Source organism: Acinonyx jubatus, chromosome A2, assembly GCF_027475565.1.
Source record: "Acinonyx jubatus isolate Ajub_Pintada_27869175 chromosome A2, VMU_Ajub_asm_v1.0, whole genome shotgun sequence".
Taxonomy (NCBI): domain Eukaryota; kingdom Metazoa; phylum Chordata; class Mammalia; order Carnivora; family Felidae; genus Acinonyx; species Acinonyx jubatus.
In genome coordinates, this window is record NC_069383.1 from 127197051 (window position 1) to 127485408 (window position 288358).

At 44.1% G+C, this 288358-nt stretch overlaps 1 long non-coding RNA gene and 2 pseudogenes across 1 annotated transcript; 2 read left to right on the forward strand and 1 right to left on the reverse strand.

Moving 5' to 3' along the window:
• Nucleotides 1-51784: 51784 nt before the first annotated feature.
• On the forward strand, nt 51785-180588 carry LOC128314876 (uncharacterized). Its single transcript, XR_008297039.1, has 3 exons — nt 51785-58664; nt 59680-59759; nt 175158-180588. It is a non-coding gene; the product is annotated as an uncharacterized LOC128314876 (long non-coding RNA).
• Nucleotides 180589-219106: 38518 nt separating this feature from the next.
• On the forward strand, nt 219107-232682 carry LOC106985480 (transcription factor BTF3-like; annotated as a pseudogene).
• A 35577-nt stretch (nt 232683-268259) lies between these two features.
• On the reverse strand, nt 268260-271899 carry LOC106985483 (heterogeneous nuclear ribonucleoprotein A1-like; annotated as a pseudogene).
• Between the last annotated feature and the right edge of the window lie 16459 nt (nt 271900-288358).

The following is a 288358-nucleotide window of genomic DNA, read 5'->3' on the forward strand; positions in this document are numbered from 1 at the left end:
CAGAGCACAGGACCTGTCTGCTTGTCTTGGTTCCCATGTGCCTGCCTGCCAGTGACCCTGTTAGGCCTTGAGTCTGCTAAAGGCAGTGACTTTCTCATTCTAAACCAAGCACAGTGACACAAGACTGTGCCCTTTGTTGAGAGAGAGCCACTTGCCTTCCAGCCGGATGCAGGGAAGAGAGATAACACACCTTGGTCTCCTCCCTTGACTCACTGTGCCAATCACCCTCATCAGATAAGAGCACCAGGCGGGTGGGACCCTGTGGCTCTAGAGGGAGATGAAGACTTTGGAGCTGATATGGACACAGAACTTCTGGAAGCACCCTCCATCACTCTCTGGCGTGGGGCCAGGGTAGTGGAGGCTGAGAGGGGGAAATGGGAAAGATCTGTACAATTCCTTTCCCCAAACTATACTGATTCTTCCTTCCCTCCTTCCACCAGCCTTCAAGATGCTCTGATAGTGCAGGAGGGAAGAAGGGGGACAGGGGCCCCTCCAAAATCCATGACGGGCTTTGGGGTGTCTTTGAAGTCTCCAGAAATTTCAGGACAATTTTGCGAAGATGTGCATTTTGCCAGGGAGAGAGGGAGCAGAGTATTCCTGCAATTCTCATAAACAGGGTTTTTCAACTCTGGTTCCTGTGGCAATGTGTTGGGGCCACACTCCCAAGAGCCAGTTGTTACACTTTCAGGGATTTTAAGAGCTGGTTGTTAAATACGAACATTAAATATTAAACGACAGGGGGGCCTGAGTGGCTGAGTACATTAAGTGCCCAACTTCGGCTCAGGTCATGATCTCGTAGTTTGTGGGTTCGAGCCCCGCGTCGGGCTCTGTGCTGACAGCTCGGAGCCTGGAGCCTGCTTCAGATTCTGTGTCTCCCCCTCTCTCTGCCCCTTCCCCGCTCTCAGTCTGTCTCTGTCGCTCAAAAATAAATAAAAATGTTACAAAAATAAAAGATACTAAACGACAAAAGCTCACAGTGAAATAAGCATATTGAAAGCAAAGGTAATAAATACGTAATACTCATCCCTTCCTGTTACCCTTCTCTCCATCATGGAGCTGTGCACGTCCTTCTATCTGTAGCACCGTGTAGCAGTGTGTTGCTGAACGTCTCCCAGCTCTGCATCGGCGATGTCACATGGATAGCCTGATGTTGGCCAGGGTGGGAGTATTCCTAGCAAGTGCTACAAACCAGCCCTTCCCCATGCCCCACACTCGTGCTAAGCATTGACCAGTGCACCACAGTGCCTGCGGCGGCCACCACAGAATTATCTGAGGTCGTCTGTTACAGATAGAGATCCTGGAGCTCCTCTCCAGACCCATGGAATCCTTAGGTTGGGGGTCTCAGAATCTGTGTTTTTAGGGAGCACCACAGAAGATTCATGAATGCCTTGTAGACACTGAGAGCTTGGAAGGGATTAAGGAGGGGAAGGAGATGTATAGGGAAAGTGAACATGAAGGGGAAAAAAAACGTTCTCAGGATCAGTGGTAGGATGATTTTAAAGTGGTTGAAGACTGAATTCCAGCATATTACCCTTTTGTTATTATTAGTATAGTAGAGATAGCTGTTGAGCACTTGCTACGGTTCAGGCATGGTGCTAAGTGCCTTACATGTGTGTTGCATCTACATCTCACTTCGACACAAGTCATTTATTGTATTCATTCTACAGATGAGCAAACTGAGCCTCAGGCTAAAGCGCCTTGCCCAAAGCCCGACGTAGTAAGAGTCAGAGACAAAATGCAAACAACAGGAGTGACAACAGAGCGGGTGATTTTATTCCAACTCCTGTGGCTGGCATATAGTAGGGCCTTGATGTATGTCAGTGGCTAGACTTATCCAGAAGTTACCACCTGGCCAGAGCAGCATTTACTCTGGACTGGGTCTAATGGCTCAAGGTAGCTCCTTGAACGCCATCTCACATAAGGAAGGAGAGGTACACATCCTCCCGAGACATGAATGGTCCGGACGGAGCGCCGCCCTGCAGGGGTCAGGCACGGGCAACATGCCCCACGTCGTGTTTCATGAGGCAGACGGCTCTTCACTGGCTCACTCTCCTCAGCTCCTTTGCTGGGCTAAAGAGCTACACTTGAAACATGCTGGCGAGACTGAACATAAAGATGGCAGTAAGAACAGAGTTCCCAACCTGGTCTGGCATATTCAAACGAAATGACACGAAAAATTAAAGACTCTGCAGGAGGGGCGCCTGGGTGGCTCGGTCGGTTGAGCATCGGATTGTTGATTTCAGCTCAGGTCATGATCCCAGGGTTGTGGGATCGAGCCCCATGTCAGGCTCTGGGCCGAGCGTGGAGCTTGCTTGAGATTCTCTCCCTCTGCCCCTGTCCCGCGCATACTCACGTGCGTGCTCTCTCTCTAAAAAAATATTGAGTAAATAATCCAAAACACTGCAGGAGTCAAACAGGAAACCAAGTTGTTCCTTTAGTTTACAAGCATATTAAGTTCGGGAGATAGCAGGCAATCTTGTGTGTGGGGGGGGGGGGGGGGGAGGGGTGCACAGGAGGCCCAAAGTGGAGCAGCACAAGATTGAAATGCAGAGCTGGGTTGGTGTCACATGGGGGGAAAGGTGAGTCAGGAATGCTGACTCTGGAAGTCAGGGATGCATGTTGTGGTTTCTAAGAGCGGAAAGAAGCTTGAAAGGGCTGTCCTGGGAGGCCCACAGGGGGCCCTGGAGTTCTGGGGCACTCTACAGTGAGCATCCAGGTGGGGCCAGGAGGCCATGATGGGTGGGGACCCCCCTGGAAGGCCTGGCACCCAGGCTGGCTGGCTTCCCCCCGGGGTTTTAGAGGACTCCAGGACATGCTGAAGGAGAAACCCTTTCCTGCTCTACTCTCCCACCATGCACCCTTAAGGGTGCTATTACCCAAAACTGGAATCTTTGGGAATTCTGGGAAAAGAGAGCCTCCTAGGGTAGGTTCAGGAACTGCTATAGATCATATCCTTTACCATAGAGATGATAATGATCACATTACAGGTTCTGAAAAAGTCTGCAGACCACAAACATGTTTAGCTTTGTGAGTCATTCCGAATTGCAGGTAGCAAACACTTGCAGGCTCCACCCAGATCCCTCAGATCCCTGGTTCCTGTTTCTGTCCCACATCTCATGCTGTCACTTCTGATGGCACCCCAGGATTTTCTTCAGAGAATTCCCCTCTGGCTATAAGACCTAATGATGCCTTGGACTTTACTTGCCCCAGGGCAGCCCTTAACCAATGACCAATATGCCGTCCTAGTTGGGGCAGCTCTGAGGCTAATTTACAGCCCAGAGCTTCCCTGTGGGACCAGCCCAGAGCTCCCCTGTGGGACTTTGCTTTATGGGTTGTCCCGGGAGCATGCCCTTAATCGCTCTCTCCATTCAGGGTCAACCTCTGGGGAACTAGACCGGCAAGACCTCGTTTCTGTGACATCAGGACTGTTTGTTTCTGAAACCCCTATCAGTGTGGTTTGGATCACAAATTCTTCTGTGGTTTGTGCTTTGATAAACTCCACCCTGGAGAATATCCTTCATGCCACGGAATTGATTTTCTGGAGAGGAAGAACCCTGACTTGATGAGAAAGGAAGGCATCCATTGGGGCCTGTCTCTTGCTCAGTCCCTTGTTTCTCAAGCCTTCCTTTGCTGTTTTCAAACCCCAGCAGGGTTTCTGCAAGGGCTCTGAAAACAGATTTCCTGACCAGCTTGGTCGGGATTTCAGGAACAGAACCTGGGGGATTCAGCAGATTGGGTCACACGGACTGGATTTCCAAGGCAAGCGTAATTCAGCTCTGTCACAGGGTACTTTTATTTTTGGAGAGTGGGTCCCCAAAAGCTACACCTTTCTTGTCATCTTGAATCCATGTCTTCCTTTGTGGCATGAGATTTGCTTGCATAAGCAGTCAAATGCATGCCTGGGCCAGACAGGTAATGAAGGGCGAGTCAGGTGACTGGGAGTGACAGGGCCTGGGACAGAACGGGGAGAGTGCATTCCATCTGAGGGGCCAGGTGCCCGCGGCTCCAAGCTAGCTGTTGCTGTGTAGGAATTGGACTTACAGTCCAGGAACTTTTTGAGAAGCCAGAGATCCAGATTTTTTTGAAATCCCTTAATTTCTGTATATCAGCAAATAGTTCCAGTGTTCTAAAACATTGTGGTACCAAATAGTACAGCTGTGCAGGCTCAGTGAGAGACACCAGGTATGATCTTGGTCTTGATTATCTACAGAAGGGCACAGGTCTATGGGGAGAGACACAGCTGTGGATTCAGAGGGCTCTGCAGTTTGACCCCCCTCTCAGATGCTTTCCACTCGCTTTGCATGTGCTGGTCTCTCTGCCTGAAACACTTGTCCTCCAACTCTTTGCCTAGATGATTCCTTCTCATCCTTAAGACCTTGGCTTCCTCCTGACCCCAGTTTTCAGAGTTGGCCTTGCCTCCCTGCAAGAGCTCCCATTGCATCACAGCTTTACCTTTCCTAAGATTCATCCCATTTATAACTACCTGTTGAAAGTCCCGTCTTGCCCACCATTCTGCTACTTTGACAGAGGCCAGAGCTGTGTCTGCCTTGTTCTCTGTTACATTCCCAGGGCAAAACACACACCTGACCCATAGTTGGTGCTTAGAAGGTTTCTTTTCAAGGAATGAAAAAGCAGAGCATTGAAGAAGTTTCCCTAAGGAGTAACAAAGATCCCACACTCAGCACAGAGGATTTTGCTCTGGTCCTTGAAAACCGTGTCCACCTGGATGGTGGCAGGCACTCTCTGTGATTGTTCCTGTTTTTCCAGAATTGAGGCCCCAAGGACACCAAGGAGAGCCACAGCTTAGGACTGGGCATGATGGGCTTTGTGAATAGTGTCTCCTAGAGTGAGGGGTGAGGGGTGACAAACTATAACCTTGAGCCAGATCTACTCACCATTTGTTTTGGTAAATAAAGTTTCTTTGAAACATAGCAGCACCCATTCATCTACATATTGTTTGAGGCTGCTTTTGTGCTACAGCAGCAGATTTGTATAGTTGAGACAGAGTCCGTGTGGTCCTCAAAGCCTAAAATATTTATTATTACAGTAACAACTTGTAGACCTGTCTGCCCTAGAGTGGTGCAGTGTGCAATCTGTACAGCCGTACATGGCAACCGTGGTGCTAAGTGCACCTCAACCCAAATTCTGACAGCCACCAGCTAACTGAGACCAGGCAGGGCTTGTGAGTAGTCCTGTTTTGGCAGAGCCGTCACTCTCATCAGCGCCCTTTCTCCCTTCTCATCCATGGGTGGGAAAGAGAACAGGAGGTAGTAATTTGGGGGCCATAGCTGTATGTGGAACAGCAACCACATCCACCTCTTACGTGATGGAAAGTGTGGAACAAGTCAGAGACTAGTGATGGTCCTTTTGGCTGAGAGTTGTCAGGCTCTAGGCAAGGGGGTCCTGAAGGGGCAGGAAGGAACCAGAAGAGGTGGGATAGTAACTTTTAGGAGAAAGGTAGGGTGGTCTTCAGGCCCGCTCTTCAGCCTAACCAAATAAGTCCGTCTCCCATGGTTCTGTGGGTTCACTGTTGGCATCACTTCCACCCACCTGCTCCCCCAGCTTGTATAGCGAAATTCCAACCCCCAAGGTGATGGCCTCTGGGAGGTGATTAGGTTATGAAGGCGGAGCCCTCATGGATGGGATTTGCGTTGTTATAACCAAATCTTCCAGCACCTTGATCTCAGAACCCCCAGCCTCCGGAACAATTTCCGTTGTGGATAAGCCACCTAGTCTGTGGTGATTTGCCAAAGCAGCCCACACAGACCAGGACACATGGGGCAGTGGCTACCAGTGATGGTAGCTGGCTGTTCCCACCAGGACGGTCGCCCTCTGGGCACAGGGATCTTAGCCACAAGAAGCTCTGAGACAGATGGCCCAAAGCAGAACCTGGGAGCATGGGAAGGAGGATGGGAGCCGGAGCCGGACCTCCTATGGCGAGTCTGTATAGCAGGGACGTCCCCACTGGGCTCTGCAGAGACCTGGTGACTGTTGCTGTAGTTTTCTAATGCCGTAAAACAGACCGACCCACGAGCGGAGAGCTGACCAAAACACCAAGATTTCTTTTGCTTATGAATTTATGGTTTGGGTGGCTCTCAGCAAGGACAGCTTGTTTCTGATGTACTCATTCTCAGCGAGGGGGCGTCCTGGGCGGGGGCTGGAATCACCTGACGCCTTCTTTGCGGGCCTGTGTGGTGGTGGGTGCCGGCTGAAGGCTGGAACCTTCCAGCTGGTCCACCTCCATGGGGTGTCCCCCTCAGCTGCTGGCTTTCCTCACAGTGCGGTGTCTGGTCCCGGGGCAAGTGCCCCTGTGAGAGAGCTGGATGGAATCTGGAGTGCGTGCTCTACCCTAGCTTGGAAGTTGCACGGTAAAATTCCTGCAGCATTCTCTTTCTTAGAAATAAGTCCCAAGGGCTGGCCTATAAGGAGAGGGCAACAGGAGAAACTGCGGGCATGTTTGAAAACCTCCACCGATACGCTTTACCAAGAATGAGTCTTTGGAATCATCCTACGGAAAACCCAGAAACACTGAAGCCGGAGAAGGCTGCAAGCTCAGCCCCAGCTGCTGAAGGAAAAGGAAAAGGAAGCCTTTTTTCCTTCTCCCTCCATCCCTGGGGACATGTGTGGGAGGTGGTGGCAGGGGAGGGAGGGATGGCAGGGAGGGGAGGGGAGGGACAACTTCTGTGATCACACACAGACCCAGGACACTACTCTCAGTCCATCCTTCCTGGACAAGTAAGCAAGTTTTTCAATCGAATGTTAGATTCAAGCTTTAAAATGAATAGGGCTGGGGTCACCTGGGTGGCTCAGTGAGTTAGGCGTCCGACTTCAGCTCAGGTCATGATATCATAGTTTGTGGGTTCAAGCCCCGCGTCGGGCTCTGTGCTGACAGCTCAGAGCCTGGAGCCTGCTTCGGATTCTGGGTCTCCCTCTCTCTCTCCCCTTCCCCTGCTCATGCTCTTTCTTTCTGTCTCTCTCTCAAAAACAAACAAACAAACAAAATTAAAATGAATAGGGCTAAGCCTTAAGATCCAAAGTGAGACAGCTTTCATAATCAGAAGGGATGGCAGAGTTCCGGAATGAGATGAACAGTCAGTGAATCCTTTACCACTTGGGGCAGCCGGGATGAAGTTGGGGTCGGGCGGACAGGTGTCCACAAGGCAGTGTTGGTAGCAGTGACTACAAAAGTAAAAATGGCCCATATTTACACCCCAGCACGGATGCACTGTGACTCTTCTCCTGTTTTCTTTGAAAGGCCTTGCGCAGTGGTCTGGTTCCCTGAAGTTTGCTTTTCAGGCCCTATATTTCGGGAGAATTGGATAAATTGATCTCTAGGGGCCCTTCAAGGACTAACCCTCCCTGATTGTCTTGCTAACAGGGGCTGGGTGCTGACAGTTTACTTATTAGGAAATGGTGGCTAAGAATGTATTTAGTGCATTAAGGCATCTCTCCGTACAGAAATCACAGTAGTAGTGGGAGAAATTAACTTTGTTCTCTGATTTCACTGGAAGAGAAGTAGTTACATATGGTCTTTCCCTGTCTTCCTCTCTGGAAATGGCTGTCTCACATACCCCCTGGAGTGTGATTTGACTGGAGGGTTTCACAAACTTGCAGCAGTGGAACCAAACTTTGGAGGCAGACTTCTTGACGACTGGGAGTCAGTTTTACAACCCTTGGTCTTTGGAGCTTTACAACTCAAGATGTGGCCGGGAAGCCATCAGCATTACCTGGGAGCTTATTAGAGATTGAGGCTCCCAAGCTCTGCCCCAGAACCCCAGGATCAGAATCTGCATTTTAACAACATCCACAGTAGAGGGTGGGGGTGTCGGAAGGGGATTCAAATCTACCTGAAAGTATGAGAAGCCAATCCTTGGTTTGTTATTATTCTTGTTTTGTCTCTTTCAAGACACCTGGAAGTAGAAGGTTCTCAGAGGTGAATTTCTTCCATTTTTGATCCCTGGAGTCCCTGGCCACCCCCTTTCTGGCTGGCTCTTCAACGGTGGCTGGAGAATCTAGGCATAGCTCGCTGTAAATCAATAGCTAACAAGAATCAAGCCGCACTACCAGGGCGTGAATTTAAAATGCTCTTTTTTACTGTGTAACTGGAGAACGCTAGGTAGAAATACTAAATGGTAAGCGTTTATATTCAAGCGGCCATGTTGTGGAAAACAATTGTCATTTTTTTTTTTTTAATCCAGTCTGATTCTGGAGCTGCTATAGCAAGGTTTCCCAACACCCAGAGCCATTTCCAGACTCATTTGCAACTGTGTACCTCACTCTTTAGTTAACGTCAAATGGCTTGTCCTGTTGCAAATCTCAGAAACGTTTCTGTTACAAGGTGGCTTGCCTATAGCTATTTGTCTAAGAAGCTAAATGAACATTGGAAAGGTACAATAAAGATCCTCTCGGTACTAGAGACATCACACCATTGTGTTGGGCTGTTGGCATACTTTTGCCATCGCCCCCTCCCCCCAAACTGAGAGCATAAAAACCAACAGGGAGGGGTTTATAAGTTAGACACCCACAGCTCTATATACATTTAGGAGGGGAAAATGCTCTCATCTGACCTGATGAAATTCTGCAAGCATTTCCATTTTCATTTCCAGGCATTTCCATTTTGAACAGATTTCTGGCTTCATCAAGGGACAACAGTCTACAGGTGGACTTGGTCCATTTTTAGGCCAAAATGGCATCTTTCTAAAAGCATATCAAACCCCTTGGGCACCAGCTAGCTCTCTGAGATATCCCACCTTAGAAACAAGGTTTCCCAGTGCCCATGAACTGTAGACCTCAGATGAATAAAGGTAACAGTGGACATTTTTAAAATGCCTGCTTGGCATTTGCTAAGCTTGGTTGTAATTTTATTTTTTAAAGTTTATTTATTTTTGAGAGAGAGCACATAAGTGATGTAGGGGCAGAGAGAAAGAGAGAGAGGGAGAGAGAGAGAATCCCAAGCGGGCTCTGCACTGTCAGTGCAGAGTCTGATGTGGGGCTTGAACTCATGAACCGTGAGATCATGACGTGAACCAAAGTCATACGCTGAGCCAAGTGCACCACCCAGGTGCCCCATGATTTTAAATTTTCATAGAGACTGAAGCAAGTGTTTGGATTCAGGGGATTTACCTGAGAGGTAGTCCTGGGAAGCAGGAGTGAGGGCAGGGACTGGGGAGGGTGATATGGAGGAGACCAGGCCAATGTAAGGGGGCTTCCCAGGTTCACTGCAGTTTGTCCAGGCCCTTGAGAAACAGAGAACACCTCTCAGAAAAGCGCCCTGAGGCTCAAGAAGTTGGGAGCACTCAGGCACTGCTCTCAAACCTAGCTGATAGAAGCTTGCACCCAGGGGCAGTGAGCCCTCCACTGTTGGGGCCTGTGCATTATTAGCACGAGCCTTGCAAGTTCTTGCAGCATAAAAGCCCCGGAGCCTAATGCAGAATGATCCTTGGCTTTGCATGGGTGAGATGTGGGCAGATAGAACCACTGCTCACTGTGAGCACATCCGAGGCTGTTACCCATCTCGCCATATCTGTATGAGGCAACTCTTGTTATCTCCGTGGTAGGCTTTAGGAACGCGAAGCTCAGAGAGGTTAAACAGTGTGCCCTACTGTGCACTAGGGGCTTGGGGGTCCTAGCACCAGCTCCCTGACTCCAGAGGCTCTTCTCAGAACCTGCTACACTGCCCTGCAGAGGACTGGAAGGAGACCAACCATCCCGTTTGTCCAGTACTGTCCCAGTTTTAGCCCCACAAGTGGCCCATCCGGGAAACCCTTGATCCCAGGCAGATTGAGAGGGGTGGAGGCCCCCGATGCGTTTCTGGACGCCTGTAGCTCCTGGCTTCCTCCCTGGGCTCCCTCCTGAGCAACAACACACAAATGGGTTCCAGACGGTCTTTCTCGCATCTCTTGCTCCACTTCTGCATTCCGGTGAGGCAGTTTCCAAGTAAAACCCAGATAAATTTGGATTTCATATGGTGGTTTCCCCTGAGTGAACCTTTATGTAGAAAGTGGGAGACCAGAAAGTTTTGATTTTTTTTTTTTCTTTTAAAGGAGGCCCTTTATTCTCATGGTTGTAGGGGAGTGTGATTGATGGCTACAAATGAAATTTTATTTATTTTCTAAGCGTCCATTATTTTTCGTTGTTTTACTAGGGAGTTTTTTTTTTATTTTAATGGAAAAAAATGTGTGTGAGTGTGTGAATGCATGTAGGCACACACATCATAAGTCTGCGAATATAGCTTCCTAGGGCTGCTGCATCGAAGTGCCACAGACTGGGTGGGTAATACAATAGAAATTTATTGTCTTGTGGTTCCTGAGGCTGGAATTTCAAGGTCACGGTATTGTTAGGGTTGGCTGTGAGAGAGAATCTGGTGCAGGCTTCTCTCCTTAGCTAATAATTATCACTCTTCTTCCTGTGTCTCCACATCATCTTTCCTTATGGCTGTTTCTCCTTTTTATTTATTTATTTAAACAGTTTTTTTTAATGTTGATTTGTTTTTGAGATAGAGAGAGACAGAGCATGAGAGGGGGAGGGCCAGAGAGAGAGGGAGACGCAGGATCCCAAGCAGGCTCCAGGCCCTGAGCTGTCAGCACAGAGCCCGACGCGGCTCGAAGTCACGAACTGCAAGATCGCGACCTGAGCCGAAGTCGGACGCTCAACAACCGACTGAGCCACCCAGGTGCCCCTGTTTCTCCCTTTTAAAAGGACAGCAGTCATACTGGATGGATTAGGGCCCACCCTAATGAGCTCATTTTGACTTGATTGTCTCTGTAGGGAATTGTGTCCAGATACGGTCCCATTCTGAGATACTGGGGCTGGGACTTCAACATATGAATATGGGGGTGGGTGGTGGGGACACACAATTCAATCCATAACACCGTGGTCCAGAATAAGTAGGAGGGTGTCCGCAAAACTGAGACGTATCCATGCCCCCCCTCCCTTCCTCTCTCCCCATCACCTTTGACGCTCCTCTGTAAGCCTGTCTTGGAGAATCCCACTGACTCAGCTCTATCCCCTGTCCGAATGGCTCAAGCAGAGAATCCTCAGGTGTTCCTGAGGAATGACGTTCTTCCATTCACCGACTTACGCCTCCAACAACCATGTACCGAGCACCTGCTGGGTGCCGTGCAATGGAGTAGGTGCTGGAGGACAGGTAGAGATGAGCAGGACTCAAGCCCTGCCCTGGCTAAGCTCACACAGGGTTGTGGGAAGACCAGCCCTTGGAGCCAAAGGACCTTTGGTTCGAATTCTGCTTTTATTTTTACCCAACTTTTGGTGGCCTTGCCATGTGAGGTCTCTGAGCCTCACTTCTGTTTTTGGTGGTAGTCGTCATGGGGGCGGGTGATGAAAGCACTCAGCCTGCAGGGTTGTTGGGAGGCATAAGACACAGTCTAATTAAGTGCCCAGCACAGCGTCTGGCACACGGTAGCTATTTACTCAATAACTGTTCAGTGAATGAAAAGTATGTCCTCAAATAATAGAACCTTGTGATTGTTTGGAATAGCAAATTGTATAAACAGGTAAAGGGAAATATGAACCGCTAGGTGCTACCCTAGGCTGTGGGGGTCTCTGGCAGTGTAACTTTGGTCTGTTCAGCATTTTTCTTTGCGTATCCCCTCCCAGTGCTAAAGCTGATCTGAAGTTCCCTGAATCCTCAGTGCAAAGTTAGGCCCATAATCTCAGGTGGCCAATGACTGAAAAGTTTATCTTCCCTACCACAATATTGGGTTCATTGATGGGCAGGGGAACAGTGATGCCAATGATATCTTCCTGGGAGAGCCATCTTTGTGTTGAGAGAGAGGATCCTGTTTTCCACCTGGCTTGCTAAACTGGGATTATATGTAGCTGGCAGTCATTGTCCCACCCTGTATACAAGTGGACATATGGGAAAGGACAGAACTAAGAAATGGGGAGACAGAGAAGGAGAGAGGAAACTAACGAAACTGACTGTATTGTCTGGGACCCTGGATCCAGCCATGCCTGAAGCTAGACCATTCTTGAACATCAGCTGCTAGAATCTGGCAGTTCTCTACACCCTCCTAATTTGAACTGGGCTTGGGCATTTGTATCTGAAGGATCTCTGCCTAACAGTGATTGGGATGAACAAAGTGATTGGGAACCCAGAGCCTTTTGTTCCCACTAATCCTGATGAAGGGAATCAACTTAGGTTTCTTGAAAGGCATGACATGTGGGCCTTCTTCAAAGATAAGTCAATTCTCACCCAGCAGAGGAGCCCAGGGGCATTGGAAGAAGTGGGGTGTGTGCAAAGACTGATATGTGGCAGGGCAGGGTGTGTTTAGGGCTGGAGAGGAGCCGACTGTGGTTGGAGCTGGGCTGTGTTACTGGGGATGGAGGACATGGTCGGATCACAGAGGGCCTTGAACGCCAAGGCAACATGTCTTTTTACATTCAAGTCAGGATCCTCTGTTCTTTTCTCTCCCTCCCCTTGGGAGTAAGACAAGGAACTGAGGGGAGCTGTTTGAAAGGGGGAGCAGTCTTGTCTCTAGACTGTCAAATGTCAGACGAGGTGCCCATTTCCACCCCCCCTCCCATTTCTCCCATGTCTGAGCACCCAACCTGAAGACAATAAACGAAAGAGAGGAACCAGTTCATTAGGATGTGAGGGACTCCATTCTGTTGAGGGCCCGTGGTTCCTGTGCTAAAAATACTAACAAATACAGAGGGCAAAGGCCCAGAAAGAGGACTTGACACTGAGTGAAAACCTTGTAATGCTTTATCACAGTTTGTCTTCAAATGGAAATGTGGGAGCCCGAAAGAGCAGGTAGGCAGGTATCGTAGCCAGAATAATGGCTCCCATAGAGGTCCACGTGGAATCCCCAGAACCTGTGGCTACCTTACCTTCCATGGCATAGGGACTTTGTAGGTGTGATTGAGTGAAGGGTCTTGAGTTGAGAAGATTATCCTGTGGGCCCAGTGTAATCTCAAGAGAGAGGCTGGAGGGTCAGAGCCAGAAAAGGAGGTGTGGTCATGGAAGCTGATGCCACAGTGACTTCACTGCCGGAAGGGGCCATGAGCTAAGAAGTAGTGAGTGATCCAATCTCATGGGAAGGTCTAGGTTAGAAGTGGGTGTTAGAATTTTATCCCCCTCCCCCGTCCACCCAACATACCAAATCAAACTCATGGATTGGGGTGGTAAACTATTTCGGTGAAGACCACTGAATCAGGCAGGGGCCATGTTGAAAACAAGAATACACAGCATTTTAGCAGAGGGAACATAACGTTGAGCAGTGGTTCTTAAAGTGGGGTCCCCAGGCCAGCCGTGTCTGCATCTCCTCGGAACTGGATAGAAAAAGCAAATTCTCAGGCCTTGCCCCAGACCTACTGAATCAGAAACTCTGTAAGACTGTGCAAGCAGGAAAAGGCAAGGAATAGAGTCTCCCCTAGAGCCTCCGGAAGGAACACAGCTCTGCAGACATGTTAATTTTAGTCCATAAGATCTATTTTTGGACTTAGAATTGCAGAACTGGAAGATAAAAAACTAGCATTGTTTTAAATCCTGAAGTTTGTGTTAATTTGTTACAGCAGCCATAGGAAACAAAGTATAAAAGAGGCAGCATAGTCACAGTTACAAAACAGTAGAGTGAAAGTGCATGGGCTCCAGGGCCCCCCTAACCTGGCGTCACAAGCCAGCTCTGCCCCCGTCCAGCTTGCAGGGTAACTCGAGCTCTCTGGGCCTCAGTTTCCTCCACTATCACGTGCATTTCCTGATACCCACTTCTTACGAGAGCTGGAAAAAAATTAAATGAGGTAATGTACACAATCATAATCACAGTGCCTTTTATGTGGTAGATGATTAAGGAATAATAGCCATTTCCCTTTCACTTTTTAAATCAGGATGTGCAGAAAAAATTTAAAAATAGGATGGGTGGCATTCAGTGTTAAAAACAGAAGACACTTTTTCTTGTTCCTCTCCTTTTAAACGTTTATCTTCCAAATCCTTTTTCCTGGGGTGTTTAGGGGTGTCATTTGTAACATAAAACAAGAGAACTCTGAAGAAGCTTTTATGAACACTTTTAATAACAATTTTTACATTTATATGGTGTTTCATGGGCTGTGCCTAAACACATAAACTAATAGGAAAAAAGAAAGCCAGCGCAAGACCGAGTTATGTTAAACACAGTCAAACCACAGCTTATTTTTTACAACAGTTGGTTATAAAACATTTCACTTGACTGGATAAAGGTAATTGGTTGTTTCAAATTATTTACCGTTTGATGCAGAAATAAGAACTGTTTGCATTTTTAAAGCACTGCATGGTATCCCACGCACTTTCCCAGACATGTTCCCATTTTACTCAGCGGGGAACTGAGTGTTTCAAGGACCCGTGTACTGGTCCCACGTTGGAGTGCGTGAAGGCTTTGTCCTTAGCGCCCACCCCCTTCCGTCCCTCTCTATCTCCTCTTTCATTTGTATCTTCCACAGGTGATTTTATCTAGTTCACTGATTTTAAATGTCATCATGTGCAGAAGAATCCAAAAAATACACGTCGTGACCCTTTGCTTGTACACCAGACCCGTATGTATTAACTGCCTATGCGACATCTCCGTTTGGGTGCCTGCTTGGCATTGCTGACTCATCCTGAAAAGAACTCCTGATTTTTTTCCTTCATTGGTTCGCTCCTCCCCCAGCCAGTCCCCTCTCAGTTAGTGGCGCCCCCATCCAAAATTCTGGGGCCTTTCTGACAACTGGTATTGTTGGCTATATATCCGCAGTATGACTCAAGTTTGTCCTTATCTTAGCATCTCTATTTTTATCCCCTTTACCTAGACGCCTTCAGCTGTCCCTTAAAGTCCTGCAGTTTTCTCCCACCTAATCTCCCAGCTTGATGCTTTGCTTCACTACAGTCTGTCCTACACAGTAGCCATGGAGAACTTTGAAAGCCACAGATTGGATCTGGTCACTCTCATGTTCAAAACCCCATAGTGGCTTCTCATTGTGCAAACTACAGCCTTTACCGTGGCCTGTGGGGCCTCCATAAGTAAGTTCTCAAAGGGCATAAAAGAGCGTGTTCTGGCTGAGATGATGTGGAAGGGGAGGTGCAGAAACGGTCTCGAGGTCTGCTTCAGGGGAACCCAAACTAAGACATCTTAACCAAGCTGTCTGTAGAAGGGGAAAATCAAGTCCCTAATCAGGAATTGACGACATGCTCTATTCTCTTCCTGATTTCTGCTGTATTCTTTTTCTGTAGGAATAACAGTTCAGATTTGTATTGTGCATGTGACTGGCATAAAGACTAAATTTCCCGATCTCTCTTGCCACCAAGTGTGGTTATGTGAGTAAGTTTTGGACAGTGCAATATAAAAGTGTGTGTGTACACTTTCTGGAAAGTATCCTTGACAGGAGAGGGCGTGATCTTCAATCCTTTCCTTACTCTTGCTAGCTGCGATGCAGATGTAATGTCTGGAGCCCTGGCAACCATTTTGAACCATGAGGTGACCCTGGAACAGAAGCCACACCAGAGAACATAAGAATGAAGAAGGCTGGGTTTCTGGCGATTGGAGGAATGTCGTACCACCCCTGAATTGCTAATCCCCACATTTCTCTACACTTTTATTTTGAGTTTGTCTGTTGCAGCAGAAACAAATGCTAACTACTGTGGGGGAGGGGCATGACCAGACTAGAAGCTGGGAAAACAGTTTTGAGGTGCTACAGCTCACCAAGTAAAAGGCCTGAGTGGGCTGGTGGAGATGGAGAGATGTGAAAAACATTGAGGAAAGAGTAGGATGCAGAAACCTTGATAATAAGTTAGAAGTAGAGTGCGAGCCCGTGAAGGACAAGTGTCAAGGATGTTCCCCACTTTTCTGGCTTGAACAACCACATGGTTACTAGTGCTAGTTACTGAATCAGGGACCCAGAGAGCACACGACTAGCATTTCTGTGCAAGAGCTTTGTGATGCTGTTTATCTCTGGCATTTTGTCGTCTGAATCACTGTTTAATGTCACACATTTGCAGTGAAATGACCCACTGTTTAAATCAATGCATATGATAGTGCTGTTGTATACATTCCTCTGCTTTTCCAAATATCTTTAATTGCCATTTCTCATGAAGAGAAATGCCCTTGTTAGAGTCTGTTTTTAGGGGTTCCTTCTCAGGCCTCGGTGTTATTCTCCCTTTGAGCTCTGGGTCAGTACAATATACACCACACACACATTGAACCCTGGGCTCTGGGTGAGTGAGAGAAATGCCATGAAAGATAATCTCCGAGGCCCTTATCCACAGGCCTTCCTTGTGTTAGATTTATGATTTGGTGGGGGCAGGGGTGGTTCTAAAATGTGCTTGGCGCTTGAACTCATTCGGCCTTCCCACTTATTTGGGTTGGCAGAGTCATCTTGTCTCTAAAGGCTTGGCTCCTTGAGGATGGTATTTTATATTTTTTTATGTTAAGCTGGAATTTCCGGATTGGGTTCTGCAGCATATGGCTCTATTTTTACTAGGTTCTGGTGGGCTGACAAAGGAATTTTCCCTCTTTTGTTTATTTCGTGCTGGGGTTTAGGATCTGATCCCCACGGAGGAGGAAGGGAAGCATCGGCAGTGGAGAGATTGTCTATCCAAACACACGTTGATCCAGCCCGATTCACATTTTGGTTCCAGCTCTGGAGATCTGGTTATCCTCAGACCCCCGGGCAGAGTCATAAGCACAAGTAAAATGAACTCTACCAAGGTCCTTCTTTGCACAAAACAATTGGGCTACATGTTAAACTGTTACGCTAAGACTTCTAGTTGTGGACAGGGAGTCCCTGACTCCACTCAGTAGAACTATCATTCAGTCACTTTCTTAAAGACTTCCAAAAGAGTTGGCTGCTTTAGGAGAAAGTGGTACTCCATAGCCAGCCTCTGAAATGGCCCTTGGCATTCCCCACCTCCTGATATTTATGCCCTCGAGTCAACTGCTTCTACTTTGAATAGGGCTGACTTGTGTAACCAGTAAAATTCTACAGCAACATGTCGGGAGAACATTCAGGCAGTCCTGTAAGGAAGTCGATGTGTGAGGAGCTGAGGCTCCAGCGGTGGGAACGAGCCATCTCGGAGGCTTCCGTCCGCTGCAGCCCCCCACATGCTGTCTCTCATGAGACCCTAAGCCAGAACCATCCAACTAAGCTGCTCCCAAATTCCTGACCCACAGAAACCGTGAGATAGTAAACGTTTCTTGCTTTAAGCCACCAAGTTTTGGGAATCGCAATTGATAACTGATACAGGTGTACTTCCAAAGATGTGATGGTACAACTTGAGAATCTTACTCATTTCATCTTGAAATAAAATAGCAAATTAATGCTTCTAATAGGAACCATCTTCTATATTTTTCCCCTTCTTAAAGTATTAAAAGCTTTTTTTTGTTTGTTTGTTTGTTTTTTTTTGCTATCCTTGTGAGTCCATGAGGTGACTGTCTGCCATTTGTATTTCTTCGTCCTCAATTACTTTCATCTCATAGCCATTCAAATTCCTGTTAGGAAAAAAGCCTGAGAGAGTGTGGATGTAGGACGTGGAAAGGAGGAGGCCACCATCTTTCATTTGCATCAAACCTTCAGTTGTCACCTCCAGTGGGCAACTGGGCTCAATGTCACTGAGGACCTTCTGGGAAGGAACACGCTTCACATTTCTTTCTGAAGGGCAAGGGAGCTGGATTGTTGATCTTGCAGACTCTGTCCCTCGTTGGTTAAGGGTGGCCCCTGGCCAGGGAGAGGAGAAGTCTGCTGATAGGTGAAACTCTGGGTAGCTTCTGGCATAGGACAAGGGATTAAAGGTATGCATTGACTACAGCTTCTGCAGAGGGTAGTTCATGGTGACTACTTCCTGCTGGGGAGGCCAGTTGGTGGACAAGGAGGGGGAGACGTGAGAGCGAGAGTGTAAGACCTCAGCTGGTTACCCAGGCACTTTCTCTGCATACTTTAAGTCCCAAACAGTACAAGAAGAGGGACAGCTCTCATGGAGTTAAAAGCATTTGGATCAGACTCTTCTAGGTTCTGGTCTACAGCTCTCCTTCCTGCTTCCTTGATTCTTATCTGTCCCAAACCTAGTCCCCATCATTCATGGAGGTCTCCTGTAAATTCCACAAGCCTTGGACATCCTTTCAAAAAGTTCCTCTGCCTGGGTTGGCCAGAGTTGGGTTCTGTTGCCCACCACAAAGAAGTCTAACCGAGACAACAATGGGTCTCCCTGAGATTAATAGTAAAGTTCACACTTTTCCAACCCAAATCCCAGCGGGATAGAATAGATTTAAGAACTTGCTAAATGGAGTCTAAAGGTCATCTATATGTGCAAGATATTCAAGAAGGCTTTGAAAAAGAAATGTGAGGCTACAAAGATCTATGGCGGCATTAAGTGGGGACTGCAGTTTATGGAACCACTGGTTTAAAGATAAAGGGCCGCTGGCTGGTCTAATTTGGCAGACAAACATTTCATTATCTAGAGCACATAAGCCTCCCCCTCTGTTGGACAAGGGATGAGATCCTGTCTATAAAAGCTTGCTCTCAGTTTCAAAGGTCACCACTCAAAGCGTGAACATCTCCCACCCTCTTAGTGAAGACCAAAGACTGGGTAGAAATGACTTGATATTTAATCATGACCTGCCTGTCTAGACCTTTTCATTCTCTCGCTCGCTCTCTTGCTACCACTTACACTCCAGCACCTGTAGACCTCATAGATGCAGAACTTTTATTAGCTCATCAGAAAAGGATGAGGAAAGGCTGCTTGCAGTGAGTATATCTGAGAGTCCTCAGCAATAATGCTGGTCATTTTCATCAGGTGTAGACCAGCTACTAATCTCTTTCTGCCACTTTATTTGGTGCTGGTAGAGTGGGGGGTGGGGAGGACCCGTTTCTGAAAACATATTATTGACCTGCTGAAGGGGTGGGCCTGGTGAGATTAGACTGATCATCGCACCCTAGCATAGTGATTCAAATCATAGTTGGTGCTTAAACAGCCTGGGTTCACTTCCTGCCTTGTTATTTTCTGGTTATGTGATTTGGAATTTTTCTAGATCTGGAAGTCATCTTCTGTAAGGTGGAATAGTAACACCCACTTCATGGAATCCTTGGGGAGGAGGGTTAAATGAAATAGCACTTACCTAGCTTATAGTAAATGTTGCATAAAGCCTGTATCGTTTATATCAGTGAGGGTCACAGCAGGAAGCAAGTGGTAGACTCCGAATGAGTACCTTGGGGAGAATTTAATAAAAGGACAGTTTACAAAGTGTGAGCAGGGTATAGGGACATCAAAAAGGAGAGTATAGTTACCTAGGGCTATTACCTCCTTCCCCCGCACCGCCCCCCCTCACCGGCAGGGAAAGAGCGAGGGGAGAGGGACTCACTGGAACCCTGACTCTGAGAGTGTTTTGTAGAGAGGATCACTTGACTAAGTGGTAATGAGGGACGCTGCCACATGGTGGACCTTGAGGAGAAGGGAGGGGAAATCACCCTCCTTATTGCCTTCTCTCCCCTCCTTCTAGTATCCTCTTGTTGGTGCTCTCAGTTGGTTGACCCAACAGGAAGCCAGAGAACAAGGGAATCTGGGAGAAGATACCAACAGGGCCCAGAGCAAGACAGGAAAGGGTACAGAATGGATCTGGAAGGGACAACAAGAAGTGTCCAGGCTACGACTAATGCTGGTGTTTTTGGGAGACCTAAAAGAAACTTATAGGAAATCCAGGGGCTTCCAATCAATGTGTCCATGGAATGGCCATGAAATTCTTCTCTTCTGAAAAGTCTCCGTTGCCTGAAGGTATTCCGTGTTAAGCTTTCTTGATTTAAAATTATTAGGGTTCCTCTTTTTCCAACCTCTTTACCTTACTTTAGAAGAAGACTAGATTGGTTGAAGCAACTTCTCCCCTTCTTTGCTCATCTCTTTCTAGAAGTTTCTAAATCCTGGCAAATTTCCCATCACCAGCTTCCCATTGAGCTTGTGGATGCAAGTTCGGTTATAGTGGCTACAAGTTTAATACAGTGTCCCCTGGTGACAGCTACATGAGGTGGAAGCTTGATAGGTAGGCTGAGGACACACAGATACCACAGTTGGGCCCTGAGTAGCCAGTTTTTCCTGGCATGCCATGGCAGCCAGCCAAACTTTCAGGGTTGGGTGAAGTTTGTAGGTATGGCTTACCCAGTTGGTAGGACTTGATAGTTATTATATCCTCTTGTATTTATCCTTTGGTTGGATTCTTGTGTGATTTAAATAACCACCTGTTTGAAAATATACTGGCTTGTTTATAATGATTTAAAATATTTCTATTTTCAATTTATATAATTAGTACACTAGTCTTTATTCAAAAAATTTACTAAAATCTTAAGCTCTACCTAAATATTCGAAGACAAGGTACATCTTTTGACTTTAGCAAACTACTTTGAAATGCCCTCATTATGTCTCCAATTTAAAAAGTTTAGAGAGAAATGTTTGCTGATGACTAGAAATTCTGAGTCTCAGCTCTTTGGAAACGGCCAGGCCTTTATATCCCTCCATGTTGATCAGACTTAGATGTGCCCCCTCCCTCAAGGGCTTTCTGCAGCTGAGGCTGTGCCTCAGGGCTGACCAGTTTTCAGACGACTGCCAATAGCACTTTTGATCACTTGGGCACCAAGGCCTTTCTCGAAGAGGGATTTAGCAAGAGCATCACCATGTCCTTCACAAAGACCTTGAGGGAAGATGTAATTTTATGCCCATCTTGTAGATGGGGGACCTGAGATTTAAGGAGCTGAAAGATCTTACTCAAGATCATACAACCATAAATCCATAAGCCAGTATCTGACATTTTCAGGAAAAGAGTTTTATATTCAAAATTTTCTCTTTTAGAAAGGAAATTAAGTGCATCCACCGTATATTATGCTGTATCTCTGTGTTAGTTTCTGTTGCTTCTGTAACCAATAAGCACAAACTTAATGGCTTATTGCAACACGTATTCACTATCTGACGGTTCTGGAGGTCAGAAAGCCTGACATCAAAGTGTTGGCAGGCATGCCTTTCCTCCGGAGGCTCTAGGGGAAACCTGCCTCCTTGCCTTCTCCAGCTCTAGGGACCACCTGCATTCTTTGGTTTGAGCTCCTTTCTCTGGCTTCAAACCAGAAGCATATCCTCTTTGAATCTACTCTCTCCCTTTGACCTCTGCTACTTTCATCTTGGCTCTTGTATCTCTGAGCCCTCCACCTCCCTCCTGGAAGGACCCCTGTGTTCACACTGAGCCCACATGGGTAATGCAGCTTACCTTCCTATCTCAGGGTCCTTCATTCAATTAGATCTGCACAGTCCATTTTGCTATGTAAGGTCGTATCTTTGCAGGTTTCAGGAATTAGGACATAGACGTCATAGACGTATTTGGAGGCCATTATTTTATCTATCACAACCCCAGAGGTGTTCAGAAGAGCAGTCATAATCAGAATCAGTAATATTTCTGCAGCAAAATGTGTATATATTCATGCCAAATCGTGCACATTGGTGGTTAGCAAACTATAGCCTGTAGGCCAAATTCTACCTGTTTGATAAATCTGTTGTATTACAACACAGCCCTCCTCACTTGTTACGGCTGCTTTTGTGCTACAGTGGCAAAGCTGCGTAGTTGTGACCTGCAAAGACTGAAATACTTACTGTCTGGCCCTTTAAAGAAAACAAAATGTGCTGCCCTCTGGTATAAATAATATCGCTAGATAGTTCAGATAGAAACAAGAATACCTGTTAGTGAGTGAGCAGAGTGCTCAATCCCAGGTTGCCACGAAGCCCTTGGTTTTAACGCAAACCGTCCTTGACCTCGTTTCCTTTGTATTTGAGGCAAGAGTGTGATGTGTCTCATTCTGGACCCATTTTAGGATCTCAGACACCCAGAGACTTAAAGCAGAATGTGGCCCTGGGCACCACCCAGTCCATGGCTCTGATGATAATAGTCCAAAGTCTGCTTCAGACCAGAGGTGTGTTAGCTAGATCAGTGATTTAACAGCCATGCACCTGAGAGCATTCGGCCAGGAGCATGCGCACTGATCAGCTGGGTCACCAGAGTACCCTGCCTTTCTTGCTGCCTCACCCAAGCTCCTTCATGCATTGACATTCCCAGTTTGGTCCCTGAAGGCCCTGGAGATTTAACTGCTGACCTCTTCTCCTCCTTCCCATCCTACAGAGGAAGAAAACAAGATCCGGAGAAGCTTCTAACCTAAGGTCTCAGAGAAAAGAAGTGACAGAGCTGGGACCAGAACCCCGTTGCCCAGTTTTCCTTTACTTCGCTATCAGGTACTTGGTCTTGGCCCAGGGCCAGCTGTGATTCATACACACAGCCTTTACTGGCTTGTTCTCCCTGCCACGTCAGTCCCCTCCTCTGCTTGACTTTGTTTTCCCCGCAGGTCACCAGTAAATCACTTGCCTAAACAATCATCACCTTCAAATGTACAGCAGTGGTCCCAGATGTTGTAATCTCTCTTGGCTTCCTTTGGTGCTCTGGAGAGAAGTTTCCTTGGAGATCTTCCAGATTCGGGGCTGAGAACTTGTTATCACATGAATTTCTGACTACGCCAGGCTTGGGCTTTCAAAATCATCACAGCTCACCTTTCCCCTAAGTCAGGGTTGAGTTGTGGCCTGAGGACAGAGGCACCCGAGTCTGGGTGGGTCCGTTCTAGATGGGGTCTTGTTGTTAGAAGGAAGAATTTTTGGCCCTGGGATGATGATCCACTGACATCATTCTCCCTGAGGTCATTCCTGAAGGGATTCCAGAAAGAAAAAAAAAAAAAAAAGAAATCCACCTTAATGAGAAAGGGTATAAAATCTCTTCCAGCTGTTGGACTCTTCTTAAGGACGATAAAGTTCACTTATTGAGTACTCCTCCTCTGGTTTGAACTTAGCCAAACTTCCTCCATAAAGTATCGACCATAGGGAAACAAATCACTTTTTAATTAGAATCCTCAACGATAAGTTCAGGGTTAGGGCCAAGAACACCCTGGTATGCTCCATTACATCTTCCTCTTGAGAGGCATTGCAGAGAGCTGGATGTTTCTAGAAGCTGAATATTTGTTTTCTCTGCATTTGAATGTAGGTATTATTTTCATTATTATTTAGTTCCTTCAAAAAGTATATGGTCATTGACTGAACTTTGTATCTGGAAGAGGTTTGGTGCAGGGAGGAAATTAAATTCCCCCATAATTTCCGTCAACTAACCCTCTTGCAAGCCATTCCAAACGAACATGTAAAGTGATCAAAAATAAGGAGCTTCTCTGCATATGAACTTCCATGCCATGGCCTCAGGCTATTTCCTTCCCTTCCCCCATATTGTCCCCAAGCATCTCTGGAGGGAAATTCTACAGAGCCCCTGGCTGGAATTCGGGCAATCTTATTGAAACTTTATTTGCTACTTGGATAATTACTGCTATGATCTCCCCCATTTGATAAAATAGCATTTTTCTGGAATACATGCAGAGATGTTTTTCCGTAGCCCCAAACTGAGGGAGCCCTGTAATGTATAGTCGCCCCCCGGTATTTCCTCCGGGCTACCCATGTTGGTGGGCATTCCATCACATCAAGCCTTCACTGGGTTAGCCCAAAGTTTCAGTGCGGCTCTTGTGTATATTATTTGACATCTTCATTTATTCTCCAAGTGTGCTTGTATACCTACTGAGTGTCCTAGGTTCTGTGAGGATTCTTCTACTGCCTCCGCTATAGGTATTATGAGTATATAAACAAATACTGGATTTCCTCCTACACCCCAGGCACTGTTTTAGGTACTTTCTCTGTTAACTCATTTAATCTTCCCGAGAATCCTATAAAGTAGGTACTATGGTGTTATTGTTCACATTTTACAGAAGAGGAAACCGAATCAAGGAAAGGTTAGGTAACTTGCCAAAAATCACACAGCTAATGAGCCTCAGCATTAACCAGGACCTTAAGTGGTTTGGACCAGAGTCCATGCTTTGTAACCATCACACTCTTTGAAGGTTAAGAGGGGATGCTTTCCACCCTTGAAGTTATTATAGCAGGGCTGCAAATGCAAATGCTGGCAGGGAGCAGGCAGGAAACGGAAAGGAGTGAAATAGGCCAGTGGGCATTGTGGGGAAATGCGTCCCCTTGCTGGGGGAAGGGGAGCGGCTGCTTCACAGACCCAGCCCGTCATAGCTCCATCAGCCCAGGATGGCCTGGGCTTACCGTAACATGCTTCCAGAGAAGCCAGAAACACACAGGTTTGGAATCTGAACTCTCTTGCTAAAATAATAATAACAACAACAACAATAATAATAGTAATAATAATAATAATAATAATAATAATAAATTCAGGTTTAGCAAGTATCTGTAAGCTGAGTTGAGTTGTAGGTTGTCATTTTGCTAATCTAAGTTAGATAACACACGTATGCTGGTAACCGTCTGGTGATAAGGGAGTGCTGCGCCCTAACTGGGGCCCTTGAGGGAATTGCTGTGGGAATTCAGAATGATAGGGAAAGGTGACTTCTATATGGCACTCTGTAGGAAAAGTGGCAATTAGGATGGGCTGTGGAAAGGAGCCAGATTTGTAAATACAGAGAGGCATGTAAAGGGCATGTAAGGGGAATAATAAGTTCTGTTTGGCCCCAGGGTGCTCTGGTAGTCATCGAGTGTTGACATGTGCTGTCCTGGTTGGTAGACAGCCGTTCCTCCCTCGGGTGTCCTGCACCAGACCTTTCCCAGAACCAGAAACTAAGGGGTCAGTGGCGGGCACCACTGATGTCTAGTCCAGTGGGTGTCTGTGGCTCCTTGTCAGGTATTTCATTGCCGCTTCCCTTGACTGTAGAAAGGGTAACAGAGTCAAGGCTGGCCAGGGAAGCCAGGCCAGTCATAGTGACCCTGCGCGCGAAGCCTGGGTGTGTGGACCTTGACTCTGAGGAGCCACGTAAGGTTTTCGCGCAGGCGCCGACCTGGCCAGTATCGGGACTTTCACTTCTGGGTCAGGTTATTGGAGAGGCTGGAGACTAGTCAGGAGGTGGAGGATGGGAGACCTGGTGACAGGAATTAGGGCAGAGGCAGTAGGAATGAAGTGGGAGGGCCCAGGCAGAGGAGGGTTCAGGCTAGCGAGGGGTGAATGTTGTGCACAAGGGTCACTTCCAGATTTATGCCCAGGTGTGTGGTGGCATTCCTAGGTACCTGGAACTGGGCGTGGGGGAATATGGATAATTTTCAGGACAATTTGGTCACTCATATGAGGACTTTAAGAGAGAAAACAGATGAACATAAGGGGTGGGAAACAAAAATAATATAAAAACAGGGAGGGGGACAAAAGAGAAGAGACTCGTAAATACGGAGAACAAACTGAGGGTTACTGGAGGAGTTGTGGGAGGGGGGGATGGGCTAAATGGGTAAGGGGCATTAAGAAATTTACTCCTGAAATCATTGTTTCACTATATGATAACTAATTTGGATGTAAATTTTAAAAAATTAAAAATAAAATTAAAAAAAAACATATCACAGCTTTGAGGAAATGGAGCATGGGACTGTAAGTTCTACTTCAGAAGATAAAACACTATGTTTGGGAACTTTTTAAAAAATGTTTATTTATTTATTTTGAGAGAGAGAAAGAGAGAGAGAGCGCACAAGCAGAAGAGGGGCAGAGAGAGGAGAGAGAATCCCAAGCAGGCTCTGTGCCGTCAGCACCCAATGTGGGGTCAAACTCACGAACTGTGAGATCGTGACCTGAGCTGAAAGCAAGAGTCCCACGCTTAACCTTCTAAGCCACCCAGCCCTGCCCCCACATTTGGAAACTTTTTGACAAAAAGTCCAGGTCGGCATTGTTTCTTGATAAAAAGTCCAGGACTGAAGGAGGTAACATTTATTGAATATCTGCTCTGTCCCAGGCACAAGGCAAGGCTTTATGCAGATTATCTCATTTGATATTCAGAGCAGAATGACCCTGTGAGCTAGCTACTCTGATTATTCCCATTTTATTAAATGTTTTTCACCATTCCTCATTTTAAAGATGAGAAATGAGGAAACTGAGGCCCAGAAATGTTAAGTCATTTGTGGGAATTGTCCAAAGGAAAGACAAGGACTTACAAGGCAGACTCGACTCACTTCGCGTTGTGTTTCGGAGATTGCCCTAATTCCAGGTGACACTGTAAATCCGGCATTTCTACATGTGTCTCAGAACTGCGACTTTTCATGAGACCACAGCACTGGTGGTGTGTGATCTTCGAGTCTTGTTGATACAGGAAGCACGTGGCTTTTCTTAGAGTTTAAGGTGCCGTCCTTCAAATTTTACATAATATTCAGAGAACTTCCATATTAAGGGATATTTTTATTTGGTATGAAATCATGTTGGGGTCACCCCTTAATGACACTGTGGCTTCTACACGTGGGATAAAGTTGAAAAGCATGGACTTTGTCTTTTGTTTTGTTTTGTTTTTGGAAAGCAAGGACTGTGTTGTCAGACAGACCTGAGTACCCATCCCAGGTCCATTACTTACCATCCATGTGACCTTCAGCAAGTCATTGAAGCCTTCTATGCCTCAGTCTCCTCATATTTCGTGCCATCCTCACTGGATAGCTAGGAGGGTGATACAGTGTTTTAAATATATGCTCTCCCCCCTTATTGTCTCCTATAATTCTCTTACATTTTTCTCATATTTTCTCCTATATCCTCTTTTTTCCACTTGTATTCCTTTTGGATGTAATCTAGACCAGGATCAGTGAACTTTTTCTCAAAGGACCACATAAGAAACAGTCTTAGGTTTGGAGGCCCTACAGTCTCTGTTACAACTACTCCACTCACTTTTGTAGAAGAAAAGCAGTCATACACAAAAGATTCATAGGTGGGTGTAGCTGTGTTCCGATAAAACTTTATTCGTAAAACCAGCCAGCATCTGATGTGGTCCATGGGCTGTAGTTAAACAACCCCTAATCTAGACTAGTGGTTGTGGGAACCACCCTGGCAGTTTAGGGAATGAACAGTGCTCTGCTGGCCAGAAGCACAGATTTCCTGATGGAGGGGGAGGAATCTAAGGAGCTGCGTTTTCTAACGTCCCTCGTGAACATGGCGGGAACTCTGTTTCTAAGGAAATACACAAAAAGGCCTTAGGGATTTCTGAAATAGCTTCTAGAAGATGAGATTTTAATCACTTTTAATGGTTCTCAGATTAAACTGATCAGATTTACTTTCAAAGAGGTGCTTGTTAAAACAAACAACAAAACAAAACCATAGAGCATTGGGATTTCTGCTGCACTGAGAATGTGCTCTGCCTTACAACTCACAGAGAATGGGGGTGGGGGGCGGGAGGAGTATTGCCTCCACATGGGCTTTGCTCACTGCCTGGTTTTCTCCCACTGACCAGAATACTCTGTTGCAGGACATTCAATGCCACAAATGTCTCTAGTCCCTGGGGTCTGATTCCCCTGGCTCTTGTGCATTTTTTTTTTTTTTTTTTTTTAATTTGAGTGCCATATAGATCTTCTGAGGCTCAAACTCAAACAGGTACCACAAAGCATCTCAATTCTCTGGATATGTGGGGGGTTCTTTAATCATACATGTGGTGGCAATGAGTGCGAGGCATTGTAACTGGTCAGTGACCCTGTGTCCTAGGCTCTGAGATCCATCCCTGTGTTTATGCCAAGGCCTTGCTTCCCACAGATTGCTCCCAGCCAGTGACTGAGCGAGGATACTGAGGCAGACTTACTCCTGAGACATATGGACTCCTTTGATGCTGACTTTCGCTCTAAGCCTTCTTTAACTTTGCTTAGTCTGTACACATTCTAGGATGCTTTTATCTATGCTTCCATCCTTCTTTCCTTCACTCACGGTCAGATGGGCCCCTGTGGTCTGAAGGCTCTCTCTCCTTCTTCGGCCTCGTCTGTTTTCTCTCATCAGTGTTTTCCATAATAAAAATCTTGCATATCTAATCCCATCTTGGCATTTGCTCCTTAGAGGACCTGGACTAACACAATATATACTTTAAAAATTACATGAATTCCCAACACCAGGGTAAGAAGGCCCTCTCTGTGATAGCACCTTTTTTTTAAAAAAAACGATTTTTTCTTTTTTTTTTTTTAAGTTTATTCATTCACTTTTAGCGAGTGCACTGGAGGGGCAGAGAGAGAGAGAGAGAGAGAAAGAGAGAGAGAAGGAGAGAGAGAATATCCAGCAGGCTCTGCAGTGTCAGCGAGGAGCCTGATGTGGGGCTCGAACTCACAATTTGCTCATGGCCTGAGCCAAAATGAAGAGTCAGACATTTGACTGAGCCACCCAGGTGCCCCATGATAGCAGCCACCTCTTACAGACAGAGCATTTTGAGTCCCCAGCATCCCTGCCCTTAGTTTGGGTCCCCCTTGAAGACCCCAAAGACTGGGGCTTGACTGTAGTAGTTCCTTTGGAAGACAGCTGCAGGAGTCAGCAGCAGGAGAGGGGCAAGTGAGACAGGGAGAACCAAGAAGCCAGTAAAGGGTGTGTTAAAGTTACCATCGTGGGCAGCTAAATGGAGTCCTGGGGGGACCCCTGGGAGACGGTGCAGAATCCCCTCTGAGTGGCATCATTAATGGAGGGGTGGGTGAGGAAGCTGGTGTATTTGCCATCCATTCCTGTGTGCGATTAGTTGAGGGCTGTTCCTGGGGGTGTTGATTCCCTGACACTTCTGCCCTTTCTGAGCACGGGTGGAGGATGCTCCCCTGTCTAGTGGAAGGTGCTTAAACTAGGTGCTTCCTCTAGGAAGCCATGGGTGTAGGAATGTGAGTGCCAGAACTTATGGTTGGCGCCCTGATAGACCTTGCCCCAATCTGCATTTTCAGGTTTTGGGGTTTGAATGGCACTGATCCAAGGAGTGGTCCCATGACTCAGGTACTGTCACCTCCCAGTCACAGTGATGGGTTTGGGGCCCTAACTCGAACTGGACCAATCACAGTCCTCCCTGGAACTTTTGCTGGCACTATCGGGAAGGTGCTTCTGAGATTAAGAGGTAGGTCTGTCCACCACCAAGCAGCAGCAGCTGGCAGTCCTATGGCCCTGACCATGGAATGGGCACCCTGAGAAGGAAATTAAAGTGAAGGGAGGGAGAGAGGCAGAGAGGGGCTGGTAACTATTGGTGACATCACTGAAACATCTGGATCCAGCTGTGTCTGAAGGCAAAGCATTTCTGGACTTGTTGATGTCAGGGTGATTAATTCTATTTCTGGCTGAAGCCAGTTTGGATGGGGTCTTCATCATTTGAAAACAACAGGATTCTGCCTGATATGAGTAGACCCCATCTCCCTCCAAGGGTATTAATGCAGGATCTTGATGCATTGATTTGAGAAAAAGAGAACTGTTTCTTAGTGTAGAATCTTAGATTTCATTGAGAAGACTTGCCTACAAGATGTGATGGTCTACCCGGAAGATGGAAATGGCCCTGCCTCATTTGTGAGGGCATAACAGGAGCCAGGAGCCCTTAGAAGGCATCACAAGCCACAGATATTTGAAGGATGCCTTCCTAGACCCTGTTCTTCTCAAATGAAAACTTCATGGAATGACATTATGGAAGTTATTAAATTTTATCATTTAAAGCTTTTCAGTAATCATAAAGTAAATGAGCACCTCAGGGCTAGATTTCCAGGTAGTCATGCCACAGGTGTGGGCTGAAAAACTATTGGAGTGTTCACCAACTTGTCATTCCATTTATTGTTTGTTTTTAATGTTTGTTTATTTCTGAGACAGAGACAGAGCATGAGTGGGGGAGGGGCAGAGAGAGAGGGAGACAGAATCTGAAGCAGGCTCCAGGCTCTGAGCTGTCAGCACAGAGCCCGACGCGGGGCTTGAACTCACAAACCATGAGATCATGACCTGAGGTGAAGTCGGTCGCTCAACCGACTGAGCCACCCAGGCGCCCCTATTGTTTTTTTGTTTTTAAAGTTTATTTATTTATCTTTGAGAAATAGCATGAGCAGGGGAGGGGCAGAGAGAGAGAGAGAGAGAGAGAGAGAGAGAGAGAGAGAGAATCCCAAGCAGGCTCTGCACCATCAGGACAGAGCCTGATATGAGGCTTGAACCCACTAACCATGAGATCATGACCTGAGCCTAAACCAACAGTCAGATGCTTTACCCACTGAGCCACCCAGGTGCCCCTCATTCCACTCATGTTGAAGAATTCTCTGAACTTGACTTTTTTGCTGCTGGTCCCCATCTCCTAAAATTACTTCTGTGGCTGAGGCCCGTGGTTACATGCTTTTCAGCCAAAGTCCTTGACTTTGCGTGAAAAAGTACACAGCAGTTTGCCCTTTCTGCAAGGCTCACACAGCCATTAAGTAGACCTTGCAATGAAGGATTTTGCCACCCCCGTTCGTATGTTAAGGCCCTAACCCTCAGTGTGATATATTTGGAGATGTGTCCTGTGCATAGCTGTTAGATTTAGAAGAGGTCATGAGAATGGAACCCTCATAATCCTATCAGTGCCCTTACAGGAGGACACATAGCTTGCTTGCTCTTTCTGCACACGTATGCACAAAGGAGAGGTCATATGAGCCCACAGAGGGATGATGGTGGTCTATAACCAGCGTGATGATGGCCTTCACCAGGAACCAAAACAGGAAAAACCCTGATCTTGGACTTTCCAGGTCTCAGAACTATTGAGAAAACAGATTTTTTGTTTGTTTGTTTGTTTAAGCCACTGAGTCTATGGTGTTTTGTCATGGCACCTGGAAATGTCCCTACCATGGTTTCTCAACAGGGTTAATAAGGGTATTTGGGGCGGGACAGTTCTTTGAGGCAGGGTTGTCACATGTATTATGGGATTTTAGTGGCCCTTGCCCACTAAATGTCAATGGGGCCTCCCAACCACTGGGACAATGAGAACTACCTCCACACATTTACAAACACCTCCAGGGTAAGGTAGCCCTGCTCCTAAGAACTACCAACTGGAACACCTAAGTTCTAAGTTTTTAATCACATTGCTTTATTACCAGTCTAATACTTGACATATTAAAGCTTTCCCCGTGGTCAGAGCTGCCCAGTGGGTTCTGGGGGAGAGCATTTCATTCCTTTGGGATTTGGTGAGAAGGTATCCTTGTGCTGTAAGATTTCCAGGGCTAATCAGAGATGGTAACATCTGCCTCTCCAGGGAGAGGCAGAATGGCATGTGTCCAATGGGCATGTAGTCAATATTGTACCTTGAGAAATTATTTCATTGATTTCTTGCCTCCAGACAGAAACATTAAACTTATAGAGAATGTCACCTTTTTCCCTGGCTGACCCTTTCCCATATGTCTTAGTCTCTGATCTCAGGAATACCTTCATGAATGAGTCCTGCTGCAATTTAGACCACCTTCTACTTGCCTAGGCACCCAAGTCTTCTCACTCTCAGAGACGTTGTAACACACAGTGGTCTAGAGATTGATCTCTGGAGTTAGATCATAGGTTCAAATCCTTATTAAATGTGTAACTATGAATTGTGTAACTTATTAATTGTGTAACTGTCCTTATTAACTGTGTAACTATTAGTTGTCCAAGTAAGGGCAATATATATATTTTCGGTCTATAAAGCAGGGGTGGTGATAATAGCTTCTACCTCATTGGGCTGCCAGGAGGATACAATAAAATTCCTGGCATTCATGGGACAAAAAAGCAACAGTGACCTAAAAGTCTCCTTGCACAGAACATTCTGTGGTTTTAGCAAGACGCAAGGAATTCTCAAAATTCTGTGTCATTCTTGGGCTAAGTTATTTAAAGCTCCAGTTTAAAATGCAAATATTGAGGGGCATCTGGGTGGCTCGGTTGGGTGAGCGTCCGACTTCGGCTCAGGTCACGATCTCACGGTTTGTGAGTTCGAGCCCCGCGTGGGGCTCTGTGCTGACAGCTCGGAGCCCGGAGCCTGCTTCGGATTCTGTGTCTCCTTCTCTCTCTGCCCCTCCCCTGCTCATGCTCTGTCTCTCTCTCTCTGTCAAAAATAAATAAACATTAAAAAAAATTCTTTAAAAAAATAAATAAAATGCAAATATTGGGAAACTCTTGGAGCACAGAGGTGGTGTGTTATTTATCTTTGTATTCTTTGCATGGAACCCATAGAAGGTGGGCACCGACTGTTGAATGAGCAGTGTCCAGAGGCTTTGTTAGGCCATTGTGATGGTAACGATAACAGCAGCTAACCTTGAAGGAGCACTCACTAAGTGTCACGCTATGTTCTCGGTGTTTTACATATATATTGAGTTATTTAATCCTTATAAGGTAGACAGTTTTATCATTTCCATTTTTTTTCAGGGAGGAAACTGAAACAACGGAGAGATTGATTTGCCCAAGTTCACACAATTGGTAAATGTGACCTTGGAAAAAGACAAAGCAGCTTGGGAGGGGAGGCTAAGCTCTGTCCCAAGAACCCTTGCCTGATGGCAGCTCCCCAGGCCTGAGTGGGTGGGTGGGTGGGTGGGTGCTGAATGGCAGAGCGAATGGTAGAGGTGGTGGGTGGTGGCTTTTCTCCAAAGACTGATCGCACAGGATGTCATCTGTTCTCAATTTCCACTCTGGTTGTCCTCCGTGGCAGCCCTCCAGCCCAGCACACGTGCTCAGGCTGTCGGCCAGAAGCTACATTTATTTGCAAGCTCAGGGTTCAAACAGGTACATAAATTACACACACGCACACCCTCATTCCTCAGTTTAGCCTGACACTGCTGAGTACCCATAAAGGTTTCACAGGCTCTGTACTCCCAGGCCTAAGCCCTTGTCACACTGCCTCCAGCTGCACCCGCCCCCTGCCACCACCGTCCCCTGCCACCTCACCCACAGCAGGCACCTTTATGGCTGACAACTCTGGCACATTTCCACCCTGTCCACAGTCTTCCATCTGAAGTCTGCCCAACTTAATCCTTGTGTCCTGCTCCATCACGCCCTTACCTCCACTGACCTTGTGAATCGTCCAAGTCGGGCTTCTTCATGCTTTTCCGTTGCTCCTAAATCAGAGGGTGCCCCGTTCAAGAAATTTACAAAGCCCTTTGCCCTGTGGTTCTTGCCCACCTCCCCAGGCCACCACCAGTGGCCTCTCTGCACCTCCCTGACCTTCCTTGGTTTTTTACACATAAGCAGGATGTTTTGTTGTGACAAAGTCACTTTTCCTTAACTATTAGGGAATGGTCTTCTAGTGATGGAAAAGTCTGTGTCCACCAATATGTTTTTCTTTTTATTGTATTTATTTTTTTAGTTGGAACTGGAGGAATACCAGCAAACCGCTCACGGTGTAAATCACATTCTTGTTAAGTCTAGTCAGCCACTGAGTCGGTCCCTGCTTCTGTGTTTGCTTCAGTCACATCATATGTATGGCTTTCCGAGGGCATTTTAGGGAGGCCCACAAGACAGAAATTTCAGGTGCTCCTTAAACATTTGAGAAAAGACCTCGTCTCCCCCAGCTACGGTTGTTGGTGTTGTTTTGTTTTGTGTTTTCTTTTCGGGAGGTTGAAGAGTCCAGTAGCTGAACTGCCTTGAGAATAGGGCCTTAGTTTGGGGACCTTTTGCCGAATTAGGCATTTGCTGAAGTGCATGGAAAGGGGTGGAGGCTGGTTAGGACCTTTTAGAGGATAAGGAGGAAATCCTGGTTAACATTTGTGGCAGCTCGAACCTGCCGCAAGTGCTTTACATTAGACCCATTAATCCTCAACACGGTTCTCTGAGGACATAATATTATCCCCATTTTGTGAAGAAGGAGGCAGACCCAGAGAAGGTAAGCGAGTTGATTAGGGCCATACAGCTGGTCGTGGGCAGTGGCAAAGGCACAACTCGGGTCTTATTTTCCTTCTGGGGTGCCGAATTCCTGTTCAAGTTAGTTAAAGCATCGCCCCCTTTTCCAAACCTCTAGCGAGGGCCTCTTGATATCCCAAAACCCTACAACTCACTCCAGTTTCAAGTTTTGTCAGAATTCTGAAATTTTGGAAACCAGGCGGATCGGCAGATTTTTAAGACAGAGTTCCGGTCGTAGTCAGTGTTTGGAAGCCACTATGTGAACATTCAGGACAGTGTCAGAAACCTAGCTGAGTTATTTACTGAAGTTTCATTCAAATGTGCCTTTAATGTGAAATTTCAGTCTTTTTGCTTTTTCAATTATGGGAAATACTTGGGTTGAACTATTTCTAACAGGGAGCATGTATTTATTTGTTTTTAAGGGAGCTTCATTTTTGTTAGGTCCCGAAATACCTTTGGGGGCTCTAATTGCTGCAGATATGGAAATAGGACCACTTGGGTTACATGTTACCAGTTGCCAGTCTCACCCGCGCTTCAACAATCTGTCTCCCTTCAAAGTATGACAGCTGGCAGAGATTCTTGGGCATACGAGACTGTGATTGTTTCCCGACATTAAAATCAGCCTTCAGATCATTGTTCCCGCATTTCAGCTCTGTCCCCCGCTTGCCTTTTCCACACAGCTGTAGCTCATCGGCATTATCGCTCACAGAGGAGACCCCCTTGTGTGTGCACACTGGGGGCGTCGGGTTTGATGCTCCCTACCTTCGCTCTGGGGTGGCTAACGGCTGCGATCCCCTCATGTAGAGAATCCATCAGCTGCCTGGAGAAGGCAATGGAGCATGTGAGACCCGGGAACTAACTCTATTTCCTAGCAACCAGGAAAAACCATTTCTCCTCTGTCAGCAGGAATGCTCAGATTTATGTAAGCTACAAACGCCCGTTATCACTATAATAAACCATATATTTGCAGGCGGTATTTACAGCCAGCTAATCGTGGCACTCCATCCTGGCAGCCCCCAAGCTTGAGGGTCTCCCATTTGGAGCCCCCCAAAACACGATTAGGTGGATGCTGAGTACTAATTTAGTTAACAGCAGTGCCTGACAAAGCTACTAACCACCTAATTATGAAGGAAGATTACTGATACCATTAATTGAATGGTTGTAAAACTCCGGGTAAAGTCAGATGGTAGTAAAGTCCATTTTCAATTTACTAGGCTATTAAAAGTATTTCCGGCTATAAAATAAACAGACACAAAGCATACTAAACGGGCTAATATGGAAACATAAAAAGAGAAGGGAGAAGCTTGTCGTAGCAATTAGTGGTTGTGATTAGCTGCGCCACAGACCTGGCGGTGGAAATTAAAGATTAATTTATGACAGTGCTCTGGCGAAGGAGATCTGCTGGTGACTTTGCGGCCTACAGGTGAGCTGGGTGCTGTCATTTTGATTGCCAGAACCATCCTTTCTGGCTTAGGCAGTGCTTCAGACTTCCTTGGGACTCTTGTGTCTGTTACCTGTAACTGAACGCTGCTTAACTGATAGTTTCTCATTCGGAGCCTCAGTTTCCCTACAGGAATGTGCTGGTTTAGAGGCATTGCAGCTGTAGGAGACCCTAACATGACCTGTTCCCACCCCATGCTACCAGCCTGCCTCCTTACTGACCCTTAAATACAGCTCACCTGTTCATGGTGTTCCTACCTGGATGCTCCTCTCTTTCCACTCTTGGGGAAGCTAGCTCTTTTTGGTTTCCATATTTTGGGGAGTTCTTTTAGAGAACCTAGTCTCACTCACCATTTGCCAGCATTGCCTCTTCCTGCCCATATTTTCAGTTCACCCAGCTGGTAAGTTCCGGGGGTGGGGTAGGGCTCAGTAAAAATGTGTGGATTGATTGAGGGGAGAACATTCCAGGGCCATGAAGCATGTCACATCTTGGTCTTTTTCACCTGGAAGGTGTGGGAAAGTCGAGCAGAGGTTACGTAAGAAGCTGTTAGTTTGCAGAGATACCAGCAACAATACTTGGTGTGGAATTTTGCTATCAAAACACCTTTCATGCTCTGATGTTCAGAAGCAGTGATAAAATAGGCTGTGATAATCATGGGCATTACGCCATTCTGGCTACTGAGAGGATCGACGCTCAGATAGGAGTGTTGACCTCTTTCCAGGCCTCAGAGACAGCAAATGATGGAGCTAGGAATAGAAGCCACGTCTCTGGCCCAGGCTCAGATGGGTTGGGCATAATAAGAACTCCTCTGGGGGTTAGTGTTAAACCCTACAAATGCACGGAGGTCCTTGTCTGCAGAATGAGGGGAGCACTGTGAGGGAACTTTTCAGACTCCACGTAGAGACCGTGTTACCTATAGCTTAATCCAGTGTGGAAGTGGGACTTTTTATGCTCCAGCAGAAGCTTGGGCACGTTGCCTTTTTTCCAACATCTTGGACTAGACAACTGGGGATCGCTTCGCCAAAATTTTAGCCACCCCATCACCTTCTTGTTTCTCCAGCCTAGATCTGGGCTACTCAAAATGTGGTCCCTGGGCCAGCAGAATCAGCATTCCCTGGGAGGAGGGGAGAAATGTAAATTCTGGGGTCCTACCCAAGACTGACCGAATCAGAATCGCTTCCCTAACAGGATCCCACATGTTTCCTGGGGGTGTTTAGTGCCTCTTAAAGCTTGAGAAATGCCACTCCAAATGGTTTCTCCTCAATTGTCCTGGGATAAGAATCACCTGAGGTGTTTGTTGAACACACAGCCTCCTTGGCCCCTCTCTGAAGATTCCCCACAACCCTCCTCTAGATGGGTCCTGCGTGTCTGTGCAGGTAATACCTTTGGGGGTTCCTTTTCCTGAGCACAAGTCAGGATTCTCTGCTCTAACCCTGTGGTTCTCAGTCCCAGCTGTCCATTGGGATTACCTGGCAAGCTTTCCAAAACTACTGAAGCCAGCAATTCCACTCCACTGGGTGTAGGTGGGGCCCAGGTACTTTCATGGTGATTTTGATTTAAAACCTTTGTTCATAGCCACTGTCTCGATCATTGGTTCTCCAAAGGTGGTCCGTAGACCAGTAGTACAAACATGACCTAGGAACTTGTTAGAAATGCAAGTTTTGGGGGGGGAGGGGGGCCCACCTCCCAAACCTACTGAATCAGAAAGTCTGGAGGTGGGCCCAGTTTTCTGTGTTTTAATAAGTTCTCCAGACAAGACTGGCTACATAATTTGTGGGGCCGAATGCCAAAGGAAAACACAGGGTCCCTTGTTCAGAAATTATTAAGAATTTCAAGAAGGCGACAGCAAAGCATTAAACAAAACGTGGAGTCTTCTAAGAACCCATGAAGTCAGCCCTGCCTCCCAGTGATTCTGCTGCCTGCTAAAGTTTCAGAACCACTAGTCCACATTCTTCTCCAGGTTACAGCTTGTGTCCACGGGTGACTCTTGGAACTCAGCAGCCATTGTCGCTGGGATGATGCTGATAACAGTACTATTCATTGATCATTTGTGAGGTACCAAGTTTAGCACTTGCCACACATTATTTCATCTAGATAGCACCACAACCCTGGGAAGCAGGTTCTGTTCCCATTGTACAGACGGAAAAACCAAGCAACAAGGCCAGGGGCCATTGGTTGGTTGACTATGTTTAATATCAACTGCCTGCCCCCCCTCGTTACCCTTCTTCCTGCTGTAGTAATTACCAGCCCTAAAACAGTCTTTAATCCTAATTCCATGGGTGAGGAGAGATTGGAACAGGAGGGTTGAAAGGCTTTGCTTTGATAGGATAGAAGGGTTTATAATCACAACTTTTCTACTGAACATTTTACCCATAGGGAGCTGGAGGCTCAGACAGGGGGCAGAGCTAGAAAGTGACAGTCAGGATTTGAATCCAGAACCTTATAATCTCAAATTCCTCCCACTGTTCGAGGGTGCCAGAGTCCTAAACACTCATTTACAGGATGGATAATTTTCTTCCTCTTGTAGTTCTGAAAGGGAGAGGATGAGTAACAAACCCAGAAAAGAAATTAAGTTTCCAGGGAGGTGGAAAAAGAGAGCAGGGAATAGCAAATTACACTAGAGAAGAAAGAGAACTCTCAAGTGAAGTGGTCTGGTCATTGTCGGCTAGGCATCCCTGAGAAGATGACTTCAGCTGAGTCTGATTCCTCTCCTGCAATATGAATATAATAACAATACCCACCTTTATCAGGTTATTGTGACAATTCAGTGAGATTATATAAGTGCTTAATGTGGTATGTGCTCCATAAAAGGTGGCCTTTTTTGTTATCATTGAGGAGGCCTTTGCTCCAGGCCAGTGGAACTATGACTACAAGTCTTTGCCCTACCTCTGTCCCCAGCCCTCCCACCCATTTTTGCCTTCCTCACAGTGGAGTTAAGTAAATGAGAAAATTCAAGACAGAGCTGGGAGATCTGGGGTTCTGTCTCAACTCCACCACTGTCAATTAGACTCAGGACTTGTCTCTCCCCCATTCTGGGCCTTGGTTTTGTCAGCTGACAATGACAGGCTTGAACCCGTGACCTGCAGGTGTCTCCAGTGCCCCGCTCTCCTCTGAGCATCACAGAATCCATTTGCACTGGAAGCCTCATTCCTGAGCGCTTGTTTTTTTTGAAAAACGTGTGAGAGGAAAGCTGGGAAGGGAGAAATTCCAGAGGCAAGTTGGCTTGAGGTTTGAATCTGGTCTCACCCAGCTATTAACTGGAAGAAGCTTGGGAAAGTGGAAATCCCTGCCTCTACGTGCTGACCCCTGGGGACCTGGTTTCAAGGGTTTTCCTGGCATTTCCATGAAGGCCATCAGGATCCCTGAATCTCTGTGAGTCCCAGATCTGAATTCTGAATACCCAAAATTGTGATGCAGCTCATTTTTTCCCTGTCTTCCTTTTGCCTGTTGGGTTCCCCCAGAAGCGACTCTGTGGTGGAGATTGGTGGGCAGGAGGCAACATCCCTGGAAGGGAAGGGAAGGGAATGAGAGGGAAAGGGAGGGGGAGGGGAGGAGAAGGAGGGGGGTGAATTGGGCAGAGGGAGAAGTAGAACTGCAGTGCAGTTTTCCTAGGGAATTGTCCCCTGGGGGCGCCCTTTAGAGTCCTGTCAGTTGGAGCTGGAGTGGGGCGGGGGGGGGGGGGTCAGGCCTATGCACCCCCATATCTGTCAGTCATTGGATGCAGCCCTGTGGAGGGGGACAAGGCTTTGGAGAGGAGGGAGGTAGCTCTCTCTGGCCAAAACAGTCCCTTACAGCACTGACCGCTGAGCTGAGGGTCAGCTGCTGGCAGCTCCCAGCACCCAGGGACCTAAGTGCCTCCTTCCTTAAGGGGGATTTTGATGGCTCGTTGCCACACCGACCACTCCTTATTCCTACTAGTGCTCCTTAGAAATAGACACCTCCTTGATCTTAGCCTTTGCAAATGCTAATTGGGGGGAGATTATACAGCCTCCTAGTTTGTGTTTTTTTTTTTTTTTTTTTTTTTTTACCAATTTGGCCTTTTCCTCTTGAAAATAGATCACAATGTAGAAGAGACTCTTAAAAACTGAGAACAAACTGAGGGTTGATGGGGGGTGGGTGATGGGTATTGAGGAAGGCACCTGTTGGGATGAGCACTGGGTGTTGTATGGAAACCAGTTTGACAATAAATTTCATATTTAAAATAAATAAATAAATAAATAAATAAATAAATAAATAAATAAATAAAAGAAAAAAAGAAAATAGATCACAATGGGGAGTCGAAGCTGGGTAAGAGGATGAGCAGAGGCAGTGATGTGGGATGATCCTGTCCCAATACTGTTATTAAGAGCTGTTAGTTGCTCTCAGTTACTGAATGCTAACTGTATTAGGATACCTCTCATTTTCTTTTAAAGTCCTTTCTCATATCTAGTGTGATATTGTGAGCGCTCAATCTATACTTGGTAGTGCTAATAAGAGCAGCCTGATCAAGAATGTGTCGTCCAAGAAGGGCCACAGAGGCTCGTGCTAGTGAGGGCTGCTACAAGCCCTTTGGTTTCCCACATCTTGTGTGACAACCAAAGCTTTCCTCCTTAGCATCCATACTGTTGGAAATGACGTTGTGTGTGTGTGTGTGTGTATGAATTTGACCCTTTGACCAGCCTCATGAATATCGGAAATGTGCTCTCTTTGGTGAAACTAAAGGCATTCACAGTATATGGATTGGCTTAAATGCCTTCGCGGTGTGTTTTCTACAGGGTGTAAGAATTAAGGGAGGTCTGTAAACTTGGCCCTAAGAAAATCACTACGCACAATCACTAAATGCTACTATAAACGTTCATGCCAAGGTATGGTTGTGACAAAATAGATCATATGAACTGTTTTGTGCTCAGTTGTTAATAAAATAATAGTTTGATAACTCTCCTTATGTGTAAGAAGAAAGTCCCTTTCTTTAAAACTCACAAACAGGGGCACCTGAGTGGCTCAGGCGGTTAAGCGTCGGACTCTTGATTTTGGCTCAGGTCATGATCTCGCGGTTAAGTTCATGGGATCAAGCTCTGCGTCAGGCTCTATGCTGACAGCTTGGGATGCTCTCCCCCTCTCTCTGCCCCTCCCCTGCTCACATGCATGCATGTGCGCTTTCTCTCTGTCAAAATAAATAAAATTAAACTTAAAAACCCTCAGAAACAAAGTTGTGCAGGGCATGGCTAAACCTCGGTACCTCAAGGTTTATCAGTGGCTTCAGTCTATATAATATTGTGAAGGGACGTAGCACTTGTCCCCCAGCCACACTGTCTCTGGTCCATTGACACCTGGGTACTAGGCCAACCACTGTCTGCATGTACTTCATTTAATATCCACTGCATCATGAGGAGGTGGGCTCTGTTGTTTATATTTACTTGATTAGTGAGAAAACCGGACCTCAGAGTGATGCGCCACCCTAGCCCAAGGTCCTTAACAGTGAATAAGCAGGATTTGGACCCCTGCCTATTTCCCAAGCCTGTGTTCTTTACTTGTGGCCCATGCTGCCTGCCAGAGGGTTATCTTGGAAGGAAAGAGGGAACACGAAGTGGGTCTCGTGCTGTTTGGCTGGTGGTTCTCTGTTCCCATGTTACTCTGTGCTAAAATAATTTTAGGCAAGTGGCCATTCATGTACATCTGTGTGACACGTTTCTAAGGGATTTCTGCCAGCCCCTGTGTCTCAAATTTCACCAGTTTCAGCCAGGAGAGCTTATTTCTGTTATTTGTCAGGCTGGTCAACAGGTCAGTATTTTCACCGGAATGAATGAATGAATTAATTAATTTTAAAAACCTCATTTCGGACTCTGTAAAAGCAAAGGCCTGCACCTGCCTACCTCTCCGTCACCAGCCATCCATGTGACCCTGAGCAAGTTTCTTTAACCTTACCAAGTTTGTTTACTTCTTCCCAAATGGAAACTGTTCCTCCTGCAGATTTATGTTTGTGATATGTGTGTTTATGTATTAAGAAGTATAAAGTAGGATACTGAGGTGCTGGAACTAATCATGGGAATACTCAAAACTGGCAAAAATACCCATAGAAGATGCATCTCCTGCCCAGACATGAGTGGCACTGGCCTGTGGTGTGATAGAAAGAGGAATGGCTTTGGAATCAGGTGTCAAAGACAATGTTAGCCCCTTGTCCCAGCCCCCATCCCTTTGACACTCACCATTGCTATGTGCAAACTCCTATCTGGAGCTTTCTCTGGCCACAGGAGTGCGCTTAGCTTACACGTGGGCATGGTTGGATGTGCCGAAGGGTGAGACCCTTGACCGCAGCCCCAACCAAAGATGAGTAGGGGTTGGTGCATAATCACCCCAGCTTCCTTGCCCCTGAAGCATATTCTGCATAGTCTTCCTGTGGTCCCCGGCAGGACTGTGCCCCACTTGCCCACAGAGGTACCCTGTGCACTATTGCATTCCACTGGCCTCTTCCCTTGTTTCACTTCCTCATTCCCCTCCAGTGCTCCCTGGGACCACCTCCCAGATGAGCTATTTGCTCTCGGATATTTGTTTCAGGGTCTGCTTCCATGGGAAGATATGTGGTTTAAACCACCAAGATATGTGGTTTAAATCCCTTCTGTTCCACTAACCAGTTGTTGGTCTTTGGGTATATTACTCCAGCATCCTCACCTAGAATAGTGAGTGACGATTCCAGAAAACATCCTGGGTGGATAGTTTAGAACAGCTTCTGGCATATGGTAGGCACTCAATAAATGCTACCATTGTTGTTGTTGTTGTTGTTTTATTATTGTTGTTTTTATTATAATTGTTATCTCCTGAAATTCCCTTGGCTGAATCTGAATCCATTCTGAGTGCTCTGAGCCCTCAAACCTCAGACTTACTGTGGCTGAATCTCCCTGGTTATTTCGGGGAATCTAATTCATGTATTCATTTAACATATCTTTAGCAAATATTGACTTAACACCTATTATGTTGAAGACACAGTCCTACGGTGGATATAAAGAATAAGATGAGGTCACTGTCTCCAGGGAGATAAGACATAGCCACACATAGCTCTGGTCTAAGATAAATTGTGATAAGTGCTCTAGTCTACGTGCCAATAAAGTAGCAAGTGAGTTCAGAGGAAAGTGAAGATGATTCTATCTGGTGTAAAAGAAGAAATGGTATTGGAGGTGGGTTTGAAAGTTGGGTAGCGTTTCAGCGGAGCAGAGGGAGGGAAGAGAATGTGATAAAAAGTGGGAGGAGTCTGGTAGTCTGAAGAGACCTCATTACGTCCTACAGGAGCACCAAGAGACTGGTGACTCTCCATCTCTCAGCTAAGGAGGCAGCAGATTCTCCAAATTATGATAGTAACAATAATAATACCTTACACTTACATAGCACTTACTGTGTGCCAGCAACCAGCGTAGATGTGCTTTCTACATTAACTCCTTTAATCCTCACCTTCAAGATCAGTTCAACTATCGGCTCCATTTTACAGATGAGGAAACTGAGGCACAGTGTCTTGCCAGTGTCTTGCCCAAGCTCACTCAAATACTGAGTGGAAGGCTGACATATAAACCCCGGGGTAGTTTGGCCCGAGGGTTCACTCTCTGCACTGCGTCTCGAGAATGGCACCTTTTCAGAACTTTCAGGGAGTATGTTCCTTGGATGTTGACAATAGAGTACAGAGTGTGAAAGAAAACCTTTGAGCTCCATAGAAGAGGTCTCCAAGGGATGGAGATGGTTCTGGAAATTGCAGTTACCATGACAACGCTCCCCTCAGCCCAGCCACACCCCCAGGCTCACTCTTACTTCCCAACTCTGGCTCTGCCCCTGTGCAGAGTCCTCTTTCCTGCTGGGCCCGCTGGGGAAGTATCCATGGCTTGTGGTGGCTGCGGTTTGGCGCTTGGGACCCGTATGTAAGAGGAGCTCCCTGGGGTAGAGGCATGCATTTGTCTCCAGAACTCGAGCCCTAGAGTGCCTCAAATAGGTGGTAACATCACTGGCTTGATCCAAATCAAAACAGGGCAGGATTTTCCTGTTTGTTTTCTTTTCCTCCAGCGGGGAGAGGAAGGAATGTGCAGAGGCTGCTAATTGGATAGTGAAGTGACCGATTTATTATTTTCTTATCCATGCTGAGCAGAGTTGCAGGAAATCTCTAGGGCGAGGAAGGACCCAGTGGGGAGTCTCTGGGTCTCTCTGAGACAGAGTTCACAGTCTGGACCAAAGCTGTCAGCTGACATGTTTTATTTGGCCTGTCCGGTGTGTAAAAAAATGTTTTTAAATAGATGCTGACGTTTAAAAATGAGGGAGATTATACATAAAACTCTGCATTCCTGGCTTATATTGAGATATTGGAAGATCTGGGGCTAAACCCCCCAACTCAACAACTGAGGCTGCTCAGCTGGGACTGCCCGTTTAGACAGAAGGCCAGAATCCCCACTACCAGTTTCACTCATCTGCTTTACCTCTCTGGCCCCTCAGCATTTGAGTCTGTGACCCCCGAAGAAAGAAAGCCCTTCTTCCTAGGACACCAACCAATCTCAGGACAAACGCTACCATGCAACTGTCATGGTTCAGCAAGCAGACCAATGGCCAAGGCATCTGGCGGAGTCCGGCGGTGAGGGGTGCTTCTAGAGTCAGTTTAATGGCAGATTAAGTTGCCCATTACGAAGCCATTAGAACGCAGCGTGATGCATCACTGGGTAAACGAGAGGGGCTGAAGTCAGAGACAGGTTCCTGGAGTGCTCCATCCAATTTAATTCTCTCGCTCTCTTTTTTTTTTTTCCTCCAACCCGAGGCAGATGAGAGTAGAGACTGTAAATCACTCTCTATGCAATGGCTCATCATAAAGGATATGGAGAGAAATTAGAGGAGGCAAGAGAAGGAAAAGCAGTGATGAACAAGGCAGGGTTGTTACAGTGTGATTGAAGACAGGCAGACGGCATGTGTGAAGCTGCTGGAAATCCAGCTTGGTCTCCTGGCCAGATTTTGGCCATCCTGAACTAACTGGAAAAACCTCCAGCCCAGCCTACTGCTTTGCCTCAGCAAGTGTGATGGGGGAAATACACGGGCCGAGAACGTCCTGAGATGGTGCCTGACAGTGCCAGCTACGTGGAATGTTTCTTAATCCTGGTTCTGTCACTTGGGGCTCTGTGACTTTGGATAAGTTACTTAAACTCTCTGAGCCACTTTTTCCTCATCTGTTAGTTGGAGTAAACATCATAGATGCAAACAGTGGTGCCAGAAGTCATTGCAGGCACTCACTATGTGATGCTTTCTTCAAGGTAATGTAAAAGCTATAAACTGAGCAGTCTCTAGATGAAGGTCGAGTTCATGACCCCCTATTTCAGGGGGCAGTCATTTGAACAGGGACCTCAGCAGGCTCTGTTTTGTTCCTCCTGAGGAACGGTGGGAAGGCTTTCCCTTGCAAGGTTCTCTGAGTTTCCTGAGTGGTCATGGGCTTGCCATGAGGTACATGTGGGCAGTGTTTGAGTGGGACGGCTTGCTGTACTTCTCCGGGGCTCCCCATCCCTGGGCACGGGCCATGCTTGGATGGGCATGCTGGTCCCCCCCATCCAGGGTTCCATGCCGTGTCCCCCTGCTCGGTGCCCTGGGGCGCCAATCCCAGTAGTGCATCACCCTCTGGCTTTGCTTGGGCTTCCCCCAAAGCAGAGCCTTAGATGAGGACTGGGGGACTTGTCTGCCAGTTTCACAGAGGTCAGCGAACACGGACCTGCCATTCTGGTCCCCCTTCAAGGAAGGACCGCGTGCCCCAGCAGTCACCTCCTTCAGCATCTGACTCAACTGCAGAGAGCACTGCTGTACCACCTGAGGTCAGGCCCTCCTTTCTGGGGGCTGCTAGCATCCTCTTCTGTACGGACACCCAGAGACTGAGTGAGGTGGGGGTGGAAAGGCCTGGCCATTCTGCCCAAGAGGCTGGCTCCAAACTCCACCCCCCACCCGCATCCCCAGGCTGCCAGAGGCTTTGTCGACCTTGTGTCACTTCTCAGCTTTTCCCTCTGCCCAAGCCTGCTTCCTTCCCTAACTTTCACAGGTGTTGGTTTCCTAATAGACATCTTGCACCCTTAATTCTGCCTGAGAGTCCGCCTCCAGAGAACCCAGGCTGCGGCAGAGCTGGTCCCAGGAATGAGGAGATGGGGAGCAGAGGAGCAGGGACGGGCAACATAAAGGTGTGTTGTGCAAGGGTCTGCTGGGGGCATCTGGGTGGCTCAGTCCGTTGGGTGTCCGGCTGTGGCTCAGGTCGTGATCTCGGCGGTTTGTGGGTTCAAGCCCTATGTCAGTCTCTGTGCTGACAGGTCGCTCTGCCTCAGATTCTGTGTCTCCCTCACCCTCCTCTCCCCTGCTCATGATCGGTCTCTCTCTCAAAAATAAATAAACATAAAACATAGATACACACACGCACGCACACAAACACACACAAAGGGTCTGCTAGGATCTTCGAGGAGGACCCCAGACTTCCTGGCAGTTGTCTCTTGAGGGGGTATTTGCCTTTGTCCATGAGGTGTCCATGGGGGCTCTAACAGCCCCATGTTCCTGGGCATCACTGTGCATTGGCTGAGGGCACTCCCCACCTTCAGAGAGGACCCTGAGCAGCAGGTGGATGTGCTGGAAATAGGATGCTGTCAGCATGAGTCTGAGCTTATATGAATCTCACTGTGGCTATGGCTGAAGTCAGCAGAGGGTCCAGGGGGGCATGGTACAGGACACCCCAAGGTATGGGACCCCTTCTGCTGGGGTCCAGCAGAAGGACCATCAGGAGTTCAGAGGGCGAGAGAAGAGGACGGGGTGGTCATTTCTGCCCTGCTCCTTGCTATCTGCACAGCAGCGCTTGGGCAGTAGCTCAGCTTACACAGCCCCTGGGTGCCAGCTCTCCCTGTGGTCAGAGATCCCAGCCCCCCTCACCCCTTCTGGCTGAGGAATGGAAGGGCTTCCCTGAAATGCTGGTCTTGGGGTGTCTCCAGCCGCTTCCTGCTTCCTTTCACCCTGCCCCCACCTCTGTCAATGGTGTCCTCAAGAAAGGATCTTCAGTTGGGCACTCTGTGCGGACCCTGATTGACATGGTGGACCAGGCTACCTCTTGAGGATGAAAGCCTTGTCTTTGAGTGACCCCGCCAGACCCTGTCAGCACCCCAACCCCAGCTCCTCGGTGTCTCCTCCTTGCCTGCCAGTGTGGGTCCCCCGACAGCGTCTGCTTGCTTTTGAATGTATTTCTTGGAGATAAATTTACACCCTCCTCCTTCACGGCTTTGCCTTTTGATTTGGAGGAGGAAAGAACCCATTTCTATAAAGCTATTAAATGTTTTCCTTTCACAGACACCAGTTCTGTACATCAGAAGCCTTGCCTTTCATGACTATTGAATTCTCGGAAATGGGCTTCAAGTGCCTATTTCGGGAGTTAAAATCTGAACATCAGCTCTTTTTCCCTCTGTGCATTCCTGCCACGCAATCCTAATCCTCTCCGTGATGGATCCCTCTGGCTGGGTAGAGGGAGGATCATTTAAAGGAAATGTGAGAAAGAAAAGAAGAGTACTCCATTTCAAGAGATTTTTTTTTTCTCCCAGTAGTTATTTTCCACAGGTGAGAATGGCAGCAGGTTTTTCAGTAAATACGTAACCCCTGGTCCCCAACACATACATTCTCCAGAAATGCTGGCATACCCTGTTCATGCATGCATTCAACATGTCTTGAGTGCCAACTGCATGCCAGATAGCCAGGTGCTGAGAACAAAGTGTGTGATTCTGTTCCCCTACCACGGAGTCCATAATCCAGGTTGTATGTTTGAGGCGAATTGAGTGATTCGCAAAGCGTCACATGGCAGTTTTGTATTTGGTCTGGCTCTTCCCTCTGCCCGGAATGCTTTCCCCTCAGGTATACGCGTGGCTTGCTCCACATCTCCAGGGTTGGTTTTTGTTTGGTTGGTTGTTTGGTTGTTTTTGTTTTTCCCAGTCATCACCCTTCCTGGAGGATCTCCGTGGCTACCCAACATCCCTGTTCTCTTTTCTCTTTGTTTCCTTGCGGATGGTCACTCTATCCCAGAATGTAAGGGTTGTGACAATAGAGATTTTTCTCTTTTTCTCTCAATTTTTTGTTGTTCTCCTCAGTATTCTCAGAGCCTAGGACAGTACATGGCACGTAGGAGGTGCTGAAATAAAGCTGAATGAATGAATGAACTGCACCAAGTACTAAGAAGTGTGGGGCTAAGAAGAGCTGGGGGAGAAAGGCTTCTCAGGGGCAGTACCAGTCGTGCTGATCTAAGAAGCATCCGGAGCAGTAACCATGCCTTAAGAGGAAAGGACTGATTGCATGCAGGAAGCCCAAGCGTGTGTGTGGCAGGGGGGAGGGAGGCTGGAGTGAATGGGAGCTGGGGGCTTCAGGAGCTAAAATGAGTTCAGTGAGGTCAAGAGCAGAGGGTGGGGCAGAGATGGATGGCATTGTAGGGACAGCTGGCAGAGTGACACTGCTCATGCAGTGTTGGGAATGACTCCAGTCTTCACACACTAGGGAGGAAGGCGGGATACTTATCCCCATTTTAGAGGTGAGAAAATAAAGGCTCAAGCAGTTAAGGTAACTTATGCAAATCACAGACCTAATAATCGGCAACAGAGTTTGAATTCAAACCCAGGTAGTTGGACTCCAGACTCTGTGGTCATCTCCCCTCTGGGCTTTGGTCCCTGTGGAAGGAGAAGAATCAGCTAGTATCTTTGGTGCCATAGCATGACACAGAATCTGGCGTGGGGGCTGCAGAGGAGTGGGCAGATACAGGTTGAGTGTCCCCTGGGGGAATTCTCATAGCCTTTCCAGCTCTGCATGCCTCACCCCTGCCCGCCCCCCCCCCCCCGTCCCCCCTTCCATCCTGGCTCTCCAGAGCCACATCAGCTCTAATTGGATAGACTGTCAAAAACTTGTTTCCCATTTCTAGTCTGGATGGGCAAAATCATCCTAAACTCCCTAAAGGTTTGGCTGTGTACCAATAAGATCCTTTCAGAAATTAATATAAAGCCAGTGCTCTGTTCTCTGGGATGAGGAGTTATTTTAAAAAGCATTAACTAGGTCATTTGCAGTGCAGTGTGGGTGGTTCTCAACCTTGGCTGTCCACTAAAATCACCTGGGGAGCTTTTTAAGCATGTCTGTGTCTAGCCACCTGCGCCCCCTCCCTGTGACCATTTGTATGAGAGTCTCTAGGGGTTGGACCCAGGCGGCAATATTTTTAAAGCTCTCCAGGGAGGCCCGGTGTGCAATCAAGTTTGGGAACCACAGCTCCTTGCTGATCAAAGGGTAGACCAGTAGCCAGTATCATCAGTGTTGCTGGGAGCTTGTTAGAAATGCAGAGGGGCACCTGGCTGGCTCAGTCGGCAGGGCATGTGACTCTTGATCTCAGGGTTGTAAGTTCGAGCCCCATGAGGGGTGTAGAGATTACTTGAAAAAATAAAATCTTCAAAAAGAAAAAGAAAAAAGGCAGACTCTCAGACCCTCATTCCAGACTTCTTAATTTAATATCTGCATTTTAATGAGATATTCCTGTCCATACTGAAGTCGGAAAAGCATTGCTCTAGAGCCACACTGTGCAGTACTTTGGCCACTAACCACATGTGGGTATTTGGATTTAAATGAAATAAAAAAATGCAGCTCCTCAGTCGCGCTAGCTACATGACATGTGCAATTGCCACATGTGACCAGTGACCACCATATTGGACAGTGCAGATATAGACTATTTTGATGATTGCAGTAAGTTCTGTTGGAGAGCATTGCTCTAGAACATTCTGGAAAGGGGTGGTAATTAGCCATCGTCTGTTTCCTTTGGCTGCTATGGGCATACAGGTAGCAGACGATGCTCCTCACTTGGGTGGACAAAATTGAGATACGTGCAACTTGGCACATGGGGCATATATCTAGGTTATTTTCCATTCATATCTTCCCAAGCCCCGGATAAGTGCAGTTTGTGTGGGAGTAGGGTGGAGGAGAGAGGGGGCAGTGGGAAAGCAAGACCATTTCAAGTGCTAGAACAGAATGCAAGACTGTCCCCCAGGTTCCCAGCCTCCCCTTCAGTCCCCACCCAGGCAGCAGGAACACACTCCGATAATCACCCTGCAGAAAAGCACTCGGCAACCAGATGTGACGGATTGGTGACTCCAGGCTCCAGGTGCAAATAGGAAAAGTGGGCATTTTGTCAGCTGAATAATAGCCAGGCGACAATGTGACGAGGCTGGGGGGCTTAGGTGGTTTTCCTTCGCAGAGGAGAGTTTTCCTTTTTGGGAGGGAGTTCAATCCCTTCAGCAGCACCCTTCCTTTTTAATTTTTTTTTTTTTTTTTTTTTTTTAAAGGCCAGGCAGTGTTTCTCCTGGAGACCTTTGGTTGCTGACGGCAGGCTGCATAATGCGGCAGGAGCCGAACAGTATGATAATGGCAGCCCACGCCGGCAGTGGAAAGTGACGTGCATTTTCCTGAGAGAAAGCAGCTCTCCACTTAGAGGGCCACTTTACCAGCTGGCAGGCAGAGAGGGGCAGCGCTCAGCAAGCACATCATTTATTTACTTACAGTCTTTTGGGTGCTCATCCCCCAAATTACTGTGGGGCGGGGGAGCACAATGAGAGAATGTAGCACCAGCACGTACCCCTCTGAGCAACCACGTATGCCATTGGGTGCGGTGTAAATCTTTACAAAATGTCAACCTCACGACTCCGTTAATATTGGTAAACAGTAATGCTTTGGATTTTGAAGTTGTTGTGTGATCGTTTATGAGGTCGGTCCTCAGGACCACCTCAGGAGGAAGTCAGAACAAGTTTCACCATCCCCTTTAACAAAGCCCAGGGTGGCCCAGTGATTTTTCTAAAGTCACACAGCTACTGGGGAGTTGAAAACTCAAAGCAATCATTTATTTATTCATAACTATTTATTGAGAATCCTACTAAGTACCTGGCTCTGGGGAATGCTTTTGGATAGTTTCGATTTTCATGGAGCTTGGATTCTAAAGAGGCAGATAGATAAAAGGGGGTGGAGGGGAGCAAATTAGCCAGTGATTACAAATTATGGTAAATACTATAAGGGGAAAACAGACAAACAAAAACAAACCAAATGGCTGAAGGTGGAAGGATTGGGAGAGGGGTGGGCTACGTCAGTAAGTGGATTTGCAAAGGCTTCTCTGAAGGAGAGACCTTTGTGCTGAGGCTTGAGCGATGGCCAGTAACCAGCCAAGGCAGGAGAGTTGGGGGGGGGGGGGGGTGGGGACGATGCAGGTGGAGGGGACTGTGGAAAGGAAGGCTGTAAGGAGGGAAAGTGTGTGCCTCTGGGGGGAATGCCTGAGGAAGACCAGGAGACAGTATGGTGTGAGATGGGCCACTAGCTGCCCCCGACTGTCCCTCATACCACTGCACCTGTAGCCAAGGGGGATTCTCTCTCCCCTGGCTCAGTTCCTCCTCCTGGAGGTCTTCTCCTGAGAGGCAGATCTGCACCCGTTCCAAGATTTGGTGCTCTAGCATCAGGAGCATGGCGGAGAGAGATGGGTCTGGAAAGGTAGATGGAAAGGCATTAGGGCTTCAAAGACCCTGAAGCCTAGATGGAGGAGCAGAAGGTTGAGAATGAAGAATCAAGAGAGTCAGAGGGCAGAGTTTCCAGAGCAGTAGTCAGCTGTGGAGAGAGGGGAAGAGAGACTGCAGCAGGCTGGGAGCAGAAGCCTCTTCAATCTCATCTGAAAGGTCACTTTTGGCTGTCTTTTTCTGTTTCTGCGGACAGACTATTGCCCAGAGACTGGATTACATAGGTTTATGGGGGTTATTCTAAAATATGATAAATCAAGGCTTGACTCCCAACTGAGAGCCCTGCAGAGTCTCTCAAAAAGACAGTCATAAAGATGGGCTCCTGCACACAGAGATACGAGCCAGAGCCATTCAGCAAATAACAGAGTGTTTTTCTTCTCTATGCTTATGCCGGTTGGCCCGGCACAGTATCTCCAGTGACTGCTGTATCTGGGAATCCTAACTTAGGGGATGGAGCTGTAAAGCATTGTGAGGTTGGCCCTTGTTGAGTCAGTAGAGGAGTAGAAGGGCTAATAAATACTAGTTCATTTCTTGAACTCTCACTAATGGCACCATTCTCAGCCTATTACATGCGTTGATTTATTTTAATCCATGTAACAACCTCGCAGAATTGAGATATATGTGATCGACACCCCCATTTTACAGAAGAGGAAACCAAGGTACAAGTTCTTAAGAGTTAGTAGGTGGCACAGCCAGAACTTGAACTCGCTGTGACTCCAGAGCTCTTGCTATTTAGCCCTGTAGAGGTGATATAAGAGATCCCTAAGGTCTCACCTGACCACAGATACCACTCTCTTGGCTACAGTTCCTGACCAAATGTGACAATCACTTCTAGAAAACTTATTAAGGGCAACATTATGTAACTAATATTAGTGGAAGCTCTCTTCTCCCTCACAAATATGATACATATGGAATTTATCGGGAAGAGCAATTGGTAGGGAAAGGGTAGCTTACAGGTACGGAATGACAAACAACCAAAGGTTTAGAAAATTTGAGTTTCTGCCAACATATTTGCAAAATACATTGCAATGCAATAAACATTAAATATTTTCTAAAAGAACAAGTGAGAAAAATAAATGACCACCATGTGGATTCAACAAGCCACTGTCTGTTACCTCCTCTGCATAAGGCATCGCGTGAGACACTTAATGTTCTGGTTTGGGTTGCTGTGACAAAGTGCCAGCAACTGGGGTGCTTAAAGTAACAGAGGCTTTATTCTCTCCCCGTTCTGGAGGCTTGAAGTCTGAAATCAACGTGTTGGCAGGACCACACTCCCTCTGAGGGTCCTAGAGGAGAATCTGTTCCAGGCCTCTCTTCTAGCCTCTGGGATTGCCAGCAACCCTTGACATTCCTTGACTTGTAGATGCATTGTTCCAGTCTCTGTCTCTGTGGTCACCTGTTGTTCTCCCTGTGCATCTTCCTTCTATGCACGTTTGTTTCTGTGTCTCTTCTCCTTACAAGGACACCAGTCATATTGGATTAGAGCCCACCCCAATGACCTCATCCTAACTTGATTATACCTGCAAAGACCCCATATCCAGATAAGGTCAAAGTCACAGGTACCAAGGGTTAGGACTTCAACAGCTTTTGGTGGGACACACTTCAACCATAGCCCTTAGAGTTAGTTAAGATGAATCGGATTCTTTCTGGACCATGGTAATTAGAGACCTGGGCATATCTAACAGTAACCCATGTGGTAAGCAAAAGTGTAATTTGGGAATGCGTCATGGGCAAAGTGGCAATGTCACTGGCCTTCAAAGGACGAGTAGAATTTTGGTGGTTGGAAGAGAGGAAGCAGAAGAACCTGAGTGAGTAAAGACAAGCAGACTAGAAAGCAGAGGGAATGTTGAGGGCTGAGGAATGGCTCATGAGTGGCTGAGTAGGAGGGAAGATTTGTAGCCAGGGTAGAGGTGTACTGATTGCTAGTGTAAGGAATGTGCACTAGACTCTTGGCACAGTAACTATAACTGCCCTACATGTATCCCTCACCTCTCTTTACCATTTCCACACCTGAGGTCAGGTGAAGGTGGGGGTATTGGGATCTGGCAGGAACTTCTGGGTGAGGCGGCACTGTCTTTGCCCAAGGGCAACACTCTGGAGAAGGTTGCAGGCAGCAGCTGGGAAATGGGAAACAGAAGGACCCTGTGGGGTCTGGGCGGGCACCCCAGCCTGCGCTACACTAGGGAGAATTCAGGTGCCAAGGTCCTGGCAGCAGGTGGAACCAAGGCAGTGGAGATTTGGTACCAAGTCTGGGCTAAAGATGTGAGCTTGGGATTCATCCACACATGGGACACCTGGGAATGAGTGAGGTCACCTAGCAGACATGAAGAGTTCACAGAAAGGGGGCCAGAAGACAGAGATGGAGAGAATCCTGAATTAAGGAAATCAGTGTGCCTGCACTTGTTTACTTAGGCAGCTTCAGGCGCTAGATTACCGCCAGCCAGGGTGAAAGCTAGTGCCTTGGGAGTTTCAGAAGAACTAATCCCCATCATTCTTAAGGGACTGAAAACAAGTCACGCTTCTACATGGCTGAGGCTTTTTTTAAAACGGACCTTTGAGAGACACAGGTCTTTATTCAAAAGTGACCTGTGTTAGTTCAGAACTCAGGCTCTGGGATTTGACTCTTGAATTTTGACTCTATCACTTATTTAACTGAGCGACCGTGTGGAAATTACTTACTTTTTTGAGCTTCCACTCCCCATCCGTCAAATGGGAAGAGTAACATTACTGCCCTAGAAGAGCTGTCAGGAAGATCATGAGATACTGCATGTAAAGTGCATGGCACAATGCTGTGCCTATAAGAGGAGCTCTATAAGTGAGTGTCACATTTAGTCAGGTCCTGTGGCCGCACTCTTCAGAGGGCAGTTGCAAGTCTAGGTTGTCACCTATGCTTCTAACCTACCTGCTATTGACTGGAGAGGTTCCAATGACCCTCTCCTTGGGTTGAATTAATTTGCTAGTGGCTCACAGAACTCAGAGAAGCACTTTGCTTACTAGATTACCAGTGTATTATAGAAGGATAGAACTCAGAAACAGCTAGTTGGAAGAGATGCATAGGGAAGGTATGGGGAAAGGAGGCGGAGTTTCCATGCCCTCTCTGAGCAAACATGACGCTTTCCCCAAATCTCCACGTGCTCCCCAACGTGGGAGCTCTTGATCCCCTCCTTTCGGGTTTTTATGGAGGCTTTACCACACAGGCACGGCCAATTAAATCATTGACCTCTGGTGATTGTACTGGATCTCCAGCCCCTCTCCCCCCCCCACCCCCCAAGAGGGGGAGGGGTGGGGTAGGACTCAGAGTTCCAACCCTTGAATCACAAGAATCACATGGTGTGTTCTCCTTGCAACCAGCCCCTATCCTTAGGTGCTGTCCAAATGTCACATCATTAAAATAACAAAAGACACCTTTATCACTCTCATCACTTAGAAAATTCCAAGGGTTTTAGGAGCTCCAAGCCAGAAATGGGAGGGGGACATTTCTTATTATATGCACATTTCTTATTATAAATCACAATATCACACCATCCCTTGAGGGAGAGGGGAGAGGTGGCACTGAGTTAACTCTTGAGCCACAGAAAAGCTGGGTTGATAGCAGAAGCTGGGGGAAAGATCGCGAAAGGGCAGAAATAACAGATGTCTGCTTGGGGGATTGTGAAATACTGCCTGGTCCTAACAAGCCTAGATTAGACAGCAGTGTGGTGTGGGTACTAAGACTCCTGGGTGTGTGGACAGAGAAAAAAAGGTCAAAAGATCATCAGCCATTTTACTGTGCTGTTTGGGGAGAAGGCTGTTTCTCTTGATAATGAAGAATAGTAAGAAAGATAGGGCTCTATAGTCTGATAAGTATAAATTCAGTACCAAGCTCTACCAGTTACTAGCGCCGAACCTCTCTGACCTTCAGTTTCTTCATCTGCAAAATTGGAGTAACGATACTCACCCTATAGGATTATCACCAAGATTTGGTGAGGTTGTGTACGTAAAGTAGCCAACAGAGCATTAACATATGTAGCTACAAGATGAGAATAGGAGGAGAAGTATAAGGGCTGAAGGATACTTTGTTTTTCTGGAGAGGGAGGACATTTCTCCACTCCAAATGTGTTCTATTCTTATAGCACCTTATGCAAGGTTAATATCCCCAGGAGAGACCCTCAGATTGGTCAACCTCAAATGATGGGGTGGGCCAGGTGAGGCCAGCACACCTTGCTTGACCAGCCCACCAAGATTGTCCAAAATGGGTGTGGAGGGTTCCGCAGAAGAAAATTGGGATGCTGCTAGGAGAAGAGAGGGTTTGAATGCTGGGTAGGAAGAGCACCAGTGTGCACTGCAGACATTCTCCAGTGTAGGGTCCCAGAAAGCCCTGTGATACTTTGGCCCCCGCCTACGTACCTCCTTGTGCCAGTTTTCTCTACTGGTGGAACCCAGAGAGGAGGAGGTGTGAGTGATTGTGGCTGACACTGTCCGTAGCCTCCCCTAAGGACCTTTCTCCACCTTCCACGTAGTTGGCAGGACCTTGGTTGAATTCAAGAGTTCACTGTCCCATATTACGAGGGGAACGTTGTTGGCTCTCATTTGATTGTGGTAGGTTCACCACCCTTGCTAACAACTGTGGGCATGTGGCTATCATAGCCAGTGGGTTTTAACGGGATATCCGCTAGGAGGCTCTTGGAGAGACATTCCTCCTGGATAAAAAAAAACCCAAAAACACATGGAGGAAAACCCTCCGCTCCTTCCGGTACATGTTAATGAGTTCCTGTGGCAGCTTCCTTATAATTATGAAGAGCAACGTGTACCTGACGGCGATGGCAGGACAGAAGGATGGCAAGAGGCTGATTCTTCATCACGCCGTCATCTGCTGATACACTTCTTGCAATGCCTGTCATCCAAACTATATGCAAACAGGGTTTCTGTTACTTGTTGGCAAAGCATCTGAATGATACATGCCTTTCCACTTCTAAATCTCTAACAAGGAAGACTTTTAGATCAGTGGTTCTCCAGCTGTGGTCCCTGAACCAGGAGTATGAGTAGTCCCTAGAAACTTAGAAAAACCAATTCTCAGGCCCATCCTGTCTTCCTGGATCAGAAAGGAGGAGTGGAAGCAGCAGTTAGCTGTGTTTTAATAAGCCCTCCAGGTGATCGTGATTCAGGATGGAGTTTGCTGATCCCTGCTTTATACACCACTCTGTTGTCATACTTGTATTAGAACTAACTACTGGTAGTGATTTCACACATTATTCCTTCCAGTGCACCCGTCCTGTTATTGCTTCATTTGATTCCACCACTATCCCTAAAATAAAAAAAAAGAAAAAGAAAAAAGAAAGAAAAAAAAGTACTTGAAAACTATTGGCCAAATACACTTTGTGCCCATCATTTCAATTTGCTTATTTGAGGTCCTCACCTCCTTCCAGACAGTACATTTAATTTCTTAGGAAGTCTACAATAGCTAGAATGTGGCAGATATTTACAAAAGGTTTTAAAATGCTAATAATCTGGGGCGCCCGGGTGGCTCAGTCGGTTAAGCATCCGACCTCGACTCAGGTCACGATCTCGCGGCCTGTGAGTTCAAGCCCCGCGTCGGGCTCTGGGCTGATGGCTCGGAGCCTGGAGCCTGCTTCACATTCTGTGTCTCCCTCTCTCTCTGCCCCACCCCCGTTCATGCTCTGTCTCTCTCTGTCTCAAAAATAAATAAACGTGGGGCGCCTGGGTGGCTCAGTCGGTTAAGCCTCTGACGTCGGCTCAAGTCACGATCTCACAGTTTGTGAGTTCGAGCCCCGCGTTGGGCTCTGTGCTGACAGCTCAGAGCCTGGAACCTGTTTCAGATTCTGTGTCTCCCTCTCTCTCTGCCCCTTCCCTGCTCATGCTGTGTCTCTCTCTGTCTCAAAAATAAATAAACATTAAAAATAAATAAATAAACGTTAAAAAAATTAAAAAAATAAATAAAATGCTAATAATATTTATTAATAATGGTCCATGGAAGTATCCACTGAGCTTTGGGAAGTAAATTTAGTAAGGAAGGTTGGGGATTTGTACAAGGCGCGAGGTAAGCAAATAGAAATCAGAGGAGCAAAAGAACTCTGAGAATCATAGATGAGGAAAAGAATGAAGAAAGTTACTCCAAAAAAGGAAAAAAGAAAAGAAAAAAGAAAATCATTCTGGTTAGGACACTAGGTGAAGATCATTTGTTTTCTGGGACTCAATGCATTTAAACAAACGGGTTCGGGGTGGGGGGTGTCTGGGGAGGTGATCCAGATTGGGGAGTGCTATGAACAAGGCATCAGGGAAGGAGGCCATGGGATGGGTCTGGAAAAGCAGGCAGCCATGGATAGAACAGTCCACAGGATGCCCTGTGTGGGATTGAGTACCACAGCAAGACTGACCTCTGGCACCACTACCTACTAACTGTGGTCTTGGACTGCTTCCCTAGCTTCTCTAAACCTTAGTTTTCTCAATAGTCACCAGGCTCAATAATACAGGCTTGGTGGGAGGCTTACATGAACCAACATACTATGGACTGAATTGTGTCCCTCCCACCCCCATTCACATGTTGAAGCCCTAACCCTCAGTGTGATGGCATTTGGCAGAGGGGCGTGTGGGAGATAATTAGGGTTACCTAGGGTCATGAGAGTGGCTTTATAAGAAGGAGAAGAGAGCAAGATCCTGCTCTGTTTCTTCACCATGCGAGGATACAGTGAGAAGGCGGTGGTCTGCAAGCCAGGAAAGGTCTCTCTAGAAACTGAGTTGGCCTGCACTTTGCTATTGGACTTCCAGCCTCTAGAACCATGAGAAAATAAGTATCTGTTGTCGAAGCCACCCAGTCTATGGTATTTTGTTATGGCAGCCTGAGCAGACTAATACACAGCATATGTTAGGGACCTTGCAGGATGCTTGGCTCAGTGTGAGTGCTCAATAAATAAATAAGATTCATGACAATAAACACATTAATAGGCAGTAAGTTTGGAGGATGAGATTGCTAAAATCTTTGAATGTTAACTAAGTATATAATTTATTCTGTAGACAATGGGAAGTTTGTGAGCAGGAAACCAAAAGAGGAAGCTTATGTGTGCTGAATCCGAGGTCACTATGACAATGGAACATTATATAAGGCAGGATTGGGCAAACTTTAGCATCAGAATCACCTCGAGGGCTTGTTAAAACACAGATCTATGCTGCCCTCACTCTCCCTTTCAGATTCAGTGGGTCTGGGACAGCGTCCAAGCATTTGCATTTCAGATAAGTTCCTAGGCGGTGCAGATGCTGCTAGACCAGAGACCCCACTTCCAGGGAGGGGGTAAGAGAAAGAGATCAAAACTATCGTGACCTCTGGCGTGACTTGCTGCCTGGAATGGCAGCAGAATGCTTGCTCTGCAAACGTTCAGTCCACCCTGTGGTAGATGATGGATAACGTAGGTGGTTCGTGGAGCTGCCGGGAGAAATTGCTACAAGTACGGCAAGCAATTACGGCATTGGGTTTCTGTTTCTGTTTTACGGGTAAACCACTATAATTATAAAACTTGCAAAACCCTGACTTATGAAGTGAGTCGATACTGGCGTTGGAGAAACACTGCTTTCTGGCCTTCTCCAAGTTATGGATTTCTGTTCAGGGGTGGCAATCTGGCGCCAACTGCTAAAATGACACACTAGTTGCAGGCTAATGTCATAAATAATGCCGGTGAAGTTAGTTGAACGGCAGCATCATTAAGATGTTTGTTTGCACGTGGGATGGTAGGCGTGAGACCGTCCTTCGTGTTATATTTTGTGTGACCCTGAAGTGAATGGTGGCTGTTTCGTCTTTTTTCATTGCTTCATAATATATCTGCAACCTCCCCTCATCTTTCCTGGGAAAACGCTTGTCACCACGAGCTGCACGTGGCCCTGGTCAGGCTGCCACACTCTGTGGTTCTCCCTTCTGGCCACAGGACGGTCACGAGATTGAGGTCTGACCAATCACAGAGCCCCATCCCTCCGGCCCCAGTGAGTGGGCTGAGGAGGCACGTGACCCAGCGCAGCCTATCAGAATCCTTCCGTGGGGATTCGTCCGTGACTGGCAGGGGAGAGAGCCTTCTTTCTCTGAAGGCACGAAGCTGAGGTGATGTGAGTAAAGTTCATGCCACTCACCCAACCGCCCCGACATGATGGAGTTCTCTTGTTATAGGTGGGAATGAGGCCAACCCTTAAAGAAAAGCAAGCCTGACACTCGGAGAGATCCTTATCATTTGCATCACTTGAATCCCAAGGCCAATACTACAGGCAGATTATCATTTGCATGAGTCAGAAACTTTGTGCCTTTTACCTAAGCTTTGAGTTGGTTGCTGGCACTTCTCTTTTTCTTTCTTTCCCTTCCTTCCTTCCTTCCTTCCTTTCTTTCTTTCTTTCTTTCTTTCTTTCTTTCTTTCTTTCTTTCTTTCTTTCTTTCTTTCTTTCTTTCATGTTTATTTATTTTTGAGAGAGAGAGAGAGCGCACAAGCAGGGGAGGGGCAGAAAAAGAGAGAGAGAGAGAGAGACAGAGGACTGGAATTGGGCTCTGCTCTGACAGAAGACTCCAACTCACAAACCTGAGCCAAAGTCCGATGCTTAAGGGACTGAGCCACCTAGGTGCCCTGGTACCTGGCGCTTTTATTAAGAGTCTGAACCCCAAAGTCCGTGCATCTACCTGTGACCTTGTAGCTTCTAGAAATCAAGTTGTGCCCGAGACATTGCATATTCCGTATTCAAATGCCTACATCAGCATAGGAAGGAGTCATTTGGAGGTGTCTGAAATTTCAGGGCACTGTCCCCCCCAGGTAGCTTGAAGCATTCCCTTTGGAAATGCTAATGAGAGAGAGGGAAAAAGAGAGAAAAGGCTTACCGGTCTTCAGATGCCCGAGTTGGTTTGTTTAGGAGAGAAAGGCGGTGGAGGACCTTGGTAGTGTTTTTAGCTGATGAGAAAATGACGGGTGTTTATTATCAGGTAGTGGAAAATCCAGCGTCAGGTCCTTTTCCTACAAAAAGCACCCTTGTACTTTTCATGTTGGTACTGGGGACGGGCACGCCCGGGGCTGTCCGTCAGGGTAAAGTTACATAACCTACATTTTTGGCTCAAGTGAATTCACCTCCATGTCCTCAACAGAGAGAGCAAGAAAAGGGGGTGCCAGTGCAGCAGTGGACGGCCGGTCCTCCCTCCCGCCTCACCTGACGGACACGTGGGTGGTGAGTTCCCGCCTCGCACAGTTGAGCATCTTGCTGGACTTGTGGGCATTTGTGGGGCTTTCCCCAAAGCTCACTGTAGCTAATTTTCATTTTTTGTAAGAATTGGGAACCCGACTCCACAAGATGAGATATCCCTACAGGAAGCCCCATATTTCAGGTTTTTAATGAAGCATGTTCCGAGGGCTTGGGGGGCGAGTCTCTGTGTGTGTGTGTTTCTCAAAATATATCTGCGGCTTAGTTGAGGCTCGGTATTAATAAGCCATATAATTACTGGGTTCAGTAGTATTTGGAATCACAATCACTTTTCGATTCCGCTCCTCCTGTGGGCCGTTGTAAATGATAAGCACATCAAAATGCTTTGTGACGGCTGTGTGGGAAAAGAGTCCTCTCAGTGCAAATTACCAGGCACCTTTTATCCCGTTGAATAAACTCCGGGCAGTGACTCTGCCATCAACAACACGTAGGAAAGGCTGAACTCTGTGGTTGATCTGTTTTGTGTGAGGTGGGCCCTTGCTGTTCTATTTGCCCGGTGGCGCTTTTTAATTGGAATGATTTTTATTTGGTCTGATTTCCTGAAATAGAATACATTGCCTGCTAACTCCAGAACACCTATCCGCATGGGGAGCAAACTGTCCTGGGCTCTTGGCTTACCTCTTTGGGGAGGAGACGTGGCCTTGGGGGTGGGGGAGTTGCAGCATATTCAGATCTGATATTGAAGCAGTTGGTGTGTGTTTAGGGAGTAACCACAAAATTTGACATGCCATCTCCACCCAAACCCCAAACCCCAAACCCAAACCGGTTCCATTCCAATAGCCAAGCCTGCTCCAGGCCGTGGTCTCAAAGCTTCTTTTGAGTAGTTTATTTCTTCCTATTTACAACTCCCAAAGTGAGCTGTTTTTCAAGGGAAAATCAGTTTCTATTAATGTCTAGGACCCCGAGCGGGTCTTTGCCTCTAATTTGTCCTGCTTTGTTTAGGGCAAAGAACACGCTGAACCGGTAACCAGGCGAGCACGGGCCTGTGGCAGGCACAATCACCTGAAGTTGATTTATGCACAGGGATTCAAGGAGCAACCATATTTTAAATAAGGCTAATCCAGCTGTCTTTTTGTGAAAGCCCCCCAGACCGCACACAAACCTCACCCTTGGTGTGTTCTCATTTCCACCGAGTAAAAGCAAAGGGGAGAGGCTTATTAGGAACCTGACGCTGGCACATAGAATCAAGCAAATGCCACCCAGTTGTGTGCACAGCAGAATTCTTGTTGGAGGGAGGATGACAAGGAAGCGACGTGGTTCCTGCAACTTGAGGGTCTTGATGCACCACTCCACGTGCGATTTTTCTTTTTCAGTTGAGCCCACTTTGGGTTTCTTTCCTTTCTTTTGGTTGACTGTTTGCCTTCATTCTGTTTTTGCTCCTTATTTGCCCTGGCTCCAGGCTTCCAAGGCAGCGTACCAAGATCAAGTTTACTTTTTAAGTTCTGTCCTCTCCTGTTCATTCATTCCTCACCTTGTCTCACTTCCCTCCTAGCACTTCCCGCAACCACTTCTGAAACACTAACCACCTCCATGTGGCACTGGTTTTGTAACCCACCGAAGCCTGTCTTTTTTTTTTTTTTTTTTTTTCCAAACTACTACTTACTGAGTTTCTCCTCTGTCCCAAGGATCAGCAAACTTTTTCTGTTAAGGGCCACAGTCAATAGCTTCAGCGTTGCAGATCATATTCTCTCTGTTCCAACTACTCCACTCTTGTTACTGTATAATGAAAGTAGCCTGGCCATCAACAATACGTAAACAGGTGCGCCTGTGTCTCAATAAAACTTTATTTACAGATAGAAGCAATACGCCACATTTGGCCAGAGGGCCAGATGGAGTGAATCCCTGTGACATATGTAGGAGACCTACCAGACTTTTCAGAGGATTCTATCAGCAGAAATACCATCAGCCAGACAGAAATGGACAGAGAGAACAAAGTGAAAGAAGACTGTCAAACCCTCAGAACTCTACAAGCAGGAAACAGGCTGATAAAACTACTCAGCTGCAAACAAATGCTACCCATCACAAAAAAGGAAGGAGAGAGCCAATCCCTGGGCTCAGGGCAGAGCTGGGACCCAGGCCTTGAAACCTAATGGAGTTTGCCCAGTTGGAGTTAGACATTGCTTGGGACCACTGACTTCTTTTTTCCTTTCATTTTTCTCCCTTTTTGACCAGGAATGTCTGTAATCGTTATCCTGGTGGGATCTGCTCCAGGAGGGACCGATAACTTGTTTGCTAGTTTCGCACGTCCATAGATGTTGAGGAATTGTGCCCCTAGATGGGTCATACCAAGAGTCTTGCTTGCACCTCCTTTAAATGATTTAGGGGATGAGATCTGAGACTTTTGAGCTAATTGAGACCTAGATGAGATTCTGGACTTGAGTTATGCTGTTAGGGGTTGAGAGTTTTGGGGAACTTGGAATGGGGTGCATATGAGGGAGACATGAAGTTTTAGGGACAGATAGTGGATTGCTATAGGTTGAATAGTGCCCCCCCCACCCCGAGAGATGTCCACATCCTAATCCCCAGAACCTGTGAATATGTTATCTTACATGGTAAAAGGGACTTTGTAGATGATTAAGTCAAGGATCTTGGTATGAGGAGATTATCCCGGTGGGCCCAATATAATCACAAGGGTCCTTGGGTGGGGGAGGGAGGATGGCACAGGAGCATCGGAATTTTGCTGCGGTGATTGTCAACAGTGGGTGACTTTGCCCCCAGAGAATATTTGGAGGTGTTTTGGGTTGTCACAACTGGTAGAGAAGGTCACTGGCCCCTTCTTTTAGGTGGAGGCCAAGGATGTTGCTAAACACAGAACATCCCCTACAAGAAAGAATTATCAGACAAAAAAGTCAACAGTGTTAAGGTTGAGAAATCATGTCTTATCAGTCCTGTTAGGGTAGGTGTGGTTATGATGCATGGTTCATAAATGACAAAACAAGATAAGAGAGGCTGAATTACAGAAGGGGGGTAGGAGATCCAATAGGTGGTATGTAGGAGAGCTGGAGCATAAGTCCTTGTCTCCAGGCCTCCAGTGCACTGCTGTTTCTTCATCCCCACTTTTCCTACTAAGCCTGGCTGGAGGCACATTGATTTCAACCTAGAGTCAATAGATGAGATGCCTCAGCCCACAGGTGGGACCGTAATGGCAGATATTTCAGGCACTGGAGCAGGGAGGACAGAATTGTTTCAGGCAAAGGTATTTTCAGTGTCCATTGGTAGGTGGGTAGGAATAAGGCTGATAGGCATATTCCACCAGTATCCACGCCTTTCAGCTTCAAGTGCAGATTGATTTCCACCATGGAACTGAACCCCTGTACATAAGTCTGTGTGTGTGTGTGTGTGTGTGTGTAGTGGGGATTGTAAAATATTCCCTACTTCTAAGGAATTTGCTACCTAGAAGAGGAGGTGGAGTCAATAGCAGGTAACTAAAATATAAGTAAGAGTGAAAACACATGTTTCAAATGGTTTCACACCCCACACTTCCCCAGGGAAGAGAGAGAGAAAGGTTCTTGGGGGTGGGTTGATAGACATCTGGAAAGTCTACAGGGAACAGGTGCCACTTGAGCAGAGGCTTAAGTTGCAAGTAGAACAGAAGGCCAATGTCCCAGTCAAACAATAGATTCACTTCTTGAAAGCGGTTTCTGCCTCCAGATGCTGAAAGAAAAACTTCCTCATTTGACTTTCAGCCAGCCCTCAGTGACGAGCTTTGGGACTCCATGCATGTTCTGATTATTGCTCTCTTTTCTCCATTCATAATTGAACAGCCAAGCAATCTAAGTTCTGTAAGCTTCTGATCGGGGCTGAAGATTTGCTATATTTGGCATGCCTTGCGATTTCCATTGTCATCATGATTATACTAAGTTTATGAGACAAGCCTCTTACCACTGCCATCAGCACTTTTGTTTTCCCATTTTCTGCTCATTTTTCCAAAATAATAAGAGCCAACTGCTCTTAAAACAGGCAGATAATCACACTAACTAACACTCTCCTGGGCACTGATAGTGGCAAGGTAGAAAGGGAGACCACACACTCTTGATACCATCCATTCAACTACTCATGAACAGAAACCTGGTTTCTATGAGTGAGGGATGATTTGAGGCTCTCAAAGCAGAAAGCATGAATGTGCAGATAATATACATTCATTTATTCATTCCTCTATAGATATTTAGTAGATACCCTCTGTGCCAGGCACTATTTTAGGAACTAGGGATACAGCCACAAGACTCTACATACAGGGTCCCGGCCAGAGCTTCCAGAGTAGATGGGGGAGACCGACAATAGCAAGCAAGCAAACCCATAAACAAGGGAGACTCAAATTGTGACAAGTAGGGTTGTCAGATCACAAAATTGCCCTCCTGGCTTGCCCAGTGCTGAGTCAGCTGCCTTTTAAAGCTCCGGGCTCCAAGTCCCACTGGTTATACAAAGTCAGGGAATTCAGCCCCTCTGGTTTGCAAAGCCAGAGTCATGGGGATTTGTCTTCCCGTGTGGGCTCCCTGGTGCTGTCCCCTCTCCGTGCCTGCCACTCCTTCCCTTCTCCCCTTCTTAACTGCTCAGATGTTGCTGCTTCTCTACATTTTCATTGTGAACTTTATTTTGCCAGTCTTCAAAGTTTTCTCCAGGTTATTTACATGGATGTGAGGGATATCTACTCCTACATGTGGGCCAACACGAGCTTAGGGTCCTCCTACTCGGCCATGTTCTGCTCTTCTCCAAGGTTGCCAGATCAAATACAGGAGGTCCAGTTAAATTTAAATATCAGATTTTTATAAACCACTTTTTGAAGATGTATTTACCCAAATTGCATCCCGCTTTTTTTATTTCCTAAGTCAGGCAATGTTAGTACCGAAGAAATACGTGGAGCACCTGGGATGGTGTATCTTTGAGGGTGCCACCAGGGGAAGAGAACCAGTGGGATTCTGTTCTGAGATTACTGCAGGGAGTTGGCTTAAGCAATTACGGGAGCTGGATGGGCAAATCCAAAGCCTGTAGGGCAGTCTGTGAGGAATGGTAGGCTGGAGCAGGGCATATCCTGAAGCTGCTTTCCACTGGCAGAATTTCTATTTTTTTCAGGGAAGCCTGAGCTTTGCTCTTAACACCTTTCAACTGATTGGATCAGGCCCACCCAGATTATGGAAGATAAACTGATCATAGACTTAATCATATCTATAAAATACCTCCCCAGCAACAGCTAGACTAGTGTTTCATTGACTCAATGGGGACTTTCGCCAAGTTGACCATCACAGATAGAAAGGGGAGGGGAGTCCACAGTCATTAGGGAAGCTTCTTTGAGGTAGGGTCATTTCACCTGAGACTTGAACATTGAGACATTGAACGTTGAACTGCATCTAAGAACCAGGATATCAGAACATTCTAGATGACAACAATAGCAGGGGCAAAAGCCCTAAGGTAGGAAAGAGCCAGTTTTGTTTTAAATTTTTTTTTTCCAACGTTTATTTATTTTTGGGACAGAGAGAGACAGAGCATGAACGGGGGAGGGGCAGAGAGAGAGGGAGACACAGAATCGGAAACAGGCTCCAGGCTCTGAGCCATCAGCCCAGAGCCCGACACGGGGCTCGAACTCACAGACCGCGAGATGGTGACCTGGCTGAAGTCGGACGCTTAACCGACTGTGCCACCCAGGCGCCCCCCAGTTTTGTTTTAGAAACAACAACAAAAAATCCATATGGTTGGCAAGGAGTGATCAAGGGGAGAGTGGTACCTGGTTGGGTGGGAGAGGAAGGCAGTGTCTGGGTCACACAGAATTGTGTGTGAGAGTCAAGTTTATAAAAACTCTAGGTCTATGACTATTTGCAAAAAGATATTGCCAGGTAGGGAAAAGAGAGCATGCCTTTGAAAAACATCTGTCTGAAGTATTTCTGGGTATCTGGTTGGTATTTGTTTGCTTAAAAAAAATTCCTAGGGGTCATTTAGGCATGGGACTTCCCCAAACTGATGTTATCTGGGACTCCACAAAGTAATACCAACACTTACTTCTGAAAAGGAATCTTTTCAAGAGGTGAAGGAGCAGCCCAGTAGGTAGGCAACCACCGTAGGGCATCTCCAATTTATAGGTTTCTCCTCAACCAGTCTTCGTATTCAAGAATCTTCCTTTTGAAGACTGGAATAGTCACGTGGTAAGCCAGGTGTTTTCAAGAAGTAGCTGGATATGAGTCAACACTTACTTTCTGTCTGAGTCTCAGGACTTTATGATTTGTTTAAGGAAAGATTCTAACAATTTTCCTTAAGCAGAAAAATCAGTTTTACATATCAGTCTTATATTGGACTTCCACTGGTAGTTTGATCTCTTAGCAATTGTAAATACATCTGAAACTTCAGTGTTGATGCAGAAAAATCACTGCCTGGACGTTTGGAGTTTCCTGGAATCCATGATTCCTCCAAATTTGCCTGTTGCCTCCAAGTCCGACCAGGATCCCTCCAAAATGGATGTGATGTCTTCGGGGAAATCACCTCTTTTCTCTTGAATATAAGTTTTTCTATTATTTATTTATTTTTCTATCATTTTTTTAATGAAGATTTTTCTACTCTGAATTTTTGTTCAGCTCAAAAACTCTGGTTCCATGAGAATTTTCTGTATTTTAAATTTTCTCCAGTGTCTCACCTTGGTTTGGTAGAGAATAAGAAAATAAATACTGGTCTCTGTTGTATGTCATGTGTGAAAGCACTTCTACTCCCTGAAATCTTTATGGTGAGTTCTTCCTGTTTGTCTCTCCATCCCCACTAATAATCAGATAGTATGTAGCCGTCTTGGTTGTCTAATTGCTGGGTGACACATTACCTCTGAAATTCAGTGGCCTAAAACAGCAAGCATTTACTATCTCACAACTTCTGTGGGTCAGGAATTTGGGAGTGACTTAGCCGGATTCTGGTTCAGGGTGTCTTGTAATTGCAGTCAAGATGTCAGGTGATGGTGGGACACCTGGGTGGCTCAGTTGGTTAAGTGTCCAACTTCAGCTCAGCTCATGATCTCATGGTTCGTGAGTTCAAGCCCCATGTCGGGCTCTGTGCTGACAGCTCAGAGCCTGGAGCCTGTTTCGGATTCTGTGTCTCCCTCTCTGTCTGCCCCTTCCCTGCTCGTGCTGTCTCTCTTTCTCTCTCTCAAAAGTAAGTGAACCTTAAAAAAAATTTAAAAAAATATGTCAGCTGAGGCTGTGGTCATCTAAAGGTTTTGCTAGGACTGGAGGATCACGTGGCTATTGGTAGCAAGCCTCAACTGTTCCTCACCATGTGGGCCCCTCCATAGACTGTTTGATGTGTCCCCCATGACATGGCAGCTGGCTTCCCCCTGCATGAGTGACCCGAGCAAGAAAGGAGGCAGCCACAGTGCCTTTGACCATCTAGTCTTGGAGGTTACACATCATTAATTCCAACCATATCTGTTTGTTAGAAATGAATCACTACCTCTGGCCCCACACTCCAGGGGGGAAATTAGGTTCTGCTTTTCAAGAGAACAGTGTCAAAAACGTGTGGACATATTTTTAGCTATCACAGTTGTGTCTTGTGTGTATGCATGCTGGAGACATTTCACTCCCTAAGATCTTACGTTATTCTTCCAGCTCTACCTGTCTGCTCTTATCTTCACTAGCAATTCAATTGTATATAGTCTATAACTTATCTATCCTTTTGTCTTCTGTAACTTCTTCCAAGCACAGTGCGACCTGGCTTAGGAAAGCCTGAGCATCACAAACATTGTTGCTTTGCTCCTTTCAAGTATTACTTAACTGTCAGGATAGTAATTGACAAATCTTCCTTTCCCCCAATCCTTGGGTAGTCCATTGCTTGGGGACAGATAGAAGGGAAAGCAGAGGTAAAAGAAAGTATTTTTTTCCCTGTAACTCCCTTAGATAGATGAGCCATTTTATGCACCACTGCATCCCATGACAGATTGTGCAGAAATATTCAAGAGCCAGGATTGGCGGAAGATGGCCTTCTCAAGAAGCAGCAAGCTGTGTGGCTGGGACAGCAGGAATTAGCTGCCCATGGGCGACTCCCACCTCAGGCTGAGCTCCCCTAGACGTACACATGAGACAAGGATTTGTGTGCAAGTTGTTTATTTGGGAGATCTCAGAAACATTGGTAGGAAGTAGAGACTTGAAGCAGGAAGCCATGGGTTATGACGCTATTTACCCTGTGGGTGACTGGAGCCAAATCCCGCTGAAAAAATCCTGGAAACAGGTTTCTCCAAACCCACATGTCAGAGTTTCTTCTACTAAGGGAAGCAAGAGAACTGGACTATTTATCTACCAGATCCCATTAGACTTTGGTTGAGAGCTGCTCCTGATTAATTCCGAAGCCTTCCTGTCCGAGGTTACTAGGGCTGCATAGCAAAGACCCACAAAGTGAATGGCTTAACATAACATCTGTGGTCTCACAGTTCTGGAGGCCAGAAATATGAAAGCAAGGTGTTGGCAGGGAGGGCCCTGCTTTCCCTCAAGGTGCTAGGGAAGAATCTGTTCCAGGCTCCTTTCTTAGCTTCTGGTGTCCTCTGTTGTTCCTTGACTTGAACACATGCCATTTTATCCTCTGTCTTCACGTGGTGTTCTCCCTATGTGTCCTCACATCATCTTCCCTCTGTGTACGTCTGTCTTTGCATCCCAGTTCCCCCTTTTCTATGAGGACGTCAGTCGTATTTGATTAGGGATCACCCTAATAATCTCATTTTGTTACCACTGTAAACATCCTGTTTCTAAATAAGGTCACAGTCTAAGGTGTTGGAGGTTAGGATGCTGTGGCAGGGTGGGGGGTGGGCAGCCACAGTTAAACTCAGAACACTTTGCACATTCAGAGCTTGGGTCCGTTGTTGGGAGCAAGAAGATGTGTCCAATAGAGATCCTGGCTCAGGATCTTTGGGGTTGGCTTCTAGACGTGGAGCTCTCTGGTTACTGTTGGAATAGCCAAGGGTTCAAGCGCAGCAAGACACAACATAGGAGATGGGAAGTCTCAGCTGCATGAATCCTTATGGTCTAGGTGCTCAAGGAATGAACCTCAGAGTCATCCCCGATCCTCTTTTCATTTACCTGCTACTTCCAGTCCACAGCGGATATACCAATTCTACCCCAAACTCTGTATCTGGAATCCATCCTGGCTCTCTGTCAGCACTGACGTCTTCCTGCTCCAGGCCATCTTCACCTCATCTTAGTTACAGCTGTAGCCGCTTACCTCGCTTCCCAGCATCTGATTGGACCTGCCTGGGAATCCAGGATTCTCTTAGAAGTTGTTATGGGATGCTTTGTATCCCCTCAAAAGTTAAATGCTGAAACCCTGCCTCATTCTGTTTTTTAAAAGGATGCACCAAATTTGCTTTTCAATCTTTAATTCAGTTTTACCTTCTTTTTTCTAATCCTTACCCCCTCCCCCTCTCTCTTCTCCACTTCCCTGTCTCTCATTTCCTCTGAATGCATAATAGCACTCTGAAAAGATTGAAATGTCAGAGGCATGGAATGTTTCCACAGAGTGACGTTAATATAAATATTCTAGAGAGAAAACCGACCCAAACACACAGACCCATCTGACGTTGATTTCGGCAAAAATGAGGTCCCAGCCTTCCAGACTATCATTCCCTCTCCTGCTGGATTTTTCTGTCACTGCTAAGACCCATTTTCTGCTGTCCTTAATGTTGCACCACGATGTCCCTTCCAGAACTATGTGTATATAATCACATATCCCTTCTCCTGGGATAGATTATTTCCCCCTGAAGTTATGTCTGCCCCCAGAAGAGAGATAGCAAGGAAGTAATCAAAATCGTAGCATTTAAAACAGGTGTTTTGAGCTGCAGTGTGTGTGTGTGTGTGTGTGTGTGTGTGTGTGTGTGTGTGCGCGCGCACATGCGCGCGCGCCCAACCAGGCTTGGCCTGTCACGCACGCACGGGATAGGAGATGGATAGGATCCCAACATTCCCACAGAGCCTGACTTTACAGCTGAGCCTTCCAGCCACCGTCAGAAACCATCATGAAGCCATCATAGAGGGATGTGGGGTCATGTCTTTCTAGGGATCCATCCAAAGGCATCTGTGGGTCAGGGTCTAGGACAACTCACCATGTGGGTCCATGAGCCCATGACTTAGCTCATTCCATTTTTTCAATAGTAGTGATACCTGGTTAAAACTGAGCAGCAGATATGACTTTAGAAGAATTCAAGAGCTAGGAATTAAAGGATATGGTGAAGTGGGCATGGATCTAGTGTATCATGTCAGACGCTGCCGGGGCCTCACCTTTACCACTCTCCCTTACCAGTTCAGTGTATACTAATTTGCCTTCCATCTGCCACCACCTCTATTTCTTTGCTTGGGAGCTTTCTCTTGCTGCTGGAATCTCCTCTGAGGAGCATTCAACTCATTACTGATAGGAGTTGATTGATAAATAAGAAATAGAATCCCAGCTCCCTCATCCCTGGGGCAAGGTAGCTCAGAAACACCTGCTCTACACTGGGCTGCTAGAGTACAAGATACGGGAGACAAGGCCTGTATCTTAAGGACTTTAAAATCTAGGTGGCAGGGCGCCTGGGTGGCTCAGTTGGTTAAACCTCTGACTCTTGATTTCAGCTCAGGTCATGATCTTTCGGTTTGTGAGTTTGAGCCCCGCATTGGGCTCTGTGCTCACAGTGCAGAGCCTCCTTGGGATTCTGTCTCCCTCTCTCTCTGCCCCACCCCGACTTGCTCTCTATCTCTGTCTCAAATAAATTTAAAAAAGGAATAAACTTTAAAATCAGGTGGCACAGTTTTAAACCAATGATAAATGTTAGGAGCTCTATCAGACGGCCCCTTTGTTACACTGAACGAGAGAGAGAGAGGAAGGAAGAGAAAAGGAGTCCAGTTAACTCAACAAGAACCTCAGGGCAAGGAGTAACTTTTTGCATCACCCGAATCTTCATCTTTGTACACCCAGATCCCTCTGGGGGGTGTGCATCCTGAGTTGACCCAGCTTGGAGAGTGACTCACATTAACTAAGTCTCCAAGAGTCTTGGGTGTAGATCAGAATGCCAAGTTGTGAACTAAGAGTAAGTGAATTTTTGCCAATTGCCAGGCAGACTCAGGAATAGTACTAGAGGCTCAGTAGTGCTTCTCCTCCTCCACAAGAAGCTTCCCAGCTGAAGCCAACTTGCAATCCAGAAGTCATGAGGCTGTTGGGGAAGCCATGAAGCAGAGCCAAAGTCAAGGCCTAACAAAGATGCACAGAGATTTTCAGACTGAGAAGAGACCATCTGAAGTCATTCATGTGTGATGGTTTTGAATTTCCCTTAAAAAGGGGCGGGAGAAGGAATTTTCAGAAGGTCTAGTTGGTGAGGCTGGGGTTCAAGAACAGCAAAATGTATAGCAGCCATTGTGAGGAAGACCATGCAGACTGAATAAATCAGAATGGCAGGATTTTTGAGCAGGAGTAAGTGTTTCTTGCAGCCACCACACATATGCTAAAACTACTGGAATTTGAATGTGGTCAGATTGTGGGCTTGCCAATCAGGTAGATCTAGGATTTATTCTCACTTTACCAGAAATGGACTGTGTGTGGGCAGTAGTCTCTGACCCTCATCTGTAAAATGGATATAATGATGCACCAGGCTCCTCAAGTAGATGAAGATTCAGTGAGATCATGCATGAGAAGTGCTGAGCGTGGAGCCTGGCTCATAGTAAGTGCTCAATGAATACTAGCCAGGCTGTGGGTTTCATTTGTTACTGTTTTTCAGTTTCCACTCACTTGGCTTTCTGCAGTCTGGGGACAGTAGCAGATAACACAGGTGTCATCTATTCTTGGCAGTAGCCAAAAGTTCAGTAGTTGGGCAAGGGATCCAGGCAACAAGGGAGCCCAGGTTTGAAGTGAAAGTCAAATGCAACCCCAAGAGGGAGGGGAAGTGAGAGGGGTCTAGGACAGTTTGCTTCTTAGGCTTCACTCTGCATACCAATCACTTGTGGAACTTGTTGAAATGCAGATTCTCATCTGGAAGGTCAGGGCTGGAGCTTTAGATTCTTCATTTCTAACAAGCTCCCTGATGACGTCAGTGCTGCTGGCCCTCAGCCCATTCACAGAGTTGCAGTATCTAATATCAAGCCTAGAAGAAAATAAGGATTGGAGGTTGGAGTACAAAACCCACATGTGGTCAAGGAAAGCCAATGGTATGCTTGGAGTTACATTTTCTATCATTCATCTGGATCTGTGCTGTCCAATATGGTAGCCACTAGCCCCATGTGGCTATTGGCACTTAACCCTGATTGAGATGTGCAGGATGTGTAAAATAAACACTAGATTTTGAAGACTGGGTGCAAAGAAAATATCTCAGTACTCTTTTATGTTGATTACATGTTGAAATGATAATGTTTTAGATATTATATTGAATAAAATATATTAAAATTAATTTCACTTTTTTTTCACTTTTTTTTTTTTTTAATGTGGCCGCTAGACATTTTTAAATTACATTTGTGGCTTACATTAAATTACTACTGGACAGCACTGGTCTAGAAAGAGCCTCTTTCTCCCACCCAGCTCTGAGCTCCTGCCCAAAAATCCATCCTCGGCAATTCTCTGGGTACCTTGGGGAAAGCCTGAGACTAGAAAGGTTCATTGCTCTGAAGGGGAGACAGGCAGGCCCACGCAGGGGAGCTGTTTGGGAGGAACAAGACAGAAACATGCCAAGTCATTCTCCGCAACAGCAGAGCTATTGCCATGGGGCCGGCTGGGCGGCCTGGATCCCGGAGATGCCAGCCTGCCACGCTCCAGTGCCTTCTGTCTGGGCCTCTTCAGTTCTCTCTCAAGTTCCCTCCCCATCCTGGGCGACAGGTAATTAGCAGGGCCAGCTGGCAGGCTCCACTGGGCACTGCCGCCAGAGAGCCGGCAGCCGGCCTGCAATTACTGTAATCCTGGCGTGGCCTTGCAAAGAGAGCTCTGTTCAGCTCTTGCTCTGCAGCTTGGCTCTCGGGTGCCAGGGCTTGTAACCTCTACATTCTCAGGGTGTCTCTTGGCAGCAAAAGACCCACAGAAGAAAGTCTCCACTGTGTGTACCTGCCGCAGACTTCCCTTGGTAAATAACTGGGCAGTCGGGCACACATCGCTGCCTGCTGGTGGTATTTGAAATGTCTGAAACGAGCCATATATTCCTCAGACAGTTTGTTTTACATATTCCCAGTATCTCCTCTTTCAGGAAAGCGCTTCCCGGGATTAGCAGCTAGTCCTTCCAACTCCAGGAGGCTTGTCCAGGGCAGATCCCAGGTACCTCAGAAAGTCATTAAGAATGATGTTTGAAAATCCATGAATCTTAGGTTCCGTGAAGCTAGAAGGGAATGAGAAGTAAGGCTGTTTTACTGAGTGGGATCTCTAGGCAGAGCTGGGTCTGCACAGAGGCAGCAGATAGAGCCTCACCGTCAGAGCCTAACTTTTGAATTCCTCAAGCCTCAGTCTCCTTATTTGTAAAATGGACATAGTAATACCATGTACCGGGTAGGGGCTGTTGTGGGGCTTAAATGAGAGGGTCCCTGCAAAGGGCTCAGTATGGCAAGTACTCAAATGTGAGCATTAGAAACTAAGTAAAAGAATAGGGAATGAAATCTAAGAAGCTGGACAGATGAAATACATGTAGGTCTCACCCATCAGAATGTTCCAGATTGGAGCCCTGAGATTTAAATAGGGAGGAGCTTCTTTTAAAGGAGTGGTCTCTCCCTCTGGGTCAGGAGTGAGAAAAGATTGTCTTGGAGGCATAATGAGTATAGGAGCTCTCTCCACCCCATCACCAGAAAAGTTCACACTAAATCATTTGTGAGGTTCAGCATAAGATGAAAATGCAGGGTCTCTTGTTAAAAAAGGTGCCATTGAAGGGTGTCTGGGTGGCTCAGTCGGTTGAGCATCAGACTTCAGCTCAGGACATGATCTCACAGTTCGTGGGTTCAAGCCCCGCACTGGGTTCTGTGCTGACAGCTCAGAGCCTGGAGCCTGCTTCAGATTCTGTGTCTCCCTCTCTCTGCCCACCCCCCCCTCATGCTTTGTCTCTCTCTGTCACTCAAAAATGAATAAATGTTAAAAAAAAAAAAAAAGGTGCCATTGAAGACACTAAGATAGAAAACTTTTTCCATTCTTCCCCTTTTCGTCTTTCTTTGTCTCTCTGGCTCTCTCCCCCAATGTTTCTGTTTGCTATGTGATGTCCCACTCCCTCTGGCAGGGGGATTCCCACTTGGCCAATGCAGAGCATCACAGGCACCTGGGACCCTGCAGCTCAGCACTCCCCACTCCCATCCCTCCTCTTCCAGCAGCCAGCAGACTGAAGCCCCCTGTGCCCCAACCAGGGGTGGAGAAGTCAGTCCCCAACCCACAGAGGACAGGTAACCCCTGACTGTTTGGGTGCTGACTCCCAGGCCAGTCAGGTGAGGCAGGAATAAATTGCTGGTCAGCACCTGGGGTCTAGGTGGTGGGGATGGCTGCAGCCATGGGCAGTGGCAGGGTGGGGGAGGCCAAGTAGGGTTCTTAGGGTGCCAGAGGGTACAGGAGCAAGCAGCAGAGAACTCATCCTGGAGAGACAGAGGTGGAACTGCAGCAGGAGGTGGCAGTGCAGATGCCCTGCTGTCCCACTGGAACAGACCTCTGAAACCCCAAATCAAATGTACAGTTGTTGGGAATTTCAAGATGGCAGCTGTAGAGCATTAGCGCCCCAAGTGCAGGGCTCCTCTGAGCACAGGCCCCGGGTGACACCTACTAAGGCTGAGACACCGAGTAAGCAGCCCTGGATGGAGATAATTAGTGTCTTGTAATTCCACACCTTGTTTCCCATCCCAGGTAGAGTCTGGGATCCAGATCCCAGCTCAGACGCTCACTAGTTTTGTGGCCTTGGGCAAATTGTTTAACGCCCCCAAACCTCAGTGTCTGTATCTATAATATGGGAAAAAATGATAGAACCCAACTCATAAAGTTGTTGTAAGGATTAAAGGAGATCATGCAAGTAGGGTTTAGCTACTTTTAAAGGGAAGCAACCTTCTCCTGGTTTATCTCTTGGAGAAGCAATCCTTCACACTTTTTTGAAGCTCAGTCAGGGATCCTATGTTTCCCTTCTTCACAGTACCTGGTGAGTAGCTGAATGAAACAAATCAATGGGAAGGGTTCCATTAACACAGATAAGAAAGTGGATATATTTAGTCCCACCCAAGCTTATTTGCTGGCAAGCACTGCTCCTATCACAGTTTCAACTTGGTCCCATTTGCAAGAGAAAAGTGGAGAAGTTATCATATAGCTTCTATCTAACCTTACCTGTTCTTTTTTTTTTTTTTAATATTTTTTAATGTTCATTTTTGAGAGAGAGAGAGACAGACAGAATGCCAGTGGGGGAGGGTCAGAGAGAGAGGGAGACACAGAATCCAAAGCAAGCTTTGGGCTCCAAACTGTCAGCACAGAGCTCGATGCAGGACAGGAACTCACAAACCCTGAGATCATGACCTGAGCTGAAGTCAGTTACTAGCTCAACTAGTAACTGAGCCACCCAGGTGCCCCATCTGTTCCTTCTTAAAGCTGATTTCATTCCCCATTTTCCTAAAAAGCCCTGCTCTAAACTCCTCATGAGAACCCACAATCTGCTACTACCTGTATGACCTTGAGTGACCACACGTAGTAGCTTCTGTCATGTGTTTAGCAACAGTCTGTTTACTGGAAGGTAAGCTATCCAAGGACAAGATCTATGTCTGGTTTTGCCTAGGAATGAATACCCTAGCATGATCCCTGACTTATGGGAGACACTCAATAAATGTTTGTCAAAGTAAGGGAATACTAGATGGAAGGATGGATGGATGGATGGAAGGAAGGATAAATGGACAGATAGAAGGAGGAGAGGTTATATTTTATGACCTCAGAAGTCATTCCCAGCTCTGACAATCTATTATTCTGTAAGTCTACTGTATTTTCTCAACTTCTTCCCTTGAAGGATGAAGTTGAAAGCTTCAGAGCCCTCTCTTCACATGATGGACCATGCAAGGAGGAAAGTAAATCAAAAGTGTAGGGTGGGTTGTTTGGATGTCCATGACTTGGTGAGGGATTGAGAGCCAGGTATACTAGTGCCATTTTGGTCCCAGTGGAGCTTTTCATCCAGGTCACATTATCTCTTTAGGTATCTATGGCCCTTACTGCATTCCGAGGGGCTGGACTCACAAGAGTAGTGAGTGGATGATCAGATGGGGACTGAGGCAAATTCTTTGAGCACAGAAGAGCTGCATTCCTCCCGTATGATTGGCTGGCGATATGTCCATGAGCATTCTCCAGCAGATGGCCATAAGAAGGGCAGCTGAGCACTGACTGGGCTGTCATGTGGCTCCCTGGCACTGGAATGGATGGCATCACTCCCTGAGACCTGGACTGTCTTGATCTCACTTAGCTTCTGTCTCCATGGTCCTTCTTCTTCTCTCTCAGAGGTGGATTCCCTTAATTTAACTGGCAGTGGGGAAAAATGTGTTCCATAAATATGCATGCAAATATTTCTGCCTTGAATTAACATTAGTGGGGTTTATTTTTAACTCAATAAATTGGAATTTGTAACCCCCCTACCTGCTCCCCCCACCCCCCCATGGTGACTGCTTTCCCGCAAACCAGTGGGTGACTCAGTCTAGCTGTCTGGGCTAAGGAGAAAGACCCCTAGGCTAGGGATTGCTTCTCAAACTTTAATGTGCATATCCATACGCAGGAGATCTTGTTCAACTGCAGTTTCTGATTCTATAGGTCTGGAGCAGACTGTACGGTTCCAACAGACTCTCAGATGACGCTTTTGCGGATGGCCTAACAAGCTCACGTTGAGTAGCAAGGCTCTATGAAAAGAAAGAAAAGTTCTAGGATGAAAGAGAAGAGAACAGGCACATCTATCTAATATTTCACAACATTCTTGTACCACACAAAAACAAGTTCTAGGAACAAGACTGAGAGGAAGGGAGAGAGAAGGAGGGTGGGAGGTGTGGAGAGAGAGAGAGAGGGAGCGATTGAGAGTGATGAGTGCAGCCAACTGGTCTACTTCTCTTTTATTGCTCCAAATTGAGGCTGAAAACCAGATGGTGAAGAATTTGTTGTCACCAGTCCATTTTCACAGGCTGGGGAGGTCATAGTGGCCAAGGGAGAAACAGAGGCACCATAGCAGGGAAGCGTTTCCTCCTGGCCTCCAGAGACTGCCCTTCTAAGACAGGATGGGAGCTGCCTGTGTTCGCCACCCTAGGCCCTCCTCGAGACTGAAATCAAATGCTGGCCCTCTTCCCGTCCATCTGCCCACCGGCTGGAAGGCACTTTGCTTGCCCTGCTGCTGGTCTCTCGCACACAGCTTCCACAAATGCTCTGGGCTAATTGGAGCTGAGACAGGGAGATGGCTTTGGGCTTGAAGTGGCATTTTCCTGCTGCTTCTTGGCCAGGCTCCAGGGCCACGGGATCATTTAGGACCACAGAAGAGAAGGGCGTGAGGGCCCTTGAGTGGCCAGCACTCACACTTCTGAGTGTCTAGTGGGCTTGGACTTTGAGCCCACTGGAGGGATGGATGGAAGCTTTCCTAGGCTTCATGTTGTCCTTTATTTTATATAGCAGGGAGGCAGTGACAGTCCCATATGGATTAGACGTTCAAGAGCCCTTATGGGCCACTTCTCCTTCATCCATTTCAAAGACCCACAAGTGTCCTTCCATATTCCCTTTCAAGCCAAACTCCAGCCAGCCCTCTAAATCTTTCCAAAGAAACGCTGAGTAGGGCTTAGGAAAAGACTGCCCACTCAGCTAATGAATGAGGATCTTGGCCTGCCTTCATAGGTGAAGGTCGGAATTGAGGTTGTGCTGGACTCTGCAGCTCATCAATCTAGGATTCAGGATTGCAAACCCAAGTGCTTACAGGGGCCTGGCGGGAAATATACATGAGCAAAGACAGTTGGACAGGAGAAAATCTGAAGAGAGCCTCAGATGATCGTTATCATATGAGTCTGTGGGCCCAGCTTTCCCCGGGTCCTAGGCTTTATGGGGAGATTCTAGCAGTCTTTTGAAAATAATAACAAAAGGCTTTGTGAAGTATGTACAACATGTCAGGCACTTCTCTTAGTACTTTAGATATTTTACCTTATTTTATTCTCACAGTAACTTTATGATGAAGGTACTATTACCACCATTTCACAGATGAAGAAACTGAGGCCCGGGGGGATTGACTCACTTACCCAAGGTCTTCCAGCTCGGAAAGTGGCAGAACTGGGATGTGAATCTAGGAAGTGTGGTTCCCAAGTCCCTAACCACCATGTTCTACTGTTAGCCAGAAAAGAAACTTCTAGATTCTTCTGTTCACATTGTATTAATTTTCTATTGCTGGGTAACAAATTACCACAAACTTTGTAGCTTAAAACAGCACCTATTTTTTAGCTCATAGTTCTATAGCTTTGGAGTTGGAATGGGCTCATGGGATCTGGGCTTAGGATCTTACAAGGCCAAAATTAAGGTGTTAGCTGAGCTGGGCCCTACTCTGGAAGCTCTGAGGAAGAATCAGCTTCCCAGCTCATTCTTGTTGGCAGAATTCAGTTCCTTGTGGGAGTGTGACTGCGTGCCCATTTCCCTGCTGGCTGTAGGCCCAGGGTTGATGTCAGCCTCTAGAGGCTGTTCTTGGGTCCTTCCCTGAGACCCACTCCATCCTGTGGAGATCCTTGTGTCAGATCCTTCTTGTGTTGTCAGTCCTTTTGACTTCCCTTTGCTACCCAAGGGGGACAACTCTCTGCTTTTAAAGGACTTGCCTGATTGGGTCAGACCCACCCAGATAATCTCAATTAGGATGATTGACTTGGAACTTTAATTTCATTTGCAAAATCGCTTCATGGCTTTGCTCGGATTCCTGTTTGAGAGAAGAACAGGGGATGGGAATCTTGGGGGACCATGTTTAGAATTCGGCTTACCATAGCACTTAACTTTAATAGGTATTAAAATCCTGTTTATGACAAACAAGACATCTACAGGAAGGGGGCTGAGGGCTTCTGACATTTGGTTTTTTATTCTGTTTATTCAACAAATCTTTTCTGAGTGCCCACTGGTTGTCCACACCATGCTAGGCTCTGGGAATATAGCAGCAAACAAGACCCACCACCCCTGGCCTTGGTCTTCCAGGTACCATGTCACTAGGGCATCTGTGGGAGTCCATTTGGTGAGGTGGCAGCCATGATCCCTGGGCTGTGTTCCTGTTACTCTGCTTGAGTATTTATTTGTCTTCAGTTACATGCCCCACCAACCCTGTTTGTTTTTCTCTCCTTCCTGAATATTCATGACCACGAACTGCTCAGATTCCCTAATCAGTCTCCCATGTGAGCTACATTCAAACAGGGACCGCATCTAACACCTCTGTTCTGTTGTTCTGGCCAAAGCAAATAGAATTACGAGTGTACAGGAGCCAGCTAAATTCCTGGTCCCATGAGACAGCTTTCTATAGGCAGGGCGACTGGGAGTCCCAGAAGCAAGACAGCAGATGCTGGCTGGCACTGGGAAGGCAGAAAGAGAGGCAGTAATTTCCCGACTGCCAGTTTGTGAGTCCTGCCTGTGGTTTGAGGGATTGGTAGCCTTGTAAAAGAAGGGAATTTCTCCCTCTGTTTTAGGCTTAATATCTGTTAGAGCTTGAGCTGTTAGCCTCCTAAAGAAGGGAGTTTCTCTCTCCATTTTGGGCTAATATTCCTGAGAGCTTGAGCTGTTACCTGCTGCTAAAATATGGTTATGCACAGTCAAATGGTCTGATCCAATATGCACAGCCTTATGGTTTAATATTCTCATTAGTTCAATTTCATTAGTATTTACTGAGCCCCTTGAGTTAGATGCTTTCAAAATTCAAGTAGTTTCCTCACCCCCCCCTTCTACCCTTCTCTGCACATACTCTACCTACATGCCACATCCTGTACAACCTAGCAATTGATCTGTGTATCTAAAAAGATATATCCATATGCCAGTGTCCCTCAGAGTGTGACATCCAGGAAGAAATGGAGTAATGCAGATGTGGTGTAAGCATGCCCCTTTTGGTCAGAATTAATCTCTCCTTCCTCCACACTTCTCTTCACACTGACTCCTGAATGCTGGGATCATCGTGGGATGAAACCAGACCCTGAGAGTGTACTTGTACTTGACTGAGCATTATCTGCCCTCTCTTGCTTCCTGGATAAATGTACCAGGCTCTGGGCAGGATCCTGCCTTGGTACTGCAGCATGGGTAGGAATTACAGGCAGGCCACCAAGGCTTTTTTGCATAAAGATTTCATAACCTATTGAGAGGGTGGGTCACCAGTACTGAGTGAGACTCAATGGACCAAAACAATAAGCAGAGAAAGAGTGAGGGGCTTAAGCCCCACACTCTACCCCCAGGATGGAAGTTTTGACATGCACTGTGCTCGGCGTGTGCCTTTATTATCTCATTTAATCCTCACAATAACCTCCAGAGGTTGGTCCTTTATTACAAGCACTTTAAAGATGAAGATACGGAGTTTCAAGGAGTTAGGCATCCATGTGATGTAGCAAGTGTCAGTGCTAGGGAGAGAGAATCAGGACTCCCTATACAGTCTAAGACCTTGGTTTCAATCAGCTGGGGAAGATCATCTGTAGAGAACACTGCAGAGCAATGCTCGTCTCCTTCACCAGTCCAGCCTGCCAGTCTAATGAGAGAGGGATAGAGATCTGCAATACTGAAAAAAAAAGCGGGGGCGGGGGGGTGCTTTTTAAAACAAATTTCAATATTAGCATTGAGAGGGCTGGCTGGGAACAGACAGAGAAATGAGTTTTGGGTTTCTCCCGGGAGAGAGTGCTCATGGTTTTACTTTGTTTTAATTTTCTCTCCTGATGAAAAATTTGCCATGGTTAGAGAGGCATCGAATAAACAGAACTGTGACTGATGTTTTCCAAGTTCCTTAGCAGATTCCACATATTTTTTAGAGTTCCATCAATATTTCAACAGTTTCGACATGGTTCCCCACTGGGAGACTGGGGTGGAAGGAGGAGTCCCTGACATCTCCTTTCCCACCACAGTGGCCAATGCTGGGCCTGTGTCTAGGGTCCTGGGGTTCAGGAATTTTTTGGAATAGGGGCAGGCAGTATTGGGGACCCACTGTATGCCCTTGGCACTCATCTTCATCCATGAAGGCAGCTACCCCCTGCTGCTGGGACTCTGCTTAGGGGCATTCTTCTCCTAGGGCAGATCCTCCAGGCAGGGCAGAGAATGACTGTCTGGAAGCAGTCTGTTATAGACTGAATATCTGTGTTCCCCAAGTTCATAATGTTGAAATCCTAGCCCTCAAGGTGATGATATTAGAAGAGGCCTCTGGGAGGTATAGCCTCATGAATGTGTATAGTGCCCTTATAAAAGAGACCCCACAGAGCTCCCTTGCCCCTTCCACCATGGGAGAACATGTGAGCTAGGAAGCAGGCTGTCATCAGACTGAATCCTTCAGTCCCTCAGTCTTGAACTTCCCAGTCTCCAGAACCATGAGAAATAATGTTCTGTCATTTATAAGTCTCCCCTTCTATGACATTTTTTATAGGACAGCCCAAATGGATTAAGACACCTCCTTAGCCAATATGATAGATGGACAAGACCCAGCCCTGCACCTTCAGGTGGAGAAGTCTGAGGCCCAGTCTGTATAGTCTTCCCAGAGCTCCCCAAAAGGAGCTCAATGGGACCTTGCTTAATAATAATGCCCTCTGGGGCGCCTGGGTGGCGCAGTCGGTTAAGCGTCCAACTTCAGCCAGGTCACGATCTCGCGGTCCGTGAGTTCGAGCCCCGCGTCAGGCTCTGGGCTGATGGCTCAGAGCCTAGAGCCTGTTTCCGATTCTGTGTCTCCCTCTCTCTCTGCCCCTCCCCCGTTCATGCTCTGTCTCTCTCTGTCCCAAAAATAAATAAACGTTGAAAAAAAAATTAAAAAAAAATAATAATGCCCTCTACTGGCTTCTTTCCCCTTCCCCCACTCACTTCCCCATCCCCTCACTTATGCTTCCTCCCAAATAAAATGCACTCAAATCTATGCCTAAGACAGGGGAGAGGGTTCCACACCAGAGAGGGACACCTGGGAGATCCAAATCAAAAAGCAAGAACTGGAAACCTAGGAAAGTGTCGTCTGTTAGAACAAATGTCTCGATTCTCATACTGTCATAGGCTTGAGGGCACTTCTCAGAGGTCCACCTGCCATCTGCCTTTGTTTTCCTTGGCCTCTTTTAGTGGATGGACAAGACTGCCAGAAAGCAGGGCTGGGCTGAGGTTGAGATACCCATGGATGATGGGTGTGTGTGTGTCCATGCGCACAGGGGTGGGGGCTAACCTGACACAAGAAAATCTCCAAGGATTAGCCTCAGCTTCCCAGGCGGGGCACAATTGGAGTAATATGGGCAGAGAGCCCATCCGGGCAGCAGAGACAGATGTAGAGTTTGAGAAGAGTTACTGGCAAGATTGTTCCACTTGATCACGCTTGGCGTAGCACACTCAAAGTCTTATTATTCCTTTCCTTCTGAGTCAGAATGACCCAGAATCATTCCTGGGAGCTGGGCTCTTCCCCCTCCACTTGCAGATCCAAGCTCCCCCAACCCTCCAGATCCATTCTCTGTCCCTGGCTTTCTCCTCTTCCAGATCTCTCTGGGATAGAGCCATATCAGTCAGGAATCATTAAGTGGTGAGCCCTGTGGTAAGTAGCTTAAATGATAATCAGATTAAATTCTGTTAAAAATCTTGTTTACTTCCATTTCATAACTGAGAACACTGAAGCACAGAGAGGTTGAATAATAGGCCCAATGTCACACAGCCAATGTGGCCCATCTAGGATTTGACACCAGGGCTGGTTGCCTCTGAAACTTGGATTCTTAACCACTTTGCTCTTTTGCCTCCTAAAGGTTTGTTCAGTTATAGGTATAAATATGTGAAGCAGATAGTAATTCTAATTAGACGTTGGATTTTTATAGCACTTTGTAATTTACAGGCAGGACAGAGAAGGACTGTCTGGGAGCAGTCTGTTATAGACTGAATATCTGTGTTCCCCAGGTTCAGAATGTTGAAATCCCAGTCATCAAGGTGATGGTGTTAGGGTCGTGTGGGGCAAGAATCATTAGGGTGTAGTTCTTAGCACATAAATGGTAGCAACTAGTCATGAGAACATCTCCCTCCTTTTACAAGTGAGGAAACAGTCTCAGTTCAAGTGACATGGCAGAGAACCCCAATAAATAAAGAGCCATGTCTTGTGAACTTGCACACAGCTCCCCTGTCACTCTTTCTCTTTGCACACTCAGTGATGGGCCTGGTACATTCTACCCATGTGTTCTTGGATCCGGCTCTCTTTTTCAGAGCCTGCCGACTGATTTTCTCTGGTATGCACAGGGTTTTCAAAGAAGTGTTTATTCTGTCCATACTGTAAACCTAGCACAGAAATCAGAAACAGGATGTCAGAAACACAAAGGGCTCAGGTTGCAATGCTTCTGGAATGCAAAATGAAGGAACGTTCCCTTCTTGAGAGGTGTAGTGGGACGGCTGGAAATTCACTTGGACTTTTCTGGGGCCTGGGAAGGAGAGGGAAGCACAGACACAGTTTGCAGGGACCTGCTTTGATTGGAAAATAGGTGCCCCACCCATTCCAGGAGGACACAGGTGGGGAGGGAGAAGAGGGGAGGTCTGGTGATTTTATAGTCCATGCTTCCCATCTTTACAATGAAACTCTTTACAATGAGTGTACAGAAGACGGTGGCTCTCACGTGAAGGTAATTTTGTCCCCCAAGGGATGGATATTTTTGGTTGTCAGAGGTAGGGGGAGGAGGTAGGCAGAATAGTTCCAGCCTCTAGTGAGTAGAGGCCAGAGATGCTGCGAAACATTCTATCATGCACAGGACAGATGATCTGAGCAAACTTCGGTCCATAGTGCTCACATTTAGAGGCCTTTTGCGAAGACATCTTGAGCATTCCTTCTGAATTAACCCTTGTCAGCAGAGAGCAGCTGAAGAGAAAAGGCATGCCCTGAGGGTGCAAAGGGCATATTTCATTGAAGCGTTTTATCTGAAAATTTCCAAATATTACTGTGAAATTGTGACTTAGAGTAAGAAAAATATTTTGGTCTTTGTCCCATATCTGGCACAGAGCTCCTAAAACTCTTGGAATTTCCTGTGAAGAGAGCAATAAAGATGTCTTCTGTAATGTTAATGCAGGGACTTTGGGACCACACCTAGGGCAAAAGGCTGGTTGCCAGGAGAACAAACTGTGTGATTAGAAAGTTGGAGCTCTTGGTCCCACCCCCTAATCTCTGGGAGGGAAGAGGGGCTGGAGATTGAGTTCAGTCTTCGGTGGCCACTTGATTTCTTCAGTCATGCCTGTGAATGAAGCCTCCATAAAAACCTAAAAGGAGGGGATTTGGAGAGCTTCCAGGTTGGTGAACATATGGAGACTTGGGGAGAGTGGCGTGCCTGGAGAGGACATGGAGGCGCTTTGTGTAATAAACCAGCAATCTAGCTAGTAACATGTTTCTTTGAGTTCTGTGAGCTGCTCTAGCAAATTAATCAAACCCTGGGAGGGGAACATTGGAACCTCCCATCTATTGCCTGTTGTTCAGAAGCACAGGTGACAGTCTGGACTTTCAGACAGCTCCTAAAAGGAATCAGGAGGGCAGTCTTGAGGGACTGAAGCCCCTAACTGGTGGGCTCTGATGCCATTATCAGTTAGATAGTGTCAGAACTAAGTTAAACTGTAGTACAGCCAGCTGTTATCTCAGAATTGCTTGGTGGCATTGGAAAAAAAAAACCATGAATCACAATTGTTGTCACAATCTTAATTACGTCATACCCCAACCACAACTCACTCACCACCTGCTTATTCTCAACCTCTTGGATGATTTCAGTTTAGCATTTGCACAATTCATGATTATTTTAGTTACTGTGTGTCACCTATGGGGTGGGTCATTTCCATAAGGACAAGGGCCATGCTTGTCTAGTGGTAGCCCAGTTCCTTGCTCTGAGCTGTGTTTTACTATTTTTTTTATTTAAAAAAATTTTTTTTCAACGTTTATTTATTTTTGGGACAGAGAGAGACAGAGCATGAACGGGGGAGGGGCAGAGAGAGAGGGAGACACAGAATTGGAAACAGGCTCCAGGCTCTGAGCCATCAGCCCAGAGCCTGACACGGGGCTCGAACTCGTGGACCGCGAGATCATGACCTGGCTGAAGTCGGACGCTTAACTGACTGCGCCACCCAGGCGCCCCTCTGAGCTGTGTTTTAAATGTAAGATCTTATTATCCCATTTTACAGTTGAGAAAACTGAGGCAATATTTTCATTTATTTGGTAAATGAATGAACAAAACTGAGATTCCCTCCCCTAAAAAAGGCTGTAGTTATGCTGCAGGTTAATATATACCGGCTGATCTCATGTTCCTAGGAGGCACAGCGTCCTCTGAGAAGTTTAGAGAAAGGAACATGCTGAGGATCTGGTGCGGGACTGCAGCTCCCTCAGGAGCTCAGCTCCCTTGTTTGATCTTCTGTAAGTCAAGTCCTCATTCTGAGCCTCAGTGCATTGGTGTGCCAAAAAGAAACCAAAACAGGACTGGATTAGGTCCACTTTCTTAAAGCATACCCCTTAGAACCCTGACTCCAGGAAATGTGACTCGATTTTCCTCCAAAAACATAGAGTCCCCTCATTGAATAAATGTGGGAAATGTTTTAACTAAAGAAAGATTTTGAAATGCAGGACTTTTCAGAGCCTTTCATACCACTGTATGATGTGAATGCCCAAGAGGAATATGTCTTTTTCATTGTTTCCCAAGCAAATCTGTTCACAGAAACCGGTTTTGGAGAAGGATATTGTAGGACTTGAGTCCTGTAGCATACGCCTTGGGCAATATTGGATGGCACAAAAGCTAGGAACCCCCTTACTCTTACGTTTAGAAGCTCTCCAGTGAATATAGGGAGGTAAGTGTCTGTTATTATCAGCTGGGACCCAGTGTTTGTGTCAGAGCCTCTTGCTGTCTGTGATACCAGAGGTCCCCTCTCCTGCCCTGGCACATTGTTAGCAAGTATCTCTCACCTGCCTTACCTCTAGGGGCGGTGTTTGTGCCTAGTCCTGGCCCATGGGAAGAAAACAGGAGACCTAGCCTTCGGAAACTGCCCCTCTCCCCCACTCAGGTCCTTGGCTCCATACTCTGCACCCCCTCTTCCACATCAATTCCCAGTCAGATGCTAGGATCCAGAAAGGTGTCCCAATAGCCGAGGCTGCCTAGCAGTGCTTATTCTGGAAAGCATTCCTTTTTTTTTTTTCCACCTTTTTAAAGTTTATTTATTTACTCTGAGAGACAGAGTGGGGGGCAGAGAGATGAGAAAGAGAATTCCATGCAGGCTTGACACTTTCAGGGCAGAACCCGATGTGGGGCTCGAACTCAGTAACTGTGAGACCGTGACCTGAGGTGAAGTCAAGAGTCGAATGTTTAACCACCTGAGCCACCCACTGGCCCCTATTCAGGGAAGCATTCATGCACAGCTTGTACCACTCCTATTAAAAGGGAGCGGGAGAGGGGCGCCTGGGTGGCTCAGTCGGTTGGGCGTCCGACTTCGGCTCAGGTCATGATCTCGCGGTCCGTGAGTTCAAGCCCCATGTCAGGCTCTGTGCTGACAGCTCAGAGCCCGGAGCCTGCTTCTGCTTCTGTGTCTTCCTCTCTCTCTGCCCCTAACCCACTGGCATTCTGTCTCTGTCTCTCTCAAAAATAAATAAATATTAAAACAAAAAAAGGAGTGGGAGAATGTACAGATGATCTTGCCTTTTCCACACCTAGTGTCTCTGACCGCGAGGCGACTGCTGACATTAAGAGGTGCCTTGTATTCATTTCCCAGTGTCAGTCACCAGAGGCATGGAAAGACACCTGAGGAGGATACCACTATGGGTCTGAGGTGGTAGGCCCTTTAATAGCAATGACCAATGCTCACAGGGACACTCTCCTACCTTCCTTCCTTTAATTCAGAACCAAAAACAGGATGAAAAAGAAATCCTCAGGAATCTGTGAGCTGCAGTAGTCCAAGCTTCTGTTTGCTGCTGTCAGTTTCCCGAGGATAGAGGACCTCTTGACACCTGTCAAGACACTGACACTTCCCACCCGCCTGTGTTTGCATGGGAGGGAACTGGAGGGATTCGGTCTCCGATGGCTGCCTGGCCCTGAGATGCCCCGGGGCTGCTGTGGGCCTTTAGAGTCCCCTGCTCAGCACCCGCAAGCGCTGTGCCCTGCCACAGGAAGAGGAAGAGTCCTCGCCGCCTCTGCCAGCAGCCTGCGTGTCTGGTATTTGGCACCAGGCAGTCTCAGGGAGCAGGAGGCGGACCAGGCCAGGCTGGGTTCAGTTCCATCTGTCTCCGGCTTCTGTTTGGCATCTTGGCTGTGCTGATAGGAGCCCTCTGCAGTGCCCTGCCTTTCTCAGTAGCTGTTCAACAGGACACAGGAAAATTGTTCTCTTTCCCCTGCACTGATCTAGGGAGGAGGCATCCCCAGGAAGCCTTGGGCCAGAAGCAGCCCCTGTGGCCAAGATGGAGAGAGGCCAGATCAGGCACACATTGGAAACTTCACACCGAGTCGTGTCTTTATTCCTTCCCCATCCAGCATGGCCGTTCCAGGCTGAGATATTAGCTCAGCTAAACTCAACCTGGAAATCATAATCCAGCAAGTCATGGCCATTCTTGTCAATTCTCTTAAAGGTTAATCTGCTTTTCTCCTTATTAATGAAGGGCCTCGGAAATGCAGCCAGGCCTCTCCCATGTTTTGGTAGATTTGGGCTAATAGGCTGTTTTATTTCCATGGTAACAGCTTCCAGTGTTACAGGAAGATAATTTTCCAGACAAAAGATGTGTGGGTCTTATTATTCTGTAGCGATCTGACTGTGAAGGCTGAGAAAGTGGGTTCAAGGGCTGCCCGAGATTGCAAGTTTGACCCATTCTGGAGCACCTGTTTGCCTCTGGCTTCTGGGTCTCAAGGCTTATTAGAGGGATGCATTGTAGGAAATTGTTAGGGACTGAATAGGAAATTGGCAGGGACTGAATAAAGATACTCTTTGAGAGACAATGCTGTAAATTCATTCTCTTATCAGCCAATGGGATTCGAGGGAGAAGTGGCTCAAATTATAGTGATCGCCAACACACCAGGAGCTTCTGCCCTGTGGAGTGAGCTAGGAGCCAGCCTTCCTACAGTGAGGGTCTCTTGGGGAGGTGCCTCTCAGGCGTCATCACCCTCCTCACCTCCCACGTCTCAGGGCAGACAGGCAGAATTTGCTCAAGGGCTCAGTACATATATTCTGCAACTACCTCATACCAGTCAAGTGACAGGGAGACAGAGGCATGTGACAGGCATGGCCCCCAGTCAAGTGACAGGCATGGCCCCCTCTCTGAAGGAGCTTAGAGTTTACTGACTGGTGTGTTAGGGAATGGGTGGGTTGAATAGAAGAAAACGGACAATGACAGTACTTTGTTGTACATGTGATAGCAGGGACATCCAGACTCTGGAGGCACACAGTAGGGCCAGAAAAGGCACACAGGGAAAGAACTCTTTTAGAAGGACTTGAGAGTTGTTTAGGAGTGAAAGCTGCTCAGACATTCACTAAATGACCATTATGACCAAGCACTATCATAGGTCCTGGGGGATTCAAACAAACAAAACCAGACAGGTTTTCTATTTATACCCTGGTAAAAAGGTAATTGATCAGCATTGCAATTTATAATTGCAACTGTGATCTGTGCTACCAAGGGAAAGTCCTTAATGCCCTGAGAACTAGTGAGATGGGAATTTGACCAAGACATGTATCAGGACACTTGTGTGTGGTTGAGTAGGCTGTGCACTGCACAATGCTAGGGAGAGCCCTTCATCATAAATTTGAAAATTTATTAGGATAGTTTTCTGGAAGATGGCATCTAAAGTGTCTTAAGAAAGGGGTACCTTTTCCTAAATTTCACAAAAATAATTCTGTGGCCTGATGAAACTTCTGTCTGGGAAGGAAGGAAGGAGAGTCTTCCCCAAGTAAGTGACAATGTCTAGGAACTAGACAGTAGGTAGGAGCTCAGTGGGTAAAGAAAGGTAAGGAAGGGTGTCCTGGGAACAGGCAACAACAGGCACTCCTTAGGAGTAGTTGCATCCCAGAGTCTGAAAAGAGGCCAGGAAGCTAGGGCAAATGAAGTAAGGGTAGTGCAGTACTGGCTGCGTGGGTCAGGAGAGAGGGCCAGCTCAGAATTTCACATCCCCGCCTTGAGCTGCCAGTGATGCTGGACATTTGGCACTCTGGGCCTTTAGATGGAAATAGGTGGGTATTGTTGATGCAGCTGTGGGAAGGGACCTTTGGTTAGTTAAGAAAATAAGGCAGACTTGCCAGCTCCCTCGTCACACCAGTGAATCTGCGAGTCTGGTCCATGGATCACCCACTTCAGAATCACCAGAGATACATGTGCCTCTACAGCCGTGTAAGTCCCACCCGAGACCTATCAAAACCAAATCTCTGGAACAAGGCCCAGGAACCTGCATTTTATCCAGCAGGCCATGTAACTTTGTTGGGACCTAGGTTTGAACGTGGCGGGTTACGCTTGTGCCTGGGGCAGTGACATTCTGCTCATTAGTCTGCCTTAGCTGAAGTACCAGGCTTCCTTTGGATCTATTGCTTTATTGCCAACAAGTTCCATAATATCTGTCCTTTCTTCCCAGAGGATGGTGTGTTCCTTCTTCCCCCATGTTCACTGAGGAACTACTCAGTGAACTACTCGAGTTGGCAAAACAGTTGCACTTCATGTGTAATACCCAGTTCCTCGGGGAGTAGCTGCAGAGAGAACAGTGTCAAGAAGGATTCTGCAGCTGGATGCAGATGGGTTACGAGTGTCTGTCATAAGCATTGGAAGGGAGATGGTGGCACATCACTTCTCATGCTAGGGCTGTCTTGGATGAGATGCTACACCCTCAGAGTAGCTTTCCCTGACCCCCTCGAGTAGCCCTGATCACCTCCCTCACATCGCTAACACAGCCCATGTGATTTCCATCAGAGCCTTCATCACCATACATATCTCTCCATTTATTTCTTTTTCTCCCATCTTTTTCACTTCATTGACTGTAAGATTTGTGAAGGCAGGATTATGCCTCTGTGTCACTTTCTCCCTCCCTCTTGGCACAAAGTAGGTCCTGAGTAAGCATGTGGTTGAGTACATGGACAAAGGCATCGGGGAATTGCCATCCTGGAACTCAGTGTATGACACTTCAGGAAGTGCAGAAGATAGGGGCACCTCAGTGGCTCATTCGGTCAAGCATCTGACTCTTGATTTCTGTTCAGTTTGTGAGATGGACCCCCAGTCAGTCTCTGCACTGGCAGCATGGAGCCTTCTCCGGATTCTCTCTCTCTGTCTCTGCCCCTCCCCTGTTCACACTCTCTCCTCCCTCTCAAAACAATTTTTTTTTTTTTTTTTTTTTTTAAAGAAAGCACAGAAGATACAGTGACACTTGACAGAGACCAACATTCAGACAGGGAGGCAAGACCTGCTTGGAAGGAAACTAACACTTGAGCCAAACAAAGGAAGTTAAAGGGTGTTGTGGGACTACAGGCGGACAAGAAGAGGAAACACTTAAAAACACAAAGAAATATCTCTTCAATGAGAATGTTCTTGAAATATATAAAAAGCCATCAATGTCCATTTGCTCCGAATGGTCAAAAATGCTTTACAAACACCAGAGATGGTAAGGTCAGCATCAGTGAGGTCTCAGTAGGGAGGTCATATAAGTGAAGGTACAGATATGGGTGGGTCAGAGTACAAAGTTAACCAAAGTTTCAGGGCATCTATTTTGTGTGAAAACTTTTCGTTCACGAAAAAACCTGTACACAGATGTTTGTAGCAGCTTGACTGGAAAGAAGCCTGACGTCCTGCAAGGGGTAAATAGTTAACCAAAGTGTGGTGCAAACATACCATTGAATACTACTCACTAATAAGAGGAAAGAAACCAATGATACAGGAAACAGCTGGATGAATCCCCAGGGAATTACCCTGCGTGAAAAAAGCCAATGCAAAACGTGGCATAACATTCTTGAAATGACAAAATTATAGAAATGGAGAACAAGTTAGTGGTTGACAGGGTTAGGGAGGAGGGAAAATGAGCTTGTCGGGAGGAAGGTGGGTGGGGTTATAATTAGGCGACTGGGTGAATCCTTGTGGGAGTGGAATTGTTCTTTATCTCCGTTGTGGTGGTGGATATGCTGACTTATGTGATGAAACTGCATAGAACTAAATACACAGATGCACATTCAAATGAATCCCAGTAAAACCAGGGCAATCAGAGTAAAGTGTGTGGATTGTATCCATCTGGAGAACCTGGTCCTGATAGTCTGCTAAAGTTTTGCAAAATGTTACCGTTGGGAGAGACCGGGGTCTGCTGTACCTGGGGTCTCTGTGTATTACTTCCTACACTTTCATGGGAAACTAATTATCTGACAATAAAAAAGTTTAAGTGGAAAAAATCAAATTTTATATCTTCCCACCTGGTTGAAAGTTGAAAGATTTCCCAGAGTACATTTCAGCTCTGCAAATGCCAGGCCACGCCCCCGGCCCCCTGCCACAATGGGATCAAATTGTTTACAGTCCGTTCTCTCAGAGATTCTTGGCATTTCACATAAGCAGCACAATCTGTTATAGGCTATAGCTCCAGCAGAGCTTTCTGGAAGACAGCATTGAAACTCTGAGTGTCCAATGTGGATACAAAGCTAGTTTACTGGCTTCCACAGTGGCCACATCTGAGGACATTTGGGTATTGCTCCTATCGCAACTGTACTTCCTCGCTGATGAGATTAACATCTTTGATTCTCAGTGCTCGCTCCCTGCCAGGCTTCCCTGCTAGAGTGTAAGCATCTTGAGGACAGAGATTGGGGTATGTTCCTGCTATGAGCCCTGGTCCATGATGCCAGTCACATAGATATCTCCATAGTAGCCATTTGTCATTTCTGCTCGTCTAGCATCCTTTTGTTCTGTTTCTGCCAGTAGTTCCTTGTTTTTCCCTTGAGGAATCACCTCTCCCCCACTGCAGACAGTCTTGGGGAGACTTTGAAATAGGTTGACCTGTTTTTGTTCCTTCTCTGGCTGAGGAGAGGCAGGAGACCCAGGCCAGAGCCGTCAGAGTTCAGTGATGAGCCCTAGATTTTCACAAAAAGTATTTTAAAAGACAAGCTCTCTCCTTCCCCTAAGATAATTGTTCTGATAGGATGTCCATTGGGAGCTACTGGGGCCGACTCCCTCCCCTCCCTTGGAAGAGTTTATCTGCAACGGAATCAACACAGTGGAAAGCAGAACTGAGAAATGGAGAGACAACAACTCCTGATGCATCGCTTAAACACCTGGATGTAGCCATGCCTGAAACGAACACATAGACTTTTCAATCACGTGGGTTACCAGCATGTCTTTTTGCTCGAGTCAATTTGATTTGGCTTTCTGTCACTTGCAGTCAAGACTCCTAAATCATCCAAGTAGTTAGTATTCGACAAATGAATGCACGAGCAAATGCAATTCTGCAAATATGTATTGAGTATCTCCTGTTTGGCAGGCATTATTTTACGTCCCGCAGAAGGAAGCAGAGGAGCAGCAAAAATGACTGGCTCCCTTGAAAGCCAAGTATGTGGCCTGACGAGCTAGAATTTGGGTCAAACCATCCAATTACGGTGGCTGCTTAGAAATAGCCCTTGTCCTCTCAGCCTCTCCCTTTCTTCTCCCACCAACGGAACTATGGCTTCTGTCAGTTCTAAGACATGGCCCACGAATACACTAACACCAACGCTCACATTCACTCTTGTGGCCAAGTGACTTGGTTCTGTCTGGTTATCAGATGCAAACTTTGTCATAGCAGGGACTTAGACTAGACATTAGGGGAATAGTGTGGTACCAGATGGTGTTTCTGAAGAAGGTTGTCCTATTTTTGCAGTTCTAGGATTTGACAATAAATCTGCCTGGCAGGCCTTGGATGTGATTTGGCCTCAAAATGGTCTCTGTTAATCCTTAATGCTGTGTGTAATCTGTTCGGGTCCAACCAGGAAAACAGAACCCGCTTTAAGTATGTAGGCAAAACGAATGTAATACAAAAAACTGTTTACTCGGATGAAGGAAGGGGCTGTTAGCAAGGGACAGGGAACTGAGAGGCAACCCAGAGCTGTGCACCAGCAGGAAGATGTTACTACTACCAGGCTAGAGAGAGGAAGGGAGCAAGTGGTGTTACGTTTGTCCTGGAGCCACCCGGCAGAGGCTAGAGCTGGGCCGCTCCGTGAGGCGGAAGCTGATGCCAAGAAAAGACATGTGGCCACTGCAAGAGACACAGAGAATGAGGAGGAGACGGAGCCTGCCTTACCCATTTCTCCCACCTTCTAAACTCACAGAAACTTCCTCCCAGGGGCCACACCCAACCCAGCACCTCCCAGTGGCCACACCAAACTCAGCACCTTCTAGTGGCCACACCCAGCAAGGATATTTGAGGCAGGGAGCCTCCCGTGATAACCAGCAGAGCAGGGGTGCGCTACAATGGGTTGGAGGGCCAGCAGACCCGCCTGCACACTTCTGTCACCCCACAGCTGCCATTGCTGGCTTCCCACGTGCATCACTCCCTTTCCCACCTGGGAAGAAAAGGATCTTTGGGAAACAGAGATGTCCCCAAGTCTCTGTCAGAAATGGGGATCAAGTTCTAAGACTCTCATAGGCTGCTGATGGGAGTATAAAATGGCACAACCACTTTTAGAGAACTTTTTAGCAATTTCTGCTCAAACATACGTCCACCCTAATGACATAGAGATTCCATTCCTAGGTACTTGCTCAAGATCAGTGAAAATATTGCATGAAACAAACTATGCAAGAATGTTTATTATATTATTTTTTTAATGTTTATTTTGGAGAGAGAGAGAAACAGAGCACGATCTGGGGAAGGGGCAGAGAGAGAGGGAGACCCAGAATTCGAAGCAGGCTCCAGGCTCTGAGCTGTCAGCACAGAGCCTGCCGTGGGGCTTGAACCCACAAACTGCGAGATCGTGGCCTGAGCTGACGTCGGATACTCAACCAAATGAGCCGCCCAGGCACCCCTCCGTTATTTTTATAATAGCCAAAACTTGGAGACAGCATAAAGGTCTTTCTGTAGGAGAATGGGTGAACGCAATTATCATATGGTCATAGGGTGGAATCCTACTCAGTAATAAAGAGGAACACACTACTGCTACACTCTACCATGTGGGATGGACCTTAAAACATTGTAAGTAAAAGGGCCAGACACATGCTGTCTCGTTCCATTTGTGTAGACGCTAAGAAGAGACAAGACCCTAGTGCACGGCAATAGAAATCAGATAGTGGTTGTGGAGTGGAGGCCAGGGATTGACTTGAAGGGACGTGAGGAAACTTTATAGTGTGATGAAAATGTCTCATAGCTTGTTTGGGGCAATGGCTCCCCAGGTGTATTTAATTATCAAAACATTAAACTGAAACCTAAGATTCGTGCATCTCTTATACATTATTTATAGGTCACATTAATCATAACAGCAAAAACAAAACAAAACCAACAACCAATAATCCATTTTTAAGATAAAGGAAAAAAAATCCATGCTAATTTACTTGGTCTGTACTCTCAAGAAGGAACACATTCTTACATCCTGGCAGACTTCTTATTCTATTTTCCATTCTGTGGGATGTCACCCAGGGGGAGGTTGAGGGCACTCTGTTTCTTAAACCAGCTAGTATGACTGACAGACCAGGAGTCAGATGCAGCCCTAATGCCCCACCATCCACATGACTCACGAGCATCAGGTGAATGTGTACTTTACCTTACACTAAATGACCATAAATGTTTAATCGCATGACCACTCCTTTTAAATAAATCACTGAGGACTGTGCATTTCTTTTGGAAATGGTGCCCATCCGGCTTCATCCAGATACTCAGTAAGGATCACTGAGAAAAGATACTGTTGCAAGAAACATGTTACTTCTCCAGAAGTCACTTCCTGTTTTCCTACGCCCACCGCCATTTTGTACTAAGGGTCCACGTGGTTCTAGGGAAACTGCCTTTCCCCACGGGCCTCTGATCCCACCAGTCCTAGGCTTGTAGCACATGACCTATACTGAGCCAATCACTGCATGCCAACCCTACCATCTCCTTTCACCACAGAGATTGGGTGAAGGTGGACATTTGACCTAAACCAGTCCAGTCATATGGGACCTCAGTACTTTGGTTTACAAGTACTCTGTTCCTCAAGATGGCTGTAGTTTGGAAGTGTGAGGCACTGCTGTAGCTATTTCTGCTTCCAACGGGAGAGCTATGATGGCGATATAGCAGAAAGAGATGAGAGAGAGATTGGAGCTTCACCCTGCTGACATCATGATATGTCGGAGATCTACCTTCTGTCTGTCTCATCTTTTTGGTTACATTGGAGCCAGTAAACCCTCCATATTGTTTAGGTCAGTTAGAGACATATATAATTTGCAACCCATGGCATCATATTGTGTGACAACCAGAACATGAGACTCATTTGGGCAGCAGGCCAGAATCTATGAGGGGTCAGACTAGTTCTGGTGCTGGTGGGTCACCACTGAGCTGTATAACCATGGGCAAGTTCATTTAACCTGGAAGGATCATATTTAGTCCTCTATACAATGAGGCAATTAGGGAGCAGTGTCTCCCAGTCCTTTTGCATTAATAGGAGTGAGAGCATTGGTAATAATTATAATAATAACTTATTAAGGGCTTGCCGTGTGCCTTGTGCCATGCTCATTGCTTTGGCTTCATTATTTTATTTGATCCTTTTCTTTTAAATGTTGATTTTTGAGAGAGAGAGAGAGCAAGCAGGGGAGGGGCAGGGAGTGAGGGGGACAGAGCATCTGAAGCAGGCTCTGTGCTGACAGCACAGAGCCCAACATGCAGGTGGAACTCATGAACCGCAAGATCATGACCTGAGTCAAGTCAGACGTTCAACCAACTGAGCCACCCAGGCGCCCCATTTCATTTGATTCTTCTATCACTTGGGGGTTTAAACGGGAAAGCACCACCACCGTGAATACTGTGGAATAAAGGATTTATTTGAAGAAAAGGAACCTCACAAAAGTGTGGGAGACACTGAAAACTAAAAGGAGGAGTTGGAGGATCAGAGTAAAGTTGACAACCAGTCCTCCAGCCAGTCCCCCTGAAGTGCTGGTGCAGGGGGAAATAGTTTGCATGGGAGTCCAGGAGATCCGGTATGTCCTGCTGTCACAGGGGGTGGTGGTGGGAGGCAGCAAAGGAGAACCTGGCGGGAAGTCTCCCAAACTCAGAGTCTGGTGGGAGAGCTGGGGTCCTTGTTGGTACGTAGGACTGGCAGTCAGGAAGAGGAGGTGGAGGTCAGGTAGGAAAAGGGGAAGTCAGGCTGGAAATACTCATATCTCTCCATCCATCTCTGAATGCGTCAAGCATAATGACCCAAGAGTAATGGTTGTTGCATCACTGCTCCCTTCCAAATTCATGCTTTAAAAAAAAAAAAAAAAAAGATTTTAAAAAGCTAAATAATTTGTCCAAAGTTGCCCATCTGCCTAGGACTAGAACCAAGAGTCAGACCTAGGACTTTTTTCTTCTTACCTCTTTGTCTCTTGTACTTGATCACTTGTTCCCCAAGTTTGTAAATTTTAGCCATGAAATGTTGATGTTGATCTTCTAGGTTAAGATGGCAGAGAAGTAGGGGGACCCTGGGCTTTCCTCATCCCTCGAACACAGCTATATTGAGGTCAGATCCCTTGGAACACCCAACTGATCCCAGTTGATCTGGACTAACAGAAGGATCTCCTCTGTTGGAGGGAGACATCGTGGCACGTGCTATGTTTATTTTAACAAATTAAAGCACACATGGTCAGAGGTCCAAACACTCCACCAGTGCAAGCAAGGAGGGGCTTTGCAGAGGACTGACCAGTGGGAAAGAGCAGCCAAAACACAGCAGCAGAGTGCACACAGCATGCAGCAGAAACACTTCCTGGAGTGCCAGGCCCTGGGCAGCGTATGACCGTTTTTTAATACAGTGGCACTCTGACGTGCAGGGCACATAACAAGCTTTGAAAACACACAAAAGATAGGAACTTAGCCAAAATGACAAGATGGAGGAATTCTCCCTAAAAGAGAGGTCAAGAAGAAATCGCAGCCAGGGACGTGCTCAAAACAGATGTAAGCAATATATCTGAACAGGAATTTAGAAACATTGATTTTATTCATTCCTCTTTTCTGTCATTTTCCTCTTCCCTGATTGATTTCATCATGACTTTGGTTCTTGCTTCTTTCACTTCACTGTCCTTAGCCTCACAGCCTCATGGCCACAAGATGGCTGTTGCAGTGCTAGGCATCACAAGGGACATGACAGCAAACTGCTGAAGGAGAGACAGGGGTGTTCTCGAGATTCTTTATATGGGTCAGGAGCCTCTTTCCCGGAAGCCCCCATCCCTTGGGCCTGGGTCAGTTGCAAAGGAGGCCAAACAAGCAAGTACCCAGATTTTAGCCTCCATCTTGGGAAGTCACTTGGCTAGAACACACTTAGAGGGGAAACTATCAGGCAGACATCCATGACTGTGTCTGCCATACCTTCATCAGTTCCTTCTTTATTAACCTTAGCTTTCAGTCAGCAAGACTAAATGGTTTTGTCTGTGTTTGATTTACAGGGTAGAAAGATCCCTTTTCTAGTTGGAAATCCCTAAAATTGTGCACCTTAGCATCCCTGTGTAAGGATCTGAAAACACACTCCCCAAAGCACGATGCCCTCCCAGAAGGGTGTATGAACACTACACCAAATATATAGGTCAGTGTTTCCCAATAGTTTTTTATTATCATCCTGTCCAAGTAGCTGTTGTATGCATTTTTTTTCTGATCAGCCTCCTATGAAAGTTTAAGGTGTAGTCTGTCTCTGTGCTATATGAGTATTTGTGCTTTAAACCTAGAAACAGGAAGATGTTTTTCTATCTGAAATTCAGTTTTCTCCTTTTTGGCTGTCATATGGTTCCCGTTGGGAAGGCATGATCTAGATGTCACCTTGAGCCCTTTCACACAGTTCATATTTTCCAAGGACACGGATGTTAGTATTTGTCCACAGTATTCAGATGTGTCGACCCAGCCCTGAAGAGAAGTTGAATATTTGCCTCCGTTTCTGACTTTCCATCTCTATTTTTACCAAAACTCTAACGCATTCACCTTAGTTTATGAGTCTTCCCATGTGGACCTTTAGTAAAGTATAATTAAAAGGTCAAGGAAGGGGGCTGGGTAAAATGAAGGAGACCTAATCACACTGTAAGAAAAAACACATTTATTAGTTGAGACTCTTGGTTTGCTGGATACTGGAAGAGTTACTTTGGGCAGTGTTGCATCCACACAACTCCTGAAACAGAATGCTACGGGCACCAGTGACAGTCACAACAAAGTTTATTGCAATGAGAGGCAAGGCCAACCAATCGGGACCGACACTCTCGACCAGAGTGTGGTCTCGAACAGCCAGGGTACAGAGTTTTTATAGCCGACCACATCGTCTTATCATCACCTGGGAACAGAACAAAGAAATGGTTCCCAGATGGGGGTGGAAACAGTTCACACATGCCCTTGCCCCAATCCAATCAAACACTAATCACTTGATTTTCCTTGAACTTTTTGTTCCCTTGATTGATAGGACAAGGCTGTTATCTCTTAATCTATAGTGTTAAAACAAAGCTGTTATTTCTAAAGGCTACAGGTTAGCCCTACACTACAATTTAAACCTTACAGGCAGGGGGTGGAGACTTTCCCTGTCAGGATACTGTATTGGGCTATTCTGGCTGCCATCAAAAAGGAAGGCAGACTGGGTGGCTTGAGCAACAGAAATTGACTATCTCACCGATCTGGAGGCTACATGTCTTATCAAGGTGTCGGTAAGGTTGATTTCTTCTGAGGTCTCTCTGCTTAGCCTGAGGATGGCCACCTTCTTGCTCTGTCTTTATATGTCCTTTTCTCTGTGCATGTGTATCCCTAGTAACTCCTGCTCAGACGCAGTCATATGGATTAGGGCCCACCCTAATTACTTTATACAGCCTTGATTACGTCTTCAAGACCCTGTCAATAAATACAGTCACCTTCTGAGGTACTTCAACATATGAATACAGTGGGGATGGGGGGGACAGCCCATGACAGATACAGGATCTTTTGTGGACTTCATCAATAAGATAAATAAACAGGCTGCAACAGAGTAGATACCAAAGCTGTTCCACCCACTATTTGAGATCTCTGGTTCTAGAGGAAAAATCTCCAACTGAAATGCTTCCTAGCACTAGGAGGTGGGATAAATGAGGGAGGCAGTAATAAATGGTGTGGTGGGGACTGTGGATGACGGGAGAGCCAATGCCCTGTCTGAAGAGGGTGCTACTAAACTCTAGCTGATCACTGCTTTCCAGGAGCACAGGCCCATGTGGCCAGAATGTCCGTGTTTGTTTATTTTTGAGAGAGAGGCTGAGCAAGGGAGGGGTAGAGGCGAGGGGGACAGAGGATCCAAAGCAGGCTCTGTGCTGACAGCAGACAGCCCGAGGTGAGGCTCTAACCCACCAGTGGTGAGACACTAATCTGAATGAACCACCCAGGCACCCCAGATTGTCCAGTTTTCTAAGAGATACTGAAAATCTTTTCTTTTGTTTTTGTTTTTGTTTTTTTTTTGGGGGGGGGGTAAAGTTTCCATTTTTTTTTTTTTTAAACCTGCTAGCCAAATGAGATGTCTGCCAGCTGGATTTGCCCTGCTTGTCATTCCTTCTTCAGTGCTTTGCTGGGATGTGACCCTGCTCTGTTCTGCGTGGATAGGTTCTGACTCGCTGAACTGTGGTCAGGTGTTCCTGGGAAGGATAACTCAGCTAAACTGTTGCTAGTGGTGGGGAGTGTGACAGAGAGGGTGGTACCCAACTGTAGGGTCTTGTCAGAAATCCCCTAATGGGGAGGGGTCAAGGTAAAACTAGTTACAGCTGCTCAATGTCTTTGGGAGTTGTATCATCAGTTGGAAGCAACTTTCCAGAGCTACCAGAAAAGTAAGATCAAGATCAAGATCAAATAGGCTTAAACTGGAACACAAGTAATTTAAGTCAGGCTTTTGGGAAAACTTGTGAAGGAGTTGTAAGGCTCTGAGGATCTACCATGGTGTCTCAGGTACTATCCAGTGGGGTCCAAACAGGTCTGTCTTGGCTGGTCTCCTGGAAGACCTTGTCAACCCTCAGTCTTTGTCTCTCCTTGCTCTCCCCTGCCCCAAATCCTCTTCACTGCGATCACCCAGAACAGTGGGGGGCCATTTTGTATCTCACCAACTTGCAGATCAAAGTGTGATTTGGGCCCTGAGAGCCAGTGTCCCCTCCCCTATTTTTTGTCTTCCCATCCATTGAACTACTGATAGCTCCAGTGAACCCTTTGATGTTGCTGATTCTGTATTTAGGTGATGTCTTCATTTGAGAAAAAAAAAGAAAAAGAAAAAGAAAGAAACCTCTCACTGTGATAGGCTGACGCCTGTGGGAAAACTGGCATTGTCAACTGTTAATAAGGAAGAGGATGTGTGGAGGGTGATGATAAATTCCATGCATAATTAGTTATTAAGAAACAGGTTGGCACCCCTGTTCATTTACTCTGACATGTCTTTTCCCATCTATTAACTTGTGGCTCTTTGAAGGTTTCATATGCAAAACAGAGCCAGAGATATCAGTGGGGGGCACAGCTGTTTGGGGGAAACAAATTAAATCACATCCACTGAACTATTTTGCTGTTTAAATCCATTCTAAAGATATCCGAAGCCCGATGAGGGTTCTTTCTGTCTTAGTCAATCAAACCCAGCTCAGGCTCCAGAACATTCATTCTGATGATAGTACTGTCCAACATTCAGAGGACAGCAGCTGCAGAAGGGGAAATTATAGCATCGGAAACTTCCCAGCTGCTAGATTCTGTGCGGATCTGTTTCCGGTGACTTTTCTCTCTTTTATTACTTTTATAATTAATTCGCATAATGCTTTACAGTCAACAGAGTTGACAGGATGCTTTCCAACCTTCATTTGTTAGAATCAATTCATAGGGTGCCTGCCCTGTGCCAGGTTCCATTGTCGTGGTGACAGGGAGAGGCAGAAAAACAAGTAAATAAACGAGCAAGATCATGGACCTCGGAGGTGGGACTTAAACGATAAGAAGGAGCTATGTCCGGGAAGATCTAGGGAATGCATGTTCTAGACCAGTGGTTCTCAATCAGGGATGATTTCCCCACCCCCTGCCAGGGCTCATTTTGTAATATCTGGAGACATTTTGGGTTGTCACAACTGGGGAGAGGGAGGAGTTACTGGTATATAGTGGGTAGAGGCCAGGGATGCTGCTTAACATCCTACAAGGCATAACACAGTCTCCACAGCCAGTATCCAGCCCCACATGTCAATAGTGCCAGGTTGAGAAATTCTGTTCCAGATAAAGAATAGCTTCAAACAGAGAGAACAACAAAAAAATTGCAGGAACCAAAAAGAAAACTGAGAACCTGAGTAATTAATCAGCTCTTGTAGTAATAATGCTACGGCGTTACCACGAAAACTCAATGGCTTATAACTGCAAGCATGTCATTTATTTTTGTTGCTCTGGGTCTTTCGAGATGGTTCTGCTTCAAGCCACTTATCTAGGCTTGGCTCCAACCTATAGATTGGGCTCAAATCTGCTACACAGTTTCACTCACTGTCCTTGAACAAGTAGCCACCTGGGGCACATTCTTCTCCTGGGAAACCACAGAAGTGCAGGAGGCTGTGCCAGACTGTATACACTAAGTGCAAGGCTCTTCCCATGTCATAAACCTTGATAGGTTAGTGGCCAAAGCAAACCTGATGTCCAAGCCCCAAGTTCAGGGGTGGAAAATTCTACTCTATCATGGAAAGGCAGGGCTCTCAGGGAAGGTTAAGAATGGAATGCAAGATCAGTCTCCATCTCACTGGGCATAGCAGGGAGGGAGGTAGAGCTGGAGAAACAGGCTGGGGCAAGCAAGATCAGAGAGGTGCAGACTGTGGATTTTATCCTAAATGCACTGTAGTGCCGTTGGATGGATTTAATCTAAGGAGTTATGCATAATGACATTGAACAATTTTAAATGGCTGCTTCATGAAGCACAGATTGTAGGAAGCATGGGGAAGGAGGGGAGAGTAGGCAAGATGCCCTTTCAGTAGAGGAGGGGAGACACAGGAGTATGCTGGTCTAGGATGCAGGCAATGGAGAAAAACCACAGTGCACACATTTGGAATGTGTTTCAGAAACAGAATAATCTGGGCATATTGATAGATTTGGGATTTGAGGAACGGAAAAAAATCAGGGATGACTAAGCAATTTGTCTAGAGTGACTATATTGGATGGGAGGCAGTGCCATGTATGGAGCTAGAAAACTAGGGAATGAGCAGATATAGGGAAAATCAATCTTCATCCTGTTGAATTTATTTGTCTCAACAACTCTCTCTAGAGGTACTTTAATCATCTCCTCTTCCTAGAAGAGGAAAGAGGGACTTAGAAAACTAAAGTGAGTTGTCCCAGACCGCAACCCGTCAGTGGCAGAGCCAGAATTTGACTATAGTCAGTACTCAGACTATGCAACTATACATGGTTGTTCCATTTCTTTCTGCCCCCGAAGGAGGAGACTTGATGGTTTGAGGCTGCTGAGAAGCTTGACTGCTTCTGAATCTATTTTTTTCCAGGCCGTACGTTCCAGAATTAGTCATCTGTGTGTCAGGGTAGTAGGAAGCACGTATGGGATTGGAGCAGCGAGGCCTGGCCTCATGTCTTAGCTCATCTGTATTCAAGCTTGTGTATAAAGAATGCAGTTCTTAGAAGAAGCATGAGGACCAGACTCCTTCTATGACCCTGAGCCATCTGACTCGGCTCTCTCTGCGGTCACCACAGTCCTGTTCTCCCTCCCTCCCCTGCCCCAGCCACAGGGATTCTTCTTGATCCCCAGGAAGGGCTGAGTTCTTTCTCACCAGGTGGCTTTGTGCCTCCCAACCACTCTGTCAGGATCCTTGTTCACAGCCCTTCCACAGTCACTCTGTCTCCTCCACAGTGCTTAGAGCTGTGAGGTTTCCAAAATGGTTCTTTTCCCCCATTGCCATTCCAGGAACCTGAAGCTATTTTGTCCCTACTTTCACTGTGAGGTCCTGGCAAGGTCCCTGGAGATAAAACTCACAAAAGGATGGGACTCCCTTGGAATTTCTAACTCTCAGGCTGGTCCATGTGGAGCCACCAGCAATTCTTCCACCAGAGTTTGACATGCTCCTACCCACTGGATGCAGTCATGGGCCCTTCTGCTCTTGGTAAGCTGTGATATGTTGTGTCCACCTGCCTGTCCCTCCGGTTCTGGGGGAGAGGTTTTCCCAGTGATCTCACTTCTCCCATGCATCTTAGATCTGCTTACTTTCATTTTGTTCAGCCTTTTTCTTGTAGTGACGGTAAAAGTGATAGCTTCTGCTCTTTAATGTTACCCAGAAACCAACGATGTTTTTTATTTTATTTTTTTTAATGTTTATTTTTTTGAGAGAGAGAGAGAGAGAGAGAGAGAGAGAGAGAGAGAGGGACAGAGCATGAGTGGGGGAGGGACAGAGAGAGGGAGACACAGAATCTGAAGCAGGCTCCAGGCTCTGGGCTGTCAGCACAGAGCCCGAGGTGGGGCTTGAACTCATAAACCATGAGATCATGACCTGAGCCGAAGTCAGATGCTTAACCTGCTAAGCCACCCAGGTTATTAGGATGTTTTGTCTATCTCTCCACTTGACAGAGACTTTCTCCATTTTATTTACTTTGTTTCCTTGAGATCCTAGAGTACAGGTTTATACATCATAAGTGCTCAAAATTCTAGGTTCGTTGATAGATAGGAGAACCTGGGTTCATCACTTCTGGTCAAAATCTTTAGCTAAGAGTTGAAGTACATAAGCTGTCAGAAATCCCTTCTAGTATATGCATGCTAGGATAATGAAGCAAGGGGAATTTCCTTGCAAAATGTGACCTGAAGGATCATTTATCAAGCCCTGAAGTCTATTAATATAAATGAATGCTAGCCGGTCTCCTTTCGAAATTTTGTATATGCATAAGGACCTCAACTACCAAATGGGGATTCCCCCAGCTCCTAGGGACTAAAAAGAATAGGGGAGCCTGGCTGGCTCAGTCAGTAGAGTATGCAACTCTTGATCTCAGGGCTGTGAGTTTGAGCCCTATGTTGGGTGTAGAGATGACTTAAAAATAAAAATCTTAAAAAAATGTTTATTATGATTATTTGAGAGAGAGAGAGATGGGAGAGAGAGAGGGGGAGAGGGAGGGAGAAAGAACCCCATGGAGGCTTCACACTGTCACACTGTCAGTGCAGAGCCTGAAGCAGGGCTCACGCTCACAAACCATGAGATCATGACCTGAGCCAAAACCAAGAGTCGGATAACTGAGCCATGAGGGTGCCCCTAAAAATAAAAATCCTTTTTTTTTTTTTTTTTTAAAAGAACAGAAGGGACTGAAAGCTCTTTTTTTTATATTTGGGAGAACCATTGGAAAGGGTATGTTTCCCTATGGTTAAGTGAACTAAATAATGCCATTTATTAATTTTTAAAGTGTAAGAAAAGAACTAATTACTTCTGACTACGTACTGTTTTGCTTGGATGACATGATATTTCAAAACACAAAACAAGGGGTTATGATGAGGAAGAATATTAGAGAGCTTCTTGGTGATTTAAAATGGGGGCCAGGCTGGAACACTCAGAAAATGGAATTTCAGGTTCCTTTAGCATTAAACTCCTGTGACCCCCACCCTCCACCAAAGTGAACCTACGTCATGTTCCCCTGAACTGTGTTTGTCTCTGTTTAGGGACCCCATGCTGTGGACACCCAGTGATTTGACCTGGTACTGATCCTTACAGCAATGACCTGGTAATAGGCATCCCGATTATTCATCAGGAATCCATCCTTCCTCTTCCCCCAGACCATGGAGAATTAGCTCCAGGCCTTTTGCCTCCCTGATGAGTAGGTGGCCAGATCTGGTCAATGGGTATATTGCAACCCAGGGAAGGAAATGTGGCCGGCCATGAACAATGAGAGTCAGACTCAGGATTTTAAATGGAACTGTTTAGGGGTGCCTGGGTGGCCCATTCGGTTAAGCGTCCCGACTTTGGCTCAGGTCATGATCTCGTGGTTCGTGGGTTTAAGCCCTACATCGGGCTCTGTGCTGACGGCTTAGAGTCTGGAGCCTGCTTCAGATTCTGTGTCTCCCTCTCTCTCTGCCACTCCCCTGCTTGCTTTCCCAATCTCTCTCTCTCAAAAATAAGTAAACATTAAAAACAAAATTTTAAATGGAACTGTTTACAAGAAAGTTCTCTCTGTATTGGATCCGAAACTGGCAGGGCAGAAACCTACAGTTGTTTGCAGCCATTTTGCTACCATATAACTAGGGTTGACTTAGACTGGGCCCCCCAAGAAGAAGATTTGGGCAGAATTTTATGTTCAAGAGGTTTATTTTGCAGGTGATCCTGAAAGGCATGGGTGGAAGAATAGGGGAATGTGATGGGAAAGGGAAGTAAGCACAAGCAGAGTGCATTAGTGAGCAGGATGCCACTGTGAGAAGATGGGGCTTAGTCCTAAGATATCTAGAGAAAGGTATAAAGTATAGACCATGGCCCAGAGTTGTCCCACCCAAAGACAATAATTCATATACACATCTACTAATTCTGCCCTTCAGTGGCTGAGTACTGCTCCTGGGACTGTTGGATCCCTGGCACTTCTGCCTGCCTGCCACAGCCTTAACCTGCTCTCCTTGCTGGAGAAACTTCTCCAGCTGAGAATCACAGGAGCTGTCACTGGGTGCCATGGGTGTGCACATGGGAAAGCTAAGTGTGGAAGGGCTGTGTACAGGGACCCAGAGGTTCTGCTGCAGAGACCCTGAGAACAGAGCCGGCCCAGATGAAGCAGAGGGACTGAGTCCTGACTCCATTCTCTGGCCCCTGCATCCAGCATGCATCAGCTAGTGCTGTGTCCCTGGACTTTCCTTTATCTGGACCAATATCTCCTCCTCAAACCTGTTTGAGACTGGTTTCTGTCCCATGTAATGAAAAGATCCTGGGTACGCAGCCTTCCGTCCCATCTTACGAGTACTTGAATACTCATCTCCCTATATCTCCCTTAGGAGTAGACTCTACAATGCATTAACTTTTGAGTCTTCTATAATACCTGTTACAAGGTTTGTATAGATTTTAAGAAATACTTGTTAAATGAATGAATGAGTACTGAAAAGACCCGCCAAAATGTCATACAAATCTGTGTACAATAGTAGCCCATTTTAAGGCACATGGCAGGGGGTAAGTGACATAGGGAGAAAACAACTAGAGCTGCTTTTATCCTGACACTGGTACCCTCTAAGGTGGGGGTGGGGGTGCTGGGGATGACAGGTCTCACTGGGGCTCCCAAGTGAAAATGTCCAAGTATTAGTTCCTGCTACCCAGGAACATAGACTTTCTTGGTTCTGTTTTTTTCCAAAAGCCTCATTTCCAGCTTTTCATTCATTCCTGAGAGCTATACCTCAGCTTCCAATCAATTCTTTATTTTTCCTTAATTTGGCCTGATTTTGCAATTCAGTCTCTGTCACTTGACAGCCTAGAACCCTAACAAGCATAGAAAATACGGAGCACAACCATACTCACAAATACGGAGCACAACCTCACAAATCAGTGTCCCCTGGCCTCAAGTCTCAGACGCTGTCTCTAGTGGTGGCAACACGCAGATTGTGTCATCAAGCCTGCTTCCCTGCAAGATGCTGACTTTAACAGATTAGACATGTTCCCGGCACATCCCACGCTTCCGCTAATAAATGATTCCGTATCTATCATGAATGAATTTTTCAAGTCTTCCATTACTGGGCTGTGTACCTACTCACGAAGTACATTTCCAGGCGATTTTGTCTGAATTACATGGTTAATTGCCTCATATTTCCAGCTCATGTTACAGGCCCCCTGAGTTAGAACGAGGGAGAGAAGTACCATGTATCACTTCCTCTACAGAGAACAAATTCATGGATGGAGCACAGCACGCACGTACTAACGCTGAATGCTAATTTGTTTCTAGCGTGCAAGTATAACTAAGTTTTTTTAAAAACCCACAGATAGAGAGGTAAAAAAGTCAGTCGGTTATCTAGATAGATGTTTTAGCTTCCAAATTTTATACTGTTTCATTCATTAATGCTTTCATCAAAATGTGCCCAGGTGCAAGGCTGTGTGCTGGAAAAGGTGGAGGGTGAGAGCACAGAAGTGCTGTCATATCCACTCTAACGGAGGCTGTGATGTGTGCACCCATTAAAAGCCAGAAAAAGAATGAGAGCCAAATAATACAGTTACAATACAAAGCAAGATAAGATAAATGGCTTCCAGAAGTTTAGGCAGTAAATCCTATGGGAGTTTATGGGAAGGTAAGTGTAGCCTTTTAAGTGGAGGTTCATGATCAGAGTTATCTCCAAAGGCAGGAGCTGGATGGATTGTAGAGGGATGGGCATCTGATGGATGAAGCAAAAGGTGATACCGTTCCAGGATTATGAACTTTCTAGACACGGGGAAAGTTGGGGCAGTGTGCATTTCCGGTGTCACTTATGGTCGACCTCCTCTCTGTAAATGTCTTGTTGCCTCTGCTTCTTGGCTGTACATCCCCAGCTGTCTGAACTATATTGGGAGCAGAGTTGAGTCTCATCTCTGGCCCTTACAGCAGTCATCTTGACATGCATTACAATAGTCTTGAATCAAGGTGGGCCCTTCTTACATTGGTTGTACAGTATTCTCCACCCTCTGCAGGTGAGCCTAAGGTTACCTCAGTCAGGGTGGCAGCAGGGAGCAGAGGGCATGCTGAAACCAGTGGCTGGGGTAGAGTTGAATAAGGGGACCATCCACAAAGGTATGGGTGGGAGGGACACAACAAGGCATGGAACGGCACAGGGGTGGCTGCTGGTAACTAAACAGCTGTCACCACTACTTGGCTGAAGGGGTGAGGCAGCCTCCTGCACCTGGAGGCAGAAGGGGCTACCTTACATGGAGACCACTGCGATGCCTACCTTTCAGATCTCATTTAGTGACAGTCTTGCTACCCAGCTGCTGGCGGTAATGTCCTACCAAGATCACACCCTTTCCCGGTGCAGCCCACATCCAGTGACCAACACATGTGGAGCATGTTGGCCCAGCGCTGGCCGATTCTGAAGAGCAATTCTAGCCTCAGGTTCCCCAGTGGGATTGGCCGAGACTGTCACTGGGCCTGCATCAGCGGGGGCTACACTTGGTTACAGCGGCCTGAGGCAGTTCTCTTTGGGCCCAGCTCTCATGAAGTCCTTCTTGAGCAGTTCAGTTACATGAGTTCTGTCTTTACACCATCTCTCTGAATCGAGGGGTTCAAAGGTGGTCCAGCACTTGGCTGTGGACAGTGGCCATTCTGCTGCCTTCATTCTACCTCCTGGTTCTAGTTTATTGTGTAAATATATGTGAAATACCTAATGTGGGCCAGATACTCTGTTAGGCACTGAGATTCAAGGGTGAGCAAACACAGGCACAGTCGCATCCTTTCTAGAGCCTGCAGTGTAATGAGGGAGCCACGCTTTATCCAATACTCCCATAAATAATGCACATCGCACCTGTGACGCATGGTCTTGCTGGAGCGTTACCAAGTGCTATGGAGTGGCACCAGTGTGGGGCGTGTCCTAGTCAGAGACGCAGATGAACCCCTTCCTTCCCTCCCCCCATACCCCTTCTCCACCCTTCTACCTCCTTCCCCCTCCCCCAGGAAACCAGTCCAAGTGCAGGAAGAGATCCAAGGGATAATTAGGAGTTAAGTAAGTGAAGACAGAGTTGTAGGCAGAGCCAGCTGCATGTGCACAGGCCTTAGGGGAAGGAGTATGGTGGGGACAAGGGACGAGTCACAGAAAGGAGGCCTGGGGAAGCTTAGGTGGCCCCGTGGCGCAATACAAATGCGTGAGTGCCAGTGTAAAAGAATAGCAATTCAGGAGAGTAAAATGAAGCTATAGGAGAGAAGAATTAACTCCAAACCTGATCTGGGTAGAAATGCCATCTGTTCTCTCTTATCCATGACTTCGTTTTCCTGTTACTGTGGTCAGCCACAGTCTGTAAGCAGGTGACTCTCCTAACATATGTAAGTTGGTCAGCAACAGCCTGACACTGGGTCACAGTGCCTGTGCCACTCACCTCACTGCATCTCATTATGTAGGCGTGTCATCATCTCATGTCATCACAAGGAGGAGGAGGGTAAATATAGTACAAGAAGACGTTTTGAGAGAGAGAACATATTCACGTAACTTCTGTTACAGCATATTGTTAGAATTGTTCTATTTTGTTATTCTTAATCCCTTACTGTACCTAATTTATAAATTAAACTTTATCATAGGTGTGTATATATAGGAAAAAGCATAGTAAATATAGAGTTTAGTACTGTCCACGGTGTCAGACATCCCCTGGGGGTCTTGGAATGTACCCCCGCCCCCCATGCATAACAGGAGACAACTATAATCTCACAATATCTGTTCACATTTCTGAAGACTCTCCATTTACACCTAGTCTGCCATACCATTGACAAAGTCTCCTTTGAGCCCTCTTTTCGAGGGGGCCTCATCCTTGGGTCTTGTCTTTGGACTGCTGAGTTTGGTTTTAGCAAGAAAACTGCTAAGTCAATTTAAAGAGAATTCCACACACCCTCAGTAATTGATTATGCTGGCTTGCCTTCAGCAAGAAATCTATTAAGTCAGGTTGGCAAGAATCCATGTACCCTTGAAGTCTTCTCTTAGTAATATTCTATCCACCAAGTGCCCCGCTCCCGCTCTGCTCCTTGGCTATAAATCCCTAGCCATTGTTACTGTATTAGGACTGAAGTTAAGGCCTTTCTCTCTCCCTTGTTGAAATAGTCTTGATATCTATCACAATTGTCTATAAACTCTTCCTACCATTTAAAATTTTTTTTAATGTTTATTTATTTTAGAAGGAGAGAGAGACAGAGTGTGAGTGGGGGAGGGGCAGAGAGAGAGGGAGACATAGAATCTGAAGCAGGCTCCAGGCTCTGAGCTGTCAGCACAGAGCCCGACGTGGGGCTCGAACTCACAAACTGCGAGATCATGACCTGAGCTGGAGTCGGGGTGCTTAACCAACTGAGCCACCCAGGCACCCCTCTTCCTACCATTTTAACAAGTGTCAGAATCATTTTTTCTTCAACACATACAAGACTGATTTATGTTTCATCAGATCCATGTCAAAATAATCTTGTCACAGATTTTGTTTGATTGCAATACTGAATGGCATATATTGAGGCATTCTTTGTCTCTGTCATCCACTGGTCATGTCGAATGGATATCCACAACTTTAAAAAATTAGAGCAGATACCATTTGGTACTCTTCAGCTCAGAAATGAAATTTGAAGTGGGGTGCCTGGCTGGCTTAGTCAGTTAAGCATCTGACTCTTGATTTCGGCTCAGTTTATGATCTCATGTTTCGTGGGATTGAGCCCCACATCAGGCTCCACACTGACAGAAAGGAGCCTGCTTGGGATTCTCTCTCCCACTCTGCCCCTTTCACCCACTCATGCTCTCTCTCTCTCTCAAATTAAATTAAATTAAATTAAATTAAATTAAAAATTTTTTTAATTTGAAGTAATAGAAATCGATGTTTTTTTGTTTGTTTGTTTTTTTCCTAAGGTGCCTGCAGAAAGATCAAGTGAGAAGATTAAAGCCCAGGCTTTGGAGAATGTCCATGGTTAAGTTCAGCATAGGGTACTCAGGGTTAAGTGAAGAAAGCATTTCAGGAAGAGCAGACTGTATCCTGATGTCTATTAGGGGAGGAAGTCAGTGACTGGGATGGCTATACTGATCAGCATTGTTTTGGTTGCAAGTAACAGGGACTCAAGTATAACTGGCTTCAGCAAAATGATTAACTTAACCAAACAAAACATCTCAGTGAGATCTCTTTGGGAACGGTGGACCCAGTGTCTCAACATACAACATGAGGACTTGAGCTGTCTACACTACTTAGCTCTACTTCCCTCTGTACAAAATCAGAGTTTTGCTAAAATGGCAGAGTGGGGAAAATCTTGTTATACCAGAAACCAACAGATTACTTTGATTTATAAACCCTCTACTTTGAGGTAGCCTCTCTTCCTATTATGGCACCCAACTACTTTTAACTTGTATCCTCTCAACCCCAAGTCAAGCCTCTTCAGAAAACAGAGCCTCTATCTTTGCTACCTTAATGGGACACACTGGATGACTTGGGTACTACCAATTATGAATCAACTGTGCTGGGCCAGAGAATACAGTGCTCCACTAACCAGTTTGAGTAACATGTCTACCCTAAAGACAAAAGCAGCATTAGGTTCAGTGTAGACTGAGCCTCCATGAAGGCTGGTTTTCCAAGGGAAATTCTGTCACCAAATTTTGAGGAATTAGATGTTAGAGAAAAATAATAAATGTCTTCTGTAAAAGTGGGACAGCTAGAGATTTACCTCTGGAGCATTCTTCATGAAACCCCATGATACACCATGCTTAAATTTATAGGTAAAGCGTCTGCATAGTCGGGTCAATTGTGTGTTCTCCTCAGGGGGTCTTGTCATCATGGAATCACACAGCACCTATTATCCCAGTAATTCTGTGCATTCTGAGCTCTAGAAATAATGTCAACAGATCCACAATTGTTGAGCTGTTGGGAGATAAAGAACCCCCCCTCCCCTACACACATATGCAGTGCTATCTTGGAATAAGAATTGTGAGAACTAAAAATGAATCCTTTTGGCAGACGAGGGTGGATTGGTACATACAAATGACTTTCAGGATAATGGCACCTCCTCCCCCAAGTGGATCAGATGGAGGTGCAATGTTCTGTGCTCTAAATCTTACAAGTGATTCAGGCTCTCACTGAACACAAGTCATGTGACTGACCCATGAGTAAGGTGATCGCCTGCTGCATGCTTTATAGACTTTATTCTAGAGGAGCAAGCAGGGAGAGAATGTGGGAGAAAGCTGTGGTATGCTGAAAAGGCCAAAAGGAATACTTGCTTTCTCTTTAAAGCTTGCTCATGTCTATTGTTGGGTAACTGGTAAGGAGTGATGGGAGTTTACTAGTCTCAGGAATCTGTTGTTTCCTATCCAACATCCATTCCCCATCTTGTCACGTTAGCGGCTCCCTGATTTTGTACGGGTATGAGCAACCATAGTGTCAGGGAGGCTGGGTCCTCCTCAGTCCTGTGATGGAGCCGTGGTGTGGCATAGACTGCTGGTGGACAGTATCCATGCTTTCTACCACCCCATTCTTTTCTGTAGTAATAGAAATCCCAGGTTTTAGCTGGTAAGATAGCTGTGCAGAGTAAAGACATCTCTCAGCCTCTGTTACAGCTGAGTAAGGCCATGTGACTAAGTTATGCCCAGTGGGAATAAGCAGATATGGTTTGTACAATTTCTGGAAGTGTTGTTCATAGAAAGGGACTTTGTCTTTCTGCTGCCTTTTTTCCTTCCTCCACGATGGAATGAGGCCGAGGGGATTAGAGATGGAGTAGCCATGTTGGGCGGTGAGGCAACCTGGGGCAAAACCACAGAGGAGTGTATTACTAGGAAGAGAGATTCCCAGGCAGCCTAGTCACACTTCTGGACGTGAAAGTCACCTCCTGTCTTTCATATGTGATACAAGGTTTCAATTCTTTCAAGCCAATGTAATTCTTGTGTAGGTGATAATTCTGTGTTTTGATGCTTGATTCAGCCTTGAGCATGTGAATTTATTCTGAACAGGAGGTAGAAGGGGACATTTAATGGGGCTGTAGGAATTGTTTCTTACCCTTCAAGAGTGAGACAAAAGCTCCCTTTTCCTTTTCTGTCTTATTTTTGTTTGATGTGATACACAAGTGTGAAGTGACCTGGGGTGCTGAGTGGAACCTGCCCAAAGCTGAGCAGAGTCTGGTAGAGCAGCCAGCGGGAGAGAACCCAAATCCTTGGTGTCCTGGTTGAGCCATGTGATGAATCTCCCCTGTCCCACAGCCTCCAGGGACCCGTCTCACATCTAGACTATTACAGGAGATAAAGCTTTCCTTTACCTAAAAAATATTTCCCCTTGTGTTTTCTCTGTCTCGAAGCTGGAAGCATTCTCAAAGCTACGTCAGTCTGTTTCCTTCTTTGTAAATCCAGGCCTGTGAGTCGGGCATGAATAACAAGAATACAGTAGTTGGAGTAATGGTGGTGAACCTGACTGAGCACTTTAGTGGGCGTGTCTTGTGCTAAGTTCTGGGCACAGATTTTATCTCAGTCTCCTCCCCAAGGAGCCTCCCTATCCTTTCATTTGCCTGATGAGAAAATTGGGGGCTAGAAAAGGTAAGTAGCTCACTCAAGCTCTACAAGGTGGCGGGGCTTGGATTCAGAGGCAGGGGGCGGGGTGCGGGGCGGGCACAGGGGCTAAGGCATCGGCTCGGGGTCCAGCAGACCTAAGTGGCTACTCATCTCTGGGGTCTCAGGACCTGGGAAGTGAAAGGGGAGGGTCATACTTCACACTCTGTAAGGCCCCTTTCAGGTCTGGCCATTGGCTTGTGGGAGGCACTCAGGATTCCTCCCTTCCCTAGCTCACACATTCCTCAGACCATTGTGGAGTGGGGGTTGGGATGATAACTTTTTATTTTGAAATACATTCAGATTCAAACAAAAAAAAAAGAAAAACAAAGAAATTCAGATTTATAGAAAATTCATACGAATAAAGCCAAAGATAACTCCCCAATGCAATTCACCCAGATTCCCCATTGATGAACATTTTACCACATCTGCTTTATAGAAGGAAGGAAGGGAAAAAGGAAAGAAAGAGAGAGAATATGAATATACTCCTTTTTACCTTAATATTTTAGTGTTTATTTCCCAGGAGCAAGTCTTTTTATACACAAATAATGGTTACCAAAATCAGAAAATTAACATTGAGACAAATACCACCATCCAATCCAGGGCCCCTTTCAAATGGGGCTTCTTGCCTCAATATTGCCCTTTATAAATATCCTTTCCTCTCTAGTCTAGGCTCACATCCAGGGCCAAGCACTGCTTTTGGTCCTGGTGTCTACTCAGCCCCTTTCAGTTTGGAATAGCTCCTCAGTGGTTCCTAAGAGTTCATGACCCTGACACTTTTCAGGAGAACAGGCCAGTTATGTTGGAGAATGTCACTCAGTTTGGTTTTGTCTGATGTTTCCTTATGATTTGATTTAGGTGACACATTTTTGGCAAGAATGTCACAGAAGTGCAGTGCATGATATCAGAAGGCACACAATGGCAGTGTTGCCACCACAGGTGACATTAAGCTTGCTAATAACATTGATTCAAGAGGGAATCTGCCAGGTTTCTCTGCTGTCAAGTGACCATTTTCCTGTTTATTAGTCACACACATTAGTAACAGTGGGAGGAGTCTGAGACTATGTGAGTAGCTGTTCTTCAAACTTTTACCCATTAGTTACAGCACCCATTAATGACTCGCAAAGGGAACAAACATCAGTTACTCTGACATTGGCCACATGCGGGCTTTCCTGAATCTTGAGTTTCAAGGGGCAGTTATTCAAGAAGTGAGTGCCCCCTGTTGGGATGAGCCCTGGGTGTTGTATGGAAACCAATTTGACAATAAATTTCATATTATAAATAAACAAATAAACAAATAAATAAATAAATAACAGTTAAAAAAAAAATAAAAAGAAGTGAGTGCCCCCCTTCTAAGCAGGCCGTGTTCACCTAATGAGTCCCTCTGGCTGCCTAGAGGGTCTAGACAGCCTGGCTTTGAGCCCAGGGTTTCAGGGCCCAGGGCCCTTCTCTTCCCTGGGCATCCTCAGAAGTGTTCTGCTTTCCTACCCCTGAGAGGAGGGCTTGAGATCAGCCTCTTCTCGTGCAGAATGCTGAATTCTCTGCTGTGGGCTTAGACACTGGGGGACAAGAGGGCACCACTACAGGACCCCCGTATTTGGGGTTTTTACTAACTCTGTGAGTTGCACCCTGCTCTTACCTACTTGCCCACTGTCATTCCTAGCACAGACTTTTGATGCCTGTACCACTAATGTTCTTTGGCTCTTCTCCTGGTCTCTCTTCCCCTTCTCAAAGCGGTAGGCTTGTTTGGGATATAAACAGATGCTATTGCTTTGCAGTATTTCCCACGATGGCCAGTACTTCCCCTACTTCGGACAGCTGGGTCACCTTTTATTATCTCAGGGAAAGGTTATGCAGAGGATAGGACACATGATCCTGAAGCTTTTGTGTTTGAAAATATATCTATTTTTGTTTAAGTTTATTCATTTATTTTTGAGGGAGAAAGAGCAAGTGCCAGAGGGGCAGAGAGAGAAGGAGAGAGAGAATCCCAAGAAGGCTTCTCACTGTCAATGCAAAGGCCGATGCAGGGCTTAAACTCACAACTGTGAGATCATGACTTGAGCCAAAACCAAGAGTTGCAGGCTTAAATGACAGAGCCACCCAGGTGCCCCCAATTATATCTATTTTTAAAAATAATATAAAGTGAGAGAGAGATTATCTTGTTCCTTTTACTCTCTGCCCTTTATAAAGTTCGTCCAGCCTGGGCTGCAGTGAGGAAGTATGGGGACCAGAGGGAAAGAGAAGGCTTCGATTCTGGGCATTCCTGCCCCTGCAGGAGAGCTGAGTGCTATTGTAGAAGGGACGGAAGGCCCCCCACATTGATACACATAATCTGAAAACAGAGGCTTGCACCCTCATTATGGGGAGAATCCAGGGATGTGGCAAGGTCCAGTGAATGTCCCAGGCCTGAGTGATTCAAGGAAGGGGCACAGCTGGAGCACAGAGAGGTGGTAGTCTTTCTGAAGCACAGAAAGGCGCTGTGGTTAGACGTGGAGGAGGATACACAGCAGCCGGCAGGACCTGCCACCAAAGGCAAGCCAGAACAGGCATGTCCCCAGACACCAGGGTGGAGCTGGAGAGATGACAGCATTGGATTATGCCCATAGAGCTCACCCTGGAGAACTTAGAGATGATTCTGCACCAAGAAGAGGCAGGACTCTGAAGAGACAAGAAATTAAGTTTCTGCCACTATGTGGGATGGAGGTTTGGCATAAAGTTTAAGTTGGTAATTAGGTCTAAAGAAGGGTATGTTCCTTGCATCCTGAGTTTGCAGTTTGAGACTCAAACTCACTCCATAGGTCTTGTCTTCCTCTTCCCTTCCACTTTTCCATCCTTGCCATGACTTGTTCATTTTCACCTCCTGTATCAGTTTAGGTCAGCTGCAGGTAACAGAAAAACAGAAATGGCTGAAACAAGAAAGAAGTCTGTCTCTTTCTTACCAAGAGAAATCCTGAGATAGCAGTCAAGGGCTAGCAATCTTGTCATCAGGAACCTCAGTTCCTTCTATCTTTGTGTTCCATCATCCTCAGCACTGGCTTCATCCTCCACATCAACTCATCATCCAGAATGGCTGCTGGACCTCCGGCTGTCACAACCAAATTCCAGGCTCGTGTAAGAAGAAAGCAGGGGAGGACAAAACAGCATGATGAGTGAGACGAGTCAGAATCTTTTAAGGAGCCATCCTGAAAGCCCCGCGCAAAACTTGCACTCTTTAGCTCATTGACTAGAATGAGGGCCACACCTAAGTACAAGGGAAGTTGGCTAATGTGGTCCTTTGGCTGAGCATTGAATTAAAAAATGGGGTCTGTTACTAAGTAGGAAGCAAAGATGGATATTGGGTGGCACCTAGCCCTTTCTTTCAAGCCACCCCTTTTCTGTCCCTACATTTTCTTTCATCCTCTCCTTTGTATCTCTCTGGGCCTCATCTTTTCCTGTCCTACTCTGAGTTCGAGCCTCAGTTTGTAGCACCTGAAAGAGCCACCAACCTCCCAACCATAGTGTCCATTCGTAGCTCCGCACAAAGGGGCATTATTTCCATTGCATTTGCCAGAGCTGGGACAATACACAGTGTCGTCACGCTTGCCTTGCCCACGTTTCCAGTTTCATGAGGTTGCAATGGATACGCTTCCTTCCTGACACCGATTAAAATTTCAGCCCATCTCTTGTTGCCTATTGTATGGGGTAGTCTGTGTGTGGACACGTGCCAAGGATGTCATTCCAGAACCTCCAGGAAAATGACCAGATGGCCCAGTGAGCTGGAGCTGACTTTACAGAAAACCTGCAGTACAGGTGTCCTGGAAAATGCTGGAGAGTCTCCCCTTTGCTAAAGGAAAAGGGAGGAAAGGGGAAGGACAATCTCATACCAAGTCTGGTGGTAATAATTCTCAAATGTGATCTCAGGTGGTTTTCTCTTACACCAAAGCTGTGGTGTAGGTAGGCATTTCTCTTAGCTTGGCTTCCACTGAAAGCCAACCCAAGACCAGGGCGTGGGTGTCAGTATTTTTTTCAGCAGAGATGCCAGAAAGGACGAGTGAGGAAGTGATGTGCTGTCAGTGTTTATCAGCTGGCTCTCCAACAAGAACAACCTGATTTGTAGTGCTTGGTGATCTCCATGGTGTCAATATGCCACCATGACATCATTAAAGCCAGAATTGGAAAGAGTTGTAGAGTTGGCTCTCACAAACCAGTACAAGGTGGCACCAGCAAATCCTAAGTGAGATAAAGGGTAAAGCCAGTGAAGGATGCCTTGAACGAGCAGATCCCTGCTATGGGCTAGGGAAGCAGGTCACATTGGTGCGTTGTGTGAAGCAGTGTGAAGCACCTCTTGGAATCCATCCACAGGGACTCTGGGACACTTTTCAGACGCCCTCCTCCTATTGGTGTGGTTGCTCCTGACTTATTAACCCTCCTTCACCTCCAATTTGGCCTTCAGGCCCTTGAACAAGCTCAAGTCTTTAGACAGAGAAGGGAGAGCACAGGTCGGTGAGGCGGGAAGCTGGCGGGATGGTGGATAAAGCCTTTACTTGCAGCTGCAGGTGAACTCAGATGGCCCGGAGCACAGGAGATAGAGCAGCATTGGCAATAGCATGTGCAACAGAAGGAGCCAGCACGCTTCTGTAAAGGACTAGGTAGTAATAAATATTTTACTGTCTGGCTTTGTGTGCCACATATGGGCTCTGTTGCATATTCTTTGTTGTTTGTTTATTTGTTTCACAACCTGTTAAAAATGTGGAAAAACATTCTTGGCCTGTGTGATTGAAAAAAGTCAGGCTGAAAGCCATAGATTGCCAACCTCTACCCTCCAGAAGAGCAGCAGGTCCCAGAGTTGTAAAAAATGCAGACTCTCAGGTTCCATCCTGATACTGAATCACAATCTGTGTGCAAGAAAGGTTTGACAACCACTATGCTACTACACTACTATGTTCGTTATCCAGTTAGGGAAACCTAACAGAGAGATTGAATCACTTAATAAAAGTCACACAGACAGGACTCAAACCCAGGTCTGACTGATCCCGAGGCCATTCTTTTTACAGACCTAGGTATAATTATAAACAAAGTGTAAATTAATAATTTTTAAATTATTGTATTTAAAGTAAGATGGCTAGTTCAGGACAACAGCAAAGAGATTTAGCACTAATGTCATTGAGGGAGCCCTGGATGTGGGGAAATGATTCTTTTCAGCAGTCAGTTTGTAAGAAGACAAGCAAGGTCTAGATCCAAGGGGGAACTTCTATGTCTATGATGACCACCTTTCTTAAACAGGATCTTAGGTATCCTAGGAGTATACTGCCTCCCTCAATAGATTGGAACCTCCTTGAGAGCAGGAAAAGAGTATTCTTTCTCCTTGATTACCTCCCAGAGGATCAATATATTGATCTACATTGGAATACAGATGAGATTTACAGACTCCCACTGCTGGATTGACCTCACGGTTACCCTTTGGCAGGATAGAGCCTAGTTTAAGACCCTCAGCCTCTGGGACTAATTCTTTACAAGGCACCTGCCAATGGTGTCCATTCTTCTATAAGTGAGTCATGGTATGGAGGTGACAGCACATGACAGGCCCTCAGGTTGCCTTCTAGGCAGTCTGATCTGTTCTTTCTATCTAGGGGTTCTATTATATGTGTGTTGGATCTAATGGACTTATCGTTTTTAGCTCTCTTTACAAACTCTTTACTCTTTTTTGCAAAATGATTAAAGAAGTCCTTAAGCATGTTTATCTGATATTGGTTTTCTGAAGTATACCAGGGAAGATGCCACTTCTAGTGTGCATATGTGTGTATGTTTTTAACAGCTTTATTGAAGTATCTTTGATGTATAAAATCTATCATGTTTTTTAAATGTGACATCCATCATTTTCATCTCCATTCAGTCTTTATCAGATATTAGATTATATTTTTTCTTCATGACTATCTGCCCTCATTTCAAAGATACAATGTCCCCTTGAGTCACGTTGAAAATACTAATGATAAATTACCTGTTTTTTCCTTTTTTTTGTCTTTCATAAGAAGACATTTTCTCCTTGTTTCAGATTGGTCCTCTTTTCACTGCTATAAATACTAATCTCTGTTTGTTTACTGATTCTTTTTTTTTTTTGAGAGAGAGAGAGAGGGCACAGGTGAGTGAGGGGCAGAGAGAGAGGGAGAGAGAGAGAATCCCATGAGGGGCAGAGAGGGAAAGAAAGAGAGGGAGAGAGAGAGAAGCAGGGCTTGCCCGAAGAGGGGCTCTTGCTCACCCGTTGTGGGGCTCGAACTCATGAACTGTGAGATCATGACCTGAGCCAAAATCCTTTGCTTAACCTACTGAGCCACCCAGGTGGCCTACTGATTCTTACAGAGAATAGTCTCTCCTTGTGAATTATTGGGGGCCAGGATGAGTTCTTTCAGAGACTGTGTTCCACCATGTCTGAATCACTGATACTCAGATGAAGGGAAAAGAGAATGTGAGGTAGTAGTGTTAGCTGGCTGGGCTCTGATGCTAGACTGCCTGGGGTTAAGTCTCAGCATTGCCACACCCTACCTGTGTGATTTTGAGTAGTTTGCTTAGCTGCTCTAAATCTCAGTTTCTTCATTTGTTAAAAGGGGATATTAATAGTACTGATCTCCTGGGTATGTCTTTAAGATGAAATGAGACACAAGGTAATTAGAAGAGTACCTAGCACACGACAAGCTCTGAGAAAGTAAGTGTTAGCCATGGTGATGGTGGTGGTGGTGGTGGTGGTGGTGGTGGTGATGGTGATGACATCTCTGATCCTGGTTATACTTTATTCTTTGCAGACTCTTCGACTTTCAAGTTCATTGTTTCTCTGCACTCAGACTAAGTCAGTTCCTGAATCCTCTCTCATATCATCACATTTTGTAGAAGTTCATTAGGGTTTCAAGCATGTGGATATGGGCTCACTCCCTAGTATAATAATGCAGTAAATTTATTATTTTATTCAGAGCAAAATATACCCTGCTACGAAAGACTTGTTGTTCTTGGGAGATATTTTAGTTCACATTCCATAGGAAATAGATCCTGAGACAATGCTTGACTGGCAATGATTTGTTGGAGGATGCAATCCCCAGTCACGAGAGTGAGGGAGAAAAGAAATGAAGCAGAGAAGGAAGGAAAACAAGTACAGATTTGCATCACTGAGCCAGCCACAGCTGCACAACCAAGCACAGCCGGTTGATCATGTGGGGTGTGTGTATGCAGGGGGTGACGGAGAATCCTGGCGTCAGAATGGCCCTCTGGGAAAACAAGGTCCAAGGAATTTAATGGCTGGCTCCTTCACTTCCCACTCTCTGACTGCTTGGCCTCAGCCCCATGGGGCACTGATTGGTCGTGTTAGCCCCAGCCAGGCGGCTGCTGAGGATGTCAGCTTCCATGCCCCAGAGTGTGCTGCTTCTCCTGAGCCTGGAAGTGGTGGAGGAGCCAGAGCCTCAGTGGGGCAGGCCAGTTCTGGACCCCAGAGCGGGTGTGATGGAAGCCATGTGTAAGCTCTGCCTTCACTTCAGGGGAGACGGGCCCCCTGCAGGGGTTGGAAGAAGGGAGCCGGTCCTACGGATGTGGACCCTTCACTGACAGAATCGAGAAAAGAGAATTTTATCTTCACTACAGCATATGCCCAGCCATTCAAAATATAATCTGTTTTATTGGCAACCCTTGGGTTGCCTGAAGATTGAGGCTTTGAATTGTGGAGCTGAGCAAATATGGGAAGGCCCATAAACTGGATCCCATACCGTTCAAGTGCCCAAGGATGTTCACACATGTTTATTGAACTGCTGTTTAAAGGACTAAATCCAGGGCTTTTGTCTGTTGAATAGGGAACATGACCTGAGGGCCACGGTGGAATTGCAGAGAAGTAGGGGGGGGGGGAACCTGGGGGGGAGGAAGGGAATGTGGGGCAGCCATCTCCCTAAGAGAAACCCAGGGAAAGACAAACAGACTTTTCCAGAAGTTTCATGAAGTTCTGTCTGTTCTCTGCTATAAACGTCCTTTCTTGTTTTCCTTGAGGTCATCAGCAACATCTACGTTATTTCCAGTATGTTTCAAAGTCGATTTATTTGGAGCAGGTGTATTGGTCAGAGTGCTGAGTTCAGACTCAAAGTGGGCCCAGGGAGAGCTGAGGGCTGCATTGAGACGTCTGCTTGACTGGCTCTCACCAGGTGCTGGCTTTCCCCCTGAAGCTGCTGGATTCTTGATTTTAAACAACAGAAATGAACTCTGACTTCCTTCAGTGGAAAAGGAACCTGGAAGGATACTGGGGACTGGATGTTAGAAAATGGGCAGGAACCGAGGCAGTGCCCACAGATCAGTCAACAGGAAGACCCACATTGGGTTTTAACGGGACACATCTGTCTGGGATGCCACCACTGCCACTGCCAGGAATGAATCGGCCACGCTGGGACTTTGCCTTGCTCCCCACGGAGTGAGAGTCCAGCCTAGTGTGGCAGGTATACATCTTGCTTGCCAGGGAAGGCATGGTTTTAGGGCCAAAAGTTGTTTAGCAGCTTGTAACCGATTGCCACAAACTGGGTAGCTTTAAACAACAGAAATTTATTTAGAAATGTAGGCGAGATGTGTGAAACGAAGGTGTCGGCAGGGCTGTGCTCCCTCTGGGCAATTCTGTCCCTTGCCTCTCCCAGTCTCTGGAAGATCCTGGCATTCCTTGGGTTGTGGCCACATCACCCTACTGTCTGCTTTTTTTTTTTTTTTTCACACAACCTTCTGCCCCCCCTGTGTTCTCTGTTGTCTGTAATGATGACACTTGTTATTCAGTTGGGGGGGCTCACCTAGATTATCAAATACACGATGATCTCCTTTCAAGATTCCAACTTAATTACATCTGCAAATACCCTTTCTCCAAAGACACTCCCAAGTTCACACTCACAGTATCTGGTTGGAGTGTTCAACCCACTGCATGGCTCTTTTTGCTTTTTCTCAAAAATTGAAAAAGGAGTTGACTGCTGATAACCAAGGCAGTAGACCCCTCATTTATTTATGTGTTGATAGTCCCAGTGCAGGGTGGCAGTTAGGGGAAGGGTTGCATAATCCAAGTTGGTCACATGAATCTGCGCCATCAGTAAAGTTTTGATGAGAGTCCAGAGGGTGTTTTTAGAGATCATGTCAGAAAGACCTCAGAGGAGTGAACACATAGAAATGACAGATGATTCCCCCAACATACTGTTTCCTGCCTCAAGACCCAAGCTGTCACCTAGATAAGGAGCTGGGTGATTGAGAGCTTTTCAGCCTTTGGTAAGATGACTTAATGGCTTAAGGCTGGAACTTCAAAGATAAGCTCCATGGTAAGATCTCAGTGACCATGAGCTCTCCCACGCTGCAATGAACTTCACATTCATGCAAAGCCAGTCCTGTGTTCTGGAAGAATAGGATTCCCCTGGAAGAACCTAAGAAGGGGAAACCAAATGTCCAAAGACCCCAGTTTTTTATTCTGTTTGTACCCTCTTGGACAATGGCAGAAGAGAGAAAATCTGAGATCTTTCATTGAAAAGTCAGGGATAGTGAGATGTGGCTGCCTTAACTTTGTGCCATCAAGGGGTGCCTGGATGGCTCAGTCGATTGAGTGTCTGACTTCAGCTCAGGTCATGATTTCACGGTTTGTGAGTTTGAGCCCCGTGTTGGGCTCTGTGCGGACAGCTCGGAGCCTGGAGCCTGCTTCAGATTCTGTGTCTCCATCTCTCTCTCTGACCCTACCCAGCTTGCACTCTGTCTCTCCCTCTCTCAAAAATAAGTAAACATTAAAAAAAATAAAAAAAAAAAAACACTTTGTGCCATCAAGGCCCATCCTACCTCTTGAAGGAATCCAGAATATACCATTGTGATATAGAACGTATTCCAAGCATTTGAGTACCTGAAATTTCTTACTGTCTAAAAGCAGAGCCTCCCAAAAGAACTCAAAAAAACTCACTTATAATAAATCCTCTCCCCAGGAGTTACCAGAGAAGATTGAGTCATCACCAGAGGTTAGAAGTCTCCATACCACACCAAACACATGTTGTCATAAAACTGTCTTGTCTCCCATCTGTTCTCCTAAGAGCCTACTTACCATCTCAAAAAGTCATTTATTTTTTGGTAGGTGCCTTCCTGTGCCTCCTCTTCCCCTATTAAGGTGGTATATAAACCTCAAATTCTAAGCACACCTTTGAGTCACATTTTTCTAAAAACTTCCATTTATACATGATTAATTCTGTCTTTTCTCTTGCCAATCTGTTTTTTGTCAGTTTAATTTGCAAGCCCCCAGTGAGTAACCTAAGAGGGTAGAGTAAAAGTTTTTCCTGCCTGTCATTTTCATACACAGTGCACCCCAGTTCTATCTTCAAGAGATACTCTTGGTTCTCTTGATTTTTTCTTTGTGTGTGTGTGTGTGTGTGTGTGTGTGTGTGTGTGTGTGTGTGTGTGTGTGTTTTCTTCTTCTGAAATAAGGAATCAGATCTCCCACTGGGGCTTTTATACACACATGCCCATACCCCAGCCCTAAACAGACTCTGAGACAAGGATTTAAGTGCAAGTTGTTTATTTGGGAGCTGATCCCACCAGGGAAGGGGAGAGTGAGACAGGGAAGAGAAGGAGGCCAATTATGTGTATTGCTGAGCATCCTATCCAGTGTGGCCAACTGGGTCTCAATCCTGCTGGGACTTTTAGAAAACTGGGGAGGACATGCCTCAGAGTTAAGGCACCCAGGAGGTGAGGAACCTGGGTATTTATCCTCTGACTCTCATTAGTCATTGACTGAGGGCTGCTCTTGGGTGGATCCACTTGCCAGCACTTAAAGCCCAACACATGTGCTGGGAGAGAAAGTCTTTAGTCAGATCACAGGTGTTTGCAGAAGATACCACAGGCATGTATGGACCATAAGAGCCAGCAAGATGTGGGTGGGGCACCATGCTTCTGACTGGGGGCTTCGCAGTTAGGAAGTCCTGGATCCAAATCCAGTTTCAGCTAACTGAGATTCTGGCTAGTTTCTTATCAATCTGAATTTCATTTTCCTCCTTTGTAAATTGAGGATAATAATATCTACCTCATAAGGTTTTGATCAAAAATGAAACACTTACATGAAATGTTTGGTATATGCCTGGTATGAGGGAAGCACCTGTCACCAGGAACTACTTTGTACCATCATCAGGTTAACACAGCACTAACACTGTAGATATCGTTTGAATGGACTCTGAAATTGCAGAGGGCCCTGGCATAAGATTACATTGTGCACACCTGCTGGTACATCATCATTTAAATGAGTCCTGGAATAACTACATTCTTGGGTATTAGATTGTGGGTGAGTACCAGCATGGTGTTCTGCAGTTCAGTTCAATTCAGACATTATCTACCTAGAGTTAGCCTCAAACCCCATAGGTTAAGAGGTCAGTCCCACGAGACAGTCGCCCACTTCAGAAGCCGATCGCAAGTAGTGGGTACCTAGGGTACCCAAATTTCTGTAAAACTGGGCTACAAATCAGGGGTTCCATGATCCCCTCCAGTGTTTCAATAATTTGCTATAATGGCTCACAGAACTCAAGGAAACACTTACCTACACCTCCAGTTTGTTATAAATAAATAAAGGATATGGTAAGGATCTAGATGAACAGCCACATGAAAAGTTACATAGGGTGAGGTCTGGAAGGGTCCTCAGTGTAGGAAACTTCGTCCCCAGGGAGTAAGGCTATGCCCCTTCCGTTGGCATGTGGATGTGTTCACCAATCTGGAAGCTCTCCAAACTCCATACTTTAGGAATTTTTGGAGGCTTCATCCTGTAAGTATGACCAATTATTAACTCAATCTCTAGCCCCTCTCCACTCCCCAGAGGATGGGGGATGAAGCTGGAAGTTCTAAGCTTCTAATCATGGCATGGACTTACTGGTGACCATTCCCCAATCTAGGAGCCTGCCAAGAGTTGCCTCATTAGAATGAAAGGCACTCCTATCATCTGTGGAATTCCAAAGGATTTATGAGCTCTGTGGCAAGAACTGGGGCTAAAGACCAAATACGTGGAACAAACATGCTCCTAGCACCTTTATCACTTAGGAAGTTACAAAGGTTTGAGGACCTCTGGCCCAGAGCTAAGGATGAAGACCAGAATATATTCATGAATCACAGTATCATAGGGAGTACAGTACACAGCCCCTTCCCTTTCTGGGTCCTGGTCCATGACAAGTTAGGACAAAGCAAGGAGGTATTCACCTATTCAGAGGGTTTAAAAGGCCAAGGAAAATGAAAGAGGAACCACAGAGGAGACCATCTGTGTGGCCTTCTGAGACTGCCCATCAGTGTGGACTGATGGTTACCATGGAGGCACAGCCTGCACCATCCTGTGCTGCTCTGAGTGTATTTGCACTGCTAGAAGTCAGACTGTTGAGAAGAAGGACTGTGCCTTCCCACCCTTCTCAGTATTAAGAGCCCAAGAGAAGGGCTACAGGTGAAAGCCTTCCTAAACAGAGCTAGCCTCAAGCATGATAGAAGTTTTAATCCTAACTTAATCCTGCATCACATAAGGTTTGTGCTGGGCATGAAGGTCTTTAAACATATTATTTTTGGATTCTCAGTCTCCTTCGAGACTCATGATGCTAGCTGTCTTAGCCAAGATTTTTTAAACAGACCCTGAGGCAGATGATTATATGCTAATCTTTTATGGGGAAGTGCAATCCCAGGGATGCTAGAGTGAGGGAAAAGGAGAATGAGGTGAAGAACAAATACCAGCAGGTTGGAGAAGGTGCACACCTAGTCAGCAAGAGGAGAAACCAACTTCTCTGTCTCTAGTCACCATCTTCAGAGAGACCACCTCAGGTCAGTGTGCTTATGGAGAAGACAGGGAAGAGTTTACCCTTCAGTTCCGTCTCCCAGTGGTCAAGGGTTGCTCTACAGGGTGTTAACCTCCTGCCCACTTCTGGAGGTTGCACACATAGGGGTGCAGGGGCATCTATATCTCAGCAGCAATAGGGATGCCCCTGGGCAGGAGAGAAGAGGGCCATGTAGACATGAGGCAAGAGCTTGTTTACATCATGCTCTGGTTGGTAAAGACTCTTCTTGACCAGGCTCTTCTCCTCTGAACATTTTGTTGCCTAGGCTTTGCCCTTGGGCATGTCCTCAAATGCCCAATTTTACCATGAATCCTGTTAAGTCAGTTTTGCCAGAATCCATCATCCTCTTCCTCCTCTGACTGATATTTGATCACTATGGCCTGCCTTCAGCAAGAATCTTGTTAGGTCAGTTTAGCAAAGAATTACCTTGCCCATTTCATAATTTTCCATCCATCGATGGATGCCCCCTTCAACCTGCTCCTTGGCTTTAAATCCCCACTTTTTCTTGATGTATTTGGACTGTAGCCCAATCTCTCCCCTACTGCAAAGCCCCATTGTAGTAGTGCCCTTGGATAAGGTCTTTCTTCCCACCTTTCACAAGTGATAGAGTAAGCTTTTTTTGAATGGTAGTTGGACCACACAGAAATGGTTGCCCTGGTGAGTTCCAAGTCCATGCAAGGTACCTGATGCACTAGCTTAGACTCTACCACTGTAGGAAAGAATGGACTCTGGGTAAAAATTAAAAACTATTATTTGTCAAGAATTTTTCAGAAAGGATATCTGAACACCAAGAGTTCTAATTAACTAAGTCTAGATCACTCAGCTAGTAACTACGAGAGCCTCAATCTGAACCCAGGGAGACTAGTTCCATACCCTGCTGTCTTACCTGTTGCATTTAACAGACACAAAAGCACTTTACAGCACACAAAAATATACACTGGCTCCATCCCTTATCAACCATGTGATGTAGGGCATCTCTGTGGCCTTAGTTTGTTCATCTGTCCCATGCAAGTGGCCATGCACTGGGATTTTATGGAAATGAATATTTTGGAAGACATCACTGAAAGTGTTCCTCTCCATGCCTGGCTTCAAATAAACACACACTCAATTTTCTGTGTTATTATTCTCAAATAACTTGGAAGTGTTTGCACTTGAAATGGTACTTGCTGAACAATATACTTTCTTTTTGGCACAAAGAATCGCAACTAGCTTCTTTCAGGTTTTAATTTTGGTCACCTGTACCTCCCCAACGTGTTCAGCGCATGCATATACAGTGTGTTGAAATGATTAGTGATTGAGCATGCAGTGACCCCATCTACTTTCTGTGAAATCCAAATTGAGTGAGCTGACACACCACAGGGACAGAGGAGAGCTGTTTGGATAATTGCTGATCATTCATGAGGATAAAATAAACCTTTGCAGGAGACCTCATCCTTATACTAGATTATTGTAATGCTTAAGCAAAATCTCTCCCTTTAAAAATGTCTTGTAAATTTAGTTTGAACGCTTGTATTAGATTTAATATCATCTTATTTTTCTGTTTTATGAATCATGGCAGTTTTTCTCTGGAGCTTGAAAGAAACACTATCCATTAAGAGAAGGGAAAGCCGTTAAGTGACTCATCCTGTCACACCACAGGGAGGTGTTCACCCCAGGTTTGTTTTATGTGCTCATTTGGGTGTGGGACACAAAGATACTAATCCCATAGCTGACCCTCAGCCCTCAGCCTGGCTCCTTTGGAAACCCTCCTGAGGCTCTTTCCACAGTGCTCCTCATCAGCATACACATCACTCTCCTCTGGCTTCGGTAGGTGATTTCGCATAGCCACACATCAATAGTTCATTGATCGACTGAGTAGAAAAAGGAAGAGTTCCCCAAAATTAAATTGTTCAACTAAATGGAGCTTATCCTTGCAAACAACACATTTAAAATTTTTAATCATATTTGAAAGAAACGTTTCTAGGAGGTATGTGTCCTAGTCAGAAATAATTTGGTAGTAAGTGATAAAAACCTACTGACACTAGCTTAAACAGAATGGGGGATTCATGGAACAGATACAGGGGCATCTCATGGAATCCAGGGCAAAAAATGACCAAGCTTTCCTAAGGGGCAGGTAAATTAACACTCCATCACTTGTCCAGCTTATACACTTGGGGACCATGTAACTACTGATCTATGATTCTCTTTCTCTTTTTTCTTTTTTGAGAGACAGAGATTGAACATGGGTGCTCACACTCACATGCAAGTGGGGGAGGGACAGATGGAGGAGGAGAGAGAGAATCTTAAGCAGGCTCTGTTCTCAGCCTGGAGCCTGATATGGGGCTCAGTCTCACGACCATGAGATCATGACCTGAGCCAAAATCAGGCATCCCTGACCTCTGATTCTCAACTAACAAACTGTAATGGACATGACTCAGGGTCCTGAACACTCATCGAGGAGGTAGAGAGCTGGGTTTGGGTACCAGCTCTGGCTCTAACCAACACTATCATATTAACCATTTGTTTGTAGTTTGGTTAGTTAGTAGTAGAAGAGCGTCATCTCCCTCTACCCCAAAGAAGTATTAGAAAATAGATTAGAACATTATTGATTGTCACAGTTACTTGGAGAAGGGGTACTGCTGATATTTAGTAAACAGAAGTCAGGGGTGCTTGATGACCTCCAATGTGCACAGCAGCCCCACAAGTGAAGAACTGGTCTCACGCACACCACTCCCTCCCCCAAGCCCCCAGATGCCAGGGGTGTCCTGAGAAACAGGGAACTCCTTTGAATCTTGATTTCACTTTCTCATAATGAATGTGTTTAGCTCTAGCGTCCATTGTAGTTTTTAAATTCTGTGACCTAACCATGACTGTGTGGTGTCTTAGCATAGAAAGGCCCTCTGGTAATGATTGTGCTGTTAGACAAACATTATGATCATCCCCATTCTGAGCACATAGAAGGGTGGGAGCATGTGACTACTGCTGGCCAGTGAGCTGTGAGCCAGAAATTATGTCACTTCCAAGGTGAGCAATTAATTGTCAGTGAGTTATCCATGAAGATGCTCTTTTCTTTGCCACGGCAATAAACGTGTAACATGGTGGCTGTTGCATGAGCCATGGGTACCAAAGTGAAGATAGTCATGATTCAGAGTAAAACCTCCTGCCTATTGATGATGGACATGAGTATGAGTGAAAAATAAACCTTCTTTACTTCAAGTCATTGAGATTTGAGGAACTGTTTGCTACTGCAGCAAACTCAGCCAATCCTGACTGAGGCTCTCAGAATTGCTGTGCACCAGGAATTCTTAAGTAGTTTACAAATATTAACTCATTTAATTTTTACAATACCTTTGAAGGAGCTGCTACCATTATCCTCATTTTACAGATGAGAAAAGTGAGTTGCAGAAAAGGTTGAGTAGTTTATGCAAGTGGCAGTAAGGGATAGTGCTGGGATTCAAACCCAGGTAGTCTGGCTCCAGAATCCATTCTGTACTGCCTCTCATATCTTATACAACAGTTGCCCCTACACTAACTGACCTTAAACCAAAGTGCTTCTGTTATCTAATTTCTGATTTTAATATTTTAAAAATTACCTTCTTTATTCCTCTTAGCTGTCACTTTTTTACCATTCCTACCTCTAACAATAACCTCTCTGTTTTTCTCTTCTAATATGCTATTTCTAATCCATTATGTACCAGGAAACCAGACAATTAAGCTTGTTATGTATGTTATGATTGTGACTAATTGAGTCTGGCCACCTTGATAGCGTCGTTCTTTTCTGCACCCACTTGCCTCAGTCACTCTCTGGTAATTGTGTGATTGGTGGCTCTTGTATCTGTCCCCCCTCTAGACAGCGTGCTCTTTCGAGGGAGGGTAATGAGCTTAATTCACCTTTGTGTCTTTCTGTCCCCTTCCCCCAACACCTAGCACAATGCTTTGCATATGTTAGGTGACTAATAAATATCTGCTAAGACTATTAAGTAATTAGGTTCTGAGTAATGGCCTAAGAGCTTGCCTATAAGTTAATTAGATGGGCTCTGCTACTAGCCTTTGGGACATCCGTTCTAGCTGTCTGGAGGCCTCTGGGACTTTTTTATTTGTGTCTTGGATACTTAAGATTATGGGACAAAGAGATCAATGAATTCCTTCGTTTAGTTCCCCAGTAGATATTTATTGAGTTTATTTCTATTATAATATTAAAACTACTAGCAGCTTGTACTTCCTTGAATATTTACCATGTGCCAGGTAAATGTTTGAAACGCTTTATAAATATCAATTCATTCACTCACGACAACCCAGTAAAGTAGGCAATATTATCATCATCCCATCTGCTAGCTGGGGAAACTGAGACACAGAGAGAACTTTTCTCCACATCCCACTAGCTATGAGGAGTTAGACCAGCGAGGGACTTAGGATACAGATGGACAAAACAGAGAATGTGTCTGTCCCCATACACTTGGCAATCTAGTGGGAAAGCAGCAGTCCACAAGGGAAGATCACAAGCAAGCTGAAACCCGTGTTCGCTCCTGGTGATGAGGGACCCCTCCAGTAGCCAGGGTCTTTCAAGACAGATCTGCACACGCATGTCTGGCTCAGTTCCTGCTTTACACCAGCAAGATGAGCCAGCAGACCAGCAACAAAGTGTTTGTGGTATAAAATTACCACTGCCCACCTTCTGCCCACAAGTCTCTGAGAATCACTATGTGGAAATACACAAAAAAGGGAATTCATTAGTTTACCCTAGTCAAGTTGACACATTGCAAAGCCGTTGCACCATCTCAATCTCTCCTGTGGCTGTTCGAGGGGCTCCTGACAGGAGTCCTCAGGCCCTCACTGCAAGGACCTCTCATTAGGGATGCTTGAGTGTCCTTGTGTTATGGCAGCTGGCTGCCCCCAGAGCGAATGATCCAGAGAGGGAACAAGGAGGAAGCTGCAGCATCTTCTATGGCCTGGTCTTGGAAGTCACGTATCACTTCGCACATTTTCTGTTCATAAGAGAGTCACTGAGACCAGGACACACCTTTTGCAGAGAGCAGTGTCTAAGAATTTGTGGCCAGTTTTCAAAGCAGCAGCTCAGCCAGCACAGAGCGTTTGGGACAGATGTGACAGCCAGAATCCCTGAGGAGCTTGGTGTGAGCAGGACCCTTCCTGAAGGTCATTGTGGCAAAAGCTTCAAGGGCAAGCCCCAGGGAAGAACGCCCTGACTTGGGGCCAGGGCTTCTTAATCGTGATGCAGAGTTTGTGTTTTATACTAAGTGCCATGACTAGAAGTCATGGTGAGGTCTTGAGAAAAGTGTCCGATTTACATTTTTAAAGTGCCACTGGGTCCACGCTGTGAGGAGTGGATGGTGGGGTCAGAGGGGAAGTGGGACCCCACAGGAGCATTGAAACACCTGATCTGTTCTTGTCCCAGCTCAGCCATAGATGTGATTAGTTCACTTAATAATCTTTCTGAACCTCACTTTCCTCATCTGTAAAACTAGGTGACTCTTCCCTGCACCCCTCCCAGTATGATCCCAGGACACACGAAGAGAAGGCACGTGGAGACATTTCATAACTGCAAAGCACTCCATAGTTGGAGAGCTTTTGAATGACCTTCTCTGGGTTAACACCACTTCCAGACAGAGTTCAGGGATTTTAACTCCAAAAGAGCACAGTGGTCACGAGAAGACTATTTTTGTTTCACTAAGTCTGTTTGTACAATTGCTACTCAGTGTTTTAACAGAGTTAGTACCCACTGTGATGGTTAATCTTAAGTGTCATTTGACTGGGTCGTCAAATGGGTCTGGTTAAACATTATCCCTTGTGTGTCTTGTGGAGGTGTTTCTGGGTGAGATTAGCATCTGGATTGGTAAACTGAGTAAAGCAGATGGTCTCCCCAGTATGGGTGGCCCTCATCCAGTCTGTGGAGGGTCTGAACAGAAGTAAGGAGGAGAATTTTCTCTTTGCCCGACTGTTGAGCTGTGACATCAATCATTTCCTGTCCTCAGACTGGAACAGTACCACTGATTTTCCTATGTCTCTAGCTTGCAGATGGCAGATCGTGGGACCTCTTAGCCTATATAGTCACATGAGCCAATTCTGTTTCCCTGGAGAATCTCACCTCACATACCCAACAAAGTATTTAAATACCCAAAGACCATCACATTTTGTGCAGTGCCTGAAGATCATGGTGTCATCCCTGCCACCATCCGTGATGACTCACACCACCCCACCCACATGGCATCACCTGTCTTTCTTCGGTGCCCTAGAAGCAGGACCTAAAAGGGGAAGCTTGGTGCAAGTGATATGATAAGGGGGTACTGTCAAAAGATACCTGTGGGGAAGAGAGGAAAGATGATACGAGCAGGCAGACATGGATTCAGAAGCCTGGCCTGTGCTTGATCCCATGGGCAGTTCTGGAGCATGAACTGTACCTCCCTCATTCCACCCAGAGGCACACAGGCCTGGCTGGGTTACAACAGCCTTGCCACTTGTGTGACAAGTTACCCCAAGACACAGTGGCTTAAATCAGCCGTAACCGTCTGCACACGTGTTTATAGCAGCATTATTCACCACAGCCAGAAGGTGGAAGCCACGCAAGTTTCCATCAGTGGGTGACTGGATCAACAAAATTTGGTCTGTATGTCCATCGGAATAGTTTTCAGCCTTAAAGAGGAAGTTCATCACAACATGGATGAATTTTGAAGCACTATGCTAAAGAAAATAAGCCAGACACACACACGAAAACAAATACTGCATGATTCCACTTAGATGAACTGAGGGAGGGGGAACAGAGGGTTGTTTCATGGGTACATAGGTCTCAGTTTTGCAAGATGAAAATGTCCCCAAGATTTGTTGCAGAACAAAGTGAATATACTTTACTGAGCTGTATACTTAAAAATGGTTAAAATGGTAAAATTTGTTTTATGTGTTCTTTATCATGATTAAAAGTAAAGTAAATTTTAGGGGTGCCGGGGTGGCTCAGTCAGTTAAACGTCAGACTTCAGCTCAGGTCATGATCTCGCAGTCTGTGAGTTCGAGCCCCGCGTCGGGCTCTTTGCTGACAGCTCAGAACCTGAAGCCTGCTTCTGATTCTGTGTCTCCCACTCTTTCTGTTCCTCGCTTGCTCATGCTCTAACTATATCACTCTCAAAAATGAGTAAATGTTAAAAAAATAAAAATAAAGTAAATTGTAAAACAGTGAGCATTTATTAGCTTTAGTGTGTCTCTAGCTCACACATAAGGGAGTGGCTTGACTGGGTTGGGCTATTCTGACTCAAAGTCTGTCACAAGGTTGCAGGAGAAGGCAGGCTGATGGGGCTTAGGTCCTCTCGAAACTTCTTCCCTTGCATGTCTAGTGCTTGACTGGAGAACACTTGAAGGGCCGAGGCTCCTTCATGGCTGGTCTCTCCACACAGACTCTCTGAAGCATGGTGGCTTCAGGGTTGCTGGACCTCTTACATGGTACCTCAAGACAACAATGGCACACATTCTGACAGAGAGAGACAGAGACAGAAACAGAGGGTCAGACCCAAGCTGTATCATCTCTTGTAATCTGACTTTGGAGGGTGTATCTCCTAGGCCTGCCATAACAAAGTACCACAAACTAGGTCACAGAGAATGACAGAAATTGGTTCTGTCACAGTTCTAGAAGCTAGAAGTCCAGAATCAAGGTGTTGGGCCTTGCTCCTTCTGAAGGCTCTAGGGAAGAATCCTTTCTAGCCTCTTCCTAGCTTCTGGTATTGCCCACAGTCTCTGGTCTTCCTTTATTTTAGACACATTGCACCAATCTCTGCCTTTATCATTCATCGCCCTCTCCCTGTGTGTGTGTGTCTGTGTGTCTGAGTCTCTATGTCTCTCCTTGTAAGGACACCAGTCATTGGATTTAAGGTTCACCTTAATCAAATATGACCTCATCTTAACTTGAATACATCTGCTAAGACCCTGTTTCTAAATAAGGTCATACTGGGGATTACTGGGGTTGGAACTTAAACTTGTATTTGGGGGGATACAATTGAACCCAGAGCAGAAGGCATACAGTATCACTTTTATCTCATCCTGTTTCGTAGAAATAAGTCATTAAGGTTGGTTCATCTTCAAGGGGAGAGGAATTTGGTATCTGCATTTGGATAGGAGGAATGGCAAAGAACTTAGGGAAGGCATCTCTGAATCTGCTTCTCCTGCCAGCCGTGGGTCAGGCTTCAGAGCAGGTGCAGGTGTGAGCTGTTACAGTCGGCTCCGCACCAGCTTCCTGGTAGGCATTCTGGTCTGGAAATGGGGACTGGGAGCCACCCCAGCAATTCCTGCTACAGAAGCATGAGCACCGGCCCTTTGTAGACTGGCTCTCCCCTTAAATGCCATGCTACAGCAAACTCTTCTTCGATTATAAAAATGGGGCAGCCTTGGAAATGAAGGAACACTTAAAATTCTATCCAGACACTCAAATAATACTTCTCCTAGTCAAGCATTTATAGTGGGTCAGATACTGTCTTAAAGACTTATTAGGTAGTAACAGATTTAATCTTCACAACCATGGGAGGTCATTACCACTAGTATTCCCATTTTACAGATGAGGAAACTGAAGTCCAGAGAGACTAAAGGACTTGTTGAAGTTCACATGGCTGATAAGCGGTGGAACTAAAATTGGAAGCTCAGCATCTGGATCTGTAACCTATGCTTTTAGCTGCACTACCGTACTGTGGTTCTAGAATAGAATCCAGTAAGAACAAAACAAAGCAAAACAAATGATCTTCTACTGCATAATCATTTAGATTTATAATTGAATTTAAACATAATTCCAAGAAATCAGGGACCAAACAGGTCTGCAACCACCTTTCTGAGAAATTCCACGCACTCAGGCATGACCCCTGCATAAACACTTCTTCCAGAAGAAAGAACCCAGATCTGCCAAACCCAAGGCTGCGTAAGGTGGGGTTGAGGTATCTTAGAAGAGCACATCTGATTGAGGCTCCAGATTCTAGCATTAGCAAACCCCTCAGCTGTAACTAATCTGCAACAGAGAAGAGATATGAGAGGGTATTTTGCAAGCAGACCCATCTCCTGGTAGTCCGATGAGGTAAATCAACTGATTTCCCCAATGAGATATGTTTTTCTGTTGGGCTTGTGCTTTCAATTATCCAGATGAAGAAAAATTCCATTGTTTTGGCTCTTTACCAGATCTTGATTTTCTTGCTTATTCCCAGCTCCTGGACACTTCCTCTTCCTAGCTACTTGGAACCAGAGATTCTGATCTTTTGGCTTAGTGGACTGTGTTAGTGTGTGTGTATGTACGCCTGTGTGTCTTTGGAGTGGAGAAGGCAGGGGACCCTGAGCAGTCATGGACTGCCTGATAAAATGCCCTTGATCTGATAGGTTTGCTTCAAACCAACAAACTGCATCACTCAACAATCCAGCAGCCTCTCACCGATGGATTTGCAGAAGTGCTCAAGGATAATTGGCATTTTAATGGGAAAATGCCATGTTCCCAAGTGTCAGAATAGCAGTAAGACACCCCAAGGGCCATTAACACAGTTCTTGGGTAATTAAAGTTGCTCACCCATCAGTCTCGGTCTTAGAACCTACCGTATGCTTGCGGCACAGCTTCTGGGGATGCCCCATTCTCACAGACCACTACACTGGAACTCTAATGATCAAATGGCTCTTCACATTCAAGCCTACCCATGCAAAAGGCACTGAGAAGCAGTTGTAGCCCTGTCTGTTGCGGCCTTTCTTTCATCTTATCTTCGGCCGGGGTTGAGCTCAGGTGAGAGCTCTGAGAACTGCAGGTGATGGAAAGAATACTCCTCTCTCAATCTTCTTGTATTAACTTACTAAAGCCACATTTCAAAAGGGAATTTTGATTTCATGCTGCCACCATTTGCTCAGAGTTTTCAGGTACCGGGTATAATGTGCATGGTATCCCTTGGCTTGGTGAGTAGGTTGGGGTGACAGTCTAACCTCCATTCAACCCCTTGGCTGGGCACCCTGGTGTCCACACAGTTGCATGTGCTGACCCTTGACAGTGTCGAATGGGCATTTGTTATGTACCCAAGCATCACCTCATTCCTCCTGTATAACTCTCGTTACCTGTACGGATGAGGAAGTAGAGGTTGAGACAGGGAAAATGGCTGGTCCAAGGCCACACAGGAATGGGAAATCAAGCTCAAGCTGACTGCAGAACTCAAGGTTTTCACTCTTCGACTGTCTTTCCCTCATTCACTTTTCAGAATTTACAGATGACTCATGTCTGTTCTTATTATAGAAGTGTATCCTCCTAGGAAACAATTTTTAATTCTCATTTTGCTCAAAGGTCCTTCCCTCTGCTATATTAGGAGCACAGAATAGGGTTCAAGCATGAGGACAGATTGGGGGCTTTGAGGAGAAGCTCATGTCTTAGTCCATTCAGGCTGCAAAAACAGTAATACTGCAGACTGGGTAGTGTAAAGAACAAACATTCAGTTCTCACAGTTTCAGAGGCCGGGGGGTCCAAGATCAAGGTGCTGGCAGATTTGCTGTCTGGTGAGAGCCTGCGTCCCGATTGATGGCCATATTCTCACCGGGTACTCACATTGTGGAAGGGGGAAGGAAGCTCTCTGGAGTTTGTTTTACAAGGGTGCTAATCTCATTCATGAGGGTTCCACCTTCATGACCTAGCCATCTCCCAGTGGCACCCGTTCCCAATACCATCACGTCGGGGGTTAGCGTTTCAACATATGAATTTGGCAGGGGGGACACAGACGTTCAGTCCATAACAGCTAGTATGGTGGGGTGATGCTTTCTTTCCCCAGGAGGGACCGTCTTCAGTAGGAGAGATGCAACAGTCAGAGTTCTGGCAAGAAACAGACCACTCGCTGAAATGGAGTTGTTTGTGGGCTGTGTAATAAAGGGACTCTACACAGCTGACGGTAGGGTTTAAGTGGATCAGGAAGGCATGGGAGAAAATTCCAAGTCTGGCAAAAGTCAGAGCTGTTACTGCCTGTGGATGTGAAAGGAAATGGGACCACTGTTTCAGATCCCCAGAGATCTGGCCTTCAGGAGCCTTGGCCTTCACTAGAGGGGGACCTTTGTTTCAGATCCCCAGAGATCTGGCCTTCAGGAGCCTTGGCCTTCACTAGAGGGACAGAGCCAAGCCTCTGTGAATGGACAAAGAGGAGGACAAGAGAAACATCCCCAACCTCACTCAATTCCCATCTTGCACTCTCCTGCCAGTGCCTGCCATCAGCCGAATGCAATCCAAACCCAAGGGGCATGGGATCCCCGTTCACAGGGTTCACTTCGTGGGGGTAGCCTCCCCAGACACACAGCAGGTGGGCCAGGATGAAGCTGGATTTGGAGTGGGAAATGAAGGGACCCAACAGAACACAGTGACAAAATAGAGGCTTGTACGAGGACTGAATGGGACTAACTCATTTCCTCAGAACTTACTGCTAGGGAAAATACTTATTTTCTTACTGGTGTTTTTATTGGTTGGTTGGCTTTTTGTTTGTCGCTATTGTTTTAAATAAGGAAAATCTTGGCTTCCTTTTCTCTCTTCATGTATTCATTACAAGAGGAAGAACTAATTGAATGGAAAGCTTAGGACAGACCAGGCATGGTAGCCAGCCCCTTCCCTGTCTGTCCCCCTTGGCGACCTACCTGCCTACAGAAAGTATGTATTCTGGTCTGCCATCAGCCAGGTGGTTATCTTAGCAATAAATCTCTGCCCCTAAGGAGAAAGGCCTATGATTTTCCAGCATTGCCTGAGAATGGCTAGGTAGATAGATCAAATTCTAGGATGCAGTATTAGCGAGGCTTTCGGCCAGATCTAAATACATCTCTGGTCTAGCTTTATCAGAAATAAAACTGGTATTTTAATCTTTGTGACTTCCACGTTTGTCATTAGTCAGTTTCCAAACTGCTGTGGAGAAGACAAGGCTATATTTATTTAACCTCAAATTAGCAACTGGGGCTCAAAGTTGAGGACAAAGAAGTATCAAAGAGGTACCAAACAGACATGTCTCTGGGGCTTATTAAGAAGCACATGATTTGGTCTGCCACCATGCAGCACTGCTGTTGTGGTGCCTCCTCCCCCTGCATCAACCTGAGGTATTTTGAGGTGTCCCTTACTGGTGGGCACCTAGAAGGTAGCATTGGTGTATTTCCTGTCCCTCATCATGGAGGACAGAAGGGTGGTACTTCATCCCCGAAGCCAAGTGAAGGGAGTTACAAATGGATCATCACAGGACTGGGTAGGTGGTAAAGAAGCAGAGAGAGATGGGAAGAGAAGAAAATCCACAGTGCAGAAGTGGGTCATGTATACACTACAGATTATGGATCCATCTGGGCCATCTTGCTACTAACCCACTGGAATTACTCCAGCACCATGGACAGGAGCCAGAAGGAGGGGGCTTGCTGTGTAACAAGCCATCCCAAAACTCAGACGGCTTAACACAACAACCATTTTATTCTGTGTCATGATTTTGCAGGGCAGGAATTCAGGCAGGGCTCTGCCGAGAATTCATCTGCTCCACATGGCACTGACTGTGGTCCTTTGGTAGTATGCAGCACGTGAATGGGCTGGTCTGCTGACTTGGGACAGCTGGAAGGCTGGGCTCACACTATTGATCTGAGCACCTGCATGGTGCCTTGCCAGCAAGGCATTCTCAAAATAGACTTCTCATGTGGTGACTCAGGGCTCCCGGAGAGTGTTCCAAGAAATCCTGGTGGCAGCTGCAAGGTTTCTTATGACTGAGCCTGAGAAGTCCCAGAATGTCCCCTCTCTTGTGTTCAGTCAGGTTTAAGGGGAGAGGAAAGAGATCCCTCCTCTCCACAGAAGCAGTCGCGGAGACTCTGCAGCCATCTTTACCCTGGAGACGTTTGGCAGATGTCTAGCCAGAAGGTATGTCTCTGGTCAGGGAAATGTGGGTAGGGAAGCCGCTCTCCCAGGGCCTCCTGTATAACTTAGTTATCTGCCCCAGGAGAAAGCCTGTATTGGCTGCCAGCCCAGCACAAGGCCTTGCCAGAAAAACCGGGAGAGCCTTAAAGAGAAACAGCAGCATTGGTTTAAAGACGTTTGTCCCTTCTTCCCCAGGCTGCCTCTCAACCCCTGATGTCCCAGAGGAGGGGGCTAAGAGACGGGAGGAATGAGACAAAAGAGAGACCATGTCCTCGGCCCTCGTAGGATGCCCAGTGTCAAAGTCACATGTGTGTGGGTCTGGGAAGTGACAGCCTGGATATGAGATGGGAACTTGAAGCGAGGCTGGACTGGACTTTTAAAGCCTGAAAATGACTAGAAATGTGTGGGATGTGTTGAACTTTCATTAAGGGAGGATTAGTCATAGCATAGTTAAAGGTGGCAAGTGAACAAAAGAACACAGTTGTTTGTCTCCTTGCTGAATCCAGACTGTTCAGTGACCTGGTAACATTTGCTTAATAACACGTGAGCTTGAAGCAGGTAGCGAGGGATGGGTTTGTAGGGCTGGGAAGTGCTCTTTTCTGCACAAAGTGCAGGACTGACAGCTTTCCCAAATGAGCCACTATGGGGGCCAACTGCTTCTGCTGAGATGGGACAAGGACACAGCAGAGATATGCTTAGACACAGAACAAGGACAGTGGAACTCGGAAGGGGGAGATGCTGAGAGGGACCAGACAGTGCAGCCAGAGGACAGACTTCCCCCAATGCCTGAGTGCTGGGTGCTTGTTGGGGAGCAGAGAAGGAAAGGGCATCATATTGTACATCATCCCCTGGACTTGATGCATGCTTGCGATGGGCCGTGAACAGGAATGTTGGCTTCTGGGGAGGGACTGGGACGACGTACCCTTCCTGTGCTGTTGGCACTCTGAGCACTCACGTCTGACCCTAAACAAAAGCACAGATTCCAGCGCTGGGTTTCCGGTTGGCTCAGAGGAGCATCTTTCACTTAGGACAAGAGATGAACACAGAGGAATGAGTACTAATGGTGCTAATAACTGTGTCAGTCAGGGTTGTGACAGGACACAGATGGTACTCTTGGTGTGGGTCATTTGAGGAGTGTTTAGTCAAGCGACTATTTATAAAGTGGTGGGTGGGTGTAGGGGCCCCACAATGGATAATGCACCATCCAGGGGTAGTAACAGGGAGCTGTGACCCTTCCAGAGGGGGTGGGTTGGAGGCAGTCATGTTGACCTGGAGGTGGCAAGGGCTTCCTGGTTGGAGCTGGGACCTTTAAGGGATGCTACCAACCAAAGACCACTCCAGGGAAGGGAAGAGGGGATGACTTGGTGAAACCCAACCAGAAGCTGGAGGACAAGGCAGTCAGCCTCCTGGGGCACAGAGCAGGGGAAGGCTGCTCCATGGCCAGTGGATTGAGGGCAGAAGATGCAAAGTAGCCAGCACAGCGACAGTAAAATATAGTATCAGTGACAGTGGTCAAACAGATAACTCATTAAATTCCTAATCTAGTGCTGATTTAAATTTTCTTAATGTTTATTTATTTTTGAGAGAGAGAGACAGAGAACAAGCAGGGGAGGGGCAGAGAGAGAGGGAGACACAGAATCAGAAGCAGGCTCCAGGGTCCGAGCTGTCAACACAGAGCCTAACGCAGGGCTCGAACCCACGGACCGTGAGATCATGACCCGAGCCAAAGTCAGACTCTCAATCGACTGAGCCCTCCAGGTGCCCCCGGAATCTAGTGCTGATTTAATCCTCATGACGTTACCAGGACAGTTTCTATTCAGATTGCCCAGATCACAGATTACAAAAACTGTCAGAGATCGAAAACTGGAGAGATCGAGTAAGTTGTACAATGTCATACAGCTAAGAAGTGGTAGAATCGGACCCAAACCAGGGGTTTGTGCTCCGAAGCATGTGTCACTGACCTCAAGCTATACTGCCTCTTCTCCACAGGGGTAACAGGTAGTCCTAGGCTTCAGGACACAGCATAAGACCCAGCACTCCTAGAGATCTCACATCAGCTTCTGGGAAGGGAAGAATTGGGAACAGTTGCCTCTCCCCAAATTCTCAGGACTCCCAAAGGGAGAGACTGGTCAGTCAGAGGGTGGGACTTGTAGGGTAGGAGGCCATGCAGGGGGACCGTGTTAAAGGGAAATACTTTTTAAAAGCTAAAATCATGACTCTTAGGCACATAAAATGAGCACAGGTCAGAGGGTTTCTTTAACTCATTAATTAATGAAAAAAATAGTAAAGTATTTCAACCAGTTCAAAGAAGAATGAAAAATTTAAAAAGCAGACACATCTATGGGTAGTCAGAAATGCTGAAACGGGTTGTTGATAATGCAATGCCATCCTCTTCCAAGGGTGAGGGGTTCAACTGCATCTTCACTGAACAAATGTATTTGCATTATACTCATATAATTGATTTCCTACAACATACAGAGCTTTGAAATAGCTCATTAACGACAATGGAAGGGACAGAGCCCTAAGAATCTGTTAACCTGCCTAGAAAAGTATATCTTGTATTCTACTGAAGGGATGTCAAGTGATCTTTTTTTGTTTTTTTTTTTTTTAAACCTGTGTCAAAGGCTTTCTCAGTCATTCTTGACAATTGTGATTGTGGTCTTCTGCGAGTCTACAGGCCAATCATCCATGTGTTACCCAGATTTGGCGGTGGGTGCCTCATGGGTGAAGCAAGAGGCTGGTGGAGGGGAACTTGACGGTCCCTCAGACTGTTCCGAGACTTTCCTTCTTCATTTCTAGGGAAGATCCCACCCTCTCTTTCCTTTCTCTGGCTTCCCCTCCTCTTATCTGTTAGCAATAAATCCTGACGTCTAATTCATTAGCAACTGAGAAACTAGTTCTTTTCTCCAGCACAGCTTACTCTTCAAACTTTCTTTGGAGAGTGAAATTCTTTGCATTCCGTCCTTCAGAGCCCCCCTAGAAAAGAAAAAGAACAACAAAAAAATTTAAATTTCCATATGAAAGTAAACATTAATTAATTGATTAAATTGAAATTGAAATTCCATGTTAAAGCACTCACTCTTTCCGAGTCTTGAAATCAGTGTCGCCTTCTGAGTGACATCTTCCCCGATGCCTGTTTCATCTGTGAGTCTCCCACTTCCACCCGTCATGTACCCCCTTCTCAGCTCTGCTTTTTGTCATCTTGTAACTTATGATTTACTTATTTTTGAAGGGACTCAGAATATGCCACCTCAAAATATACCACGTTGGCATAGGATAATTTTGACCACGTTGGCATAGGCAATTCAGAAACAAGACCCAGGAAGAGTTCTGTCGTGTTCCTGCTATCTGCCTAAGAGTAAGGCCTAAATTTCCTTTCCATAAAGGAAATTTCCATTTGCAAAGGTACCCCCCTGGCCTATACCAGGAAGAGGAAGATAACTTGTCATTCAAGATGGGACCTAGATACATGTGCATAAACAACCCTTATCTACCATGTGTTTCCTGTATGCATTTCCTAGTCACCTGCCCACATTTACCCCCAGAAGCCCAAACCCCTTTTTCTTTTGTCTGGTCACTTTTCCACAGTTCCATCCTTTGTTAAAATGATACAGAAGCCCCTAGGTCTAACTGCCTCTTTGGGGTTTTTCACTTTTTTTCTGGGAAGCCCTCATGTAGGTAGTAATATTAACATCCGTAAAATGTGTATGCCTTTTGTCAGGTAAATTTTCAGGCCCCAATGAAATCACCTAAAAGGGTAGAGTAGATGTTTTCCTTCCCTAGATTGTCTGTCTCTCTTTTCTAGAATATCCCTTCCTTGAAGGCAGTGATTTTTGTCTCTTCTGTTCACTGCCTTACCCATAGCACCTAGAATAATGCCTGCCACATAATAGATGCTGATTACAGATTTGCAGAATGAATGAATGAATGAATGAATGAATGAATGAATGAAAATAGTTTGTTCAGATCCTTTCATACCTGTTTTATTGGCTTGAGTGCCATGCTTCACACTGCCTATTACGTAACCAGTGAAGTCTCCTTCCTCAGTATTCTCCCTTCCTCCTCTGTTTCACTTAGCCTCTAACTTTGAAAACTGCCTGAGATCATGGAGGAGGACATAGAAGCTGAAAGTTCCCAAAACTCCTGTTGTACAAGTCAAGATGCATGGGGCCCAGATTCTCAGAGTAAGATTCCAGCTGTCTCAAACACTCTCAGGGAAGATCCAAGTTTTGTGAGATCTGAGGCTTATAAAGTGGTGGGGAAGGCTGGGGAGAGGGTTCTTTAAGAAAAAAAATAGAAAACTAGGTATGAAAGTTTATATAAATGAAGAAGAATCCTGCGGCATTACTAGAGCCTCAGAGATATTGACATCTTTCTTCTGAGATCTTGTCCAATTTTTTAGGAATGCTTACACAGAAGTACTTACATGGAAAGGCTTCCTAGTTGCAACCTGGCTGATCTTTGCAACCTGGAGGATCTGCTCTGGGTTCAGTGGAGCAGCAGGGGCATCACCTGGGAGCATGTGATTCTTGATCTTGGGGTTGGGAGTTCGAGCCCTATGTTGGGTGTAGGCATTACTTTAACAAATAAAATAAAGAAATGCAGAACCAAAATAAGATAAAATAGAAACTCAGAACCTCAAGCCTTACCTTAGACTCACTCAATCAGAACCTGCCTTTTCACAAGGTCCTAGGGGTTTTGGTACATATGCACATTAAAGATGGGTTGACCCTGACTGAGAACCCTTTAGCACCTCATCAACTGATAGCACCTCACAGGGCCCATGCACACATGGGAACCCTGGGACATTCTGTTAGCTTCTGGATAAATTCTCCTCTGCTCCCCACGCTCTGGTCAGGCTTGCTGCTGGCTAATCCTGCCTTGACACTCTGAGGGACTCAGACACTGGAGTTCTGACTGAGATGCACAGTCTCTACTTGTCCTTCCTTGAGACACCATGGTGCATCCCAGCACAATCAAAAAAGGGAGCTAGTGTCCTCAAATAGACGATGAGCAGTCCTGCATAGGATTTCTGACACTCGCTGCAGTCACAGGGGGTGGGAAAGTAGCAGATGCCCACTTTCTGCATAGCACACTGGCCACCACTATACGTCTCTACCGAGGACCCTCTGTGACAGCTGGAACCCCTTTGCTAGCACAGGAGGCTGCAGTATTGGGGAATGAATGCCCCAGAACCCCCCCCCCCACCCCAGTAGCCTTCAGCCCATGACTGATGAGATGGGGAGCACAGGTGCCCCCACTCCCTCACTTCCACCAGGTGACTCTGAAGAGCTTGTTCTACTCGGACTCCCGAATTCCCTGGTGAGATCATGCTCCCATTGTCCACCGTGGTCACTTAAGAGCACACCTTACACTGGCATCTCCCACTGCCCTATGACTGTGTCCTGGGGCTTCTTTCCAAATAAGTGACTTGTGCTTTGGTCCTTGTCTTAGGCTCTGCTACAGGGGAACCCCAGCCTAGGGCAGGAGAGACAGGGGTTGCAGTGAAGATTCCCTGCTGATGTCTCTTACTCTGTTGACCATGACAGCATCTGAAAAACCAGATCACTTCCTGTGGAACAAGTCCATTCTATGGGAATAGAATAGAACTGTGGGGAACAAGTGGAGCATGAAGCCCCTGAAACACTGAACAGGCAGGCCTTAAAATTCCTCTTGGGTTACCTCAGAGCTTCTCAACTTAGGCATTTCAGACTAGATAATTCTTTGCTAGGGGCAGGGGGCATGTGGGGCATTGTAGAATGTTTAGCAGCATCCTGGCCTCCACCCACTACGTGCAAGTAATGCCATCCCCCGCCCCCCCCCCCCCCGGCCATGTGAAAATCCAATATGTCTCCAGACATTGCCAGATGCCCCTCACCCATTCCCGGGGAGGGGAAACAGAAATCACCCCCACTGAGAATCACTGGGTTAATCGAACTCTTTTTCTCCTGAGCAATGGCAAGCAAAAGTCAGGCTCACCACTTTCCACCTGCAGTGAAACTTAAAGCCCTTTGGTTCACCTCTGCCGCTTCTGCCCTTTGCCCCGCCTTGCCCCAGGCCCTCATTATAAAACGCATTTGTCACTGCTCCTTTCCGAGGATGGGTCTCCAGATTGTCTGCTGATGGTTAACTGGATTGCGTTTCCGGTAAAAAGGCCCAACAAATCAGCTCCCTCCCTGTCTCAGGATTCCAGAGTGCCCTCAAGTGGCAAGAAACCGCCATTACCTCTGGCTCCCCTTCGAATTCCAGGCCACTCTGGAAAGAACTGTAGTGGGGCAGGGACCTTCTCTTTGCTATGTCTTCTGGAAAATCTACTTCCTCACAGTTTTGTTTTTGAAACTGTAGCAGCGTCGTCTCCAGGCTGCTTTGATTTGGAGCTTGTTTTTAGTGAGTCCGTGAAAGGTTTTTAGCATATGGAGTGTGTGTGTTCAAAGGCATGGGCATTTTCAAAGTCTAGTCTAGTAAGGGAGGAGTACAGATGAGGTAAGTCCTGAGAGAAGAGCCTGCAAGCCACACGGGATGGGTCTGGGTGTGCATAAGTCAGCCTAGGGTGCAGGCAGAGGGTGGACAGGCCCCTGTCAAACTGTGAGGCCCAGGTGGGCTGCATGTGGCCCATGGTCCTCATTCAAGCGCCTGCATTTAGGTGCAGCCAGATCCCATGGGTCCCGTGTTCTCTCTCGATGCACCAGTTTTAGCACATGGCAGCTCTGAGAAAGAAGCATATCAGTTCTAGAGGTTTCCAGGCCTGCCTCAGCATACTAGTGTGCCTCTCCAGGAGGGAAGTGTCAGGGGATGAGGGATGGGGGCCTGCCCCAGAGGTGAAGCCTGCACAATCTAGCTTGTAAGGAGCAGGTTCATGCAAACCGAATGAACATTCAGTGCTAAGGGGTGCATCAGGCTGGGAGGAGGGGAGGCTTGGGGCACAGCACGGCATCCCTGCCTGCCAGTCACTTCATCCAGCACTAAGTAAGGATCACTCTGCTCTGTGAAACATATTTTAAAACTGCTACAGCTTGGAGATCTCAAAACAAGCTTTTCACCCCCACGAAGTCCCCACAATGCCAAGTGTGTGTGGGCATTCAGCCTTGCCTGTCATCACTTTTGCGTAGTTACCCACGTTCAGCTGCCTGGTAGACACAGGGGAAGCCTCCCGTTACCTGTGTTGTGCAGTGCCAGAGCCCCGGTGCACAAGCGAGGAACAGCCCATAGAGGCGCTCCGTCTTCGCGTGTTGAATGGGTGTCTTAAGTCAGGGATGAGTAGATTTTGAAATACAGAAGGGAAAGGGGAGGGGATTCAGGCACAAGGCAGTGCCTTTGGACAGTTAGAAGCCTCATTTTGACTACAAAAGAAGGCTCTGACATGAAATAGGAAGTCGTGCTAGAAGCTTGCGCAGGGTATGGAGGGTCAGTAAACTATTCTCTAGTTGTTGCACCTTTTCCCTGAAAAATATTTTGTAATGCCCCTTTGTCACCCTGGAATGAAATTCCTCAAAAAACAGAACCGATTTCCGTCATTGAAAAAAAGGAAGTATAATGGCCCAGCTCTCATGGAGGAATAAAAGAAATGCTATTTATAGTATCGTAGGCCCTTGAATATATAACTGCTCAGACATGGATTTATTAAGAGACACAAGGAAGTAGTCAGATGCTTACGGCTTATAGAAAAGTTGGAATATAAGAAATGTAAGAGCATCCTCAGCCGAATTTCCATTTCACGAGGGATCACTGTGGAAGCACCACCTGCACATGTATGTAGACCATTAGGAGTGTTTCCTTTACCGACTCGTATACCTTGAGAGGTTTTGCTATTGGTGATAATTTTCAGTGGAAAACAACTTTAAAAAAAATTAAATGTTTATTTTTGAGAGAGAGAGAGGGAGAGACAGAGAGAGAGAGAGAGAGCAAGTGTGGGAGGGATGGTAGAGAGAGAGGACAGAGGATCCAAAGTGTGGCTCTGCGTGGAGAGCAGAGATCTGGATGGCAGGGCTCAAACTCAAAAACTGTGAAATCATGACCTGAGCCGAAGTCAGCCGTTCAACCCACTGAGCCACCCAGGCGCCCCGGAAAACAACTTTGGATAAAGGTTCAAACAAAACAAAGTACAACTCTCCCTTGATATACACAGTAGTTTTGTTTCTAAAAACCTCAATATCTATTAAAACCAGGCATAAAAATTGTGTGCTATTATGTAGGTGGTCTTATTCGCTCACATATTTGTTATCTACTGCTACATGGCATTAACCCGAGACAGTAGCTGCCAACACAAATAACCATGTATTATCTTTCACTGTTTCTGAGGGCCAGGCATTCAGAGGAGGCACAGAAGGGACAGCTTGTCTCCACTCCACAATGTCTGGGGCCTCAGCTGTAAGATGGAAGGATGAGGACTAGAATCATCTGCAGGCTTGACTGGGGCTGGACGATCCACTGCCTGGGCGGCTCAGTCACATGACTGGCAAGTTGGTGGTGCCTGTTGGCAGGAGGCCTCATTTCCTCCCTGTGCAAACTTTCCTACAGGGCTATGTGTCCTCATGACATGGCAGCCAGCTTTGCCCAGAGGGAGTGATCCAAGAGACATAGGGACACACAGAAGCTTTTTATAACCCAGCCTCAAAATTCACATGGCATCCTTCTCAGCACAGTCTAAGCCTGCTGCACATTCACGGGGAGGGACATTCGGCTCCAGGCTTTGAAGGGAGACATGGCAACAAATATTCAGACATCAGTTCCAACCACTAAAGCTCAGATAACACTGGTTTTCCATGTACACGAGCCCCACTCAGAAATTGTGTGGGATGTGGCACCAAATCTGTCCGTTGGAACAATTCCACCTATTATAGGATGTCGGACACTCTGTCACCCACCCCCTCCTGTACCAGATGCCAGTAGTACTTCTCTGTTGTGACAACCAAACACATGCCCTGCATTTCCATAATCCCTTCACCTTGAGAACCACCTGATAGATAACCGAGAGCAATGGAAAATTGGGGGCAAGTTGGCAACAAAATCACACGTAGGCATTATGATGATGATTCTAACGAAAGTGTGCAGGAAAATCTCCCAACTGCTTATAAGACGCAGGAATTGCGCTGGGCCACTGCCCCAGCCCCGCTCCTCCGCTGCCCTTCCCCTGCATGCTGTCAGCTCACACCAGCCTGCTCCAGGTCCGGCGTGCACGCTAAGCGCCCTTGTGGCTCAGGGCCCCTGCACCTGTTCCTCATCGTCTCTAGAACGCTGTTCTTTCCCTCTCTTGCCCTTACCCTTCCTCACCACGTGCTCAGCATTTCTTCAGATTTTCCTTCCTTTTTTTTCCCTCCAAAGACCTCGCATTCCCCTGCAGGCACAGGTTGCTTGATTTGAGCTCTACTGCAACTTCTAGTTATGGATTTGTGTGATTATTTGTTCCATTTCTGTCTCCCCTCTACAAACGTGAGCTCAAGGATAGCAGGGTCAGGATGGGAGGAAGGAGGCAAGAAGATGGCATTTTTGCATTAGCCATGGAGCTGGGCAGCCTCGGATAATATAGAAAAGTTTACTATTCCTTTTGGGTTCTTTGAATGAACAGCCCCACATATCACCTGGTGAAGGGAAAAAGGGAGGGCTCAGGCCCTACTGAAATATTGGTGAAGATATATATCTGACTGTGCCTGTGCACACATAAAGAGGCGTATTATCTCCCCAGTTTGCAGTGAAAAGCCACAGCTGCTAATGGTGGTGTTGCTAGGTTGTTCTGTCGAGCATGATTTTCTGTTTCAATTACTGCGGTGGTGGTGATTTAGCAGCCAGACCGTCTGAGAGGTGCTCCTAAGAGGTTAGGTAGTAACTGCCAATAGAAAAGAGATGGCCTGGGTTTCATTCTCTCTCTCTCTCTCTCTCTCTCTCTCTCTCTCTCTCTCTCTCTCTCTCTCTTTCTGTCTGTCTCTTTTTCTGTGTGTATGTTTCTCTCTCTCTCTTTCTGCCTACCTCTCTGTCTCTGTCTCAGTCTCTGTCTCTCCCTCTCTCTGACTTTCTGTCTGTCTCTGGCTCTCATCCTCTCTTTCTCCATCTGTGTCTCTCTCTGCCTCTCATGTTATAACAGGAGCATTAGCCTTTTCTCTCAATCCAGATAGGCTCTCCAGTTTAGGCTTGGCCAGACCACCACTGTGGGTGAGCTGGGGTTTGTTGGAAGGTCATGTCATAGTTTAGATATACTGGCATTCACCACTACTCTAGAGCAGGGCCGGTTGGTCTACAAAAGACCTCAGAATATCACTAACACTTAAGAGCATTTACTGTGTGCCAGGCACCCTGGCATGGTGTGCTTCCCACTGCTTGCCTAAGATGTGGGCTCATTCTAGCCTCACAGCAGCCCCAGTGGCTGCAGGTTTTGGCGTGACTTCCATGGTGGCAGGGGGGTGGGGAGGCACTCGCCGTGCTAAGTGGGAGTAAGATGACACTCTTCCACTCCCTGGAGATGCCTTCAGGTAAGAATGCAGGTGCACACTCCATTTCATTGCCTTACCCTTGAGACTCCTGTAGTAGAAGGCTGCTCTGGCATTATGCCCTGGGCTGGAGAGTACCTGTGGCCCCACAGAGGAAAGAACGTTCACATAGATCTGCCCAGGAAACAAGACTGAAGGTAACAATCCCTTCCCTCATTACAGCCCTCACACCGTGCTTTTGTGTGTATCATTTACTTAGGGATTGAATGTTCTGAGTCTAGTTTCCAGCCTCACGGGGCATGAGGGGTGACTGTGGTGGCAGCAGGGGTGAGGCTTCCTAAACCCTGGACCACACCCTTGGTAATGCCCTTGGACTCTGGTGTCCACTTGTGCCGCTGACCTTGCTCCTCCAGCACTCCCCGCTCACAGTACAAACTCCCCATGCCTGCATTCAATTCTTTGCTGCTTGAAATACCTGGAGTGGTTTGGTTTCCTGAACTCTGATCTGTAGACTCTATTTCTAGCCCTGCAGCTCTTCCTTCTTGTTCTGAGATTTCTTCCATGTCCTTCCCCCACAACATACACCAAAAGTTTCCCTCTCTCTGCCTCTCTTTTTTTTACGATTTGGGTTTCTTTCCCCTGCAGCTAAAGAATCACGATAAATCACTTATGTTAACTCACTTAATTCTCTTAAAGTAGGCATTATTAGCCCCATTTTATAAATAAGGAAACTGAGGCTCAGAGAGGTTAAGTGGAGGGCTCTGCCAGCTCTTATAGTACCTTGTGTGAATCAGGCAAGGGAGCCTCTTCTTGGAGGATAAATTTAAAAAGGGCACCCACTCAGCAGATGACTTACAAGAGGGCACTGCTCCTTCTTCCAGGAAGATGGAGGCTGAGAGCCAAACAGCTCAGCTTGGTGAGCAGCACATGGGCTGATTTCAGCCCCCACACACCCTCTAGGCCAGACACCAATGATGGGATAAAACCTGCCCAAATGTGCATGGCAGCCCTCATTAAGTGTGTCACCCAAGGTCACACAGCTCTGAGTGATAGAGCTGGGCTCCAGACCTAGTTGTCTCTCTCTTAACAACTATATTGTATTGCTGAATGGAGACCAACTTGTCACTTAGCATTTGTGTGTTTGTGTGTTGTTGCTTAGTGTTAAATGTCTATCTGCATATATTTGTGGATATCTCTTTTTGTGCCTGTCTGGTGCTGTGTTTGCACTTAGTAGATACTCAGTGCTTACAGAAGGAATGAATGAATGAATGTTATGTTTCCTCAAATAGATTGTAAACACATGACAGGTAGGGATTATGGTTTATGGGGATTATGGTTTATATCACTTTGACACCTCTGTGCCTAGTGCTATGCATTTTATATATTAGTCCTTCAAGAAAGATACTTTCTTAATGGTGAGGATGATTTTACACTGTAAGTGCTAGCAAAATTTGTGCTACTGTGTCATAGAATTAACTTGAGAAAGTTCCATGGAGGATATGGATCCTGACTGAGGCTTGAAAAATAAGATTTCCAGAGAAAAATGGGAAGGGCATCCCAACATGAAGGAATGGCCTGGACAAAAGTGAGAACGAAGGTCGGATATGACGGATATAGAAGTAATAGTAAGAGTGGCCCAAGTAGGAGAGAGGATGTGTGTCAGGGAGCGGCTGGAAATAAGATTGGCTGAAATTAATCCCAGTCCCACATCCAGCTCCACCATATGCAATTAACCCAGACCTCTGTTTACAGAGAGGAATTTAAAGCAAAGGCCACAAAACCAATATATGACAGTTCCCCAGGGACTCCAACCACAGCTGATGACATGAACAACCATCAGTGTTCTTCAACTCTAACTTGGAGAGACCAATATCCATAAAAGACATCCTGTAATTAAAACTGTCAACCACTATCCATCTAATATTTCAGGCTCTGTGGGAGAGATTGGGGGTGGGGAGGGGATATATGCCATGTGTTTGTATGACTCGGCCATACATTATACCCCTGATACTAACAGACTTAATCTCTGTCATACAAATTTGTCATGGTATAAATATGCGTGTAAGATTAGATAAATTGGTTAGGACCCTAACTGTCAAAATAAGATACATTTGGAGACCAGATTAGGTCCTAAAGAAAGAAAATTGCCAATAAAACCAAGAAACTCATCTTCCCAGTGCGTAATTTCTGTGGTGCCCCAAAAGGTCATGCCTAGATGTTACCCATTATTGTCCTCAATTTGCCTGTCTGTGAAAAAGGGGGGAAACCAAGCCTTATTCTAAACGAGGTAAAAAGTGCAAGGCTCCTAAAATAATTCCTATTGTGCAAGTGACCATAGCAGTTGTTCTTTCGCTTTCCATTCACTAGTGCTGCAGTCTGGCCATCTTCTGGCTGAGATCCTGTAAATGACAGGTAAGATTGGGGAGCAGCTAGGAATTACGGGGGTGTTCCTGAAATTCCAGGAGTCGGGCATTGTACATTCATGCTTTTGGAATGTGCTGTGTTCTCTCGGTTCTATGGTACTTCTATCCCCACTTCACCCTATTTGCCTCAGGTCTACTCCTTGACCTTCCCGTGCTCTGTTCTGTATCTCAGGGAGGCTGACATTCAGGGACTGTTTTCCATGCTCCCATTTCAGTTGATTTCACCTAAAAATCAAATGGAGGCAGAGGTGAGATGCTGGAAAGCAGAAGGAAGGGATAAGCCAAGGTATTTCACCTTGCACTCTGTCCAGCTCACATCTTGTATCTCTTCCAACTGCACGTGTGACTGCAGATCCTGCTGGCAGCCATGACTCTAGCTTCTGATAAGTGACCCCAGTGCCTAGGTCCCACTGGTACCTCTCATCGTGTGTCCCTCTAGAGTAAGAGTGGTGGTGCCCTCCTGCACCTGCTCATCTCTGGGGCTTCCTCACTAAGCCCCAGTTGCCTCTCTGTCCTACTCCGCCTCTTATGAATGAAGTGCTTGTATTAAATTGCCTCTTTTAAATATGTAGAGTGGAGCCCTGACTGATCCAGCCCCAGTGGGGAGGCTTTCGTGCAGTGTCTTCATCAGGATCTCTGGTTGCAAGCATAACCAATATGGATTTGCACACCAATTCTCAGGTTAAGGAGTATCATGTTTCTTTACACTTCTCCAATTAATTGGCTTAAAACTGGCTCATTCCCCCACCCTAGTGGCTAAAGATCCCTTATCAGGCATCTCTGGCATTTGTCTGCATTCTAGGTATGAGAATCTCAGGCTCATTTTGTCTTCAGGGAGTGGGTAGGGATCTGGTCCTTGATCCACCAGGCCACCTGTTGTTTCCATCACTCCTTCTGCTTCATGACCACACTGTCAAGTTCAGGTTCTGCATCACTTAGCAGACTTTCTGAGTTGGCCACAGAAATGCCCCTCCCATTAGTCTTCTCTGCCCACAACAGCCTCAGCCACAAGGTACCCACAACAACACATTAAGGACCATCAAGTTTGGTGTCCCGCCTCCTGAGCACCCCTTTCAGGGTGCTGCATAGGAGCGCCTCAGCTTTAGTGGAAGCCACCACCCTCCATCCCATCCGTTTCCTCAGGTCAGGCCACTCCTCCTCGTACTTGGCCCAAGTGCCTCCACCTGACACACTTCACACTGTCCAACTCTGTCGTCTCCAGGGACATAGAGTCCCTGGAGTCACTCAAACCAGAGAGCTGCAGACAGAACAATGTCCATGGATATGCTCTGTCTGGTGCTCAGAGTGTTTCTAACATTTTAAAAATTATTTGTAACATTTTCATATCAGTAAATTTTATACTGAAGTTTTGACTTCCCTCCTGTCCTAAAAAATCTGAAAAATCCAGCCTCAGGGATCCCACCTGATGCAGAGCTCGCTAGCAGGTGTCCCTTCAGAAGGGCCCTTGCTCCTGGCTCATTGGTCTCGTGGGGCATGACTGGCCGGCTAAGTAGCAGGTGTGCCAGCTCCAGCTTAGCCCTTCAGAGCAAAGGTCTGTTCATTCTCTCCTGGCACAGCACTCCAGGACCCAAGAGCTTGGATGGTCCTGGGGCAAGAGAGGACAAGCACTTCCCCTTTTGTCTGGTTGTCTGTGTGGTTATTTTATTAGTACAATTACATTTTTAAAATCTTTTTAAATGTATTTTTGAGAGAGAAAGAGCGTGAGCAGTGGAGGGGCAGAAAGAGAGGGGGACAGAGGTTCTGAAGCAGGCTCCACACTGACCGCATTGAGCCTGATGTGGGGCTCGAACTCATAAACTGCAAAATCATGAGCTGAGCCGAAGTCAGATGCTAAACTGCCTCATGAGCCATGCAGGTGCCCCAGTACAATTACATTTTTTAAATCAAGACATATTAACTTATTAAATTGGTTAGTTTATTATGAAGGTACAAGTAAACCCAGGTCATACTAATTGGGCAGAAAATGGAAACTTATAGGGATATAGGGGTGTCTCTAAGAACTCAGAGGTGAAAATGCACATGGGTCCCAGGAAGGGACTAGAACTGGCCTTAAGAAAATCTGGATTATCTTTCCATCTGTCATGTCTGTCCCTACATTTCTGCTTCATCCCTTCCTTCTCTTACCAGAAGATTCTCTTCTGCTTGTCAGTGAAAGATGCCCCATTCACAGTTACTAGGGATGCATGTAAAGATATAGGCACTTAAGAGAAGGACTCTCTGCCTGGCTTCCATTTCAGCAGTGCTGGGAAGGGACTTCATTGGTCTCATTGTGAGTCAAGAGCCCATTGGAAACCAATCACCCATAGCCATAGGAGGGGCCTCATGGTATCATGTGTTACAAAATGGCACTGAACCAAGGGTTTGTGGCTACGGGGAGTTGTTGTGAATGGGGCAGACACTTGGAAGGTGTCCACTGTAGGTGACACTGAAGGAAGTAGAGAATAACACCATCGTCCCACCGTTCATCCCACCTCTTCCCTCAGAGCACGTATGCCAGGGGTGACAAACTCTTGCTCTGTGGAAGCCTCATGGTCTGAGAATCTGGCGCAGAAAATGGCACCGTGAGCAAGCCATGAAAAATTCATTAAATGCCTGCCTCTCTGTGAGAGAAGCGATGCCAAACCTCATTCATGCTCATCATTAATTCAGACTCAGGCTGGACTCTTTGGCTCAGCACTTTGAGTTTAAAACAAATGAGCTTGGATGTACAGTCAGCCCATGGTTATCTGCAGGTGATCTATGCCGACGCTGGCTTCTCCCTGGCAAAGCCTCCTTTCAAAGTTATTGCCAGTTAACAGATTCTACGCAGCCCTAACTACACCTTAGAGGACATTTGGGGCTCCGGATTTGCAGTTAGCACCTTTCTCTGCTTAATTACAACATTATGGATATCTCTACATCCTCTGTTTATTTTGCCTGCCGAGATGCTTGCTGAAAGCCAAGCGCCACCTGCCTGGCTCCAGGGAAGGTTAGAGATGAGACCTTTCATCAAGCGGAGAATAAACTGTCTACCCCCAGGGAGAAGTGGCAGGGAGAAACAGGCCAACACCAGGTGGGAAAATTGGCTCTTGGTTCTCTGCCTCTCCAGAGTCAGGTCTTTACTGGGGAGGGAAAGGGGGGGTCTCTTGTTATTACATTAAAAATACTAGCTCACATTATTGAGCTCTTACTATGTGCCTGTCACTTTGTTTGGTGGCCATTCTCCAAGATGGCCTCCAAAGGTCCTTACAACCTTGAAGGTAGTCCCTTCACATAATGAAATAGAGTTGATCTCCGTGACCAATAGTACAGAAGGGACCATATGTGACTTCTGGGGTTAGGCCATAAAAGACATTGAAGCTTCTGCCTTGGCCTCTTGACTAGTGCTCTGGGGAAAGTGAGCCGCCATGTTGTGAGGACACTCAAGCAGTGCTCTGGAAAGGCTCATGTGCAGAGGGATTGAGGCCTTCTACCAACACCCAGCACCAACTTGCAAGCCATGTGTGTAAGCCATGTTAGAAATGGATGCTCTAGGGGCGCCTGGGTGGCTCAGTCGGTTAAGCATCCGACTTCGACTCAGGTCATGATCTCACGGTCCGTGAGTTCGAGCCCCGTGTCGGGCTCTGTGCTGACAGCTCAGAGCCTGGACCCTGTTTCAGATTCTGTGTCTCCCTCTCTCTGACCCTTCCCCGTTCATGCTCTGTCTCTCTCTGTCTCAAAAATAAACGTTAAAAAAAATGAAAACTAAAAGAAATGGATGCTCTCGTCCAGGTCCAGCTTTCAGAAGATTCCATATCCCAGGCTGCCAGTCTTCCAACTGAGCCCAATCATCATGGAGCAGAGATAAGCTGTCCCAAGTGTGCTCCATCTGAATTATCCACATAAACTGTGAGATACAATAAATAATTGTTGTCATCTTAAGTCATTAAGTTTTGAGGTAATTGCCACATAGTAATAGACCTCTAACATGTTCTGTTTGTGTGCTACAGCATTATTTGATTTAATCATTGCAGCATTCTATTATATACATAGATGCTATAGTCTGTCATTTCCCAAGGAAGGAACGAGGCAGGGAGAGTTTTCTTGCTTGCCTAGTCCCCAGAGCTAAATATCCGGTGGGTTAGCAGCCCATCCATGTCCCCTCTGTACTCACCCTTCCAGTCCTTGCCATGTCCTCCTGTAAGTACCCGCAACTCTCCACCTGAAAGTCTTGTCTCCACCTCCACTCAGGGCAGGCCAGAATTGCCAGGAGTTCATGTGTCTAGGAGCAGCCCTCAACAGGTGAAGGGTATGACTTAGAGGATTAAACACCCCAGCTTCCTTGATGTTTTGGGCAGGATCACTCTGGGTTGTGTTTTTCATGATCTCCCAGATTTCCCAATGGGATAGAGCCTCAGTTGCCCATAGTGGGAATTTGATCAACAACACACCCTTAACTAGCTACCTTCCCTTCCCCGTTTTACTCTTCACTCCCCAGCATAATCTTGGGATCACTTCCCCAATTAACTACTTGCATGCAAGTCCTTATCTCAGGTTAGCTTCTAGAGACACCCAACCTGAGACAGCCAGGAAGTGTCAGTGCTGATTTCCATGCTAGCTCTCTGAACCATGATACCATTGAGCTCATACAAGTCCAACTCCTTAGCATCAGAGATTCCAATTTTCAAAAGCAAATAGACCCACCACCTAATAAGACTTTGGAATTATCTGCCATTTGGGATTAGCCATATTTGTTATTTCTTCATTCATGTAAATCATTGAGAATTCACTGAGTAAATATGAGGCAGAGGGGATATTATTCAACGCTTGTTTGTGTTTTCCTCCCTAGTATCACACAGTCAGCCTTGAACTCTGTCATCATGTTTTCAGGGCCAAAGGGATGAATTAGCCCAGAGAACGGAGCCGGTTCCTCTGAGTTTCAGCCAGGGATTCCTCCTGTCTTAGAGGGTTGTGAGCTGGAGCGGCCCAAAGCCCTGGAGAGCACCAATGAGCAGTTGCCATATTATTCAGCTGGAACAGAACTGCCCAGGCTCATTTTTCTCCTTCTCATTTGCTCTTTTGAAAGCTTCAGTGCCTTTGGCAGCCTCACGGGGGTTGACCAGGAAGCCATAGGCTCTGAAAAAAATCCACCTGGCTCTGGAGAAAGCCCCAAGCTTTTCATCCTCCTCTCTCCAGAGCCCTCTGCCCCCATCCTCCTGCCCATCTGCTTCCCCTCACTGAGCTCCAGTCTCCCCTCCCTAATTCAGGAGCTTTCACTTCTTAGAAACACTACCCCCATCTGCCTGCACCTCTTCTTGCCAGTAAGGTTCAGAGCCACGAAGCCTCCCCCATCCAACACCTGTCTCCTAATGCCACTTCCAGAGCCTGCCCAGGAATAGCTTTCCCTTTTTCTTTAAAATGGAAAGAAGCGAGTAGAAAGGAATCATGGAAGAGGTATCTATCTAGTGGGCCCGTCATTTAAGTTAGCATTTCCACAGGCCTCCAACACCTGCAGAGATGGTAATAGATGTTTTATAGTCAAGTTTCTTTGGGAAATACTGCACATAAAACCTCTTCTTGAAGATTAACAGTGCACATTGGCACGTTAAAGTCTCAGATATGTCCTGCAGTCAAGGATTTTAACCTGGTATTTTTAAAAAATATATGACTGCACATCACTCCCACTTTTTAAAACCAAACACCTATTAACATCTGGTGGAACACTCATGTTCCATGAAACAGCTTGGCAATCGTTATCCTAAATCTTATAATTATTGCCTACAAGAGGATGTTTCTGATACTCATTCATGCTGGGCATCTTATGTTTGTGAGATAATAAAACAGATAAGGCCATTGTTCTTTGAGTACCTGCCAGCCTTTCCAGATTGCTGAGAAGATTAAGTGAACCTGTGAGTGTTGGGTAAAGTATAAAGCATCACAGATGTCTCTTATTATTACTGCTTATAAACTGTCAATTGTAGTTTCATTTGTAAGGATTGATAATAAGGGAACCTCTAACAACTGTGGCAGGTTGAATAGCAGAAAGTCGACTCTGAGATGCATGGTGTGCCAGGTGTGTGTTAGGGTGTGCTCCCCACACCAACACCTGAGGAAAAGAGAAGGCAGCAGGATTGGGCAGAGGGACAAGGTGGGCCGTGGTGCATCCCAGTCATAATTTAAGCCAACCCTAAGGGGCACACTGGAGCTAGGCTGGCCTTGCAGACTTGGCCTTAGTTAGGGTCGGGGAGGCAGGTCTTCACATCCCCACACTGATCAGTCACTGGATACAGCCACCTCTGGAAAGCAACATGGCCTTGGATTAGAGGGCTCCATTCATGAGAGGCAGTCCCTGCATTGGACCACCAGCAGTTGGGGGAAATAAATTCTTCATTCCTGAGGGAGGACCTGGGTGGCACATAATCATGTCCACTCAGTAACATTCCCTGAGATTCAAGGATATTAGTGTTCTATGTCTTGATCCCTCTTAGAATACCAATTGGCAATCCCATCACTGACCCTTTATTGATTGGGGGAGTTGATTAATGTCTTGCCTTTTGTAACTGACTTTTTAATACTGAACAGGCGAATTTGCAAAAAGACTCCCAATCAAAACCTACCCTTGATGTATGGTCATTTGGGAATGCCAGATTGCCCTTGCCAATGGAATCACTTCCCCCTCAACTAGCTAGGGGCCTCTTGGTATTTTTCTTCCTTGCAGATGGGTTTCTGTCCCCTTCTTCTTTGTAGGTAGTTGTGCTGGGTATTCTCCGACTTTCCACTGTGTTCTGTGTCCGAGGATGGCCTGACCTCCACAGACTGCATCAGTGTGCTCCCTTCCCTTTGAGCTTCTATTTGGATTAAGCCAATGGAAGGCACCAATAGGAGAATGAAGGGATGAGAAAGAATACAGAGGTTGGGATGCTCCCTCCTCCCAACACCCCGTGCACAGCCAAGGACAATGGCTGCATTACTTCATCCAAGCCCCCAAGTCCTACCAGCCCCTCTCTCTTGCAGTTTGCAGTTGTTCTTTCTTTTGCTTCCTGTCAGGCCTGAGTATGCATGAAGGGAAGCAGTTTCCCTCTGCCCTTAGCTGGGCTGTGCTTCCTTGCTGCTTCTTGGCTTCCCTAAAACTTCCATTTGTAAACTGAGACTTGAAGAAAGTTTCCCTAGCTGTCCCTCTTGAGTTTTTTTCTACCAGAATGCTGACTCTCTAAATAACCCCATTCATTTTTCTGGTATATCCCAACCTGTTGTCCAGAGATGAGGTGGCTTTGCCCAGCCTCTCTCAAGACTCCTGAAAGTCCAGGAACCGGAGAGGATCTGCGTGTCCCAGTTCTTGGAACCCCGCGCTTACTTCCCTGAAGCTCGTTACTCTAGACTTTGTTCTGTGTTTTATTTTTTAGGTTTTTTTTTTCAGTGTATTTATTTATTTTGAGAGAGAGCATGTGAGCAGGTGAGGGGTAGAGAGGGAGAGAGAGAGAAGGAGAGAGAGAGACAATACCAAGCCGGCTCCACACTGTCAGCACAGAGCTTGAAGTGGGGCCCTATCCCACGGCCATGAGATCATGACCTGAGCAGAAATCAACAGATGCTCAACTGATTGAGCCACCCAGGCATTCCTCTCTGTGGTACTTTTAATTGTCAGCACAGTGTTTCTCAACCCTTTTAAAAGACACACTGCCATTAGTAATCATTACGAGGCCTGCTTTCCTGGACTTCTTCCTTGTCCCTCCCATCATGTCATTCTCAATAAATGTTTGTGGAAGGAATTAGTGGATGTCTTCAAGCCTCAGTTTCCTCATTTGCAAAATGAGGGTAATAACCCTCATACAAAAGCTTCTAAAGTAGGTGTATTTATCACCACAATTTTGCAAGGGATAAGTAAATTAGGGATCAGAGAAGATGAGGCACTTGCTCAGGGTCACACAGCTAGGAAAGCACAAGATCGGAACAGTCTGGGGCTCTTGACTGTAGTAAAACCACAGTCCGCTATCCTTCCAGGGTAATGCAGGTAGACCAGTGCAGCTTTGAATGGTAGGAAACTCTGGTTTCTTTCTTTCTTTCTTTCTTTCTTTCTTTCTTTCTTTCTTTCTTTCTTTCTTTCTTTCTTTCTTTCTCTCTCTCTCTCTCTCTCTTTCTTTCTTTCTTTCTTTCTCTTTCTTCTTTCATGTTTATTTTTGAGAGAGTGAGCCCATGCACTCATGAGCGGGGGAGGGGCAGAGAGAGAGGGAGACAGGATCCAAAGCAGGCTCCGCCCTAACAGCACAGAGCCCCAGGCAGGGCTGGAACTCAGAAACCCTGAGATCATGACCCAAGCAGGCAGACAGACGTCAGATGCTCAACTGACTGAGCCACTCAGGTGCCCCAGGAAACCACGACTTGTAAGACCAGAAAGCTATCTATCTTTTTCTCTTTCTAATTGTTCTTTGAAAAACCACAGCAGAACTCTGCCCTTAAGCTCCCCTAGGATTTGGGTGGAAACATTCCTCTTTTCTTCCCATCATGGCCTCAGAAGTCCCTTGTCCCATGGGCCCCGTGCCTGTCCTTGCAATGTGCAAGGGCCTTACCTTACCTCCCTGCAGCTGTGGTTAAAAGGGGGAGTCACTGGGCTGTTGAAAGGTGGGCTGCAGTCCGAGCTACGCTGCTTGCAAAAGAACGTGTTCTTAACCTTCACAGAGCTTCAGGGTTCTCAATATAAAAATGGGCTTTCACAAAGCGATGGTAAAAGTCACCTGAAAAACATACCTAGTCCAGTGCCTGGTGCAGGGGCCCTGCTGAGTAAATACTAAATTCCATCCCGCCCAATTCCCGGGGTCAGCAGGCTATCCCTGTCTCAGGTAGGGTGCGGGAGGGGAAGCAGGGACCCACTGCTGATCTACAACTTGGCTTTCGATGTTGCATTACAAATCAGCCAAGGTGTGGAAAGAAGTTATGTCAGGCCCTGTTGTTTGCTGGGGCAGGTTCTGTTAGGTCAGGACACTGTGAGCAGAGCTCCAGAAATCCCGGTGTGCTCCCTGGCACCTTGTCAAACCTGACAACCACCGTCGGCTGTGAATCACCTCAAGCCACCGAAAGTGAAACCACTCTCAGAACTCATTCTGGGAGGGAATCAGAAATGGAAATGATTGGGAGAAAAGCCCAGTGTTTGGGGGGATTGGATATGATGAATGCCAAGCATTTCCCAGTCCACCGGCCCTCCGGGCTCTGAGAGTGGAGGCAGAGGGATCTCAAAGCTGTTGGGTTGTAAATGACCTGCTCACATTGGCTCCTTGGATGCAGTTTAAGGAAATGCTAAACCACCAGAGTTAGCATGAGGTGGGAACCAGGCACCTCTCAAGAACAAAAGTGTAGAAAGTCTGAAGTTTGGCTGTTAAAGTAACTAAACTTCCAACTCTGTCACCTCCATTTCTTGGTTGGAAGAGAGAGAAATATTTGAATGGCAAGAAGCCAGCCAATGCTCCCCCTGTCTGGCTGGCTTTTGCGCAGGGGGTGAGCTTGTGGAGGTTCAGTATAGCTGCAGGGCCCTTCCCGAGGGTGAAGGAAGCCAGTTCTCAGAGAATAATGAGGATGGATTGGCCAGAGTCCCAAGACTTGTCTGCAACAATAAGCAAATTCTTAGGCAAATTCCCATTTACACCTGGCTTCTTTTCTGCTTAAAGTGTATGAAGTACTACACCATTTGCTAAGAGCTTTCTAGAACATCTTTTAATTTCCTGACTGTGCCTAGCTCAGTTCTGCCTTAGGGTTTTTGGACACTATGTCCCCTCTTTCTGGAAAGCCCTGTCTCACCTTTGACCCTTTTCTTTGCTGGATTTCCTGCTTCATCTTCCGACCTCACATGTCATATCCTCACTGAAGTCTTCACAGACCCTCACACTAGCTCATGTGCAGTGTCACCCTCCAGGCATATTCTGTGCTTTTTCCCTTGCTGAGTTGATTGCAAGTAGAATGGCCTGTTCATTTGTCTAATGATTTAAGGTCTGCCCCTTTGACTAAACCAGAGGCTCGGAGAGGGCAGTGATTGTCTTATTCAACACTTGATCCCCATTATCTTGGAACCTGTAGGTGCTTGCTATGCGTTGTCCTTGTTTTTTGACCATTCCCTGCTGCCTATTGGATCCAAATCTTCACCAGTGGTCAGGATGTTTGCTTTTGGTTACATCGCCCTTAGAAAGGGAGGTTCTCACAGCTTTTCTGTTGGTTGGTTTCAGGCCCCACAAAATCCAGGTACGCAAGGAGCTCAGTAAAAGCCCAGAGCCCAGCCCCACTTGCAGGGCTTTGTCTCAGAAGGGCCAGGGGAGGCTCCACTACCTGTAATTTTAACAAGCACCTGCAGTTGATTCAGATGCACAGCCTGGATGCAAAACCAGCATGGCTTAGGCTCTCTAGTGCCTCCTCTGATTGTTGTTTTGCCTCTGATTACCTGGAGGGAATGGTCGAGTGAGCCCTGAAGTTTACCAGGAAGAAAAGCTGGACCTACTTTGTAATCAAAAGGAAATTCGTCCTGCTCCAGAAAGACAGCAGGAAGGGCCTCTGCTGAGGATTGGTTCTTTCCTGCTGGCTTTGGCCGCCTGTCTTGTACCTGGTGCAGTAGGTAGGAACAGGTGGACCTCACAAGGAGGCTGATGGGCTCCAGAATCGGCTTGTAAATAAGTCATACAGCACACCTGGGTCTCTGGCCTCATAACTATTGACCAGCTGTGATTAAACTGTCCACTAACGTCACGTTATCTAGTAGGAAAGCTCCTTTATTAGGGTACTAAATAATCACGGAGCCATGCCTGTTCCGTAGAACAACTTTTCCCTGTGAAGTACAACCTTCTGGCCAGATGACGCATAACCAGGAAAGGAAGAGAGAACCATCATTTCCATTAAGCATGTTACTAATGGAGCCCTGATGACATGCTAGGCTTTAAGCTGGGTGTATCATGGTGAATGAGAAATTTTATTAGTCAGAAAATAGGTTAAAAATAGGTTCGCTTCTCTAAAACTACCTGAGATGATGTCAGAGAATGATGTGGAAGAGAAGCAACGGGAATACTGTTAGCATAAGCCTTTATTGAAAGATGCTGTGTTAGTTTCCACTCAAATGAGAGCTTGCTATAGCAAAGGAATCAGCCCCTGTCACTTGTGTTTGACAGACTCGAAGAGGAGAAGGAAAGCTTTTTAGTGGAAAATATGGGAGCGTCCTGATTGGAGGCTAGTGGCATAGAGAAGCTGGAGGCTTCTGGAACGCTAACTGCGAGTGGGGCAGCATCCTATGTAACTGGTTAGGTGTGCACGTTTAGCTTTCTCTGGTTGGTTCTAAGTTGGCAGCAGGGGTGAAATGTAGGGAAGTTGTCAGTAATCAAGTCCTGGCCATTTAGGGCTGTCTGCCCCAGGGGTTACCATTTGGCTTCAGGGGCTGGTTGCTTCCAGTTGTGGGTCAGAGTTCTTCTCTGATATATAGTCTGGCCATTGTCCGTTTGTATATTCAGCCTCTCATAAGGCTGCCATAACAAAGTATCGTGTACTGGGTGGCTTACAAGAACAGAAATGTATTCTCTAATGGCTCTAAAGACTAGGAATCTGAAATTACTGTATCTGCAGGCAGTGCTCTCCGAATTAACCCCTGTTGTTAAGCAACCCTTGGCATTCCTTGGTTTGCAGCTGCTGACTCTGGTCTGCCTCCATGGTCATATAGCCATCTTCCCTCTGGATCCGTGTTTGCACATGGCATTCTCCTCTCTGTGTGTCCCTGTCTGTGTGTATTCTCTTCTTACAGGGATATCAGTCATATTGGATTAAGGACCCACCCTAATGTAGTATGATCGTATCTTAACTTGATTACATCTATAAAGATCTTATTTCCAAATCAGGTTACACTTACAGGAAGAAGTTAGGACTTCAGCAGAGATTTGGAGGGGAGGGAAACACAATTCAACCCATAACAAAGGGGGTGTAGGAAATAATACGGGATTCTAGATGCTGTGATGGGCACATTGGGGAAGACCTTGGGAAGCCTGACCTGGCCTTAAAGGGACTGTAAAGGCTTCCTGGAGAAGGTGACATCAAAGTTGAGACTCCACAGATGTGAGCAGGCCTTAAACTGAGTAAAATGAGTTCCAAGTAGAACAGCCCATATGCAGAACAGGAGACAGGAAAGAGCAGGGGTTCTTTATGAAATTGTAAGTAGTTCAGCCTGGCTGGAGCATGAAGAATGAGAAAATAGTGTCAGGAGAGGAGCTTGATGGCAAGAAATGGGACTGTGCAAATTACAACTTTTCCTAAACAGCGAACACTAGGAAAAAAAAAAAGAGGGGTATGCCAAGGAATCTTTATTTGTAGGATTTTTTTTTCCTTTAGCTCAAGTATCTGAGTGTCATTACCTTTGTGTACAGTGCCTAGTGCTGAGCCTGGAGATCTAAAAAGAAGGACCCGGTGGCAAGCTTCTAGAGCCAATACAGAATGAGAGTGTATTTTTCCAGTGTTAGTGAGTACCTACTACACCCTGGCCATGTGGCAGTAAGCAAAAATCCACATTGCATCTGCCCTATAGGCTGTTGTAATTTAGCATGGAAGAGAGACATGAATCACATAACCCCTCAAAATCCAGACATACTGAGTATGATCTCTGTACAGTTACCAGGGATCCAACTCCCTTCTGTCCTTCTGGTCCACAACCTTTAGCCTAGCATCTCACAGTCCCGGATGGCTGCAGGTGCCTAGCCATCAGGTTCACATTCCAGAAATGATGAAGCACAGAAGAACATACCCCTTTCAAGAGCTTTCCTGGAAGTACCAACAAAATTGTGTTTACATACCCTCTGTTAGAACCCAGTCACATGGCTGTACCTAACTGCAAGAAAGGCCAGGAGATAATGACTTTTAGTTGGGCTCATTGTCACTCCCAAATAAAATCATGGTTCTGGAATCAAGGAAGAGGGGAAGAATGGTGGGCAGCCATCTGCCTCTGCCACAACAGTCTGTGAAGCAAAGAGATGCAAAATTAGGTGGGGTTAACCAGCGAAGGAGCAGGGAACATGGGCCCCCCCATAAACTAAACAAAGGCTGGCATGGCCGGGCCACTGATGGAGGCCCCAAGTGCTAGAAGACAAAGAATGCAAGAAAGGCAGAGACCTAGTGACGTTGGGCCTTGTTAGGATCTGGGGCTTTGTCCTAAGACCAGTTGGAGCTGCTAAAGGATGTCAGCAGGAAGTGGGGTGGCCTGATCCTATACATGGGTTCTGAACTTCTATGATGTGCTTGGTGCCAGGCACTGGTAATACAGAGGTGTGGCATTCCCTTGGGGTCTACATGGCCAGTGTGTACTAACTACTTGCTAACCCTGGAACAAATACAATCTGGGGGAGCCTGGATTTTCAGGAGGGCAGCCACATCCCAGATTAGCAGTCACAGACCCATGTATCCAGACCCTGTGTGGAAGTGCGAGTGTCAAGAAAGGGTTAACGGCAGAAATGACTCCAGAGGGTTGAGGGTTTGGGCAGGATGAAGGGAAGGCCAAGGGCATTCTTCCAGGCAAAGTTGGGACAAAGGCTGGATATGTCTAGTGTGGAGGTTCTGCTGGTAAGGGTTATTCCTGAAGGAAGCCAGGAGATGAGACTGAAGGTTGGGTAGGGGTTAGTTCACTGAAGGTCTGGTATATCAGGTAAGGAGCTGAATGTTGGGGCATCATGGAGGAGTGTTCGGTCAGAGAATGGCACAGTACAAACTGTTTTAGAGCATCAGTTCTGGCAGCTGCATGCAGGAATGCAGAAGGAGGCAGAATCACATAGTTAATGAAAGAGGAGGCTCCTTTTCATGCACTTGAACTTCTACCTATTGGGATCCTGACTCCCATTATCCTTGCTGGCAGGCACCTACTGTCCTCCACCTCCTCTCTGTGAAATACAGAAGTTCAGGTCTAGAATCCCATACCTGCAGTTTTGAAATTCAGGAAGCTCTGAAAGCTTAATTTTTGTTATTGTTATTGTTGTTGTTGTTGTTGTTTTTGGTAACTCATTTGACAGCCAGACTTGAACCCTACCTAAACACAGTGAGCTGCAAAACTTTGACTTCCTCTTGTAGGAGGCTATGACTTGTCTATTTAGACCATTTACTATGAATATTTATGTTTTGTTATGCAGAAATATTAATGGGGTTGATGACAGGTATTAAATAATAGACAGTATATATACAATACCACATCTTTCAAATATCAAAAGAATTCTGAATTTCATAATATGTCTTTTTAGATAAAGGATTGTAGTCTCTGCCCATAAGCAAGAAGGTCTGAACCCTGCCAGAGAGTTTGCTTTAACTAAAGGGTTGCATTTGGAGATTGTTTTAGGGAAGAAAGGAGAATCTCCTGGATGAAGTCAACAGACAGTAATGCTAGGGAGCCCATGTTTCAGTGGATCATAGAAGCTACAGAGTTTTCCTACCTTCATGGATGAGGGGTTAACGAGGAAGAGTTGGAGCTACCCAGGACACATCTGTTAATTGTATGAAGTTAATGTCATAGAAAAAAAAACAGCATCTACTCTCACAAGCCCAGTGATACTATGGCTATATTTTGTTAATAATAATAATTTGCATGTATGTAATGCTTTTGAGTGTATCAGGTGCTTTTGGAAGTGCTTTCTCCTTTAATTCTTACAATAGCCATGATGGATGAATAGGTTGGCATTCTCAGTTTACAGCCAAGGAAGGACCACAAGCCCAGAGGAGTCAGGTGACTCATTCATGGTCATTTAGACAGCCTAGGGCCCAGGCTAGGCCCTTCTGATTCTGGGATCTGTGGTCTTATTTTCAACAAGCAATAACATTCTTGGCTGAAGAGTGCCAAACTTTTCAAACCATGTATCTGCTGCTAAGGGCTAGCACGATAAATTTCATCTTACAAGCCCAGTCTAGTTCATTGGCTGTGGCTGAATGATGTGCTTAGTTGTGGAATTTGAGGCTGTTTCTAGAATTCACAAGGACTTTGGTAATCTATCAGCCATGACTACCAAGGTGCAAGGCAGACTCATGGCAGGTGGGTGTATTACCATCCATTTCTAAGGGCTGAATTCTCCTTTCTCCATTTAGTCATCAAAAACATATAGATTAGCTGCCAACTGGGTGCCAGACAGTGTAGGATGGTGAGGCTAACGAACTCCATGCACGCTCAGCTGCTGTCCTCAGGGAACTCAGAAAAGTCCCATCTGTCCCAGATGTATACTACGAGTGACGTGTGATATGTCTGGGCTACAGACGCACAAGCCCAAAGAGTGATTTGGAGAAGCAAACTGAAAATCGGGTGGCCCACACAGCCCAGACTTCAGAAGACAGTGTGGTTGGTAAGTCTGGGAATGATGGTTAAGAGTTTAGGCTTCAGAATCCTTCAGGTCTATGTCCAAATCCCTCCTATGTGGACAACACCCGGGGCGGGGCTTAGCTTACCCATGCTTCAGTTTGTGTATCCGAAAAAGAAAAAAAAAAAGGAAATAATAATAATAGTTATTGCAGAAGATTGTTGTCATAGTTAAAAGGATCTGATGGTAATAACATCTACTATTGGTCAAGGCATTTTATGTGCCAGGCATGTTTTAAACCCATTACATGTGCTAACTCATTGCATCTCTGCTGCAACCTAATGAAATAACACATGTAAGACCCATGCCTGGCACATACTGAGCGTTCAGAGTGAGGTTGTAATGGCCCTTGTGTTCTTGCTGCTGTTACTCATACTGGTTTTAAGAACCAGCCTGGGACTGGTGACTTAGATTCTGATCCAGTCTTTACCACTGGCTCTTTGTGATTTTGATGGAGTCACTCAACCTGTTGCCAGTTTCCTCAGTGAAAAAGAGAAGCTTGGATTAGTTGGGAGGTCAGCACCTGGGGATCTTTTCAGAAACACAGATCCCTGGGCTTCATTCCCTAAGGAGTCTGATTTGATTGGTCTGAAGCCAGTCCTAAGAATCTGGGTTGTTTTTAACTTAATAATGAAAATGTCCAAACCGACTGAAGGACACATCACCAATATCAACCACGTTCAATGTGTTGTCATGTTTGTTTCGTCTCTTTCATGCAGAATATTCTCCAGCTACCCTTCCAGGTTCACACCATCCTCCTCTGGGCCTCGGGTAGGTGGGCTACTGCCTTCACCAGCTTCCCAAGACCCTTTTTCCCAGTAAGGACTGGGAAGTTACAATAGACCAAGGCTGGTGCATGTATTTCCCTGGCTGTCTCCCTCCTGGAAGTTTGGCAATGACTGTGTTCCTTCTCTGGAGCCACAACTCATGGCAGCCTGACTTCTCCATCACTACATCTCTGTCTGCAGGTCCTTATCCACTCCCTCCCCTTGCCACTCTGCCTAGAGATGGCAGTTTCCCTGCCGTTACTTCCTCCATCCCTTGGCCACATTCTTATAAACAGCAAATGCTCCCTGCTTACTTTCTTTGCTTGTTCCACGATTTCCTATGGGAACCCTTCCTGATATACACAACTCCTCTTTTATTTATGCCTGAATATTCTCAAGTCAATCATTATGTGTCTCCAGCACTGCTGCCACACTCTGCAAAACAATACTTCCTTAATATCTTCTATTAGAAGCCATCCGTCTATTTTAAATGCCCCTTTGATGTCTCAGTTAGGTTTGGGAATCACTGGAGTAGCCCACCTTTGAGTGTATTTCCAACTCATGTAACCTGCCTCCTAATACGTAAAGACTCTGCCAGCTTATAGATTTGAGTCAGTCTCCACCTGGTGGCAGGAAAGCTCATCTGGACTGTGGGCTGGTTAGTTGGAACCTGGTCCTGTCAGTGAGGCGAACGTTGCCACGGACACTGCCCTGAAACACTTGGGAAGTGATTTGTACACCTAGATGTGGCTGTATCAATGGGCCAAACGGTCAGATGGACGCTGAGCTCAACATTCTACACCCACAGGTATCTTCCAGGACAGGATGGCTGTCCATAGGACCAAAAAGTCATTATTGCACACCAGCCACAGGAGCATGGCTCTCCTAGTTCTCTCAAAAGAAATCTCTCCTAATATTTATCCTAGGGAGTCATTTCCTTTTTTTGAGTCTTACCTTAGATCAAACTTGTAATTACACAGGGTTTAGTCTTTGAACATTTGATTAGCTTTTTCGAGTGTAAGATCAAAAAACATCCATTAACCACACTCCTTGGGCCTCTCCCAGAAAGAGGCAAATTGTGGAATCTTGCCAGTTGGGAAGGCAAGGGGCTGGCGCAATGGGACGTCCAGGCTCAGATCTCCAGCTAAGTGGCCGGGACCTCGAGCAGGCCACTGCCTGTCTCTGGGGCATGGCTGCACCTCTGCCCTAATTCTTGGGAATTCAGAGTCTCTCAGTGAGTTTCAAGATAGCATTTCAGCCTCGTTGTACTAAATTACAATCCCAGATGAAGAGCTTGGCCAGGAAAACTCCATTCAGATTCAGAGCCACAGAAGTTGGCTGGGGATCAAAGGGCCTCATTTCCTAAAAGCCATCACCAGGGGCATCTGACCGGGTGGGTCTGTTCAGGTGTTTTTCCATGTTAGTTTCTACATGAATGCATTTTTCGCTGAGGCACGTGATTTTGTATAATTCTAGTTCTTAAAGCAAACTCTAAAGTGGTTAGGCTACTAAAACCTAACTGACCCCCAGAGGCCTCTCTGGCCACCCAGTCATCCCACCGTGTAGCTACCACCAGAAGACAGAGGGCGGATTTTTGCATGTAGGTACTCAAACCAGGAGATGAGGCAGGATTCAAGCTGCAGAATGCATTTTGGTGGGAGGAGAAAAGATCACTGATTAGCTAAAAGCCATTGTGACTGTTACCTCTGCCCCTGCCCATACTTCTCATCTCTAGCTTTGCCATTCGCCTTTCTTCTACCTGGGCCGCCACAGGTTACTTGATCTGCTGAACAGTAGCACACACGGGAGACAGGAAGGCTCCATGCCAAGAGCTGCAGCTTTGCAGGCAGTTAAGGTAGACCTCACACTTGAAACCTGTGCACACAGGATCCTTGAGCTTTAAGATGATGTGCAGAAAGAAGTGGAAGCAACAATTACTTGAGGAAAACCCCTCCTGGAGAGACAGGAACTGAGCCAGCTGCCTGCTCCAGGCTGATGTTAGTTAGGGGAAACTTGTACGGCGCAGATTCCAGACAGCGTACCTCAAGATCCTGATTTAGGAAGCCTGGCTGAGCCGAGGGAGTTTGCATATTTAATAAGCCTTCTTATGGCCAGAAGTTGCAGGAAACTAGCTCAAGACTTTCTATCTTGTGTTGGTGATCTGCTTTGAGTTTAGAAGTTGACTACAAAAAAAAAAAAAAAAAACAACCCGGCTCTGAATTTGCTGTGCAAGTCAGAATGATTTACAGGGGGCAAGTTGGTGTTATACCCTTAGATCATGCCACTGGGGCATCAGACATCTGGATCAATTAGGAAAAGTGATTGCTTTCCTTTAAGGTAACAGAAGGCCTCCATTAAAATGCAAACATTAGCTGAGTGATTAGTGATGCTGGCAGCCCCTAGGATGCAGTCTGAGGCAGGGAGGGGCAAACACTTAATGGTTAGGAATGCTGCTTTTGCTGAGTTGGAGTCTTGATGCAGCCACTTAACTAGCTGTGCGGCCCCCAAGTGTTATTTAACTTGGGTTGTTCATCTGTAAAATGGGGATAACAAAAGCCACGTAGGATGATGTTATGTGAGGATTTTTTTTTTTCTTTCAAAGACAGTGCATGTAAAGCACCTAGCTCTGTGTATGTCCCAGGCAGTGGCCTCCTGTCTTTTCTCCTTTCTGGGTGTTGGCAGAGAGGAGATGCCCATGTATTAATAAATACACGAATAGCTCCCGCACTGCCCAGTCCCTGACCCACCCTGGCAATCCATCCTCCTCTGAGATGCTTCCCCCTTGGGTATCTCATCTTGTTCCACCACACCTGACAATTCTTGAGTGGTCTCTCTTGCCTGCATACTAAAAGCCCACACTGCCCTACACGCTTTTGCCTGCCCTCACCTCCTTAGCTCACTACTCAGAACCTCTCAACTTTGATATACAGCATGGTTTCCACTCCCTTCACTCTGTCCCCACCATTGCCCTTCTTCCCTCTGCCTGCCTTCTCCACCCCTTTCAGTTTTGACTTACTTGACCAGCTCCCACTCATTCTTTTTAAAAAAGCCCAGAGGCCACCTCCTCCAGGAAGCCTCCCTGGCCCTTGATCTCCCCCTTCATGAGGGCTGAGGGACACCGTGCCCCTGGAATAACGCTCTCTCATATTCTAACTGCCCACTGCATTAGTGGGGCTCACTTTTCTGCTCATTAGGATTACCTAGAATGTCTCTCAAGTCCTGTAGGGCCCTGGCCTCACCTCAGGCCAGTTAAATTACTCTCTGGGGATTAAGACTTGGGCATCAGGCATCCTTAAAATTTTCTGGGTGATTATTTTGTGCAGCTAAGGTTCAAAACCAGTGCTCCAGATGGTGAGCACCTTGAGGGCATCAAATGTATGTGCAGAAATACCTGCTTATGACTCTTAGCACAGTGAGCGCATCATTGGTGGTTTCCATTTGACATCTGAATGCATGTAGGAAGGTGGGTTATTGTATTCAGGGACTTCCAGAGCTGTGTCACCATCTGGGAGAACAGGATGTGCAGAGATGTTGGGGAAGGTGGCTTGTAGACACTTAAGGGGCCACAAGCAGATGTAGAAATCAGAGTCAGAGGCTGAGGTGTGAGGGCTGAGAACAAACTCCAGCCACTGCCTAAGGGGTATCTGGGGCTAGTGCAGGGCAGGGAGTATCTAATGAACTTGGCTATAACCACATCCAGTTCATTCAGACATCTTTGAACCTCGCCAGCTAGGAGTACTTATGAAGGAAATGTGTCTATTTGATTGGTAGCTCTGCAGCCTTGCAGACAGCTCTTCCGTCCTCCAAGAGAGGGCTTTGGGGTCTTGAAGTCCTGGCACATGGAAAATATGCTCATAGTTCATTGTCCTGGCCACACACTCTAGATGCTTCAGGACAGTGGGAGATGCCAAGTGAGTTCTGTCCCAGAAAGAAAATGTCGGGCTTCTAAGAGCCCTTTCTAGATCAATTCTTTTCAAACCCGCTTCCCTCCTGAGACTTCAATAGTTGAATCATCTTTCTCGGTAAGAAAATCTGAAAATTAACTGAGAAATTAACCAGCTTATTTTCCTAAAGGCCCACCCTCCCCCCACGAACAAGCAATTTTTTCCCTTACCTTCTCTGAAGAAGACACTTGTCCTTGTGACATGAAACCACTGATGCCCTTGTCCCCGAGGACTGGTATAAAAGCAAACAAAGAAACAGATTCTTCAAAAAACTAGAGTCAGGCTCTAGTTGATAAAGGGCTGGACCATCTACATTGGGAGGCACCTGACAGGTAGGTGGCTTGGATTTTCTGAGTCGAGGGCAACTGAGGGTTTAGGTGCAGTGAGCCGTAGGCATTTCTGGTCCCTACTAGAGCCCTGGGAAGGGCAGGACCCCTGCTGGATGCAGTGGGGGGGGGGGGGGAAGGGTGCTCTCCCTACTGCCACCCTGAGCACTTTCTTCATGAGTGGTGGCTTCTGAACCTTTTGAACCATTTTAGACTTTTAGCGGGACCCTGCAAGGGAGAGGTAGGGTGGGCAGGGAGGAGTACAGAGATCTTGAATTCTGTTTTGGGCATGTCTATGAGATACTCTGGTAGAGAGATGCAGTGACTGTAAGTACTGACCTTTGCTGCCTGTTTACAGGTTAGGGACTTTACATGTAGGAGTCATTCAGTTCTCCATGCAACCCTGTGAAGCGGGGCTTCCCACTCCTTTGCAGACTGACGGAGACTGAAGCAGAGAGAGGGGTTGATTGTTCAAGGTAACATAAGCAATAAAAGGCAAATAGCCATTTGGTTGTATAGTTCTGGATCTTTTCCTTTTTTTTGTTTTTCTGTTTTGTTTTGTTTTGTTTTTTGGTGGTGGTGAAGGTAGAGGCCTGGGTGGGGGGGGGGGGAGGGATGCTGTTTAGATCCATTGGTCCAAATACTGTTCCCTGGGCAAAGGATGTAGGTTGAGGAAAGGAGAGCTCCTAGACTAATAAGCTTTGGGGGCTCCCAAGTTGAGAGATGAGAATACAGAGGAGCAGGGGCCAGGATGGGGACCTGAGGCAGGCAGCCAGTACACGAGGAAATTGAGGCAGCACGGTGTTGTGCAATTGAAGAATAGGAAATGTCATCAAGAGGATGGGCAGGCCACTTTGTGTGAAGCTTCTGGACTGTGACATAATAAGAGGTCTGAGGAGTCATTGCCTGGCATGGAATTGCCTGTGTCCTTGACAAGAGAAACTTCTCTGGAGGGGAGGGGATGAAGTCTAGCTGCGGGAGGGTAGGAGGTGAGGAAGTGGTGTCAGGGTGGGTACGGCCCTGTGAGGGATCCCCTGTCACTGGCATTCTCTCCAGCCCTCTCCAACCTAATTTTATTCCCATGGATGCTGCAGAGCATTTTCTTTGGCCCACAAACAGGGTTGTGTCCCATTTGGTCAATAACCAAGATATGCTTGGAAAAAAGTACCAAGGAGGTAAAAGTGGGAAGCAAAATAGTAAAAAATAATAAGATGACAAGAATGGGATTGGCACACAGCAAAGATCAATGAAGCCAACACTGTCTGAGAAAACATATCTCCCCATGAACCTCAGCCTTCAAGAAATCAATCAGCAGCTCTTGAAAAAAATGTGTCTCCTGTAAAAGTGTCATTGGAACTTTCAGTGTCACAATGCAGGTGCTGATGGCTGGGCACAGGATAGATAGCCCATTAATACTCATTGATGGGTTTATTGATTAGTGTGTCTGGTATAATTAGCCCCAAAGATCTTCAATCAATGCAGCCCAGGGAGGTGATGATGCAGCCCAGGGAGGTCTATGCATCGTGAACAGGGAATCGAGGGCCGGGCTCACTGGCTGTCTTGCTGTGTGGCCTAGATGCACCCCTGGATGCTTCAGAGGCTCAGTTTCCTCACCTATAAAATAAGATAGCAGTTTAGTATTTCCCAAAGTGATTTCCAGCAACTTTAGTTGTGTGGAATGTTGGTGGGTATTTTTTTTCCCCACCAAAAATGTTAAATGGCCACATTTAGGCAACACAGATTTTTAAATAACTTGAACAAGACTTCTCGGAGCCTTTGGTATGCTGGACATTGTGACTCTCTCAGAAGCAGAATAGAGTATATGTTTCTTTATTCATTTGATCTGCATTATTGAGCATGGAACATATGCCAAGCACTATGCTAGGTGCTGGGGACGCAGCAGTGAACACAAGATCCAAGCGCCTCCAGCACAGTGTTTGCATTCTAGTGATGGAGCACAAATAGTCAAGATGGCTAGTAAGACAGATGGTGCTAAATCCGCTGCAAAAATGAAAGAGTAATGCAGTATAGGGGTGGAAGGTGGAGCTATTTTGTACAGAGGGGAGATGAGACTTTCCTTTCTGAAAAGGAAACATTTGAGCCGAGATTGGTAGGAAGCCCAAGAGTAAGCCATGCAGCTGTCTGGAATGAACTACATGCACAAGGACCCTCAAGTGGGAGCACATTTGTCCTGGTCATAGAAAATGAATATGGCCGGGGGTGGGGCCAGGGGGACGGAGTCAAAGGCAGCCTTCCCTCTTTGTATCTTCATAGCCCCTGAATTTGGATAGCCAGAATTCATATGACAGGGGCTGTTGGAGAGGTACAATGTGTTTTCCAAATTCACGTCATCAAGCAGATGATGTGTGTGTGTGTGTGTGTGTGTGTGTGTGTGTGTGTGATTTTTCAGGATTAGCACCCCACTGGAATAGATTTTGTTTTTTCCTTGAGAGAGAGAGAGAACGAGAGAATGAGCAGGGGAAGGACAGAAGGAGAAGAAGAGAGAATTTTAAGTGCTTCATACCCAGCATGGAGCCCAATGTGGGGCTTGATCCCACAATGGTGAGATCATGACCTGAGCCAAAATCAAGAGTCAGACACTTAATTGACTGAACCATACAGATGCCCCCTGGAATAGATTATTTCTTAGTGCAACACTAATGATAAGACATCTGATAACCACGTGTAATGTTCTACACACGGGGAAAAATGAATAGTATGAATTATTAAAATCCTTTTAGAGAAATGCTATTTCACTGTTTTTTCCTGAAAAATCAGATTGTGATTTATTTAGGAATGACGTCTCTAAATCAGAAAGAGCAAGGGGCTAGTATCAACCCCACAAATAAGTCTCTTTATGACCTTCAACAATTAGTTGGCTTTTCTATGCCTCAGCTTCCTTGTCTGCAGAATAAGAATTAGATTACTTCCTCCCACAATGACCAGAGTGAAGAATAATTGATGTAAAACAAATCAAGTACTTAGTACAGTGCCAGGCACGTAGTATATGCTCAGTAAATGCTACCTGCTGTGATAATTAATGTTAATCACTGAAGGAATGTTAATAACTGAAGGAATACAACCAAGTACCCCCTTTATACATGAAAAAGGGAGACTCAAAGATAATGTCAAATGCTGGGACATCCTGAGTGCTTTCAGAGGGCTCAGAGGTGTGCTGCATGACGGGACTCTATTCTACGGACTGTGGTTGCTATCCCAGCTGTCTCCAGAGCATCTATTCTTCTGATTTCACAGAGGGAAGCGGGTGCATCCTTGCCATGTTCCCTGCCACTTACCTGGACGTGGGGCTGGTCATCCAGTCAGAGTGAAGCTGGGTGCTCAGCTGGATGGTTGGGAGAAGGGAAGCTGTTCCATTCTCCATGGTGCGGAGGAGAAGCCATGCATCCTGGTAGCTGCACACAGTCTTCTCTCCACCATGAAGGCAGCCAGCCTGGGTACGAAGCCAACATACTGAGGAAGACAGAGCCAAGAGAAGCTTCATGCTGGCTCCCCATCGACCTCTAGATCAGCTCAATCCTGCAGTCCCTCCACTGTGGACTTTCCTGGTCCAGGAGCTGATAAATTGCTTTATTTTAAAGCCATGGTAAATTGGATTTTTCTTTTAGTTTACAGCCCAAAGCATCTTAACTGCTACCCACAATTTTTCTCATCAGATCTCCATGACAACCCTGTTATAAGATGCTTTTATTCCCCTTTTACAATTGGAGAAATACTCAGAATGGCTGACCTGCTGTTGACTAGCTAGATATGGAAGTCTGGTAGAGTGGATTTAGGATTCAATCATTGGGGTTCCCATCTTAGGTCTGTTATGTAGTGGCTGTTTCCTCATCTGTAAAATGAATATAGTTTTTTTTTTAAATCTTTTCTCCCGAGGTTGATATGGGGAACTGAATCAAGTAAGATTCCTTAGGAGGAAGATTTCATGACCATAAAATGCTGTGCTGGTGCCCCCCTTGCCTACACCTGGAGCCCACTGCTCCCCCCTAGAAATTCATGGTCTTTGCATTATTTGGGTTATTGGTTTAACAGGTCTCAGTGCCAGCTTGTTCTCTGAGACAGGTATATACTCTGATTTCTTGTTTGTACTGACAGTTAGCTTAGTACATCCTTCCTTCATGACTAGCAAAGATCTAAAGTCAAACCTAGCCCATTACCCAATGTGTTACAAATGGGAACTCAGCTGTATGCCCATAGAGGCTTTATTTATCAGTTGGTAGGCTTGTAGCACTCACACAGACACATAAAACCCCAATTCCCCTAGTTTGTTGGGTGCACAGGCCTATACCATTTTCCATGATTGGTTGGTAGATTTTCCATGTTCTGTTAGCATCCCGAATGTATGTTTTGCATCCTCTGCCTTCACAGATTAAAAGGATAAACACATATCATTGTGTAATGTTCTCATGTTAGGAATAACTCAGAGGTAAAAGTCCCTGTAGTTCTCAAGGCTAATGGAAGTGAAAAACTGTTTATAAATCACATAAGAGGGGGAAAATTTGTCCTTACCATGAATATACTGGACTGCTTTGCCTAAATGATTCAGAGGTGATTTCCTAAATATATTAATCATGAGTAAGAAGAATTGTGTTCATCTTTGTACTGTTTATATTAGAATAAAGTGTTTGCCAAGCAAGGCTCTAGTTTCATAAGCACAGTATACAAGGGGAAAAATGAAATAGATTTATTCTTGTTATTTGGGGAGTGTGTAGTTTATTATACACACTTTGCTTCTGGCTTTGGAGAAAATTATTTATCTGCAAGTCTTTCCCTTTCATTTGCCTTGAATATAAAGATTAACTGATGGTTTAACAATCTTGTTGAGGCCATATTTATGTAGGGTAGCATTCTTACTCATACAACTCCCAATATTAAAGTAGTAGCATTGTTCATAAAGATATGATGGTAAGGCCTTCAGCCATAGAAGTGAGATATTGTCTCCTGTTAACAACTTCAAATGAATATGAGCAGGAATTTCTTTTGTATTAATTGGCATGGAAGAGGACAGTGACAACCACTACAAATTGGAAAACTCATGCTAGCCATCACGTTGAGTTCGTTTGAACCTGTCCAATGCCCACGTGTATGCAGGTATGTTTAGAGTGAGCGTCTGTGACTCACCTTGGTTATCCTCCAGGGCAAAACTAAGCAGTGGGTGTGACATTGAGTAGTTTGCTTGTTCTCTTCCCTTTGATCAAGGACCCCTAAAATATATTCAAGGTTGGTAGCAATGTCCTTGCAGTAGAAGGCAACCTGTTTATATTTTCTTCATCACTGTCAGCTCTGGGGTTCCAAGGAAGAAGAAATATAATCTAGGTTCAAGGATAACAACCATTTAGACATGCATTCATCTCTGAAAGAAAACCAAAGTCTCTCAGTTTTGTTTACGAAATGCTTAAGTAATTTTTCTCTGCTGCTGGGGGAAAAAAAAACAGCCCACAGCTGGAACCACTTACAACATAGGTTTGATTGTTTTTTTGCAAATTGAACGATTAATTCAGGCAAACAACCAAAGATTTAATTTAATTTTAAATTGAAAGGGATGGACAGTCATGCTGACTGAATTCCTTGCTTGGCGGACTTTGGGGCCATGGCAATTAGTTTAGACAATATTGTGACTCTAGCAAGTCCACCCTGGGAGGCGGATCAAGCTCTTAAAAAGTGTTTTTGTACCACTGGCCTGCCTCTCTTTTTATTAATGGTTTCCCTGCTTTAAAATTGAAGACTTGGGATAATCTCAGTCCTAAATCTCTACCCAAGGGCTCTGTGCGTTTGTCTTTACATTTCACTCCAACCCCAGGGCGACAAGTGAAGTGAAGAAAAATTGCCAGTAATCATGGACAGGAATTCTTAGAATTGGGGTTAAACCTCCTGAAGTTGGGCCTAACATAGGCGCATAGCAGGTTTGGTCAACTCTTCTGCATCAGACACTTCCAAGGCTAAGCTGGACTTTGCATGAGCTATGGAAGGGCAGGCTAACTAGAAGTGCTAGCCTTGACCAGCCCAAGGATGAAGCTAAGAATGACCCAGGTAGTGAAGTCGGACATGTGCTTCCGTCTTTATCCAGCATCTCTTGGTAAAGGAAGCCAGGATCCCAGCTGCAGGCAGTTCTGAAAAGTACTTTTACCTGATTACAAAGTCTAATTGGACAGTGAGGCAGAGAATAGAGTTAGCAAGAAAAAAGTAATACTACTGAAGCTGCTCTGAGAGTTTTTTTCTCTCTGGGAAAAGAACTGAATTGCATAGAATGCAGGGGATTCTAAAACTTTCAATGATGTCTTTCCATTATTCAAAAACTTTTATGTCTTTTTTTAAAGTTTTCATTTATCTATTTTGAGAGAGAGGGAGAGGGAGAGAGCAGTGGGGAGGGGCAAAAAGAGAAGGGGAGAGAGAATCCCAAGCATCTCTGCACTGTGAGTACAGAGCCCAACATGGGGCTCAATTCCATGAACTGTGAGATCATGACCTGAGCTGAAATCAAGAGTCTGATGCTCAACCGACTCAGCCACTCAGGGCCCCAAGAACTTTTATGTTTTAGCAAGTCTGATTGCTTAAAATGGTAGTGGGATTTCACCTCCTGGCTTTGGTCTTTTTTTTGCCCCCCTGTCACTCCTCCCTGCCATCTTCCTCCCTTCCTCTTTTCCTCTTCTTCCTTCCTTCTTTCCTTCTTAAAATGAATCTTCTCGACTGACATCTGTCTGTGGTTTCCTCACAGGAACAGATCCAAGTGAATATATGTTACTTAATGAATATATTTCTAAAAACTGAGACCTAGACAATGCTGGGCTTGTCACGCTGCCGACCCATTCTCCTGAATTTCCACATCATCTCCTTTCCTGGACAAAATGCACCCAACCTTCCAGTTCAAAAAAAAAAAAGTCTCCATGAATTTTGTCCTTCCATTTTGTCACTGTGTGATGGTGACTGCCTCCCCTGAAAATCCATGCCACCTCCAGACCATTCTTTGTACACTGCCTTTTGGCAATTGTTTCTCCAAAACTTTCTGTTCATTACACAAGTAACATGGATAACTTGCTTGCTGAATAATAATGAAATAATGCAGAAGCAAACAAACCAAAATGGCCAAAGACTCCATTACTCCCGGAAGAAATAACTTCAGAGCTCTGGATACACCTCCCCAAGAGCCCTTCTGGCTATGTACACCCTAATGCATGCATATCTACATATTTATAGATGCGTTATTTCATGTATACATATATGAAATGACGCTTGTATGTCTTTTAACAGCCTTCTTGAGATACAAGTCTTATAATACCCTTTTCTGTTTTTAACCATATGAGGTTAATTCACATCCTCGCTAACACTTGTTATTATCTGTCTTTTTGACGATAGCCATTTTAGTGGGTGTGAAGTGGTACCACAGTGTGGTTTTGATTTATATTTTCCTAGTGGCTAATGAAATACTAGGCATTCTTTCTTGTGCTTATTGGCTATTTATATATTTTCTGTGGATCCTTTGTCCATTTTTTATGGATTATTTGTCTTTTTATTATTGAGTTCTAAGAGTTTCTTATATAGTTTAGATACAAGTCTCTTATAGCAAGCATTTTCTTCAATGTTATGAGTTGATCCTCTTTATTTCCTGATAGTGTCCTTTGAAGCTGTTAACAGTTTTTAGTTTTGATGAAGTCCACTTCATCTTTTTTCTTTTGTTACTTGCTTTTGGTGTCATATCTTAATGGGGCTTTGCCTAACCTAAGGTCATGCAAGTTTCCTTCATTATTTTCTTCTACACGTTTTATAGCTTTGGCTCCTCCAGTTAGATCTGTAGTCCATTTGTGCTTAATTTTTGTGGGATGCATAATGAAAAGGTCCACCTGTATTCTTTTACATGCAGTTATCTAGTTGTCCCAATATTTGTTGTAGAGACTGTTTTTTTCCTCTTTAATTTTCCTCTTTAATTATCTTGGCACTGTTGTCAAAAATCACTTAACCATAAATATAAGGGTTATTTCTGGACTCTTTTGTATTTTGTTGGTCTATAGGTCTTTGCTTATGCCAGTACCAAAGTATCTTGATTACTATAGCTTTGGAGTAAGTTTTGAAATTAACCACGAGTCCTTTTTCAAAAGTGTTTTGACTATTCTGAGTGTCTTGCATTTCCCTTACAAATGTTAAAATCAGCTTGTCATTTTCTGCAAAAAAAAAAAAAAAAAGCCAGCTGGGATTTTGATAGGGAATCTGCATATTTGTTATCACTTGCTTTTCACTCAACTTGATTTTTTTTACATATATAAAAAATGGCATGCTTGTGTATAAGCACAAAGTCAATATATGGGAATTTTGACCCTATGACCATCATTCAGATCAAGATTTGGAATATTTGCAGCACCTTAGGAGGCTCCCTCGTGCCCCTTTCCAGTCCCTACGTTTCTATAAAAGCTGCTAAGCTGACATCTATCACCATTGATTGTTTTTCCTTAAACTTCCTATAAACCGAATGATTTAGTATGCACTCTGTAGTGAGTGATGTCTTTCACTTAAACATACATGTTGTGGAATGCCTGAGTAGCTCAATTGGTTAAGCATCCAACTTTTGGTTTCAGCTCAGATCATGATCTCACACTTGGTGAATTTGAGCCCTGTATCGGGCTCCATGCTGACAGTGCAGAGCCTCCTTGGGATTCTCTCTCTCTCTCTCTCTCTCTCTCTCTCTCCCTCCCTCCCTCCCTTTCTCTCTGAATAAATAAAATAAACTTTACAAAAAAAATTTTTCTAAGTGGTAAAAATGTTTTTTAAAAAATATATCCATGTTGTTGTTTGTATCCTTAGTTTCTTTGTTTTTATTGCTAAGCAGTATTTCATTATTTATCCATTCTGCAACTGGAAGACATTTTGTTTGTTTCCATTTGGGAGGTATTATGAATAAAGCTGCTGTAAACATTCTTGAGCATGTCACTGGGTGGGTAGATTTCTGTTTGGTACACTCATTTTTGTTAGGTATATATTTAGGAAAGGAATTGGTGCATCACCGGTAGATATGTGTTTTGCCTCGGAAGATCTGTCAAACAGTTTCTTGCAGTGACTGCACCAGTTTACATTACCATCAGCAGTGAATGAGCATACCAGTTGTTTACATCCTCACCAGCAACTAGTATTAATTAGTGGCATTCTGGTTCATGGGTGGTGACAGTTTATACTTCCCTGATGACTCTAGACGTATAGCATCTTTCCTAAGTTTTGACCTTTGTATAATCATTTTTGGGGAACTGCCTATTAAAGTCTTTTGGCAATTTTCTTAAATTGGGTTGTCTTTTTCTTTTTGGTTTGTAGGCACTCTTTATATATTCTTGATGTAAGTCTTTTTCCAGATATGCATTATAAATATTTTTTCCCAGTCTGTGGTTTGCCTTTTCACTCTTACTGTTGTCTTTTTTGATGCACTTTCTAAAAGTGAGATATAATTTACATATCATCTGTTTAAAGTCTATAATTCAGTGGTTTTCACCACATTGAAAAAGTTTTGCAACCATCACCACTATTGAAATCCAGAATATTTTCGTCATCCCCAAAGGAAATCCTACATCCACTCCCTCCTTCTCCCCTTCTGCCAGGCCTTAGCAACTACTAATCTTTCAGTCTTTATGGATTTGCCTAATCTGGGCATTTCATATAAATGGAATCACACATTATATGGTCTTTTTTGACTGGCTTCTTTCAATTAGCATGTTTTTAAGGTTCATCCATGTTGTAGCATGTATTAGAATTTTGTTCACTTTTTATCATGGAATATAATCCATTTTACAGATATACCATATTTGATTTATCTGTTCATCAATTGATAGACTTGTGAGTTCTTTTAATGTTGCTTTTGATGAATAGTTCTTAATTTTCATGAAGTTCAGTTGATCAATCTTTACTTTTGTGGATTGTGCTTTACTGAGCTCTATTGAAGGAATATTTGTCTACTTCTGTGATTTACTGTTTGAATACTGTCAGTGTCCTGGAAATCTTCCCACCTTGGGATATAAAGTTTTATTTCATTCTTTCTACTGACTCCTTGTAGCAACTTCTCTATTGCTGGATATTTGGGTGATTTTCAGGGTGTTGCTATTAAGGCACTGCTACAGTAAAAATTCTCACATGTATGTGTGTGTATGCATGTACATCTGTAGGCAACTTGCTAGAAGTGGAATTTCTGGATCAAAAGTTTTTCTGTTTTCAGTTTTGATGGAGCCTATCGAATTACCTTCCAAAAAGGTCTTCATCAAATTTAAGTGCCCACCAACAGTTGGAAAAGTGCCCATTGTGCCACATCCATGCTGTCCCTTGATATAATCAGTTTTTAAAAATGTTTGCCATTCTATAAACATACTGATATTTCTTCAGGACCTCTTGCTTTCACAATCCTTGATGAGTAGGGACTCCTTTTACATTTATTCCTTTAGGTAAGTAAGTAATCCCTTAAGTTGGAGGTCAGTACTGTGACAGTGTCGGGGATGAAAAAATTTCCTTCTACTCTCTTAGGTTCAGTGCTTGGGAGCTGGCCAATTAAACTAACAAAGACAGATTAATAGGAGAAAAGACATACAATTTTTATTAATATTTATGTGCCTCACATATATTTACGTGAAGTAAAACTCAAAGAAGCAATGAGGGTTGGAGGGCTCATGTACCATTTTAATAAAGGAAAGGGGGTTAGACTTCAAGGAATGATAATTGTACACGAGTGCCTGGGAAATATATGGGAGAACTAGTGGAAGATAAGGGTTATTTTAGTAAGGTCTGTTTCTCTTTTCTGGTACTGGGGAGACACCTTCACAAAGGGAAATGTATGCCCTGCCTTTAGAAAGACAAGGAGAGTGCAGAGAAAGCCATGTCCTTTTCTGTTGATTTTCACTTGCCTTTAGCTCAAAATGAGTGGTATATTTTAGAGTGGCACATTCTGGACCCCGTTAGCAGAAAAGTGAATATTTATTGTTTACTGTTAATCTAACAGATAAGGATAATTCACTCTCAACTTGACTTAAATATTTAAGTTTGAAATGAATGTGTATGTTGCTGAGGGCTGCTTAGCAATTCTCTGCTGGAGGTGGGCCTTCCAGAGTCCTCTGTCATGGTCTGCTGAGCCTTGGTCAGTGCCTCAATGTCCATCTGTTCAAGTGAAGCCTCTACAGGTGTTCAGCCTAAGCATTTACATCTGGTAGCAGATTGTTTGCACTAGGGCTGAGCACACACCTCTCCAGCCACTAAATTATGGACATTGTCCGACTCATAAGGCAGCCGTTTACATGGTTTTCATTTAGCAAGGTTAAAATGGACCAAAGGATGCATTGGCCACCTGGCTGTCTCCTCTCCCTACACAGCTTAGAGAAAAAGTTTTTAATCCCAGTGGACTCATTCATTTGGAAGCCCTAAGTCCCTTCTGATTTCTGAGCATTATTGATATCTTTCTACCCCTTCTCAACAGTCCAGGTATATTGCTTTGGTTTTAAACTGCCCTTCTGCCATTTGTCATTGAAAAAGAGGCAATATTGAGACATGATGAAATATATTTATCAGATGGCTCTGGTTTGCATGGCAAACCAAGAAGCCCAATTGGCGACTTCATGAATCAAGGTTCAATTGACACTTCAACTGTAAAGGAAGCGGTTAGTTTCAGCCTTATGAGTTAATTGCTGGCTTCATTTCTTCAAACCATAGGCTCAGTGTGAGTGGTTTTATGCTAAAGAGTTAGGTCATGAAATTAACACCCTTAATTTACATGTGGCTTTAATTCACCAAGCACCTCAATTGAAATAAATGCCTTGGCAATAGAAATGGAAACAGGATGCTCATTCATCTGTTTGCTAATTATTCTCTCCTTTCCTCATTTTCCTCTTGTCCCAAAATATATACATTAACTGATGGAGCAAGCACACTCAGCTCAGTGAGGTGCTCACACAAAGTGAAGTTCATGGACCGGCAGGGTCATGTCTCCTGTGACACACTTGGGCCAGGACTTACATGAACACATGAAAGGGTGACATCAGCCACAGTATTTGAATTGTTATTTCTCTCTTTGTCCCTTTTTTTTGTTTGGCTGAGACAACATGGTTGAATTTGTGTGAGTCAGTGTTGCCTTCCCAGGTCACTCCTAGAGTTTAGTTAGACTCTGTGTCCTTAGTAACAGAAAGCCACCGCACCCGTTCTGGTAAAGGTTACCCATTCTAACTGGTGGAAACTTAAGGAGATTCAAAGACAAAATCCAAATATAGCCATGCCCAAAGGGAACAGAACTAAAGAGCCAGTCTAAAGCTTTCCACATTGAGGTAGGTCTGTCCCTCTGACTGTGTGTCTTTTTGTCTCTCTATCAAATTCACACACCCACATATTCTCAGCTTTTCTCCGTCATTCTGAGCCTCTCCTCTCTTCCTTTCTTCAGCTTTCATGACCCAGTAGAGGTTTCATTCCCACAGTGACTTCTAAAATAGTCCAGTTGGCCCACTTTTCTCTTTAACACACAATGACAGCCACCATGATGTGCCATCATGTCCTTCAAACATGCATGGCAGGCAAGGTTTGGCACTCTTCAGCAGCTTCTGCCCTCCCACCCCACTCTCTACCCCAGGTGGTGTTGCCTACATGCTCCGCTGAGCCTCACAAAGTCACTGTTGCACCTGGCACGCTGGATGCTAAGTATTTACTATCTGTTTGTCTCCTTCACCAGTCATGAGCTCATAATGAACAGAATCTTCTTTTCTTGAGGGTCCTATTTCACTATAGTCCTGGAAACATTGGGGGTGGAGACAGGTGTTGTGGGGAGGGAGGTTCAAGAAATGTTTGCACAGATAATTGAATCTGAATAATCCCTTATCTGAGAAATACTGTGACTGTTTCTGTGTGTCTTATGCAGTTCAGGCTGCTACAACAAAATGTCACTGACTGGATGCCTTAAATGACAAACATTTATTTCTCATAGTTCTTCAGTCAGGGAGGTCTAAGATCAAAGTGCTGGTGATTCAGTTCCTGATGAAAGCTCACTTCATGGTTTGCAAATGACTACTTTTTTGCCGTGTCCTCACATGGCCAAGACAGAGAGAACTGTAGTCACTTCCCCTTTTTATAAGGATCCCACCCTCATGACCTCATCTAAACTCAGTTACCTCCCAAAGTCCCCACCTTCTAACACCGTCACATTGGAGGTCATGATTTCAGCATATGAAGAAGGGTCGGGGTGGGGCACAAACATTTATTCCATAACAATGTACTGCATTGTCTGTCCATGTTTTTAAAATGCAGCTGAAATTAATGCTGTGTAAAATGTGATGTCCCAGGCTCTGGCTGATCTCCTCCAAAGATCAGAGAAATAGAGCAGCACTGTGTTGGGGATCTAGGTCTTACTCCTTTCACAACCTCATTTTTCCCTGTGTTCATCCCATATCTGTGGGGTCGTGCCAGGACAGGACCTCTGGTGGAGGCGGGACCTCTGCCAAATTCCAGGCTCGGAGGCGCCTTCCCCTGGATGCTCGGCGTGCTGCTGTTCTGGGGGTTGCTGCCTGGGCTGTCTGCCTGCTTCCAGCACGAAGGAACTTCATTCCTGGCCTCTGGCCCCGCCATCAGTTTGCTGTCAGTTTCCCCATTGATTTTCAATTTTATTATTGGCTTTTAGAGCACTCGAGGACCCAACGCTTTCCTTCACCATCGATTTGCTTGTTCCCAACAGAGGGAATGAGTTTTACCATCTTCATCCCCTGGCTGGTGACCAGCCCCTTTGCTTGCACTTGGAGATACCCTTGGCTTGCTCAAGGTCAAGTCTGGGAGACTGGGCTCGCTTCCTCAGACATCTGTGGTGCTGAGACACTTTGCTCCTAGCCAAGTTGAAAGCTCTGTTCACCATGACCGAGTAATGAGCCAACTTGTGTCAAGTGCACCCCCTTTGTCAGCTACTATGCTAAATGCTTGACATGCACTACCTCATTCAATCTTCCAGAAGTCCCTAAGATATAGGTAATTCTCATAGTTTACAAACAGTGAAACTGAGGCTTAGGGAGGCACAGCAACTTACAGACCATAGAGGTAAATTAATAATCTCTTCAGTAGTGTTTGTCATGCTCACAGCCCAGGATGTGGTGTGGCTGTGCATGAGTAATACACATCTCAGGCCACAGGCAGCTCGCCCTACAAGTTCATGGTCATCAGCACCCAAACTGGTCTAGGTCACCATCAGTGAGACTAGTTTGGTCACCACACACAGCGATGTCTTGGCAGCATTAGATCGTGGTAGAAAAATTTCTCATCCTGTTCTGTCAATTCTTAACTTTATCACCAACTGGGAACCAAGACCTCACAGACCAGCTCCAACCAGTGGCCCACTGCCCTGAAGGACCTGGAGTACCTCCTCCTGTAGACAGGTGGTCATGTGGGAATTGTTTCTATAGCCACAGGTGGGAAGGAAAGGGTCAGCCTTGCCATGTGGCATTCTGGCTTCTTCCTGCCATATTGTCTTCACTTCCTTTTGGACAAAAGGAAGCTCCTGCAGGAGTGAGCTCTGTCTGCAAGCTCGCTGCCCTCCTCTGACCACAGAGGAAATATCCATTCTGAAACTGTGAGTTATAATACTGTAGCTCAGCTCAGCGGTTCCTACTTTTAAAGACTCAGGGATGGGACAGAACCTTTTACAGCCTTCTGCCGTCTGATCTGCCCTGCCTCTCTCCTCTCCCACCACATCCCTCCTTCTCTTCCCTTTTTGTCTCTTCTCTTTCTCCCTTCTCTTCTCTTTCTCTTCTCTCCTTCCCCATTATGTAGTCACCTGTGTTTTTCTCCATGAAATACATGTCTGTCGGTGTTAGATCCCAGGGTGGTTTTGGGAGCTGACACACCCAGGCTGTGTGACTAGTACCTGGGCAGGTGGTATGTGCCAACAGCCTAGAGCTAAAAACACAGCCAGCGCTACCAGGGGAATGGGTTCTTTTGATGGCCTCACCAGCATCTGCCACAGGCTGGGGAAGGACTGCTAACAGGCTTCAGTGTGAGTGCTAACAGAATTGGAAGGGAGGAAGCCCTTTTGAAGGCTAACATTTTTCACAGTGCAGTAATCACAGGGAAGTTGTCATTCCCTCAGGCAGGAGGCGCGTGTTTAGTTTATACACCCTGGACGTCAGGTTTTGTAGTCCGTACTGGCTCTCAGTGTGCCTTCTGGAGCGCAGAGTCCAGGATCAGGTTGGTGCCGCCCTAGTGCGCGTGGTCAGAGGGCCCAGAGGGCCCAGAGGTTCTCACATGCAGCATATGGGTGTCATCAGCCATCACTCACTACCCGCTCTCCCCTTTGCTAGTGAGTAATTTAACCTTCTAAACGTAACTTCCAAATATGTCCAATCGGGTTGTTAAAAGTAACCTCTTCCCAGGGACTTGGTGAGCATGAAAGGAGGTAAGGAATGTTCAAGAGCCGAGGCCTAGCACTTAGTAAGGACAGTAGATGTTAGCTCTTCTTATGGTTGTCATCATTGTCTGTAATTGACACATGAGGTCTAGAAAAAATCACCAAACTGCTCACAGTCACGTGACCAGTAAGAGATAGAGCCCAGACATTTTTTTAAAAATTTTTTAATGTTTATTTATTTTTGAGAGACAGAGACAGGGTGTGAGCAGGGGAGGGGCAGCTAGAGAGGGAGACACAGAATCCAAAGCAAATGCTAGGCTTTGAGCTGTCAGCACACAGAGCCTGACGTGGAGCTCAAACCCACAAATGACGAGATCATAACCTGAGCCGAAGTCGGACACTGAACCGACTGAACCACCCAGTCAGCCCATGAGATGAAGCCCAGATTTGAACCCCGGCAGTCTGACTGCCAAACCCAGACTCTTAACCACTGTATTTTAATGCCGTGTAAGAGTGAACTGTGTTATAGAATAGCTGATGATGGATTTCTGGAACACTCAAGGACCAGATCATGTCATTTTCATCTTTGCATCTCATTGCCAATCACAATATCTGGCACGTAGTAGGAGCTCTATAAATGTTGATTCAATGAATGATTGAATCAGGAAGATCCCAGGTTCTGGAGAAATACATTGGACTCAGTAAGTCAGGGAAGGACATGGAAGGGTAGGGGCCCATAGAGTCTGTTATTTATTAACATAGGTACTAGCACCAATACATGATCAACTCAGAAACCAGCAGCATGATTAACCTAACACTTAACCAGCCACATCTTGGATCTAGAGAATGCCATGCTTCTTAGGCTAGGGATTATCTGGTCCTACACCTGCCTTGTCCTTATGTACAGCTGGGTTCAGTAAGTGGAGACTGGATAGGAGCCAAAAGTCAGGCATAGAATTGTAAAGCATGGGTTCAGAATTTTCTCAAATTCTAAAACCACTGGCTTTGAACTTTATTTGACTGCCAGCCAGGACCAGCTAGCTAGCAAATGCACATTGGTTTTGCTTGAAAGGGGTACCTGATTCAGGTGTGCATGGAGATGTTTTTTCTTCTAAAGAATAATTTTGTTTTGTGTTTTGTTTTAAAACGTGTTCTTGATCATTATAGGAAATTTGGAAAACATAGCAAAGAAGGCAAAATTTTTGACTAATTCAAGCACCCAAATTCCAAAGTAACTACTAAACACATTTGGCTGTATTTCCTTCTAGAACAGGATCACTTTGGTTTTAATTTTTTTTAACGTTCATTCATTTTTTTGAGAGACAGGGAGAGACAGAGTGTGAACAGGGGAGGGGTAGAGAGAGAGGGAGACACAGAATGCAGCAGGCTTCAGGCTGCAAGCTGTCAGCACAGAGCCCGACCAAGGGCTCAAGCCCAGGAACTATGAGATCATGACCTGAGCTGAAGTCAGATGCTTAACCGACTGAGACACCCACGTGCCCCAGAACAGAATCACTGTTTAACTAGAGTTCCCTGAGTAATTGACACTTTTTAGTTCTTACTGATCTGGTGAAGTTGTTAAGGTTTTTTTGGAAGGAAGAAATTTTAGGCTTCTAAAAAAGATATGATGGAGTAATGGGAAATACTCTTGGTAGGAAATCAGGTGACTTTGAGTCTGTTCTGCTGTCATCCCAACATCAGACCTCTACCAAGACATTTCACCTCACAGATTTCAGTTTATCCTTGCTTCTCCCACTTCACGTCCGTCTTTCTTTCTGAGTGATCCGTGATGCAGACTTTAGGTTCGTGTACCAGATAGAAAGAGCAGCCTCGTATAAACTGTTTAGACAGCTCTTCCAATTGTAAAAGGCCAAATGTCTATAATAAATCCCTGATACTCTGTGTCTTCTAAAGGTTCTGCTTTTCTGAGTGAACTCTAAATGGTATGGTCGGCAAGGTGTCCACCACATTCATGAAGTCCTCCCCCCTACAAACTTAGCACTGAAAGAGTCTTTTGTCATATGATCCCCATGTAAGTCTTATAATCATTCTCTGCTCCCTCTCTCCAAGAATGCAGACTCCCTGAGGGCGGGGTTGTTGAGGGAGCCCATAGCATTTATTAGTTTGCTAGGGCTGCCATAACAAAATAGCACAAACTAGGTTGTATAAAGCAACAGAAATCTATGCTTTGACAGTATTGGAGGCCGGAAGTCTGAAGTTAGGTGTTAGAGGACCTTCTTTGCCTCTTGTGGTTTCTGATAGCCTCTGATGTTCCTTAATTTGTGGCAGCATAAATGCAGACTCTGCCTCTGTCCTCACATGGCATTCTCCCTGTGTCTGTGTGTCTTCACATGGCATTTTCTCTGTGTCCCTCCCTCCTGTTATAAGGACACTGGCCATACTGGATTAAGAACCCATTTTACTTGAGTATGACCTCACCTTAACTAATTACATCTTCAGTGACCCTATATCCAAATAAGGTTATGTTCCTAGGTTCTGGGGGTTAGGACTTCACTATATCTTTTGGGGAGGACACAATTTAACCAAAGAAGTAGCTGCGATGGTTAGTATTTTGTATTCACTGGGCAGCCCCATAGTGCTCAGATACTGGATCAAGTGTGTTATTTGGGATATTTCTGTGCATGTTGTTTTTGGATGAGATTAACATTTAAATTGGTGACCTTTAAGCAAAACAGTTTTCCCTCCATAACATGCACGGGCCTCATCCAATCATTTGAAGGCCTGAATAGAACAAAGACTGTCCTCCCCAGGGAAGAAGGAATTCTACCAGTAGACTCTCTTTGGACATGAACTACACTTCTTCCCTGCCACAATCACGTGAGCCAATTCCTTAAAACCAATTTGTCTCTCTCTCTATATATATATGTATGTATATATCCTGTTGGTTCTGTTTCTCTGAAGAATCCTAACAAATACAGTGGTTAAGAACATGAACCCTGAAATCCTACTTTTGAGGGTCAGCTATCTCTTCTCCCACTTACTGACTTTATAACTTTGGGCACATGAACTTTATAGAGCCTCAGTTTCCTCATCTTTAGATTGGAGATGATATTAAAACCCACTTCACAGGGAGCTGTGGGGTTTAAGTGGAGTTACTCAGAATCATGCCTGGCCCATAGTAAGCACTATGTGAAGCATTAGCTGCCCAGTCAGGGTTCTGTCTCTGGCATCTGAAGCCAGGAGTGCCTGTAATAGGAGATGAATAGATGTTTGTTATTGCATAGACCCCTCTAAGGCTCTTCATTAAGTTTTGAGCCAAATATGTTTAGTTCTAAAAACCTTAATCATCTCTAACTCCTCGGGCCTATGACATAGATAGTTCCCAATATTAGCAACTGATTCTGGAATGATACGTAATTTCAGGCACACTTAATAGGGTTACATGGACAATCCAAGCACCCATCTACTACCACAATTATAAATATGCCATGTACCCTGAATCTCTCTTCTCTCTCCCCCCTGTCCCCTTTCTGTGGACATGTGCCAGATTCTCCCCTTGTCTCTATTCTCCCCTCTCTCCTGCAGTGGTTAACAGAATATCTAAAATGGCAGCCTTACCCAGCACAGGTGGTTTCAGAATGGATTTAGATAGAGCTTGTATCTAAAAACAAAAGGAGGCAAGATAGTCTCCTTTTCCCCACAATACAGTTAACTGTGGTCACCGCAAGAGCTCAGAAGCACCATATTGGCCAGGGCTGAGTGCCTATAATTCTACTCCATTAATATTCAGCAGTGAAAACTAAACCAATAAACTATTACCAAACCTTCTAATATCAATCTGAAGGTGAAAAGTTAGCCCTCCTAGCTGTATTTCCACAGAATGTGCCCTATGTGGTGATTCAGAGCTAATGAGAGCTTAAGAAGAAAACTGGAATTAGGAAGCAGTCAAACAATAAGGTGGCCCCCGTTCACATAAGTTATCTCCATGGGTGGCTTGCTTAGGAAGCCACATATGAGTTTCTAATTAAAGGGATATTAGAAGAATACGTCCATAAATTTCAGAGCCAGGCTTAATTTTCTTGTTTGAAAACTGCCAGGGAGGAGAGTGGATTGCAAATATATGAAATATGAGAAAATTGAGACTTAATGAATTCTAAGTTTATTCACCGAAGTATTTAACTATCCAAGCCATCAAGTGGGGATAATAAATTTGAGTGTGTCATAAGACTGGCCCACTTTAATTCACATTTGTAAAATGAGCTATAAATAAAGGGCTTGATTCAGTGCTTAATTTTTAGAGATACATTAACTCATAATGCCTGTGCCTACAAGATGCCAAGCCCTGGAGGGAAGGGGAGAAGCCTGAAATGATCAGGAGGGCGGTAAGAGCCCTTGTGCTTGCACCAAAGGGCAGAGGACTGGCTTCTGGAGATTCAGCATCTGCCATCAGTACAGGTACCTCCTTTTTCGACACAGAGGTCAAGGTCAAACCTGAGTCAAGCACCTAGTGGGAAAGAGATGGCCCATTTGCCGGGGGTAATTAAGGAGAGTTTAATAAAGAAAACCCAATTTAGAAAGATGAGGGCCAGGCTCAAGGAAATCAACAAAGCATGGTGAGGCACCTGGGGCTCTTTCCCCACCCCACCCCACCCTCACACCTGGGGGTCCAAAGGAAGCTAAAAGACCCCTTCTGTTTCAGGGTCTCTCAATAACCCGCCGTTAGGGAATCAACATTCTTGGGGGTACGAGGTGTAATCAGCAAACTCAGAAACAATGTATTTTCAGATATTCATAAGTCCAAAGATGGAAAATAAAGTAGAAAAGGAGGTAACCAGTGGGAAAGAGGTAGAAGAGACCTCCAGAGGAAGGTGGAAAAGGAACGCTTCCCGGAAGTGGTGACATTTGGTTATTTTCTAGCTATGATGGGCAATAATTGGGGAGCTTTAAACAAGGAAGTAGAGCTATCTCATTTCATTTTAAGTGTCACTCTAGCTACTGCCAAGGGGACACACAAAAATAGAAGCAGCAAGACCTATTAAAGAGCAACTGTAGCTGCCCAGTGAAAGGTTCAGGTGGCTTGCCCCAGGGCGGGAGGATTGGGGGGAAAAAGGGTGGTGATGAGTCCAAGATCTATCCCACCTGCCCGCTTACTCTTCCACAGTTAGTGGACGAGGCGCCTCCTGCGCCTTGAGAAAGTCACTACCTGAGAATAAAAGCTGTTTTAAAAATTGGGGGCGGGGAGCATGGTATCCTAAATATTCTGCATACTGCATTTGTTTTTTTTGAAATCGGAAGAAAATAAAAATTTGTAAGACATCCACTGAAGGAAAGATTTGGTGGAAGGGGCAGTTGGCTTACTACATAGAGAAGAAGAAAAATCTATATAGAGGGCTTTATAAGATAATAGGCTCACTGTGGAGTGGGGGATGGCTTTCCCAAAAAGTAATGGAATTTGTGGTTGTGTAATTAGAAAGGTGGTACCTAGAATATGGAGATTGATTCTTTGAGCTCTTTGAGGGAATGACTGTATCATATACATTTATTTGTCTCCCATTCATAGGTACATACTGCCTGGTACCTAAAAGGCTTGGAATGTATGATATTGTGATATACTAAGAAGTATATGTTTGGGGCGCCTGGGTGGCTCAGCAGGTTGAGCGTCCGACTTCAGCTCAGGTCATGATCTCATAGCTTGTGAGTTCGAGCCCCGTGTCAGGCTTTGTGCTGACAGCTCGGAGCCTGGAGCCTGCTTCAGATTCTGTGCCTTCTTCCCTCTCTGCCCTAACCCACTCGCATTCTGTCTCTTTCTCTCTCAAAAATAAATAAACATTAAAAAAAAGTGTATGTTTGGTCTTTGTCCCTGGTTTTTGATACAGTGCCCCTAAATCCTTTGGAATTTCCTAGGTGATTAGAGTGGTTTTTGTTCTAGTGAGGTGATTCTTGGTGGTTCCTGGATGGGGGCTAGTTATCAGAAAGTCCAAGCTATGATTAGAAGCTTGAAGTTTTCAGCCCCATTTTCCATCCTCAGGAAAGGAGAGAGGGGTTGGAAATTGAATTACTAATCTGTCATGCTTATATGATGAAGCCTCCATAAAACTCCCTGAACTAGGAGCTTCAGGGAGCCCCAGCTCCATGGGGACAGAAGCCCCTGTGACTAGTACCCTTCCAGACCTCACCTGATGTAACTCTTCATCTTGTAATTCATTTGTACTCTTTATAATAAACCAGTAAGCATAAGTAAAGTTTTTCCCTGACTCCCGTGAGCCATTATAGCAAATTTTTGATCCTAAGGAGGTGGTTGTAGGAATCCCTGATTCATGTAGCCAAATCGGACTGTAGTGTGGGTAACCTGAGGACCCACTACTTGTGACTGGTGTGTGAAGTGGGAGCAGTCTTGTGGAATTGAACCCTTAACCTATGGGGTCTGTGCTCCCTCCAGGTGATTAGTGTCAGGATTGAATTAAATCATAGGACACCCAGGTAGTATATGCAGAGAATTGGAAAGTTGCTTAGTATGGGAAGCCCACACATTTGGTGTCAGAAGTGGTATGAGTAGAGAAACAGTTTTCCAAGAGAAGAGAGAGAAAGAAAGGACTTTTTTTTTCCCCCAAAACTTAGTTTCTTAAATGCCTGTTCTTAATAATGAGGTTGAACATCTGTATATAATGCCTTAAGAGGCAATCTCTAACTGGGACAGTGCATGACTTGGGAAATACTCAAGAATCTTGTCACAAAAATTAGAGAATGTTTTTATGAATAGAACAGGATCCAAACAACCATTTCTGAACAAAAGACCCTGAGTCTTGTGACACTCAAAAGCATTTTGTCCACTTTGGGAAAAAGTGACCAGACTGACTGACCCAGAGGTTGGGTAAAATCTCCCTCAAACTAGTCTATGTTCTCCAAAAAAATATTCTAATCTTCATTCATTATTCTAGATGAACTATCTCTGGGAAAGATGTGTTTTAGGTAAAGAGTACAAGAATTCCCATTGCTGCAAAGATATATCCCCCCCCTTATAAGTTAATTTACATAGTTTTATTTATCAATCTCTTGAAGATATAGTAAGGAGGTGTGACCCCCCCCCCCCCGCCTCTTGCAAAGATGACCTATCACATGCATACTGACCACATGGAGTTTCTTTTCTTTTTAATGTTTATTTATCCATTTTGAGAGGGAGAAAGAGAGCATAGGCAGGGGAGGGGCAGAGAGAGGGAGAGAGAGAACCCCAAGCAGGCTTCCCATAGTCGGCACAGAGCCCAACGTGGGGGTCAATCTCACGAACGTTGAGAACAAAAAGTTGGATGCTTGACTGACTGAGCCACTTGACTGACTTCATTCCCCCACATGAAGTTTCTTGACCTGCGAAAACAAGAATGAAAATTTGAAGTATCAAAGTCCAGGGCCCCCCGACCTGTTAGGTACTTGTCTAGGTATCCCTTTGGCTTCTCACAGTCTGTTAGCTTACCTCCTGCAAAGTTTACACCTGCCGCTTGGTAGTGTGTTAATAGCATATATTAATAATAGCATTTTATACACAGCCTTCTTTACATTTCTTAGCAGATTCTTTACCCATCAAAATTCAAAGTGCTGTGTACTAGTCTTTCTCTATTATCTGCAACATTTTAGTTTATTTTTAATTGTGGTGCCAAAGTTAGATTCTTTAATAGGAATTCTGATACAACTCCTGAACCAAATTACTGCTGGAACTATTGCTGCAGCTACTTAGATTGGTTGAGCCACTTTCACTTTGAAGAGACAGAAACCCAACTGAAAAGCAGCATAAGCTAAGTGATTCACATAACTGGAAATTCTAGGGGTGGTTACAGCTTCAGACCTGGCTGGATCCAGAGGCTGAAATGATACCCTCGGAGCTCTTGCTCTCTCCCCACGTCCTGAATGGGTTCTCTTCCTACAACCAGGGTGACAGATTTGTTCTGACCATTTAGCTACAATGGAACTACATTTCCCCAAATTTACTTTCCTGTATAGTTCTGGGTTGATAGGAGCCACAGAGACATTTTGTATGAGATTTGCAAGTGGAGCCAGATGGCAGCCATATTTGTTTTTATGCTGGGAAGGCCAGTGCAGGCCGGGAGGTGCTGGCAGGGCTTGCTCATGTTGTCACTTATCTGTTCCCTCTCGTGTGGGGTTGGGCTCACAGCATCACCAACTTCTACCAGATCCTCCTTCACCCTGAGTCCTGGGCCAAGTGCATGTCCAGATGCATACTAAAGGAGGCCACCTTCCCCTCCAGCTTAATTCAATCATCTGAGTGGGTGGCTTGGAGGTGGGAAGAGAGGAATGTGGGTCCTTGTCTCTCCACATGAACTCTTGCCCCTCCTCACAGACTTCACTTTATTCTTGCTTCCCCCACTTCGTGTCCATGTTTTCTTCTCAACAGGCTGTCCTGCAGACTTTGGGTTCCCACACAAGACACAGAAAGAGCAGCCTCACAGAGTGTTGAACAACTCTTAACAACTGCAAGACGCTTAGTCGCTTTAATAAATCCCCAGTGATATATATCTTATACTGGTTCTGCTTTTCTGAGCAGACCTGGACAGCTATGGCGGGAAAGGTATCTGCCAGATGCATAAAATTCACAGTGTACAAGCTCAGTGCGAAGTGAATCTTTTACAGTATCTCCAACCAGATACTGAGGCAGCCTGATGGATGGGTCCGTTCCTGCACCTACCATTGTGATTGGGGCACGTAGGAGGATGGGCAAAGCCAGAGACTCGTTCCCACCTGGCTAAAGAGAAATAAGGCAGGAAGCCCCACTCAAAACATATAAAAAAAGATTATTGTTGGAGAAAAAGGAAGTGGGTCCCCAGAAAGGAGGAGTGATAGGCAAAAGCAAACGTTCACAATAACCTTCCTGCTTTCTTGTTTCAGGTGATAACTGTGTTTACTTGAACAAGGTGAAATGGGATATAATCAAGTTATGGGAAGCGGTTCCTATGCCCAGGCACTGAGCTTAGCGCTTCTCATATATTATCTCCTTTGAAGCCCTCCAATGACCGTAGGAGGAAACCAAAGTTCAGGGAGGTACAATAACTTATCAGAGGTCCCACAGCTGGGGAACCTCCAGTTCAGCTAGAACTTGAACTCAGGGCTGTCTGCTTGCTCGCTCAGCTTTTTTTCCCCCATTCTGCCCATGCATCCAAAAGTTGTTTTGAGTTTAATAATAAACATATTCTCACTCTGTTAGATTTGCCTAACCTTGGTGATCAGCTAGCTAAAAAACTTTTCTCCCTCACTGCAGAAGTCATTTATGTTGCCAGTGGAAAGTAGATGGATAGCCACAGTGTAACTCATTAGTGCTGGCGTGACAACTCCTACTTTAGAAACCTTAAGGGGGCGGGTGGTGGCAGGGGAGAGCTGGGGGGTTGGAGAAGAGTTTCCATTTGAACAATCTAGAAAGGTTAGGACATTTTTAGAGTGTGGCAAAGAGAGTTGCTGCTCTCTGAGAGCCTCTGTAACATTACTGTATTATCAGGTGTTTATAATGTGCAACTTTTTGTGACTGGAGAAAACTTCACATATAGTTAGCTCAGTAATAGATTTTGAAATGAACTGGAGCACAGAGGTTTCAGTTCTAACTCTCTATATATTCTATAGCATAGAATTGAGTAAGGGTTTAGGGGAAAGTAGACAATTTGTATGTTTGATGAGGCGTGGAGAGTGGCCTTTGCTTCTTTGCACCAGTGATAGTTTCAGAAGAGTAAATCCCTTCCAAGGGACCGTAAGATCCTTTTCATAATGGAGGGGCAGAGGTGTTTATAACCTAAAGTTCTTTTCTACAGAACAAGGAATGTTAGTTGAGCACCTGAAAGGTGTTCAGGATTATTTAATGCATCAAATAGGTGTCTGACTATGATATGTCTCAGCTGGGGTTTGCAACTCTGTAAACCTGAAGCAATTGAACTGGAAAGTTCCAGACCAAAGATGCTAGGAGGTTATGAGGCTTTCCTCTCCCCTGCACATTTAGCTGGAGCAACCAAGTGAGCCCAGGCTGAAGCTGAGCTGCAACTATTTGAGTGATAGAAACTGTATGTGATCCTCTCACAGGTGTCTCTCTGATCCAGAACAAATTCTGCACGACTGTGGTCTTTTTCTGCCGTGGTCATACGCTTTTCTAGGAATAGGAGCTCTGAGTTCTATTGCAAGGACTCTTACCAGGGTTTTGGAGCCCCTGACATCTTTTTCACATTTACTGGAGGGCAGGTTTCATTCAGAACATGCCGCGATTTGAGTTTAGGCAAATCAGATCTACACTATACTTGGCAAAAAAGAGAGAGAGAGAGCGCTTGGGAAATCCCATTTGACCGAATATTCTTTAACGCCTGAGGGTAGAACAGAACAGCAGGTGGGAAACACAGCCCAAGCTCTTGCTCACCCACCTGTTCACTCACTGCACGATGTGGCCATGTTGGTTTAGGTCACCCCAGGAGCAGGCCTGAGGCATGATCTGAATGCAAGGAGTTTATGTGCGGGATGATCCCAGGAAGCACTGACAGGGGAGTAGAGAAGTGGGTCAGAGAAAGGAAGGAAGCCAGTGAAGGGTGTGTTAGCATGCAACCATGTGAGTTAGTGGAGCTGAATCCCCCAATGATGTGGGGTGTCAGTGGAGAGCACCCTTGAAGAGTTTTATGTTTCTGTCACTCATGGTTGAGGGCTACCCACTTGGTCTTTTTCTCTCTCTCTCTCTGTCTCCTGAGAGGGAGACTTCTGGCCTGCCATGGGCAAACAAGAGAGCTCTGGCTGCCAGATAGAGCTCTTAGGCAAGAAAATGCAAATGGTGACACCAGGTGGCACGGTCTTCTGCACTGGTCAGGTGTGGGGGACACGGGTTGGCAATGGCAGTGACTGCTGCCACCTCTGTTTTGGGGGTAGGAGGGAAGCGTCCATCCTGAGCAGTCACCTCTTATGTGGCTGTCTGTCCAATCACTCACTCCTTTACTGCTGTGGACAGAGGCCAACTTGGCCCAAGCCCTGTTTAAGAAACTCTGAGTTCACTCCCAGGCTCACTGAGGACAGACAATTAATTATTCACTAACAGCTTAGTTCTGCTGATAACTGTCTCCTTGGCAACCTAAGGCCCAGTGTAACAGAAATGAAATACATTAAAAAAAAAATATATATATATATATATGCATATATGTATATATATATATGTAAAATATGTAAAGGCTTTTCTCTTTCATAGAAATGCCTTGAAGTTCAGTATGGTGTTTGAACAGTGATTAAACAGAATGGATTTTCCAGCACTGTCTGAGAAAGTCCTTATCACATCAGCCCCTTGTTGCTCTAGATCCATCTTGGTGATGTGTGTTTCTAGGAGACAGGCACGGATGCTTCATTCCAACTGAGGTGCCTGCTTCCCTTTATAGCAAATGACGCATTGCTACATGATGGCACCCAAGGAGTACTGCATTACCAGTGATAAGCCTTGTCTGTTTTCAACCACTGTACTCATTTGCTGTGTGACCTTGGGCATGTCGCCTACCCTCTCTGGGCCTCACTGGCCTCATCTGCAAAAGCCATAACCTGGATGGTTGTTCTTACAGGTGTCTCTCTAATCTAAAACAAATTCTGCTTGACTGTGTCATCTTTTCTGCTTTGAGGTATACCTTTCTCTGGGAATATCAACATTGAGTTGCATTGCAAGGACTCTGGCTGTCTCACACTCTCACAAGGGTTTTGGAGGCTTTCACATCCTTTTGTGTTTACTGGAGGGAAATCATTCCTCCGCCTTCCCCTTAAGATCTCAACATGACAGCTAAGAAGTAAAGCCTCTGCCCACACGTCCTTTTGCTTCAGTGCAAAGAGCAAAGTTCCTCCTATCTCTGCCGCTCTTTCACTGTGCGGGCTGTGTGATTTGGACAAGTCATTTAACCTCACCGAACGTGTTTCCTAATCCGAGAGATAGAATAAAAAATTGTACTGTCTTCTTTTTTTTTTTTAATATTTATTTGTTTTTGAGAGAGAGAGAGAGAGAGAGAACGCGAGCGAGTGTGAGCGGGGGAGGGGCAGAGACACAAAAGTCAAAGCAGGCTCCAGGCTCCACACTGTCAGTCCAGAGCCCAATGTGGGGCTTGAACTCATGAACTGTGAGATCATAACCTGAGTTGAAGTCAGATGCTCAACCAACTGAGCCACCCAGGTGCCCCAATTATACTGACTTCTTAGAGTTATTGGAAAGAGTTAAAGGAGGTAATCTCTGTAAAGCTACTCAGAAAATGTTACTTTCAAAAGTAAGAAAAGGATTTCAGCTTCTCAGCGTTCTGTCTTCCCTGCCTCTCTTCTGCCTCTGTCACTGCCTCCCTGTACCTGCTCTCGGGAATTGCTCTTCTAGAATTCTGGGAGTTTTTCTTTTTATCTCCTCTAGTGATTCTTAAATCTCTGTGGTTCAGTTTTGTCGAGGACATGATTACGGTTCGGTTTGTTTGGGGTTTTTGTTTGTTTGTTTCTCATTACCAAAGGAAGACGTACTCACTGTAGAAAAGAAAAAGTGGGGAAAGAAGAAAGAAAGAAAGAAAGAAAGAAAGAAAGAAAGAAAGAAAGAAGAGAGAAAGCATAAAGAAATAAGGAGGTGGAGGGGACATAATCCCCCAGCCTGAAGACAACCATAGTTAACAGGCATATTTATGTGTTTACCATTTTTTTTTTTTTTTTGAGGGCAGGTAAGTACATGGCTAAGGCCACAGAGCATGCAGGTTTTTGTCCTGCCTCTTACAGTTATCATAGAACTGTTTTACTCAGGCATTAAAACTTCTTGATGATGGTCTATTATGGGTGTGTGTTGTAATTTACTTAACTTGTCACCTTTTGTGGGATATCTAAGGTATTTCTATATTCTCACCATTAAAAATAACACACGTGAGTCAGTCATAAATCCCCCAGCTTACCCTCTTTTTATTTTTCTTTTTTTCTCTCTTGTTTTTAAGTTTAACCATTTATTTAGAGAGAGAGCAAGAGTGGGAGGGGCAGAGAGAGAATCCTGAGCAAGCTCTGTACTGTCAGCATAGAGCCCAATACGGGACTCAATCCCACAACCCTGGGATCATGACCTGAGCCAAAATCAAGTCAGACACTCACCTGATTGAGCCTCCCAGGCACCCCCAGCTCACCCTCTTTTTAAGCCCTGTGTCGCAGTCGTGCCACGGGCACTTTTATTAAGAAATCTTCCCTGGAGCACCTGGGTGTCTCAGTCAGTTGAATGTCTGACCCTTGAATTTGTCTCAGATCACAATCCCAGGGTGGTGGGATCTAGTCCCTGGTCAGGTTCCATACTGAGTGTGGAGACTGCTTAAGATTCTCTCTCTCTCTCTCTCTCTCTCTCTCTCTCTCTCTCTCTCTCTCTCCTCCCCTGCTTGCACGCTTTCTCTCTCCAAAAAAGAAAAAGAAAAGAAGAAATCTCCCCAAAGTTCAGCATGGCTATAGATGCAAGCTTCCCCCTCTCTCAGTGCCCTGAAGCAGGTTTATTTGGTTCCAGGTAAAGTCTCTTGCCCTTGTAGTGGATGGTCATAGCTTTTTCTGCTTACCAGTCCAGCAAGTACACTGCCCTTTTTTTGGAAGGACCCATATTCTACCTGAGCTAGAATTGAGCATGTGAGTCAGGCCTGGCCCATCCTAGTGTCCCACCCAACCAGCAGTGATGATTGGTTCAAGGAGTAGTGATAGAAACTAGTAAGGACCAATCAGAGTCCTACCTGGAAATAAACAATAGATGCTGTGAGATAAAGGACTATAGTCGGGGGCTGTGTCAGTGTTGAGCAGCGTGAAGGAAACCTTTTGAAATAGCAGCCTGAGAGCATAAGATGGCAGAGACAGTCAGTAAAGAAAAAGAAGGAGCTTGGGGACAGGGGGCACCAGTTCTGACCCTGAGGTCCTGTCTTAGATTTTGAGGACTGCTCCCAGATCCTTCCCAGCTGACTAAGCCAGTGCCCTCTCTTTTTGCCTACACCAACCAGTGTGAGTTAGGATTGGGCTCCTTACCTAGATCCATCCCTCAAAATGGCTTCCCTAAATGTTGTCCAAGACTGTGATGTTTTCCAGGAGTGTTCAAGCTCAGGCATCTGTGGGACTTGGCAACAGCTGCCGGTTGCCCTTTCTGGGCTTCCCCAGGAAAAAAAGAAAAGGAACCTATGAAAATAAACCAGGAACCCCAGAAATCCTCCTGAATAACCCAAATGCCCCTGTTGACAATGCCTCATGATGACATGACCCTTCATTCAAGGTGAAGGTAAACGCCCCAGCCAAAGACAAGATCGGCCCAGGAAACATGAGCTTGATGTCTGCTTATCCCCATTTTTAAAGTGTGAGTTTCTCAACCCTTTGCTTTTAGACTGCTGTTAACCTTTCTCGTCATTGGGTAAGAAGAAAATAAAGGGCTATTTTTGGTGGCATGATGCATAGGAAAATTCTCTGTAACTGTTTTCTAAACCTCTCCATTCAAAACGAGGCAGTGCGGCTCTGAAAGGTTACTAAGAGTGTGAGAAACCAGCTTTGCAAGGACTGTGCTGACATCAAGAAATGTCTCACATGGGTGAAAAACTTCTGGGAAGTCATTTTTGTTTTTGTTTTACCAAATGGCTTCATGAAACAAAGGCTCACTTAAACAGAAATCCCCTCAGCAGGATGTGTCTTATGTCTAGGAAGGGTAGGGGACCTCCTCAGACGTACTCTGCGTCAGAATCCCTGCGGGGGGTGGAATGAAATTCAGCTTTTCTGGCCTCACCCACCCATCCACAGACTAGGCTCTCTGGGTGATTTCATAACAAGTTGCCCAGTCTGCACACCAGCCCCCTAGTGTGATTTGAAGGCCTCCAGGGGGCAGACTTCTTCTAATAAGACCCCGTTTACTGGCCAACTGCAGGAAGTCCCAAGTTAATTTTTATACTGCCTCCAAAAGCCCAACCTGTAGAGGTCTCAAGTGAACTCTTAGTATTTTTCTTTTAATGCAAATGTTTTAGAGCTGGAAAAGTATCTTTTGATTAGTTGTGAAGCCGTGAAATTAAACCCAAACTACTGTTGAGTCCCACCCATGGTGCTTTTCATACATTATGTCACTTAGTGCTGGTCTTACAAGGTTGTTATGATGATATTGTCCCCATTTGGCAGAGGAGGAGACTAATATTCATTGAGGGTCAATGACTTGCCTAAAGTCTCAGAACTTAGTGGGTGACCTATCTCTGGTCTGAGTACAGGAACACCTGACTCCAAAGCCTTTTTCTTTCCAGATAGCTGTTTCCTATAGTAGGAAGTACAGAATGGGTAACTTTTGCTGTGCAGGAATAGGAGGAGGAAGGTTCAGAGTAAAGGATGCTGCCTGGGTGGGCAAGCCTGGGAGGGTGTCGAAGGGAGGTGGCCCGGACAACTGGGCATGCCTTGAATTATACTGAGCGAGGGGCAGATGGAGAACAGTTAGGGCCAGGATCCCTGCCTTCACTTCTTGGCCCAGGGCCACAGACACCACTGCGAACTGGCCAAAGCCACACGTCTGGCTATTGTATCCAGATCCATATCAGTGCTGGTACCAGTGGGTGCCCAGTGATTGCCTGCTGTTGTTGGCAACAGGATAGCAATGTTTTACCATTTTATTGCCCTTCCTCCACTGGCACTCACACTAGACTCCCTTTTTCTTTTCTCTTAATCAAAGAGAGATCCTGTTCATTAAACCCTCTGCCTGAGGCACCCTGATAGCTGGAATATTGCTCTCTTGGCTCCCAATGGCAATGACCCAAGAATGTCATATTTCTGGTTGAGTAGACAGAAAGACCTATTTTTAATTTAGTATGATACCCTCTGTTGGGTTCCCTCAGAGGGTCTCTACCAGTCCATCTAGGGGCTCGATCCTTTCCACTGGTTCATCTGCCCTTTCTGTTTCCTGCTGCCTGTTGAGCTGTCAACTTGACAGGTAGGATGAGTCAGGACAGCCCCCTAACTCTGTGAGAGGGAAATACTCCTATTCAGTGCTTCCAGTTGCAGCATGTAAGAATCATTTTGGGGGGAGCTTCTGGATAAACAAACACAAAAAGGCTAGGTCTCTCACCCAAGGATTCCTATTCCCTCACTCTGGTGTGGAGTCCAGATAACTGTAGCTTTTGAGAAGCCCCCCAGGTGATTCTAATGTACAGTGAGAGTTGAGAATCACTACCCTAATTTACGAAATCCAATCTGCAGTCATTGGTATAGGACCCAAAATGCTGGACTCAGTGACCTCAAACTCCCAAGTTTGGGTTCTGTGCTACTGCTCAGTAGCCATGCTACCGACAATCTCCTCAGCACCACTCTGAATGGAGATTGCTGCGTACAGGGGATGGGTGAACACTAAAGCTTGCCACCAAACGTACCCCCCAAATCATTTTTATTGGCAATTTTTCTATATAATAGGCCCAGGTCCATAGAGTACAGATCCATAATGTAATCCTACCAAGTCGTATACTCATAAGTGAGTCAACTAGTCAAAACAGAAGGTACTCAATAGGAGTCTCCCTTCAATGCCTGCATCTCACCTCGTGCTGTTTGTTAATCAAGGGGTTAAAGTGGAAATTGGTTGGAGGATACTCAGGACCTGGTTCTCCAAAACACTAATTTCCCTACCATGCCTGTAACCATCCTGCAGCAGTACCTGGAATGACATACATGCCCCGTGTGCTGTGCAAGGTGTGGAGGATAGTTGTAGGAATGGCCCACACCTTTTTCCTGCCATCCTGTATTCATGCCCTCCTATAGACACCCCCCACCCCAATGGCTCTGGGCTTGGCCCTGTGGCCTGCTTTGGCCAAGGGGACTGTAACTAATCTGACACAAGTAGCACTTGTGCATTAGGTCTTGCTCTCTCTTTCTGTTCTTTGAAACACTGAAACCACCATGTGACGAAACCCAAAACAAGCTACTGAAGGATGAAAGGCCATGTAGTGGCTCTCCTCCCTCAGCAGAGAGTCCCTAGGCCACCTAACCTGCCAGTCACCAGTTGTGAGTAAGGCTATCCTAGACCAACCAACCCCAACCCACCTACCTGCCATCCTCTGAAGTCAGCCAGGACAGCCTAGACCAGAAGAGCCACCCAACTAATCCATAGAACTGTGAGAAATAAATGTTTTGTCACCTTAAGCTACTAAGTTTGGGGATGGCTTATTATGCAGCAAAAACTGATACAGTAGGCAAAGTCATAAATTCAGACTGCTTACTTCTTTGACCCTTAGCCCCAGTGTAGTTTCCTGGTGAACTAGTGCTGGCCAGCGAGGGGTGAATGAAAGTGCCAGTGGCCAGTTCTTAGAGTTGATACCCCTTAAATGTGTAGGCGCTTCCATACCCTTTACACTTTTTGTTGTCTGGTGAGATGGCAACAATGGGGTGACCTTATTGGGATCAGAGATGGAAGCCATGTATTAAGACATGAAAGTCCTGCCAACCTGCACTGCCTCCCTCAGGACTGATTGGTGAGAGAAAAGAAAACTTATATCCCATTTAGGCCAATGTGCTTTGGGCTCTTTTTGTTACAGCACCTTAGCCTACCCTAACTAATATACCCTGTTACTAGCTATGTAACTTTTAATGTTTATTTATTTATTTTGAGAGGAGAGAGAGAGAGAGAGAGAATGCATGCTTGCATGCGAGGGGCAGAGAGGGGCGGGGGGAGAATTTCCAACAGAGGCAGGGGAGAGATCTCACAAAATCTGAGATGATGACCTGAGCAGAAATCAAGAGTCGGATGCTTAACCAACTGAGCCACTCAGGTGCTTCTAGCTATGCAACTTTGAAGCAACTTATAAACACTTCTCTGCTTCCTGTACCTCAAAGAACAGAGTTAATTATAATTCCTTCATAGTGTTGTTTCAGAGATGAAATGAGAGCACACTTATAAAGCACTTAATACTGCCTCACACAGTGGCCTCTTTCAGTGAATGGCAGCTCTCATGACATCTCCAGCACTGGTTTTGTTTGTCAAATGTTTGTAGATACCTGGCTAAACAGTGTGTCAGTTTTACCTCTAGACAATGGCTGGAAGATTGATATGGTTGATGGATGAGATTTTCTTTTACTAATTCTCTTATTCTATTGGGTATCCTTTGTCATGCATGGACCATGCCTAATTCTAGCTCTGGTAAATCCACAGGTCTGATTATCTATTGCTGTGTAACTAATTACCTCAAAATTTAGTGGCTTCAAGTGCCAGTTATTTTATTATTACCTCATGTTTCTGGGGGGGTTGCCTGGGCCCTTGAACTGGCTCACTCATGCAGTAGTAGGCAAATGGTAGCTGGGCCTTGTATCATCCATAGGGCTTCCTCTCTCATATGTCTGGGCTTGGATTCTTGCCAGTTGCTAAAAGTGGGACTGTGGATCACAGTCCTACACATCTCCCTGTGGCTTGGACTTCCTCATAACCTGGAGGCTGTGTTCCAAAAGCCAGTGTACCTGAGAACCAGACAGAATCTCTACTGCCTTTAGTGACTTAGCATCAAAAGTCACATGAGCATTTCATTTGTCATAGAAACCTTCCAGATTCAAAGGAGGAAACAGACACCATCTCTTAATAGGATGTCGAAGAGTTTGCAGGCAATACTTTAAAACTGCCATATCAACCCAAGAAATTGAAGGCAGGCCACAAAGCGTAGAGAAGATAGAGTGACAGAGTATACAAAAACACCTAGTCACTAGTAGCCTAGATTCTGGGGTCCAGCTGCCTGGGTACAGATCCTAGCTTCCCCCATATCTGGCTGGGTGACTTGGGCAGGTTATCTCACTTGCATGCTTTTCAGTGAATTATTCTTAAAAATCTGGGTAATAATGGTATCATCCTCACAGTATTGGGTAGTGAGGGTTGAGTATAGCATACGTGCCTGACACATAGTATGAGGTCTGTGAATGTTAGCTGCTGCGATGAGATTTCCTTTTGGCAACCAGAAATGCATTTTCTAGTGGACTTCTGGCTCTTCCCCAATCAACTGAGAAGAAAACTCCACTCTTTGGACCTCAGTGTAGTTACCCTCCCATGGCTTGGCACTCCAGGATTCTAGAAAGTATGGCTGCATTATCGTTTTAAGTCATTGTTACTATAAGGATAGAAGAAATCACACAGACTTGTGAAATCTCAGGGCCATCTCTGCAACCATCTTCCTATTTCCCAAGAGCACCTTTTCTCTTCATTCACTTGATCTGTCCTTCTGGCCTCAACCAACTTTTCCCAAATGGCTATAGACGGTGGCATGGAGTATGATGACAAAACTCACTATGAGCCAGAAATACAACTCACTCATAAATGTTTTACCAGGAGAAAGGGAGCAAGTGGAAGCCTCTTGAAATCATTCTGGAGGCAAACACTCATTCCCAGCTGCAGTGCACAGCAGCTAAAAGCTGGCTGCCTTTCCCAAGGAAAGCCACAAGTTACTACATCTTGTTTTATTAATTTTTAATTAGACCACCAACCCCTGAATGTATTCTCCCAGTAAATAAATCTGCAACTGTACAAATAAAGCTAGTATTTCTTTGACCACTCCTTGTAACAAATACTCAGACCCACACCACTCCTGAGGTAACCACCCTCATTTTTATCTGTATCTTTTCTGTGCCTTCATTTATATATGTGTAGAATCATTTGAAATATGTAGATTATTGTGTGTGTATATTAGTTATTTATTGCTATGCAACAAATTATCCCAAACTTAGTAGTTAAAACAACAAATATTGTCTCCCAGTTTCTAGGTCAGGAATATGGGGAGATGCTCAGCTGAGTACCTTAGTCTTGGGGTCTCCTATCAAGTGACAGTTAAGCTGGGCTCATCTGAAAACTGCATTTGGGGAGAGGGCCTACATCCAAGCCCAGCGACATGGCTGTTAACAGGCCCATTCCCGTGTCATCAGGACTCCTCCCACCGAACTGCCTCATGATATAGGAGCTGAATTCCCCAAGGCCAGAAATCCAAGGGAGAATAAGAGAGAACACCCCAGATCGAAATCAGTCTTTTATAACTTAATCTCAAAAGTGGCATCCTGTTATTTCTCCCATATTCTGTTAACAAGTCAGTAAATCCAAGGGGAGGAGCTTCCTCATAAAGGGGAGGAGATCACTGGGACCCATTTTAGAGGCTGCCTACCACTATATGTTCACATAAAACATATTACACTGCAACTAATTTTCTACAACTTCCTCTTCTTAGTTATCAGTATGCCATGGAGATCTATCAATGTTAGCACATATAATCTCAGTGCTATTTCAATACAGCATAGTGTTCCATGACATAGATCACTGTTTCTCAGTTCTGGCCCATTTTTGGTTTGTTTTTTTTTTCTTTTTTTTTCTTTTTTTTTGACAATACTGATGTCCAGATTACAGATCCCATACCTGTCAATAGGGATTCTGTTGCTTCTGGGTTGAGGGTCAGCACAGGTCTTCTTAAAAGCTCCCCAAGTATTTTTCGGGTACAGAGTTGAGAATGACTGCTCTGGATGTACTACAATTCATTTATCCCCCTTTGTTAACCCATATTGATGGTCATTCAGGTTGTTACCTCTTTTTCTGCTATTACAAGCAATACTGCTAAGGAGTATCTCTGTTTCATGCCTCTGCACACCAAGTGGAATTTTAAGGAGGATATGTATTTTGTCTCCTGGATATGGCCAAATGACCCCTGGGGTTCCACTTCCACCAAAGTGTTCCTGTTTCCCCAAGCCTCACTAGCGCTTAATATTACCAAACCTTTGAATTTCAGCCAATTTAATGGTTGAAAAATGGCATTCATCATTTATACTTCACTACATATCTAGAGCCATCTGTTTGCATTCATGGTGACAGTAGGGATCTTTTTTCTAAAGAACTGATTTTAGCTTCCTTACAAAGATAGGGGAAGGTCTGTGATGACCCTCGACTTTTTAGCCTACTCTCAAATGCTTTGACGTTCACAGATTGGAGTTCAAGTATGATCTTCTTTCTGTGGCCATCGCTCTTTAGGTGTGGTAACTCCTTTACTGTTCCTACCAGAGACAGGAAGGAACATTTTTCTTCCCCTGGAAGCCAATGTGAATCAAATCACTCATCCTACACATGATTATTGAGTGCTTGATATGAGCCAAATACTGTGCTAGCTATCTCCTGACCTCAGGGAGCTCATATTCTTATAGGAAGAGACATTCAATAAGCAATTAATAGAACTCACAAGTCAATATCAAGCATGTTAGAGAGTGATAATTGCAATAAAAAAGACAAAGTAAATTAGAGTAACAGGGTTTGGAGAATTTGAGAGCTGGAGGTAAGGGGGCAGAACATAGTATTGAATAGAGTCATGTTAGGAGTTTTCACTGAGAAGGTATTATGGGTTTGATTGTGTCCTCCCCAAAAAGATATGTTCAATTTCCAACCCCTGGTACCTCAGAATGAAACCTTATTTGAAAATAGTCTTTATAGAGGTAATCAAGTTAAAATGAGGTCATTAGGATGGACCTTTGTCCAGTATGACTGAAATCCTTCTAAAAGAGGGAAATTTGGACCCAGAGACTGATACACACTTGGGGGGGGGGTGGGAAATGATAGGAAGAGACATGGGGAGAGGGTGGCTATCTATAAGCCAAGGGACACCTGAGACTACCAGAACCTAGGAGAAAGACTTGGGATGTATTCTTCCATAGCACCTTCAGAGGAAACAGGGTGCTGCTAACCCCTTGGTTTTGAACTTCTGACCTGCAGAACTGTGAAATAATATATTGCTAGTGTTCAAAGCCACCCAGTTTTTGTGCTTCGTTACAGCAGATCTAAGAAACTAACGTAGAAAATGAGCTGAACAAAACCTTGAGGGAAATAAACCGTGTGGACACACTTGCCTCTAACATTTTTGGGGCCCCAGCCAAGAGTTCAAATGGAAGCCTATGTACCATACGTCCAAAAATTTAGAAGTTATAAATGAAGCTAATACTCTGTTAAATAAGCAAGGTTCTATCTTCCTACCTTGAAATTTACTTTCATCATGACCAAAAGACTTTCCAGACTACTTGGAATTCTGCACCAAAACATGGCAGTACTTGTAGAGCAAGCCCAGGCCCACAGCCCTCTCCCCTTCTCTTCCTGTCCAGAGCTCACTGCACACAGGTGCCCATTGTGGTTAGAGGTACACACAGTGGCCAGCATGAACCTAAGGAAGAGGCTATATGGGCTCTGAATGTGGACTCCAGGGTCCAGGATACATGGTGTGTGATCTCCAGGGGTTGCTGGCTCCATGTAGGTACCATTCCTTGTACTGCAGAATCCTCACTCCCTGGCAAGGAATACAGCCAGAGGAGGCCAGAGCAGGGTGCTCCAAAACAATGCTCCCCAGTGCATCTGGGAACCTGTGCCAGTCCAAAAACCATCTGTTTCCCATCTGTAAGGAGGTATGGAAGAAATTGAGAGTAAACCCTGAGAAATTGGCATAGCAGTTTGACTTGTTATAATATCCAGATGTTTATGGGCATTGAAATTTGAGTTTCATGTAATTGTCATGTATCAAAAATACTATTCTTTTTTAAAATTTTTGTTCCCTAACCATTTAAAAATGTAAAAGTCATTCTTAGCTTGCAGACAGTGGAACAACCAAGGCCAGCTAGATTTGACCTAGAGGCCATGGTTCACCTAACTCTGATAGAGAAGATAGTAGGGAGGGGTGCTGGAGCTTTGTCCTTGAAGGTAGGGGGACATGAAGCCCAGTGTAGGTGGCACAGACTGTTCATCTGTGATAGCAGGAACAAGGAATGGAAACAGATAGGACTTCAGCCACTGAAATATTTTGGTTTACATCGCCTTTGAACCTTTAAAGCTGCTTGCTTTCAGTAAAGCACATACATTCTCCAAGCTGCAATGATTTCCATAAAACAGGTGCATATTTACTTCATAGACAGAAAATGTATACTCTGTATGTTTATTGTTCTTCTGTGTCTTAGCTCCAGTGATTAAATGATCACATTAAATGATGCAATATTTGGTGTTGCTTCTTAATTTTTGAAAGAGAAATGTATCTTTTACCACCATGGGTTTTACTCTTTTTTTGGACCTTATTCTCCCCCTGCTCCCACAACAAATCTGAGAATTGTCTTCTTGGGGGGAAAAATGCATGAATATATTCTCCAAACCATTTCAGGCAATTCACTGATGCTCCCACAGCCAAGGTTGGCCTCAAACCCCTAGTTAAGGAATCCTGATTTACAAGCTGACCAAGGTTCTGAAAGTTGTGTTTTTCTTTCAACATTGCCCTTGAGTTTTTTTGGAAGAAAAGAGCTACATGCATGCAAAATGATTATTATAATTACACACACTGTTATGCTGATTCCAAACAGCCTACCATGGAGTTCTATTCAGAAGACTAGAGAAAAGGGCGGAGAAGCTTCTAGGAAGAAGGGAGAGGGTGGGTATCACTCAACTCCATGCCTTTCAAAACCATTCTACTTGGGATCCACCCCATTCCTAGTCCTCTCTGTGACCCGGCTAATCTATCCTCCCATGAAAAGGAGAAATAGATAATGCTTTGTAGAAATACATTAGTTCTTTGATTATATATGCTTTGGGGGTCACATCATGAATAGTAACTTGCCATAGTAATAGATTTTATCCTTTCTACCATCAAGAAAGCTTTGTTCCCATTTGCCCAGCAATATCAGTATCTAATGCCCCAAGTGTAATTCTCCTAAACCTACTGCACAGCATTTACAAAATGTGCAGAATAAATATCAAGACCTAAGCCAGAAGAGAAAATATAAGAGGTGTTGCCTCAGACATTGAAAGTGAAAGAAAAGTCATATTCTAAAAACTTCTCATTTTCTTTCACGTATTTACATTAGCAGGCAAGACACTTTGTCAATTCTAATCCTTTCATAAAATTTAAGTTGGAATATTTCTTAATGGAATGTCACCACAGGAGGCCAGCTAAGGTCTTGGCTGGAAGACTTTCCTGGAATATTTTGTTTCCCTTGGAATTTACAGTACTGTCTGGTTGAATCTAATTTGACATTCTAACAATTGGAGCATTGTATTAGGCACAGTGAAGCAGAAAATTTACCCTATCCTACTCCCCATTCATCCTTCCTTTGCCCTTGTGAAAATTGCCCGCTGTTTTATCCCACTGAATCAAAGTGTTTGGGAGAAGACAAATGTCACATCTAATTCAGTCAACAGTTCCATAAGAAGGAGGTTTTTAATACCTAGAATAAATCTTTCATTTATTCAACAAATAGTTTTATTTAGTGGTAGCTCTAAGGTTTGAAATATGCATTGTTGACTCATTACAGTGTGCCTTCAAATAACATTACACCACGTCACACACAGTGTGAGAAACTGACAAAAATATATTTGTTTCCCCCCATTCTTTTTGCTATTGTTGTCAGACATTTTAGTTACATACATGTCATAACATCCATTATATGTTGTTGTTATTTTTACTGTAAATGGTCAAGTATGGCATAAAGAAGTTAGAAATTATTTAGAAGTTAGAAATTTATTTAATGGTACTTACCATGTAAAGTGTTCTTCATTTCTTGGTGTAGATTTTGATTTTCATTTGTTACTGTTTTTCTTCTCCTAAAGAACTTCCATTTTCGTGAGGTTCTGCTGGTGATGAGTTTGGTTAGTGTTTGTTAGTCTGACGATGAGTTTATTTCTCCAGTTATGAGGGATATTTTCACTGGATGTAGAATTCTAGGTAGACAGACTTTTTCCTTTCACACTTAAAAATGCCATCTCACTGTTTTTTGGTTCATGTTGTAGTTTTTTGATTTGTTTTGTTTTGTATGAGAAGTCAATCACAATTTCTGAGTCTTCTGTATGTAACGTGTCTTTTTACTTTGACTGCTTCTACCATTTTATTTTCATCATTGATTTCCAGCCAATTTCTCATAACATGTCTTAGTGTAGATTTCTTTTTCATTTATCCCACATCAGGTTGGTTGAGCCTCCTGAATTTCTGGGTTTATATTTTTCATCTAATTTGTAAAGATTTTGACTAAAATTTCTTTTTAAAATGTTTATTTATTTTGAGAGAGAGTAATCACGAGCAAGTGAGGGGCAGAGAGAGAGGGAGAGAGAGATTTCCAAGCAGGCTTTGCATTGTCAGCTGAGAACCTGATGTGAGGCTCAAACTCAGGAACTGTGAAATCATGGCCTTAGCAGAAATCAAGAGTCAGGCGCTTAACCGACTGAGACACCTACGTGCCCCTTGGCTAACATTTCTTAAAAAAATTTTTTCTTTCTGTCCATTTCTCACTCTCCTCTTCTTCAAGAACTTGAGAATATTTGTTAGACTTGATGTTATCCCATAGGTCATTAAAGCTCTGTTCTGTTACTTTTATTTCAGCTTTTTTTTCTCTGTCTGCTTCAGTTTCATTAGTTTGAATCCCTGATATTTTCTTCTGTAGTATCTCACCTTCTGTTAATGCCATTCAGTGAATTTCATGGTGAATACTGTGTTTTCCAGTTTTTAGATTTCATTTTGGTTCCTTTTTATCATTTCCATTTCCCTATTGAGACTCACAGTCTATTCTTTCATAATGTTTATATTTTCTTTTGATATCCTTGGCCACATTTACAATAGTAGTTTAGAAAGCTTTGTTTCCTAATTCTGTCACTTCTGTCTTTTCTGGTCTGTTTCAATTATTGACTGATGTTCTTCCTTCACATTTTCCTGTTTCTTCATGTATCTAATAATATGTTATTATGTGCTAGACATTGTGGATGATGCATTGTCAAATGTCTGGATTTTGTTGCCTTCCTTTAAATGATGTTGGGTTTTGTCTGGAAGGCAGTTAACTTCCTTATGGATCAGCTTGATCCTTTGAAGCTTTTAAAAATACTTGTTATGTTTGGTCTAGTATATTCTTAACTCTGGGTTGATAGCAACCCTTCCCCTAATGCATAGTCTTTCTTGTGTCAACTGAGTGCCCAGGATTATCAAAGTGGTCTCTCGATTACACATACAATAATCTGTCTATTTTCTTTGCCTCCCTTTGTGGATTCTTGTCCTGTGCACATGCCACTTAGTATTCAGTCAAAGATTCTGGGAGATTCCTATGCAGATTTCCACCTCTCTGGAGTTAAGTCCATGATATCTGCCTCTCTCTATAAGTTAAGTCCATGATATCTGCCTTAACTCCAGTCTCATCACATCTGCTCAATGAAATTGCCATTCTCTGCTTCAGTTTTCCCTCCCTTTGCCATGATGTGGAAAGAGCGTCAAAGTAAAAACAAAACAAAACAAAACAAAACAAAACCCAGGGCAACCAAAGGGTTCAACTCATGCATTTGAAGGCAAGTTTCCAACCACACTGTGTCATGCACATTAGACACATTATTTAAACATTTTTTAATAAGCAGGCATAAAAGTGCTTGAACAAAACATTTTTGCAAGCTGCATGAGTTGTAGATCTCTGCCCTTTTAACTCCAGCTATTGTGGAAGGTTCACATGAGCAGTTGGGATGCTAACCTAGATGCACCATCAAAAAATCAATCTCCAGTATCATCTTACGAGAACATGCTCCAGTCTCCATTAGACTTTGCACTCTATTCATAGAAGGACAGAGAACTATCTCTACAAGACTCTGGCTAAGACCTATATCTTGAATACCACTGATTTATCCAATGAGAACCCATTTATAGCATCTAATGTATTCACTTAAAACCCATTATTTTGTCAGTGAAAACATATTTCTGATATTTGTTTTGTTAATGAGCAAAGACTGTTCTACTTATGGACTGTAAGTCCTTCTGGAATCTGGTCTTTATGATTCAAAACAAGTGCCTCTGGTGTATACACTTCTCATTTGGGCAGCAGTCTTCACCTAGCATGTAGCTTAAGCTAACACAGGCAAGATACTGCACTGTCTGTGTGAAAGTATTTAAACTTCCCATAAGTTTATCCACAATGAAGAAGTGGTATCAGGAGAATCTAAAATCTCTGCCCTTCTAGGATCATGAACTATGGACGAAGGCAGAACAGAAGAATCTGGGAAATCTTCTCTCACAAGATAATCTGACTTTCAGGGCTATTTCTCCCTTCAAAATCAGATTTTTCATATTAGACTGGCATTACCTCAGTCTTTCTCCATCTGTCCTGAGCTGATGAGCGTAAATGTCTCAGGGCTACATGTTGGGGGAGTGGGGAGAGGCTTCCCCATTCTATGTGTCAGAGCAGGTTACAAGTCCAGCCCAGATGCAAGGGGTTTGGAAGTGAATTTGATTGGAAAAGACTTCATGGCCACATTTCAGCTACCACAAGATTAGTGCTCTGAAGGCAAAGAACAGCACACTACAGAGGTGTCTGAGGGATTAGCAGAAGCTCATTGACTGAAGGCTTAACTCTACCCCCAAAAAGTGATGCATCTCAAGATGCATGTCAGGGATAAGGAGGTATTTACTAGAAGGGGGGTAGTGTTTAGACAGTAGGACCATCGCGTGCAAAGGCTTGTGACGGGCAGTACATTTCATAAACCTGAAGAGTGCAAAGGAAGCCTTCCTGTGCCAAGGACACCAGTTGGAAATCTCATGGGATTGTGGAAGGATACTTCTTTGTCAGTAAGCATGGTGAAGTGAACACTGAACTGAGCCTTCAAGCCACAGGGGTCCCTCTCAGCTCAGTGACTCAGTAGTTGCATCCTCTAATGGGAAAATGATAGAATAAAAGGGCCATGGAATCATCTAGTGCTGCGTTTCCCAGAAGGTTTTCTGAACACTGTCAATTAAGTGGTCCGATTGTTTGAAATGTTTGGGAAACACCAGTTCAGTGAGTTTATTACTGAACTCCTTGGAGATATGAATAAGCTAACATGTATTCAAGTCAGTGGTGTGCTGATAAATGCTTACCAACAAGCTGAGAAAAAAACATAACCCTGATTTTGAGCATTTGTCAATGTCTGGAGTTTATACTCCCACCATAACTATTTGAGGCTACCAGTGTGACCTCACTGAATACATAGCTGGTTTAGAGAAGTTTTGAAAACTTCACCATCAGCCCCAGCACACTCCTCGTGGGACTCTCAGAGATGGAGGGAATGAAGCTTTGCCCAAAACCTCATGGCCATGGCTGCATTCCTATAGGACATTTAAGGGATGAATACTCCTTAGATGCACTTTAGGAAATTCTAGTTTGGTTATTCTATAAATGGGGAAACTGACCAGCTAAGTATCTTGACCAAGAACTCAGATCCAAGCACGGATTAAGCTCTTCTGAGCTTCCATCCTGCAGCAAAACTCTTAATGTCCCTCTTTCATTCAGGTATCCTAGATTCACGACTGCCGTTTACTTGCCATGAACCATGTCATGGTCTCTGCTAAATGATTCCAGCTCATTGTGAGATGTGTAACATGATGTTACACATCATTGTCCCCATTTTACAGATGAGAGCACTGAAGTGCAGAGATATCAAATAACTCCACAAAATGAGGCAAAGGCATTGTTTGCTACCAGATACCTTGCTCTCAATAAGACACCCTGGTACCGTATTGTTCCCTACCATGGCCAGATGTGATAGCACAAGAATAAGGCTTGTCATCTTCCTTTATCAGCAAGAAGAATGTCAGCTTGTGTGTGTCCCCTTTCTTGCTCTCATTCTTAAGCCAGAATATCTCCACAGACCAGCTTTGGACAATGGAAATACCAGCAGCCTGATCACCCCACCAGCATTTACTGGTGGGTGATATAATGGAGTGAATGTTTGTATGTTGAATTCCTAACCCCTAGTGGGATGGTGTTTGGATAGGAGCCTTTGGGAAGTAATTAGGTATAGATAAGGTCATGGGGTGGGGCCCTCATGATGGGATTAGTGCCCTTATGAGAAAAGTCACCAGAGAGCACTGCTTTCTCAGTGCACATATAAAGAGGAGGTCATATGAGCACTTGGTGAAATGGTGGCTGCCTAAAAGTTAAGAGAAGAGGCATCAGAATGAAACCTACCTTTCCAGCACCTTGCTCTTGGACTTCCCTGTCTCTGCAAGTGTGAAAAATACAAGTCTGTTGCTTATGTCACCCAGTCTATGGTATTCTGTCTTAGCAGCATGAGCAAATTTAGCATCAAATTGTGAAATATTGAGCTCCAGGGCTGGAGCAAGAAGGGGGGGAGATAATTAGTTCAATGGTCATAGAATTCATGACCTTGCTTCTAGAAGTCCACATGGTAGTTATAGTTATAATAGCTTTCTACTTAAACTCTTTTACATCTATGATGCCATTTGATCCTCAAAGGACTCTATGAATGTTTTCTGTTTCAGAGAGGTCTGACTTTGTCCGGGGTCACATAGCTCCAAGGTCAGGAGCACTGAATCATCATCTGCCCCTGTGTCTTTCCCAGTACATCAAGTTGATTTATGCTTAACTATTAGAGTATAGCTAAGCTATTAGTTCTCCCTGAATCAAAACGTGAAAGGCATTAGAGAGGCCTTCAAGATTTCAAAAAAATATGTATACATATCTTCAAATGTGAGTTCAAACAGGAGGAACATTCACTTACACGTCACTGTTGCAAGAACTCAGAACGAGGGCCAACTTGGTAATTAACACAATGAAACCTTACGTTGTGCTTCCTAGGTGTTGGACACTTTTGGAAAGTTTGACATGTATTAACTCATTTAATCCTCACAATAATAACCCTAGGACATAGCTATTATGATGATGATGCCATTTTCCATATTAGCAAATGATAGTGTAGGGAGAAAAAGCTTAGTTCTGACTCCAGTTGTCTGTAACTGTAGATGACTGGGGAGGGATGTGTGTGTATAGAAGGTGGAGGTGAGAAGGGAGTGATTCCCAGTTACAAGGCATCGTGTTCTGCTTTCTGCTTCCTGCTTTCCCTCAGCATCATAACCGTAGTGCCTCTTAGCTGCTCATTTGTACAAGCAACCCAATTTCTTCTTGAAACCCTCTCCATTCCTCGCTCTTTGAACTTAAGGCATTGAGAAATTCTGTTAAAATGCAAATCTTACCCTGGAGGGGAAACACATTCAACTACTATTTTCCATTTACGCTTTTTTTGTGAATTCATTTTCTTGATTGGCTTTTGATTCATTGAAAAAGCCCACCCAGACTGCAGAACCAAGAGATTTTTTTATTTCTGTGTTTGGGGGGAATGGGAAGGTCAAGACAGGAGACTGTCCTGAGAAAGCATAACAGTGACTGACAGAGTTGACTCTGTCACCACCTAACATCACCACCATGCTAGGCACTGGACTCCTCCCTGTGACATTCTCAGCAGCCTTGCACTATAAGCTAAATATCATTACACCCATGTTGCCGATGAGAAAACTGAGGCTTGGGGACGTTAAGTGATCACTTAAGGAATAAACTAGTTAATGCTGAGGAAGGATAGCCTAGCTATAGCATTGTAACTCTGAGGGCTCTGGCAAACTGGAAAACGCCAGAAAAGTGCTAAACATCTAGGGTGTGTCTGAGTGTGAAGCAAGAGGGGAGGCAGCTAGTTATTGTGAGAAGGGGACATTCAAAGGAGTATCAATAAAGAAGGGGCTCTGGCCACCCTCTCCCTCGTGCTCCACCTCCATACTCCATTCTGTGGTGGCCTCGTGAGACCACAGGCCTTCCCCCCACCTCCTTCCCAAAGTCTCTGCAGCTTCCCTGGAGACAACTGCTTCAGCGGAGCCCCCAGGGCTCATTGGGGGTTAGTTCCTGCCAGGAGACCAGAACTACTTTCTGGTCCTACCTCCCACGGCTGTTCTGGTCTAGGCCTGTTTCTGTTTCCTGTGTCATTATGTCACCTTCGGCAGTGAAGGTACCTGAGCATGTAGACAGGTGTGAGGACTGCAGGCTATGTAGGGAGGTGACGTTCTCTCAGAACCCCAGCAGGCTTGGGTCCTGGCTCTCCACCCTCTGAGGAGACCATCCCTCCAAACTCTTCCCTACGATGAGCCCCGGGAGCCCTCTCTTGATCACCTGCCTTCTCAAAGCCAAGGAAGGATGGAAGTTCTGTCACTTCCAGCTTAGCGACTCCGAGCAGATTGCTCAGTGCCCTTGATTTCCACATGCATAAAATGGGGATGGTGAGAATATTTGCCTCATGGCCAGGAGGCTGTAAGGATTAAATGCATTAATCCTGGCCCAGGCCTGGCACATGGTAAATGCCCATCAACATCCTCTGCTCCTGGTGGCAATGTTATCATCTATAACTGAGGAGTTATATCAGTCACAGCAATTTTGGGCTACGTACCATATTTTAACATATTTTTTGCTTTTCTTCACAGACACACAGACACACACACACACACACACACACACACACACACCACTTCATGGCTATGAGCGTAGCTGCACAGGCAGACCCAGCATTTGGAACTCCATTCATCTCTTGGCTATGCCCAACTCACTGGCTGGCCTTGAGCAAGCAACCCCCTCTCCAGCCCTGCTGAGGTCCTGCAACTTAGGAAACTGCGGTGAGCTGTCACTCGTCAGGCTGAAGGGCTTGGGCGAATCCAGATGGCAGACAGGTTCTTGGGGATGCCACTGTGCTTTGAAAACATGGTAGTGTCACACTGAAGTCCAGATATGTGGCTCCCTCAACACTTGTGGTGACAGCACACCCAATTCCTTGGAGCCAGGAAGGATTTTGGAAGTTGTTCATTACTGCCTGGCCCCAGGAGGCACTTGACTTTGCAAACCTTTGAACCTATGAATTCTCAAGTCTGTTCCAGCTGGAAAATTCAGCAGTTGAAACCTCAGGTTTGTCTTGCAGGGCTGAGAAGGATCCCTGCTGCAGAGGGTTAAGTGGCTACTTTCGAAAGGACAAAGCAAGAGATGGCGATAAGATAAGCAGCTGTGTTTTCACCAGACACTCCTTGGAAAGAACAGGCTTTTGTTGTGATCCAGAGGATAAGAGCCTGAGCCTCGAATTCATCAGGCCATCCCTCCTCCCCTTAGCCAGGGCTCAGGGCCGCCAGGGATGTGTCTGCAGCTGCTGCCACCTGCTGGAGCCTGGAGCCTCTGCAGTCTGCCTGCAGGTGTTTGCACAGACATTTCCTCCAAGCCTGGAAACACAGCTCTTGTCCTGATGGATGCAGTGGCCTTCACCTTTGCAGTTGCTGGTATTTCTGGAGCACCCGCTGTGGGTCAAACACTATGCTTAGAACTTCCTTGCGTTGTCTCATCTAATCCATTCACTACAATGGAGGCCCACACAGGGGGAACTTTTGTCTCTTTTTCACAACTGTATCCCTAAGTGCCTACAAAGTGAGTGGCCCACAGGAAGTACTTGGTAAATACCGATTGCATGAGAACAGCCGTAAAGATAGATTGTGTTATTACTCTGGTTTTATAGAAGAGGAAGTTGTTGCTTGGTGACACAAAAGCTCCAGGTATTGTGGATAAAGTGGTGAGGGAAGCTGGAAAGACTCTTGCCATAGGCAGAGTTCGTCTGTCACCTGGGTGATTTTGTTTTTAAGTTTATGTATTTATTTTTGAGAGGGAGAGAGAGTGAGCAAGGGAGGGGCAGAGAGAGAAGGAGAGAGAATCCCAAGCAGGCTTCCCACTATCAGCATAGAGCGTAATGTGGGGCTCGAACCCACCAACAGTGAGATCAGGACCTGAGCTGAAGTCAGGAGTCGGAGGCTTAACCGACTGAGCCACCCAGCCTCCCCTGTTGCCTGGGGTGATTTTGGAGGCACAAAGTCAGGCAGCACTAGGCTCAGGCAGCAAGGGTTCTTGGGGTGCCACTGTGCTTTGAAAAGTCAGGGCTGCAAGCCATCAGGGAAGCAAGCCAAATCAAAATGTTGCCGTGGGCCCTGGTGACCTTGAGGCACAACCAGAGCTCTGGCCAGGGCAAGAGACCCCTGACAGATGTTTTGTGCTTTTTTTTTTTTAAGCAATTTTAGGTTTACAGAATAACTGATTAGAAAGTACAGAGTTCTCATCTATCCTCTCACACCCCAACCCCTTCCCCCAGTTATTATTAACTCCTCTGCCCCATTATCAACATTTTGTATTAGTGTGGTACATCTGTTATGGTTGAGGGGGTCAATATTGATACATAGCATTAGCTAAAGTCCACAGTAGTTTATGTTAGGGTTCCCTCTTGGTGTCTTACATTCTAAGTGCTCTGACAAATGTATAATGACATGTTTCCATGTTTGCAGTATCATCCAGAAAGGTTTCACTGCCCTAAGAATCCTCAGTGCTCCACCTGTTCCTGCCTTCCTCTGACTCCCTGAACCCCTGGCAGCCACTGATCATCTTTACTGTCTCCATAATTTTGCCTTGTCTAGAATGTTATGTAGTTAGGGACTTATAGTATGTAGCTTTTTTCAAATTGACTTTTTCACCAAGGATTATGCATTTAAGATTCCTCTGTGTCTTTTCAAGGCTTGATGGCTCTTCTTATCACTGCATAAAATTCCATTGAATGGACATACCACAGTTTGTCTCTTCATTCACCTATTGATGGGCATTATTGGTGCTTCCAAGTTTTGGCAGTTGTGACTAAAGCTGCTATAAACATTAGTGTACATGTTTTGTATGAACGTAAGTTTTCAACAAATTGGTAAATACCAAGGAGTGCACTTGCTGACCATATGGCAAGTTTTGTAAGAAATCTTTCAAAGTGGCTGTTCCCGTTTTGTACTTTTGAGCATTGCTGTTCGTGACAGGCATGCTGGCCTGCATTTTCCCCTTCTTGGTGTTGGCAAGACTGAGAGAAGACAGGCCTACATCTCCTCCCTTCCTGTCTGCATCCACCTCCCTTGCTGAGCCAAACCCACTTCCTCTGCTGAAAGGTAAAGAGAACAGAGGACCTTCTTTTTCATCCTACAAAGAGGGACACATTTCAGACAAGGTATGATAGTGTAGCTGCTCTGGTCGCTTGAAATCCCCAAGCCATTCCCTTGGGCAGGAGGCAGATAGACTGGGCCTACCTCTCTGGAAGGTCAACCTGTGGCTTTGGGTTCAAAATTCTTGGCATGAGCACAGCCATGTGAGCTGAAGAAGACAGTTGCCGTTTTGATGTGTGGAGCTTTGAGGCCTCTGTTCATGAAACTCTCATGAAACTAGTGCCTTGAACAACCAACTTCTGCTCACTTTCCGCTCTTTCTAAAATGTAGGCAAGTCAGATAGCTGTTTGGTTCACATCATCTCAAAACTTAAAGTAATTGGAATGTTTTGGAAATAATAGAACTGTATGCAAGCTAGGAGTTTATTTCACTTTTCCTGTCTCTTATTAAGAAAGTCATGAAAAATTAGATGTGGCCTTTCAGAGTTACTTTAAAAACAAATTTGAGGGGCTCCTGGGTGGCTCAGTCGGTTAAGCGTCCAACTTCGGCTCAGGTCATGATCTCACGGTTCATGGGTTCAAGCCCCACATTGGGCTCTGTGCTGACAGATTCTGTGTCTGCTGCAGATTCTGTGTCTCCCTTTTTCTCTGCCCCTCCCTGGCTGTGCTCTGTCTCTCTCTGTCTCTCAAAAATGAATAAACATTAAAAAAAAATGAAACTAAGTTAGGCTAACATCAAACTGTAAGTGTAGGAAAGAGAGGGAGTTTTTTTAAATCATGTTTTTGACATTATTTCCCAGAATTCAAAATTCCATGTTTGGTTACTTCTACACAATTGCATCTCCTTTCCTGGCCAGACCAACCCAACCAACAACAACAACCAAACTCTTAATCTTCCACCAGTAACTTGGAGCAAGTCATTTAATCATGGATTCATTTTTTAAGGCTCATGCTCTTTGGTGACCGCCTAGGAAAACTCAAGGAATCTCATTTGAACTGCCTCAATCTGTAAGGAGGAAAAAAAGCTTTAGTTCTGCTGGTAGGAGAGGGTTTATTTATGTGTCTCAATTTACCAGCCTAAGCACTGCAAATATAAACTCTCTGAAGGAAAATTTTGTCCTAATTACTTAACTGAATCCAGAAGCATCTGCTTTGATTTACGGTAAGTCCAGTTGGGTCTTAATCAGGCATTTTACAGCATGCTGAGGTAACTTAACAACTAGTACCTTTTCTGCTCCAACCAAGTATTTTTCAAAGGGTAGGGATAGGGTGAGGTCCAGAATAAACAATGTTAACAAATTCTCCAGATGATTCTTATAAAGATTGAAGTTTGAGAATCACTGCTCAAGGCAATACTTACTTCTTTTTAATTTTATTTTCCCTTTCAGCTTTATGTACGAATAACACATTCTGGAGAAGTTGTATTCCTGATATGTTTGATTGTCTCACTGGAAACATTTTTACTTTATAAGTTTCTTAAAATTTTACTTTCTAAATGAAATTATAGTAAAATTGGCTTTTTGTGTGGGTCTACACATCTGTGAGTTTTAACACATGTATTGATTCACGTAACTACCACACCACACTCAGGACACAAAACAGTTCCGTCACCCGAGAAAACTCCCTCATGATATCCTTTTGTAGGCACACCCTTCCCCCAACCCCTGTCCCTGGCAACAACTGATCTGCTCTCCATCACCAGCATTTTATCTTTTCCAGAAAGTTATATAAATGGAATCTTACAGTATATAGTATATAATCTTTCGAGACTGGCTTCTTTCACTCGGCATAATGTCTTTGAGATTCATCCAAGCTGTTGCTTATATCCATAGTCCATTTCCTTTTATTGCTGAGCAGAATTCCATTGTATGAATGTAACCCAGTTTGTTTGTTTCCCCATTGGAGAGCATTTGGCTGTTTCCAGTTTTGGCCAATCATGAGTCAAGCTGCTATAAACATAAGTGTATAGGCTTTTGCATAAATATAAGTTTTCATGTATCTAGGGTAATACCTAGGAGGATCCAGGAGTCAACTAGTAGGCACATTTTTCACTTTATGAGAAACTACCTCCCTGTTTGCTCCAAGGGCTGTACCATATTGTAGTCCCCCACCAGCAATGTGTAAGAGTTCTAGTTGCACTTTGTCTTCGCCGGTACTTGACGTTGTCAGTTATCTTTTTTTTTTTCAACCCTTTCTAATAGGTGGTTAGTAGCATTTCATCATGTTTTTTTTGTTTTTTATTAAAAATTTTTTTAATGTTCATTTTTTTTGAAGAGAGAAAGCACATGAGCGGGAGAGGGTCAGAAAGAGGGAGACACAGGCTCATGATGTTTTTAATTTGCATTTCCCTAATGGCTAAGGATGTTGAACATCTTGTTATGTGCCTTTTTGTCATGCGTATTTCCTCTGTCTGTTCAAATCTTTTGCTCATTTAAAAACTGGATTGTTTGTTCTCTTACTGTTGAGTTTTGTGAGTTCTTAATATATTCTGGATACAAGTCTTTGGTATGTGGTATGTAAATATTTTCTCCTACTTTGTAGCTTGCCTTTTCATTATTTTAACAGTGTCTTTCCTGGAACAAATTATTAATTCTGATGAAGCCCAGTGTATTCTTTTTCTGTTATGAATCATAAAGATTTTCCCCTATGTTTTCTTCTAAAAGTTTGATAATTTTCTGTCTTAAGTTTAAATATATGATTTTGTGGGGCACCTGAGTGGCTCAGTTGGTTGACTGTCTGACCCTTGATTTTGGCTCACATCATGATCTCATGGTTATGGGATCAAGCCCTCCATCAGGCTACATACATGCTGAGTGTGGACCCTGCTTAAGATTCTCTCTCTCTCTCTCTCTCTCTCTCTCTCTCCTCTCCCTCTCTCTCTCTCTCTCTCTCTCTCCCCCTCTGCCCTTTTCCCCTGTTCACATGCTTTCTCTTTCTTAAAAAAGAATCATAGATGTGTAATTTCATTTGAGTTAATTTTGGTATAAGACATGAGATTTATATTGGAATTCATTTTTTCACATATGAAGTCCAAATGTTTCAACACCATTTATTAAGAAAACAACCTTCTATTGAATTGCCTCTGCACTTTTAGCACAGACTCAATTGATAAATTTAGTGCAGGGAAACTTTCTAGAGTAATGGATATGGAAATATTTTTTATTGGGTGTGTATTATGTGTGTATATGACTTGGTCATTCTCTTCAGTTTGCACACTTCAGGTCTATGCATTTCATTGTATTTGAATTAAACTTCAATTAAAATGACATCAGTTGGCTGGCCATAGCATCAGGTCTATTTTCAGAGTCTCTTCTGTCCCATTGATCTACATTCTTTTTGCCAATACTATCCTATCTTGATCCCAATTACTGAAGCTTTATAGAAAAGTTAAAATTGAAAAGTGTGATTTCTCCAACTCTGTTCTTCTTTTTCAAAATCATTTTGGCTATTTTTGTTCCTTTGCATTTTTATATCCGTTTAGGATCAACTTATATCTCTACAAAAAATCCTGTTGGGAATTTGATTGAGATTATGTTAAATGTATAAATAAATTTGGGGAGATTTGACATCTTTACTTGTTATTTGCCAGTCTATGAACATGGTATGTCTTTGCATTTATTGAGGTCCTCTTTGATTTCTTTCATCAACATTTTGTAGTTTTCAGCACACAGATCCTTTGCATGTTTTATTGGATTTATATTTAAGTATTTCCACTTTTGAGCTCTTTTATTCTATATTTCAATTTTTTAATGTTTCTTTATTTTTAAGAGAGAGAGAGAGAGAGCATGAACAGGGGAGGGGCAGAGAGAGAGGGAGACACAGAATCTGAAGCAGGCTCCAAGCTCTGAGCTGTCAGCACAGAGCCCAATGTGGGGCTCGAACCCATGAACCATGAGATCATGACCTGAGCCGAAGTCAGATGCTTAACCTACTAAGCCATCTAGGCACCCCTGAGCTACTTTAAATAGCATTTAGAAATATTTGATTTCCAATTCCTTTTTGCTGTTACATAGAAATATAATCCTTTTTTAACATTTAGGTAGTAAATTCATCTTGTCTTTATTTCTTCTTTTCCAAATTGGATGACTTTTATTTGTTTATTTTCCTTTTTTTTTGTTTTTTGTTTTTTATTTACTTGCACTGGATAGTTTACTTGCACCATTCCAGTATGGTGTCAAATAGGAAGGGAAGTAGAGGAAGTCCGCCTTGTTCCCATTCTTCGGAGGAAAGTATTCAATCTTTTATCATTAAGTGTAATGTTTCCTGTAGATTTTTCTTTTTTTCTTTTTTTTTTTAATGTTTATTTATTTTTGGGACAGAGAGAGACAGAGCATGAACGGGGGAGGGGTAGAGAGAGAGGGAGACACAGAATTGGAAGCAGGCTCCAGGCTCTGAGCCATCAGCCCAGAGCCTGACGCGGGGCTCGAACTCACGGACCGTGAGATCATGACCTGAGCTGAAGTCAGATGCTTAACCAACTGAGCCACCCAGGTGCCCCTCCTGTAGATTTTTCAATGATATCCCTTATTGGGCTGACAAAAGTCCCTTCTTTTTGTAGTTTGCTGAGAGTTTTTAATTATGAATGAACGTTGAATTTTGTGAAATGCTTGTACTGTATTAATTGGTATGATCATGTACTTTTTCTTTTTTTGACAATGAATAATACATTGATTTTCAAATATTGAACTAACCTGACATAACTCAAGATAAAGCCCATTATGGTCTGAGAGCATACTTTGGATATATGTATTCTGTTTTTATGATTGTATCTCTTTGTAGAGTAATTTTAATGATTGCTGTAGAGTTTACAATATATATAACTTTTCACTTTTAAGTATCTTAGCATTTCAGGTTGAATATAGAAACCTTACCAGTAGATACGGTTTTTTTGTTATGGTATGTTTTTTGTTATTTACATACAGTGAAAACTCCATCAGACAGTGTTATAATTTTTGCTTTCAACTATCAACCATACTTTAAGAAACTCATGGGAGAAAAGTCCTGTTATGTTTACACAGAAATTTACTATTTCCATTTCTCTTTCCTCATTCTTGATGTTCCAGGTTTCCTTCAGATATAATTTGCCTCTGTCTGAAGAAACTACTTGGAAATTCCTTTAGAACAGGTCTGCTGGAAATGAATTCTCTTAGTTTTTTTTTTTTTTTTTCACCTGAGAATGTCCTTATTTCACCTTGTTCCCAAGGCTGTTTCCAGTAGAATAGAATTCTGACTTGACATTTGTTTTCCTTCTGCACTTTAAGTATATTGTTATACTTCATTCCAGACTCTGGTTTCTCATGAGTATTCTGCAACCACTTCTATTCTTGTTCTCCTATAGGATAACTATCGGTAGTGTGTCCATTGTTCTCTGTTTGCTTTCAACATTTTTTCTTTTTCTTTAGTTTTCAGGAGTTTTATTATTATGTGTGTGTGGAGGGGGGATTTGTTTAGATTTATGTTATTTGAGGTTTTCTGAGCTTCTTGACTGCAGATTTCTGCCTTTTGCCACATTCAGGAAGTTTTCAGGTTGTTATTCTTCAGATATGTTTTCTTCATTCTTTCCCACTTCTCAGACATAATGATGGGAATGTTAGACCTTCTGGGATTGTCCACAGGTTCCTTAGGATCTGTTTATTTTTCTATCTTTTTTCTGTCTCTTGTTCAACTTATATACTGTCTCCTAATCTATCTTCATGTTCGCTGACTTCTCTGTCATTTCCATTCTGCTGATGAACTCAGCCAGTGAGTTTGTTTCGGTTATTGTATTTTCCAGTTCTAAGAATTTTTATTTGGTTGGTTCTTTATATCTTCTTTTCTCTTTCTGAGACTTTCTATTTTTCCATTTATTTCAGGAGTGCCCAGGATTCCTGATGGAATGTTGGAGCATTTCTTTAACAGCTGCTTTAAAGCCTTTTTTCAAATATTTCTAACCTCTGTGTTATCTCAGCATTGGCATCTTTTCCCGTGTGAGTCGAAATTTCCCTGATTCTCTGGATTCAGAGTAATTTTGGTTTGTATCCTGGACATTTTAAATATTATGAGACTCTGAATCTTACTTAAATCCTATGAGGAGTGTTGATGTTTTTGTTTTAGCAGTTAATCAACCCAGTTGGGTTCGGTCCTCAATTTCCAACCACTTTTTTGTGGGTTGTGGTTTCAAGGTCAGTTCGGTTTTCAAATCCTTTTGCAGTGCTATTTAGATCTGTTCCAGATGTTCACCACCCAGGGCTCCGCCTGGGACTTGGGTATAGTCTGTTCCATAGCTCAGTTCCAAAGTCTCTGTATGTTGGTTAGGTCACAATCAGGAATGCATAGCTCAGAGGTTAGCCTTGGAATCCATGAGCAACTTTCTCCTCTCTCTTGGCTGTCTCTGACACTTTTCAGCTCCCTAAACACCTCTTTTTGCTGATTTGAACAGAAAACTGGGGTTTTATTTACCCCACTCTGGCATGCACAACCCCTAGCTGTGCTCACATCTGGAGCCAAGTTTTAGGGTAAGAAAGCCGCAGGAGTTTGCCTTATCTCTGGGGACCACAGGTCCTCCTGTTGGAGAAGAAGTTCCCTTCCTCAGAGTTTTAGGCTCCTGGAGGCCTCCAGTGCTGCCTCTGACAGCAGCACCATTAGTATGCCAAGACTGCTTGTGGGGTGAGGTACAGGAGAATAGAAAAAAGACAAGAAGGAATGAGAAAAAGAAAATAAGTCATTTCCTCCCCCCTTTCTAAGTATCAGGAAACCTCTTTCTCTGTCTTCAAGCCAGAATTAAAGGGCTTTTCCTTGAGCTCTCTCTGTTCACTCCCAGGTTTTAGACTGTGCTGAGTTCAGGCCAGTAGACACTAGAAAGAGAAAAAGAGTAAACTCCGGTTTGATGGTTCTTCAAATTCTGGTCTTCTTTTCCAGCCCACTTGCTACTACTTCCTTTTCAGAGTCCTCAAATGGCTGATTGATGCTATCTCTCCAGGTTGTATAGCTGCATTCAGTGAAAAAGTGTATTAACTCTATTTCCTATTCTTTATGTTCTGGTATCTAGGGTCTTGCTAACTGGGGAGGGACTGCACCTCTCAGGATTAGCTAATTCTTAGAGATTTTCAACAGTTCACCTGGGAGCACACTTTTCATATACAAATTAAAGAATCCAAACCCCATACCCCCAACCACCTCCTTTACTGAAGTCTCACGCTTTGGGCTACCGGATCCACCTGCTGTAATCACCCTGGAGCCAGACACCAGACAACTCAGGACAGCCCCTATACCCTAGAGCTTCCTGAAATTTTTCAAACTAGCCAATTCCATACCTGCTTACCTTGACCCTCATGTTCCTTCCCACAGAAACTAGAGTAAGTCTTCTTGCCCAGTTTTCCCTGCTGCCTCTGCCTCTGCCTCCTGACCATCCCAGGTGCTTTCCCATGTGGCCCCTCATGGAATGGTATGACCCTCCTCTTGGAAACTGTGAGTAAAAATCTCTCATGTCAATAACGGTCATCTCCTAATCTGTTGGCCTCACCATAACTAAATAATAATGAAACCTACATTTAAAAAGAGAAGGACAGGTTAGAATGTGCTTATTTCATCTCACATGGAGCACTCTTTATTTGTATACATAATCAGCCACAACTTTTTTCAGTTATAAATCAGAGAAATTGGCTTTCCCAAAAGATGGGCTTTTTATGCCTTGAGTAACTGAAAAGTTCAGTTTATTTGTTTTTCCTTGTCTGTACTTTCTCATTTTTAAAATTTTATCTATCTATCTAAGTAATGTCCACACCCAACATGGGGCTTGAACTCACAACGCCGAGATCAAGAGTTGCATGTTCTTTCTGACTGAGCCAGCCAGGCGCCCCTGTCCGGGCGCCCCTTCTCCTTTTTAAAACAACAAGTCTGTTTTAGTGTTATAGGGGGTCATGCTTCTCTGTGTAGTATCCCTTCCCCTTCCGACTGTGAATTTCCTTTAAGGAACCCCTCCTGAGCTACTGCCAGCCTGTATGGTTTGGGTGTGAGTCACCATGGCATCATCCCCCACTGCACAGAGGTCACAGATCTAGTCTGCCCAGTGACATATTCCAATGTCCTGACCACAGCTGTCAGTTCAGAAATTAAAGCCAAGCCCAAGACTTTGCATGAAACTATTGAGAAAGAGCATCTCTGTTTCTGCTGGTGTTACTTAGTGAATGGAATGTAAATCTGAAGTTGCCTCTTCCCACTGTTTTTAAAGAGGTTACCAAATGCTAAAAAAACAACCAAGAAGAAAGCAGAGCTGTGTGTTAGTAAACAGATTTTTGGTAATATTGATATGGGTCCACCACTGCTGAAGACCTTCCTCTTCCCATGGCACTTTAGTTACACAAATTAGTGAATTCCTGTTTTGCTTGAGCCAGTCTGTGTTCGTTTTCTGTCACTTGCAGCCCAAATGTCCTGACTAATGTATAAATGAGCCGTTTGTCTATTATAGTTTGTTGTGGCCTGAATCTTGAGTTGATTATCTTTAATCAACAGCACATGGAAATTTTTATTGGAGTCATTTGTTGAAATCCATTGGAAGGAATTGTAACTTGCTGGGTGAATTTTATCTGTCCATACCCTCTTCTTGTTGTTTTTGTCAATGAGACTTGGTCTGTGTTGCTTAGAGTGCTGATGAGTTTGAGTTTTCCCCAGAAGCAGACCCTGGGTAGATTTGAAAGCCAATAGTTTATTTCAAAGGCAATCCCAAGAGTATCAGCAGGGGATTGAGGGAATAAAAGTGGAAAGAGAAGAATGCATTATTACAAAGGTTTCTGGGGCTCATCCCTGCCTGGGAATTCTAAAGAACATTGTAGAATAAGCTCTAAAAATACCAACTCAGAGTATATGGAACCAGAGGGTATTTATCCTCCAACTCATATCCATCATTGGCTGAGGTCTGTTTCCAGGGCTTTAATTCTCCCAGCATGCCTGGCCTGCCCTGCTCAGGAGCTGAGAGCAAGTCTGTAGGTGGAGAGTTGTAGATACCTGTAATAGAATGTGGTAGGCATGTGTGTGAGGGACCCAAGGTTCAGAGGGATGTGGGAGGCGCACAGCCAACCTCTGCCACCAGAAGTGTTCTTGTTTTCCATTTCTATGCTTCTAGCTTAGCCTCTGAAGGTGTATTGATTGCATGTGTATTGATTCATATGTAATGACTCTTCACAAACACAGTAGCTTTAAAACTTACCAGCTTCCTCCATGTTTGGGACGTTGAAATTGAAGTCAAAAGTGTGGTGTTCTCTAGGCTATTTCAATCATTCATTCATTCATTCATTTCTACAACAAATGCTTTGGGACGACAGAAATCAATAAGCAAAAGTCTCTGTCCTTGCCAAGCTCAGAAACTGATGGCAGGCAGATAGAAATGTAATTACTGGTGGAATAAAATCATACTTGCTTTCATAGAGGTGAGTAAAAACTGCTATGAGAGCACACAAAGAAGGCTGTGGTTTTATCTTTAAAGATGAGGAAGGATACTTATTCTCCTTGTTATTGCTATGTATCAAACCACCCCAAACTTGTGGCATAAAATAGCACCCATTTCTTTATGCTTATGCTTTGGTGGGTCAGTAATTTGAGAGGGAGTGTAGAGGAGTTAGTGTGTCTTCACATTATGGTGTCTGGAGCTTGGCTACAAAGGCTTGAAAGCTGGAGGCAACACACTGGGTAGGGTGTGGAACCATCTGAAGGCTTCTGGCAGTTGATGTTGATGTTTGCAGAGACTACACAGAGGTTGCCAACTGGTACATCTACACTTGGCCTCTCCATGGGGCTCCGTGGCATCCTTATAGCATGGTGGCAAGATCGAAAAGCAAGTGCCCCAAGACAACCTGTCAGAAGCTGCATTGCCTTTTAGGGCCAACCTTCAGAAGTCATGTAGTGTCACCTCCACTGTGATCACAAGCCTTCCCAAACCCACTAGAAGAGATCTTAGACCCATCTCTCAGTGGGTGGAGTCTCAGTCATATTACATAACAAGCAACATTTGGGAAGGGAAAGATTGGTGCATCCACTTTGGGTAAACACTGTCTACCACAGTATTGAAGGGATGAAATCATTTTGTCCATCTGCTATTTAGTAATATATTTTCTGGGCCACATTATTTTCTGAGAAGTACCATTTTAAATTATTTACGTTGCCTAAATCAGATTGTCTCATAAAGATAGGAAGAGAGGGACTTATTATTTAATACATTTGTCACTGCTCCATTGCCCGCACAGACTTCCTCCCTCATCCATATTTTGAGAACCAATGCCATAGAGCCTGGACACAGCGGTGAAGAGGGCACCAAAATTAGCAGACCAGACTCTTTTTAGAGGTCAGGCAAGGGCAAAGACTGTAAATATTCTTTTCTTATCTTAGCACTAAGTTGTTTATGGACATACAAACCCATATACCTGCTAAGTTCATTTCCCTTTTTTTTTTTTTTTTGGTCTTTTCATAGTGTTATTTAAATTCTAGTTAGTTAACATAGAGTACAATATTGGTTTCAGGAGTAGAATTCAGTAATTCACCACTTATATACAACATCCAGTGCTCATCATAACAAACACCCTCCTTAATAACCATCATCCATTTAGTCCATCCCCTGTCCACCTCCTTCCATCACCCCTCAGTTTGTTCTACATTGTTAAGAGTCTCTAATGGTTTGGGGTGCCTGAGTGGCTCAGTCAGTTAAACATCTGACTTCAGCTCAGGTCATGATCTCATGGTTTGTGAGTTCAAGCCCCGCTTTGGGCTCTGTGCTGACAGGTCGCAGACACGAGCCTGCTTCAGATTCTGTGTCTCCCTCTCTCTCTCTGCCCTTCCCCTTCTCGTGCTCGCTTGCTCTCTCTCTCTCTCTCTCTCTCTCCCTCCCTCCCTCCCTCTCTCAAGAATAAATAAACATTAAAAAAATTTTAGCTCCCTCTAGCTGCCATCTTTGTGTCCCAGCTTGTGTGTGCCTAATCTCAGCTGGTCCACCCAAGATCCCCTGAGCACCAACCCTAGTCCCCCATGCACGGTCCCATTTCCACTCCAACCAGGTGAAAGAAACTATCACGAACCAGGAGAAACTCGCCAAACTTGCAAGCACAAGTGCACGCTGGTGGGAAAGGAACTGCTCACGGAAAGAAGAAAGTGGTTCATAAAACAGCTACAGCAGATGATAAAAAACTTTATTTCTCCTTAAAGAAGTTAGGGGTAAACAATATCTCTGGTGTTGAAGAAGCAAATGTGTTCACAAACCAAGGAACAGTGACCCACTTTAACAACCGTCAAGTTCAGGCATCCCAGGCAGCGAACAGGCCATGCTGAGACAAAGCAGCTGACAGAAATGCTACCCGGTATCTTAAACCTCTTTGGTGCAGACGTTCTGACTAGTTTAAGAAGACTGGCCAAAGCTCTGCCCAATCTGTGGATGGAAAGGCACCACTAGCTACCAGAGAGGACGATGATGATGAAGTTCCAGATCTTGTGGAGAATTTTGATGAAGCTTCCAAGAATGAAGCCAACTGAATTGAGTCAACTTCTGAAGAAGATATAACTTGAAGAAGTTACAGGGAGCTGGTATTTTATATTATGACTGCTTTTTAAAAATTTTCTTCATGGGTCTGATAAAATCTAGATCTCTGATATTTTTAAGCCCATGCCCCTTGGACACTGCAGCTCTTTTCAGTTTTTGCTTATACACAATTCATTCTTTGCAGCTAATTAAGCTGAAGAAGGCTGGGAATAAAGTTTGAAACAAGGTTAATAAAGTTCTTTGCCTAGTTAAAAAAAATTTTTAAGAGTCCCTTATGGTTTGTTTCCTTCTCTCTTCTTTCTTCCCCCACCATATGTTCATCTATTTTGTTTCTTAAATTCCACATATGAGTGAAATCATATGATACGTCTTTCACTGTTTTCGCTTAGCATAATACACTCTAGCTCCCTCCACCTCACTGCAAATGACAAGATTTAATTCTTTTTTGATAGCTGAGTAATATTCCATTGTGATTATATATACCACATCTTCTTTATCTCTTCATCAGTTGGTGGAATTTAGGCTCTTTCCATAATTGACTATTGTTGATAGTGCTGCTATAAACATCAGGGTGCATGTACCCCTTCAAATCTGTATTTTTGTGTCCTTTTGGGTAAATACCTAGTAGTGCAATTGCTAGAACGTAGGGTAGTTCTATTTTTTAACCTTTTGAGGAAACACCATAGTGTTCTCCAGAGTGGCTGCACCAATTTGCATGCCCACCAACAGGGCAAGAGGGCTCCTGTAGTTTGTAGTTTTGATCTGTATTTCTCTGATGATGAGTGATGTTTAGATTTTTTTCAGGTATCTGTTAGCTGTCTGGATGTCTTCTTTGGAAAACTGGCTATTCATGTCTTCAGCCCATTTCTTAACTGGATTATTTGTTTTTTGAGTGTTGAGTTTAATATCTTTATAGATTTTGGATACTAACCCTTTAGTATCAGATATATCATTTGCAAATGTCTTCTCCCATTCTTTCAGTTGCCTTTTAGTTTTATTGATTGTTCACTTTGCAGAAGCTTTTTATCTTCATGAAGTCCCAATAGTTCATTTTTGCTTTTGTTACCCTTGCCTCTGGCCTGGTGACATGTCTAGCAAGAAGTTGCTCTGGCTGAGGTCTAAGAGGTTGCTACTTGTGTTCTCCTCTAGGATTTTGATGGTTTCCTGTCTCAAATTTAGGTCTTTCATCCATTTTGAGTTTATTTTTGTGTATGGTGTAAGAAAGTGATCCAGTTTCTTTCTTCTGCATGTTGCTGTCCAGTTTTCCCAGTACCATTTGCTGGAAAGACTGCCTTTTTTCTATTGGATATTCTTTCCTGCTTTGTTGAGGATTAGTTGGCCATATAATTGTGGGTCCATTTCCAGGTCTGCTGTGTTCCATTGATCTATATGTCTGTTTTTGTGCCAGTACCATACTGTCTTGATGTCTATAGCTTTGTAATATAGTTTGAAGTCCAGAATCATGATGCCTCCAGCTTTTCTTTTCTTTTTCGGGATCTTTTGTGGTTCCATACAGATTTTAGGATTATCCCTTCTACCTCTGTGAAAAATGCTGGTGGTATTTTGATAGGGATTGCATTAAATATGTAGATTGCTTTGGGTAGTATAGACATTTTAACAATGTTTGTTCTAACAATCCATGAGCATGGAATGTTTTCCACTTCTTTGTGTCCTGTTCAGTTTCCTTCATAAATGTTCTACAGTTTCTTTTAATAAGTTTATTTATTTATTTTGAGAGAGACAGAGACAGCATGAGTGGGAGGGTGTCAGAGAGAGAGGAAACAGAGAATACCAAGCAGACTCCATGCTGTCAGCACAGAGCCCAACCCCGGGCTTGAACTCACAAACCCGTGAGATCATGACCTGAGCTGAAACTGAGAATTGGACGCTTAACCAACTGAGCTACCCAGGTGCCCCAAGTATTCTCTAGTTTTCAGAGTACACATCTTTTACCTCTTTGGTTAGGTTTATTCCTAAGTATCTTATGGTTTGGGATGCAATTGAAAATGTGATCAATTCCTTGATTTCTTTTTTTGCTGCTTCATTATTGGTGTATACAAATTGAACAGATTACTTGATTTTATATCCCAGGACTTTGGTGAAAACATGTATTAGTTCTAGCTATTTTTTGATTGAGTCTTTTGGGTTTTCTACATAGAATATCATGTCATCTGAAAATAGTGAAAGTGGACTTGTCCCTTGCTGATTTGGATGTCTTTTATTTCTTTCTTCTCTCTCTTTTTTTTTTTTTTTTTTGTCTGATTGCTAAGGCTGAGACTGTGAGTACTATGTTAAATAGTAGTGGTGAGAGTGGACCTCACTGTCTTGTTCCTGTTTTGTTCCTACTGTCTTGTTCCTGACAGTAGAGGAAAAGCTCTGAGTTTTTCCCCATTGAGGATGATATTAGCTGTGGGTCTTTTGTATACAGCTTTTATGATGTTGAGGTATGTTCTGTCTATCCTCATTTTGTTGAGGGTTTTTATCAAGAATGAACACTGTATTTTGTCCAGTTCTTTTTCTGCATCTACTGAGAGGATCATATGGTTCTTATTTTTTATTTTTTTAATGTGGTGTGTAAGGTTGATTGATATGCAAATATCGAACCACCCTTGCAGCCCAGGAATAAATCCCACTTGATCGTGATGAATAATTCTTTTAACGTACTGTTAGATTCCATTTGCTAGTATCTTGTTGAGAATTTTTGCATCCATGTTCATCAGGCATATTGGCCTGTAATTCTCCTTTTTAGTGGGGGTTTTTGTCTGGTTTTGGAATCAAGGTAATGCTAGCCTTATAAGGAGTTTGGAAGTTTTCTTTCCCTTTCTATTCTTTGGAACAATTTGAGAAGACTAGGTATTAACTCTTCCTCTTGGAAGGGGCACCTAGGTGGCTCAGTCCGTTAAGCATCCGACTCTTGATTTTGGCTCAGGTCATGATCTCATAGTTTGTGAGATTGAGTGCAGAGCCTGCTTGGGATTCTCTCTCTCCTTCTCTCTTTCTCTCCTTCCCCAGCTTGTGTTCTCCTGTTCTCCCCCCCCGCCCCGTCTCTTCCTCTCTCCCTCTCTCCCTCCCCCTCCCTCTCTCCCTCCCTCCCTCCCTCCCTCTCTCTTTTAAACTTAAACTTAAAAAAAAACTAAGAATTCGTCTGGGAAGCCGTCTGGCTCTGGACTTCTGTTTGTTGGAAGATTTTTGGTTACTGATTCAGTTTCTTTACTGGTTATGGGTCTGTTCAAATTTTTTACTTCTTCCTGTTTCAGTTTTGGTAGTTTGTATCTTTCTAGGAATTTGTCTATGTCTTCCAGATTGCCCAGTTTCTTGGCATAAAATTTTTCATAATATTCTCTTATGATTTCTGTGGTGTTGGTTGTGATCTCTCCTCTTTCGTTTGTGATTTTATTTATTTGGGTCCCTTCTCCTTTCTTTTTTGTAAGTCTCACTCGGGGGGGGTATCAATATTATTAACTCTTTCAAAGAACCAAGTTTTAGTTTTGTTGATTTGTTCTACTGGGGTTTTTTGTTGTTGTTGTTGTTGTTTCTATATTGTTTATTTCTGCTGTAAACTTTATTATATCTGTTCTTCTGCTGGGTTTAGGCTTTATTTGCTGTTCCTTTTCTAGTTCCTTTGTAGGTGTAAAGTTAGGTTGTGTATTTGACACTTTTCTTGCTTCCTGAGGTAGACCTATATTGAAATGTACTTTCTTTTTATGACTGCCTTTGTTGCATCTCAAAGGTTTGGGCTATCATGTTTTCATTTTCATTTGCTTTCATGTACTTTTAATTTCTTCTTTAATTTCCTGGTTAACCCATTCATTCTTTAGTAGGATATTCTTCAATCTCCATGTATTTGTGGTCTTTGCAAGTTTTTTCTTTTAGTTGACTTCAAGTTGCATAGCGTTGTGGTCTGAAAACATGCGTGGAATGATCTTGATCTCTTTGTACTGTTGAGGGCTGATTTGTGATGCAGTATGTGATCTATTCTGAAAATGTCCCATGGGCACTCAAAAAAAGTGTGTATTCTGCTGCTTTAGGGTGAAATGTTCTAAATATATCTGTTAAGTCTATCTGGTCCATTGTTTCATTCAAACCCATTGTTTCCTTGTTGATTTTCTGCTTATATGATCTGTCCATTGCTGTAAGTGGGGTGTTAAAGTCTTCTATTATTGTATTATCATCAATGAGTTTATGTTTTTTATTAATTGATTTATATATTTGGGTGTTGCAAGTCAGGGGCATAAATATTTACAATTGTTAGGATCTTCTTCATTGATAGACCCCTTAATTATGATGTCATGCCCTCCTTCATCTCTTGTTACAGCCTTTGTTTTATAATCTAGTTTGTTTGATATAAGTATGGCTGCTCTGGATTTCTTTTGGCATCTATTAGCATGATAAATGGTTCTCCATCCCCTCATTTTCAATCAGCAAGTGTCTCTAGACACTTTAAACACTTAAATGAGTGTCTTGTGGGCAACATATTGATGGGTCTTGGTTTTTAATTCCTTCCGATACCCTGTGTCTTTTGATTAGAGCATTTAGTCCATTTACATTTAGAGTGATTGTGGAAAAATATGAATTTAGTGCTATTGTGTCACCTGTAAAGTTGGTGTTTCTGGTGATGTTCTCTGTTCCTTTCTAGTCTTTTTTCCCCACTCAAAGTGTCCCCTTCAGGGACGCCTGGGTGGCTTAGTTGGTTGGGTGTCCCAGTTCAGCTCAGGTCATGATCTCATGATTTGTGGGTTTGAGTCCTGCATTGGGCTCTGTGCTGGAGGCTTGGAGCCTGGGGCCTGCTTCGGATTCTGTGTCTCTGCTCCTCCCCCACTCACACTCTTTATTTCTCTGTCTCTCAAAAAATAAGTAAACTTAAAATGTTAATAAAGAATCCCCTTTAATATTTCTTGCAGGGCTCTTTTAGTGGTCATGAACTCCTTTAGTTTTTCTTTGTTTGGGAAACTCTTTATCTCTCCTTCTATATTGTATGATAGCCTTGCTGGATAAAGTAGTTTTGGCTGCATATTTTTCCCATTCAGCACATTGGATATATCCTGCCATTCACTTCTGGCCTGCCAAGTTTTTGTGGATAGATCTGCTGTGAACCTTATTGGTCTTCCCTTGGAGGGTAAGGACTTTTTCCCTTGCTGATTTCCAGATTCTTTGCTTGTCTGTGTATTTTGTGAATTTGACTATGATATGTCTTGATGATGACTGGCTTTTGCTGAATTTAATGGGAGTTCTCTGTGCTTCTTGGATTTCAGTGTGTGTCCTTCCCCAGATTAGGGAAGTTTTCAGCTATAATTTGCTCAAATAATCCTTCTGTACCTTTTCTTTCTCTTCATCTTCTGGGACTCCTATGATATGGAAGTTAGCATGTTTTAAGAAGTCACTGAATTGCCTAACTGCCTTCTTGATCCAATACCTTCCTTTTCCTCTTCTTTATAGCTTCATTATTTTCTATGATTTTATCTTCTATAACACTAATTCATTCTTCTCCTTTGTCCATCCTTGCTCTTATGGCATTCATGTGGGTTTGCATCTTGGTTATAGCATTTTCAATTCCTGCCTGACTAGATTTTAGCTCTTTTGTCTCTGCAGTAAGGGATTCTCTAGTATCTTCTATGATCTTTTCAAACCCAGCCAGTATACTTATAATTGTTGTTATAAATTCTAATTCAGACATTTTATTTATACCCATATTGATTAAATCCCTGGCTGTTACTTCTATTTCCTGTTCTTTCTTTTGAGGTGAATTTCTTCATCTTGTCATTTTTGTCCAGGAAAAAGAAAAACAAAAGTGAGATCCTAGGTTGTTTTGGTCTGCTTGTTAAAAGCAGCTAGATCCAAAATATTAAAATATATATTATATATTTTATAATATATATATATTTATAAAAAATATATATAAATATATATTAATATATATAAATATATATATTTATAAAATATATATATAATATATATAAATATATATTTATAAAATATATATTTTATAACTTTTATAAAATATATATTTATATATATATAAAATATATATATATATTTTTTAACAAAAAAATAATTTAAAAAAATAAAGGAAAGGGTAGCTAAATACTATTTCCCCTAGAGCTGAAGCTTTACAGCACTTTATGATTAGTAGATGTGGTACAGGCAAGGAATTTATGCTGGTCTTCTGGGGAAAGTGCCTGTTGTGCTGATTCTCAGGTCCACTTGCCCTAGTAGAGATGCACCTACAGGGCACAGGGAGGGGGTAGAGAGCAGGGTTTGGTGTGACTCCTGTCTCTAGTTGGTGGCATTGTTTAGCTCTCTGAGGTTGGTCAATGCTAACTGGTGGGAGGCAAACTGGCAGCGCCCTGCTGTCTTGCCTCCAGAGCGGAGAGCTCACACCTGCCTCTCTTCAGGAAGCCTTCACAGGAGAGCATTCACCTGCCTTGCATCTGCGGCTTCTGCCAGATTCCCCCCTTCACCTTCTCTGTGTCCGAGCTGTCCACCTACCAGGTTGCATAGTACTCCTGTGTTTTATCTCAGGTGCACAGCTGGGTTTATAAACTCCAAATTTTAGGGACTCCCTTGGCATGACCCATGCTGGTCTTCCAGGGGAGCGTCTCACCACACTTTTGCTGTTTGCCGTCTTGTCCCAGGAAAGCCATCTCATGAGCACACAGCAATTTGGAGTTTATGGCAAAGCAGATCATAAAGCTGGCACCAAGGCTCAGTGCCTTCAGCCAGCATCCCCACTCTTATGCCTGGGAACAGTGCACCTGTTTGCGCCACCTGTTCTTCTGTCAGGGGAAAGGCCTTGCCACCACTCCCAACTGCACTCCACCCCAGGTTTATCCAGGTAAGATGAAGGGGATCCTCAAACCATCCTGTCTGCTCCTGGGTCTCCGCCCTCCTTGCCCCAAGGAGCACTGTTAAACCAGATATGACCCTGGTGGTAGCGGACTTCTAAAACTTCAGATTTTGCACTGCACTGATTATAATACCTTGCAGTAGTCTCCACAATCAGGGCTCCCTCCCCTCTGCAGCACCCAAAGTTCTCTCTCCCCCAAATTAACTCTTCACAGATCCTATCTTCCACAAGCTGGTTATTTTTCTACTTATAGACATGCAGTTTTGTTCTTTCAGTCCTCATATCGATTTCTTGGGTATTCAGAATGATTTGATATTTATCTAGCTGTGTTTGAGGGAGGAGGCAAGCTTAGGGTTGCCCCTACTCCTCGGCCATCTTAACTCCTCCCCCTCAACTAACCCATTTCTTTTGTAGTAGAATCTAATTCTCAAAAATGTTAAAAAATCTTAAATTTATTTAGTGTGTGGGATGATTACCCCCCAGAATAAGATTCTAATTTATGCTCCTTTTTGAATGATTGTGCTGAGTGTCTGTGCTGAAATGATCTCTTTTGTCCATTACTTGGACTTTTTTTCAAAGCTGTAATTTAATACTTTTCATTTTTTAAAATCATATTTAAAACATCTTCACAATAGACAATTTGTAATTAAGGTAGACAATACACAGAGACATTTCGACTCTTAGCTGAATGAAGTAGCTAGGAGGCAGTCTTGTACTACAGTCTGATAATTTGTGGATTGAATCCCAAATGTGCTACCTACTGTTCTATGATCTGGGGCAAGTTATTCAACTTCTTGGAGTCTTGGTTTCTTAATCTGTAAAATGGGGGTCATGATACCTACTTTTTAGTATTGCATCACAGATGAAATAAGACAATTAAAGAGCCTAGTACCTAGGAGATAATAAATTGAATATTGGAGGATTCTAAGAGAAACACAGCCACTATATGCTCCCTTGGTTCTCTCTGGAGTTAGAGAGCAGATCAGTAACCATATAATCAACCTTCATATTTTCCCCTCATTTCCTGCCTGCAAGGGCTGAGACAAATGCATAAAACGAGCTGAGGCTGAAGGCCTTCATGTTACTTACGTGTGGCTGTGTGTGCGTAGGTGTGGGTGTGGCTGCCACAACTGTGGCTGGGAAGAACATTTCCTTTATCAACCATTTCCTCTCCCCTCACCTTGTCTCCTCTCTGTTTCCATTTCATAAGACTATAAGCTTCACAGACATTGATTATTTCTCAGTGACACGTATTCACTGAAGAGGAGGCAGAGCCTCATGGGGGAAATGCAGCTCAAGTCTAAAGCACTGACTTGGCGAGGACCTCCAGCTCTCTGAGCAGCCTCCCTCTGCTTTCCCCACAGTTTAATTTAGAGCCAGCCTGTGGTGTCGCTCCCTGGCCCCCATGGAGCTGTCAGGAAGGGCAGAGCCAGAATCTGCCCTGCCTGTAATTAAAGGTCTGGTCTTCCACCCCCTCCCCAACCATGTTGTGTTGAGACACCAGGTTCACTTAACACCCCTGGAAATGGCAAGAAAATCAATGTCTTGCTTGATATTCGTCTTGCTTGCTTTTCTTTCCTTTTATTTTTAAGTTAGAAAGTCAGGAAGTCACCCTGAAATCACTGAAAATGTCAACCAGAGAGCTGCCCATTTCATTTGGCCCCTGTGTGGGTTTTTTTTTCCTCTTAATTATTATATCGATGACATTCCACCTTTCAAATTAAATCCCTTTCCTCATTATCTGGGGTTGCCATTATTACTGTGTGAGTTGAAATGGATTTCATGACAACTCTGAAAAACCAGGGTTGGCTAAATTTAGCTTTAATTAGGCATCATCGTAGCCCCGTGATTATTTCCTCATTTCATTTGGATTCTAACCGGAATGCTGAGCGAGGGTTTGGCATGGCTTTTGTGCAGTTTTCACAGAATTATCCCCCACATTTCTTGTGATCATGGTAATTGTTTTGTGCCACAAATGGTTTTTGCAGATAGAGCTTTAGTCCCCTTTTATAACCCAGAGTTTATTAGAAATAGTCAAGCTATGTTCCACAGCTGGCAGCTTGTGCGAGGAAAACCCCAAACAAAATATCAGGATGTTTCTGCCTAATGTTGACCCTCCTGAAATACCCCCAGTGGTAACTAGACACTGGCTATTCCACTTCAGGTGTACCTATCACCTCTGAATGGAGGGATTGCCACAAACGATGTGCAAAGTGGAATTTTTCAGATCTTGCCTGGTCCTTCCCTTGCCTAGAGACATTCAAGCGTCCCAGTTAAGAGGAGGTTCTTCATGAAGCCAGAATGCCAAGTTCAAATCTCAGCTTCACTTTTTTTTTTTAAGTTGATGTATTTATTTGAAGAGGGAGAATGGGAGAAAGTGGGGGAGGGGCAGAGAGAGAGGAAGAGAGAATCCCAAGCAGGCTCTGCGCTGTCAGTGCAGAGCCCAACGCAGGGCTCGAGGTCACAAACAGTGAGATCATGACCTGAGCCAAGACAAGAGTCAGACACTTAGCCGACTGAGCCATCCAGGTGCCCCTCAGCTTGACTTTCTAGTGGCCCTTTGACTTTAGGGAATTTCTTTGAGTCTTGGTTGCTGCACGTGTCAAACTGAAATGTGGTAGTACTGCTTCATAGTGTGATTTTGAGAACTAAGTAAGTTAACATACATAAAACAATTAGAACAGTGGCTGGCACAGCGTATCACACATAACTGCCTGTTGCTGCCGCCTCTTCTCTTACTACAGGGCCCTCAGAAAACAGCATCATACCACAGTTATGTTAGCAGTTAGCAGTAAGGCAGGCATAGGCTGGGATTGAGGGGCAAAATTTCATTCCCTGCTGAGGAAATCACGGGAACTAGGCAGATTTTAATCTGTAGTGGACATCTATTGATTTTGCCTGCCAGAAATATATACCCTTTCCTGGATTTTCCTCTAAGGAATGTATGAGCCAGGTTCTAGTTGGTACAACACAAACCATGCCAGGTATTTCAGAGGGAATTGTATTCCAGCAAAGAGTTATGCAGTTGGGAGGGATGGGAAGCCAGACGGGATGGTGAGGCTGCCCAGTGGTTAGCAACAGCAGGCTATCTCTACTCTAATACACAGAGCTAGGAGGCCAAGGGGGGGGGGGGCAGAGTCCAGGGCCATCTGTTGGAAGCTAGAACAATGGTGGGCCTGGCCAACTGGAGCTGAACCATGAAGGGAGGAGCCCCAGGGGAGACACAGCCATTGTCTGTGATACCCCTTGAAGTAGAGGGAAAGGGATCAACACCTTGGCTCCTCTCTCTTCCTACCCTCTAATCTTCTGTCAGTGCCTCCAATTAGCAGAGTCTACCTGAGAGCCAGAGGCAAAGCCATCAAGCAGAGAGAGTTCTCTGTGATCAGAGTAGCAAATAGGCAAATGTCTGGCCCAGAAATGACCTCTCCTCCAACCACCCACTCATACCATCCTGGTGCAGCAGACCTCAACCTTTGGCTCCAAGGGTAGGCATGTGACCTAGTCCTGGCCAATCTGCGTTTTCCCCTCCTCTGGCTATAGTGCTCTGAGTTGGTCCAATGAGAGTGAACCCTGGAATCTGGAGGAAAGAGGAAGCTGCTTTCTGATAAGGTTCCCAGGCATATGGAATGTAAAGATAGAGTTGCTAATGGCCATGTTGCTACCATAGAGAAAAGAATGGCTTAGAATGAAGCCAGCATAAAGGGAAGCAGAACAAGGAGAAGAGAAAGATTACCAGCAACTGTGTCTGAATACCTGGATTCAGCCATTGCTGTGCCTGGACCTCTCAGGCGTATCAGCCATAATCTCTATGCTTCCTTCTTTTTTTTTTTTTGTAAGGTTGTTTCTGCCACTTTCAGCCAAATGTGTTATAAATAATACACAACAGACCTAAGACACACCTGGGGTACTAGGAGATGGCTACAATAAAAACTTGTGAACACTGGGGTGCCTGGCTGGCTCAGTCAGAAGAGCATGGGACTCTTGATCTGGGAGTCATGGGTTCAAGCCCCACATGGGGTGCAGAGATTACTTAATAAAAAAAATTTTAAGCAACCCCCCCCAAAAAAAACAAAAAACAAAACAAAACTTGTGAACACTGACTAAGAGAGAAGTCTGTCTATGTGTGGAGTCAGTCATGGGGTTGGACATTTTTGTATAAGTCAGAAACCCAGAGATCTGAAGAAGGCTCCCCATCAGGGTCTGACATTCTACCTCTCATTCAGGATCTAGTTATAATAAACTTCTTACAAATTCCTCAGCTGCATTTTTTTCTCCTTTATCTCCAGGCTGTCACACTTGTTACTCCTTCAATATTGAGAACTCTTTCTTACTTTCATCCTTAAAAATTTTTCTTGTGAAGCCTTTTATGTGTCAGATACTGTGTTAATGAACTTATGTATATAGGAATTTATATATATGTATACATACATATATATATATATAGAATCTATATATGAACATGCATAAGTGTATTCATATGAATACATATATACATTTCCTATTTAATCTTTACCTTTGAGGACAGTAATTTATGAGGTAAGAATTGTTATTATTTCTATTTGCCTTTTTAAAGTGTGGAAACTGAGGCAGAGTTGGGTTAATAACTTTGTCTAGGACTTGAACCTGGGCATCAGATCCCATATCCCACCATTGTAACCATGAAGCCTCCTTCTTCTCTGAGCATACTTATTTATCCATCTGGTGTCAGCTCAGATCTGTGCTTCAATTAGATTTTGTCCTGTTGCTGTGTATTCCATGAGCCCCCTGCTCTTTCTCCTCATAGTTGTCAACAGTATTGCCCACCACACCGTGTGCCACTTGCCATGACAGGTTGTATCTTGCATCTTCCCTGAGCTCTGTGCTATCCTCAGTGCCTAGCACATCACAGACTCTCAGTGACCATTTCTGTAACTAAAGGAATAATGAGTGTTGAACCACCGCTGTTGATTTGAAGGAATCCTGCCTTTCATTGAGGATTAACCTGAAAATTTGGTGAGAAGTGACCATTAGGATCAAGGAATTGTCAAGTAGTATTCCATTGTATACATACACCACAACTTCTTTATCCATTCATCAGTTGATGGACATTTAGGCTCTTTCCATAATTTGGCTATTGTTGAAAGTGCTGCTATAAACATTGAGGTACAAGTGCCCCTATGTATCAGCATACTACTTGGCAATGAGAAAGAATGAAATATGGCCTTTTGTAGCAACGTGGATGGAACTGGAGAGTAGTATGCTACATGAAATAAGTCACACAGAGAAAGACAGATACTATATGTTTTCACTCTTATGTGGATCCTGAGAAACTTAACAGAGGACCATGGGGAAGGGGAAGGGGGAAAACAAAAGGTTAGAGAGGGAGGGAGGCAAACCATAAGAGACTCTTAAAAACTGAGGATGAACTGAGGGTTGATGTGGGTGGGAGGGAGGGGAAAGTGGGTGATGGGCATTGAGGAGGGCACCTGTTGGGATGAGCGCTGGGTATTGTATGGAAACCAATTTGAGGGCCGCCTGGGTGGCTCAGTTGGTTAACCGCCCAACTTTGGCTCAGGTCATGATCTCACAGTTTGTGGGTACAAGCCCCGCGTCGGGCTCTGTGCTGACAGCTCAGAGCCTAGAGCCTGCTTCTGATTCTGTGTCTCATTCTGTCTCTGCTCTTCCCCCACTTGTGCTCTGTCTCTCAAAAATAAAATAAAAATGTAAAAAAAATTTAAAAAAAGGAAACCAATTTGACAATAAATTTCATGTAAAAAAGAAAGGGTCAAGGAATTGGCCTGTTAAGGAGCCAAGGACTACTGTAACGAAGGAATCAGATACAGCTTGAGTCTGAGGAATGGGAGATTCCAGGCCTGATAGCCAGATAAGGAGAGACTGTTGGGCAAGGGGAGTCTTGCTATCCTCCCAGATCACACCATGTGTATCTTCCCTGCTTATCCCACAACAAAGATTGTCTCTTTACTCACCTTCTCCAGGAGGGTGTAAGCTTTCAAGAGCAGGATTTCTGTCTCTCAGGTCTATTTCCTGGCCCTTGAGCTGGGGCTGGGCATCCTGTGGGCCCTTCCTGGATGCTACTTGGTTAGTCATTAATGGAATGTTCACTCCCAAGTCTACCTTCCATCACTGTCCCAGGCTGAGCTGTGATGGACAAGGCTCATGCTAAATCCTCAGTGGCTGTCTGCTCTATGCAGCCTTAGTGGAAGTGCCAGCTATTTAAGAGACCAGCACAGTGACATTTCACAAATTCCTCATGCTTCCTTATTATTTCTGGTAATGTTATCTACTGGCAGATATTGCTCTTCATTACTCAGAATATGTGATGATTAGCTTAAATGTATCCCTGTAGGCATTGTAGGCATATTCACTCATTTGGTCGTGTATTCATCACTCAGCAAATATTTACTGAGCATGTAAATGTATCCAAGTACAAGGAGACACATGGTAGGTTCATGGCTGTTGGTAATGGGGCAAGGGGAGGGATAAAACAACATAAATCCTGCTCTCAAAGAGCTGAGTTGACAGTACAGTAGCTACTATTTCTAAGGCACCTACTGTGTTCCAGACATATACTAAATATTGTTTGATTTATTCTTTTTTTAATGTTTATTTATTTTTGAGACAGAGAGTGCAAGTGGGGCAAGAACAGAGAGAGAGGGGAACAGAGGATCGGGGTGGGGCTCAAACTCATGGAGCACGAGATCATGACCTGAGCCGAAGTCAGACACTTAACCCACTGAACCACCCAGGCACCCTTGTTTGATTTATTCTTCACCATCACCATAAAATGTGGATAATGGATGGAGAACCTAGGGATCTGTATGTTAAAGCTACTTGCTCATGATCACATAGCTGGTAAGAAGCAGAATGGGGATTCTTTCCCCCATTTCTGAGAAACCAAAGCCTCATTCTTACCTCTATGCTATACTGCCTCCAAAATAAGGATGAATAGAAGATGGGCTGTGACCTTTATTTCAAAGTGCCATAGAAGATCGGGGGTGGCCACTTTCAGCCATGAAACTGCTGACCACTTCTGGAATGTGGAAGCCACCCACTTCTGGAATGAGGGTATCTCTACCTTTCCCTTAATCTGAATGGAAACGGAAAATTCAGTGGAATCTTAGGTATCTGTGAACCCCAACATGAAATCACCAGGTATTTGGAATCAACTTTCCATTTCTATAAGATGGCCCATGTGTGGCACACACAGCCTTTGAGGTTTTTCCATTTTGCCTTGCTTGGCCCTAAACATCTGTGTAGCTGTGCTCCATATGGAATGTGTTCTGGGAACAGGCACAGGTTAACCCTTTTTGTTTGTTTTAAAGTTAGAAACTAGGGGCGCTTGGTTGGCTTAGTCATTTCAGTGTCCAACTTCAGCTCAGGTCATGATCTCACAATTCATGAGTTCAAGCCCCACATCAGTCTCTCTGCTGTTAGCAAAGAGCCTGCTTTAGATCCTATATCTCCCTCTCTCTCTCTGCCCCTCCCCACTCTCTCTCAAAAATAAATAAACATAAAAATATGTTAATAAACATTAAAAAATAATAATGTTAGAAACTGTAACTTTTAGGACTTCAAACTGTATGTTATCTAAGGTAGAGATTATCCTGGGAGCGAAGACACCTTTGTTCTGGGAGGTCCCCTCTGGTGGGCACTGCTAATCAAGGCTAGTGAGCCAATATGTGAATCTGGGAAGTCACTCAAAGGCAGACTATCCAGCCTGTCCATGTTCTGTTGAGTCCTGTAAAGTGAGACCACATCAGAGATGTGTGAGAGGATTTCTCTCCTCCTAAAGCTAGATTGAAGCTATCCTATATCTGAAAAAATTTATCTGAGCTATTTATGTGTTCCTCGTAAAGATTGTGAATGTTGGTCAAGACAAGTTGCCTTCACATCAGGTTAGAAGAAAAACTGTATTTGGCTTAGGAGAGAGCTACCTAGCGAGTGTTGGTTTCACACACAGAGTGAACAGCCCCAGCTGGAGAATTTGGGTCAGTCCACTTCAGTGACCATTGGGTAGTTCTGGCCATTGGGTAGGACCGAAGTATGTGTTGGGCGTGGTGGGCTTCCCTTCAAATAAGTGGATGTTACCACTGTTGATCTTCCTGGGAACTTAACAGGCACTCTGAGAACTATATTAGGCTCTAGCATTCTTTTCTCCCCTTTCATTGAGACCTTGACTCCTGGGTGGGTGGCTTCAGTTGATTCCTGATCTATGGGGGTCTCCTAGGAAGCAGTAAAATCCCTGAGAATGAGTTTAGGACCAACCGTCTCTGGAAGTAATGAATCTTGGAGCAGATGTGAATTATCCTTTGTGGAATATTTCTGTGATTTCCAAGTCTTTAGTAAATTCTCATTAGAAGAGAAAAAGTAGAAGTTCCAGGTATAATTGCTGGCATCCTCCAGGTTTTACATTCTTTGATTTACTAGCTCTGTGCCTGTCAGCTTGCTTAATGTCTCTAAGCCTGTGATTCTTTATTTGTAAAGTGGGTAACAATTATACCTAACATATAGTATTAGTGCATGCTAGCTGAAAATGTGTCAAAGTAAATCAGATTCTCCCTGAGATGTTGGTCTCTCCATGGCTAATTTCCCAGATGCAGGTTGGCTGTAAACTGAAGACAATTATCATTAGACTTTCAAAGCAACACACTTAGACTTTTTGTTAAAAAACAACAACAACAACAACTTTCCCCAGAGAAGCTCCAATTAGATGTTGATAGGATAGGCTATTTTCGTTTTTTTCTTTTTCTTTTTTTAGCAAGGATTTTGAAAAGCATTAATGCCTGCTTATGAGATCATCATGACAAAGGTACTATAAAGAAATGCAGTAAAAATGAACCTATAACGATAACATCACTTTCGTGAAACTTATTTATTATTAAGCATATTTAAAAAGAAAAATGGATAGCAATTTAATTCAATTTATAACACTTTAATGGAATAATTTTCATAATGGGAAGGAATGCATATTTTGAAACAAGCTGTTCATGTTTGTCTACGAGGGGGAAATTCCATTGCTTCAGGAGCCAGAAAAAGCTGGGCAGTATTTCCCCTCAACAAACAAGGCATTGTGCTGGAAATCTGGTCTTCCTTATCCCCCCAGGTTTGATTGTTCAGCTACTCTGTTTCTACGGGCAGTTTTCAAAGGAAGAATTCTGCAAAGTGAAATTGGGCATTTGGTTATAAAATCTGGTGTGAAGGCATTACAATGTGCTATTGGGAGAATATCAGAACAGCTCATAACTTCATGAGCCATTAATGAAGTTTAGATTCTCAACACACAGGCGTATTTCTTGACTAAGCACAATGTTACAGGTGATTTTTCTGGCTGCTTGCGGTTATGTGCCTATATACTCTTATTTTTTTGAAAAAAAAATATGCTTTCTACGTTTCTCCATTACTTCAGTAACACTGTAAGAAACTTCTAAGACACATGAATTCATATTTTGAAGAAATAAAAGTAGAAAAAACTATGTTAATTTAATTTTTTCTTTGCTTTTTGGTTTCTTTTTAGTTCAATTTATTTAAACTAAAAAATAACATGAAAATAGTTCACCCATTTCTCCCATCCTCCCCCCCGCCCCCCCCCCCCCGCCACCTCTGGTAATCGCCAAGCTGTTCTCTGTATCTGTGAGCTTAGTTTTATATATATAGTTTACACACACACACACACACACATATGTATGTATATATTTAGACTCCACGTATAAAAGAGGTCATTGCTTTCTTTGACTTATTTCGCTTGGCATAATGCACTTGAGGTCTATCCATGTTGTCACAAATGGCAAGATTTCATTCTTTTTCTTGGCTGAGTAACATTCCATTGTATAAATATATACTACATCTTCTTTATCCATTCATCCATTGCTGGTTATTATGTCATTTCCATATCTTGGCTATTGTAAACAACTCCTCAGTGAATATATATCTTTCTGAATTAATGTTTTCATTTTCTTCAGGTAAGTACCCAGAAGTGGAATTGCTGGACCATGTGATTGTTCTCTTTTTAATTTTTTCAGGAACCTCCATACTGTTTTCCACAGTGGCTGCCCCAATTTACATTCCCATCAACCATGCACAAGGGTTCCCTGTTCTTACATCCTCATCAATGCTTGTTATTTTGTGTCTTTTTGATGATGGCCACATGAACCAGTGTGAGTTGATAGCTCATTATGGTTTTGATTTGTATTTCTCTGAAGATGAGTGAAGTTAAGCATCTTTTCATGTACCTGTTGACCATCTGTCTGTCTTCTTTGAGAAAATATCTATTCAGATCTGCCCAATTTTTAATCACATTGTTTTTTTGCTATTGAGTTATATGAGTGTTTAAATGTATTTTGGATATTAGCACCTTATCAGATATATGATTTGCAAATACATTCTCTTGGCAGTAGGTTGCCTTTTCATTTTGTTGATGGTTTCCTTTGCTATGCAGAAGCTTTTTAGTTTGACATAGTCCCCTTGTTTAGTTTGTGGTTGTTGTCTTTGCTTTCGTGTCAGCTTCAAAAAAATTATCAAGACCTGTGTCAAGGAGCTTATAACCTAGGAGTTTTATGGTTTCAAGTCTTAAGTTCAAGTCTTTACTTGAGGTAATTTTTGAGGTAATTTTTGTATATGGTGTAAGACAGTGGTCCAGTTTCCTTCTTTTGCATATGGCTGTCCAATTTTCCCAGTGCCATTTATTGAAGAGACTGTTCTTTCCTAATTGTAAATTCTTGCCTTTTTTTGTCATACATTGATTGACCATGTATGCATGGATTTATTTCTGGGCTCCATATTCATATGGAGTTATCTATAGGTCTATTATACCCTACTGTTTTAATTACCATATTCTTGTAATATCGTTTGAAATCAGGGAGCATGATGCCTCCATCTTCATTCTTCTTTCTCAAAAGTGCTTTGGTTATTCAGGGTATTTTGTGGGTCCATATGAATTTTCAAATTTTTTGTTCTATTTCTGTGAAAAATGCCATTGGAATTTTGATAGCAATTGCACTGAATCTGTATATTGCTTTGGGTAGTATGGACAGCTCACCAATATTAATTCTTCCAATTCATGATCATGGAATATCTTCCCATTTATTTGTGTCTTCTTAAGCTTCTTTACTTAATGTCTTGTAGTTTTCAATATGTAAATATTTTATCTCTTTAATTAAATTTATTCCTAGATTATTAAATGTGAGACCTGAAACCATAAAAATCCTAGAAGAGAATGCAGGCAGTAACCTCTTTGACATCAACTGTGGCAGTTTCTTCCTAGATGCCTCTCCTGAGGCAAGGGAAACAAAATAAAAAAAAAAAAAATCTAATGGGACTACATGAAAATAAAAAACTTCTGTACAGTAAAGGAAACTATCAGCAAAACAAAAAGCAACCTACTAAATAGAAGATATTTGCAAATGATAAAGCAGATAAGGGGTTAGTATCCAAAATATATTAAGAACTTATGTAACTCAACCCCCCCAAAATGAATAATCCAATTTAAAAATGGGCAGAATACATAAATAGACATTCTTCCAAAGAAGACATACAGATCGCCAGAAGACACATTAAAAGAAGCTCAACATCACTCATCATTCAAAATTACAATGATATATCACCTCACATGTGTCAGAATGGCTAAAATGAAAAACACAAGAGGAGCACCTGGGTAGCTCAGTCATTTGAGCGTCCAGTGCTTCATTTCAGCTCAAGTCATGATCTCACGGTTGGCGCGATTGAGCCCCATATCGCTGACAGCGCAGAGCCTGCTTGGGATTCTCCCTCTCGTTCTTTCTCTCTGCCCCTCCCCCATTTGTGCTCTCTGTCAAAATAAGTAAAAAGAAAAAGGAAAACATAAGAAACAACAGGTGTTGGTGAGGATGTGGAGAAAGGGGAACCCTCTTGCACTGTTGGTGGAAATGCAAACTAGTATAGCTACTCTGGAAAACAGTATGGAGGCTCCTCAAAAAGTTAAAGATAGAATTACCCTACAGTCTAGCAATTGTTCTACCAGATATTTACCCAAAGAATACAAAAATACCAATTTGAAAGGATATAAGCACCCTGATGTTTATAGCAGTATTATCAACAATAGCAAAGTTATGGAAACAGCCCAAGTGTCCAACAATTGGTGAATGAATAAAAAGGATGTAGTATGTATGTTTGTATGTTATGTATGTGTGTGTGTATATATATACGGACACACGATGAATATTGACCTGAAAAATGAATGAAATCTCACCATTTGCAACGACATGGATGGAGCTAGAAAATATTATGCTAAGTAATAGAAGTCAGTCAGAGAAAGACAAGTACCATGTTATTTCACTCATATGTGGAGTTTAAGAAGCAAGACAAATGTGCGAAGGAGGAAAAAAGAGAGAGAGAGGCAAACCAAGAAAACAGACTCAACTATAGAGAACACACTGATGGCTACCAGAGGAGATGTGGATGGGGGGATGGGTTAAATAGGTGATGGGGATTAAGGAGTGCACTTTTTGTGGTGATCACCAGATGTTGAATCGTTGTATTGTGTACATGAAACTAATATTACACTGTATGTTAACTAACTGGAATTTAAATAAAACCTCAAAAATGTTATTCCTAGGTGTTTTATATTTTTAATGCAATTGCAAATGGGATTGTTTTCTTAATCTCTCTGATAGTTTATTAGTAGTATGTAGAAACACAACGAATTTTTGTGTATTGATTTTGTATCCTGCAGCTTTAACTATTCATGTATTAGCTCTAATAATTTTTTGGCAGAGTTTTTTGGGTTTAGTCTTTTTATATATAATATCATGTCATCTACAAATAGTGACAGTTTTACTTCCTCCTTACCAAATCAGTTGCCTTTTATTTCTATTTCTTGCCTAATTTCTCCAGCTGGGGCTGCCAATGCTATGTTGAGTAAAAGTGGTGAGAGTGGGTGTCCTTGTCTTGTTTGTTGTTTTAAAGGAAATGCTGTCAGCTTTCATCATTGAGTATGTTAGCTGTGGGCTTGCTGTAAGTGGCCTTTATTATGTTGAGATACATTCCCTGTATAATCAATTTGTTGAGAATTATTTTATTATAAATGGATGCTGAATTTTGTCACATGCTTTTTCTGCATATGTTGAAATGATCGTATCACTTTTATTTTTCATTTTGTTCATGTAGTGTATCACATTGACTGATTTATGGATGTTGAACCATTCTTGCATCTGTAGAGTAAATCCCACTTGATCATGGTGTATGATCCTTTTAATGTATTATTGAATTTGTTTTGCTACTATTTTGTTGAAGATTTCTGTATCTATGTTCATCAAGGATATTGGCCTATAATTTTCTTTTCTTGTGGTATCCTTGACTGGTTTTTGGTATCAGGATAATGCTAGCATCATAAAATGAGTTTGGAAGCATACCTTCCTTTTTTTTATTTTTTAAAAGAGTTTGAGAAGGATTGTTTTAATTCTTTTTTGAATGTTTGGTAGAAATCACCAATGATGCCACCTGGTCCTGGACTTCAGTTTGTTGGGAGGTTTTTAATCACTGATTCAACCTCCTTACTGGTAATCGATCTCTTCAGATTTTCTATTTCATCATGATGCAGCTTGGGGAGGTTATATGTTTCTAGTAATTCATCCATTTCTTTGTGTTGCCCAGTTTGTTAGCATATACCTGTTCATAATAGTCTCTAGTGATCCTTTGTATTGTAACATTTTCTCTTTCATATCTGATTTTAGATGAGTCTCCTCTCATCTTGGTCAATCTACCTAAAGGTTTGTCAATTTTGTCTCTTCAGAGAGCCAGCTCTTGTTTCATTGATCCTTTCTATCATCTTTTCGGTCCCTATTTCATTCATTTCTGCTCCAATCTTTATTTTCTTTTTTTTTTAATTGTTTTTAATGTTTTATTTATTTTTGACAGAGAGAGAGAGAGACAGAGCATGAGTGGGGGAGGGTCAGAGAGAGAGGGAGACACAGAATCCGAAGCAGGCTCCAGGCTCTGAGCCATCAGCACAGAGCCCAATGCGGGGCTCGAACTCACAGACTGCGAGATCATGACCTGAGCCGAAGTCGGACGCTCAACTGACTGAGCCACCCAGGCGCCCCAATCTTTATTTTCTTTATTCTACTAACTTTTGGCTTCATTTGTTCTTCTTCTTTTTTTTTTTTTTTTTTAGTTCCTTGAGGTGCAAAGTTAGGTTGTTTATTTGAGACTCTTCTTGTTTTCTTTTTTTTTTTTTAATTTTTAAAAAATTTTTTCAACGTTTTTTATTTATTTTTGGGACAGAGAGAGACAGAGTATGAACGGGGGAGGGGCAGAGAGAGAGGGAGACACAGAATCGGAAACAGGCTCCAGGCTCCGAGCCATCAGCCCAGAGCCTGACGCGGGGCTCGAACTCACGGACCGCGAGATCGTGATCTGGCTGAAGTCAGACGCTTAACCGACTGCGCCACCCAGGCGCCCCGAGACTCTTCTTATTTTCTTGAGATAGGCATTTATTGCTATGAATGTCTCTCTTAAAACTGCTTTTGCTGCCTTCTATAAATTTTGGAATGTTACATTTCTATTTTCATTTATCTCAAGGTATTTTTTTATTGCTCTTATTTTATTCTTTGATCTACTGGTTCTTCATTAGCATGCTGCGTAATTTCCTAAGTGCCTCTACTTTAAATTCTTTCTAAATCACAAACAATAATATTTAAGCAATTTGGAGCTTAGATTCTGTAGTCAAACTGCTAAGGTTAAAATCCCAGATCTACCAGTTTTTAACTATGTGAGCAGGTCACTTAAAGTTCTTGAAACCTCAGCTCATTTGTAAGTCTTTAAAATGGAAAGAAATAAGGATAACTTATCTCATGACTTACAGTGAGGACTTAGTGAAATAACATGTAAAGTGCCTAGCACAGTTCTCAAAAATTATTGGTAGTATTTTCTTTGCTTTTCTTGTACTTGCACATGATTGGAACATAACTCAAATAAGTTTTCAAAAATAATGATAGCATATTTTGGGGACACAGTATGTGCCACTCAGTAGGATAAACATTTCATCTTGTTTTATTTAATTAAAAGGACTTTTCAATATTGCATTTGTGGAAAACCTAGGTTTGGTCTGGATCCGGGTAAGGCTGGACCCAGGAGTTTGAATGTGGTCCTCAGAAATCTGTCTGTCTCTACCTTTCAATTCTCACCTCTATATTAACTTTGGTCTCAGCCAAATTCTCTCCATGAGAAAGCCAGATACTACTAGTAGTTCTAGATGTTCATGCATTCAGCTCCTCTAGCTCACGCCTTCCAGCAAAAGTCCCAGATCATTTTTGTTTGGGTACATTTGGGTCAGTGTCCTTCCCATGATGAACCTTCTGTTAACCTGATGTGGGTCACTCTCTCAATCCTTGTTTGGACTGAAGATTGAGGATCTGAATTGATGATAGTTTAGCTTATAAGCTTTCTTTTCTAGTTTCTGAAAAGCAGGGAGACCACCCATGTAACAAAAGTCAAAACCCAGTGGACAGTATCTTCAGATGTTGTAGGAGATAGAAAAAAAAAAAAAAAACCCAGACCCAGAGGGAGCAGACCTGATATGAAATCAACAACGGTGGAACAGGAAGGAAGGGGGATTCTGAAATGTCCTGCAAGCTGCAAATCCACCAAATGGCCAAACACAAGAGAGGGTTGCATCCTGAGTGAGAACTGTTGTGAGCAGATTTGAGAACAAAGAATAAAACTAGGGAGCTGAGAAAGGGAGGAGCACTTGTATACTGCCAATTACCTCTCTATAAATGGAATGGCCTGCAAGCAATGTCGTCTCAGGATTGATTTAAGCACCCAGGTTGTGTATTTCAATACATCCCCATGGCTCCTTAGAGAAATGGCTCGTTCTAGGTCTGGGGCAGGGAGAGTGCAGGGTGAGCTGGAGACAGCTTGTTTGTCAGAAAGCAAGGAAACTATCCAAGACTAATAGAGTTGCATCAACATGACATAGGAGGTGGTCTGAAGAGGCTCCCAGTGGCTAAAGTTGGGAAAATTTGGACATCAAAAAGAGCAATGATTATAGATACAATGTATTTGATTATATAAAATTCATGACTTTATAAAGATACCCAAAAAAGAGAAAGCCAGAAAAGCATCATATGAGATGGCCATTAAACACACCACCTTACTTTTCAATTTGTAATTAAAGGAAAAATAAAATATCTATTCTGCCTCCCCAGTGGGAACTATATGGCACAATTACCAGCTGGCTCATTTGATAAAGAACTCTACATAAGAAAAGAATACCAGTTAGTAAATGTAGAAGGAATGATAGAATTTGAAAACATCATTTTGTAAAACCTAAAACCTAATGGAAATAGGGATTGAAGCAAGATTTGTATGTTTGGTGAGTGTTTGATGGAGGACAAGACATTGCAGAAGGCCAGAACAATACTATACCAATTCGTTTCTGATCGTGTATCAGTTATCTATTGCCAACTAACAAGCCATTCAAAAAAAAAGTAGTGGCTAAAAACAGTAATCGTTTATGATTCTTCATTACTCTGTAGGTCAGTTTTGCTGGTCTCTGTGATTAGATGGTAGCTCGCCTAGAGCTGATCGATCTCAGAGGTCCTCGCTCACATGTCTGGCAGTTGACAACAATGGCTGGATGGCTGAGGTCCTCTACAGAGTTTCTCAAGATGACCTAGCTTGGCTTCACTCACATTTCTGGGACCTCAGCTGGAATAGCCGTGGCACTCTCCACGTGGTGTCTCGTGTTAAGCTTCTTTACGTGATTGTCTCCAGGTTTCAGCAGCAAAGGAAAGAAAACTACGGGGCCCATTTTCCAAGCTTCTATTTGCATTGCGTTTACTAGTATCCAGTTCACTGAGGAAAGTCACGTAGCCAAGCCCAGACTCAAGGGGTGGAGAAATGGAATCTGTCTCTAGCTAGCAATCCAGTATAACTTTCTGTAATGAAGGAAATGTCCCATATCTGCACTCTGCACAAATGATAGCCACTAGCCACACGTGGCTGTTGAGTGCTTGAAATGTGATTAGTGCAACTGAGGAACTTAATTGTCAATTTTAATTAATGTAAGCGTAAATTTCAATAGCCACATGTGGCTAGTGAGAGCTAGCCACATTGGAGAGTGCATTTCTTAGTACAGAATCACCTGTGGCATATTTTAGCCAAAAATGTTGATCATGAATCCGTCAATCCTTTAGATCTAACTTCAGGTTCATAGGAGATCGAGGGGTATAGGAATCAGCTACATAGTACAACAAAGAAGCAACCAGAAAAATCTAGAAGGTGCAACATTCCATGGGAAAACTGGCCCTGTGTCTTCAGCAAGCCAAAGTCATAAAAAGAGAATCGTGACAGATTGAAGAGACATAAGGAAAATAAAAGCCAGATATGTTTCTTGATAGGATTCCTGCATAGGACCAAACAGTTGTAAGGTATTATTTAGCTTAATTGGGGAAATTTGCATGTGGTTTAGCTATTCAATAACATAAGAAAATGTACTGAAATGGAAAGGTAAAGATCACTGACGAGCAACGGTTATGTTTTAGAATAGTATGTAGGGTATAATCTCACGTGGGTGAAGAAAACATACATAGAAATATGTGTGTATATAAATACAAATTTACATGCACACATACAGATATCCAGAAGCATATGCACTAAAATGTAAGACACGCTAATTCTGGGTGATGGGAAGAAGTTTTGTTTACTTGTTTGCATGAGTTTACTAATTTTTTTTACAAACATAAAGTGTGCTGCCTCTAGAATAAAAAAGGGGTTATTTTTTTAAAAGGTAAAGACACTACTAAGTGTCTAGGAGGTACCAAAAATAAGCAGCCATAGTACTGTGTGTGTGTGTGTGCGTGTGTGTGTGTGGGCACGCGCCCGTTGAGAAAATGCTTCCTCATGATAATGTTGCAAATGTTTCCTGTGCACTCGGGAAGACCATGGGGTTCTGCAGGTGCTGGAAATGGCTTAGCTAATCTCAAGGATCTGGTAAATGGATCACTTCTCTCTGACACCCAGAAGCTTCAGCCATCAAGTTAGATTAGTCACAGCATATCCCATTGGCTAGCGTGTTCTAGAGTGTTCTAGTATGAATCATTCATGTAGGCTTCTAATTATGTTACTTGGTTTCCCTCAGAAATAATGGCCCCAGGGACTGAATGTTGTGTCACAGAGAAAGTGAATAAATTGGCGCAGGCCTTGCCAGGTGTCAAACAAATAGGAATATACCACAAGAAAAGTGTTCCATCCATAATTAATGACAACATTTTAAAGTTTTACCAGAAATTGATAATATGGTGCTTTATTTTAATGTGATTTTCCCTTAGTGATGTGTATGTATTTTCAAGTAGCTCTAATATCAGATATATATTAAACTTTCCTTATTGAAAATGTAATTGCTGAATGGAAAAATATTATATTTATAAACGTCTCCTTGTCACTCTTTATGTAGTTATTCACTCTGTGTGTTCAATGTGGAAGTTTCGAGAATATAATGTTTTTCACAGAAAACATATTCAGGACTACTAAGTGAATTGATGACTGCCAATTTTTTTTTTACAACTTTTTACATAATTGTCAAATTGTTACTGCCATAATAAAAATTGGGATTGACACGAGTTTCTTTTGGAATCACATGGCTATCTTTTAAAATAAACATGTATTACCATTTCTGAGTTACAAGCCCATTTGGGTAACTAAATCTTCCTAGCAGTCAACTGAATAATTAAATAGCAAGGCAAGAGCTTTTATTATCCCCCAAATCTGCAATTGAACATTTGCGACGGAACAAATGGATCCATTCCTCTTTGGGACCCATTAAGGAGAAAGGAGAATTTTAAAACTCTTATAGTCTAGCAAACAGCAGTTGTTCAAGTGTTGAGTTCTATCAAATAAAATTAAGTGAAATCAAATTCTTTTCCCATTTGTATACTTTATGTCTTTGTTGAAATCACTTATTCTGAGACACAATAGGCTGTCACACCTGTCCCCTAAGTTTCCAAAGCATTAAGTCATTGCTCTACTGTCTAACTTCTCTTAGTGCCATATGCATTTTCCCTTAAATTTTGGAGTAAACAAAAGCTTTAACAAGTTCACAGACTCCTCTTCTTTTCAACAGAGTGACCTACTTCCAGCCTTGCTATCAAGTCCCTGAGAATGTTCCTGTTTCGTTGTAGTTAATTTGAAAATGATACACAATATGATGCTTTGGTTATAGATAAAGGGTGATAATGATTTCGTCGCATTTTGCCCTTTGCCTTTCTATTTACACAGAGCCCTCTCAAATGACTTATCCAGGGATCTAGCCACAGTGTTTACTGAGCATGCTGGTTTATAGAGTATTTTATCTAAATGAGGAGAGTGAAGGGTATCACAGGCAGAGAAATGCAAAGCCTTCGAGGCTGGAAAGTATAGATTGTGTATATTCCTTCTTTTATATCCGTTGAGTGCTTGCAATATGCAAACATCACGCTAGGTGTTAGAGGTATGTGGGTGAACCATATAGGCTCTCATGTACTTTACAGCCTACTAGGAGTAGCAGATAATTACAAATGCAATTCATCAATTAATTAACTGTAATCATGAGAAGGGATATGAAAGAGAAAAACAGATACTATAAAAATAGATGCAGCAGAGTATCTGACCTTTTGGGTATAGGGATTGGAGCCTGGGTAAGGGGAAATCAGTCACAAAAAGCTTAACTAAATGCCATTCAAAAGGAAGGAAGGAGGAGGATTTCATAAGTGAAGAAGAGAGAAGTATTACAGACAAGGAGGAATTGCATGTGCAAAGGCCCTGAGGTAGAAGGGACATGACAGATTTGTTAACAAACACAATTCAACTGGGTAAATTTGAAGATCTAATTGGCTTTATTAAATGATTCATGAGTTGGGTGACATCTCATGTAGCAAGTAGAGAGATACTCAAAGGAATTGTCTAAAATAGAAGGTTTTTATAGGGAGGTGGGTGGACAAGGAAGTTATTATTGAAAGAAAAACAAAGGATTCTTTCAGGCAAGGTCACCTTTCCTTAAGGGGAAGGGTAGTGGTTCTTACTAGGTCGATTACCTCATCTTCCATTGTGGTAGATGGAGAGGGCCCCTGTGATACCCTGCTGATTTGGTTCTGACCAGAAGATTCCTGACTGGCTAGTTAATACTACATTTATGGGGGAGGTTGAAACTGCAGTTAGATCAGGTATTAAGCCACTATTGGGTTATTTGGCTTAGCATAAGTGAATCCATTTTGGGCTGACAGTGTTTTGTTTTGTTTTTAAACACATTTTTAAGAATTGAAAGAAGACAAATAGGGCTGACATACAGAGAACAAAGGGAGAATGGCATGGTATGGCCAGAAAGGGGCAGAAGGAGAGAAAACAGGACACACAAAGGGCATCAGATAGATTTGATTACCTGGACTGAAGGTGAGTAAAACGGAAAGGTTGTGCCAAATGGTTTGGCTTTACTCTAATAAGCAACAGTGCAGCACTTGAGCAAGAGGGAAAAAACAAAAAAGAAAAAAAACAAACACATTCTGTCGATGGTGTCAGAACAGTAGTGCATGGCCAAGGTGACATCAGTGTGGAACTAGAGACGGGGCTTACAGCTCAAAGGATACATAGAACTCTGCCCAACGGGCTTATGAGTCTGGATGCAGAAGGGAAAAATGAGGACGTGTGGAACTGAGACCCAGTAGAGGGATAAGAACCCATTGGCGGTGATGACAGAGTAGATGAGAAGAGGGAGAGAGAACTGAAAATAAGACTAAGAATATAAAGCTCATGCTGATGCCACTGAATAGCCTGTAGCTGATGGCAGAGTGTGGGTACATACTCCAGCTGCTTGGGGCATGTTCTACTCTGTCCCCCAGAACTGCCCAGTTGTCCTCCTTCCTCACATGCTTGATGCCACCTCCTTTATCATCTTTCTTTCCTTCTCCATCTTACTTCCCAGGTCCCCCACTTCCTGAAAACATGTGCCAGATAAATCCACTTGATCTCACATCAACTACTTCAGGAAACAAAAACTAAGGCAGTATGAGTGGAGAGAAAAAGAAGAAACACGCATGCGTGGGGGCACGCGCGCACACACACACACACATTTTCAGTTTCAAAGTGTCAGCAGAGTGAAAGCTTGGGATACAGCTCTGGATGTCATCTCCATGCCCATGACAGTTGAAACCCGCAAGAGGCTGAATTTCTTACAAACAAAACAGGAGGAGCGCCTGGTGGCTCAGAAGGTTGTGTTTGACTTCAGTTCAGGTCATGATCTCATGGTTCAGGCCCCTCATTGGGCTCTGTGCTGACAGCTCAAAGCCTAGAGCCTGCTTCGGATTCTGTGTCTCCCTCTCTCTCTGCCCCTCCCCTGCTCATTCTCTCTCTCTCTCTCTCTCTCTCTCTCTCTCAAAGATAAACATTTAAAAAATTAAAAAAAAGAAACAGGAGTCTCAGACACTGCTGGAGAATACAGAAGGTAAGCTTACAGTGGCAGAGAGGGTGTTGTTTTAACTAAGAGTGACAAAGAAGTTTGACTTTGTAGCCTTTAACACAGAAAACTTTAAGAATAGCAGCTCAGAAATTTGGAAGAGAAGTTGCACCTTTGAGAAGATTGTGTAAGTAGAGCACACGTGATGTATGAAAAGCTTTGGGGTTTGTGTGTAGGTTTTGTTTTTTGTTTTTTGTTTTTTTGTAGTTTGTGGAGTAATAGGTTACTTCAGTAAGAGGTCATGCAGTTTACTTAACACGATAGGTTTAAAAAAAGACTCTAGGAGTGTGTGGTTTATGAGATTCATCTGAGGTTACTTCTAGGTGTGTTTCCAAAGTTTTTCCCCCAAAGTATTGGCTTAGAACTTAAGCCAAAAAGAAAAATGCTGCATGTAATATCGCCTTCCACCCCTTTAGCCCATTGTTATTCCAGATATTTCACCACTATTTTGCATCACTTTAATGACTTACCAAATATTAGTTAGGAAATGCATTATTATCCTCATTGTCTACAGGAGGAAATTGACACAGAGAAGAAATGTGACTCACCTAGTTACTACTTACTTCCACAATTAATGATGAATCTAGGACAACCCACAGTGCCTCACTTCTAGCATTTCTGTGTTTTGAATTTAATTAGAAATTAATATAATTTAATAGGGTTTTTTTGGTTGTTAGATATTTGATGATGGTTTATAAAGGAAATGTTCTTTGAGCAATCATTATGAAATGAAAGGGCGTGTTAACATGGGCATGTTAACTGAATGAAAGGGCACGGGACCTGTTTAGACAAAGTAGTTCAGTGCCTTTATGTTACAGATCTGTCCTTTCTTGCCTTTCACATTGTCCAGTAATAGGGAGAGATTCCACAAGATGAAAGACTTACCCCCCTGAAACCATAGGATCAGGGAGTTCAGTGGGAGACACCATCCCAAAGAATTTGGTCTAACAGAGTTCATGATTATTTTGAAAGGTCTTACGGTAACCACACTAATGTGAGTTCACTTCTTGGTGAGTTACAGATAGAGATGATACCAGATGGAGTAGTCACACAAAGAAAACTTTACTTGTAGCAAAAAAGGAGATCATGGAGAATAACTCCCAAAGCTGGGACTCCCCCAGCAGGGGTGAGTGGGTCCCTTTTATTTTGGGGTAGAATGAATATAAAGAAAGGTGAGTTTTGTCATTGCATGTAGAGATGGGCATAAGGTCGTGCACATGTATGTATGAAGCATCTGTATACATGCATCATATATTACGTTAATGAGGTTTGTGCTTATATAATGAGGTAGAGATGACTGCCCGACACTCTATGGTCCATCTGCACAGGTAGTGGTCAGTGATCAAGCTCAAACTGGTCAAGGCTGGCTAGAGGTCTTCCTATTGTTTGCCTTTAAAAGATAAGGTTAGGGGTGCCTGAGTGGCTCAACTGGTTAAGCTTCAGACTCTTGATCCTGGCTCAGGTCATCATTTCACGGTCCTTTTCTTTTTTTTTATTTTTTTAATTTTTTTTAATGTTTACTTATTTTTTAGAGAGAGAGAAAGAGAGAGAGAGAGAGAGAGGCAGAATGTGAGTGGGGGAGGAGCAGAGAGAGAGGAAGACACAGAATCCGAAGCAGGCTCCAAGCTCTGAGCCATCAGCACAGAGCCTGACATGGGGCTCAAACTCACAAACTGTGAGATCATGACCTGAGCTGAAGTCAGGCGCTCAACTGACTGAGCCACCCAGACGCCCCATATCTCACGGTTCTTAATACTGAGTCTCATGTTGGCCTGTGCGCTGGGCATGGAGTCTGCCTGAGATTCCGTCTCTCCCTCTCTTGAAAATAAATAAATTAATAATAATAACAAAAGATAAGGCTAACATTCCTGTGAAGAAGAAGAAGGGGGGGTGGTCAGTGGGAGTCTTGCTGGTGACATTATTAGACCTAAATTATTCAGTCTCAAAGCAGAGTATTTTCTAGTTTTTTTCTCTTTCTAATTTTTTTTGGACAGAAGCAGCGTTTTAACTTGGGCTCTTGAATCCTCAGACGTGATCTTGGGCAAGGAATTTTCACTCAGACTCAGTTTCCACACTGCGAAATCCGAATCTTAAGAGTCCCTACCATAAAGGTTTCTGATAAGGTTTAACAAAGATGATTCGAGTGAAGTACTCAGTACATAGTTAGTACTCCATAAATGTTAACTGTTGTCATCGTTAATGATCATCTGGGTCAGTGCCTGAGACCGATAGGTTAAGGAATCCAAAGCTTGATGTCTGATTCTGCGAGGTTGACATTCTTTCTAAATCTCTTCATTGTTTCAGGCTGCTTTTTGTTTGTCTGAAATATAAGGGGGAATGGTGGTCTAAAGATTCACCTGGAAGCCGTGGCATGTATTTGAGGGGCTTCTACATGGACGAGGTCCATCTGACTTTGTCTAGGGGAAAGCTTATAGCAAAGGCACCAAAAGAAAAAGTATTACTGTGTCTCCCTACTTTACTAAAGATGGTAATTGCAGTTGAGGAGTAGCACCCACGGAGGCACTCAGCAAGGGTTACAGCTCATTTAAAAACGAATAAGAGCTCAAATTCAAACATTAATAGGGTGATTTTGACTTGGTATTCTTTCAAACATGTAACCACTTTTCTCTTTTTAAATTCAAGGCCAGTTGCTTTATTCCCTTGGGCCTTCATTTAGAAATGAGTGGCTCATTAATTATCTTCTTGACTGCAGAATATAGATGATGTTTCATTTCATTTTCAAGTTGGATGAGTCAACTAAAAGGGGTCTCAGTGCTGAAAATCACGGATCACAATTTCTCTTTGTTTCTCTACTGTTAGGAATAGCTCAGACCTACCCCCTGCAAAGAAGCATACTAATTCTCCCAATTGCCTTTAGCTTGTTAAGTAAATCTCATAAATTTGGTGCAGTGAGATGTTTGGATATAACTTCATCAGAAGTATCATTTATGTCCTTTGTCGTAACCTCATGCCAGGGTAATCATACATTGGAGACCCATCAAATAAAACGATTTATGAAGAATATTGATTCCATTCTTCTTTCCACACAGATATTTACAATTGGAAACAACTTTCCAAATAAAAAGGATATGAAATCTGCCTTTGTTCTTGGGTATCAGAAGAAAGCATTTCGTAAATATTCTCCAGATGAACAAAGTTTCAGGCAGATTTGCTTGAGGTACATATTACACAGACCTGAGCTTTCTCTCTCTTTACTTAGTTTTCAGACTTTAAAAAGCTGATTCATAGGGTTATTTTTCAAAGGCTAGCTACTGAACAGGATGGCGTCTACGAACACTGCAAAATACAGGAAAGAAGTCCAGCCTCTGCTTTGCTTCTTACAACCAGCATCAGTTTTTCTGACTTCCAACATCTTTTTTTAAACGAGGAAATGACGCATTCTCTATGTTGGAAGCATGATTGTTTACCATTTATTTCATTTCTCCCTAAAATGCTTTTGCTCCCTTTTGTATAATCACTATGGGTTTTTAAAGGTCTTTTCTAAGCAGAATGGGTGTACTTTTTCTCCTCACCTTAACAAAAGCTATGTCTTCAGCTGTCTTTTGCTCTCTCTCTTTTTTTCCCCTTTCAATAGAACCAGTTAAACATTAGCAGCAAAAGGAAAATAATTTATTTATAGGGTATACACCTTTGAACGAATTACCCCCAAATCCCACACAATTATAAAACAGAAGCACTTAAATGAGTTCACTACAATAAAACAGAGTGAACCAATCAAAAAAAGTATACAAACAATGGGTCTAGACTGATCTTTAAAGTGTGGACCAGAAAACGCACTTCTAAATGGCTTTTGAATATTCAATTAGACAAATTGTGGCCCAGGGAAGCTTTCCATTACAGTGGTGGGTAATTTTTCAATGGATGATAGATTTGAGGATGTTTTTGCATTTATAAGGAAGCACTCCTTAAATAAACACTAAATCCCCCAAGGATGAACAAAGAACTCTGGAGAACACAAAATCTGATTGGGTGTGACCTCAAGCACTGAGTATGTGGGGATGAGCATTGAGTACTGACTGATGAATGAACGCAGAATGGGAACAAGAATAGCAAGACACACCCAAGTCCCAACTGTGATCCCCTATATGTTCACCTGCCCCACTGGGAATCACACTTTCATCTCTGGGCCATCTGCAAATATTGGGCAAAATTCGCTTGTTGAGGAGCAGATCCCTCTGTAGGGCTTTAGAGAAGAAAGGAAGAGGTAGCATAGAAAACCATAGGGCGAGATTTCTCTGGGACATAAAGACCAGTTCTGCCTTCATTGCCAAACCCACCCCACCCCCCCACCCCCACCCCGGGGCCAAGCCTCTCTTCTCTCTGGCTCTTAGTTTTCCCTTGTGAGATGGAAATATTACTACCCATCTTGTAGAGTGGTGCATGAAAAAGCACTTGACAAACATGATGCTCAAAATGTTACCTCCATTGGGGCACCTGGGTGGTTCAGTTGGTTAAGCAGCCGACATCGGCTCAGGTCATGATCTCATGGTTCGTTGAGTTAGAGCCCCACATTGGGCTCTATGCTGACAGCTCGGAGCCTGGAGCCTTCTTCTGATTCTATGTGTGCATGTCTCTCTGCCCCACGCCCGGCTCACTCTCTCTCAGTCTCTCCAAAAACTGAATAAAAGTTAAAAAACAATATTACCACTGATCAAGTCATCTTAGCCACTCAACCAGCAGAGAGCTTGTGGGGGACTTGGATTTACAGGGTTATGCAAAAGGAAGTTTGCTAATGTGCAAATACAAGAAATCCTGTTTGGTAATCACCAGAAGATGGTAGCCATGTGACAGAATGGAATAAAGCCACTGAGATAAATTAACTAGCTTTGCTATATTGTAATAGCTCAAATAAAGGTATTATATTTTTTAAAAATGAATATATAGTGGTGCCTGGGTGGCTCAGTTAAGCATCCAACTTCAGCTCAGGTCATGATCTCCCGATTCGTGAGTTCCAGCCCCACGTCAGGCTCTGTGCTGACAGCTCAGAGCCTGGAGCCTGTTTTAGATTCTGTGTCTCCCTCTCTCTCTGCCCCTCCCCTGCTCGTGCTCTGTCTCTGTCTCTCAAAAATAAATAAATATTTTTTAAAATTTTTTTAATGAATATATAGATCAATGTGAATTTTTCTTACCTCCTGCCCCTTTCCCAAGCAACCAACTGGACCACAGTTTTTTGTCATTTTCATAGGGACCCATTTCAGCCTTTGTTGAATGTTTGTGTTGATACTAGAGGAAATTTCTTACTACTCTCGAAGTTCTGTTTCATGTTGTTTCAGTCATTGGGTTTTGCTTTAGTACTGGTTTTTTGGTCCCCCCCACCCCCACTGCTGCCAGAATGACTATGTTATCACCTAAAAGTGTCTCCTCCAACAGGGGTGTGCTGGTTTTTCTAAAACATATAAATACAAGATGCCCAGTTTAATTTAAATTTCAGATCAACAATGAATACATTTTTTAGCTAAGTATATCCCCAATGCTTTGTGGACCAAACTCACACTGAGAAATTATGGGTTGTTGATCTAAAATTCAAATGTACCTGGGTGACCTGGATTTAGGCTGGCAGGCCTACCTCAGGAGCTGGGTGTGGCCTAGAGGGTACTTCTGCATCCTCAGGAAGAAGTTTTATTCCCACCAGAGGCCCAAGCTGAGGCACTGAAGGAAAAGAGAGAGGCCCCATATATTCCTGGAATGGGGACAGAATATGGCTGTCTGAAAGCAAGGAATGGGTTTGGTCATGTGGGATTCTGAATCTTGCCCCCTCTGCAAGGGACCACCCAAGCACGGCTGTCCTCTCGTGTGAGGACTTATTCTGATTTAGTGCCAATCACAGATCTGGTTAGAAGAGACCAACTACCTGCACGTTAATGTTTGATACGCTTGTACATTTCAAATCAATAAGCAGCAAGTGGTGGTCAAACACACCTTCCTCTTTGGTGAGGTCAGTGTGTGACCCCATGAAAGGAAAATTTTGCTTTCATGTAATAACTTGAGATTGGTTTATTTTATCCCAGAGCTTTTTGCAATCAAATAAAGCTGATTTTTGAAGCGGGTAAGTGTGTTCTCTTTTTCTTTCGCATTTTTCCTGCTTTTTCTATCTGTGCTAGTCTCTAATTTTAATTCTTTGTTATTTTTAGGATAAGAAGTAATAAGTACCACAAAGCTCATGAGTGTGTTGTTGTAGTCATTTTTTCAGGTAATTCCTATCAAAGTTCTTGACAAAATAATAGTTGTTATTTTTGTTATGATTTGTATGTGATGCATTTTGACTTGGCTCCCATATAATTTGAACATTCAGTGGCAAATTGAGGCTGTAATGTTATAAACAATGTCATTTCCAAGATGAATTATTAAATGTTATGTAGAAAAATGTTTTGAGTGAATTATCAGTTTATTCCATTTACCAACTATAAATTTAGGATCATAAACATGATGATACAGAGGATAGAATTTCAAGATCTCCTCTCGGTGATTCTGATTATCTTACAACAAAGATACCACTAGAGTACATTTGTAAAGAAAATTACAAATATTATTGGTTATTAAATAGGAATAGTTTTATTTTTTATAATTTTTAATATGATGCTGACATCATTTTATTGTCAAAGATGCTGTGAGAAAGTTCTCTAACATTATGCTGGAGTAAGTGAGTGGGTATGTGATCCCCTTTCAGAGCTCTCTCAAATTCTAGATGTTTTAAGTAAAAATGAATAAATATTTAATATTATAAACACACTAAGTAGGAACGTATGGTATAATATAATCTCAAAGTCACTGTGCGTAACATTCTAATTCTCCTGGCAACCTTGCAAGATAATTATTATTGTATTGGTTTATTCATGAAGAAATTGAGGCTCAGAGAGCTTGAATAAATTGTCTAAGGGCCCTGTGCTAGTAAGGGCAGAGCTAAGATTTGAACTCTGGTCTGGCTGACACCAAACCTGTGTACTTTCCCTATACCATTCTGTTGTTAGAAGGAGTACTGGACAAAGATGAATGATTTATAAACTTCCTCCCTTCAAAAAAGGAATAGAGTCAATGTAATATCAAAATAAGACATTGACAAATGAAAGCAGAATACACAATCATTTAGAGCTGGTGTTGCATGGGAGTCGTGGGAAATTACTTTAGGTGAGTCCTAAACAAAGCTATGACTGTACTAGTAGCCAAGGAAGAGAGGAAATTGAAGAGTACATTGGTTGTTTTCCTCTTAAAAAGTCAAAGAATGAGCTCATTTGCAAAGGCAGTCTTTTTCCTTTCATGATCTAATGGAGGAGTTTCTGAACTGAGTTCTTTAGTGAGAAATGCTAGGTATCAAATGAATATTGCCTTACTTAATCTTTGGTTTTGTAGAAATCTAGTTAGTTTCATGGAATCCTTGAAGCTGAACTGCATTTGAGGCTAATTTTATTGATTGATTGATTGATTGATTGATTGATTTATAAAAAGACACAGTGTTGTGATCAGACTGTTACATCTAGCAATCAACAGCATGAGTGAAAAAAAATCTATATTAAAACGCTTTGTTGGAATGCTTTACACTTTTCACAGAATGGAAACTAAAATAACCTGTTGTACAATTAGTCATGAATACAGTCCTTGAGTTTTCTGCCCATGAACATGAGTATTGTCTAAAACATGTCTTCTTTGTAGCAATTAGGCCCTGCCCCCACTGTGCTTGGCTGAGTTCACAAAAGTGTTGTAACCTGTAGCTTCCCTGTCACTTCTCTGGCTCTTCTCTCCTGCTAAGCTTTGTTTCCTGACAGTAATTAAAACCTTCTACCACTTGCATAGCTACTGCTGCTCTTGGAACTGCGTAGCCACCTGGTTACGTGGCTTGGCAAAGTATTGGCCTCCGTCACCATAGGGGCCAGGGCTTCTGCCTCCAAAATTTCCTCCTCTCATGGGTCCAGAATTTGAAGAGTGATTGCTATAATCGTCAAAGTCATTATTAGCTTCCACCACCTCCAAAGTTGCTTCCATCGTTACCAAATCGATCGATCATAGCTGTCCGTGTTGTTGCCATATCCACCACCAACTCAACTGCTACCAAAGCCACCTTGCCCACTGAAATTTCCTCCATGACCAAGGTTGTCATTCCCACCAAAACCACCTCCATGACCACCACCAAAGTTTCCAGAACCACTCTGACCTCTTTGGCTGGATGGAGCACTAGCCATCTGTTGCTTAGATAGGGCTTTCCTTACGTCATAGTTGTGGCCATTTACAATCTGGTATTTTAGGGTGTTGTTGTTGTTGTTGTTGTTGTTGTTTTTAATTTTATTTAAATCCAAGTTAGTTAACATATAGTGTAATAATAGTTTCAGGAGTAGAATTTAGTGATTCATCACTTACATATAATACCCAGTGCTCATCCCAACAAGTGCCCTCCTTAATGCCCATCACCCATACAGCCCATCCTGCCACCCAATACCCCCTTTAGTAACCTTTAGTTGATTCTCTGTATTTGAGTCTCTTATGGTTTGCCTCCTTCTGTTTTTATCTTATTTTTCCTTCGCTTCTCCTATGTTCATCTGTTTTGTTTCTTAAATACCACATATGAATGAGATCATATGATATTTATCTTCTCTGTCTTATTTCACTTAGCATAATACACTCTAATTCCATCCATGTTGTCGCAAATGGCTAGATTTCATTCTTTTTGATCACTGAGTAATATTTCATTGTGTAAATATAAACCACATCTTCTTTATCCATTCATCAGTTGATGGGCATTTGGGTTCTTCCCATAATATGGCTATTGTGGACAATGCTGTTATAAACAGTAGGGTGCATGTGCCCCTTCAAATCAGCATTTGTATCCTTTGGATAAATACCTAGTAGTGCAATTGCTGGATCATAAGGTAGCTCTATTTTTAATTTTTTGAGGAACCTCCATACTGTTTTCCAGAGTGGCTACACCAGTTTGCATTCCCACCAGCAGTGCAAAAATGTTCCCCTTTCTCTCCATCCTCACCAACATCTGTTGTTTCCTGAGTTGTTACTTTTAGCCATTCTGACAGTTGTGAGGTGGTATCTTTTTGTGGTTTTGATTTGGATTTTCCTGAGGATGAGTGATGCTGAGCATCTTTTCATGTGTCTGTTAGCCATCTGGATGTCTTCTTTGGAAAAGTGTCTGTTTGTGTCTTTTACCCATTTCTCCACTGCATTATTTGTTTGTTGAGTGTTGAGTTTGCTAATTTCTTTATAGATTTTACATAGTAACCCTTTATCCAGTATGTCATTTGCAAATATATTTTCCTATTCTGCAGATTGCACTTAGTTTTGTCGATTGTTTCCTTCTCCGTACAGAAGCTTTTTTCTTCACAAGGTCAACATTGGTTCATTTTTACTTTTATTTCCCTTGCCTCTGGAGACATGTCTGGTAAGTTGCTGTGGCCAAGGTCAAAGAGGTTGTTGCCTGTGTTCTCCTCTAGGAGTTTGATAGTTTGCTGTCTCAAATTTAGCTCTTGCATCCATTTTGAGTTTATTTTTGTGTATGGTGTGAGAAAGTGGTCCAGGTTCATTCTTCCACGTGTCGCCAGCCTGTTTTCCCAGCATCATTTGCTGAAAAGACTGTGTTCTTTCCATTGGATGCTCTTTCTTCCTTTAAGACTGGTTGGCCATACATTTGTGGGTCTATTTCTGGGTTCTCTCTTCTGTTCCGGTGATGTTTGTGTCTGTTTTTGTGCTAGTACCATACTGTCTTGTTGATTACAGCTTTGTAACACAGCTTGAAGTCTGGAATTGTGATGCCTCCAGCTTTGGTTTTCTTTTTCAGGATTGCTTTGGCTATTCGGGGTCCTTTCTGGTCCCAAACAAAATTTAAAACTATTGGTTCTAGCTCTGTAAAGAATGCTGGTGTTATTTTGATAGAGATTATACTGAATGTGTAGATTGCCTTGGGCAGTATTGACATTTTAGCAATGTTTTTTCTTCCAATCCACGAGCATGGACTGTTTTTCCATTTCTGTGTGTCTTCTTCACTTTCTTTCATAAGCTTTCTATAGTTTTCAGCATACAGATCTTTTATTTCTTTAGTTAGCTTTATTCCTTATGTATTTTATGGGTTTTTGTGCAATTGTAGATGGGATTGATTTCTCTTTCTGCTGTTTCATTATTGGTGTATAGAAATGCAATCAATTTCTTTATGTTGATTTTATATCCTGCGACTTTGCTGAATCCATCTACCAGTTCTGTCCGTTTTTTTGGTGGAGCCTTTCAGGACAATCTGGTATTTCTGAATGGCATTCTTGTGTATAGTCATGGTCATCAAATGTTACAAAAGCAAAACCTCTCTTCTTGCCACTGCCTCAGTCCTAATTTCAACCACTTCAATTTCCCCATACTGTTCAAAATAATCTCTCAGATGATGTTCTTTGGTGTCTTCTTTAATGCCACCAACAGAAATATTTTTCACAGTTAAGTGGGCAAACAGGCCTTTGAGAATCCTTACCTGAGGCAGCCCTCTGGTTCCACACCTCTCCCATCCACCTTGCGTGGCCTTACATTCATGGCTGCATCCACCTCTTCCACAGTGGCTTACGGAACCAACCCAGATCTCTCATTACCACACAGTCTGTGAGCGTTCCCCATTGCTCAGAACGGCCCCTCAGACTCTCATCAGTTGTTTCAAAGCTCAAACTTCCAAGGAAGAGCTTTTGCAGCTGTTCAGGCTCTTTGGGGAACTCTGGCTTAGACATGCTGGTGGGGGGAGGGAGACTTTAATGACGCTTCCTTGGTGGCATCCACAGGCAGAAAGGCTAAATTATCATCATTTGAAAAGATGTTTTTCATACGTAGAAATTTGGTAGACATGGATATTTATTATAGGAACCATTTTTACATGCTGGGGGACTAACATTGAATTGTAATTCACTGAAGACATTTAGACAAAGGCTGGCATAGTATGATGGAGATTGTGCCATTTGGTGATCTCATACCGAGATTGGCAAATTTTTCCTCTAAAGGCCCAGGTAGTTAATATTTTAAGCTTCGTGAGCTATGCCGTCTCTCTTCCAACTACACAACTGTGCCACTGTTGAGTGAAAGCAGCCATAGACAGTACGTGGATGAATGTGGGTATGTTCCAGTAAACCTTTATTTACAAAAACTGGCGGTGGGCCACATTTGGCCCAGGGACCCTTATTTGCTGATCCCCACTTGCACATAATACAAGATCAAGCTTTAAGATTATGTCCCTTTAGCATTCTGTCTCAAACTACATGTCCAAATGAGCCTTGTGTCCCAAGTAACTCAAGAAGGAATTGTACAACATGTATGCATATTCTCTATTATTGCTTCATTAAAGCTTAATTCTGTGACCAGACAGCCAGAACCAGAGTTTATGCTGTGAAGATGCGGGGCCATAGCACACAGCTGGCCAGGCTGTACCGTCCCAAAAGGCTTTCAGCCACAGGAGCTAAGGGACATGGAAATCTAGCTAATGCTCTATTGGAAGGAGTGTCTTTTTCTAATTCTTCCATCTAGAGGAAGAGTCTTTTTCTAATTTGTCTGCCGGGAGGGATGTCTTTTGCTAATTCCGATAATGGCGCATGGAGTGTGCTAACAGAGGCCCTGTGAAGACCTAAGAACCTGACTCATATCCTTCCCATTTTTGTGGGCTACCACTTAAAAAGCAATCTTTGCATGGTTCTTTAATAAGAATTAATTGGAAACCATAGGGTTTGGCGCCATAATCCAGGAATAAGACACTTCAGGCCTGAAAGATATTAAGGGTGGCTGTTAACAATTGACTATTGCAACCAGAACATTGTGAGATTGTGTTTACTCTCTCTGATTTTGGTTTTAATAAACTGTCATGGACTTTAAAAAATCCTAGCCCTCTGAAATATTAGGGAAATTATATAGTTTACATAATGGGCCATTACTCTCAAGGGGATCCAATGCTGGCTTTGGACAACAGACAGTGTGAAGAGTCTCAGATTGCCTATACTCATTTTCCGATGAGATTCACCATTAAACTGTGATCAGTTGTTTAGGAATTGTGTTTAAGATTTGCTCCTTCTTCATATGACATCAGTGAAACCTGTTATAATTTGTTAAGAAAAATGCTGACATCGACTTGTTTTCTTTACTTCATAGGGTTAATTTTATTATTTTTATTATTAAAAATTCTCGTAGAAATTAAAACAGTGCTAAAATATATAAAGGCAAAACTGAAGTCCCCTGTGTTTTCTGACCTTTGTGTATTGCTGAGAAATAAGTGTCCTGAGTCAGAGCTATAAAAATATATCTTTGTACGTTTTCTTCTGGTATTGTTTTATTGTTGTATTTAAATCTTCAAGGATAATTGGTCCTGTTTTGGGGTATGTTGCAAGGTAGGGATTTGGCTTTTCCATCTAAATGAGTGACCAGTTTTCAACCACTGATTGACTACTACATCATGTTAGTATCTAGAAGTGCTTTATGTGTATTTATGTGGTGTCACACTCTGAAAAAGGTATTCATCTCAAGGGTGGAGATTTAATTGAATCAATAAGTTTTACTGCCTCATCAAGAACATTCATAAGTGAAACTGGTATTTTTTTTTAACTGTAAGTGGCCTAATGGGGGTGAATACAATAACTGTATCCTCAGCTTGGTTCTCTGCCTTGGTTTGTGTTAAGGTACCATCAGCTGTACCCACCATTGCCTTTGTATTATCAGTGCAAATGTCAACACAGTGAAAAAGGAGAAAAAGCAGATCGTGTTTTGGTATGATTATGAAAATCATTTTGACCTTGCAGACCTTCCTGAAAGGGTCTCAGAGGACCACTGCAATGGTCTACAAGTTCCATGAGAATAAGAATTCTGCCTATCTTGCTAGTCATTGAATCCCCAGTGCCTGGTACATAGGAGGACAATTAATACTTACTGAATGAATATGTGTTGCCACCTGTATCAATTAGCTTTTGTTGTAATAATTACATGTAGCAAGTAACCATAAAATCTCAGTGGCATTATAAAAGTAAGCATGTTTTACTCCTGCATGTGCTGGTTGCTTGGGATTCTCCTGGTCTTGGCTGGGTTTGTCTGGGCAACTCTGCTTCTTGCTTCTGGTCCATGTGTCAGCTGGACTCATTCAGTGCTTAGTCTCTCATCCTTCTTGGGCCAGTGAGCTAGTTAGGGCCTATTGCAGAGACACAGAGAGAAACCAGAAACACATTGGGCCTTTGAAACCTTGGATGAGGCCCTGTCTCTACTACCCATATATTTTTGCCCAGACAAGTCACATGGCCAAGCCCAGAGTCAAGGGGCAAGAAAGGATTCTTTGTCCACAGTAAGGTCATGGCAAAAATGTGGATGCAGAGAGATAGGGATGGAGAACTGAGACCAAACTACTAATAGGGAGACCAACTCTTCCCAATTTGCCTGAGATTTTTCTGGATTTACCCCTGAAAGCGTGACATTCCTAGAACCCCCTCAGTCCTGAAAAAACTGGGACAGTTGGTTACCGTAACTGCTCCCCAATATATTTTGAGCTGTAAGCAAGTTGAAAATTGTATGGTGTGGGAGCTGGTCCCATTTAAAATTTTTTCTCAAGCACTATAGATGAAAGTATTTAATAGAAAACAACTGGTTATAATTGGAGAAGGAATAAATGTTTCATAATTATTTTAACCCTTCACTAAGAAAGACATATTCCATGTATATAGAACCATCAGGTCAAACATTAATATAGCACATTTTACTTGAACACATTTTTAAACTATATACTAAGAAAATTCAATTTTAAATCTATACATACTATATCATTTATATGTGATAAACTATGGTAGCAATCTCTTATATTTTGCAAATATCTTTTAACATTTTCTTCAATTCAGTTCATTTTTATATCCTTAATCATAAAACTATAAAAACAAGATGATATTGTTACTGGTACCATGTAATTATGTAACAGCTCATTGGGCAAGAAAGAGCACATTTAAAGGAGTGAGGTAAGCAAAGGATATTTTGGAGGTATTAATGACCTTGGGTATCGAAGCTAAGAGGCTGAAGCAAATTTATGGGGTTACATTGCATCTTTAGCAGTTAAAACGCAAGAGAGAAATAATAAATCAGCTGAATCGTTGTAAGAAAATTGAATATTGTGTAGAGAGATTAACAGAACTACACAGGAATTGCGAGACATATATGCCTGTTGCTGGGAATGGTAATGAGAGTATTGGAAATGAATGGTTCTGCATCGTCCTTGAAATATCATTACCTGTTGTTCAGAAAGGCCTGTTCCCATTTGTATTTTTCCTTAATGTAGTACATGCGTTTGCATCCTTGTTTGGTGAAATTGTTTGAAATATGTCAGAAATGTTCTCTAATTCTAATTGAAAATAACAATGTTCTGGAAGCTCAAAAGAGACTTTTAAAGAAAATCACTGGTGCTTAAAAATATGCCCTTTTAAAAATACAGTATTGGAAACCAATGAATCCGCTCTTGCTCTCAAATGAAGATGAATATGTATTAAAAGGATTGACTACCACTACAAAAAGACCTCGATGAAAATGTATCAAAAATGAAATAATAATTAAATAGACATTATATGGTGGGAGTATTTTCATTCACTATTGTTCTTAGCACCGATGATTTAATATTTAATACACAAGAAAAAAGCCTTATACTCGAGCGCAACAAAGATCTCTATATAATGAAGTCAGCTGCCAATGTCCTCTATTTTTTTGGAGCAACTCTATTCAGCAAAATCCGAGGACAGCAAAAATATGTGGATGGTTATAACATTTATCATTACCACAGCCCTAGAAAGTTGATAGAACCATCCTGATTTGACAGATGAAGAAACAGGCTCAGAATGGTTAGTGTTTAGGCGATCACACAGCTTGTAAGTATCAGCATTGGAACTGACACCATCAATATAGTGTCCATTGTTATTGCATCTGTATCCCACGGGGCTGTAGATGGGGCCAAAAAAGTACCTCTCTTAGAGGCTTTTCCTAATGTCCCTCTGTCATGCACATGCCTTGCTTTTGTCTGTTCAGTATTCTTCTGATGAACAACTCCTCCCCTACCATGGAGTTCTCCTGGGTGGGTCTGGTAATGACAGTGCCTGCTCCCATAAACATACATGCACCCATACTCCTGTTCTCCCTCATGCAAGGTTGTGCTGTCACTGGATTGGGCCACTCACAGTACCCGTTACTTTTCCATGAATTCATCCTTTCCATGAATTTTCCAAACTGGTATAAGACAGCTTAATTAACCAATCTCTCTCCCTCTCTGTCTCTGTCTCTCTGTCTCTCTGTGTCTCTCCCTTCCCCTCAATAAAATGTAAGCAATTAGTCCATGTAATATCAGCTGCCATTTTTCTGACTCCACCCCTCAAACTCCCAACACAGTCACTAAAGAGAGCCTGTTTGCATTGAAAGACTCAGTCTAACACACAAAGAGAAGCAAAGATGAGAGGTGAATAGATAGAGAATCCAGAAGGCTCTGTATGATCCCTAGATCTAGCCATGCTGGACATGAGCCAATAAATTTTCGTTGACATGAGCCAATAAATTTTCTCCTTGGATAAGCTGGTTTGAATTGGGTTCCTGTAACTTTCAACTAAGAGGCTCTTGACAACTATACCTCTCTCTTCTGTGCTCCTGTAGCCCTCAGAGCCTGTCTTTATGGTATATGTATTCATATGTGCACCATCCTTCCCCACTAAATTGAGAAGTCATCTAGGATAGACACTGTGTCTCATTTACTTTGTATCCCCAGCCCCTTGCATAGTGTCTAAACAAAGTGCACATTCATTATTAGAATCTAGTCAAATTAACAAGAAACAGATAAACACTCCAATAAAATATGGTCAATAACATGTTCAGGTATATCCTAGAAGAAGAGTCCTGAAAAAATGCTCAACCTCACTGGTATCCAAGAAGTACAACTTAAAGCCACAGAAATATCATTTCATAGTCACCAAGATAGGTAAAATGTTGAACTCTAACAATAAATATTGGTGAAGATGTGGGGAAACACACCCATAGGTTCTTTGTGTTGAGTGTAATTTGATAAAACCATTTGGAAAGCCAATTGGTCAAAACCTAGTAAAATTCAAAGCATGCATACCACTTAATTCTGTGATTCCACTTCTAAAAAAAAAAAAAGAAAAGAAACCTTAGTGCATGTGAACAAGGATCCCCACTGCAGCCTTTTGGAAAAAATGAGAAAGCACCTAAAACTCCACCTTCAGAAGATTAAGTTGTAGCCATGACTATCATGGAGTACTCCAGAATAGTTAAAATGAATGGAATGGATCTACACGTATCAACCCAGATCCACTTCAGAAATATGATGATGTATGTGGATCCTGAGAAACTTAACAGAAGACCATGGGGGAGAGGAAAGGGAAAAAAAAAGTTACAGAGGGAGGGAGGTAAACCATAAGAGACTCTTAAATACTGAGAACAAACTGAAGGTGAATGGGGGGTGGGGAAGAGGGGAAAGTGGGTGATGGGCACTGAGGAGGGCACCTGTTGGGATGAGCACTGGGTGTTGTATGGGAACCAGTTTGACAATAAATTATATTTAATATAAAAAATACATATACTGGCTACATTTTGATGAATTCCTTTTTCTCTATAGAGTTTTTGTCCCTTCCTTCCCCTCCACCACCAAATCAGGCAGTAGTTTTCAATTTTTTAATTTCCTAGGGGCTCCTGGGTGGCTCAGCCGGTTATGCGTCCAGCTTCGGCTCAGTCATGATCTCACAGTTTGTGGGTTCAAGCCCCGTATTGGGCTCTGTGCCAACAGCTCTGAACCTGGAGCCTGCTTCAGATATTGTGTCTCCCTCTCACTCTGCCCCTCCCCTGCTCACATTCTGTTTCTCTCTCAAAAATAAATAAACATTAAAAAATGTAAATAAATATTTTTTAAAATTTCTTAAAAAAAGAAATATGATGAGTGTAAATCAAATTGCAAGAGGATACGTGGAAGGTGATACCATTCACCTGGGTTTTTTTTTTAATATGAAATTTATTGTCAAATTGGTTCCCATACAACACCCAGTGCTCATCCCAACAGGTGCCTTCCTCAGTGCTCATCACCCACTTTCCCCTCTCCCCCACCCCCATCAACCCTCAGTTTATTCTCAGTTTTTAAGAGTCTCTTATGGTTTGCCTCCCTGCCTCTCTACCTTTTTTTTCCCCCTTCCCCTCCCCCATGGTCTTCTGTTAAGTTTCTCAGGATCCACATAAGAGTGAAAAACATATAGTATCTGTCTGTCTCTGTATGACTCATTTCACTTAGCATAACACTCTCCAGTTCCATCCACATTACTACAAAAGGCCATATTTCATTCTTTCTCATTGCCAAGTAGTATTCCATTGTATATATAAACCACAACTTCTTTATCCATGCATCAGTTGATGGACATTTAGGCTCTTTCCATAATTTGGCTATTGTTGAAAGTGCGGCTATAAACATTGGGGTACAAGTGCCCCTATGCATCAGCACTCCTGTATCCCTTGGGTCAATTCCTAGCAGTGCTATTGCTGGGTGATAGGGTAGATCTATTTTTAATTTTTTGAGGAGCCTCCACACTGTTTTCCAGAGAGGCTGCACCAGTTTGCCTTCCCACCAGCAGTGCAAGAGGGTTCCCGTTTCTCCACATCCTCCCAAGCATCTATAGTCTCCTGATTTGTTCATTTTAGCCACTCTGACAGGTGTGAGGTGATATCTCAGTGTGGTTTTGATTTGTATTTCCCTGATGAGGAGTGACGTTGAGCATCTTTTCATGTGCCTGTTGGCCATCTGGATGTCTTCTTTAGAGAAGTGTCTATTCATGTCTGCTGCCCATTTCTTCACTGGATTATTTGTTTTATGAGTGTGGAGTTTGGTGAGTTCTTTATAGATTTTGCATACTAGCCCTTTGTCTGATAGGTCATTTGCAAATATCTTTTCCCATTCCGTTGGTTGCCTTTTAGTTTTGTTGACTGTTTCCTTTGCAGTGCAGAAGCTTTTTGTCTTGATGAGGTCCCAGTAGTTCCTTTTTGCTTTTAATTCCCTTGCCTTTGGAGATGTGTCCAGTAAGAAATTGCTGTGGCTGAGGTCAGAGAGGTTTTTTCCTGCTTTCTCCTCTAAGGTTTTGATGGTTTCCTGTCTCACATTCAAGCCCTTCATCCATTTTGAGTTTATTTCTGTGAATGTTGTAATAAAGTGGTCTAGTTTCATTCTTCTGAATGTTGCTGTCCAGTCCTCCTAGCACCATTTATTAAAAAGACTGTCTTTTTTCCATTGGATACTCTTTCCTGCTTTGTCAAAGATTACTTGGCCATACATTTGTGGGTCCAATTCTGGGTTCTCTATTCCATTCCATTGGTCTATGTGTCTGTTTTTGTGCCAATACCATACTGTCTTGATGATTACAGCTTTGTAGTGGAGGCTAAAGTCTGGGATTGTGATGCCTCCTGCTTTGATTTTCTTCTTCAATATTACCTTGGCTATTCGGGGTCTTTTGTGGTTCCATATAAATTTTAGGATTGCTTGTTCTAGCTTTGAGAAGAATGCTGGTGCAATTTTGATTGGCATTGCATTGAATGTGTAGATTGCTTTGCATAGTATTGACATTTTAACAATATTTATTCTTCTAATCCATGAGCACGGAATGTTTTTCCATTTCTTTGTATCTTCTTCAATTGCCTTCATAAGCTTTCTATAGTTTTCAGCATACAGATCTTTTACATCTTTGGCTAGGTTTATTCCTAGGTATTTTATGATTCTTGGTGCAATTGTGAATGGGATCAGTTTCTTTATTTGTCTTTGTGTTGCTTCATTATTAGTGTGTAAAAATGCAACTGATTTCTGTACATTAATTTTGTATCCTGTGACTTGCTGAATTCATGTATCAGTTCTAGCAGACTTTTGGTGGAGTCTATCTGGTTTTCCATGTATAGTATCATGTCATCTGCAAAAAGTGAAAGCTTGACTTCATCTTTGCTAATTTTTATGCCTTTGATTTCCCTTTGTTGTCTGATTGCTGATGCTAGAACTTCCACTATATTAAACAACAGCGTTCACCCAGATATTTAAAAAAAAACAACAAATGGGCTTTATATACTATTCCACCTAATTTTAAGTTTAAAATATCCCTTAATAAAGTTTAAAACAGTATGTTGCTTATTGTCACACAGAATGTAGTAAAAGATAAAAACAGATGAGAAGAATAATCTGCTTCAGTGCATTTCTAAGGGAGAAGAGTACGAAAGAAGTTTCCATGAAATCTATAATGTTTTACTTAAAGGTTTCTTGTTTTAATTTTTAATTTTTTAATTTGTTTTACATGGTTTTTTATTTATTTAGAGAGAGAGAGTGGGACAGAGGGAGGATTTTAAGCAGGCTCTGCACTGTCAGAGCAGAGTCCGATGTGGGGCTTGAACTAATGAACCATGAGATCATGACTGAGCTGAAATCAAGATTTGGTTGCTCAACCAACTGAACCACCCAGGCACCCCTATGTTTATGTGTTATTTCTTTGGGAAAAAATTTATCTGAAGCAAATATAGCAAAATATTAAGAGCTCTCAGGTCTAGGAGACAGGTAGATACTTTCTTACGTGTTAAGAAAAGACTTTTGAAGAATGCTGATTCAAAAAATCAAATATTAAAAACTCAAAAAATATTTTAAAAATAAGTAATCCATGTTCACTTAGTTAGTTGTTGAGGAACTGCTCACCCCAGACCCATTTTGCTACAAGGGAGGAAAGCAAAAACAATTATGGCAGGAGGAGAGGAAGGAATAAAAATCCTTCAGTGTTTTATAATATACAGCAACCTCAACTTGTGTTGTAGCCATTTAATATAATAGGAAAGGGCATCTGAATTCTGTACTGCAGATTTTCTGAAAGCCATGAGAGTTTACTTTTTATTTATTTATTTTTTTTAGCTTTCACCATTACACAAAATCCCATTCACTGGAACCAGGATTCCGTACCATCTGCCTCCTGGGAAACTCTGATAATCTGCTGGCCTAAAAGGTCCAGGTATCTGAAAGTGGCAGGTCAGCGAGGTTTTACAAAGGCCTCTCTGAAGACAGTTTACAACTTACCCTTTTCCAAGGTAGGAAAGTTAATTTGCTATGTTTATGGTCAAAACACTTCCAATTTTGTGAGCAATTGATTTAATTGTAATAACTTCTATAACCCAGCAGTCTGGACCTGGGCCAGCCACCAACATTCCCTGACAATGTGCTTACGCTCTGAGAGGCTGAGACCCAGCCCTGTGAGGCTGGAGTAGAAGAGAAGACAATCTCTGTGCTTCTAGGTCAGAATGTCTGCAGAACAGGAACAAAAGCACATATGTCAGAGTCACAGAAAAGCTAACAGAGCGGCTGCCCTTGGAGTAACTTGGGGCTGATCTTGCCCTCCTCCATGAAGCAGTGGGGGAGGGGTGCTGCATTTGGGGTGTTTGTCTGGGCCCTCCGTCCCACCAATCCATATAACAGGGCATGGTACAGAGGAGCCTGTGATACAGCGATAGAAACACTGTGATCCCTTCTCAGCCTCCAAAGTTGTGCAAGGGAGCACTGCTGAGTTCTTTGGGGTAGTTTTTGTTTTCTTTTCCACCAAGGGAAGAGGCAGACAAAAGGAATCTTACCTCTCCCAGGAGGACCAGCCACAGAAACCGTGGTATGGCATGGCCACATCAGGCAGGTGAGTTCACAACAGAACAGCATAGTTTGCCTCTTAGGTTGACCATTGAAAGTAGTGCAGAAGGAGGGACCTTGTGTTCTTTGGCTACATGACCTGACGCCTACCTTCAGAAAATGAGCAAACAAAGATAAGAACACATTGCAGAGAGCTTGAAATTGAGGGAAACAGGGGCTGTTGATGCCAAATACACTTCATGGAATCCAGTTTCCCCACGGAATCAGTTTCCCCACGGTGGAGTGTGACTAAGACACCTGGCCTGATCCTCCATCGAGACTAAGAACCCAAGAGCCCACACTTCCTGTGTCTGGCTTGGTTCATCACTAAGTTAACAGAACGAAGGAAACAGTGGACCTTGATTTGTAATCTACCTGGGCATTTTCCTTCTGCTTCAGTTGTGTTTCACATACATCTGTATTGGTCTGTATTATCCCTGAGTTACACCTACACATCTGGGAGAACACATAGGTACTTCCTGGGGCACAGAAGACAGGGTGACCCTCTTAAAATGTAAATATCATCAGGTCACCTTCGGTTCAACATCCTGTTGTGACATCTCATCTCATTCAGAGCAAAACCCAAAGTCTCTACCATAGCCCTCGGGCTCTGTGCAATATAGATGCCTTCCACCAACCACCGTGTGCCTCGAACCTCACCTCCTACCCTCAGCTCAGTCACTCAGGCTAGCTGTGGCTCTCCAGCACAACAGGCACATGCCAACCTGGAATGTTCTTCCCCTGATACCTGGATGGCTTGCTTCCCCATTTTTCTTCAAGTCTTTAATTGCCTGTCACTTTCTCTTCCCTGGCCATTCTCTATAAAATTGCAACCCTCAGCTCCAGTCCCCACACTACACAGACGTATCTCTTTACCTACTTCATTTTCTCCAAGTGTGTACCACCATCTGACATTCTGCATGCTGTAGTCCTTTGTTTAATATCTGTCTCTCTTCCCCCCCCACCCTCCTAGAGTATTCATTTCATAAGTGCAGGGACTTGTGCCTGTCTTGATCATTGCCATATTCTCAGAGAGAAGACGGTGGCACATAGAAAGTGCTCAAATATTTATTGAATCCATGAAGTACCTGAAAGAAAGATGTTCATTGAACCCAGAAGATGGAGCAAAATACAATTTTATCCGTTAAATCACGTTCTCATGGACACCTGTCACCCACCTGTGTTTCTCTCCCAGGGTTCCTGCCCATCTTGGATGAACAAGATGAGGTCTTTCATTCCCTACCTAATTCTTGAGAGAAAAGCCTTCTCAGAGCAAATAAACTTTTCTTGCCAACGTTGACTGCCTCTTGAGGTTTAACATCAATGTGTAGTTATGCTATTAACTTCTTGGCTTTTCCGTCTGTCTAATTAAAGACCATGTTCTTAAAAGAGAGGATGGGGAGAAGAGAAGAAGGGGGAAGAGAGTCCCATCAGGTCACATCTTTGTATCTCACAGACGCAACTACACCAAACAGCAAATACCAGTCACTGTCCATGAATCTCATGAACAAGTATCACCAGAATAGGGACTTTCAAATGTCTTTGATAGCTAAACATTTAATATTGAGATCCGGGACACATGCACACAGGCACATTTATATTTCTGAAACAAAAGATTTATGAAACAGTATCATTATTTGGAGTGTGGCACTCTTGACATTTTGCATTCTATTCTATTTCATTTTTTAAAATACCAATCTTGATCTTTGACTTCGTTTCATAACCCAGTGGATCACAGACCATAGTTTAAAGACCTCTGGTCTCAACTCTGAGCCCTTGAACTAGAATGTCACATGCATCTCTGCAGTCTCTCAGATAAATGTGGAACATACAGTCATTGCACGTCACCATTTTCCTGCTTCATGCACAAGTGTGGTGTAAGTAAGAAATATGATATAAACGTGGATGTATTTTTTAAGACCTTTTATGTCCAAGAGAGAGATGTTGTATTATACATTATGAGATATTTTAGTAGAATAATTAAAAATAACTATAGTACCAGGTAAAATGTTAAATGTATAGAATATTCCTTCACCATGAGCGGTTTCCAAAGCCTGCACTCTTGTGATTATTACCAGATGACTGTCACTTCATACTAAATGAATTTACTGAGTGCTCTCCCTCCTTTTCTTCCTCTCTCTCTCTCTCTCTTTCTCCCTGTCCCCGCCCTGTCTCCTTCTAACACACACGCACGCACGCACACACTTTATTCCAACCCTCAGAACTCCGGCACTACCTTGGAGTAGCACTTGCTATGGAACTTTGTAAACTAAACACCAATCACTGAAAGGGTGAATTGTCTATTGAAAAAGCAGTTATGCCTACTGGAAAAAAATGTTCAAGAAGGGGGGAGCATATGACAAGTGTACAAATTTTATATTAGATCGTGCAAACAGACAAAAGCAGGTGGCTTTGACAGGCTGCAGCTTGGATCAAGTGGGATTTTTTTTTTTTTTTTTTTTTTTTTTTTTTTTATCAAGGGCCCTCCTGATTCTAGGACCACACATCATTTTTACATGCTGACTCAGACCATCCTTACATAGTGTGTAAAGGAAGTAGGCAGCTGTTGTGATTCTCATTATGTGTTTGTGTAAACTTGGCCTCCAAGGAGTTAGTCACACTGGGGAAAAAGCCTCTCGTTCCCAGTTCCAGTTGCAGGAAGGAACCCAGCCTCCGTGCTGTATGTGCAGTGACATCAATTGCTTTATGGTTAGTAGTGCCAAAGAACTGGAAACAGGGTGGAGTTAGTCTGGAGGGAGATGGCTGGCCAAATAGTAATATCTATACTACAAAATGTTATGCAGCTGTTTTAGATCTGAGCAATGGCTTAAGTCTGAGTTTACTCAGAAAAGCAAGCTAGAGAAAAAGAAAAATATATATAGCATAATCCCATTTTTTTTTTATTTAGAAAGAAAGGAACATGATATACAGTATTTGGGTAGAATTACCGATAAGTGTTCATAGAAGGTTGTTGAAAAATAAAGACAGATATATACTAAATGATCACTCTTAGTTACTTAGGGAGAGCTGGCATATGGGCCTGCACAAAGGGGATGACAGGGTGTATAGGTGGCTTTTTTGTTGTGTAATTACATTTCTTTCAAAAAGTAGTATTTGAGAATTTAAAGATTCTGACAGAGGATATTTAAAACAATCAAAGAAAAGTACCTTTCTTCTACATCTGTTGTAAGTAAAGTGACCTTTTCAAGGTCTCCTACGTTGAAAGGGACAGCATCAGGACCCTCATCCATGTTTTTGACCCCAAGGCTGCACCCTTTCCTCAAAGCTACAAGCTGCCTCTCGTGTATCAAGTGCATGTAAAACTTTGTACCCCTAAAAGTGGTATTGGGCTGAACACACATAGTGAAGAAGAGAATAATGCCACGTAAGAAAATGGCCCGAATGATTGTTGTTACCGCACAGTGTTTAATGCAAATTTAAGCATGCGAGTCAGGTACCACACTAGCTGTTGAAGAAATGTAATGCTGACAGTATTTGGCAATAAAATAATAATCACTGTGTGTATCTCTGATGAAATGAGATTTAATCCATTTGAGCTCCTAATTGTCTGCCACACTACATTAAAGATGGATACCACTATTGTCTCCACTGCTCAGAAATATGAAATTCAAAGCAATATGCACAATGTCTTGAAATAAGCTAGCTTAATGAACCAGCAAATTAGACCTTTCTATCTCTTTATTTAACATCCAGTTCCATGAATTTATCAGAGTTCATTACAAAGGTGCAATATTTAAAGAAATGCTGCTAAATTCATTTACGATTAGAACTAATGACTTTGAAAAAGACTTCTCATATTTTTAGAGAGAGCCATTATTTATTATTGAATTTATATGGCTTTGGGTAATAAATGTTCAATCTTTTCTCCCTTCCTTCTGTTATTTATAGTTTGAATTTTGTAATACAGCCTCAAAAAAAAAAATCTCATGGAAAGAAGTAAACTTTTACCTGCAAACACAGCAATGGCGTTCAGGAAAACAATTGCAAAGCTCTCTTCTTGACCTGTGACAGGTTTTCAGTGGGTGGGTGAAAGGGAACTTGGCCCCTAGGATACATTTGGCAATGTCTGGAGACATTTTTGGTTGTCACACCTGAGGGGGGTGTTACTTGCAGCTCTTGGATGGAGAGCACAGACGCTGATGAACACCCTACAGTGCACAGGACAGCTCCTTCATTGGTTAATTATCCCGCCCTAAATATCAGTCCCAAGACAAAGAAACCCTGACCTAGGTAAATGGGTCCCATTCAAAGAATGCTCCATTTCATTCGGTATTTTCTCAAATGAGATCACTTTTCATCTTGTCACATAGATTTAGAGGAAGACCAACTAAAAGTGTGGATCTGGAACACATGATTTTGCCCCCTAACAGTTAAAGTAATAATGACTTTAGCATCTGCAATAAAGACAATAGCGTTGAGGGCTAGAATAGAACCCTAGAAATATAGATTAGAGAAATGACTTTAACTTGTCCAAACTTTTGATATATTTTCAAGGGGATAGCTTGGCCATTTTGAACTAAAAGCATCTGGCTATCTAATGGGTTTCAAGATGTTAGCATTTTAGTCCAAAAATGCTTAAAAGAAACCTGCTTGGGATTCTCATTTAGATGAGAAGGGTCTATCTCCAGCGTCAAGAATGATGGCAAATAATGGGAAGATCACAAGGTCTGATTCATTGTAACTTGCATTGACCTAGAACATTATTTATGGTCAGTTCAATGTAGCAGTTCCACACTTTCGACAGAAGTAGATTTGATTTCAGTATTGCTGAATTTCTCTTTTAATGTTCTAGTCTCAGCTCTTTAACTTGAATCTGTCTCTCTGCATGCATATGGAATCCAGTTAATTTGATAAAATTTAACTTGGTATGTTTAGTATGCCTGTGATAACAATGATCAATGTTTCTTTAAGCCTTATGTATTTAAAGGCAAATAGAACCATTATGAAGTGGCCCAATGAAGAAGGATGAAGAAATGGAAATTCTCCTCATCCAAAAGAAAATAACAATCAAGAATCAGAAAATAAAAAGATTAGAATCCCAATTAGCTACGCTTCTTGAGAACTAGGGTGTTTTGAAGGAAACTTGGTTTGATATCTAACATATGTTGGTAAATTCTTCGATCTCATTAAGTAGAATGAATATAATTGAAGCAGTCATAATTTAAGGGTTGTGTAACACGGCCTTTTTTTTTTTTTTTGCAGCATTTCTTCTAGTGAGGGAAATGGTTTACTGGTTATGTGCTTGTCTTGTATTTTCGGAAAAATAAATGTTACTAGCACGTCAAGTCTGTGATTTTACTATAACTGCTCTCCAATATAACGAAGTAGGTCTTGATGTTAGATCCCAGTCTATTTAGAGACAAATATCAAGTAAAGTACACAGGCAGGGCCAAAATTATGACTGGTACACAAATGAATGAAATCCTAGGGCAGTGGTTCAGAGTCATCATTCCGCATAGGGTCCCCCTACAGCCCTGCCATCTTAACTCCTCCACCTCCACCTCAAAGTCATCATTCTGAACATTTTCATTATATAGCATTTTGGATGAACAAAGTAATAGGGATAGAGGTGTAATGGCCTCGGCATGTCATTACATTGGTTTTTACAACCAGTAACTCTTATTGTTCACTGGGCCCTTGTGATGATGATCAGTAACATTTATATAGTGCGGACTACATGCCAGGATGTTGTAAGGATGTTACTTACTTGGTTTTGGGTTTTGTTTTGTTTTTTAACTCATTTAATCTACAAAATAACCCCATCTAATCAGATGCAGTTAGTCCTTGGTGAAGCTGGGATTTGAAACCAAGGATCTCCCTCTGGAGTCTGTACTCTTGACAACTATGCAAAACTGGGTCTCTTGTGAGAAAAGCAAGTGCCACACACCGTGTCAAAGGCTTTCACATATTATTTAACCCTCAAGGTACTCTTCTGCTGGCCCTCACTATCTCATTGACTACATGCAGTCAATGGGGTGAATCAATTCGTTTCTCACTAAGTTGTTTAGAGGGATAAACTTCCAATTACTCAAGACTTCAAGTCAGTGAAAATGAAAATGAGGAAGACACAAGAAGAGCCGTAATGATGTGAAAAGTAGAATTTTGATGAACGTTTATTCCCCATCTCATCGTTTTTAAAGCTCATTCTTTCTGTATGGCTATAATGTGTTTAATACATCCAGGCAGTATCATGTGATATAATTTATAAATTATATTATATTATATTATATTATATTATATTATATTATATTACATTTATAGGGGATGTTTATGCAAATATTTTATACTGATGGATCCATATTTTATAGTTACTCCAGATATTCTCCCTGTCTGGGCCATTCCCTTGGCATACACAAGTCAACTTGGAAACTTACATTGTCTTCTTATAGCCTGTATATATGGACAACTTCATTTGCTGTGTACATTTAAATCCACTTTCACAGCCCATTGTCACTAATGGCTGGGAGTGTCTTAGACATAAAAAAGAATATGTCATTTTGAAGTTTCATCCACAAGATGAAATAAAAAACAAAACAGCTAGTCAATTTACAGAAAAGATCACATTACTTAAAGGAATCCAAGAGGTTAGCTAAGTGAGCCATTTGGATATTCAAAGTATCCACTTCACAAATATTCATATAGCCTTATGCCAGCCACAGCAGAGACAGACCCCATGTGTCTGTCCTCAGGTTGCTAACAGTCTAGCCCAGTGGTTAAAAGCACAAAAGCCTGGCTGCATGACCTTGGGCAAGTTATTTAGCCTCTCTGTGCTCAAGTTTTCTCATCTGTACAATGGAAAACAGTACCTACCTCAAAGGGTTATGGTGAAGGAGTAGATAAATTAATAAATATGAAGTGCTTAGCACAGTGGCACCCACAAAGTACTATTTTCTCATTACTGTGTGTCATGATTAATTTTGTGTGTCAACTTGGCTAGGCCGCAATGC